Below are 276,826 nucleotides of genomic sequence, written 5' to 3' on the forward strand. Positions count from 1 at the left end.
AAATACATTAACTGAAAATGGGCAGGCTGTAGAACAATATAGCTATTTTTCTTTGAGGGAGGGAAAGAATATACACACACATATGCTTCAACACATAGAATTTCTCCTAAGCACACATACACACATGCACACACATGCAGTCACACACATGCGCACACACACACACACACACACTGGTTATAGTCCTACCTTTGGGGAGGGGAGTAAGGTAGAAGACAGAACATACTTTTCTACTTTACATTTTGTGTATTTTTAAAATTTCTCTTTCTAAAAATCCACAAATAATTATAAAAGTTGGCCTATCTGCTCACTTTTCCACTAGCTCCCTCTTGCTGAGGAGATGCCAGTGGTCCATGAGGGAAGAGTACTTCCCTGGGTCAATGGTCACTTAGACCTATGGTCATCTCCAACTCTCCTAATCCCACACCAGGCTGTGTCTGCATTGACTTGCCTGAGTTCCTCCGTGTGTATTTAGAAGCCAGAGCTGGTTCATTGAATTAAGAAGATGCAGATCATGACCCGCTGCATGAGGAGGCACAACCACCCACGTGGGTGGGCAGGTAGGTAGCTCCCTCCATAACCACACACCCACTTTAGGGACATGAACCACCCAGGGACAGGGACATTTTAATGAAAGGCGCAGTTTCAATACACCCACACGATGGAAGCAGAGTCACAACATTTATTGTTTACAGATCCAGGGGAGAGCCTGAGGAAGGGCAGTCCCCCATCCTGGACCACGAACAAGCAGGAGACTGAGAGCAGGAGACTGAGAGCCCCTGTGACTTACAAGGGGGTCGGGGAAGAGGTCACTGATTTTTCACAGAATCAAATCCAAGTGGTTAATTTAAAAGGTGCCCCAGAAAAAGCAAAGAAGGAACTTATGGAAGAATTCTAAGCTTGGGTCCTTCTCTGAATTTCCAGATTTCACGTGTGAACAGGGATGCCATTCTGTAAAACGTCTGGGAGCAACTCAGAAACACAACAGGTCATTTTTTTCAAAAGTTGTTTTATTCTCCCCATATGGTCATGGAGAATGTGTGCATTTTCTGATTGATGGACACAAGGTTCTTCTTCAGCTCTGATCCAGCGGTTTGAACAACGATGGTGCAGCTACTCAGATCAGCATCTGGACACCAGGACCTCACGTAGGTCTCCCACTCTGGGCTGTAGTGACACTGCACGGTCACTTGCAGAGGAAAGGAGAAGGAAGGAAAGATATGAAGGAAAAAAATTAATGAAGTAAAAATATAAAATAGAGAAGACAAAAAAGGCAACAGTTATTAAAAAAAAAAAAAAAAAAACACCCTAGCAAGATATTAGTGATGATAGGAGAGGTCTGAATAACTGATACCAGAAATGAAAAAAGGTATATCACATAATATTCTGTGCGTATTATAATAAGGTAAGATACTAAGGGAACAGGATAATAAAGGGACATCTAACCAAGTTTATGCCAATAAATTTGAAACTTCTGGTGGAATGGAACTGGACGGTATTATACTAAGTGAAATTAGTCAGTCAGAGAAAGACAAAAATAATATGACTTCACTCATATGAGGACTTTAAGAGACAAAACAGATGAACATAAGGGAAGGGAAACAAAAATAATATAAAAACAGGGAGGGGACAAAACAGAAGAGACTCATAATTATGGAGAACAAACTGAGGGTTATGGGAGGGGTTGTGGAATGGGGATGGGCTAAATGGGTAAGGGGCACTAAGGAATCTAGTCCTGAAATCATTGTTGCACTATATACTAACTAATTTGGATGTAAATTAAAAAAAATAAAAAATAAAACAAGTTAATTAAAAAATACTCTACAGAAAATGTATTATACTAAAACAGGCACAAAGAGAAATAGAAAACCTGAATCATCTTACAATTATTTGAATGAGTCATATCCATCATTAAAAACCTCCCCATGGGTTCCTGGCTGGCTCAGTGTGTAGAATGTGCTACCCTTGATCTCAGCATCAGGAATTCAAGTCCCACATTTGGTGTAGAGCTTACTTAAAAAAAGTAATAAAACACCTCTCCAAAAGGAAACTCCAGACACTTAGAGCTTCAATGGACGTATCTGCTAAACATTTAAAGAAGAAATAATGTCTATCTTACACAGAAAATTCCAGAACTTGGAAAGAGGATGCAATCCCATATCCATTTAATTAGATTAACATAATCTTGATGCCAGAACCTGACAAACGCAGTGCAATAAGAAATATTATAGGCAAATCCACTCATGAACATAAATGCAAAAGTCTGCAACCAAAAATCAGCAAGCTGAATCCAGGGATATATAAGCAAGATAATACATCATCACCAAGTTGGGTTTATCCCAAGAATGCAAAATTGTGTGAACATGAGAATATTAATAAGTATAATATGCCACATTAACAGACTAAAGGAGACAAATCATATGATCATCTCATAGATACGGACAAAAAGTATTTAATAGATTTAAACAGCGCTTTGACTATGGAGACCATTCTGGAACTCAGAAATCAACTACACCACCACAACTATGCTGGGGGCCCTTTCCCTCTGACACTGGATATGGAGCAGAGGGTGGGAATAGCTACTATGAAGTCCCAGCCCCAAACTCCAGAAAAAGCAGGAACACAGGGCACCAGAAGCCCAGGAAAGCATTGGCAGGAATTGGGGTCTCTGGGTCCCATGGAGGGAGGTCCCTTTGGCCTATGGGCTGAAACTGGGACCATCACCTTGCTCTCTGTGGGCAATAGACTCAGACACTGAGCTGTGCAGAGAAACACATGCCCAGAAAGGCTTGATCCAGTCCTGGAGGAGGCGTTGGGAGCCGTGAGAGCATCTAAGGGGTCATTCGGGTTCTAGGAGAACTCAGGACTCAACCACTGTGTGACAGTTCACTCTGAGTGACACTGAAGTCACTGGAGAGGAACCTCAGGGCCCAGGACAGAGCAGGCTCTAAAGACACACAGCCACACTTATACATACTCTTACCTGGGTCAATGGTTACTTTGACTTTGACCCCAAGGTCAGTTCCAGATTTTTCAATCCCACACCAATAGGTGTCTGCATCCTTCCACCTGAGCTCCTCCATGGTCACGGTGAACATGTTCATTTTCTGATTGTCCTGGATGGACACTTGGTTACCCTTTGCTTTCTCCCCTGATCCATTGGTTTTCACAAGGATATGGCAGTTCTCCCAATTAGCTCCTCGACACCACCACTTCTTGTAGGTCTCCCACCCAGGTTCATAGCGACACTGCACGGTCAGCGAGCCCCGCACGGAGCCACTCACTGCATTTGACACTGCCATGAGGGGATATGAGCCTGAAAAACACAAGTCCACATGCCTGTCACCACCACACCCCATTGCCTGAGGAAGAGCCACAGCCTCCTGTATCACAAATGATTCCAATAAACCCAAGTCCCTGATGAGTTGAATAATAGTCAAAGAAGTAGTAGACCTTCCACAAGACAGATCTTTGTCCTTCAAAACTCCGCTGGGTCAAATCCACCACAGAAATCACCTAAGAGCACAACTACAGATCTCCAAGAATCAAAAACACCCATACTGAGCAATGGCAGCATCCTATAACCCACCCCTCCCCCTCCCCGTGGCCAATGTCATCTGGTGGCCAATGTCATCTGGAGAGCAAATGACCCAAGGAAAGGAAAGACCCCAGTACACTTTGGCCCACTGCCCTCATGCAAGATGTTGGCTCTGTGGTTTCAGATCTTTTCATTTTTCTTTTTTTTTAATTTTTTTTCAACGTTCATTTATTTTTGGGACAGAGAGAGACAGAGCATGAACGGGGGAGGGGCAGAGAGAGAGGGAGACACAGAATCGGAAACAGGCTCCAGGCTCCGAGCCATCAGCCCAGAGCCTGACGCGGGGCTCGAACTCACGGACCGCGAGATCGTGACCTGGCTGAAGTCGGAGGCTTAACCGACTGCGCCACCCAGGCGCCCCGATCTTTTCATTTTTCGAGAGTAACCAGGAATCTGGATTTTGTGGGGACATCCCTATGTTAAAACACTGGCCATCAGCACATAAACAGGACAAAGGAATTTCTGTGTCTTTAAGTGTTAAGAAATTATCTACAAAACTACGTGACAAATTCATTATTGGGACAAATTCTTCGAACTTGGAAATTGTTTTCCCATGAATGTTGAAGATTCAAATTCTTCCATGGTTCTTGAATCTGTTCTATTGTTTTGGTTAGTTTTTTTCCAGGAAGTTACCTATTTCACGGAATATGTATTAGCATAAAGTCCTGCAATTAGAATGTACCTTTTTTTTAAATTTTTTTAAACGTTTATTTATTTTTGATACAGAGAGAGACAGAGCATGAATAGGGGAGGGGCAGAGAGAGAGAGGGAGACACAGAATCTGAAACAGGCTCCAGGCTCTGAGCAGTCAGCACAGAGCCCGACGCAGGGCTCAAACTCACAGACCGTGAGATCATGACCTGAGCCGAAGTCAGACGCTTAACCGACCAAGCCACCCAGGCGCCCCTAGAATGTACCTTTAATAATTAAAGCGTTCATATCTGTTATAATTACTTGTTCTGACTACACACGTTCTTTGATTTTGTTGATTACACATGCCACAAGATGTCCTTCCTGTTTTTCTTCCCTTCTTTATTTTTTGCATCACTAAAGCAGTTTTGAGATTAGTTTGTAGATGTTACTGTTTTTATTTCCTGTTATTAAGTTTTCATATGTATAATTTTATTCCTCTTATTTCCTCAAAATTGCCATTGTGCTCTTTTTCCAATTAGCTAAGTTAAGACAGTGATCATTTTCTTTCTTTCTAAAATGAAGAAATACGGTTTAAGCCTAAGGATTTATTTTTGTCCAATTTAAAAATTGAGGTATAATTGACATGTCATAAATTTTAAAGTCTGTACTTCAGTGGTTTTTAGGGTATTCACAAAGCTGTGCAACCATCACCTCTAATTCCAGAACATTTTCGTCACCTTAGAAAGAAAACCTACATCCAATCTCTCCTCATTTCCCTTTGCCTGAAGCCTTTGGCAACCACTAATGACTTCTCCCTTCTGGATATTTCATATGAACTGAATCATACAATGAGTGGCCATTTTTTCTGGCTTCAGTCACTTAACATAATAATTGTTCAGGTTCATCCACGTGGTAGCGTATGTGGGCACTCAGTCCTTGGTAGGGATAAGTCACATACAGTTTCTCATTCATCAGTTGATGACATACAGGATTTTTCTACATTTTGGCCAAGTGAATAATGTTGCTGTGAGCAGTTATGTCCTAGTCTTTCCACTGATTCAAGTGAAAGGAAGCTAACCCTATGTTCACAGCCAAAAGCTCCAGAATGAGTTTGCTCAAGAGTTCACAAGAAGCTGCTGAGATCCTAAAAATTCTCTGAGAAACTCCCACCAATCACCTCAGTCTTCACCAACAGAGTAAGGGTTCCCAAGAACCTGACAAGAAGTCACTCCAAATCTCTAACCCACCCATGGGCCCTTCAGCTGCCTCCAGAGTGTAAGGCTGCTCTCCCACCTTCCAAATCTCTGACAAGTACTTCCATTGACAAACTCCAACCCATAGAAGGAAGGTGATTAAGGGAAATGTGATTCCCAGATTTTGCTCTGTGAAGCAGAAGACGAGTTAGAGGGATGGTGGTAGGGCACCTCCGTGGCTCAATCGGTTACATGTCTGACTTCGGCTCAGGTCACGATCTCAGGGTTTGTGAGTTCGAGCCCCACATCAGGCTCTGAGCTGATAGCTCAGAGTCTGGAGACTGCTTCAGACTCTGTGTCTCCCTCTTTCTCTGTCTCTCCCCCACTCACACTCTGTGTGTCTCTCTCTCACACAAATGAATAAACATCAAAATTTTTTTAATTTTAAAATGGGTGGTGGTGATGTCAAAATGACAACAGATGAGCTATCCCTGTTTGCCGCTTGATCAGTTCTGTCTCTATGTAGTGGAGGACTGAATGTTTGCATTGCCCCAGAATTCATATGTTGGAGTCTTAACCTTCCATGTGATGGTGTTTGAAGATGGGGCCTTTGGCAAGACATTAGGGTTAGAGGAGATCGTGATGGAGACATCAGGACGGGATTAGTGCTCTTACAAGTAAAGACATCAGAGAGTTTCTCTCTCTTCCTTATTCTCTGTCTCTGTCTTTGTCTCTCCCTCTCTCCCTCCCTCCTTGCTTGTGAACAAAGAGGAGATGACCGTGAGAAGGTGACTGCTGAAAACCAGAAAGAGAGCTTTCATCACAAACTGAATCAGCCTGCACCTTGATCTTTGACCCCCCAGCCTTCAGAATGCGAGAAAATAAATTTCTATAGCTTAAGTCACTCAGTCTGTGGTATGTTGCAATTATGACTAATACACATTTGTAACCCTTTTATCCCCGCATGAACTTCCACATTAAAAACATAATAATATGCAAGTTTTCCCAAAATTGTCTGCCTGGAAATCTCCCTATCAGAGTTTTTCTCTTCCACACATATGATGACGAAGCCAATGGATGAATAAATTAAGTCATTTTATTTCCCTTGATAACCTCCTTCCCGGAAGAAACACTATCTGCATCCAGCCCCAAACCCTGCAGTTCTGTTCAATGACAGGGAGCAGAGCTGGGTCAGCCAAATGGTCCTGTAGTAGTTCCTATCCTCTGGGAGCATCAAGCACTAGCTGTCTCCAAGATATGAAATCCATCCCCAAAATACACACCTTCTAATCTCTGGCCTTCCCTCTCTGATGTCTCAGTTGTTACCCTAACCACTCTGGACAACTGTCTGGTCTTTGGTGCATGCGGAGCAGACTCAGGCTATTGTGTGGGGGTGAACAACTCTCCAGAGAGCTTGTCACACCCAGGTTTCACTGCCTGTCTTTCTACCTGTACTCTGAGCAATTCGGAAGAGACGTTCCCTGCTCGAGGGACAAGTCAACACCAGTTGTGCAGGTTTTTAAGTGATCCAGATGTCTGAACCCCACCTTGACTGAGTGGGTCTCAGCTGGTGGTTGAGCTCCTTAAAAATTCTTCAGGAATTCATGCATTTAACTATCATCTATCTAGCCATCCATCATCTGTCTATCAACCTATCTGCCAGGGAGGACAAATAGTGCCCTAGAAAACAGACACCATTTATGTTATTTATTTTTATTTTCTTTTTGCAACACCTAACTTAGTACCTGTCAGGTAACAAAAAAATATTTTTAAGTTTTTTTCTTGTAATTTTTAAAAGTTTGTTGATTTATTTTGAGAGAGAGAGAGTGTGACAGCTAGTGTGTAAGCAGGGGTGGGGCAGAGAGAGCAGGAGAAGGAGAATCCCAAGCAGGCTGAGCACGTTAAGTGCAGAGTCTGATGCAGGGCTCAAACTCACAAACCAAGAGATCATGACATGAGCTGAAATCAAGAGTCTGGTGCTTAACCAGCTGAGGCACCCATGTGCCCTGAAAAAGCTCTTTTTGTTTGTTTGTTTTTTTTCCAAAAAACTTTTTAAAGAGTAAGTGTCTGGGGGCGCCTGGGTGGCACAGTCGTTTAAGCGTCCGACTTCAGCCAGGTCACGATCTTGCGGTCCGGGAGTTCGAGCCCCGCGTCAGGCTCTGGGCTGATGGCTCAGAGCCTGGAGCCTGTTTCCGATTCTGTGTCTCCCTCTCTCTCTGCCCCTCCCCCGTTCATGCTCTGTCTCTCTCTGTCCCAAAAATAAATAAACGTTGAAAAAAAAAATTAAAAAAAAAAAAAAAAGAGTAAGTGTCTGGATGAATGAAAGGTCCTACGATTTCCCTGTGGGACAGATCCTGTCTGTGTTCTGCCCCAACCCTGCAGGTGCTCAGTCCTGAAGGGCCCATGCCACTCACCTTGGACGATGGGAAGGAACAGAACCGGGAGCAGCCACATGTCCTCCTGCCTTGGATGTCTCCCTGGTGCTCAGCTAATGCTAGCTGCCCGCCGGGGACTGAACTGAGCTCAGAAGCAAAGTGCCTGCTCTTTCTCTAAATCTTTTTTTTTTTTTTTTTTAGTTTCTCTCATCTACTTCCCTTATTTTTTTCTTCAGTTACTTCCTAATTCCATTAATTAGAAGAAAATCAGTGCCTTCTTTGGGAGCATATGGCTGACGTCATCATGTCTTCTGTGATTTGCGGAAGCAAAGCATCCCACTGTCCAGGGTGCTATTGCAATTGTGCATGAGGACCTGGGGAGCCAGCTGCCAGCAAACCAGGTGACCCAGTGCAGCAAGGAAGGGACACCAGAACCTCAGGGTCGGGTCCAAGGGAGGGATGGGCACACATTGGGTTTGCACGTGGGGAAGAATCAATCCTCAGGGCTCACACCCAGCCTCGCTGGACATACAGCCCCATCCCGGACCCCCTTCCAGGCAGCCCACCTCGGTGCATCCCAGACCACCTCTCCTGCCCTGGGTCCTGTCCAGCCCAGATCCTGACCTGTTGCCCCTTCCTCTTGGGGTACCCCTGAAGTCCTGAGTTCCTCTGAGGCAGAAGTGCCATGGGGAGATTACAAGGTAGGAGAAATCACCTGTTCCCATCACCCTTATAGTGCCCTAGATGCTCCTTCTGTCACCCTTGGCAGATTTCCCCTGACTGTGGGCTGTTGGCCTCTTCCCAGCCCCAAAACTGCTTATGCTAATGATCCCTAAGTGACTTTCACAAAGGCATCCCCTCTTCCTTCAGGTGTCCCCTTCTCTGACTGTTCCCTGCTCCCTTTCCCTCTCCTCTCTGAATCAATTCTTTTGTCTCCTTTTTTCTTTTATGTTTCCCACATTTTTGTTCTACTTCTTGGAAAGGTTTTGTTTTCTTTAGTGCTTTATCTTCTCTTCCAACCATTGGATGAAATATTTACTTTGGGAATTATATTTTTATGTCAAAAGCTACTTTTTTGTTTCTGCTTGCTAAGGTTTTCGAAACTCTCCTCACTGTGGTCATGTTTGGTTTGGTCTGGTCTGCTTTGATTCTTCTCTTTCATGTAACATGCCTGCCTCAAATGTCTGATCGTTGTTGGTTATCTGATTGTAATTGAGATCGAGCCAAAACATAGCTGACTGGGGCTCTGAGTATGTGTGTGCAAAACACCATGTGAATTAGGTGTGTTGTATTGTGCCTAATTCTTTACCCTTCCATCTCTTCCTTGACCTACAGGCTATGCTTTCCCACATGCAGGCAGAAGCATCTTCCAAATTCCAGAGTAAAGATGTTTGAAGGTAGCCTCCAGCATTGTCTCTAGCTGCCTTAGTTTCCCCAAATGTTTTGTGACGTGGAAGAGCCCTTTGGAGAATGGAAATCTTTATTTCTTGATTTAGGTGCTGGTTGCACGAGTATGTTTTATTTGTGCAAATACATTGAGCTGTGCACTTCTTCTTTTTTTTTTTTTTTTTTTTTTTAAGAGCAGAGATCAAGCAATAGAGTACTTTTAAATTTTTTTTTTCAACGTTTTTATTTATTTTGGGGACAGAGAGAGACAGAGCATGAACGGGGGAGGGGCAGAGAGAGAGGGAGACACAGAATCGGAAACAGGCTCCAGGCTCTGAGCCATCAGCCCAGAGCCCGACGCGGGGCTCGAACTCACGGACCGCGAGATCGTGACCTGACTGAAGTCGGACGCTTAACCGACTGCGCCACCCAGGCGCCCCGAGCTGTGCACTTCTGATGTGTGCACCCTCTGTGTGTATATTATACTGTAATAAAAAGGTTTTAAATTTTACCGTGAACCTTTTTGGAATCGTTACACATGTGTTTACTTAATCCTTTCAATAGCTGCCTTAATGTTCCATTGTGTGCCTGTAGCATAATTAACTCTTCCTGTATTGTTAGCTGTTGATTGCTTTCCAAGTTCTTGCCCTTGCAAATCTATGCTGCAGGGTCCATTTTGGGTAAGATGAAGTAAACACACTCCACAGACTTCTCCTCATGACTACAACTAGGAACCCAAACAGAATACGTGGAGTGACTATCTGAGCTTCCTGTAAAATGAACCTTAGCAAATAATTGGAGAAGGAAACCAGACCAAGTTTGGACCAATCCAGCTGTAAGTTTCCTGATTATGTTTCCTTCTATATCCTTCTATATTCTCCTGTCTGAGGATGAACCCTATATCCCACATCCTGAAAGTTCAGGCTCAGCAGGGATCTTAAGAGCTCCGGAGGAGGAGTAAAACGAAGCATTAATGGAAGATGGGGCTTATATTCCCAGTTTCCTCAGTATTTGTGTTTTTCCCTCCACCAGGTCCCCAGCAAGCCTCAGGACAGAAGCTGCAATTCCACCTGCAGCCAGTGGGGGGTCGACTGCTAGAACTCTGAAGGAGGAAGGTCCTTGCTGCCCAAAAGACCTTGGACTCCAAGAGCGGGGAGGGGGGGATACCAGTGCATCTTCTCTCTCTTGGTTCTGCTGCTTGGCCTGGATGCAAACCCAATCATAGGAAGTACACAGCAGACTGGGGAGAGAAAAGCCTCAGCTCTCCAAACTTCCTAGCCAAAGGACCAGGAAAGAAGAAGGTGGAGGTTCTGAAAGCTGGGAGGGAATGGCGGGGGCCGGGGGTGGGGGGGATGGAGAGGAGAAAGCAGATGAAGAAAGAGACCCTTGGTCTCTCAGGATCGCGCCCCAGTGTGCACTCCTGTTCAGATCCTGGAGAGAATACCCAACTTTGAGAATTTGGTGACGACCTTCACCAGTCATGGACTGGCCATTGGATGGCACCCATGGGGGCACATCAGAGGAGCACCTGCAAGGCTCCAGAAAGCTGGACCAGTGCATGTGGGAACCACAGTCCACAAAAACCACATCAGCACTTGAAGTTCTAACCTCACCAGCTGGACTGCCTGCAAAGAAAGAAACCGGAGTCAGAGTGAAAGACCTTTCCCGCGAGGTGATAGCATTGCTTTGCATGTTTGTGGTGGTGGTTCCGTGAAATTATCCGTGTGTTAAACACATAGAACTGAACACCACCACAAAGTTGTACCATATGTAAGATTTAAGAAGTAGTAAAACCAACAAGAAAAATGTGTGAAACTGTGAACTTTAAGCGTATTGGTTTATTTTATCCCAATTACACCTCAATCAAACCTGAGAAAGAAAGGGAGGGGGGAAAAGTTTAAGGAGAGGCCAATATTCCTTCCATCATCCCTTCATAGTTTCTGGGCTGTGGGCAGAAGTCCAAGGGTTCATTGGAGCCCCAATCCAGGAGAAGTCTCAGCTTTCACACGCCAACACAGAGGTATAGGGGCTGTGGGCAGGACGCTCCGAGATGGGCCATTTGACAGGAAGATTATTCTGAATTAAAGGCAGTTGAGACCCTGTGGGCTCCAGAGAAACTTTTACACCTTCCTTATTACGTACAAGAATCTCAACCAGAGGGTTTTTGCAGATAAGGGTTATTACGAGGGATAAATGTTATCCGAGTAACCCAACTGCATGGCAGGGCAAACATTTGTTTACACACATTTACTGGTTTTCATCTCCCCGTGAGTTGCTTTTTTTCCCCTTTGAGTTCCCAGACCACTACCCCCTTTTCCTTAATTCAAATTGACATTTATACCCTTTATGTCTGACTGCCATGTCAGTGTGAGTTCTCCACATACATACTATTAAATTTTAATTTCTTCTGTTAATCTATCTCATATGAATTTGATTCTTAGTCCAGCTAGAAGGACCTTGAAGGACCCAGGAACTCTTCCTCCCTGAGAAGGGGATGGGACATTCTTGCTCCCCAGCAGTTGGTGTAGTCGGCAGGACTAGCTGGACACCGCTCACTGAGACTCTGCCACAGAGACAGACATGTCTAGGATATCTGAGAGATAGCCAGAAGAAGATAAAATTTCTCTCCATGTAGCCTCCTGGAATGGCTATTTGCCGAGGCCAAGGAAACGAGTATGATGAGAGTCCCTATCTCTATTTCTCCATTTTGATGAGCAGGAGAAAATATTCGTGGACCTAGTTCCTTGGGCTTAGTGGCTTTGTGGTTCAACCAGTTCAATTTGGCTGAGTGTCCTTTCATTACTGATCCATTTCATCCCAGAAATGCTCTTTGTTTTCCTTTGTCTATATGATTTCTGATGTTTGTCATCTGTTGCTAAGGGACATCTTGGAAGCCAGAGCTGCAAAATTGGTGGGCACAAGTCGAGCACTTAAAAGCCGTTTGAGCTCTTGTCACCTGAAGAGGATTCCCGTGATAGGATGAGCTGGTCATGGAATGGGGTAGACTGACACTAGGTCACCCACCAGCCTCAAGAAACCTCCATGCGAGCAGGTACACTGTAAACAACACACAGTCCCCAACCCCATGACACATCCCTCCTAGGTGTTATTGTGGCTGCCACAGAACCAAGGCTTTGATAAAGCTGTTAGATTTATTCTTTTGTTTAGTTTTATTTCCTAAGAGTTTGGCTTTATGACCAGTGAGAGTTCTTCCTTTTGGTCTCCACCATCTGGAGGGTGGACTTACTGGGGTACCCCTTGGTGGTGAAATAGACTGGGAATCCAAGTCTCTTTCACTCTGTCATGTTGTGCCAGCTCTCAGGGGTATTTGTCCTGAGAGTTTCCAGACATTTGAAACCTTTGTATCTCAACCCTCATTGCTTGTCAGTGTAGGAAAGTATGATTCCAGAAGTACTGATATGATGTCACTCATTAGTGGGTCTGTGACCGGAGGTGTCTCACATTTCTGTGGGACACTAGAGACATCATTTCCACAATAGCACCTTACCATCTGTGCACTTGCTTTCTTCGTCCAATGTAAGGAGTAAGCTTTTGGATCATGGAGGCTGCATCACCTCTGCCCTCTCTGGTCACCTCTTGTGACCTGAGTTAAGTCACAAAAACTCTTCCTGATTTGAGTTGCTAGTGATATGATACCCATCAACGGCCAGAGGATGGATCCTTTAAATATTTTTAACTAGATATATTTCAGAAAGAGCTCTCAATTATCTTATTAGCATAATGGCTAGGCTTAAGGACTCCCTTTGCAAAATGGAAGAAGGTCGAATTTAAGACAAAAATAAGTTTCCACATCCAATGTAAATCCCCCTTTGTTTCTTCCTTTCTTTACATTTCATTGAGTTTTTCACCAGCATTATAGTTGTTTTGTAGTTGTATACGTTACTCAGTGTTCATCACATAAATGGACTCTTAAACTTCTTCCCCTGTTTCAATGAATCCCCACCAACCTCCGTCCGGGGAACCATCGCTTTGTTCTCTACAGGTGTGAGCCTATTTTCTGGTTTGTCTCCCTTTTTTTGCTGTAGTTGTTCGTTTATTTTGTTTTGTCTTCTTAAACTCTGGCCACATATGCCTAGTTTAACCTCCCTTTGCCTACAAGATTTACAGAGATCATTCTGGCTTGATCCTAGATCCAATGTATCCAGGATGCTCCTATAAAGGCTAAAAGCAAGAACGGGAATTTAGCAAAAGCACCTGACACTGGCAATAAGGCTCGTTTTGCTACCACCTTCCAGGACTCTGTAACCAGGCTCTGCCAGACTAAGGAATTCTTATACAATGTGTTTGCAGGTGTATCCTAGACCTCTCACCACCACAAAAAATTCATGTCCCCTGGACAGCAGCAGAGTTTTTAAATTATAAAGACCTTACCTCTAGTTTCAGAAGCTCTTGCCAAATTTAGAGATTTACAAAGATTATTTGACTACATATGCAACCTTCCCTTCACAGAGGAAACAAAAGACCAAAATTTCTTCTAAGCCCTCCTACAAATGACCAGTTGAAGGCCAATATTTAGGGACTTATAGAAGCCAAACTTACATTTTTGTATCTAGAAAAAAGGGTTTTTGTTAAAATGCTTTATATAGACTTTACGAAGGCATTAAACTATTGGTTTCCATTTTAGTTAAAAGTCTCCCTTATGTAAAGAAGCAATTTTTGTTTAAAAGATGGGGCAATAGTTGATATTCAGGCTATAATCCAGGTCTTCAGGAATTAGGAACAACGCTTCTTATTTTGCAAACCCCTACAAACCCAGAACCACAACTCCAGAGACCAGTAGAAGCCCACTTAGCTCTATTGATCTCCAAACCTTGCCTGTTCCTCTCAAAATGTTTGTGAATATTAGAAAAGTTCAGGACATTGGAAGAAAATATTTCTGTTCTTTAAAAAAAGGTGAATTTTAAATAGCAATTACCCTGAAAACCTTAGAAAACAAATTTTTTATATTCTTTCCATGTCCCTTAAAACTAAATCTTACCACGTCTTTGAAATGTAAACACAGCCCACGATCTCCTGAGAATGAAGAACGAGAAAAAATAAAGAGGGAAAGAGGCCTTTTTAAAATACAAACCATTGGCAGAACTCATGTGCCCAAACTCCAGCCCTCTGAGGACAGGCAGAGAAGATCCAAGGATTCCCCCCTGGAGAAAAGTGAGACCCTTCCTCTGTGCTTTTGTGATGTAAATTCTCTACCCCAATCTTTACTAAGACTTGAGGGCCTTTTTATGACCTGTGAACTCTAGGGGAAAGCTTTTTGTTGAAACAAATAAATAAACACAACAATAGAGGGAAGTATTTAAAAATTGGGCCTGTCATGTCCTCTCCACAAATACTAGTACCAACAAAATTAAGATTTTGTTTGCGTCTTGTCTGTGTATTGTGTGTGTGTGTGTGTGTGTGTGTGTCCCTGTATGTTGTACGTGTGAGATATTTTCCCTATCTCTGGGCAGTACTGCTAAAACTAATTTGCAAAAGAGCTCTATTGAGTTAGTTTGAAGGCAAGTACTCATAAGGACTGGGCATTCTAAAACCCAGAAAGGTAAAAACTCACCCAAACGTGTTTCAAGTTCACACGATCTGGGAACATATTCAGTAGTAAAGCGAATTTAAGGTTGCCGGTTTACTTATAAGGGGTATGGCTGAAGAGTTACCAGCTTTCAATAGAAAACTTTTATTCTGCTTGCATTTACTAAAAACCAAATAAGGTCACGGTATCACTGTTGCACGTGACCAGGAGAAAAAGAAACCTTAGAATAATTGTTAATTTTACCTAATGCCTCATGAAGTTTTAGGGGTAGTCTGAGTATAGTTAAAACAAGTTAAAAACAAGTAAATTAAATTGATGTAACTACGATAAAATAATAAGCAGAGATGTATCTGGTTTTGTCTTATTATAGAGACACTAAAGATACATTGGGGCCTGTTAATAAACAGATTTCATGCTTGTATTATGATGGTATTATGAAAAAAGCACATGTTTCTAAAAATTCCAAAATATATTCATTAATTTGCAAATATAAAGAATTCTGGTGTAACAGAGTTCAAAGTTGCTTACTTCTTAGTTTTTACTGAAAATTAGGGTTTCTAGCATTAAGAATTCTAATAAATGCAATTAAGGCTACTGGAAATAACAAGGGAAACTCCATATATGAAGAAAATAACACATTTGGTTTTGGTAAAAGAAAATATGAAGAATAGAAAGACATATTTGTTGAGGGAACAGAAATTAATTCTGTCCTAAGTGAAACCATTTATTTCAAGAGGAAACATTTAAGACAAAAATTGAAGGTAAAAAAGAAAGTTTCGACAGTTTATGAAGAAAGAATATGTGGAAAGAGATGTTATGTGTGGCCAATCTGGCTAAGATTATGATAAATTCAAAGAAATGAGTTTTAACATCAAAAGTGCACTGGTGCAAGTTTTTGTTTCCTCTTTATAACAAGTACAGAGTTGGCTTGAACTAATGGTCTGCTCTCCATAAGAAATTGTAAGCAAACCTTTATCTTTTTAAATTATCTGCCTGAAACCCATGATTCTGGCGACCAAAATAATTTCCTGTATTTATCACATCTTGGATACCCAAGAAAACCGAGTGAGTCTGAATATCCAAGGAGTTACATTTTGCTCTCACAGCTATGTAACCTTCCATATTTGCCTTGAATATCTCCTATTGCCACGTTAGTTGAAAGGATAATTAAATACTGTTTCTTAATAATTTGTTATCCTATTCAAACATTCAAACCTTTTCAAATTTCTTGACATTTGAACATTTCAGAGATTTTTGTGAGCAATTAAACTAATGAGGCTACTTGGTACATTTACTTACATGGGAAGCATTGCCAAATAAGTGATATGAAACCCTCTTAGATTATGTTTATATAGATATGTTATTAAAATACATGTTCTAAAAGTTACATGAAACTCCTACAAATCTGAGGTCTTGGTATGATATTATCTGGAAGTGTTGTGTGTCACAGATCCAGATTTCCGTGTAGGCTGCAGTGGCAGGAGCTCCAAGCAGATCTCGAAGAATGCACATTTTTAAGTCTTTCCTTATTTACAGACAGTTGTATGTGTATTAGATGCCTCATTACACGAGCAAATGTGCTTCATTTTCAAGGAGATTCAGGGAAAAACTGCGAGTAGAGGTTTCTAATACCTCAAGACCCTAAATCTGAACGAAGTAAAAATTTCCAGAACGAGTGGAAAAACTGGATTCAAGCAGAACCAAAATTAATAGCATGACTCTGAACGACTGAGAAAGATAATTACACTCTTTATGACTTTTTGAAATATTGCTACTTTTCACAAAATGTTTTAATTGGGCAGATTTAGGGAAACTTTGTCTCTTCAGCTGACTGACTACAACATTTTGATAAAATATACCTTTGTGAACAAATTCGAGTATTTATCTTTTCTCCTTACCTGAACCCTCGAGAATCAGAAACTCTCAGGGAATATTTTCTTTTTTTCTGGAAACTGTTTATTTGCTTCAGTTCAATAAGAATCTGTTCTACCTACGACAGGACACAATGGGAAACACTGCGTATATTACCACGCTGGGACTGGAAGGTCATATTTGGGAATGACGTGCTCAGATGTGACCCGACAGCCTTAAAGAACTCAGGGCGATTTCATGGAGCCAATAAAGCCCCTTGGAAATACCAGACTGATAGCTTGCTTACAGAGTTCCCAGCAGCCTTACCAGGTGAGTAAAGAAGGTCACTTCCTCGCAGGTGCAGGAACCTTGGGATGTTTGGGGGGCCTGGAGAAGAGAGGAATTCACCCAAATCTATACGTATTACAGGCAAAGTCTGAAGGCAAGTAATTGGTTTGGCTCCTGGCCTCAAGAGGCTGTTAAACTTCATCTGGAGACTTTTTATGAAAACTTCTAGCAAAGCAGGTTGAAAGAGTCAACTGCAATTCTTGTTGTACTTATGGAAATAGTCAGGCCAAGTTTTATGGGAAATGACTTATTTTGCAAACAAGTTAGTGTTAATTTCATTATCTTTGGTCAAAGAAGTGATTATAGTGAGAAAACATGTTTCAATAACACATCTTCGTACATTTTAGATTTTATTATTACTCATTATATACTGGATTAGGTCCTGATTTCTTCTAGTGTCTTCCACCACCAGGCTACAACATTCCAAACTGACATTCTGAGTTTTCTCCCACCTTTCTGACTTGGAATCCTTTGAGAACTTAAACTGCCCTTCTCCTGAGGTTCTGCTAAATGTAAACCACTTACCTAAACCTGGAGAAATCCACAAGAACTCATAACCTACACAACCTTTGTGCCTATCGCTCAGCAGGCCAAGCAGAGATCACCAGAGACATTTGAACTACAAACCCAGGGGACCTGTCTGACTGCACAGCCTGCCCTCACTCTATCTGAGATGCTTCGAGTCCAACATCTAGAAGTCTGCTCCACTGGCTGCCCTCACAACTCGGAAACTGGCTGAACGTTTGATCCAGTCATGAACCATTGGCTTCCTCTTGTTTCCATAGAAAAGCCTCTTGTTTCTTACCTGATTACTTGGACCACAGGCCTAACGTTGTGAATCCACCCGCATCACTGCCTTCTGGAATGAGTTTGCCTAAACTGACCTATCATCCGATGAATAGACCAGTTCAGTTGGAAGAAACACGTACCAGCTGAACTGTTAATGTGTGCAACTGCAGAGAAGCTTACATTTAAATTTAACCCATTTCTCTGGCAGGACTGACATTTGTGCACCAAACATTTACTGGTTCCTTCCCTTTGAAATCTCAGTCCCCTACCCCCTTCTGCTTAATTCGGGATGACATTTGTATCTCTTTTGCCTGACTGCCATGTCTGTGTGGACTCCTTGCACGTATGCTATTAGATTTGATTTTCTCTTGTTAATCTGTCTCATGTCAGTTTGAGTCTTAGTCCAGCCAGAAGGACCTTGAAGGGGACGGGGATTCTCGCTCCCCTTCCCTCCTGGGGCTGGCCCGCCACGCCCTCTCCTACTCCTCTGGCAAAGCCCTGGGCTGCTCCACGTCCAAGCCCCCCACCCCTGCAAGGCCTTCTGTGGGTGGCGGGTGGCAGGTGGCAGGTGGCAGGGAGAAGACCCCATGGCCTTTGTCTATGGAAGACTAGAGTGGTGGAGGCAGGTGGAGAGGGATCCCTGGGCTGAGGGACCATGTGTTGGGACAGATTGACTTTAGGGGTAAAGATGACAAGAAATGGCATTTGGAGCACATCTGAGCTGCTAACAGGGTGGACAGTTCTACAAGGCTCCAACAGCCATTAAAGTGGAGAACTGGGCTGGAAGATGGGGGGGGGGCAGGAAGTAGGTGCGCACAGACTGGAGGTGGTGCTAGAGTGGGGGGTGGGGGGAACAGGCAGGGACCCTCCCCGGAAAGCAGATCATCAGAGTCAGACTCTAGGGGATGCTGAGTTGAGGGGCCAGAGCAAGGAGTGGGGCCACCTCATCACGTCAGCCATAAGCTCTGAACAGTCGCCGCTGCTTTGCACCAAATTAATGAAATTAGGAAGTAACTGAAGAAAAAATTGAGGGGAAGTAGATGAGAGAAAGCAAAAAAGGATAATTTAGAAGAAGAGAAGGTAGGTTGCCTCTGTGCTCAGTTCAATCTCTGGAAGGCAGCTGGCATTTGCTGAGCACCAGGGAGACAAGCCAGGCAGGCAGGACATGCGGCTGCTCCCGGTTGTGATCCTTCTCGTCGTGCAAGGTGAGTAAGGCAGGGGCTTACTAAGTACCTGCAGGATCAGGATGGGACACAGAAAGGGTCTGTCCTGAGAGAGATGGCAGGGCCTTTCATATCCAGACACTTACGTATTTATAAAACTTTTTAAGTTTTGTTACTTGAAAGGTACAAAGTTAAATGTTAGGGAAAGGAAATAAAATAAATAACGCGTACAGTGTTTGTTTTCTAGGCACAGTTTCCCAACCCTGGCAGAGAGAAGGATAGACAGATGACAGATGGATGGATGGATGGATGGATGGACACATGACAGACACACACACACACACGCACACGCACACACATACCTAAATGCATGAGTTCCTGAGGAACTTTGAAGAAGCACAGATGCTCAAGCCCCAGTTGAGACCCACTCAGTCAAGGTGAAGTTCAGGCAACTGGATCATTTAAAAACTTACACATCTGGTCTTGACTTGAAGCTTGAGCCAGAATCCTCTTCTGAAGACCTCAGACAACAGGGAGGAAGGCAGGCAGCAAAACCAGGGTGACAGGCTCTCTGGAGAGTTGCTCATCCCCACACACCAGCCTGCCTGGGTCTCTTCTCTGGATGATCTAAAGACAGATCATCATCTAGCGTCATTAGCACAACACCTGTGACAGGGACAAATGGCTCTGGTTGTACCAGGAGCGACCAGATGGTCTGCAGAACCAGACAAACCATAGAAAAGACACTGTTGGAGATGACACTTAAGGGATGAATATAAGGGTTTGCTTCCTTCAAACAGAGAAGAAAGCACATTCTAGGCAGAGGGAACAGCTTGCATTAAGTTATAGAGACACAGAAGAACAAGGTGTATAGGTAAAAAAAAAAAAAAAAAAAAACAAGCAATCACCTGTCGAGTGAGTGTGTTTGGTATGTGCGTGTGTGTGCGTGTGTGTTTACTTCTGTGCCATGTGTCGATTCAGAGGCTGAGGGTTTGTAGGTGTGTGGAGTTTACAGTATTGGGGCATAGATGGGGAGGGGGCCACACTGTCTCACCAGCTCTGGGATTCAGAAATACACCTGTGGCTGCAGTGTGCGCTCTGTGCTGCTGGGAGAGGTGCTGCTTGAGGTCGGGCAGGGGACGGTGGTCAGTAGGATGGTGAGCATGCAGAGAGCCCTGTATTGGTTAGGAGAGTTAGGAGCCTCAAGGGGGATTCACAAGAGGGGTGACAGAAAAGAAATCCTGCAGGGGATGAGGGACAGGAGGGATGTGGCAATTAGACCGAGGGCAGAGGCTCCTGGCTGGTCTTCAGGGCAGGGCCAGAAGCCCCAGCGGCGCCCAGGTCAGCTCTGGGCTCAAGGAAGGATAAGATGCATGTTGGGTTTCTGTTTTCTAGGCCACTTCTCCACCTGCGTGCAGAGAACGGTGAGAGGCACGGCAATGGGCACACTGACCGTGCACTGTACATATGGGCGGGGTTGGGAATCCTACAAGAAATGGTGGTGTCGTGGGTATGAGTGGGATTCCTGCAAAATCCTTGTTAAAAGCACCGGGTCAGAGCAACTGGTGAAGAAGGGCCGAGCATCCATCCAGGACAATCACAGCCAGCGCATATTCACCGTGACATTGGAGAATCTCTGGTATGACGATGCAGACACCTACTGGTGTGGGATTGAGAAAGCTGGCAATGACCTGGGGTACAAAGTATACGTGGATGTTGACCCAGGTAGGTACTACCCTTCTGTGCTCTGGGACCCTGAGTCCCACCCCCAAAGGAGTCAGGACTATTTGTCTTCCCCGATGGATGAAGGGGAGTCTCGAAACTCGCCTACGACTATGCCTGCCGCTGAAAATCCCTCACGCGGTGGCAAACTCGTGTTCCTCTGGAAATATGTATTCACATTTGGAATAAGAAACCAAAAAGATGCAAGAGAAAGCCAACTTGGCTGAGCAGTGGCACTAAGACAGAAAGGTTCTGCATCCCTGGGGGTGGGGTGTGGAGACCATGGGAGCCACCTGTGACACTCACAACCATGCTTTGCTCTGTGTGTTTAGCCCCTGATCCAACAGACTCTCCCAAGCCTGTAGCAAGAACACCAGCAGGTCGAGCTTCCTCTCCTCCTTTTACCCAGGGCATCAACAGCAGCCAGCCTATTGTTCTGATCAACCCCCACAGCAGGTGAGCACAGCTGAACCCACAGACTTTCCCACTGCTGCCCTGGGACAGCTCTCCCCTGGGGCACTCTGACAGGGGCCCCCATTGGCCCTTCTGATGTTTCCTCTGCTGGGGAGAAACAGCAAGGTCTGCACTGGGCCCCCTCTTTGTACCTCTGAGTCCTTAAAGAGCTCCCCTCCCCACAAGAAACCTAAGCTAAGTTGTTCAGCTGGGCTGTAGGAGAGAAGCTTCTGGTCTCCTTCTGACCTGCCTCCCAACCCCCAAGCAGCCAAAACAGGCGCAGGTGCTTTCAGCCTCAAGTTGCCAGAAGGGAAGGGCTCTGGATTAGCTCCCTGTGGCTGCTGGAGCAAATCACCACCACCCTGGTGGCTGAAGGCAAAACGATGTTATGATCTTAAAGTTCTAGAGATTAAGGTCAGGGATGAGTCTCACTGGGCTAAACTCAAGGTGCTGGCAGGGCTGGCTCTTCCTGGAGGCTCTAAGGGCGAAGGGCTTCCTTGTCTTTTCCAGCTTCTGGAGGCCACTGCACCCCTGGCTCGTGGTCTCTTCCATCAACCAGCAGGGGTGGTTGAGTCTTTCTCACCCTCATTACTCTGACACTGGCTCTCCTGTGTGCTTTCATTTATAAAGACACTGGCAATTCCATAGGGTTCATCCAGATATCTCAGGATCACCTCCCCATCTCAGGGCCAGCTGGTTGGCAATCTTAAATCCATCTGCATCATTAATTCTCTTGCGCCAAGGAATCTAGCACATTCAGAGGTCTGGGGATTAAGACATCTTTGAGGGGGAGTCATTCTGCCCACTGTCAAGGGCAGGTACTTGTTCCATGGATCCAGCTCTCCCCTCCCAAGTGCTTGGGAAATGCTGAGAAGGGGTGGGAAGCTGGCATCCCTGCTTTCTCACATTCCCAACACGGTAGAGAGGTTGGGCGATCAACCTGAAGCCTACCCCCTCAAAAGCATCCAAAGAACAATGAATTAACTCTTTCCTCAAAGGGCACACCCCTGACCCAGTTTCACCCCATCGGAGTTCAGGGTGAAGGTGTATTTTCTCCCAGATGCCCCTTCTACGGTCTACCTTCCAGTCCACTCCTTCTTCCTTCCCTTCTCAAGGACCAATTCCTTGTAGCTTTGTCCTGCTGGACAATGTGTATGAATGAGGTCAGGCACTTGTCTCATGCTTCACAAGTGGCTTTTGTCTTGCTCATGACTATTTGGAGACCAGTTGTTCTGTGGTCAGGAGGGGAGGATGAGGGACTTTTAGGAGACTGAAGGGCACGGGTGGAAGCCTGTAGGTGGAGAGATGGGGCCGCAGCCCCACAGGGATTGGAACTTGGGAACAGAGCACAGTGAGTTCAAGGATAATTTCAGGAAGTGCAAGGGAGCATGTCTTCTCTCTCAAGAAAACCCCCTGTGAAATGCACATGACAAATCTTGCTCAAGGCAGGCAGAAGGAGAAAACAAAGCCAGCCTGCATGGGGGCCCTGACACTGCTTTTGGGGGAGGGGATGAGGCAGAGGGTGAGGGCATCAGACTCTTGGATACTGATGGGGACTGCCAGGGGGACATATGTGAGCAAGGGCCCAATGGTCCACTAGACCATGTGTCCACTGTTCAAGGTGTATGAGATAGTGCACCTCCTATGTGCTACCAGATGGGGTTCAGATTTGGGAGAGACCCCTCCCAAGAGAAGCCAGAAGGTATTCAGCCAGGCTGAATGGTAATATGAAATGTTATATGAGATAAGCTTGAGAGAGGGCAGAATTTACACAAGGTGGGACAGAAGTAGAATCAAATAGGCAAAGGGAAACCTTTGGTCCTGGCTGGCCTGCTGCTGAGGTGGAGGGGATTTGGGGGAGGCAGCCGACAAGCAGGATGAAATCAGGGTGCAGAGATGCTGGAGCCCAGGCTAAGGCTGCTGGGAGGCCCCTGAATGCTTCGCCTTGGGCAGCATGGCCATGCCCTCAGAGGGGCTTTTGGGCAGGGACCGGGGCTGGCCTGTCCTCTAGGTCTGGGGGCGGGAGTGAGGGTGGACAGGAAGGGCCTGGAGCAGCCCCTGAAGAGGGACCCCACTCCTGTCAGCACGATCCCTACTCAGGGCCCTGCTACACAACCTTCACTTTGTGCTTTTGACCTTTGTGAAGTTGCCCCTGCTTGGGTCCTGCTGTGACTGTGATGTGGGGAGTCCGGGGGACTCCAGGGGAAGATACATCAGTCTGAGCAGGAGAAACACAGCCCCCGCCCCCACTATGGACACCCCCGCACCCTCTGAGCTCTGGTCAGGGAAAGGGCAATGATTACATTTCTGAGACAGATGGGGGTCCCTGTTAGGTGAGGACTCCCTGCGTCCTGCTGTCAGGAATTAAAGTCTGGCTCCCTCCCTGCTCTGCACAGGTCAGGAATCTTGGCCTTCAATGTAGCAGCAGAGAATCCTCCTATGTGGATCCTCCTGGTACCTCCTTTCTTTGCCACCCTCAAGTGGCTCTGCCAAGGATAAATAACTATTACATCGTTCAGGACTCTGGCCAATGATGGGTTTTCCAATTCCAGACCAACCAGTAAGCATAAAACCCGGATTAAATCAACAAGTTCCAGAGTGTGTCCACAAGGACAAAGACCCCCAATGGGCCAGCTGCACAGAGTTCCGCCAATTCCACCTTCTGCTGCATCAGTGCCTCCAAGAAAGAATTCCTTGAACGTAAAAGATGGAAAACAGGGTTGGACCATCGCCCGACCCGCATCTGATCTGTTTGCCCTGTATATTCCCTATTAAAATCTTTGGCTTTCCTGTGCTCCCTGGAAATTATTTTGTTTGGACATTCTTTCAATATTTTATATGTGAGAGGACAACCCTTCCATTCTAGAGGGCGGGAAGTGACTCTAAATCCAATGCTAGAATCCGAATGTGTCTTAGAACTGGGTGGTTGTGAGTATAAATTTGTTGAAACTCATTGAAGTCACTCTTTTTCCCTCTGTAAGTAATCAATGTTTTGCGGGGAGGGGCTTTGAAACAATGCAAATATTCCTGTCCCCTTATCTACATCGGTGGCCTCCAAGCACAGGGGATTCACCCAGTCGTCACCAGAACAGTTCATTTCTGTTCCCCCATTTGTCCCTTGGCCTCACTGGTCCTTACGTGCAGGGGCTCCATGGACTGTTTGGACTTCTCCATCGAGATGGACAGATCTGTCCCCTTCTTGCCTGTGACGCTGCCCATCCCCCAGGCAGCTCACACCCACCATCACCCACTCCTGGGTTTGGCCTGATCTTTGGCCTTTCCATGCTCCCACACCCCTAACCTCCACCCCCCATCTCACCCCAGCTGAACAACGCAAACCCAGGATGCTGGGCTCTTTGTGTTTAACTTCCTCCCACTTACTCATCAAAAACTAACAACACAAAAACAGCGCTTTTCTTTTTAAATTTCAAAGTTATACATTTTCCTCTCAACCGTTTGGTTTTTCAGGGGTGTTTTTTTTTTCTCTTTTACTTACATTTTCCTGGGTTCTGTTCTTTTTTGTCTCTGTATTTTGTTTTGAACCATTTTGGGGACTTATATCTCTTTTCTGAGCTCCTTCCTTAGAGAGGTCATGTTGTCTGTAATTTCTCTTAGACTGAGCCAAACTGGCCATCTGGACTCCTCCTCTGTGTCCTGGGGCCCTGGCGCTCATGAAGCAAGTTCTCCAGCTGCATTTTTTTTTTAAATAATGTATTGTCAAGTTAGCTAACATACAGTGTATACAGTGTAGTCTTGGCTTCAGGAGTAGATTCCCATGATTCATCACTTACATACAACACTCAGTGTTCATCCCAACAAGTGCCCTCCTCAATGCCCATCTCCCATTTGCCCCAACCTCTAACCCTCACCCCCGTCAATCCTCAGTTTGTTCTCTGTATTTAAGAGTCTCCTAGGGTTTGCCTCCCTCTCTGTTTGTAATTGATTTTTCCTTCAATCCCCTATGGTCTTCTGTTAAGTTTCTCAAATTCCACATATGAGTGAAAACATGATATCTGTCTTTTTCTGACTTATTTCACTCAGCATAATACCCTCCAGTTCCATCCACATTGTTGCAAATGGCAATATTTCATTCTTTTTCATTGCCGAGTCATATTCCATTGTATATACACACTACATCTTTATCTATTCACCAGTTAATGGATATTTTGGCTCTTTCCATAATTTGACTATTGTTGATAGTGCTGCTATAATAATTGTGGTACATATGCCCCTATGAATCAGTACTCCTGTATCCTTTGGATAAATTCCTAGTAGTGCTATTGCTGGGTCATAAAGTAATTCTATTTGTAATTTTTTGAGGAACGTCCACACTGCTTTCCAGAGTGGCTGCACCAGTTTGCATTCCCACCAACAGTGCAAAAAGTTTCCATTTCTCCACATCCTCGCCAACATCTGCTGTTTCCTGAATTGTTAATTTTAGCCCCTCTGACCAGTGCGAGGTTGTATCTCATTGTGGTTTTGATTTGTATCAAAACATCATCACTGATGATGAGTGATGTTGAGCATCTTTTCATGTGTCTGTTGGCCAGCTGGATATCTTCTTTTTTTTTTCCAATATATGAAATTTATTGTCAAATTGGTTTCCATACAACACCCAGTGCTTATCCCAAAAGGTGCCCTCCTCAATGCCCATCACCCACTTTCCCCTCTCTCCCACTCCCCATCAACCCTCAGTTTGTTCTCAGTTTTTAAGAGTCTCTTATGCTTTGGCTCTCTCCCACTTTAACCTCCTTTTTTTTTTTTTTTTCCTTCCCCTTCCCCATGGGTTTCTGTTAAGTTTCTCAGGATCCACATAAGAGTGAAAACATATGGTATCTGTCTTTCTCAGTATGGCTTATTTCACTTAGCATAACACTCTCCAGTTCCATCCACATTGTGGATATCTTCTTTAGAAAAGTGTTTGTTCATGTCTTCCGCCCATTTCCTCACTGGATTATTTGTTTTTCATGTGTTGAGTTTGATAAGTTCTTTATAGATTTTTGATACTAACCCTTTATCTGATATGTTATTTGCAAATATCTTCTCCCATTCCACTGTTTGACTTTTAGTTTTGTTGATTGTTTCCTTTGCTGTGCAGAAGTTTTTATCTTGATGAGGTTCCAAAAGTTCATTTTTGCTTTTATTTCCCTTGCTGCTGGAGACATGTCTTGACATGTTTCCAGCTGCATTTTGCTGGTGCTGTGTTCCTCTCCTTGAGTCTGTCAGTGAGGAAAGGTGCTGGTCCATTTTCAACTAGAAGCTTCCTTTGAATGTGGTCTTGTGAACCACAAGAATGTGTGTGCAGAGAGGGTTGGGTGGGCAGGGGGGTGTTCTACAGCAGCAGGTGACTTCTTGTGGGGAACACTTCCCACCAGTGCTGACAGCTCCAGCCCACATGATTCTGATTCACGCCTCTGAAAAGGGCAATACCTCCAGGCCCAGGAGCCCATGCATGTTACCACGTGGGGAGTCGGCCCCAGGTTCCCACCACAGGGCTGTGTCTCCTAGGGCTGTGTCTCCCAGGGGCCTCCCCCCAGCCCACTGTGCATCCGGCAGAGGCAGCATGTTCCTCTGAACTGTCCTGTCTGGGACTGGAACGTCCAGTTCTCTCTGCTTAGATCTTCTGTGGGGCACAAAACAGCAATCTGCCTGTCATGTCACAGATTCTGTGGTCAGGAATTCGGACAGAGTGCAGCAGGGATGGCCTGTCTCTGCTCCAAAAAGTCTGGGGCCTCAGCTGGGAAGACATAATGGCAGTGGGGGGGGGGGACCTAAATGGCTGGGTGCTACTGTCATCTGGAAGCTTCTTTTCTGCGTGTCTAGAGCATGTGCCAGGTTGATCTCAATCTTGATAGTTGACCTGAGATCCTACAGGAGGTCTCTCCATGTGGACCTGGGTTCTGAGAAGGAGAGTGTCCAAAACAAACATTTCAAGAAATGGAGGATGGAGCTCCAGGGTTCCTTTGGGCCTGGCCTCAGAAGTCACACAGGGTCACTGTCACCATACTCTATCCATGCATTCTGATGTCCGATGGCGATGAACGCTGTTTTTCGGGGGGTGAAAAAAATGCTGTTTTTATACCAAAAAATTATTTTTATATACAAAACATAGATGATCAGTTGATAGATGGATCGACTGATCGATATATAGAACATAGGAGTATAGTATATCTTTGGTATTAAAATTTCATACCCATGGCGGGGAGGGGGGCGGGTTCTAATAAAAGAAAATTACTAAACAACCTCCTTAGGAGGATATCCTTAGGAGGATAATTACGGGGAAAAGTTGGGAATCTGCTCTAAGCTACTGACCTCACAGCCCTGGCCCACCCAGACTCAAGGGGAGGGGACACACCCTCAACTCTCAATAACAGGAGTGTCAAGAAATTTACAGTCCCGGTTTAGAGCTGCCACCTGGAAGAATCTTAACATAGTGCCTTCACATCAGATTAAAGAACGAGGGGCCCAGAAGGGCTGAGGCCCTGGGCCCCCAGTCATAAGGCCAGGGAGCAGACTTGGACCTGCCCCAAGGAGGTCCACACCACGATACTGCGAGTCCATCTGTGCACTGGACAGGTCAGGTCCCAAGTCTGCTGGGGGCACCATGTGGCCCCAGTGTAAGTACTAGGCAGACACAACAACGCTCTGAACTTTCTCTGCTTTACTCACTGGTCACTGACTGCATCCAAGAATTGCATGAACTTATGAATAGGTTTTGCTTGGATCACAATATTTATTTAAGTGGAGGTTGTTGCCTATATGTACACATCAGCCATTTCACTCCTGGCTTCTCTCTTTTTTTTTTTTTTTTTTAATTTTTTTTTTCAAACGTTTTATTATTTATTTTTTTTGGGACAGAGAGAGACAGAGCATGAACGGGGGAGGGGCAGAGATAGAGGGAGACACAGAATCGGAAACAGGCTCCAGGCTCTGAGCCATCAGCCCAGAGCCCGACGCGGGGCTCGAACTCACGGACCGCGAGATCGTGACCTGGCTGAAGTCGGACGCTTAACCGACTGCGCCACCCAGGCGCCCCGTGGCTTCTCTTTTAAAAGCAGAAATGCCGGAAAACAGTGGGTCCACGACGCTATATGCTCCACAGGGTCATCAGAGTGTTTAAGACCTTCCAGGGGCTCCTAGGGTTCCGGGACACCACTAAAGCACACAGATTAGGAAGGAAAAAATAAAACTGTGCCTTTGTACAGGCAACATAATTGTGTAGAAAATCCCAAGGAATCTATCAAAAAATTTTTACCAAACTGCTAGAACTGGGAAATGAATTTAACAAGTCACAGGAATAAAGATCGATACACACACACATACATACATATACACACATACATACACACACACACATACACACACATGCATGCACACACATACACACACTCACACATACACACATGTATACCAACACATATACATACATACATAAACACATACGCATACACACACACATATACACACCTACACACACAATCTTACTTGTAAACTAGCAATGAGCATGTAGAAAATGAAAGGAAAAGTACAGTGTTGTTCACAAGTGCTCAAAAAGAAGACAAAATACCCAGGTGTAAATCTAATAGAACACATGTAACATCCAAATACTTAAATTTACAAAACACTGGTGATAGAAGCTAAGGAATATTTAACTAAATTGCAAGAGATACCATGTTTATGGACTGGAAGACTCAACATAGTAAAGATGTCAATGTTCCCAGTATTGATCTATAAGTTTAATACGATTCCGATCATACACAAGTTTACTTGAAAATTTATCTGGAAAGTGAAGAAACGAGAATGCTTGAAATAATTTTGGAACAGAATAAAGTACATCATAAGCTTCTTTCTTGCCCATCATTGTGCTTCCTACACCGCCCTGTCTGTGTTTTATTAATAAGGTCTGGATGTGCCTCCTTGGTTGAATTTCTCCTTCAGCCAAGTCCTGGGCCAGTCCCAGCTCTCCTTGAGGTGTCACAAATGGCCCTGCCCTTGTGGGAGCCACGCCAGGGTTCAGGTTCTGAGTGTGGCGGCCCTGCCTGCAAACTCAGTGCTCCGGAGCTTGGAGTGTTTTCTGGAAACTGGCATCACTAGCCCAGGGAAGGCTTGGGCTTGGTGGAGACGAGAGGGCTGCTCCACACACAAGGAGTTGAGTGAAGATGGTGACACGTGCTTATAATAGACTGTGCGCCTCACTGCAAACTTCAGGGAGGGAGCCGCTGACAAGCACTCAAACCCAACAGAGCCCTTTCCAGGGCTGGTGTGCCCCGTGGTGGCTGTGGCATCATGTCAACCTGATGTGGGGAGGTACTCCTCACCTCTGTGTCCTTGTCTTTAGAAAACTGTCTGCTTCTCCTATGGAAAGCACCAACTGTTGACAGGTGGCTTCAGCCACACTTCTGCTACAGTGGGCTGTCCACCAGCCCTGTGTGCAGGAGGCCCACCACGGTGGAATTCTGGGAGTGATATTGGGGGCACCCACTGCAGCTCCAACCAGCTCCAGGGCTTTAACCGAAAGCTCTTCAGTCATGGCCGGCCCAGGCAGAGATGTTTGAGCACAGCGTACATTCCCTGATCACAGGGACACAAGTGAGGTTGAAGCCCTGTTGAGCCCAAAGACTGAGACTATGAGGGGTAAGTCCTCAGGGAGCCTCCTGGCTACGGGGAGGAGGTGGTTATTACCCTGGGAGACACTGAGCTGAGGAGCTTTTGTGGCAATGAAAAGAGTAAAGGGCTGGACTTTCCAGTAACCTCTAGAGAATTCTTGCCCTTGAGAGGTAGGCATAAGAGCAAGGGGCCAAGGGATCTGGGATAGAGAGAGGAGGACCCCAAACACTGGCCCAGGAGACTCATCCTTCCTGCACCTGAGCACTTGCAGCAAGTGTCACCCAATACCCAGGATTCTCCCTTGAGACACAGGAACAATATCTCCAGAAGACTTAGGTGCCTCCAGAATTCAGGCACTGCTGCCCCCCTGCCCTGGAGTCCAGAGTCTGAAGGTCTCTTCTATCTGGTCTGAAGGGCTGTATTCCTGGACAGGGCTTTCCTGGGGACGGCGCGCTACGTGATGGCTTCTCTTTGTCAGGCTGACTTCCTCCAGGGCCCTTCAGAGGCCTGTTCACCCAGAGGACAGCACCCACCAATGTCAAGAACAGGGGCAGCTTCAGGAAGACCAGGAGCAGCAAGTGGACGCTGCTGGATGAGGACCTGTCCAGGGAAATAGGGACAGAAAGTGAGCTGCCTCCTCAAAGGAGTGGGGCCAGGACCCTTCTCTCCCCACCTGTCCCTGCAACCTGAGCCCAAATCACTTAGGATCAAACCTGGAAAGGACACGTGTCAGGGCAGCACTTCTCTGGGCCCCCTCCCCTCCCTTGATCATGAAAGCCACCCCCACCCTCACTTTAAAGTCCTGACCCTTGTCCTCTGTCCTGCAGGACCTGACAGAAACATCATGGCCTTTTCTGGGTATCTTTGGGAGGAGAAAAACAGCCTGGAGCCAGTCCATCTCCCTGCCCTGGACCCCACAAGCGGCTCCTGGTGTCGGATCTATGATACAGCCAAGACCTCTGGAGGCAAGCCCGGATTGGGAGGACAGAACCAGAACCTGGAGTCCAGAACCAGGTGGAGAAGTAGAGGGGGTGGGGTGGGGTGGGAGAGGCTGCACATCCACCTGAACCAGCCTCCTGGTTCCCTGTAGCTGCCCCACGTGGGAGAGGGTTCACAGAACAAGTGGTATTTTCCGTGAGGAATCCCCATGCAGCCATGGAGAATGTAAAAATCAGGACCAGAACTGGAAGAAAACCCAGCAGACAGTGAGGTAAAAAGAGCATGGTGTGTTGTCAGCCCCCACCCAAAGGTCCCATAAGGCTTCTGAACCCCTTCTTCTGTGATCTGTAGGTTGTGATCCCTTACCCCGAGCAGTGGATCAACACTTCCTCAGCACTGAAGTTCTGCTTGGTACTCAGCCCCGGAAAGATGTCAGATGCAGCTTGACATGTGGTCTCCTCTGCGGTTTTACTTGGTGCTAGAGACAAGTCACACATCAGGTGCTGCCCTCTCCCTAGCCATGCATGAAGTGCCCATTTGGACCCAATGTTGCACACCATCACCCACTCACAAAAGGGACTCTGAAGCTAGACCCAGGCCACCTCCTGGATGGAGTGAGCCCCTCAGGGACCAAGTGAGACTTTTTCAGAACTGGTCGTAAAAGCCACCTCTAGTAAGTGTCAGGTCTTTCTTTCCATCCCAAGTCTGACTCTGCCTGGGGTGACAGCAGGGGTCTCTCAGGGGCTTCCCCAGCTGACGAGGAGCCCCAGAGGGAGGAGGGACGGGGATGAGTCTAAATAGATGGAGTCAGGTCAATAGAAAGTGAGTACAGGGGCAGACTCCATCAGGCGCAGCAGGAGCACAAAGGAGGACATGGACCTCAGCTACTTTCCAGGCAAAGGAAAGACATGAGGGATGGTGACGCCTAGCGGAGGCTGCAGGGATTACAAGATAGTTTTAGGACTCGAGCCCGTTACCTGGCAGGTTGAGGTAAAGAGTGTGGATAATCGATGGAAGGATACAGATGCGCAAAGAGAGAATTTGGCTCAAGGGAATGGGAGGCAAGGAGCTACAGGGTGAGAAGCCAGCTTCAGGATGACTGTTATTGAACAGAAGGAAACTTCCTTCCACCTAGAAGGGAAAGAGGGAAGAATGAGTTAAGCAGCACAGAAGTGTGTAAGCGCAGAAGAAAAGAAATTGAGCGAGTTCACGTCTGGTATCCCGTACTCCCTTAGTAAGGTAGAAGAACAGGAGGGTCATATTAGAAACCATGAATTTGTATTGACACCCATAGGTGCCTTCTGTGACTATTCTTCAGCAGTACTGGAGCAAATAGATTTTAGGTAGGGGATCAAGTTGCCCTAGCTTGCCTGGGACTTTTCCAGTTGTAGCACTGAAAGTCCTGCATCCCAAGGAACTTGCCAGTCCTGGGCAACCCCCAATGGTTGCTCACCCTAATTTTAAGATGGATCCAGGGATGAAGTTTTCGAGAAGTAGGTAGGGAAATGGTGCGCAAGAGTGGAGGGTACTGGTGAGAGAAGAAAATGTAGTCTTCCATGAGGGTTGAGGAAGGAAGTGAGATCAGGGCAGGAGCAGGATGGGTAATAAATGGGGAGAGAGTGGAGAGAGGCATCAAAGGATTGGAGGCATATGTGAGGTTGAGAATAGATAGGGTCAGTGAGGGTGAGGGTGTGGGAAAGCTGATGCACAGAAAGCTGTCCAAAAGTACAATGTCTGAGTGTAGGGTTCTGAACATGGACCAGTTTGGGGTGACAGCAAGCTGTGCAATGTTGCCATGGAGTGGAATTCTGGAAAGTGGAAATGTGGGCCACTGCAGTCAAGAAGGTCATGGAACCCAAGAAAAGGATGTTGGACTAGTTATTCATTAGAAACTCCTAAGACAATGGCAGGGATTAGGGAGTAAACTAGAAGCTAATGGAAGGCCATGCAAAGGAGAGGTAGAGGGGTGTGGCCATGTGACAAAAGTGTTAAAGGAGGCAGATAGGACAGTAATAGGTTGGAAGCTGTAATGAAGGGGTGGGAGAATTTGGACACAGCTTCACAGCCCTATAGCACATCGAGGTAGGAGAAGGAGCAGCTTCCACTCAAGAAGCTTATTTTTTGAAATGAGAGGAGAGAGGTTAATTTCAGGACAGTATAGTAGAGGGAATGTTCTGTGAGCAAGCTGAAGATGTATATACAAAGAGCTTATTTCCTTTAGTGCAGGTTTCCAAAGGGCATGGTGGAAATAGCCTTGGTCCAGCAGGGAGGGGCCTCCCAGGCAATGGAGTGAGAGAGTGAGGGCAACTTGGGCTACGCACCCCAACCCATGCCAAGGCTAAAGGGTCAGTCACCTCTCTCTCTGCCCTCATCATAGGCTCTTCCCAACACCACTGGGACTAAGGACTAGACAAGGCCTAAAGACATTCTTCAGTATGGCACCCATCCTCATCCCCATGTTCAGTCATGTCCCATAAGCTCCGCTGATGGAGTGAGAAGATCTCTTACCTGAGGAAACAGACACCTTAACCTGGACTGAAGTGCCAGATGACCAGAAGCCCAGGTACCATGTTTTCCGAACTCTACACCAGTAAGATCCAGCATCGTCTGCAGTGAGGTTCTCCATGGTCACGATGAAGGTGAGGTGATCAGCATGGTCTCTGATAGACACGCGACCATTCTTTTCTTTCGCTTCTCCCTGGGTCTCCACAATATTGTCACATGTGCCCTCATTCTGCCCTCGGCACCAGTATTTTTTATAACTCTGGTACTCTTCCTCATACTGACACTGCACACTCAGAGAGCCACCCAAGGTGCCTGTCACAGAGCTGGGGCCCGTCAGGGACAAAGAGCCTGGAAAACACAAGCCATGTCCCAGGACTCTATCTCAATGGGTCCCCTCAGTAGCTGTATGCCTGAAGCCCAAGGGGAAACTTGCCAAGGAAGTATAGGTGGTTCCAGGCTCAGGTATGGGGACATGGAGGGACATCTGAACTTAGGACCTAAGCCAGAGGGTTTGGAGACTACAGCCAGAAAGATGAGTAGAGACCTGTGCTCTCTAAGCCCAGAAACACTGAGTAACCACATAGGGATGCCAGCCCTTGGGGACAGGGAGAATTGGAACAAAGCTAGTTCTCAGCAGAGTGAGCTGTCTTGCCCTGTCCTTAGACTGGCAGCCTTTGCCAGACGTGAAATTCAGTCACACACAAAAATATTTCCCTTTGGAGAGAGGCTCTGCATTCTAGGTTTTCTGCAATTCAAACTTGTTCTGCAAGAGTACAACTTCTTGTTTACTCTGCTCTCCACATGTTCTCAAGAGAGGAAAAGTAAACCCCTGGCTCTCATCCAGACTACACTTGAGGGAGGAGTGATGCATCGCTGAGAAGGGCTCAGTTCCAAGGAGACCCTATTAGGCTTCTCGACAGAGGTTTGGGGCATGAGCTGACTCCCTCCCATTGACCCCCCATCACAGTACCCAGAGCCTCACCATCTTTCTTTACAACTTTCTCCCCTTCCTCTCTCAGGCTAGCCATACAACTCTTTGGGGTGCCCTCTATAAAAATGTAAAGTGGTGGGGCGCCTGGGTGGCGCAGTCGGTTAAGCGTCCGACTTCAGCCAGGTCACGATCTCGCGGTCCGTGAGTTCGAGCCCCGCGTCGGGCTCTGGGCTGATGGCTCAGAGCCTGGAGCCTGTTTCCGATTCTGTGTCTCCCTCTCTCTCTGCCCCTCCCCGTTCATGCTGTGTCTCTCTCTGTCCCAAAAATAAATAAACGTTGAAAAAAAAAATTTAAAAAAAATGTAAAGTGGTCACACATTTCCAAACTTGTTTATAACCCCAGTGTGTGGTGGGTGGGAGAAAGTAGGGACAAGCAGGAAGGAGCTGAGCCAGGAGCTGGGATGGAAAAAAAAAAGAACCAAAATTCATAAGTGACTCCAAAGTTTCAACCTGGACCCAGGAGGAATCCTAGGGTCAGCCCACGTGAGTCTGGAGAGGTCAGCCAGTCCACATGAAGGAATGGGAAGAGGTTTCCAGTCCAGTTTAATTGCACCCAGGCTAGGGCACTTAGACAATTATATCAGATTTAAGCAAGCAGATGTGAGCAAGCTGTGATAGGCCGGTAAACTGACTCTGGGTAAGGAACAAGGCGGGGTGAGGGGAGTCGAGGAGTAGCCATGGTTTATACCGTTTGCCAATTTCTGTGGTGTAAATGCTTTCACCATGACTGATTTCAGGCCAACAACATGCTGTCACTGGACACGGGGTTGGGAAGATAAGCCCATAATCAGTTCTTATGAGCCGATGCAAGCTGGCTTCAGCCACTACTGCTTTGGATGCCCATTTCATTAATTACGGTAACTTAGAAAACATCTATTATCATCGTCACCCTCATTCAAGACATTTTGAGCACCTCCCACGTGTAGTGAGATGCATCTCTTTTAAACGTCTTTCTAAGATCTCGGGGCTATGAGGGCTCTGGGGGGCCTTGAAGATCATCCTGTCTACTCTACCGTGTTACTGAAAAGAAAATTATGTTTTGGCCAGTTGCACCCAGCTGGTATTCTTCCTTTAAACCTCTGCCTTTTCCACTCACTATTCTGGAACAGTCCATGATTATGTTGGGAAGGTTCCATGTCATAAAAATTATTCTACAAACATGAAGAATACCGTCTGATTTTTACCCTAAACTTACTTCCTGTAGAGAATGGGCTCTCGTCCATGTTGAATGCCTATTTTTAACAGTTTCTATTCTGAAACTCCAACCTTCAATGGACAATTTTATTTACCTGCCTGAACTACATCTTGTTCCAGAAAGGGTCTGAGGTGGGTGCGGAGGATGCCATTTTAGATCCTTCATTATTTCCTACTAACAAACCTTTCCAACCCCTTTAAACTAAGCTCTGACAAAATAGAACTATTGCTAATTTTTGAAATCTCCATGATCTTTAATATCTCTACACTTTTTCATAAGCTATTCCCACTTTCCACTCAGCCAATTTATTCATCTTTCAAGACCAATGTCCAGTGGAACGTCGGTGAAGAATTGCACCTGGTCAAGAGCAGTGTTTGGGGCCCTTGTTGTGCACCTCCACACCATATAAATAAATCTCTTTCTACAACAAGTTCAACACTGTATCATAGTGGCTTGACTCCCTCATTCAACTATGAGTTCCTGACTGCAGAAGTTGCTCTTAAACACAGCACCCAGAATGCTTCTGGCACACATCTGGTGCTCAATAAGTGTATGTAGGATCTGTAGGTGAATGTCTGAGTAGATAGAAGGATACACAGATGGATGAATGGATGTGTCCTTCTTGTGTCTGCTGAGACTTCACCTCTGGCTTGAACACAGGATAGACCTTCTACCCACTGTTCCACCCCCTGAAATGCCAGGTACCCAAAGCCCCAGCCTCACTCACCTGAGAGGCAGAGAAGGAGCAGAGCTGGAGACAGCCACATGGTCCCGTCTCTCTGGCTAGTGTCCCTAGCAAATCCAAGTCCCAGCTGGAATCCAGGTGTTTGTGACAGAGCCTAGGGCATCCACCCTCTACTTGTTCAAGTTTCCTTTGTGTTTCTCTCTCATTTACTTCCTTTTTCTTTTCCTAGACACTTCCTAATTTGAAGCCCTACTTAGAAACAGGAGAAAAATGACAAGAGATACTTCAGAGAATGGACTAAGAACAACATGGGAAATCTGCTGATTTGTGCTTCATCTAATGGCAGTATAATGTTTGGATCATACCCCAAGCCTCCATGAAAGCCAATCCCAATATATGAAACCTCCAACAGAGGTGAGCCTTTGAACCTGCCTCCCATTCTTCTTCCCGTCTGGGTTTGCTTGCTTGACATAACCAGCTGCTCCTGCTCTCTGGCTGCCTACTTTGGGGTCATAAAATATGCCCACTTAAAGATCAGGGGTGAGGACTCCCCATAACTCTCTCAACCATAACCTCCAGGCAGTTGACCTCATACCTTTTCCTCTAACCTAGTCTCTCTCTTGGCTCCAGACCCAACTTTCTGATTTCCTGTGGGGATGCTCAACCTGCTTGTACATTATCAACCTAATTTAGTATAAGGGTTTTGGTTAAGGGTCTAGATTCTGGAGTTATGCAGATTCAAATCCCACCTCCATTATGTACTACCCATGTGCCCTTGGGCATGTTGCTAAATCACTCTCTTCCCTAGTTTCTTCATGTATAAGGTAGAGTAGTTGGTAACCATTCTTGCATCATAGGAAATAAATGAGTGAACAAACATAAAGCATTTGGCACAGTGCCTGGAACATAGTAGTAACTACTCAGTAAAAATGTTAAATATCTTTAGAATAGTCCTGGAACAGGACTAGCTTCTCATCTGGTCTATCAACCAGCTGTACATTCCCTCCAATTCAACTTACACACCAGAGGCATATTCTTCTCTAAGACATGTATCTAAACATGTAATTCCAGTGATAAATAACCCCCATCATTTTCTTCTCTTTCCCAGTGGTTGATACCCATAGCCTATAACCTTCACTATCTTTTGAAACTCTCTACCAGATTATCTGTCACTTCAAACTTGCTGTAAGGGCACAATTTCTTATTTTCCTTCTTTCACCATATCTAATGAAATATGGTATACATGTTGAGCCCCAGAGGGAAAAAGCCACATGGCTCCTGCTTGCATGTATGTGACTAGTCACTCAACTGGGGGATCCAGAATGAGTGGAACTGATGGTAGGCACAACTCTGTGTACCCTGTTCTTCAGCACAGACAACAGTTGGAGGTTTCCATTCTTCCATCAAGAGCATCAAACAGATCTTCAGTCACCTAGGTCCTGCTTTTACATTGTTTTCTTCTGCTTTCTTTTTTCCCCCCCAATCTGATCCTTAAACATTTTTTTTTATAAAATAAAGGAACTTGGAATGAGCAAAGGCAAGCAATAATGGTTTAAAATTTATAAAATATGTCTAATGTGGTCACATTTCATTATCCAATAAGAAAGGACAAATTCCCGGCAATATGGTAGACTGAGCCAATACACAGACTGTCTTCTAGCTCCAAACATGGAAATCCTATCTAAAACGCAACCCAAGGGGCACCTGGATAGCTCAGTCAGTTGAGCATCCAACTCTTCATTTTGGCTCAGGTCATGATCCCAGGGTAGTAGAATGGAGCTCTACATCAGGCTTTGTGCTAGGCTTGGAGCCTACTTTAGATTTTCTTCTCTCTCTCTCTCCCTCTCTTTCTCTTTCCCTCCCTCCGTCTCCCCTCTCTAAAATTTTTTAAAAAGAAAAATTAATAAAAGTAAAATAAATAAAATGCAACTTCAAAAGCTCTAATACTTAAGTGAATTCAAAATCAAGCAAAGGAGGAGATCCTGGGTGGCTCAGTCAGTTAAGCGTCAGACTTCAGCTTAGGTCATGATCTCATGGTCCGTGAGTTCAAACCCCGCATCAGGCTCTGTGCTGACAGCTCAGAGCCCGGAGCCTGCTTGGGATTCTGTGTCTCCCTCTCCCTCTGCCCCACCCCCACTCGTGCGCACGCGCGCTCTCTCTCTCTTTCTCTCTCAAATAAATAAATAAATAAACAAATAAACCAAAGCAAAGCAAAGGAAATCCCCAAGTGCCAGAAATGTAAAGGGAACTGAAAGCCAAGACCGTGAACAGGATCTGATACCAGATGGCTGATGGGAACTATCAGAATGGATACGGGCTTTAGGAGGAAAGGGGCTGGCATTTCAACAACCACAAGGGGACAGGAGCTTATGCCTTAGGTCCATACCAGATGGGTAACTGGAGCAGAGCTTCCTGCCCAAAACTGAGATCCATGAAGGGTCACCACAGCCCCAGAATGGAGCCAGGGCATACTTCACTGATAGCCTCAGGGGAGCACCAAGGTATCTTGGCCCCCTGGAGCCACAGGAGTTACAGAGTCTTCCATAAGAATTGGCACCCAAACAGTACTACCCTGAGGTGTGACAGCCAAAGTCACTGTTTCCCATAGCATGGGAGGCTTGGGTAAAGTAATTAATATAAAATCAGGTTGACAAATGACGAGGCTTGCAGGGCTTTGGGAGACATGGATGCAAAACCACAACCATGCCTCCTGGCCACCCTCTGGTTTTCTATAGTCCATGAGCTAAGGACACTTTTACATATAAAAAAAAAATTTTTTAGTGTTTATTATTGGGAGATAGAGAGAGAGCATGAGCATGGGAGGGGCAGAGAGAGGGGAAGACACAGAATCTGAAGCAGGTTCCAGGCTCCGAGCTGTCAGCACAGAGTCTGACGCGGGCCTCAAACCCAAGAACCGCTAGATCATGACCTGAGCAGAAGTCAGATGCTTCACCAACTGAGCCACCCAGGCACTCCTCAAACGCTTTTACATTTTTAAACAGCTGGAAAAATCAGAAGAAAAATATTTCATGACACATGAAAATTGCACAACACTACCATTTCAGAGTGTATAAACAAGTCTTACGGGAACACAACCACACTTGCTTCTTTCTATATTGTCTGAGGCAGCTTTTCTGCTACAAGGGCAGAATTGAGTAGCTGGCCCACAAAACCCATGATGTCCCCTATCTGACCCTGATGAGAAGAGTTTGCCACCCTCTTGTCTGGAGGACAGGCCCCTCACCAGAGATCATTCCTGCTAGTAATTGGAAGCAGAATCCTGAGGCAATGGCAGCTACTTTAGATGTATGATCATTTTTTCAGGGTCCAAACAACCTACAGAGTGACTTTAGGCCAGTCTTGGTTCAGGCTGAGTCCAACCTGGCCCAGTTAGAGACCCGGATGCTTCTGCTTGGTCCTCATCAGCCTCATTTGGTGTGGCCTGAGAAGCTGGCTCTCTCTTCTAGGCCCTCCCTGCTTCTCCGCTTGGTACAGCCCCATGTCACCTCAAGGGGAAGCAGCAGCTCCCACTTGCTCCTCCACCAGCACCTCAGATTCCTTGCCCAGTGTCTCCAGCCCCAATTCCCCATGGCCCTGCTGTGCCCTTGGGACTGGCTGCTCTGGCACCTCACACTCAACATGACCAAAGTCTACCCCTCCTCTCTCGCTGGTCCTCTATCCTACCACTACTTTATACAATCCCCTCCCACCCACCTATCAGCCTACAGACTCACTGGTTCCCTTCCTTTTCTTTGAATACATCAAATGCTTTCTCATTTCAGGGCCTTTGCATGTGCTGTTCCCTCTACCTGAAATGCTTTTCCTTTCACTAAGGGTTTCTCAATGCCTGTTAGACGTCCAAGTGGAGATGCTTAGTGAGGAGCTGAGTGTACAACCTGTGGTCCAGGTGAGAGACACACATTTAGAAGTTCACAGGGTTACCTGAGAGCACCAGGACCCAGGTTCCCAAGTTCAGCAACATGTGTGGACTGAGGAAGAAATGTGGCAAAAAAAGTAAAGAGGAGGAAAGTGAAGCAAGAGGAAAACCAGGAGAGTCTGAAAGCAGGGAAAGGAACACATTTCCAGAAGGAAGAGCCATTGGCTGAACCAAACACTACAGAGAAGTAAAGTAACATGCAGAAAGACAAGATGCCTCTGGACAGGATTAGAAGGAGGGATGTGGTCCTTGTCAAGACAAATTGGGAGAGACTGGGGGGAAAGAGAGGGAAGAGGAAACGGAGCCAGCCGGTGTAGACAGTGTTTCACAAGAAGCTCTGGGAAGAAAAGCAGAGAGAAAAGAGGCAGTGGCTGGAAAGGGCTAGGAGCAAAGGGGAGGAGCTGGCCAGTGTGGCGTCCAGGAGTGTGAACGGGCAGACTGCAGGGTCATGTCCTGTGATAGGCAGTCTCCAGGGTGTCATCATGCTGCTCACAGAACTTGAAATACAAGCACAAAGCTAGATTTAATTACATAAAATTTAAATCATTTCTGTGGTTAAAAAAAAAGGCAAATAATAAAATAGGGGGAAAAATGCCAAAAACATTAAGAGCTTGTACAAATCAAAATGAGAAATACTAAAGCCTTAAAAGAAAAATTGGCAAAGACCATGGACCCGCAAGTCTCAAAAGAAGAAAGAAAGGCAAAGGACTAATATTCAGAAAAAATAAGTGTTTATCCTCACTGGCAAGCAAATTCATGGATATATGAAAACAACTAAATTATAAATTTTCCCAAATTAGTCAAGATGGCTTTTTTTCATGTTTATTTATTTATTTTTGTGAGAGGGAGCGAGCACATGCACAGAAGCGGCAGAGAGAAAGAGAGGGAGAGAGAATTCCCAAGCATGCTCTGCACTGGCAGAGCCCCAACTTGGGGCTTGCTCCCACAAACTGTGAGATCATGACCTGAGCCAAAATCAAGAGTCAAATGCTTACCTGCCTGAGCCACCCAGGGACCCATTAGTCAAGATGTTTTTAAGGTAGTAGTAAAGGCAGACAAAGGTGTGGTGCTATAGGAACTCATATATTCCTTGTGGGTGACACACTGCTCTGGTTCTACAACGTAATTTAGCAATAGGTGTAAAGAATTATAAAAGTGGCCTTTTTCTGTGCCCCATATTTCTGCTTTGCATAATCTAGGCTAAGAAAAAAATTGGAAATGAGAACACATATTAGTGAAAAATTGAAAAGACCCTAATTACCTAACAATAAGGGACTATATACTATTGTGAATAGGTATGTAGATAGATAATAGCTAGATAGATTGAGAGATAGATAAGATACAGCTAGAGAGATAGATGATGGATGGATAGAGATAGATAGATAGATAGATAGATAGATAGATAGATAGATAGATAGAAGATAGAAGATAGATAGGTAGATAGATATAGATGATATATAGAAAATAGATATATAATAGATAGATAGATAGATAGATAGATGCCAATGAGTAGATCTAAGAGCGAACAGACAAGTGACTAATACACTGTCCTTATTTTCTTATGCATGAATTGAATGTAGAATGTAGTCCTGATCATAACTGCAAAATCTGACAACAACCAAATGTTCATCGACAATAGAATGGATAAATACATGTGGTATAATCACACAGTGGAATCTTATTCAGCAACGAAAATGGGCACACTACAGCTGCAACATGATGAATCTCAAGCATAATATTAAGTGAAAGAAGCAAGTCATGAACATATTTACAATATTATCCCATCTATATGAAGTCCCAAAGTAGGTAAGACTAAACTATATAAAATTCATATAGAGGTGATAGAAATCAGATCAATAGTTGCCTGTAGCAGGGTTAGGGATGGTCTATAAAGGGGCACAAGGGAACTTTCTGTGGTAATTGATAATGTCCTACATCTTGATTGTGGTGTTGGTCACAGGGAAGGAGATGGTCAAAACTCATTGAACTGTACATATAAAATGGGTGCATTTTCTTATATGTAAAATGTACTACAATACGGTTGATGTTTAAAAATCAAGGAAATGAATGTCACAACTATCAGAGTAATGCATATATCTAGTGGAGGAGGGAGAGGGTATGAACAGAAAGCAGATATCTGGGGTACTGGCAATGTTCTATTTCTTGACCTCATTGGTAGCTATATAAAAATTGCTTTATGATTATTATGTAAATGGTACATATGTTTTATGTAGTCTTTTCCATGTGTATCATACAATTAAATGCATGTGTGTGTGTGTACAATTAAATATATATGCAGTGGAGTAATGTCTATGGAATTTCAAGACAGAAAATCAATGTCCAAGAATGCTCTACCTTGTAGACAAAAACAGAAAGATATTTCAAAAATGCAAGGACTCCAAATGTGCATTATCCATTTATACTATGTTAAAAAAAAAAAAGTCTCAAAGTACTCCACCCAACCGAGAAGTCAATCCAAAGAATTGAAATTTGAAAAAGATGTGGGTATAAAGGAAAGAACAGTAGAAAACCTGTTAAACTTTAGAATCTATGTCTAAATCATCATTATTAATATGGTTATTACATTTATTGAAAATGCTAAAGTTTAATATTTGGAAGAAGACACACGTAATTTTTTTTTAATTAATAAACGTAAGCTTCTGGGTCTCAAAGCCCAAAGCATCACAGATATTTCTCACTTCCTGTGGAGAAAGGGAAGGGAATGGTGGCCAGATCCGTGAGTTCTGTTCCACCATCAAAAGGTTTGGGCCTTTCTTCCTGGCAAGATTCTGCCTGTAAGTGGAAAATCAAATATTCCAGTTGGGAGCTGAGTGAGAAATTGGCAGTGCAGGGATAAGATCTGAAGTTTCTGAGAAAAGTGTGGGCTGGGCAGACCTACAGCATCTCAGGGAGACAGGAAACTGTAGAACTGCAACACCCAGGAGGGGCTAGGCAGGGGTCCCGATTATAACAATAACTGCTTCTCTTCCCCGAGCACAGTGCTAACGGGTTCTCCAAAATTATTTCTGAAGTTCACAGCAAAGCTGTAAGGCAGGTACCATTATTCCTAGTTTATAGATAAGAAGACAGAGGCAGAAGGAGGTCCTGATACCAGACTTCATCAAATCAAGTTCACAAACTCCAATCTGGTTTGTTATCCTTTGGGATTTGAGGGGAAGGCCAGTAGAGGAAGCAGCAAACTGACCAAGAGCTTAGTGACCAAGAAGTAGGGAGATCACTTTCCCAAAAGGAAGCACAGCCTCTTCCCCACCTCCATCACCCCAATGTCTTACCAATGCTTTGCAGTTGGGGGCCACAGGCTGCACAATCCACAGCATGGCTTCTATGACATGGGAACTACCATCCAGTGTCTACCCACTGCCCAGAGCCACTCTGCCAGGGGACGGCAGGAGGCCCTTAGGGCTGGGGCCTGCCCATCTCCACCAAAAACTGAAACACATGCATTTGGGGGAAGCTGCCATAGGGGAAGAGGCTTAGTTTCTAGAAGACAAGACTCCCCTTATTACTATCTGCTCCACCACACTAGGGAGGAGGTAGAAAGCTGGGGCAGTCCAAAGAGGAGCACAGACAACATCATTAGGGAAATGCTAGCCATCAAAGAATGCAAATCAAAACCGCGGTGAGACACTGCTTTATACCCACTAGAGTGGCTAGCATCAAAAAGTCTGAGAGTGAGTCTTGACAAGGATGTCAAGAAGTCAGAACACCCATATACCTGTTCATGGGAATGGAGAGTGGTGGAAAACAGTCTACAAATTCCTCAAAGAATTCGAAGGAAGTGAAAGGACCGAGGCAGGGAGCTGGAGCCACACAAGAGAGCTGCCTCCCAAAGACAGGTGTCTGGACCTCTCCTCCACTTTCAGCAATTGTACAGTAATAAGTTATTACCATAGAAATAGTGTCTCCAAAGTGGAGAGGTATGGTGTCCTCAAACCAGTCTCGAATCCAGACACCAGAGTGTGGACAATGCAGACGTTGCTGGTGGTTTTGAAAGAAAATGAGGAAACTTTTGAAGTCTGATTCGTTGGCTTCCTTGCTGTCAAATTTTCACCAAAGCAGGATTTCCGGGTTCCAGGTTCTGGGGTAAACATACACTTAACCTGACAGGTTGCTGTGCAAAATGACTGCACTGGGCTATTGAGTCTCATCCTTGCAGCCAGGGTCTACCACCAGAAACTGTTTCACTAAGCAGAGCAAAGTTTTCACAAACTGGGTGATGGGACTTCCCCCTTCGATTCTGGCCAGCAAATCCCAGACTTTAGCCTCTACTACAAAGCTGTAATCATCAAGACAGCATGGTATTGGCACAAAAACAGACACATAGACCAATGGAATAGAATAGAGACTCCAGAATTGGCCCCACAAATGTATGGCCAACTAATCTTTGACCAAGCAGGAAAGAATATCCCACGGAAAAAAGACAGTCTTTCTAACAAATGGTGCTGGGAGAACTAGACAGCAACATGCAGAAGATTCTGGCCAGCAGTTTGGCATGGATTTGTTCAGTCTGGTAAAAAAAAAAAAAAAAAAAAAAAAAAAAGTAATTCCTCAAATCTTACTGAAATCCCTCTGTCTAGACTCTCCAGTGCAGCTCAAGACCAATTCAGGATCCTTTGTTTGGATCCTCAAGGGCAACAACTGGGGCTGCCTACAGGACCTTCTGGTGCGTGATCAACAGTCACTTGCTGCCTGATCCTGGATGCCTGGTGGCTGCACACCCAAGTCGTTGCTAATTCTGCCTTACAGTGGCTCATTCACCTGACCACTCACATTACTGCTGCCCCAGTCACCCTCCCCGGCCCCAAGACAGGTTGTGCCACTCCATTGGGCCTCTTGAGAATTGGGGTCTACTCCTGTGAGGCCCTGTACACCCAAACATCAGGCCTCTGGCTTGTCCTTACTTTGTTTCTCATGGGAAGTTTGGCTGTTGTCCCCCTTAACCACTGGCCTCCCACTGCTGAGGAGAGTACACCTCTCCCTCCCTGGCACCTCCGTAGCCCCCAGTTTCTTCATAAGGATGGTGGTATCCACCTCCTAAGGACTGTTAGGAATAAATGAGATCAATGATGTCAAGTGCTAGGCACAGACCCTGGTGTCATGTTAGCAACTGCTATCACAAGTGCACACACACACACACCTGTGGACTGACAAAATGCCCCACCCCAGCCTGTGCCGTGCAGTGATAGCCCTGGTCTCGATATCCTCCCGCCCATCTGCTTAGGTGGTGGTGATCTCATGGGACCTGTGTGTGCCTGAACTTCCTTCATCGTTTTCTCCACCTCCTCCTCCCAGGGAAGATTCAGTAAGTGGCAAGTCCCAGCCCCAGTCACCTGAAGGCAGAGAGGGGGCCGAGCTACAAATAGACCGGTGGTCCTGTCTCCCTAGCCCCAGAACATCCAGATCCTTCTCGTCTGACATCTGGCCTAAGAGTTCCAGCCCTGGACACTGTCACTTCCTGTCCATATTTTGTTATCTGCTTCCTTCCTCTGATACTTCTTCATTTTAAGCTGTAAAGTTATCAGGAAAGGGGAAGGACCTGCTGAAATAGAGAGTGACCCAAAACCACAGCCACAAGGGGAGTTTGATGGCACCATGTTCCCTCACCTGCTGAGGCCCCACCCAGACACGGCAGAGCGCACCCATCCCTGGGAGGTCAGTTACCCCTCCATCCCAGGCTGTCCTCTGCTTTCAACCCTATAGCTTTTCCACAACTCCAGCCCTGCCCTGTGGGAAATGCCTGTCCACTGTGGTCACACACAGGTCCTCTTGGGGGATGGTTTCTGGTCCAGCTATAACCAAGGTTTACATCCCTCCACAGTTCAAATCTTAACCTAGATGCCCTTTTTGGTGTCACAAAGAGGAGAGGGGATGTATACCAGTCTTAAAGTTCTAGAGGTTGGAAGTCTGAAATTAGTTTTGCAGGATCAAAGTCACAGTGTCAGCAGAGCTTCATTCCTTCTGGAAGCTCCAGGGCAGAATCCACTTCCTTGACTTCTTCCACCTGCATGTGGCTCATGGCCCCACATCACTCCACCCTTGGCTCCCATTATCATATCTCTTTCTGTGACTCTGACCCTCCAGCTTCTGTTTCATAGGAACCCTTACAATAATATTGGGCCCACTGGATAATCCAGGATAATCTCTCGATCTCAGGATCTTTAACTTAATCACATCTGTAAAGTATTTTTTTGCCATAAAAAGTAAAATATTCGCAAGTTCTTTTGGGGGTTACAATGGGGACATCTTTGGGGGTGCCACTGTTCTGCCAAATAATGGAGTTAAGGGAGGGATGAAGAGAGCCCGTTCCCTTCCTTTCATAATAACAAGCTCCTCTTTTGCCCCCTAAACACCTTTTCATTCTGCAAAAGGGGTCCCATGATCTACCACTAGTTTGGTGATTCACTGGAAGGACTCAAACAACTTAACAAGTTATGGTCATGGCAAAGGCTTCTTAAAGCAAAAGATACAGTAAAGGAGTATCAGGAATCTTATCCATGAGCAAACACTAGAGGTGGGGTTGGAGGCTTCTCTGCAAGGGCCATGGGAATGGGCACTTCTCTCTGGCTGCCAACTAAAGGTATGTGGGAGATGTCTCCACCCAGGGAAGCCCACTTCAGTTTGGAGGCAAGAGTTCTTAAAGAGAGTTGATAAAGTACCTACAATCCAGGCACCAGCATCTTCATGATGACATGGAACAATGTTGACCACCCACTACATCCTAACCCACTGTCTCGGGTTTACAGAATAATTTCACTCATTGGTGACAATGTGAGCATTCCAGGAGTTAAGTCATTAAACCTAAACCTAACCCTAACCCTAACTCTAACCTGGCCAAGAGTCACTGACATGGCCCTGGGCATTCCTGGAGATAAGTAAGAGCTGAATGAAAGAGACACACTGCATTAAACCTTTCTTTGCACACTCCTCAAATGGAGCATGTGCATTGATCTGTCTCTGCCTCCTGCCCTGATGGGGTAATCCTGGATTCACCAGTGACTTCCCATCACTGCAACCAACGTTCCTGTGCATGTTCTGTGTGTCAACACTGTGCTAGAGCCTGAGAAGGCAGAAAGATAAACCTTCATTCCTGGTCCTACTCTTAGGCAACTCATGGGATCAAAGTTACCTACTGCTGCATAACAAATTACCCCAAAATTTAGCTTAAAACAATAATATATACTATTCCACAGAAATTGTGCATGACTTTGTTTACAGGGTTTGCAGAAGGCTGCAGTGTTGAATGGGACCACATTCTCATCTGAAGGCTCAACTGAGGATGGGTCAGTTGCTAAGTTCATTCATGTAGTTGCTGGCAGGATTCAGTTGCTCACAGACCATGGAACTCAAGGCTTTTATGGATATTGGTGAGAAGCCCCCTCAGTTCCTTGCCATATGGTCCTCCCAACATGCTCGCAACATGGCATCTGGCTTCCATCATAGCAAGTAAGTGAAAGCCAGTGAGACAGAAACCAGAGACTTTTTTTTTGAGAGAGAGAGTGTGTGCGTGAGAGTGAGTAGGGGAGGTGCAGAGGGAGAGGGAGAGAGAGAATCACAAGCAGGCTCCACACCCAGCACAGAGCCTAATGCAGGGTTCAACCTCACAACAGCAAGATCATGACCTGAGCAGAAATTAAGAGTCAGATGCCTAGCTGACTGAGCCATCCAGGCACCCCCGAGTCTTTTTGTAACCAAATAGCAGAGTGGCATCCTGTTAATTTGCCATATCCTATTCATTAGAAGCAAGTGGGTTCATCCCACACTCATTTCCCCTTAGCTCTGACTAGGCCTCTTTATAAGACCTTCGGTACAGAGAAAGCCACTTACTTAGGGTGCTAGGAGTTAAAGGGCCTATTGTCTTGCTAATTAACTCATGAAAAAGTGTGAGGATATATTTATTCAACTAGAAGTGAGGCAGTAACCAACTGATAGCCTGTTGTCACACCTGTCTAGAAGGACAGTGTCAGGGTGCCTGCCACATTCCTCATCCTGCAGGAAAGACGTCAAGACACCTGCAGTCAGATGACCAAAGGTTCCACCTGGGAGGTCACCTGTTCAGTATTTTTAATTTTTTTTAACGTTTATTTTATTTTTGAGACAGAGAGAGACAGAGCATGAACGGGGGAGGGTCAGAGAGAGAGGGAGACACAGAATCTGAAACAGGCTCCAGGCTCTGAGCTGTCAGCACAGAGCCTGACGCGGGGCTTGAACTCACGGACCATGAGATCATGACCTGAGCCGAAGTCGGACGCTCAACCGACTGAGCCACCCAGGCGCCCCACCTGTTCAGTATTTTTAGCAACACCTTGGATGAAGGCATAGAAGGCATGTGGGATTCTTCTGTAGATCACACAAATCCAGGGGAAAGGAGTATCAAAAAGAATAGCAGATAAGATGTGATTTCTGTACCCTGGGCATAAGGGCTGAACCTTAAGGAAAGAGAAAGGAACTCCTCCTCAGGACAGAGGCCACTGAGGATGGAGGACAGAGGGACAAAGAGAGAGAAGGAGCGGGGAGGGGTTCAGGCTAGAGCCAGGTCAGGCCCCCTCGTGCCTGGACACTCACTGCCCCAAAGCAGCTCTGTTTGCAGCTTGTCACAAGAAAATCCTCTTCCTAGAACCTGCTGCACATAGGGATGGTGCTTTCAGCTGCCATTTAAAGCAAGACCCACATTCTTCATCCCCTTCTCCCATTTGCTGAATGCATATTTGGCACAGACAGATGTGGGTGAGACCTCTGGGGGCTAACCACCTGCCCACATTGTGCCCAGAGTCAAGCAGAAGTCGCAGGAGGCCTGGCTTGCTCCTCCCAGGTCCCTTAACTGCTTACCCTCCTCCCTGTGCCCTGGACCCAAACCAGCAATTGCCATGGCAGCTCCATGTGGAAGCTCCTACACAGCCAATGTCCTCCATGTATTATCTCAATTATGTACAAATCCAAGAAACAGATGATGAGAGCCATCAAAAACCTCTACTGGGTCATGTTGTAAGCACTGAAGTTTGAACACACATCCATCTCAGTCCACAGCCCATATCCTCACATGGAGTCCTGGTGTCTGCTGTCAGACCAGCCCGGGAAAGGATCCGGCAAAGATGACTCAATGCCCAGGCACAAAAGTCTCTGCTGGGGCTGATTCATTTCTGGCTTCACATCCCAGGGATGGGTCCAGGCTGAGTTTGGAGCAGAGAGGCCAGGAACTGTGTCACCAGACAGGGAGTCACTGGGGAGTGAGCTGCAGTTACACTGGGCTGGGCAGACCATCGTCCTCAGAGGTGACGCTGAAGCCAGGCCAACCAAATGGCAGCATAATTGAAGCTCAGGAAGAGGCTGACTTTCAGCAAGACCAGGAATAGGAAGCTGGCAAAGAACAGGAAGGGCCTAGTGGAGGAAATAGGGTCAGAAGAAAGTGACTACAGTGCATTAGTGAGAGGCCACTCTGCACCCCACCTTTGGACTCTGAACCCAGCACACAAGTCATGGACCATCATCAGTGCCCCCCCCTGCCATGCTGGTTCTGATAAGTTGTTCCCCAGGACAGAGAGACAGAAGAGAGAAAAGGGAGAATGGCTCACTATGTGGGGAGCCCTGGCTCCATGCTTCACCCTATTCCCTTAATGTATTCTTCACAGGGACTCTGTAAGGCTGTTCTGTTATCATGTCTGTGGCAGGTTGTATTTTCCAAAAATGGTCACAGCAATATTTCTAGTCCCACATGCTCTTCCAGAAGCCTGACTCTTCTCTATCAAGAGGTGGAATCTATTTCTCATCCCTTTGAAGCTGGATGGACTGGTGATTGCTTTGACTACAGAACATAGAAGCAATGCATGATTTCTGAGAATAGGTCAGGAGAAGGAGACAGGGCCCACTTGGCTGTCTTGGAACACTTGCTCATGGACCCAGCCACCATATTGTAAGGAAGCCCAGACCACATGCAGAGGCCACATATGGGATTCCAGCTGAGGTTCCAGACATCCTGGGGCAGAGACAAATTTCCATGTTGTATCCTGTCCAAATGCTTGACTCACAGAATCCGTGAACATCATAAATGATTATATTTTTTTACTAGTTTTTGGCATAAAACAACCACAAATAACGAGAACAACCTTAGTCACTAGAACCACCCTCATTTTATTTTTTTGTCATGTTTATTTGGTTATTTTAAGAGAGAGAGAGAGAGCAGGGAAGGGGCGGAGAGAGAAGGAGAGAGAGAATCCCAAGCAAGTTCCACACTGTCAGCGCAGAGCCTGACAAGGGGCTCGATCTCATGAACTGTGAGATCATGACCTGAGCCGAAGTCAAAAGTCAGACACTTAACCGACTAAGACACCTAGGTGCCCCAAATAATCCTCATTTTACAGATGGGGCAACTGAGACATGCAGAGGTTAAGTGACTTGCCCAGTGTCATCACCCTGTTAATAAAAAGTAGAGCTGGAATGGGAACCCAAACACTGGCTACTAACACCCTCACACTTAGAGACGGGGAAGGAGACAGAGCAGAGAACCAAAGCAGAGGCCAGGTACAGGGGCCCTGGCTCTCCTTGGGACCTGCAGCAGGTACTAAGGTGTCACACCAAAGCCAGGGGAACCCCAAGCTTGCATCCCCACCAGGAAACTATAAAGCCAGGATTGTGGGACCCTCCTGCAGGGACATGGCTTTTCTTACCAGGCAGGAAGGCCAGGGCTGGCCATGTGACTGGTCAGAGCTGGGGCTCCCATGCTGGCCAATGTCTCAGTGGTCATCATTGATACTGTCGGTGAGCCTACAGAGCAGGTCACAAGTCACTCTCTGCCCCAACCTCCCAATGGCTCAAAGTCTTCAGTCATCATAACACTGCACATCTCCCCATCTTCAAGGGACGCTGTGGTTACACAGAGAGGAGAAGTGTCCTGGGGGAGGTGCCAAGACCAGGCAGGAGAATCCCATATTACTTTTCGGGGGGGGGGGGGTCCCCAGCCCCATCTCACACCAAGACATCCCAGGCACAGGCAGGGGATGCTGGAAGGAGGGGTCTTTCAGGGGCCTCAGCCAGCCCTCCAAGAAACCCCACAAGAGGCCTTCCGGTGAAGCTCCAGCACATTCTCATCATTGTGGGGACTCTGAAAACTCCAGAGGGCAGGACCCAGACCCTCCCTCTTTCCCTCACCCCCACACACAGATCAGGTATATGGCATAAAATAAAAGCATGGAAAAAATGCTGGTGTAGATTTTCACGTGCTCCCTTCTGAGTGGGGACCCGAGTGAGGGAGCTGTAACTACATAGTTGTGCTCATGCTGGGCTAAGAAGAAGCAGGACACCAGGGCTGGGGTCCCCAGCAGAGCCATAGGGCAGTGGGGCCATGACCCAGCTCACGTGCTACGTCCTTGGGAGGGAGCCCTCCTGGGGGCCTTGTACCCAAGGTAGCCCCTCTCCACTCAAACACCATTTAATCCCTATCTCACTAGCCCCCCCACACACTTACATTGCACCTGTCACCATCTGTATAGTGAGTGGCTGCATGTCCATAAAGGATGGGCTTCCCCTGCCCTACCACTGTTCCCAAGCTCCCCTGTTCTCTGTCCCTGTCCTTCCTCATCTCCACTCCAAGGTCAACATCTACAACTCCCTGCAAGCCCACCGGGCTGTGAAGACTGAATCTGTCTGCTTTCCCCGTCTCCCCCCGACATCGCCAGACTAGGTCCATAATAGGCAGATAATAATGTTTCAATAACTGAGGGAGAGAAACAAGGGGACCCTCTAAAGCCCATAAATAAAGCCACTTTTCCCTGCCAGAACCTGGAGATGTGAGTGTTGCAGCTTTAGTTTGGCCTGGATCAATGGCTACCATCTTGTAAGTCCTAACTAACTACCAGCCACTGTGATCAGCGCTTCACCCCTACCAACTCATTTAATGCTCTCAATCACTGTACAGCAACACTATTGTTCTCCAGTTTTACTAATGGGGAAACTGAGGCACAAACCAGTTAAGTAACTTGCCCAAGTCGCACAGCCCACAAGTGGCACAGCTGAGACTTGAACACAGCTTTCTGACTCCAGGGCTCAAGATGCAACCCGACTTATTTCACCAGTCACACTTACATGTAGGCACGGACACAGGCTTTTACAGATGCCTGTGCTCACACACAGGTGCATTCCTGTCCCCCTGGATAGCCAGTCATGGGCCTTGGCTGGAGCCTCCTTTCACTCCTCAGCAAGAGAGACTGGGCACCCATGACCTCAACCTATGCAGGCAAAGGGTGTGGGAAGGGATTACCTGGAAAAACAGTCACAGCCACCGGGGCCTGGGGGACACTTGTGGCCCTGTCCACCCCGCACCAGTAAGTGTCTGCATCTCCTTCCTCCAGGTCCTCCAGGATCACATGGAAAAGGTGCTCTCTGGGGTTGTCTCGAAGGGTTACTCGGCCACGCCTCACCTCTTGCCCTGCCATCTGTTCTGTTTCAATGACTCGGACACAGTCTGTCCAGTTGGGCCCTCGGCACCAGAACTTCCTGTGACCCTCCTCTCCCACATTGTACCGGCACTCCATCACCAATGTTCCTCCCGTTGTGCCTTTTAAGATCCTGGGAATGCTCAGAGTGAAATAGCCTGAAAAACACAAACCCCCACACCTTATCCAGTGCATCCTGTAGCTCCTGGCCCCTGTTCACCAACTTGCAGCGACCTTCAATGAACAGAGACACCATTCCCCATCCCTGGGTGCCCCCCACATCCTCCCATGCTCACCCCTCTACAGGAAACATGCCTAGCTGAACAAACACGTGGCTACATGGGCAGCTGTGTTCCCCTCAGATCTGTGAGCAAGATGAATTTTCTCCTGCTTTTCTAGCAGACCAGAAAAAATCTTTCCTCTATGGCAAATCAACTTCCCTCCACACAACACACATACTCATCTCTCAAATCCTCCTTCCACACTCATCTCTCCCCTCCCCCAGCCCCCACCAAGCCATTTTGACCTTCTTGAGTCTCTGGAGGTGATGTTAGTCTGAATCATTTCTCTTGGGTGATTTTTCACTCTGTTATAGGCCCAACCTGGCTCTCCTCTGTTAAGAGGGGGAGTGAGAGAAAATTGAGCAAGGATCCAGCACTGTCCTTATTATAATAGCAAGTTTGATTCAGAGTTTAGGAAGGAGCGGGCACTGTTCAATGCTCTTTACATGTGTTAATGGGTTAATGGGTTTAATCCTCGAAGCCGCCTTTGGCGGGACTCATCTCTGACTATCCCATGTCATGTCCGGGCTTCAATAATCCTCATGTTAACACAGCATTACAAAGAGTGGGATTTGGAATCTGAACACAGAGGACAGAAGGGAGAGAGATGGAGTTTCTCTCAAGTTACAGGACTAAAGCTGGAACACTCTTTTCTGAGTGAGGACCCCACAGTGGGTAATCTGGTGTTCCCCAGGTTGTGGGGGGACGAGGGGTACAGGATGCTTCCCCTCCACCCCAGGAGTTAAGTGGGAGCAGAGACACAGAGGAAAGTCAATAAGAGCTGGGAGAGGCTGAAGCCATGTGCTGATTAGCCTTAAGTCAACCCCTTTCTCTCCCTGACAAGAGCAACACATGATTCTACACATAGAAGAATCACTGGCAGATAGGGGTCATGCCCCAAGTCAGGAAAAGTCAAGTGGGTGATTATCCAGAGGATAATAATATTTCCCTTCTCCATTCCCAAGGGAGGATAGGTGGGAGAATCAAGTAAGTAGAACAAAACTTTGAATCTTCCAGGAAGATCTTCCCAGCCTTCCACACCTCCTATATGGATCTGTCTCTGTAGATTCTCTTCCTCCCCGTCATCTCCAGCTCCACGGAGTAGACATGCCCCTGCCCCAAGGCGCACTCACCCGGAAGGCAGAGGAGCAGGAAGGCACTGGAAAGACACATCTTCTGGCCTCAGTGGATCGCTCCTCCACTGTATCTACAGGAGGAAAGGTGCACTGGACCCCACAGTCCTCCAGAAACTCAGTGCCAAGTACTTGCTTCTCTTTGTTTGTTCCGCCTTCCACTCCTACCCTTGCGATCACATCTCTTTTTAATTTCTCAAAATGAAAAATAAGGAAGATCCCTGGAAAAATCTGTCTGTGTGTGTGTGTGTGCACAGATGAGGAGAAAAGTTGTTTAAAAATATTATGTACTTGGGGTATTTGATAACTAACCTAGAAATACAAAAATGTGGTTGCTGGAAAGGAACTTCATCTACCTCTCCGGTGCTCTTAAAAGTTTTCGCCTGAGGGCAGCTGGGTGGCTCAGTCAGTTGAGCATCAGACTCAATACTGGCTCAGATTGTGATCTCATGATTCATGAGATTGAGTCTCGTCGGTACTGCAGTCCCCTCTGCACTGACAGTGTTGAGCCTGCTTTGGATTCTTTCTCTCCCTCTCTCTGGCCCTCCCCCATTTGCACGTGCGCACTCTCTCTTTCTCTCAAAATAAATAAACATTTAAAAAAAGTTTTCACCTAAAACCCACAATAAGAAATAAGTGTTACATTTCAGCCCAGAATTACCACCCATATTTATGTCTGAAACAAAAGTCTCAAAAAATAATACTGTGCACTAAGATGTTTTCTATTTATTCCAATTTTTAAAGGCTTATTTATTTTGAGAAAGAGAGTGTAGAGGAGATGTTCAATTCTATGCACTGTGAAATCATGACCTGAGCCGAAATCAAGAGTTGGATGTTTAACCTGCTGGGCCACCCAGGCGCCCCTGATGTTTTAACCTAGTAATTCATCATAGCCTACTGACTGATGTAGGCCAATCCTTTCAAGTTAGGGTTGAAGAAACCAAAGCCCAAAAGTTAAGGGATTTGAACAAGGCCAGCCTGTGTGATCAGATGTAAAGCCAACCCAGAACCCAGAACCCTACAACTCTGATCAGGTGCTCTTTCTCTCACCTTGTGTTACCTCAGTGATGCAAAGCACATACTGAGTTTGTTGAAGGAACGACCACTTCATTCAGCTGGACTCTTGACTTACCCCTTACCCTTGGCTGAACTGAATCACTCATTCCTACAAGCTCCTCACTCCCCTGCCAGTCAACTCAAGGTAGATCTTAGTGTTGTCCAAAGTAAGTGCTGCTACCTCACCTACTCCCTGGAGTTCAGGAAAACTCTCAGCTCAGTTAGAACAAGTGAGAGTGACAAGGAACCTCCCTTAGAATGCAAAATTATCATTACTCACAAAGACAGAAGAGCCAGCAAGCAGGCTGCCTTACCTCCTTTCTTCCTCACTTCTCCCTTCCCTCCCTCCACTCTGCTCTTCCTCTCTCTCAGGCTTCAGCAGGTGGTTCTGTCTTCATCCTTCTCAAGTCTACATTCTGCCTTCTAAACAAAGCCCCAGGGCTGTTGGCCCCATTGCTGTACCTCACCCTTGAGTCACCAACTTTCACTGTCAGCTCTGTCCACTCCAGGGACACCCTGAGCATCAATGGAGGGTGAGGTGCTGTGGCAGTGGCATTTTCATCATAGCCCCCACCCACACGCACGTTCAGCTAGGATTACCCAACTAGCACACTTAGGAAGGGCCCCATGTTCCAGCAAAGTTGCAGCAAAAAAAAAAAAAAAAAAAAAGAGAGAGAGAGAGAAAGAGAGAGAGAGACACACACACACACAAAAAAAAAACCCAAAATATTTGCAAATCATATGTCTCAAAGGGATTAATATCTAGAATATAGAGAAAACGCCTACAACTCAACAACAAAAAGCAAGCAACTTAATTCAAAACAAAAACAAAAACAGAAAAACAGAGGACTTGAATAGACATTTCTCCAAAGATATTTAATTGACCAGTAGCACATAAAAAGGTGCTCAACATCACAATCATTAGGGAAATGCAAATCGAAGCCACAAGACACCACCTCACACCCATTAGGATGGCTACTATCTAAAAAAACAGAAAACAAGCATTGATGAGGATGTGGAAAAAGTGGAACCCTGGTGCACTGTTGGTGGAGATGTCAAATGATACAATCACTGTGGAAAACAGTTTGGTGATTCCTCAAAAAATCAAAAATTGAATTACCATATGATTCAGTGATTCCAGTTCTGGGCATATACCCAAAAGAACTGAAAGCAGAGTTTCAAAGAGTAGCATGTCCACAGTAGCATTAGTCACAACAGACAAAATGTAGAAGGAACCCAAGTGTCCATTGACAGATGAATGGATAAACAAAACGTGGCATATATATACAATGGAATTATCCAGCCTTGGAAAGGAAAGAAATGCTATACTATGTTACACATGGATGAACCCCAAAGACATTACACTGCATGAAATAAGCCAGTCACGAAAAGGCAAATACTGTATGATTCCACTTACATGTGGTACTTAGAATAGTCACAATCATAGGGACAGAAAGCAGAATGGTGGGTGCCAGGGGCTGGCACAGGGGGAGGAGAAGGGGGAGATAAGTTTAATAGAGACAGAGTTCCAGTTTCACAAGATGAAAGAATTCTGGAGGTGGACGGTGGTGAGGGCTGCACAACCATGTGAATATTTTTTTTAATGTTTATTTTTGAGAGAGAGAGAGCAGGGGAGGGGCAGAGAGAGAGGGAGACACAGAATCTGAAGCAGGCTCCAGGCTCTGAGCTGTCAGCACAGCACCCGACGTGGGGCTCAAAGCCACGAACCATGAGATCATGACTTGAGCTGAAGTCAGACAGTCAACCGACTGAGCCACCCAGGCGCCCCATGTGAATATATTTAATGCCACTGAACTGTACACTTAAAATGGTAAAGATGATAGATATTATGTGTATATTTTATCACAACAAACACACACACGAAAGAACTGTACATCAAAAAAAAGCAAGAGCTGCGTCTGGAAAGGAGGGCATGGAGGAAGGAGTAGAAATCCATAAAAGCGAAAGCAGGAAAACTGTTGGGATTTCTTGCAACTTCCTAAACAGATCATGACTATCCCTGGTGTGGCATAGAGACCACAGCTGGCAGAGATGTGGCAGAATCGCCAGTATTTGATGGCTGGGCACTTCACAAATGCAATTGATAATATTTTTCTGTCTTTGGCAGAGGCTGGTACAATTCATTAGGCTACAGACACAGATGGAGATGCAAGTGTTGGAGAAAAGAGCTGAGGGCAAATCTGAACCCCAAGATGAATCCAGGGAGAACACCACATGAAGACAAAGCAGAGATCAGGAATGCCAAAGATTGCCAGCAAACCACCAGAAACCCTCAGAAAGAGCCAACTCTGATGACACCTGGATCTTGGACTTTTGTCCTCCAGTACTGTGAGCCAATAGATTTCTACTGTTTAAGCCACTCAGTTCAAGGTACTTCATTACAACAGCTCTAGGAAACTCACATACTTCAAGAGATAGAAGGTAATGTCTCTCCAGACTAGAGGAAAGAAGGGGAAATTGGGTTATAGAAAATAAAGGAAGCAATCCCTATCAAAATAATACCAGCATTCTTCACAGAACTAGAATAAACAATCCTGAAATTTATATGGAACCAGAAAAGACCCCAAATAGCCAAAGCAATCTTGAAAAAGAAAACCAACGCTGGAGGCATCACAATCCTGGACTTCAAGATGTATTACAAAGCTGTAATCATCAAGACAGTATGGTACTGGCACAAAAGCAGACACTCAGACCAATGGAACAGATAGAGAACCCTGAAATGGACCCACAAACGTACGGCCAACTGACCTTTGACAAAGCAGGAAAGAATATCCAATGGAATAAAGACAGTCTCTTCAGCAAATGGTGCTGGGAAAACTGGACAGCAACATGCAGAAAAATGAACCTGGACCACTTTCTTACACCATCCACAAAAATAAACTCAAAATGGATGAAAGACACAACATAAGACAGGAAGCCATCAAAATCCTAGAGGGGAAAGCAGGAAAAAACCTCTTTGACCCCAGCCACAGCAACTTCTTACTCAACATGTCTCCAGAGGCAAGGGAAACAAAAGCAAAAATGAACCATTGGGACCTCATCAAAATAAAAATCTTCTGCACAGCGAAGGAAACAATCAGCAAAACTAAAAGGCAACCAACAGAATGGGAGAAAATATTTGCAAATGACATATCTGATAAATGGTTAGTTTCCAAAATCTATATAGAACTTATCAAACTCAACGCCAAAAAAAATCAAATAAAAAACCCAAATAATCCAGTGAAGAAACAGGCAAAAGACCTGAATAGATACTTCTCCAAAGAAGACATCCAGATGGCGAACCGACACATGAAAAAATGCTCAATGTCATTCATCATCAGGGAAATACAAACCAAAACCACAATGAGATACGACCTTACACCTGCCAGAATGGCTAACAATAACCACTCAGGCAATGATAGCGTTGCCAAGGATGCAGGGAAAGAGGATCTCTTTTGCACTGCTGGTGGGAATGCAAACTGGGTGTAGCCACTCTGGGAAACAGTATGGAAGTTCCTCAAAAAATTAAAAATAGAACTATCCTATGACCCAGCAATTGCACTATTAGGTATTTATCCAAGGGATACAGGTGTGCTACTTCGAAGAGGCACGTGTGTGGGGGACCGGGCCCCGGTGCCAGGCTGAGACCGGGTCGAGCAACGTTCCCTGGTGACTCACGCCAACCCGGTGGTTCCCCCTCCCATTCCCCCACTTTCAAGGGCATACGAAAGCCTTGTCAAGGCTGAGAGAGTTAATTCCTGAAGCCTGTGGTCTGCAGGTGTTGGCAGTAATGCTACCTCCCTTTTTCTACCCCGAGTCAGATAGACACAAACATGGGAACTGTGTTTTGCTAGCAATCTATCAACAAGGTCTTGTGACCTGTTCACAAAGTTCACAAGGTATACAGAACTAAATGTTTTGGCTGGCAGTGATCATGTGAAACCTGTTTATTCTTAGAATGACCTGATCCATAAGAGTCTTATATTATAAAAGATTGTGTACAGCAACAATAAAGCCATCACTTGGGCCATCAGCCCAGGGGACCCTCCTATTCCCAAACTTTCTCTTCTCTCTTTTTTCTTGCATTCCCCTACCCTCAGGACCCTGACCTCGGTGTTTGTCGCACCGGTCGCGACACACGTGCACCCCAATGTTTATAGCAGCACTATCAACAATAGCCAAAGTATGGAAAGAGCCAAATGTCCATCGACAGATGAATGGATAAAGAAGATATGGTATATATACTATGGAGTATTACTAGGCAATCAAAAAGAATGAAATCTTACCATTTGCAATTATGTGGATTGAACCAGAGGGTATTATGCTAAGCGAAATTAGTCAGAGAAAGACAAATATCATATGACTTCACTCATATGAGGACTTTAAGATACAAAACAGATGAACATAAGAGAAGTGAAGCAAAAATAATATAGAAACAGGGAGGGGGACAAAACATAAGACTCTTAAATATAGAGAACAAACAGAGGGTTACTGGAAGGGTTGTAGAAGGGGGGATGGGCTAAATGGAGAAGGGGCACTAAGGAATCTACTCCTAAAATCATTGTTGCACTATATGCTAACTAACTTGGATGTAAATTTATAAATAAATAAATAAATAAATAAATAAATAAATAAAATTTTAAAAAAGAAAGAAAAGAGAGGAAGCATTAGAGAAGCTCATTAAATGAGAGCACAGAAGGCTGAGGAAGCTTATACCTCTCTGAAGATTTTTTCCACTCTGAGGAGAAGCAAGGAGTTGAAATGGGAAGTAGAGAATGAGAGGAAAGTGTTAGGATAGTGGCTAGAGAAAACGGAGAGGGAGCTGACCAGGAGCATGTCTAGGGATTGCTAAGGGCTGCTGAGAGCCCAGTTAATTGAGACTGAGAGGGTGGTGCTAACTGGCACCATCACTGAATTGCCCCCGGTAGCACTCAGTCACCCCAGAATAAGACAAGGAAATGTACAGCTGCAGTGATAGAGAGTGAACAGTTTGGGATTTGTGAGGCAGAAGACAAGGTGGGAAAGTAACATGATAAACATTGCATAGATGAACCTTGAGGTCCAGCCTCATTAGGGGAGAAAGTGAAGAAAAGAGAAGGGACATGGTGCACTGGTCTACATAAATATTAGCTGCTGTAACAGTCCTAAGATCTCAGTAGCTCAATGCAATACAGGCTTATTTCTTGCCTACTTTGCACAGTAAAGAAAGTCAGGGAACTCTCCAAGTGGAAGGATCTAGACTCTTTCCAGCATACAATGCCAACACCTTCAATACTGGTCCCTGTTTTTATCATGCATTGTGGGGGTGGGTATTGTGTAGATGTCTTATGGGCAGGCCTGGAAGTGGTGAAACTCACTTTCACCCACATCCAGAGGGACCATGAGACAGAGGCTCTGCAGGGGAATGTCATCAGAAACAAAGTAAGCCATGTCTATGCCTAGTCCTTAGAAACATGCATTTCTGCTTCCAGGAAGATAGTCCATTTTTTCCCTATCCCTCCCCTAAAGCACATCTAACCCCTGGATCTGACACATAAAACAAAAATAGGAAGGTTCTGAAAGGTGAAGAGAAAGTAGACTGGCAAGGGACCTTGAGAGTCAAGGAATAACAAATGAATTGGTAAGTTCTCTGGGTTTTCTTTTGGCTTCATATACCCCAAACTTGGAAATACCCCAGACTGGAGAAGACAGCAATCAGGATATATTAACAGGCACCGGGAAAAAAGGGTGAAAGAACCTCAACAAAAACCATCTCTCTTGCCAAAGAACCAGGAAATGGACAATCTAGCAAAACAGCTTAGAGGGCAACTTTCCTACGGTCTGGCCAAACCACAGAGAAAATGGCAGCCCCGCCCACCCAGCGCAGCACAGGGCGGGGTGTCCGGGAGCAGCGAGGCACAGAGCCCCTCCCAGACAGGGATCTAAGCAGTGCAGGCCCAGTGGAGAGCCAGAACTTGCAGCTTTACCCAACAGGGCGCAGATAGCCTCCTGGGAGTGCCTTTCAAAGCTGGGTCAGATCAACCTCTATGTATTGCCACAGTGCCCCGCACACATTCGGCCATGAACTTGTAAGTGCAGGTGGCATCATCTGCAGCCTGCACTGCATGCAGCACTCTGCGGGATTCTGCCTCGTTCACTCCCGTGTCTCTGGTACCTGGCCCCACATCTGCCCCTTAGTGGTGTTTAATGAGCACGAACTGATCAGGAGGAAAGAGAGCAGCCTGGAAAAGGTTTGGGGGACACAAAAGAATGTTCTGCCAATGGGATAAGATTATTTTGCATTAACCAAGTGTTAAAAAAACAAAAGTTCAACTGACTAAATTTGAAGATTTAATAGGCTTTATTATTTATTATTATTATTATTATTGGTGGGAGAAAAAGGACCAAAGACTGGACAGGGCTGTGGATTGTCGCCTCCAGGCAGATTCCCTGAGGCATACAGACTCTAACGCTTCTGAAGCTCCCTCAAGGACTTCCTTTAATGTTTTACCACTACAGCTCTGCTCTCTCCTTGGCGTTACTTCCCTCTGAGAGCCGAAAACACCCCCCCAAGACATATGGTAGCAATCATCTGTCAAACATACGGCCCACTGATGTACATACATCTGAAGGGTCTCGTGACTGACGTTTTACTAGACGGTAGTAAATAATCTTGTCTTAGCGGCTAGCCCTTCAAGGTCCTGGAGACCTTGCTTCTCACATGCACAAATTCCTTAGAGACCTCTGCTATCCTTAACCCCCACTAACTGAAATGCAGTTCTTTCTGCCCAAAGGTCCTGAGCCCACGCTAGAATAAAAGGGGCACCCGGGTGGCTCAGTCATAGATCATTCAACTTCCACTCAGGTCATGATCTCATGGTTCATGAATCTGAGCCCTGCGTTGGGCTCTGTGCTGACAGCTCAGAGCCTGGAGCCTACTTTAGATTCTGTGTCTCCCTCTCTCTCTGCCCCTCCCCTGCTCACACGCTGTCTCTCTCTCTCTCTCTCTCTCTCTCTCTCTCTCAAAATAAATTAAAAGATTTTTTAAATAAATAAAATAAATAAAGGCACCTTTTGGCACCAAAAAAAAAAAAAAAAAAATCTCAGGAATTCTTTCTTGGCCATTAGCTCCAGGCCCCACATCATTACTATCATAAATCATGTGGAGCATCCTGATCAGGTCGGGGCTGGCAGTACAGGTGGTGAAAGAATCCCCCCAAGGCAGAACAAAAGAGAAGTTTATTGAATACACTTGCAAGGGGGCAGCGGGTAGGATAGCAAAAGAGAGACCGTCTGCCAGGAAGCAGTGGTAAGGGCCAGAGTTGTGGAGTGGAGTGCTCAGTCATGGAATGTAAGGACTTTTCTGCTTTTTAGTAATCTTATAAACTGTGTGTGGTTGTAACTGGTCTGTAAGGGACTATGGCTATTTCCAGGTGGGTCACTTAATGAGCCTGTTTGCCTCAGGTCACTGTGGGCCTTTTGCCTTGGCTCAGTTTTCCAGAGCCAAAGCCTTGTTGCCTCAAGGTGGCCTCTACAAATCAGGTAGCAAGCACCCCATCTAGCAAGTAAAGAGATGCTCCTGGAAGCTGTACAAAATAGAAGGTTTTTATAAGAAGGATGGTGGGGCAAGGAAGTTATCAGCAAAAGAAAATAAGGATTATTTCAGGCAAGGTCACCTTTCCTTAGTTGGGAGAGGGGGGGGAAGCAGGAGGTCTTATCATGCAAATTCCTTCACTAATGCTCATTAGGAAATTCCAGATTGATTGGCTTAAAATTCCACTCCTGGGAGAGGCTGAAACTGCAGTTAGGTTAGGTATTAAGTTGGGAGTGGTGGGGAGGGCTTCCCACAAGCAACTCTTTTTGGGGACTGTTTGTTTACAACACAAGCAATACTTTGAAATTAGAGATTGAAAGCGGGGATCAATGCCCAATTTCAACAATGAATTCATGGTGTTGGGAAAATAAGTAAAGCTATGCACCATAAGATGGCCTACAAGACTAACACAAACTCTAGTTTCTAGCTTATAGACCCCTTTTCCGGATTCTTCTTCCTGCCCTGCTTGCCTTGTGCCAAATTACTACTAATGCGGAATGCGGAAGTAATAGACTATTTTTGTCTCCCATGCTTGTGCTCAGGGCTCAGATCTTTGGAGAAACGGTCTCCTCTGAGCCCACCGGTGTTACATAAATCTCCTATCTACCAAGATCTCTGAGTGCCAGTTGGCTTTTCCGCCAGCGTTCCAGTCTGGTTCCATAACAATGGAAAAAGTCCTCTCTGCCCTCTTTTGCCTTGCAAGCTTAGCTCTCGCAAGGAAAAATGTCATCTGGGCTGACTTCAGGTGTGTGAACTTAGCACCCACTTTCCCAGGCTTTCTTGGGAAGGTCTTCATTCTTAGAGGATCAAAAAAAATAGCTTTTAAACATAAATTTTTCTAATAACTTGACATCTAAACTGATGCCCCATTTTTTTACGTAAAACTTCATCTTTATTCAAAGAAATCCATTCAATAAATATCAAAGATATTTCTTTCTTGCTATAACACAATGTGAATCACAGTTAGAGGCGAAAGGTATCTACATGATCATCTAAGCTGACTTACGGGTTTATAGAAAGACCATACTAGAGAAGCAAGTACTTTTGTTGCCCCAGGTCCCATGGCTGCATGACTGTGGAGTCAGGAGAGGGGCCAGGTCTCTGAATTTGCTTGTTGTCCAAAAGTCATGTCACTGAAGATGAAAGGGGAAACTAGTTGCTATCACAGCACATCAGACATAAAAAAGGGATGTCTGGTCACCCTCACCACACCCCAGGGTCTCTCTAGACAAGATAGGAAATGGGGAAGGAATTCTAGAAAGGGAAGCTGTTACTAGGAACAAACACAACGGGCACACACATGGATGCGTTGTTACTGGCTGGGTTGTGTCCCCACCCAGATTCATACGTGGAAGTCCTAACCCCACATATGTGTTTGGAGATAGTCTTTAAAGAGGTGATTGGGGTAAAATGAGGTCATTTACCATTAGGGTAGGCCCTAATCCAATGTGATTGGTGTCCGTGTAAGAAGAGATTAGGACACCCATACACAGAAGGAAGACTGTGTGAAGACATAGGGTAGGGGTGCCTCAGTGGCTCATTTGGTTAAGCATCAGACTCTTGATCTCAGCTCAGGTCTTGATCTCAGGGCTGTGAGTTCAAGCCCTGTGTTGGGCTCCATGCTGGGTATGGAACTTTCTTAAAAAAAAATAGTAAGACACAGGGTAAAGGTGTGTCTACAAGCCAAGAACTGAAGCCTCAGAAGAAACCAACCCTGTGGACATCTTGATCTCAGACTTCCAGCTTCCAGAATGTGAGAAAGAAAAATTCTATTATTTAAGCTGCCCCTTCGGTGGTGCTTAGTTATGGCAGCCTGCAGTAAGACTGATACCAATGTCGCCCTCCTCAAATTTATATGTTGAAACCCTATCCCAGTGTGATGCAAAGGCCTTTGGGAGGTGATTAGGGTTGACAGTAGAACCCTCATGGATGGGATAGTGCCCTCAGAAGAGGCCGGAGAGCTCACTAGCTCCTTTCCTGCCATCTAAGGATACAAAGAGAGGTTGGTCAACCAGACCAGACAGAGGGCCCTCACCAGAACCCAGCCATGCTGGCTCTCTGATCTTGGACTTCCAGCTTTCAGAACCGTGAGGAAGACCTGTTCGTTCCTAAGCCATCCAGTCTGTGGTTCTGTTATGCTGCCTGAACTCACTGAGACACACAGTCACACACAAGACAGAGGGAGCAGAAGGTACTCTAGATCAAACCGTCAGCCCACGTGGCCTGGCACACGAGACCCCTGCTGCCTGGTCCTCAGGAAACAAGCACAGGGAAACAAAATCATCACATGCCACCGAAGGAGAAGTGAGCTATGCCACAGCAAATGTGGCACTTCTGTCAAGTCAGGAGGTTGAGTGACAGGGGACACTTGGAAAATCAGCTGTCAGCAGTGCCAAGTGGAGTTGTTTCCTTCTGATGAGTTGAAGAGACTTGAAATGTAGCCACTGCTCACAAGCAGGGAAGGCCGAGGTCACCTGTTTCCAGTAAGAGAATCACAAGTCTTCTCAAGGGAGAAGGAGACAGCCTTGGAGACCCTTTGTCACCAGCTAGACCCCAAGACCTGACCTTTACTTCCCACCTGCTTGTACTCACTAACCTTTGTCTTGTCTTTTTCCTTAAGCTCTTCTTTCTGGCTTTCCTCTTAACTCAGGCAAAGGAAACCCAAAACCACCTCTCAGGCGATGGCGACAGTGACTGTCCTCACAAGACCTGCCTCCCACAGGCCCAGACCACCCAGACCTTTTGAGCTAATACCACCCCCCCACTCATGATGGACCGTGCTCAGAGTGACCTCCTGAATGACCTCCCATTACCTTTATCTCATTATAATACTAAAATCTCCACCCAGGGAGGAACCTCAGCCTCATTTACATAAATACATGTATGTAAAGGCGTGTTTCCTTAAGGTGCATGCCCTGTACTAGATGACAAGTCTTTCCTATCTAGTAATCCTAACCCTGAACATAAGGAACCCATTCACCCTCTCTTATTCGCAGTGATCTCCTTATTTGCTGCAAATAAACATTTTCTTTGGGCAACAACTCAACCTGGTGTAGCTTCTGACTCCCCACAGAGCGACTCATGTTGGCTGGGTTACACCTTGGGCGTGGGAAGTTCTTGCCTGCTCTCTCGGATATACCTTTCTCCACAACTCAATAAGAGAGAAGCCCTGTAGCACAAGACCGAAGTCAAAACTGGACCTCATCATGGGTGGGAGTTGTACTTGAGTTTCATGTATGTCTGCACCAGAAAAAGAATAATTAAAAAAAAAAGAAAGAAAGAAAAAGGGGGGAAGTCAGAACCCTCTCTCCTTTGCTGGAATCAGGATGCAGTACTTCCTCCAGAGGCTCCACGACCACATGAAGGCAAAAGCCCTCTGTCACTTCTGCCTTCCCCTCAACCACTGGGCATGAGCAAGGCCAGCCCCAGGGCCCTGGACACTTACCAGCATTGAATGTTTGCACCCTGGGGCACCCACTTTACAGGTGAGAAAATGGAGAGTACCTCCAAGAGATTAGGAATTCTTTTTCCCCAGGGGTCCCTGGGTGGCTCAATGGGTTAAGCATCTAATTTGGCTCAGGTCGTGATCTCATGGTCATGAGATCAAGCCCTGCATCAGGCTCTGCACTATCAGTGCATCTTGGGATTCTCTCTGTCTCCATCTCTCTCTGCTCCTCCCCTGCTCATGCTTTCTCTCTCCCTCAAAAGAAATAAACTTAAGAAAATAAAAAAGAATTTTCCCCCCAAAGGGCAAAGCTATTTATTCAAGAATGTTTCCAGTGGGTTAGCTGACTACTGAACACTAATGCCTATTACAACGGCAGCTAACATTTTGGAATGCTTACTGTGTTTCTGACACTGCTGTAACTCTTCCACAGCCCTGTAGAGTATGGAAGATTATCATCCCTGCAGATTATGGAGGTTAAGTGTTTTACCCTGGATCATGGGGTCCAAAAGTGTCAGAGTCAGGCTTCAGCCCCAAGCTAGTGGACTCTAAAAGGCACCCACTCTCAGAGGCTCACAGCATGAGGTGTAACTACACACACAGAATAACAAGAGGGCAGTTCTCACCAAAATCAAGAGGAAGAAGCTGGTCTTTATTCAAGGTGGTTTGATTGACCAATAGAATGCAGCAAAAGTGATGTTCTGGAAATCTCAAGGAGGAATCGTAAGAATCCTTGCAGTGTCCACCTAGTCTCCTGGAATGCTGTCACTGGGGAGGTCATCTACCATGAGAGAAATCCAAGTTGCCCAAGACCACCATGCTGAAAAGAACAAATGTGGGTATTCTGGTCAACAGTCTCAGCTTAATCCAACCTTCTAGCTACTTCCACTAAGCACAGACATATGAATTAAGTCATCTTGCTCCTTCCATTTCAGTTCATCCACTTGCTGAGTACCATCAAGAGGCCTCCATTAATGCCAGGTGCAAAAGAAGAATCACCTAGCCAAGTCCTGCCCAAAGTCCTGACCCATGAAACTGTGAGGTTTAATAAAATGGTTATTGATTTAAGCCATTAAGCATTAGGATTGCTTGTTATATAGAAATAGATAACCAGAACTTTTTCTGTAGCAGAGAACTTTCTCTTTCCCCCTCTCTGGAAGCCCAGGGTTGGGAAGCATCGGGAACCTGCCCCCCTCAAAGACTCCATCAGGCAGCCCTACTGGTGAGCTCCTGTGGTCCTCACTGCCACCAGCATTCTGCCATCTACTCTGGCTGCCTCTGTCCTTCTCATGTTAACCTGCAGACACTGCCTTTCTTTGCTTCTGGGCTTATGCATGTTCAGAACAACTGGGATCCATTTGTGCAGTCAACTGCCACATGTGAAGTCTCCACTGTGCACCAGCCCTACTTTGTGTTTGGAGCACCCTACTGAATGAGATTCCATCTTGCCTCCAAGACTACCCACACACACCCTGGGTTGTCTCTGTGCCCTCTGGAGGACAAAGCCTGATTGGTGGCTTTGCTTGGGTCTCCAGATTGCCATCAGCAGGACCATCAACTATCTGGAGTTGGAGTCTGAATACTGGGCATCCCTCTGATTTCATTGTTCTTTCCCTAGTGAGTCCCCGCTCCCTCCAACTCCCCTTCTCCCGCCCACCAGGCCTGCTCCTCATACTGGAACCATCATCCCACCTGGGACCTGGGACACCGAGGAGCAGAGCTGTGAGCAGGAGCATTGCAGAGTCTCGCTGTTCTCCCTGCCTCAGCAGCCAAAATTTAGGGAGCATCTACAGCAGCTGGACTGAAATAGCCTTCATTTTTCTTACTGCTCCCTTATGTCTCTTTTTTTTCCCCCCTACACTTCAGTTTGTTTTCCCATCACATCAAAATTTGGGAAAATACAATTGTTCAGAAGGAGAAGAAGCTGGAGGAAGACAACCTGCTAATAGTGACAGAAATGCTGTGGTTTTGATTCTTTTAACAATTAGCATCACAGGGCACCCACTTCTACAAAAACTCCCACAACTTCCCAAAACAGACAAGTCACATTTTTTTAATTTATCATTGTGTCCTCAAATATGCTAACCAAGCAGATTTTTCTGGAGTCAGGACTGGAAGCTGGATGTTCACAGAGCAAGTCTTGTAAAAACTACTGACATGGCCTTATCACATCATATTATTAATTTGACAATCATTTAATGAGCATCTGCTAGGTACCAGCCCCTACAGATACAAAGATGAATTAGAAATCCCCATCAGCCAGGATCCTGGTACACCTACAAGATGGTATAATTGAAGATAATTTGATTTGGTAGGGAATGAGTTAAAGGAAATCAACAAAAGTTAGAGAAAAAAAACCCAGGGCTGGCAGCAGCAGGGAGCCCTTACCACCCCTAAGTCTAAAGGAGGGAGTAGATGGGCACCTGGGTGACTCAGTTGGTTAAGCCTCTGACTTCAGCTCAGGTCATGATTTCCCGGTTCGTGGGTTCGAGCCCCGCATTGGGCTCTGTGCTGACAGCTCAGAGCCTGGAGCCTGCTTCAGCTTCTGTGTCTCCCTCTCTCTCTGCCCCTTCCGTGCTCACACTCTGTCTCACTCTCTCTCAAAAATAAATAAACTTTAAAAAAAATTTTAATAAATAAACAAACAAACAAATGAGGGAGGAGAGGAGATAAAAACCATAACCTAACAGAGCCACTGGAGAGACCTCCCAGAGAGTTGAGGGAGAAAAGCACTTGGCAGGGGCTGAGGGCCTTTGGTGGAAGGACACAGACATTCCCAACCCAGCAGGGAAACACCTTTCTTTCTGCCCTTCTACCTCCCACTGGCAATTAGCTGAACTCCACCAGAAACTGGAGAGTGAGGTTATGTCCCCTCTCCAGTAAGACCAAGAACCCCTCCAGAACAGGCACCATGTGTGATTTATCTTACTAGTCTCAGCATTTAGTATAGTGGCTGGCTCACAACAGGCATTCAGTAAATGGGTGTTGCTTGAATAGATGAGTGAATGAGTTAATATACATCTACCTGGCAACCAGAGTCAGGGCTAATCATCCAGCTGATAATTGCCTTCCAAAAAAAAAGTGAAATGGTATAATGACCCCCAAGCATGACCATGGAATTAGTTTGAGACACTAGTTGACCTATGGAAACAGGTTATCCTGACATTAGTCACCAGACCACTTCACACAAATGTAACAGGTGCCCAGCCATGTCTGATGAACCAAGAAGCAGGCAGACTCCAGGGGTCCATCTACATTGGAGAAAGAAGCCTGAGAGCAGAAGAGGCAGAGGAGGGGGTCGACAGACAAGGGTCTCTCAAAGCCCTTCTCCCTGCACCTGAGCTTAGGTCTAGCCTGTGAGCAGAGTGGCCATAGGCAGCAGATGATAGAGCTGTCCTCACCAGTCCTCTGTGACATATGGAAGGACAAGCATCATTGCCTCAGAGCCTAGACAGTGTGAGCCAAAAATGGGAAGAAGGATACAGCATGGCTACTCTGGGGCCCCAAGGGCCAGCAGATCTGGGTTCACCTGGAGACACTGATATTGGTGTCCAGGAGCATGCCAGCTGCCATGGCAGCAGTGTTTCACTCAAGCAGTTTCAGTGATCAGGAGCAGAGCAAGGCCCAGATTCTGTGTTAACCGTCCCTGAGACAACCCCAGAGCACTGCTAGAAAGGCTGAAACTTTGATGGGCATGGGAGTCTAATGCCAGGAATGAAATGTAAGTGGGGTCTCACTGCCATCACCCAATAGGCTGGCAAAGGGCAGGGGAGAGGCATTTTTCATAGATCTTGGTAAAGTCTTTAGTCTTCATTGCGAAAGCATGGCAGCTAATTTTTCTGTTAAGATTGATCCTGTGGATCATAACCAGTACTCATGTTATATACATCCTCAATGCCTATAGGAAGTGTGAGATTCAGTGCCAATCATGGATGTCTGATCACCTCCCTCCTATGTCTACAGGCTTCAGGAAAGGGCAACAGCATGATTCATTTATCCTGTCATTGAACAAGTATTCATTCTTACAGCACCTGCCATGCTCCAGGTACTAGGTAGGTTCTAGGGACTCAGAAGTAAGACAGTGTTCTTGTGAGTTTATTCTACCAACATTTATAAACACCCAAGAGGTGAAGGCAGATACAAAGAAGAAAGACCAATGGATAAATACATAAACAATAGTAAAGGCAGATGGGGTGAGCAGGACTGCTACCCTAGACAGCTTCCTGGATTAAGAAATGGTCCCAGATCTTGAACCCTGGGGAGATAAATGGAAGTTTCAAGTTTAGGGTCCATGTTGGTTTCATTAAGCAGAGTCTTAAAGTCTTACACCAGAGTCATCCATATCTCTCTTTGGGAAGTGGCCATGGCACCACTGCATCAAGCACAATCTGGTGTTGGTTTGATCTTGATGACTCACCATGGGCCACAGGTATAAATGAGCCATCAGCTCTGATATCCTCTTAAGCCCATCAGAAAGGGTTGAATGCTGAGGGTAAAAAATATGGCTCCTCCAAATAACTAGAATCAGAGGCGGTTGTAGACAGAAAATGGAGGTCTTTGCTTCAACTCTCTGTGGTGCCTATTTTTTTTTAATTTTTAAATTTATTTTTTTTTTGAGAGAGAGAGAGAGAGAGAGTGTGTGTGTGTGTGTGAGAGAGAGAGAGAGAGAGAGAGAGAGAGAAGGAGGGAGTGGAGGAGAGGCAGAGGAAGAAGGAGAGAGAGAATCTTAAGCAGGCTCCACGCTCAGCACAGAGCCCTACTCAGGGCTCAATCCCATGACCCCGGATCATAAACTGAGCTGAAATCAAGAGTTGGATGCTCAACTGACTGAGCTACCCAGGCTCCCCATCTCCTCAGTGCTTTTCTGAGGCCATTTCACACAGATCACAACACAGAGCAGGTTCAGGATTAGGGGCACCTTCAGTGGGGGCAGAAGCAGGGAGGAAAATATGATGAGCAGGGACCTGTGGCAGGAACAAGGGGACAGGTGAGGAGTGGCTCATCTGTTCTTCCCTGTCTTTCTCAGGATCCACTGTGGTCCCTAAGCCACACCCACTTTAATAACTGGCCCATGTAGGGCCACAGAGGAGGTTACCAGGTGTGAAAGATGTTAAAAGTACAACAGGGAAATATCCATTTCAAAGACACTTTTCTACCCTCTGCCTCTGCCAATTGAAGTCCACAAAGTAGCTAAGGCTATACCAGGATCCAGAAGAAACAGCTTACAAGCCACTCTTTGGGTAATGACTTCCATTAGAATGGCACCTTTGACTTTTCAATGCACTTCTGCATCTGTTACATGATTTTCTCCTCCCAATAATCCCATGAATCATTTGGTTAGCATAGACAGGCTCTAAGATAGAAGCTTCTCAAAAACCATCACTTTTAAGCTTTTGGTCTTCCCTTGAAATTTGTTTTGAAGCTGCTTTTCCCTCTAAAATCTGGTTTTGTGTCATTTACAGTAAATTTCCCAATGAAGATCTCTTTTCGATTTATCATTTGGTCGAGAATGTTTTTTCTTTCTTTCCTTCTTCCTTCCTTCTTTCTTTCTTTTGGTGCAAAAAGGTGATTTTATTAAAGCATGGGGACAGGACCTGTGGGCAGGAACAGCTGCACTGGTTTGTGAAGAATGGCTCGCTATATACCATGAAGTTGGGGGAGGTAATGGGATATGTGTGGTGTTCCTCAAGCACTCCTGGCTGCCCAAGGACAAAGCAAAGGAAAGAAAACAAATGGCTAACTGATAGAGATCACAGTCATACAGGACATGGTTCTCCATCAGTTTACAAATATGTTAGTAAATTATAAGAAAAAAGGCAATCTTATCAATAGTCTAATCTCCAGAAACCTGTAGACTCAGTTTCCTGGAGAATGTTTTCTTTAGATGCCATAATTCATTGAACAACTCACTTCCAGGTCAAAGGAGTGAAGTTTGTCAAAGCAGACCAATATTAATGTGTGTTGTTATATCCCACTTGCTTGTCAACAGATTACCAAGAGACTGGGCTTTGATTTGTGTAGTAAAGATGTAACAAAGAAATGCCTGTAGAAGTACCTATTTTTATAGTGGACCTCACTCAGTAACAAACGACCAACCTTCACAAAGTATCTACCCTGGGGCAGGCCCAGTACCAAGGGTGGGGGGATACAAAGATGAAAAAGGCAGTCCCCAGCCCCAGTAGGACTTAGAGCCCAGGAGGCAATCAGCCATAACACAATGTGCTAAAAGTGATAAAAACCCAGACATGGGCATAGCTGGGCATGACCAGCTATAGCTGGACAGGTTAGGGGAGACTTCCCAGAAGAGGTGATGCTGAACTAGGTCTTAGAAGAAGAAAAGAGCCAGAGCAGCCACTTAGAAGAAACCAAAAGGCGGGTCGGTCCATTGTGGCTGCAGCATGAGGCGTCATGGGAGTGGGGAGTGATAAAGCTGTAGAGGTTAGCAGAGAAATAGGTCTTGGGAGGCCTCAAACTGCACCCTAAAGGTGATAAGTAACCCCTGTAAGTTTTTGAGCAAAGGAGTGATTGACCAGGGTGAGGTTTAGAAAGAGACCTCTCCTGCAGACATATGTGGGGTGGACTGGAAATAGGAGAGGCTGGTAACAAGAATCCCAATCATGAGAGTTACTATGAGAATTAGCAAAAAGAAAAAATTGAATTATTAAATAAAGATCTAATTGACAAGACTTTTGACCAGGTATAGGATAAGGAGCCAAAAAAGAATCTAGAGTGTCTAGCCTTGGTAAAGATTGGTCTGAGGACACCATGAACTGAGTCAGAAGCTAGAGGGAGGAGGCTGTGAGGGAAGTAAGAAGTGTGATCTGGGGCATGGGGAGTTGGAGGGGCTTCAGGAACAGTGGTAGGAGATATCCTGGTGAATGTTCAAGACAGAGGTGGTAGGTAAATATGCTGACTGGAGCGTGTGACAGAGGGGCTTAGTAAGACCAACTGAATGGATGAATGTCCATCCAGGGTTGGAAAAGCGTGTGTAGGAACCACCAGGATGTCCATGAGAACCCTGTTGCAGACCAAGAAGAGGACAGGGATGTTGGAGGGCCTTGGTTATTTAAAGAGTTGACCAAGGAAGAGGAGTCCATGAAGAAAACCAAGAAATTATGTCCAGAGAAATGGGAGGCCCAGGGGACTTGATAAGGCAAAGTTTCCCAAAGGGAGCAGTCAATAATATCAAATGGGACAGATGGGAAAGATGGCCTTCACATCTAGCAGAAGGATGTCACTGGAGATCTTTACTGCCAAAGGTCAAGGTAGGAGAGGAAAAATGGAGATGAATATCAGAATGAGATTTCTCTGATATTTTCTTCCTCCTCACCATGAGCTTCAGCTCCTTAGGTCCCACAGCCAGCCTTGTCTTGCACTTAGGGCTTCCTCCCAGGTCAGGGACACAGAAGCTGGTCAGTGACCCTGCACCCTCAAGGCTGCAGTAGGATGCTCTAAGCCAGCTAACTCCTTGACCTGCATGCCGGTGTCAACATTGCCAACAATCCTGCATTTTCTCCATGGTAATAGGGAAGGTGTGTTGACTGCGATCATCTGTAATGGAGACCTGCTCTCTCTTCTCTTCGTCTTTAGTTCCTTTGGTATTAATAAGGCAGGAACAGGAATTCCAGGTGGCTCCCCAGCCCCAGTGTTTCCCACATGGCTCCCAGCCAGAAGCTGACATTGCATTTATCCTCTCTTCTGGCCACTTTCTGGCCATGGCCCCTCACTGAGGAGTCATCTGAAAAATGAATGCTCACATATCTTCTCAGCCCTCACTGTGGCCCAGAAATGCCACTGTCTGACACCAACACACACACATATTACAATGGAAGGGAAGATGCCTAAGGAAAGAGAACCAACATTTATCCAGACTTTGCTGTATGAAACACCTCTCAGAAACCCTACATGGGAGATGCTGTAACCCCATTGTACTGACAGAGAAAGTGAGACTCAGGGAAGTTGTATGGCATGTCCAAGTTCACAGTGACCCACAGTGAAAGAGGAGGCATTTGAGTCACTTTGTGTTTTGATCACTAGAGTGTATCACAGGGCATAGGGATAGGAGGCACCTGTGTGCTTTATGATCAACGTGCTTAGTAACTGTTTATTAATAGCTATAATAATAACCCATATGTATTGAAAGATTGTATCTGTTATCTTATTTCATACCGACAATTACCCTCTGAAAAAAGAACGATGATGATCCCCCATTTTGCAGATGAGGAAACTGAATCTTAGCGAGATTAAGTGATTTATCTAAGATAAAAAAGCCAAGAAGTAGCAGAGTCAAAGTTCAAACTCACATCCCTCTGTCCCCAAACCCCATGCTTTTAGCCAGTTTATTTGCAACCTCTATTGGTCAAATGAGGCCCATGAAGATAAAAGAACAGCCGTCCCCCTCCTGACCTTTCTCTGAGTAACTGCTCTGAATTCAGGATGCTGTCAACAAGGCCTCGGTGCATTCGCTTCAGTTTTAGAAACCCCAAAAACATCGTGGATGGGACACTGAGGATCACAAAGATTCTGGATATCTCCAGGCACGTAGGCATGCTCTACCCACAGATCCCAGTTTCTTAGTTGATGAACCCCATAGAGGAAGGAACACATGCAAATACTTACAGCCAAATACAAAGAACTTCTGCACATGCCCACCTACATTCACATGCATGGTCCACACTAGTCAGCAAGAGAAAGACAAAAAACAAGCTTCTTATCCACAAATCATGAAGAACCACACAAGCGGTAACTTAGGAACTGCCCAACATTGCACAATTGCTTCTAAATCTGGCCTGCAGTTTCGATTCCTAGATTCTATAGTAGTTTTTGAGTGAGCTCATATCGGGGAAGCGAGGGGACATGGGGGAGTGCCCCGGAGAAATTGGGGGTTATAAACAATGATGAGATGCAGCCACGAAAGCAGCTCAGGGCTTTCTCTGCTTATTGGTTAGGAGGGTGCAGATTTAATTGTCTGTTGTCATCCTAAATTTCTGGGCAAGGTCATACTAATAGATCCATGGAACTGTATAGAGACTCCGAAAACAAACTTCACATGTACACGGTCAATTGATTTTCTTTTTACTTAAAAAAAATTTTTTTAACATTTATTTACTTTTTTTTTTAATTTTCTTTTTTTTTTTTCAACGTTTATTTATTTTTGGGACAGAGAGAGACAGAGCATGAACGGGGGAGGGGCAGAGAGAGAGGGAGACACAGAATCGGAAACAGGCTCCAGGCTCTGAACCATCAGCCCAGAGCCCGACGCGGGGCTCGAACTCACGGACCGCGAGATCGTGACCTGGCTGAAGTCGGACGCTTAACCGACTGCGCCACCCAGGCGCCCCTAACATTTATTTACTTTTAAGAGAGAGAGAGAGAGAGAGCACAAGCAGGGGAGGGATAGAGAGAGAGGGAGACACAGCATCCGAAGCAGGCTCCAGGCTCAGAGCTGTCAGCACAGAGCCCGACGCGGAGCTCGAACTCACGAGCTGTGAGATCATGACCTGAGCCGAAGTCGGACGCTCAACTGACTGAGCCACCCAGACGTCCCCAGTCAATTGATTTTCCATCAAGACACCAGGGCAATTCCATGCAAAAGGAAAAAGTGCTGGAACAAGTGAATATCCACGTGGGAAAAAATGAACCTTGACCTCTACTCACTCCATACACATGATTAATTAGAATTCATTAACTAATTTTAAAAGGACCACAGACCCAAACATAGAAGCCAGATCCATAAGGCTTTCAGAAAAAAGCATAAAAGAGAATATCTTTGCAGCCTTGAAGCAGACAATTACTTTCTTAGGACACAAAAAGCACCCCCATAAATTACAGATTGGACTTCATCCAAATGGAAGTTTCCTGTTCATTAAGTGACATCATTTAAAAAACGAAGAGGCAGGGGGAAAATATATACAAAACGTGTCTTGCCATGGACTATAGACATTGAACATCTAGAATATATAAAGAACTCGTATAAATCACTGATAACAAAGGTGAGCAACTCAGTTTTTTAAAACAGGCCACAGATTGGAACTGACACTTCACCAAGGAAGATCTATGAATAGCTAATGAGCATATGCAAAGCATGTGCAGCTTCATTAGTCATCAGAGAAATTCGATTTAAAGCCACAACAGGAATGTTGTTGATTGCTATACAAAAATGTGAATATACTTAATGCCACGGAAATGGACACTTTGGTGCTTAAGAGTTTACCTCTATTTGAAACATTATAATCGGGGCGCCTGGGTGGCACAGTCAGTTAAGCGTCCGACTCCAGCCAGGTCACGATCTCGCGGTCCGTGAGTTCGAGTCCCGCGTCAGGCTCTGGGCTGATGGCTCAGAGCCTGGAGCCTGTTTCCGATTCTGTGTCTCCCTCTCTCTCTGCCCCTCCCCCGTTCATGCTCTGTCTCTCTCTGTCCCAAAAATAAATAAACGTTGAAAAAAAAAAAACATATAAACGTTAAAAAAAAATGAAACATTATAATCTTCAGAAAAATGATTTGGTCATACATACGTACAGACCCACTCCTCCTGTCTCTCCACCCAGCTACTAGAGACTTAGTGCTATCACCAACTTCAATGATTTTATGAATTTTTTTCACAGACAAGGTAGGAACATAAATAGGGTATTGGCAGATCAGATATTAATATTAAGTTAAGTGGGGCGCTTCGATGGCCTGGTCAGTTGGGCATCCGACTTCTGCTCAGGTCATGATCTCACAGTCTGTGAATTTGAACCCCACGTCAGGCTCTGTGCTGACAGCTCAGAACCTGGAGCCTGTTTCAGATTCTGTGTCTCCCTCTCTCTTTGCCCCTCCCCCACTCATGCTCTGTCCCTCTCAAAAATAAACACTAAAAAAATATATATTAAGTTAAATAAAAATTTTAAATGTCCCCCCCAAAAAACCCCCACAAGGCATGCTACTTCACAGCCACTAGAAAGACAAAATAAAAAATTCAGGCTCTGTGTCCTCATCTATAAAGTCTTATATCACTGCTGTAAAGTTCTGTCCTATGAACTCCTACTTTATAAAACTAACGGCCATAGAAATCAATACCAAAGCAGTGAGGCCCACAGCTCATTGTCCCAACACCATGAACTGTGAAGTTCAGTTACCACCTGATATGCCACCAGGAAGTAGTTAAGTGAAAGCGAGCATAATTATCAGAAAGATAAAGAAGCAAGAGCCTGAATGGGCATTTATTTGCAGCATTTATTTGCAGGAGGCCTGTCCTGAGGTTTCCACACTATCTCACATCTGCTTTATGTCCTTACCTCTGCCCTATGGCACTGCCCCACTTCCCGTTACTTTCTGCACTGGATCTCGGCACATAGAACTGAAATCAATCACAAATATCAGTTTGTGGCTCTGGCTTTGGCTTTTATTTTATTTTTACTTTGCTTTTTGTCTTCTCCTGTGACCCTACATCCCCTCCCTTTCACTCATGCGAACACACTTTCTTGAGTATTTATTTTACATGAATTTTGAATTTGTCAGCCTCATATTCAGTGGCTTTTTCAGCTAAACATCAAAATTCTGAGCTTCCTCCCGGAAGTTGAAGATCATTCCTCTTGACGGTTGTGGACTTTTCCCTCATTCCAGATCCCATATTTTATCTGTTGTTTATCTATTAACATGCATTTCTGACTAGTTACCATCAGAGTCCAGGCTGGGGTGATCTTCAATCTCATCTCGGCATGTGGCTGTGGCCAAGAGCCGCAGGGAATTTCTCCAGAAATAATCTCAGCCTCAGTTACAGAAGAAGAAGCAGGTTAAGTGTCTTCATGAGTCACAGTGAGTGACGGGGTCGGGATTCAAATGTTGGTCACCAGATTCCAGAATCCACATCCGTGTCAGCCCCAGGCACTGTCTCTAGGTCACAAGGTTGGATGTGACAGGACAATCATATCTAATAGCCATAAACGAATCCAGAAAAAAATGGTTGGGAGTAACAACATGTTAGTGACAAGCCTATTACTGAGACAAACATAGCACACCATTAAAGAAACAAAGCAAACCGAATCAGCTTGACACAGGTGACTTTTGACTACCATTCCTGGTTACTAATTCTATCTTCAAGCAATGTTCAGAATGATCATTTGGTCTCCTGAACAGACCTTCCACTTGGTAAGTAAAGATCACCAGTTATCATGTCACAAATATTTCCCATCGCAAATAAATAAATTGGAAACCTGGCTTATAAATCAGTCTCTTGGAGGTTGTAGATGAGGTGAAATACTGCCATTAATCATCACTGCCATTAATCAACTCTTCTCCTTGTGACAGTGAGTCTTATCCCCTTTTCTCTAGTACATGACCGAGGACTTAGGTGAGCAAATGTTTGCTGAAATGAAAAAACAAAATTGAGGGGCACATTGGGCTGTCTCAGTCCGTAGAGCACGCGACTCTTGATCTCATGGTCATGAGTTCAATCCCCATGCTGGGCTGTGGAACCTACTTTAAAAAATCAGATAAGGGGTGCCTGGGTGGCTCAGATCTCAGCTCAGGTGTTGATCTCAGGGTTTTGAGTTCAAGCCGTGCGCTGGGCTCTATGCTGGTTGTGAAACCTACTTAAAAAATTAAATAAATAAATAAATAAACAAAATCTTTTTAAAAATGAAATAAAATTATTAAAAAGAAAGAAAAAAACAAAACAAAATCGAATTCTCTTCCATCAAAGCTAAGTTCTGCCGTGAAGCATGGTGATGTCCACTGAACTGAGACAATCCATTAAGCTCAGCCTAAAAACAAGAGACTCTTGCCTATCCCTCTCTACGACCTGCCACCACCACCTGAGCACCTTTCTCTGTGCATGCTTCCCAATGCTGTCCTCACCACCCCATTCGCATCCACTGGTCTTTCCACTTTCCTCAATTGTCCCTGAACTCAAGCAGTTGCGAAGAGCACTGGATTGGGAGTCAAAACCCTTGTGTTCTACTCTCAGCTCTGCCATTCACTTGCTAAATGACCTTGGGCAGGTAAATAAACTCTGAGCCTCAGCTTTCTCATGTATTGTCGTCATGAGAAATAAATGAGTTGATGAGTAGACAGTTCTTTGCAAACTATGAAGTGCTGTATTATCTAAAATTTCAAAATAAAACTTTATAAAATGTTATATGCAAGTGAGGGTGGTTGGAATTAACAATCTCTGGAATAACACAGGTGATTTTATCAGTTCTACTAAGCCCATACAAATGGCTGCAGAAGTAACCTGAAAGTCTTTGTCATTTCAATTGTTATCCCTGATACCATTTTTACTCAATTCTCCATCAACACTTCTGCCCCAGGCACTGGGAAGAGAGAAAAGGAAAGTGACCACAAACAGGTTCATGTTTCTGGCCACAAGACTCACTTCTTCCCTCTACACAGGCCAGTCATGTTAGACTCCATCTGGGCCTACCCTGCAGAGACAAAGGACTACATTCTCTTACTTCTACTTTCATGTATATCTCTCATCATTGTGGCTTCCACTCACAACCCCAATCATTTTTTATTCAGCTGACTTTTTTTTTTTCTGGAAGAAACTGAGAAGCAAGTGTTTGGCAAGCAAGTGCTAAAAAACAATAGTATGGCAATTTTCTGTTCTTGTAGCCTGAAAAACCACCAACAGCACTGTGGTCATGGAGAAGAAATCAGTGTGTCACAAACCACAAGTGCTAGTTGTAGGGTCTCCTTGAAGGGTTAAAAGAGCACTTTGAACACAAATGTTTATAGCAGTTTTATTCATAATTGCCATAAATTGGAAGCAATCCAAATGTCCTTCAATAAGTGAATGGATAAACAACCTGTGGTGCATCATACAAAGGAATATCATTCAGTAATAAAAAGAAATTAAACAGAGAAGGGCGCCTGGGTGGCTCAGTCTATTGGGTATCCAACTCTTGATTTTGGTTCAGGTCATAATCTCATGGTTGGTTCACGAATTTGAGCCCTGCATCAGGCTCTGCAATGACAATGCAGACCCTCTTTGGGATTCCGTCTCTCCCTCTCTCTCTCTCTCTGCCCCTTCCCTGTGTACATGCTCTCTCTCACTCTCAAAAATAAATAAATAAACTTAAATAAAATGAGAGCATCATGGTGGCATATGGCATTCCTCCTTTTTATCTCTCTCCCTTTTAACAACTAAAAATTGGCATCTGTCCACAAACAATAGTGTCTCTGTGGAAGTTATGGAATCTGGTACCATACACCAAGAGACCCAGGAAGAGTGTTGCCCATTTGTGCAATGAGTAGTAGGCAGACAGACCTTGGTAAGGACTGCAGAACCAGCAGTAGCCAATAAGCTAGCCCCCACCCTCCCCACTTGCATTTGGGGAACATCTGAGGAGTGTTAGTGGGCAGATACCATGAATGAGAGAGCCTTTGTAGAAGTCCAGACTTCCCAAGGAGAGATTCCAGCACTCCAGGGGAGAAAAAAAAAAAAATACAAATTTGGACACATGAAAGAAGATAAGAGGAACTTTGCCAGCACAACCCCTCCCTCAAGGCAGCAGAGTGTGGGGCTGTACTAGTCTGCAGCGACCTCTCGGGAGGGGAAAGGAGTGGGGGTGAGTGAGTGCCTGGCTTCTCCAGCTGTGTGGGTCACTGCTGGGAAAACCCATTTCCCTCCTGCAACAACCAGACTATTTAAGCATGTTCTCCATGACAGGGGCCAGGGAAGAAACCAAGAAAGAGGCAGATAAGAATATCAAAGGGCATTAAAGGGATGTGGTTCTTGCTGACTGCATACAGGACTTCAACAGGAAACTCCCCTATGAGCTGATGAGAAAACCTGACTCAAGGACCCCCCAGCCTGGACTGTGGGAACCCCAAAGACCCCAGGTGTTAAACCTATACCTCCCCACCCACCCTGCAGCCAGTTCTTTGGGCAAACTCCCAAGTGGGTGGCAAGAGCAGCCTCTGGTAAACCAGGAAGGAATGCACTCAGAAAACAGGCCTGGCCCTATGGGAAATGAAACTACAAACTTGAGCTATAACGCCACCTTCTGGAAAAGAAGAGAGGTTTCCAACAGCCAGTGCATTGTAAGATAGACATACAAACCTAAGAATTCTGCCACAAAAGGGAGCAAGAAGCAGGAAGTGGGCGTATCCATACAAGGTTGGAGAAAGTCCCAGACATAAGAGAACCAATGAAAATATCTCCTAGCTGAAGCCAACTAGTAAAGATCGGAAGAGGTGATTGCTACTAAAATGAGAAAACAGCTACACAAATCTCCAAGGAACATGAAGAATAAAGGACACATGACCTCATCAAAAGAAAACAGTAATCTTTTAGTAACCAAACTCAAAGACACAAAATTCTGCAATCTACTTGATAAAGAATTTGAAATAGCTGCTTTAAGGTCTCAAATAAGAAAGCACAGAAAAACAATTGAACAAAATTGGGAAAATAGTACATGGACAAAATAAGAAATTTAAAGAGGGGATAGAAATCAGGGGTGCCTGGGTGGCTCAGTCAGTTAAGGGTTCAACTCTTGATTTTGGCTCAGGCCATGATCTCACAGTCATAGGATCAAGCCTCACATCAGCTCCACACTGAACATGGAGCCTGCTTGGGATTCACTCTCTCTCTCTTTCTCTCTGTCCTTCCCCTGCTTGCGTGCACATGTGCACTTTCTGTCTCTCTCTCAAAATAAATAAATAAAACATAAAAAAATAAAATAAAGAAGGGACAGAAATAATTTTTTTTAAAAAGAGCCAAATAGAATTCTGGAGCTGAAGAATTCAGTGAATAAAATTTTTAAATGCAATAGGAGAGCATCACAGCAGAATAGACCAAACAGAAGATAGAATCACTGATGTACAAGATAGAGATTTTGAAATAATCTGAGAAGAGAGCAAAGAGATAAGAATGAAAAAAAGCAAAGAAATACCACATGATCTATGAGACCTCATCAGAAGTACAAACATCAGAATAATTGGAGTTGCATAAGGAGAAAAGAGATAGAAGGAAGCCAAAAGTTTATTTAAAGAAATAATCACTGAGAACTCCCCAAACCTGAGGAGAGATTTAGACACCCAACTTTATGAAGCTAATAGATCATTATCTCAATGCAAAATAACCTTCCCCAAGATACATTATAATAAAACTGTCAAAAGTCAAGGACAGAGAGAATTCCTAAAAGCAGTGTGAGAAAAAAAGATTGCAACCTACAATGGCACCCGCATTAAGCGATCGGTAAATTTATCAGCCCAAACTCTATAGATCAGGAGAGAGTGGAATGATGTATTCAAAATGTTGGAAGAAATACTTTATCTGGCAAAGCTGTCTTTCAGAAATAAGGGAGAAACAAAGACATTTCCAGACAAAGAAAAGCTGAGGCAGTTCATTACCACTATATCTGACTTACAAGAAAAGATGAAAGGAGTTCTTCAAGTTGAAATGAAAAGACACTAATTAGTAACATGAAAACATATGAAAATATACAACATACTGGTAAAGATAAACATACAGTTAGATTTAAAAAACTGTAATTTTATAAAATGATGGTGTGCTAACTACTCTGGTGTAAGTGTTAAAGAGAAAAGGTATTAAAAATTATTATAACTACAATAATTTGTTAACAAATACATTCAAAAACACAGGCAAAGATGACATCAAACACATAGAAGGTGGGAGTAAAAGGGTAAAGCTTTTGTATGTAGTCAAAGTTAAGTTGCTATCAGCTTAAAATAGACTTTTCAATCTATAATATGCTTTATGAATGTGTCATGGTAACAACAAAACCAACCAACCAAACAAACAAACAAACAAAAAACTCTGGTAGGTTCACAAAATATAAATACTTCTATTTTAGAGCATTTAGAGTGGAATTAGAGCATACCACCACGGAAAATCACCAATTCATAAAGATAGTCCAAAAAAGAGGAAAAATAGTACAATGATTCTACAAAACAGCCACAAAGCAATAAACAAGATGGCATTATTAAGTCCTTACATATCAATAATTATTCTAAATTAAATGGATTGAATTCTCCAATCAAAAGGCACAGACTGGCTGGATAGCTAAAAATAAGACCCAACCAAATTCTGCCTACAAGAGATTCACTTCAGTTTTTAAGGACACACCTAGGCTCAAAAATGAAGGAATGGAAAAAGATACTCCATGCAAGTGGAAACCAAAAGAAAGCAGGGGTGGCTATACTTATATCAGAAAAAAAATAGACTTTATGCTAAAAATGGTAATAAGAGACAAAGAAGGTCATTCTATAACGATGAAGTGTTCATTCATCAAGGAGATACAACAGTCATAAATATATATGCACCCAACATCAGAGAACCTAAATATATTAAGCAAATACTAAGAGATATAAAGGGAGAAATAGGCAACAATGCAATAATAGGAGAGGGTTTCAGTACTCCACATCCAACAGTGGATAGATCATCTTGACAGAAAATCAACAAGGAAACATTGGACTTGAACCAAATGGACCTAACCGACATACAGAACATTCCATACAACAGCAGCAGAATACACATTCTTCTCTAGTACATATGGAACATTTTCTAGGATAGATCACATGTTAGGCTAACCTCCAGGGAACTCCTTGCTTTAATTAAGAGAGCATCCAGATTATATTTTATTTAAACAAAAGGTTCTGCAATTGAAAAAAATTGGACTGTTAAATATTTTATACAAAGTGTATATATAACCTGTAAGTAAATGATAAAGAATAATAATAAAATGCACATCTGTGTGTCCCCTACACAGCTTAAGAAAGAGAATTTCTTTAGTTATTTTTTTAACCCTTGTTTCCTGATTTAAATGTAACATATTCACTATAGAAAATTTTCAAGATCCAGAAGGCAGAAAACAAAAATCACCACAATCCAATTACCTTACTGCTAATATTCTGGTAATAGTACTTCCCTACTTATTCTAGATGTATATTATTTTTCTGAAATTGAGATCCTATTATACAAATTGTCTCTTTTTTTCCATCATGACCATTTTCCTTAGAACACCTAATTTCTTAATATCCTTTCATCCCCAAGATTCCAAGAAAATAATCCTTAAATATGCTTATTTTTGAGTTGAGAGTTGTTTTTCCAAATGGAAATCAGAAGTAGAAACAGGAATTGATAGATGGGGCAAATCTTTCTCATCTTGCTTCTACCTGAAACATAAACTAAATGAAGAGGTTGATTAAGTGCATCCTGTGTGTCTGGCAAAGGACGGTATCTGGAGAGTAAATGTTGATTGATGATTTAGTCTCATGAGGCTGACAGCGTCTCTGGAGATAAGAGGGAAAACAAAAGCCAACACTTCCATGATAAACAAAAATACCCAAGAAGCCTTCTTTACAGCCCAAACCAAGTTCTGTGTCCAGGATGGATTCTCAACACATACCAAAAGTACTTGTTGCCTGTGCCTTGTCATTGCATCTTATTTAATCATTATTTATCCAAAGGATAAATAAGGCACATCTGAGTGCTCTGATGGAGGCAATGAAGAAGCCAGCATGGGTATTGCTCTCAAGGAGTCAACAATCTACTGGGGCAGGTAGGGCTTGTAGACAAATGACTCCATACCACGTAGCTCCCTGGGCACAGCAGGTGCTCAAGAACACAGTGATAAGAGAAACACAGAGCTTTACTACTGGAAGAATCTCAGTGTGGAAAGAGATATCAGAGCAAGGCCCCTTTCTTAGGGCCTTTCCCTAAGGAAAACATGGTCTCTTCTCCTATGTCTACTACCATCTACCTTCATTCCTGCCAAGACTCTCTCCCATCTCTCTGAAGGAAACAAAGCCTTATTTAAATCACGTTTTTGGGCACAACCATTAACTGTGGACCAAACAGCAATTCCAGAGAACTGCAATATCCAGTGGGCTGCCCTCTGTCCCCATGACCCATCCTTGAAGCCTGGATCTCCCTTTCTCCATGCCTTGAGCTATAGGAAAACTTCAAGGCAGGCAATGAGGTCATGTGATGACTGGATATGTATCAAACATAGGCAGTGCTAGAATCTGGGGATTTTTCCAGGCTGACCTTATTTAATGTGTCTCACAGCCATTGATCACCTGGCGCACTGTGGTGCAATAGAGGACAGGACAAAACACAAAAGCGCTGACACATGCATTTGCCTCCTGTAAATGGGAAGAATGTGTGACCTGAGTTCCCTCCTCAGATATCTCATAAAAATAGGTTCGCCTCTCACTCAGCCACAACCAATGCCCTGTAACCTCACTTCAAATTTGGCTGTGAGGTGTCAGGTTGCTGACATTCACCTGACTGTCACACATCCCCGTCCTTTGTCACATCCTCCTTGTTTAGTTTTTTCAACAGTGTTTTCCTCCCTGTCTATCCCTAATTTTTAGAGCTGGTAGATGAAATAAGACCTTCTATCTGTTCCCACTTTTAAAATGTCAAGTGTAAAGGAATACTCTCTCTGAATTAAAAACTTCCATGTTGAACCAGTTGAAGATTGGTTCAACTTCAACTAAGTTGAAGATCACCCTTACTCCTTCCTTTTGCCCTTTCCTCTCTACCTTCTTTCTCCTGTAATTCCTCTCCACCCAGCTCACCCCACTCTCTCCTCTCTTTCCACTTTACGATCATCCCTCTTCTCAGTTCTGATCCCTCTATTCCCTATCTCTTTTCCTTCCATGGTTAAGAGTATAAGAGAGGCACCCAGGGCACAAAATTTAAGAAATCTTGAATGACCCTGAGAGTGACTGTCCCTAGCCGCCTCTCTTGCCTCACCCTAGACCTGTTCCCATTTTTTCATCCCCATATTTCTATCTTTACATCACTCAAATAAGTATTTTTCCTCCTCTCCTTACCTACTCCTTTGCTCTTTTGACCACCTGGTAGAATGTTTACTTTTTATATACATAACAACTACATTATGTAGAATACCAATTCAGGTATTGTATTAAAAGCCAGTGTAACAATAACATACACAAGACAGAAATGTGCATTCATCTTTCTTATAATATCCAAAGGTAAACAGTCCAAAACTGACATGGCAGCTCCATGGGTCTTAGGGCCCTTCTCACCCATGACTCCGTGATCTTCAGGACCTGGCTTCCATCTCAAGGTCTAAGGTGGATGCTTCACCTTCCTCCACCACCTCCACTTCCCAGGAAAAGGAAGAGAAGAAGGGAAGGAGAGGGCTTGCTCCTTTCTTCTTAAGGGCATGACTCAGAAGTTAGAAATGTGGCTTCCACTCATCCTCTTGGCCAGGACTTAGTTATGTCACCTCACCGACTTGCAAGGAGGCTAGGAAATGTTTTGTGTTTTTTTTAGTCCTTAACCATGTGCCTAGCTAAAACTTCCATTACTGTAAAAGCAGGAAAGAACAAATATTTGGGGATTAACTAGAAATCCTTTTCACATTTATATTCTACTCAGGAATACTATCTTTCCTTGCTCAAAATAGTAGGGAAAGGAAAATAATAGCAATCCTTCTTTTCTTATTTTCTAAACAGGACTGGTTGCATGTAAATGTTTTCTTAATGTTTATTTTATTTTTGAGAGAAGAGAGAGAGAGAGCATGAGCAGGGGAGGGGCAAAGAGAGAGAGGGAGACACAGAAGCCAAAACAGGCTCCAGGCTCCTAGCTGTCAGCACAGAGCCTGACCTAGGGCTTGAACCCACAAACCAAATGACCTGAGCCAAAGTCAGCACTCAACTGACTGAGCCATCCCAACACCCCAGAACTGGTTGCATTTTTAGATGTATTTTAGATTCAGTTTAGATTCATAGAATCCTATAAGTGAAATGTATGGCAGAATAGTGATGATGATTATGATGATTATGATGATGATGATGATGATGATGATGATGGAAGTAACAACAACCTTTCACTTTCTAAGTGCAAGATACTACAGAAGCTTTTTTATTAAGTCTTATATATTAACTCACCTTATCCTTACAACAGCCCTGTGTGGTATATATATTATCATCCGTATCTTACAGATGGGGTAACTGAGTCACAGAGAAGTTGTAGTGACATGCCCAAAGTCACACAACAGTAAGGGATGGATCAAGATTCAAAGCCAGTTAGTCTAGCTCTAGAGAAAAATAATATAAGTAGACATTCTTCCTAAGTAGAAACATAGGAATATGTTGCACTGTTTCAGGAGGATTCATCTTATAGAGCACTATGCTGAGCTCCGAGGGACTGGGGGTCATTCCCACTGTACTCTATACAAAAGATGCTCCCTAGAGTGACCTCATGTGGCCATCTGGGTCATGCCCTCCCTCCTTTCCTAAGAAATCTAGATGCTCTTCTTAATTCCATTCAGTATCCTCCTACTGCTCCACAGTTCTCCTAACCCCTCTTGGGGAAGTGAAGCCCTTTCTGAACAGTTCCTCAAAGCACAAAAGTTAAAAGGGATGTTAGAAGCCACTAATCCAGTAGTTCCTAAACTTGTCTTCTGACTTCATGTCAGAGTCACCCACAGAACATTATAGTCATGCAAATTCCCAAGTGTCACCCCAAGAGATTCTCATTCAGAAAGTCAGGGGAAATCTATATTTTTGATAAGGACACCCAACCTCTCCAGTGCTGAGGGAACCCATCTGAAGTCTCTATTGGGAAATATTCATAGACCACTTCCCTCCGAATCCAGTATTTGAATCTCCTCTACAGTATCCCTGCCGAATGGACACTCAGCCTGTGCAAGGAGCTCACATTACACCTCAGGTTAATAGCAGCTCCCATGGATTGAGCACCAACTATATGCCAAACATCCTTTTGCCCATTTATTCCTCACCACCCTGTCAGGAGGTATAATTCCTTCCCATTTTAAAAATGACAAAACTGAGGAGTTCCTGGTGGCTCAGTCGGTTAAGCGTCCAACTTCAGCTCAGGTCATGATCTCGTGGTTTGTGAGTTCAGGCCCCACACTGGGCTCTCTGCTGTCAGCACAGAGCCCACTTTGGACCCTCTATCCCCCTTTCTCTCTGCCCCTCCTCATTTGCTCTCTCTGTCTCTCTCTCTCAAAAATAAATAAAAACATTAAAAAATAGTTTTAAAAAATGACAAAACTGAGGGACGCCTGGGTGGCTCAGCCAGTTGTGTGCCTGTCTCTTGCTTTTGGTTCACAGTTCATGAGATCAAGCCCCACATCAGACCCCATGCTGACAGCAAGGAACCTGCTTGAGATTCTCTCTCCCTCTCTCTCTGCCCCATCCTCATTTGTGCATGCATGTGCATGCACACTCTTTCTCTCTCAAAACAAATAAACTTTTTATAAAAATGACAACACTGAGACTCAAAGATGTCAAGAAATTGCCCAATTCATAGACCTGGTAAGTGGCCCAGGTGGACCTTAAATCAGGTCTATTTGAACCAAAATCCCCGGTTTGTTTCAATATGTCACGTCTCTTTCCAGCAGAATGCCTTGCAGCCTTATCCCCTCACATGTTTTTTTAAGAACCAATTTGTTGTTTTAACTATTTTATAATTTTAAGTAATCTCTATTCCCAATGTGGGGCTCAAACCCACCACCCCAAGGTGAAGATTCATATGCCCTACCGACTGAGCCAGCCAGGCACCCCATTCCCCAGCATGGTTTGACATGAGGAATGTCACACTCTCCACCAAGACCAGGTCAGCACATGCAGGGAGTTTGGATAAATGCTTTGAAGACAGAGAAATAAAGACAAACATTCATGCATGCACCAAAGACATTTAGAAGAAAGCTCACAACAGTGCTGTTCACAGCAGATAAAAACCAGGTGCCCCCTGCAGTGAGAGATCAAATGAAAAATTTGTGATCTATTTACTCAACCAAACATACACAGCACTCAAAACAACAACCTACAGCAACATGCAAAAACAATTATAGCAACATAATTTTAAGTCAAAAAAAACCTAAAATACAAGATGTATTTTTAGAAATGCAATGTATTTTTAGATGCAACAAAACTACATAAAAAGATAGGAGTGATGGACATAGGAATCAGGATGATCACAACCTCAGAAGGAGGGATGGGTGGGGTGAGGGGTGGAAATATGGTTAAATGTAGGTTATTGTGATGGCCCTAGCTTTTGCTTTAGGTTCTTATTACATTAGAAGGAAGGGAAGGAGGGAGGGAGGGAGGGAAGGGAAGGAAAGACCATTTAAGGATGAGTGTGATGAGTGTGTCAGAGTTCAATTATTTTGATTACTCCAATTCTGTGCACCTAAGGTCCAATTTAAAGAAAACATTGGCAGGGCACCGGGGTAGTTCAGTCAGTTGAGCATCCATGACCCAGGTCATGATCCCAGGGTTGTGGGATAGAGCCCTGTGTCAGCTCTGTGCTGAGCATGGAGCCTACTTAAGAATCTCTCTCTCTCCCTCTCCCTCTCAAATAAGAAAGAAAGAAAGAAAGAAAGAAAGAAAGAAAGAAAATAAAGAGAAAATTGGCTAACAGATGCATAAATGGCTTAGTATCCTTGCATTATCAGATCTTGGAAGGAAGGATTCAATTCTCTTTTCCAAGTTTTGATGCTCAGGTCTGTGCCCAGAGTACCTTCTGCCTCTTCTGGAAAATACCTGAAACTGAATACACTGATCCCTGCAAGCAGGTGGCAGGCTGTGTAAGAGGGCCTGCCAGAATAGGATCATGGCCAAGTGGGGTGTGATTCCAGCAGACAGATCCTCAAAAATATGATACCTCCTACACAGAGATGCACATGCACACGCACGCACACACACAGGTGCACACACACAGGTGCACACACACAGGTGCATACACACACACACACACACACACACACCTGCTGCTGCTATGGAAAAAATCATTTCTTTCTTATGTGGAAAAGGGTTTAAGCTCCACAGAGAGGAGATAAAGCATAAGGGGTGGCTAAGAAGAATACAAGTAGTTTGCTGACTTTCTCATTTTGCCTGAGCTTCCCTGCATATTGGGCAAAAGAAGCTCACCTCCCTGGACTATGAGCTTAGTAGTTCTCCAACACACAGTTACCAACTTCTGAGACTCTGCCAGGGATAAATGTCCACAAGATGGAGAACGTGAGCTGCAAAGAGCTTTGAACTCAGTAGAGGGGCTGTGCCTGCCTGGATGCTCAGTTTGTCCCATGGTTGATAGCTGCTGGCCTGTGGGTGAAACAAGAGAGAGCTCAATACTAATGACCATTTACAAGGACCCCCGGTGCATGGAGCCCTAGCCCATGGGGGTTCCCCAGGTTCCTGGTAAGAGAGGCACCAGAACACTGCTCTCTGCTTTGTGGCATTCCCATTATGTACCAGTAACGGAGGTGTTGGCACAGATGTGGTACTTAGGTATCTCTGGAACGGAAAACACGCTCTGCTTCTCTCCTCTCCCCAACCCTGACCAAGTGGCAGGAAAGGTTGAAATTTAGAGTTAAAAAAAGTCCTCTATGCCAGGGCATTTTTCCATCTATGGAGCTAAAAGCCCTGAATGAATCTCCACAGTCCCTTTCTGAACCACAACTCCTGGTTGAGGATCCATGTGAAAAAGGCAGCTGCAGGATGTGGAAAACCTGTCAACTTGGGACTACACTTATGGGGACTGAATCTCAGCTCCATCTGCCACTGCTCAATCTTGATTAGTTTATTGTCCCTGATCTTCACCCCCACCACTCATAGAATATGAAGAAAAGTAGCCTTCTCCAGAGGATTATTGAGCAAGGTTAAATTAGATAACATGCAAAAGAGCCTGGCACATGGTGGTCATAATAAAAGTTCATTCATTCATTATCTATCTGTGCTCTCCCAGAAAATATCTAATAAAGAAGCTAGAGAAGACAAGGTAGCAAGAATCTAGTATCATGGAGAGTTGCCCACCTGACCTTATAGAGATTCTCCCTTATTGGAAGCTCCCTTATTGGAACTTCACCAATTTGACCCCGTGGGGTGCTAAGACAATGGAAGACACCATTTGGGCGTTTTCTCAGGAAACAAGAGGGGCATTCCCTCTCAAATGTTCCCCTCTCTGTAAAGAGAACTTTCCTACTAGTCTTCCTTTCTAATCTTATACTCTAATAAACTTTTGCTTGCTGCTCAAAAAAAAAAAAAAAGGGTGGGGGGGAAGAAGAGTTGGTGTTTGGAGGCACCTTCCTGAGTAAAGTCTTCCCTGCCCCCCATCTTCCTCCTCACCTCTGGGCAGACAGAGTTGGTCACCCTCTTCTCCAGACCTACAGCACATTCAGTCCACATTATCCACTACAATGACCCTCCCATATTGAGCACTCAATATATTCCAGGCACTGCACTGGGATGAGCACTTCCCATGCCTTATTTCATTTACTCCTCACAATAACCCAATGAAGGAGGAAAGTGAAGGTTAGCAAAGTGAATTAATATATCAAGTTGCAAAAACAAAAAATGGCAGAGCTAGAATTCAGACCTGTGTCTGTGTTTTTTTTAACCACTGCACCATACTGTCTCCCTTACATCCCATCACGGCTCTTATCACATTATATATATATATATTAGCCATGCCTAGTAGGCTGTCAGCTCTTCAGAGGCAGGAACTGTGGCTCTTTTATCTGCTTATCCCCAGCACCTACCACAGCGCCTGGCTAAGAACAAATGCATGAAGGAAGGAACCATCTTCTCCAAAATCCCAAGGGAAGAGGACAGCACCATTGTTCCTCCTAGGCCACTATCACTCATAATCTCTATCCCCATCCAAGCTTTGCAGCATGAGGAGAGGGCAGGTGGCTGCATATACAGGTTGCACCTTCCCTGTAGTGCTTTTCTCGCTCACATTAAGAGCCCAGAGCTTAGCCATGGGAGCAGTGCCAAGCCTTTCAGTGGAAGAGAGATGTTGCTGGATCTTTAATGTTAGGAAACCCATCCCATCTTTGCATTTCACAACTTCCTGCAGCATTAAATCCTTATAGGATTTATTCTGGGTATTTTCTTCAAATCCATTGAACTCAGCTGTTCTCTTGTTTCACATTCGTTACTACAGTTTATAGATTATTTCCTTAGTAACCCAAAATGAAACTGCAACTTAATCCCCACATGAGGTTCAGCTCAAACTTTCAGACTCAAAGTAGTATATTGGTTTAGAGTACGGAATCTGAAGTCACATATTCCTAGGTTCAAATTCCAACCTCCTATGTGAGTTTTGGTTTTTTTTTAAGTTTTTATTTATTTTTGAGACAGAGAGAGACAGAGCATGAGCAGGGAAGGGGCAGAGAGAGAGGGAAACACAGAATCTGAAGCAAGCTCCAGGCTCTGAGCTGTCAGCACAGAGCCCGACACGGGGCTTGAACTCAGACTGTAAGATCATGACCTGAGCCGAAGTCGGATGCTCAACCGACTGAGCCACCCAGGCGCCCCATATGTGAGCTTTTTAAAAATTTTTAAAGTTTATTTATTATTGAGAGACAGAGAGAGACAGGGCATGAGCATGGGAGGGGCAGAGAGAGAGAGAGAGACAAAATCTGAAGCAGCCTCCAGGCTCTGAGCTGTCAGCACAGAGCCTGACACGGAACTCTCTAACTCAGGAACCCCAATTTCATGACCTGAGCCAAAGCTGGACGTTTAAGAGACTGAGCCACCCAGGCGCCCCCTATGTGAGCTTTTTAAAACTCTGATCCTGTTTCCACTTCTGTAAAATGAATACAACAAAAACTATCTTATAGAATTACTAGTTAGATTAAATGAGAATATATGGGGCGCCTGGGTGGCTCAGTTGGTTAAGCCTCAGACTTTGGCTCAAGTCATGATTTCCCAGTTGGTGAGTTGAAGCCCCGCATTGGGCTCTGTGCTGACAGCTCAGAGCCTGGAACTTGCTTCGGATTCTGTGTCTCCTTCTCTCTCTGCACAAACTCCCTGACCACTCCTCTAAAACTTTAACCTGCTACAAATCCTGCCCACATACAGAGATATCAGAGCCATTCCCTTGCCTCATTAAGCATGAAGGTAACCAAAAATCCTTAGATTTTTTTAAAAATCTGAAACATAAAAGAAAATAAATAAATAGCAAAACTGACCCTAACAAAGCAGAGATCATTCAGGAACAGGAAAGAAATTTTAAAACAGAGAGATTTGAGAAGATACCACTTCCATAATACAAAGGTATAAAAAGGCATTGACCATGGTGGTTCCTCAAAAGATTAAAAATAGAATTACCATATGATTCAGCAATTTCACTTCTGGATATTTACCCTAAAGAATTCAAAGCATTGTCTCGAAGAGATATTTGTCCACCCATGTTCACAGCAGCATTCTTCACAAAAGCCAAAATGTGGAAGCAACCCAAGTATCCACTGGAAATGTGGTATGCACCCCTGTGTTTATTGCAACATTATTTACAATAGCCAAAGTATGGAAACAGCAGTGTCCATTGATAATTGAATGAATAAAGAAGTTGTGATATACACACACACACACACACACAATGGAATATTAGTTAGCCATTAAAAAAGAATGAAATCTTGCCATTTGCAACAACATGGTTGGGCCTACAGAGTAGAATGCTAAGTGAAATAAGCCAGTCAGAGAAAGACAAGACATGATTTCTCTCATATGTGGAATTTAAGAAACAAAACCAACAAGCAAAGGAAAAAGAGAGAGAGAGAGAAACCAGGAAACAGACGCTTAACTATAGAAAACAACTGATGGTTATCAGAGGGGAGATGGTTCGGGGATGGGTGAAATTGGTGATGGGGAATAAAAGCACACTGAGTAATGTATATAATTGTTGAATGGCTATATTGTACATCTTAAACTAATATAACACTGTATGCTAACTATACTGGAATTAAAATTAAAAACTTAATTTTTAAAAAAAGATTAACAAAAAAGTTGGAAAAAAAGAAAAGAAAATGTGGCACATACATACAATGGAATATTATTTGGCCTTTAAAAGAAAGGAGAGTCTGGGATGCCTGGGTGGCTCAGTCGGTTGAGTGTCCGACTTCAGCTTAGGTCATGATCTCATGGTTTGTGAGTTCAAGCCCCGCATCAGGCTCTGTGCTGACAGCTCAGAGCCTGGAGCCTACTTTGGATTCTGTGTCTCCCTTTCTCTCTGCCCCTCCCCCACTCACGGTCTGTCTCTTTTTCTTTCTCAAAAATAAATAAAAACATTTAAAAAATAAAAGGGAGAGTCTGAACCTGCTACAACATGGATGAGCCTTGAAGATATTATGGTAAGTGAAATAAGCCAGTAACAAAAACATACTCTATGATTCCACTCCAATGAGCTGCCTAGAATAGTCAGATTCAGAGACTGAAAGTAGAGGCTGGGGTGGCAGGAAATAAGGGGTTACTATTTGATGGGTACAGTTTCTCTTTTGAAGATAAAAAGAGTTCTGGAGATTGGTTTCATAACAATGTGAATGCAGTTAACATTACCAAACTACACACTTAAAAATCGTTAAGGTGGGGGGCGCCTGGGTGGCTCAGTTGGTTGAGAGTCCAACTCTTGATTTTGGCTCATGTCGTGATCTCATGGTTCATGAGTTTGAGCCCTGTGTCTGGCTCTGTGCTGACAGTGCAGAGCCTGCTTGGGATTCTCTCTCTCTCTCTCTCCCTCTCTTTCTGCCCCTCCCCAACTTGTGTGCATACTCTCTAACTCTAAATAAATAAACTTAAAAAAAATTAAGGGGTGCCTGGGTGGCTCAGTCGGTTAAGCCTCAAACTTTTGATTTCAACTCAGGTCATGATCTCATGGTTTTGTGAGTTTGAGCACCACATGGGCTCTGCACTGACAGCGGAGCCTGCTTGAGATTCTCCCTCTTTCTCTGCCCTTCCCCCTCTCACACTCTCCCTGTCTCTCTCAAAATAAATAAATAAGCTTTAAACAAAGTCATTAAGGTTTGGGGAGCCTGGCTGGCTCAGTCAGTAGAACATCCAGCTCTTTATCCCAGGGTAATAATGAATTCAAGGTGTAGACATCAATGAAATAAATAAAACTTAAAAAGCTATTAAGGTGGTGACTTTCATATTGTGTATATTTTATCACAATTTAAACATTTTGATTAAGAACAAAAAATAATTCTTAGAAATTGTAAGGAATTTTGCTAAAACTTTTTAAAAATGTTTTTATTTATCTTTGAGAAAGAGCATGAGCAGAGACAGAGGGAGACAGAGAATCCAAAGCAGGCTCTGTGCTGACAGCAGCGAACCTGATGTGGGGCGCGAACTCACAAAGCGTGAGATCATGACCTGAGCTGAGATTCAACACTCAACCAACTAAGCCACCCAGGCACCCTTTGCTAAAACTTTTAAACGTAATGTGAGGGCTTAAAGATGAGGTTGAGGAACTGTCCTACTTCACAGAACAAGTAGACAATGAGATGTAAAATGTGAGGGTTTTTTTAAAGAGCAAAAAGGGGGCACCAGGATGGCTCAGTTGGTTGATCCTCCAACTCTTGATTTCAGCTCAGGTCATGATCTCACATGTGTAGGACAGAGCCCCATGTTGAGCTCTACACTGAGCGTGGAGCCTGCTTGGGATTCTCTCTCTCCCTCTCTCTCTGCTCCTGCCCTGCTCGCATGATCTCTCTCTCTCTTAAAAATAAATAAATAAACATAAAAAAAAAATAAAAACAGCAAAAGTAACACGGATGCCTGACTAGCCCAGATGGTAGAGCATGTGACTCTTAATCTCAGGGTCATGCGTTCAAGCCTCATGTTGGGCTTGGAGCCTATTTAATAAATAGATAAACTCACCTTTATTTAATAATTTAAAAAAAGGAACAATCCAGAAAGCGCAACATCTCATTCCTTGGGAACTTCAGAAAATAATAGTGATAATTAAGGGGAGAAAAAAAAGTAAAATGAAAAGAATTTCCCAGAGAGGAAAAGTGACACACATCTTCAAACTAAAAGGGTCTGCTGAGTACCTAGCACAATAGATGTAAAAAGGTGTACAATTATATAAAGTAACATAAAACTTCAGAAAACTATGGATCAAGAAAAGATCCTAAAAGTTGCCAAAGAAAAATAAATAATGAAACAGCCCATTTCCAAAGCTGAGGAATTAGTCTGGCAACAGACCTTCGGTTAGCAACACCTTGAATTAGCAATACTACCTCCTGTTATGTACCAGAAGACAATTCAGTAATATCTTTAAGCTTATAGGAAATCATCTTCATTGTGAATCCCAAACCAAGCTGAAATCAAGTAAGAACAGAATAAGGACATTTTCAGATATGCAAAGACTCAGAAAGTCCACCTCCCATGCCCCCTTTTTAAGAAGTTTGTTGGGGGGTGACTGGCTGGCTCAATCAGTAGGGCATGTGACTCTTGGTCTAGGGGTTATGGGTTTAAGACCCACATTGGGTGTAGAGATTACTTAAAAATAAAAAAATAATTTTTAAGAGGTTATTTGAGTGCATTTTCCTCAAATACTTTCCATGAAGAGTAAACCAAGAAAAGTATGCCAAATTCATGAGGAAGTAAACTGAGAAAGAGGAAGGTATAAACCACAGGGAATACTGAACCCACATAGGAATAAGGCTAAAGGGCAATGTCAGGGTTATGGCCATGCAGCAGGCCCAGAAAGCAACATGGTCAGATTAAAGCAGGAAAATAAAGCCCTATAGCAGAGAGGTTTGTGAGATCATAGAGAAGAAAACTTGGAAAGTAAGTCTTGAGCAAATGATGAAGCCCTGGAATTAAATCTTTAATCTTCAAGCAATTAGAGGAGTGCCTGGGTGGCTCATTTGGTTAAACATCCAACTCTTGGTTTCACCTTAGGTCTTGACCTCACAGTACATGGGTTTGAGCCCCATGTATGGCTCTGCACAACCTGCTTGGATTCTCTCCCTCTCTCTCTGCCTCTCCCCACCCCCACCCCCGCTTCTCTCAAAAATAAATAAATAAATAAATAAATAAATAAATAAACATTTAAGACAAAAACACATTCGCATCAGACGAGGAAATGATTGAAAGGAATTAGAAAGGAATTTGAGCACCTGGGTGGCTCAGTCTGTTAAGTGTCTGACTTCAGCTCAGGTCATGATCTCACAGTTTGTGAGTTCAAGCCCTGCATTGGGCTCTGTGCTGACAGCTCAGAGCCTGGAGTCTACTTCAGATTCTGTGTCTCATTCTTTCTCTGCCCCTCCCCCACTTGTGCTCTGTCTCTCTCTGTCTCCCAAAAATAAATAAAAATGTAAAAAAAAAATTTTAAAGAAAGGAATTAAATGGTTTCCAAGAGAAAAGTGAAGACATTGACAATATAAAAGATACAAAGAAGAAGGTATGTATCTCTTCTTCCAATAAACAAATTGAAAGGCAATCAGAAACTTCAGAGAAAACAACAAATACATACAATGGCAAAGTACAGATTAAAACAATGCCTGATTTTAGCAATGGAGTTTTTATTTTTAAAAAGAATAAAAAATTTTAACTTGGTGATACAAGTCTTTGAAAATGAAATGTAAAGAATCATAACTTACTATTTAGCCCTGCACATGAACTATGTTTGCTTAATGATATCAGTTTAAATCCTGAAGACTTGGGAAGGTGTTCACATTTTAGAATAAACCTGTAAAAATTACAGAAGATGATAATTACACATTATATAACTATGATAACATTTAAAATGTGATTTCCATTCATTGGAAAACTTTGAAAATAAAAGTATACCTGACAATACCCCAGTAGCAACGAACATGTCAAGTACCCCAATCTTGGTTCCTGATACCACTTGCCAATAAAAGGAACCAGGGCTTCTTGAAGAAATTACTAATTCCAAGAGGACAGAATCAACAAGATAACCCCAGAGCTAGAATCCTAAAATCCTAGTTCCAGAAAGAAAGAAGTGTTCAAAACAAAACAAAGGATGTCAAAGAGGGATAAATGTTCAGTGGATAAACCCAACAAACACTACCTTAGTGAGGTGATCCAGGTTAATTAACATCATCAGTGATAAGTCTTACTTATAACACAACCTGTTAATATGATGTGTTGATAATGAAACTTTACCTCCATGGTCTTACTTTCAAAAAACACAGAACCTTGGTCTAACCAAGGGAAAAACATCAGCCAAATCCAAATTGAAGGACATTTTACAAAATACCTGACCAGTACTCCTTAAGCCTATCAAGGTAATCAAAAACAAAGAAAGTCTGAAAATTTTTCATAGTCTTAAGAAGCCTAAGGAAGCATAACACTTAAATGTAATGTGATATTTTGGATTGGGTCCTGGGAAAATACAAATAAAGTATGGATTTTAGTTGATAATAATATACCAACATTGGTTCATAGTTGTGACAAATGTAAAAATGTTAATAGTAGGGGAACCTGGGTGTGGGTGTACGATAATTCTCTACACTATTTATGCAACTCCTCTTTAAATATAAAATAATTCTAAAACAAAATGTTTATTTTTAAAAAGTATATCTGATAGAGGTTGGGAGATAAAGAGGGAAAAGAAGTGAAAGGAAGGGTGGGATGCTAATAAATGATGGTAAGATAAAAGCTTATCTTTCTTATTCTTAATCTTTCTGAAGGATAACTTGAAAGTAACAATAGCAACAATGTATTTAATGATTATGGCTTATGGATAAGTGAAATGAATGACAGCAATGTCACAAGGGGTGACAGGGAGAAATTGGGAATACTGTTTTTAAGGTACCTACACTGCACGTGAACCAGGAATGTCATCATTTGAAGATGGATTAAGTTTAGTTAAAAATATATACTGTTAACTCTAAGACAACAACTTAAAAGATTTTAAAGAAGAATTTTTTTATTGTTGTGCCAAGAAAGGAGATAAATGGAATTACACAAATTGCTCATTTAAAACCAGAGAATGCCGAAGGAAGAGGCACTTGGCAATGAATAAAATACAATTGCAAACATGACTGACATTAATCCAAATATATCAATAATCACTCTAAATATGAATGGCTTAATAAGCCAATTAAAAGAGATTGTCAGAGTGGATTTTTTAAAAAAAGACAACTACATGTTGTCTACAAAAACCCATTTTCTTTTTTTTTCTTTTTTTTTTCAATATATGAAATTTATTGTCAAATTGGTTTCCATACAACACCCAGTGCTCATCCCAAAAGGTCCCCTCCTCAATACCCATCACCCACCCTCCCCTCCCTCCCACCCCCCATCAACCCTCAGTTTGTTCTCAGTTTTTAAGAGTCTCTTATGCTTTGGCTCTTTCCCACTCTAACCTCTTTTTTTTTTTTTCTTCTTCTTCCTTCCCCTCCCCCATGGGTTTCTATTAAGTACAAAAACCCACTTTAAATATAAAGACACCAACAGGTTAAAAGTAAGGGAATGGAGAAAGTTATTCCATGCTAACACTGATCAAAAGAAAGCTGGAATAGCTATTTTAATTTCAGACAAAGAGGACTTCAGAAAAGAAAATTATCACTAATAAAGGGGGCACTACACAATGAAAAGGAGTCAATTCTCAAAAAAAAATGTGTTTGCATCTAAAAAACGGTGTCAAAATACACAAAGTAAAAACAGAACAAAACAGAGAAAAAGATGAATCCACAATTATGGTTGGAGACTTCAAAACCCTCTGTCACTAACTGATACATCTAGCATGCCCAAAATCAATAAAGATATAGTTGACTTGAAGAGCACTATCAATCAACTTGATCTGATTGTTACACTCCATCCAACAACAAAATACACATTCTTCTCAAGTTCACCTGAAACATTCCCCAAGATAGATGATAAAACACACCTTAGCAAATTTAAAAGAATAGAAATCACACAAGGTATGTCATTTTAAATTAGTAGTAGTAGTAGTTATTTGAGGAGCGCCTGGGTGGCTCAGTCAGTTAAGCGTCCGACTTTGGCTCAGGTCATGATCTCATCGTTTGTGAGTTCGAGCCCCGCATCGGGCTCTGTGCTGACAGCTCAGAGCCTGGAGCCTGCTTCAGAATATCTATTTTTCTTCACTTTTTTTTAGTTTTTTATTTTATTCTAGTACAGTTAACATACAGTGCTATATTAGTTTCAAGTGTAAAATATAGTGATTATTTTCCTTTACTGTTATTATTTGCTCAACAATATGCTTTCTGTTATCCTCTGCCTGGCTAATGCCTAAGCATTGTTCACTCAAAACTTAAAAATTAAAAACTTTAATATAGTATGACAAAAGCATAAAATTAATAATTGAAAAAATCTGTAGAAAATAATAAAATATTTATGACAGAAGAGATTAATGTCCTTAATATATAAAGAGATTTTATAAATCAATAAGAAAAAAATGAGTAAATTTATTCTTGGCTCTTAGCCCACACAGCAACCAGAATAGTATCTTTAAATTCCAAGTCCGACCATGTCACTCCCCTACTTAAAGTTCTTCAATGGCTTCATATTGCTCTTAAAATAGAGTCCAAAACCCTTAACATAGCCCACATGATCTTGTCCTTACCTACCTCTCTAGACATTTCTCCCATCATCCTTCTCCTCAACCTCTGTAGCTCCAGTCAGCCTAGTCTTTTTTTTTTTTTTTTTTTTTTTCAACGTTTATTTATTTTTGGGACAGAGAGAGACAAAGCATGAACGGGGGAGGGGCAGAGAGAGAGGGAGACACAGAATCGGAAACAGGCTCCAGGCTCTGAGCCATCAGCCCATAGCCTGACGCGGGGCTCGAACTCACGGACCGTGAGATCGTGACCTGGCTGAAGTCAGACGCTTAACCGACTGCGCCACCCAGGCGCCCCAGCCTAGTCTTTTTTCAGCTCCTTTTTTGTACATGCTGATCTCTCTTCCTAGAGTCACACTATCACTCCTTTCATTTGACTGATGCTCACTCTTTCTTCAGATATCAGCTTAAATATCATTTCTCAGGGAAGTCTTCTGTCATCAACTCCAGATCATTTTGGATCCTCTATAATATGTGCTATTAATAACCTTTGAGAAAACAGATGAAATCGTGTTTCTGAATCCTCAGAGCTCAGAAGCAGGCCCTGAGAAGGGTAAAATTTCCCAGGAATGTGAGGCTCAAGGGAAAGCTACCATTGGCTTCTGGAACCTTCTTATCTATGACAGTCATGGATGGTGAGGAAGCCCAAGAGAAAGTTGTGATGAGATCTTCTCCAAGCTATTAGTCCTTAAGTTTTTTGAATAGACAACTTAGGGAACATAATGAAATCTATGGGACTTCTCTCCAGAAAAAAAATGCATATAAGTAAAACTTCTGACAATGTTTTCAAAGGTTCACAATTCCCTAAAGTCTATCTATTCACCTCAGTCTAAGAACCCCAATAGTAGGCCTAATGAGAATCTCATACACACAAACACACCAGTTCCCTGCCTTTATTCATTTAATCACTTAATTCATTTAATCATTTAATTCACTTAATTACTCATTGAGTATCTACAGACTTCAGTAATAATAACACTTTATAAATGAAATTTGATTTATGGTTTAAAAAAAAGAAAAATTTTCGTGTACATTTTCATGTACATTTTGGCCATTAGCCAAAAAGAAGCTGAAATCCAGGAGTAAAACACACCCTTTTAACGTTAGGCCTGGCCCTTTCCCTCCATATTGACCAATGGCCAGTGGTAATAGGACTTGTGCCTAGTCATAGCCACCTGATGAACACCAGGGTCATCATAGGAGGACAACCCCCAGAGCCAAAATCTCAGCCCCCAATTCCCAGGGTGCCCAGTCCTATGCTCTCCTCTTCCAGATAGTGATGTAACTGTGAATGGAAGGTCCCAACAGAAGGCCTCCCCTGGTGTTTACATGAGGTAACCAGAGCTTCTCATCTCCCTGCTCACAGAGCATAATAGTTAACATTCTTTATGTTTTTAATATATGTCAGGCACCATTTAAGGCTATTTACATGAATTAACTTACTAAATCCTCAGAATACCACCAGAGAGTAGGTACTATTATTATCTCTATTTTGTGAACACTTAGGGAAGGTTAAGTAACTTGCTCAAGGTTATACAACTAACAATTTTCAGAGCCCAGATTTGAACTCTGGAGCCTGTACTCTTTTTTTTTTTTTTTTTCTTTCTTTTTTTTTTTATTTTTTTTTTTTTAATGTTTTATTCATTTTTGAGACAGAGAGAGACAGAGCATGAACGGGGGAGGGGCAGAGAGAGAGGGAGACACAGAATTGGAAGCAGGCTCCAGGCTCTGAGCCATCAGCCCAGAGCCCGACGCGGGGCTCGAACTCACGGACCGTGAGATCGTGACCTGGCTGAAGTCGGACGCTTAACCGACTGCACCACCCAGGCGCCCCTGGAGCCTGTACTCTTAATTAAGCCACCAGTCTGCCTTTCCTGAGCCAACTGTTCCTACCTTTTGTGGGTCAAGTGCACGCTAGAGAGTGTAATTAAAGCTCTGGACCCTCTCCCTGGGAAAATGCGGGTAAGCAGAATTTTGCAAAATATTTCAGGACTTCAAGGACTCTCATGGCCCATCGTCTATGAACCTCAATACATACTGGAGAGAGCTGTCCGGGACCAAAACAGAAGCTGCGCCAGCACCGCAGGACTTCGCCCCTGCAAACACGGGAGGAGAGCTGAGCTGCGTGGTATGACGGGGATGCTCGCTCACTGAGAATCAGGAAGAGTGAGCTCCTGGGACCGCAATGCCCTGGGAACGCAGCAGACGCTGAGCCTCCGAAGTCCGGTAGCTGAACCAGATACACACGGACCACCAGCTAGACTGAAATCTTGTATCTCTGCCAGCACCCTGGAGTCACAAGACGGGGGATTCTGGGCGGACGGGATCTCAGAACTCCGGTCCCGGGCGCCGGGAGACGGTATCGCTGTTCCTGGTGCTGAAACGCCGCGGTTGCGAAGGGGAACCGCCGCCTGCCTGCCCACCCCCCACCGCGTCCCCGGTACAGCGCCGCAACCTCTGTGAGAGCTGTCCAGTGCTGAACCCGGATGCGGCCGGGCCCGCGGGGCTAGACCCGAGCCTGCCGCACCCAGCGGAGCCCGGACCGAGCTTTTGGGAGCGCTGACGCAGAGAGCTGGAAGGCGAGAAGCAGTGGGCTCCACGCCGGGCATGGACCAGCAGAGACTGGACTCCTACCAGTGGGGAGCTAGCTTCAATGAGCACGTCCTTCATAAGGTAAGATCTCCGGCAGTCCCCTGCCCCCATCCCAACGCTGGGAGAGGGCGCCATCAGCAAGAGTTCTCTCCACTCCCCTGACTTGGCTTTGGGACTTAAAGAGAAACCAGTCCATATCTGTGAGCCTGGGAGCCCCTTCTGTTGGATCCTGTTTGCTGCTCAAAATAGGCTTGCGTAAACACTGGGGGAGGGGCCGACGCCTCAGATTGTCAGGATCTCTGTTCATTTATTTAAGTCACCTGTGTCCCTTTCTCACTCACTTCCTCCTGCCTCAGATCCATTTGAACTCCTGTGTACCCTGAGCACCCTTGCCCGTCCGTGACCCTTCTGGTTGGCTGTTTGTCCTCTCACCCTTCCTTCACAAGCTCCGGCCCTGTTATGTCTGGGAGTTGTGGTCACAGACCTGAATTCCTGGCCAACTTGGGTGAAATCACACATAGAAATGATCTACAGCAGGAATTAGACTCCCTCCTGGCTCCAGAAAGCTGCCCTCTGGCCACAACTTGCTCTTAGCCCACCGGAAAGCATTTGCTTGTTTCAAAGCTGTAACTCATCCCTTGCTTCCCTCATTCAAATTTCTTATGCAACTCAATCCCCAATAATGTAGGTTTCCTCTCAGAGTGATCGCTGGGGGAACGTAGCAGCCTCTCTCTAGGCAAGTCTTTTAATCCAAAATCCATCACCTTGAAAGAATCAGAGCCTATATTTGCCACAAGAAGTCATTATTGCCTCATCCTTTTCTCTGCCTTCCTCATTGAGCCCTTATATTTCCTACTTTGCTAATACCAATTTATCTCTTAGTCCCCTGACTAAGGTCCTATACTCGGAGGTTATAGATCCTACACTCGGAGATTATTTAAATCAAAATATCACTTTAAAAATTTCGTGAATGTGGGGCACTGGCTGGCTCAGTCAGGAGAGCATGTGACTCTTGATCTCAAGGTCATGAGTTTGAGCCCTACATTGTGTGTAGAGATTATTTAAGTAAATAAATACATTTTAAATAAACAAATGATAAAAAATTCCATGAATGCAAGCTCTGAAATAATCCAATCCACTCTATTCCCCTGTTACACAGTTTATATTTGAGGAAACTAAAGTCCGGAGAGGTAAAGTGACTTGTGCAAGAAAATAAGGTGGTAAATGGCAGAGCTTGTGCTAAAAGCCAGGAACCATGACTTCAAGTCTAATACCTTTTTCTCTGTACAAGTGTGGTCCACAGGCCAGCAGCACTGGCCTTACTTGGGAGCTTGTTAAAAATGGGAAATCTCAGGCCCCACCCAAGACCTACTATTTGAATTTGTATTTTAAAACAATCCTTAGGAAATAAATATGCACAGTAAAGTTTCAGACGAATGGGCCTGCATCACACTGGCTATTTACTTCTTTTCATGTTTATTTATTCTTGAGAGAAAGAGACAGAGTGTGAGCAAGGGAGGGGCAGAAAGAGAGAGAGAGAGACAGACAGAATCTGAAGCAGGCTCCAGGCTCTGAGCTATCAGCGCAGAGCCTGATACAGTGCTCGAACTCACAAACCACAAAATCATGACCTGAGCGAAATTCAGACGCTTAACCAACTGAGCCACCCAGGTGCCCCCACACTGGCTATTTCTGACACAAGTGAAGGAAAATCAACTAACAGAAGTGCATCTGTAAATTTAAATAGTCCACGTGACTTCTCCCTCCAGATCCCTGAACCCCTAAACGTATAGAGAAAGAGAGAGATGTATAACAACTACCCCAGCCAGGAGGTTTTAAATCAGTTACAGTCTGAAGTAAACTAGAGTAAGATGTAATTCTTTAAGGTTGTGAATCTAGCCTCAGTAGAATGTGCATTCAAGCAAAGGCACATAATTACAAATCAATTACAATAGCATCCTGGTAATTAGATATATGAGTCTCTCCAAGTTTAAAACATCTTATAAAGATGTAAATACTCATGTTGGTGCTTTAAGATTTGGAAGTCAAAGTTGTCAAATTATTGCTTAGTGTGACTTTTTCCACCTCAATTACCCACATATGAAATATAGGATGTAGCCCACAAGAACTTCACTTCCTTTGGGTTTATTTACCACCGAATTGGGAGAGAACCTGTTCTGACAACTTCCGATATATTTGAAGACAAATGTCTACTTAGTACTTGTGAATGCTTGGTTTCTTCAGCTTGATTGTGAGCATCTTGACAGCAGATGCTGCACTCAAACCTTCCGGTAACCGACAGAGTAATGTATGTATAGAAAGTTTCCTTTTCATATAATGCTGATCACCTCCTCCTAATGTGATTTTATTATTGTGAATGATTTTTTAATGTGATCCACCTAAGAACCTTTATGTAAAAGGGCAGGGAATAAACATACTTGTATTATGCTTAGGTTTGCTATATAATAGAGTCCAAGAAATTCTTGTTGATTCATTAGAACATATTGGCCATGGGAAGCAGAGTTCCCCTCCAACATTAGTTGCCAGAAAGAATGATTTTTAAGATCAAGTTTTTATTGAAGTATAACAAACACAAGAAAACCTCAAATCATATGTGTACATCCTGATGCATTACCACAAAGTGAGCACCTCTGTGCAACCACTACCAAGATTAAAAGACAGAACCTTGCCAGCTTCCCAGGAATCCCACACACACACCTTTCCACATACTCTCCCTTCGCCTCTCCAGAAGTTACCTTTACAGAGGGGAAAGTATCATTTAATGTTTTGACAGGACTTCCAGATTTTATGTAGGATAGTTTTTAAAACTTGCTAGAGAAGACACATTGCTGTATGGTGGATAGAAACCCCAGGCTTGAAATCAAACAGACCTTGATATGACTTTGAATGACATCTGTGAGCCTCACTTTTCTTATCTATAAAATGGGAATAATAATACCTGGCTTATTGTCTTTTGAAGGAAGATGTTAGATAATATAATGTAAATATGTAGATGTAAATATGTATTTCTCTGGCATGGTGGTTGTTTTTAGGGCATATATCTCGGGCTCCAGAGCAACTTCAGTAGGTGTCACATGGAGTGTCACCTAAAATAATGAATCTTTGTAAGAAGAACGGCAGTTCTATAAACAGAAACACACACACACACACATACACACACACACACACACACACACATTCTTCACGGGCACAGTCCCATGGGTTTAAGCTCACACACCCACCTCACTCACTCATCAAGGCTTCCATGTGACCCAGCCCTGATTTTCTAGGCTGAATATTTCCTTTCTCTGGGAGGTGAAGCATGGGGCACAACAAAACCTCTCATTAAAATTCACTTATATGGAAAACATATGCCAAATATCATCAGCCTTGGATGGTACCTGCACTTGAGCTAGTCCCAAGAGTTAGAGGGTGACCCAGATGAGCCTGAGTAACTCTTAGAATATTCCTGGAGTGTGGGCTGGAAGCTGGGAACTGCTTGGAAACATTGAGTTCATCCATCACATGCTTGGAGTTTTTAAATAGAGTTGCTATTATTCTCACAAATCTGAATATTTGATGCAACTAAATAATTTAAAACATGTGAACAACCTTGCCTCTCTTTCACTGAGAGACCTCCTAGCCCTCTCTTGCTACCAGTATGGTCTTGAGAGCGGTCGAGACCAATGGTGAGGCTTGGAAACTCAGGAACAGCCCACGGATTGGATTCTTGCTGTGCCAGAGCCTTAACATGAACTCTAGGAAAATGAAGCACGGAGCTTTGCCCCAGATGCTAGTGCATCAGGACAAAGAGACTCACTTCCTAATTCGCCACCACCAGCACTCTGATGCACACCCACATGCTAACCCTGTTCCAGGAGGGGCAAATCATTGCTAAGCCAAAGTCACTCTCCTCTGTAGCATCTCAGAAAGACTATTGACCAAGGGGGAAGAAAGATGTGGAATGTCCATCCATTCATCCAGGGCTTAGTCCTTGTTGGAAAAAAATGGAACTATCAGGGAAATAAGGACAAAACGTCTGTGTCTTACAAGGGATTTCCGTTCTCTCAGACTCTGCTCTAACTCTTCTAGCTGAGTGAGAAAGCCAAGAGGTCATCTCCAGTACCCCCCTCCTCACTTGTACTTTTCCTTCACATTTCTTGTCTACTGTTCATCCTGTGATTTCCACACCCTTTATCCTTATCCTTCTCTTTTTTTTTTCACTTAAACAATGTTATGGTAAAAGAATCTGATTCCACAGGAAAACCTGTACCCATAGGTGAGGAGATTTTACTTTCAAAATGAGTCCATTGTACCTCAATGAGGTAGTGTCGGTGGTGGGAGGGGGAGGGGTTCTTTAAAAAAAAAAAAAAAGTAAAACCAAAGCCAGAGCACTAGCTCCAGCCCCGCCCGATTTCCATCCTCAGCTCAGGAACAAACAAACAAGCCAGTAAAAGTTAACTGTTCCCTGTTAGAATGTTTCCATTTGCCTGTTTTCCTCTCTTGCTGGCTCTGGCCGCTTTCAGATAAATAAATGAAGTGTGTGTTACGTCACTGAGGATCTCTGGCAGGTCTGAGACTCCCTTGACCAATTTGTCTGTCCTGCCCAGATCCCAGAGCAGGCAGCTGGCTTGGGGAGTGGTGCTGGCTGGTTCTCTTGGACAACCTCAGCAGGAAATGATGGTGACTCAGTCCAATATCTCAAAGCCATTTTCCAAACTCTTCAGGCCTCCCTCCCCAAGTACTCCTCCCTCTAATTTGGGCTTCCTGGTGTCTTTTGTGAGAAAATATCTAGGACTCACCAGTGTTGGTCCACTAACATTTTTTTCCTAGAAGCTGTTCTGGGGAGTGGCTTTGACTTCCTTCATTTTGTGGGCAGGAAACCCAGATTTGCTGGAAGTAAACAGCCAGAGGTGAGCACCAGGCTGGGAAACTGTTAAACAGGAAAACTGAAGTGGCTCTAAACGAATCCCAGTGTGCTCCTTGCTTCTGGCCTCCCGTTCTCGGGCAAGAGAAGCAGTCCCTGGAGACGGCAAGTGAGAATGGAGCCCACGGCTCCTTTGCCAACTTGCACAGCATTCAAGTACTGTGCTTCTCCAGTCCACAGTGGCCCTGGACCAGCCTCCCACCGGCCAACCAGAGGAGGTTTTCTGGGGCCAAGTGAGAGCTCCAAGCCAACAGCCAACAACAGATCTGGAAATCTTAACCCTTAACTAACTGTACCAGTCAAAACCTCCCCAGACCTCACCCTGCTCCTCGAGGTAACAAGGTCCTATGAAAATAATCGTTTAAACAGGCAGAACTCAAGAATCCCCTAACGGATGATTCCTATCTCACTGACCCTGATGCCAAAGTCTGCTCCCTCCCTCCTTATTTGTATTTCTGCTTAGAGGCAGACAGTTTTGATCCATCTACATGAGGGTGCTATTGAATGCTTTGTGTTTCTGAAAATGGGATGCTTTTTTAATGTTTATTTATTTTTGAGAGAGAGGAAGGTGGGCAGAGAGAGAGGGAGACAGAAAATCCAAAGAAGACTCCAGGCTCTGAACTGTCACCACAGAGCCTGACTCAGGGCTCGAACCCACAATCTGCGAGATGTGGGAGCAGAAGTCGGATGCTCAACCGACAGCCACCCAGGCGCCCCTGCAAATGGCATACTTTTAAGGGTCTTGAACAACTAGTCCTCTGCCCCTGGCTGCCACCAACACACACACACACACACACACACACCCCTCCTTTCACAAGGTATAGGCAGGGCCAGTGATAATGTGTTCTTGGTCTCTATCCCTCCTCCTCTTTTGTTGTTAAGGGCCTTTTAAAGGCAAAGCAAACCTTTCCCCTCCCCTTCCTCCTCCTGCCCCCTTCCTCCTCCCTTGCTATTTGAATTTTGCATCCACACCACTCCCAGAAAGTCTGCTTACTATAAAGCAGATCTGCCATGTATCAGAGCAAACCTCCAGGGGACTGTCAGGAACGTAGCACCCTGCCTCTTCCAGCCCCTCCCAGCTTCACACTGAGAAGCCCTCAACCCTCGGAAAAAATGGCATTGCTGGTAAAGACTCAGCCCAGATGAGGCAGAGCCCCCCTCCAGCCCATCAGGAGCCTCGTTTTCTGTAGGGGACAGTCTTTCCTGAGATTCTTCTCCCTTCTCCTGCTCCCCTTGTCAGGTGTCATGAGGTTGGGAACAGAGAAGTACAAAATCATCTCTGCACTATCATCTGGAGGGACCCAGTGAGACTAATAATTGTTAATCATAAATGATAAAAATTAACGCATGATTCATCTGTGGAGCATTTTATAGTTTACAAAATACTTTAACATATGCTGTGAGACTTAATACTTACCACATGCTTTTTCCAGTAAGGGTTATTATTAATTCCATATTATAAATAGGGAAATGGAGGTGAAACGGAAAAAAATAAAGTCACTGCTCAAGGTCACAGTTGGTAGGAATTGTAGAAATTTAAATAATAACAGCAGACCCTTTATAAAGCAATGTGCCAGGCACTGTTCTAAGGACCTTACATCATTCAATCCTACAGCAACCCCATTTTAATCTCATCTTAAATTTATTTTTAAATTTATTTATTTTTGAGAGATAGAGTGAGACAGAGCACAGGCAACGGAGGGGCAGAGAAAGAAGGAGACAGAATCCAAAGCAGACTCCAGGCTCTGAGCTGTCAGCACAGAGACCGATGCAGGGCTCAAACCCAGGAACCTGATTGTGACCTGAGCCGAAGTCGGACGCTCAACCGACTGAGCCACCCAGGCACCCCTCATTTTAATCCCATTTTATAGATGAAGAAACAATGGGGCGCCTGGGTGGCTCAGTCGCTTAAGTGTCCGACTTCGGCTCAGGTCACGATCTCACGGTTTGTGGGTTCGAGCCCCGCGTCGGGCTCTGTGCTGAGAGCTCAGAGCCTGGAGCCTGCTTTGGAATCAGTGTCTCCCTCTCTCTCTGCCCCTCCCCCACTTACACGTGTGCGTACGCACTCTCTCAAAAAATAAACATGAAATAAATAAATAAATAAATAAGAGTAAACAAGGCAGAAAGACAACAAGAAACTTACCTGAGGTCACCCAGCTAATAAGTGGCAGAGCCCCGATTCAAACCTTAGACAGCTGGACATGCACTGGGATAGGGTCAGGAGAGGGCAAAGAGCTGTGCTGAGGGGGTCACAGAGTGTCCTCATTTAGGGTGTTGGCAGCGGTCCAGCGTGTAGCCCCCAGCTCTGTAGGATCAGAGCCCACTTTTGCTCACTCACTCAAGAGTGGATCCATCTCTCCAGGCAGGCTCGTCAAGACTCATGTATTGTTCTAGATGCCAAGCCACATTATCTCGGGATTGTTTGCTAAGCATGAAATCCAGAAAAAGAAGGAGACTTGGAGGGTTCAGATGTTTAATGAAATCAGGCTGATATGGTTTGATGGCTGGTGACGCTATGAACACAGCTTGAACGTGCAACTCCTGAGGCCCCTTCTTCCTCAGGTCCTCTCTACCCTGACCCCTACCTCCCTGGCTATATTTATTCCTGGTATGGGGGGAAGGGGCATGCTGTTCTCTCCAGACCTCGTTCCCTGCACTCCTTTAGGAACTACTTGCCTTTGAGTTTGAGAATGCCCAGGACTCGGCCTGACTGGGGGCAAAGGGGTAGGGATGCTCCCTCTTCCAGAGGCCCCATCAGACACACCAACAGTTGTCATCTTATATCTTTGCCTCCATCTTTCTCAGTGCCCTTGTCAGGACCTTAGGGATTTGGGCTTCAAGGGAGAGGACCATGAAAGAAGAAAAAGGTGATTGGGGCCATTTCTCCATAGCCTACCACTGCCCCATCCCACATGCCCCCCATTGAAACTGGACGTCACTGTTGAGAATCTTGAGAATGAATTCAACAAACTTCTGCTGGGTATCATGTGTTCCTGAGCACCCAGGAACAGGGCCCATTCCCAACCCCCAAGGAACTGAGTGTGGCAGATGGGGCGGGTCAATGGGCTGGCACAGAGATGATTCAGGCCCCATCTGACCTTTGCCCAATATGACACATGGACTTCAGTGTCTATGAAGACTTTTTAAAGGTCATGGACCCCTTGTTCTCGCGTGGTGGAAAGTCAGCCCCTGGGTCAAATGCTTGCAGCTCTCTCAGACTACCAAGTTCTGAGTCCCGGCTCAGGGGCTGATCTGAAGGGCTATAAATTTCAAAGCTCCAGGAGGGGGTCCCAATGCTGAAGGTCAAAATGGCCCTGGGCCCCAAAGATAGGAATCCCTTCCAGTCCATGTCCAAGACAGGGAGGGTTTCTCCAGTGTACCTCTGAGAAGTGCCTGCAGTAAAGATCCATGGCCCAAGCTTGGCAAAGTCAGATGAGTAGCAGCAGAGTTGGCACCCCCTCCCTAAACATTGCCAAACATCTGAGCCAATAAACATCCAGTCAAACTCAAAATTGCCAGAGCTCTGACCGACCCCTGGGGATGACGGGTTTGTCCATGAAGGGAGTCTTGGGACAGACAGAGGCAAGGGGTCAGGTAAGCTCTGCAGTCATGCCCTCAGAGATCCTCACTCCCGCATACCTGAGGAGCAGGGTCTCTTCCAGACATCATAGTGCAGCACCACAAACACAAAGAAGGCCACACAGAGTAGCCCCTGACCACCACCTGCTTGTCTGGCCCACTCGCTGCCCTGTCCACCCCCTGCCCTGTTCACCACCTGCCTGCTCACGGATTTGCTTAGAGCAGGAGGCAGCTCATTAGCTAAAGAAGACAATGGGGCTTGCGGTATCAAAAAAAAAACTAGGTTTTGTCCTGGCTATGCCACTCACCAGTTGTACTTCCTTGGTCATTCCATTCAAATAGCCTTTTACAGTTTGCAAAACACCTGCATATAAGTTATCTCATCTGATTTCCACAGCCCTGAGCATAAGCCACCCAGGTTTCATTGTTGTCTGTAAACAGAGAACTCTTGTGGTCAGGATCATTTAGATGGACAGTGACAAAACCCAAGTCAAACCACCTTAAACAAGAAAAGAAAATTCATTGGTTTGTGTAAGTGCGAAGCCTGGCGATGCTGTTTAGTTGGATCCAGGGACTCAGACAATGGCATCTGTCTCTATCAACATTCTACCCTCTAACTTAGCTTTATTCACAGGTAGGTTTCTTGTGGGGTCACATGACTGTCAGCAGGTGCAGGTCACATCCTCACAGCTACTAGTTTCCAATGAAGTCCTATATCTAATGCTCATTGGACTGAAATGGGTCACGTGGAGGAGTCGGTCCCATCCAAGGCCTATTGACCACGAGTGGAAGAGAGTGGTTTCCAAAGAAAATGGGGGTGTGTTAGCTATAGACTAGTCATGAAAAAGCAACTTAGGACTCCATGGTAATCCTGGGGAAGGCTGGGTCCCAATATTTTCAAATCTTTAATGAAAAGTGACTGAAAAAGAACTGAGCTGAACTTGTCACTCTCCCCATGAAACTGGACTGTGTCCCATACATGGTGTCATTTAAGACTGGATACCCAGACTTAGGTTATTAACAATCAAACTTAGGTAATGAACTGATGTCACCCTATAAACCAATTGGCTTACTGGGACTGTGGAGCCAGACCTCACCCTATGAGTGGGCGTAGGCTGTCCTGTAGAGGAAACAGATGACCCAACTTTCAACTGCCCCAGGAGGAGGTCGATGCAGGGACAGCAGATGAGGACACAGGAAGCAAGCCTCAGGTTAGAATGAGGGGAAGTTCTTCCTCCTGGTTTTGGGACCAGGGTCAGTTGGTGTGAAGACGCCTGAATTTTTCCAGTGGGAGTAAGGCAAGAGTAGTCTATGGTCACGTGGAAGCAGTTGAGAAGTGATATGGAAGCCTTCCAAACAAGGCCGGCTTTGTGGGTGTGCCACCTGGACAGTCACTTGGGGCTCCACATTTGGAAGGGCCCTGTGATTAGTTTAATACCCTGCTGTCACTATCTTGAGATCATCTCAATATGTTTGTACAAGGAGTCCCGTATTTTCATTTTGTGCTGGACCCCAGATTACGTAACTGTTACCGCTGTCAAGTAAGAACCCCTGGAGGGTCTGAACCCTGGTCTGTGCAGTAGTTCTGAGCTATTGACTTGGGTGCATCCTCTTCTTTTGGTCTCACTCCATGACTGGTTTCTGATGAGCCATGAAGAGCCAGAGAAGGGTTATCTCATGCTCTGGGCAGAATAGCAAAGGGGTGATCAGTACTCCCCCAAATGCTGTCACTGTGTCACCAGTGACATTCACTGGCGAGGAATGGTGGTACCCAGGTCCAGAGCAATCTGCAAGGGTAACGGGCAGCAGGAAGCATGGTGTGGAAGGCAGATCAGAACACCCAAAAGTGGACAGGCAAGGTTCCAGCCTTGGGAACCTTGGGGTAGGTGGCTTCCCCACATAGGTCTGGGGAAGAAGTAAATGAGGCTTGTGTTTGTGACTTGAGCACTGGGTTGGATAGTCAACTTCTATTGGTGGCTATTGGTTAACTGCAAGAGCCATTATTATTAACACATGTCTAATTACAAAATTTGAGAAATGCAAAACAAAGAAAAAATTATCTGTGATGCCACTGTTTCAAAACATGTACCTTATATTAAAATGGAATTGCTCTCTAAAGTATGTATATACGATTGACCTTTGAACAATACAGGTTTGAACTGCACAGGTGCATTAACATGCAGATTTTTTTCAATAAATATCATATAGTCCACTCTGGCATTTTTCTTCCTTATGATTTTCCTTTTTTAAAAAAATGTTTTAACATTTATTAATTTTTAAGAGACAGAGAGAGCAGAGCATGAGTGGGGGAGGGGCAGAAAGAGAGGGAGACACAGAGTCTGAAGTGGGCTTCAGCTCTGAGCTGTCAGCACAGAGCCCAACACAGGACTCGAACTCACAAACCGTGAGATCATGACCAGAGCCAAAGTCGGACACTTAACCAACTGAGCCACCAAGGCACCCCTCTTCCTTATGATTTTCTTAATAACATTTTCTTTTCTCTGACTTATTTATTGAAAGAATACAGTATGTAATACATATAACATACAAAATAAGTGTTAATCAGCTGTGCTATCAGTAAGGCTTCCAGTCAACAGTAGACTAAGTAGTTAAGCTTTGGGGGAGTCAAAGTTATATGCAGATTTTCAATTGCACAGGAGTCAGCACTCCTAACACCCCCCCTCCCACTGTTGTTCAGGGCGTTGTTCATTTCACCCTCATTAGTTTTAATGCTTACATAGTATTCCATTGTATGAACACATGAAAATCTGTTGTTAATTCTGAAATGTTGAAGCTTATCAAAAGGTACAGAGAATATCATAACAAAAAGGAAATGCCCATGTATCACCATTCATATTTACTAGATGCTAACATTTGGGGGGCGTCTGGGTGGCTCAATTGGTTAAGCATCTGGGTCTTGATTTCTGCTCAGGTCATGATCTTATGTTTCATGAGATTGAGCCCCATGCTGGGCTCTGCACTGGTAGCATGGAGCCTGCTTGGGATTCTCTCTCTCTCTCTCTCTCTCTCTCTCTCTCTCTCTCTCCCCCTCTCTCTCTCTCTTTCCCCCCCTTCCCCACTCATGCTCTCTCTCTATCTCAAAATAAATACATAAACATTTAAATAAATAAATGCTAACATTTTGCTGTAAGAAAGCCTTGAAGGAGACTTCTATGGGTCATGTGGGTGCTAGCCCCGTGAGACTTCTCAGAGATAGCTGGGATCTGCTGGAGGGATATTGGTGGGGACCCAAGGTCCCACAGTGGGAACCAGAAGGTTACTTTGGTTACTTTGAAATCACAGGACATAGGCTGTGGCACTTTGGTTAAACTCTGTTAGGCAGAGAAGTCATTGGACCCTGAGAGACATTTCATGATTGTCCAAGGCCACTCAGCAAGTAAAAGACAGAACCCCATCCCCAGGGTGTCTAACCCCAGACCTTGAATTCTTCCCCATTAGCATGCCGGCATGGCCCTCCCTGGACCCCTGGGATTCTCAGGGAAAGGAAGGCTTGAACTGGTAGCTTCCCCTTCTGATGCTGACTTCCTGCCATCCTAGTGCAGCCCTGGTAACAATTTCAGCCTGGCCCAGGACAAACACTAAAGCAGAGTCAATGCCAGTGGGGGACATTCATTCGCAATGCAGATAAGACTGCCTCCAGACCTGCCCAGATGCTATTGGAAAGTAGGCCTACTGCAGTGAATAACCATTAACTGGGTCTCAAGGGCAAAGGAGCCAAGCAACTTTACCTCCTAGGGATTTGCCTCCACCAAACCCAACTGCAGGATAGCAACCCCAGGAAAGCAAGCCTAGACTTACACCAACACCACTCCGGGGAAGCCTCTCCTTCACTTTACCTCGTGTTTCTCCTTCTTCTGTTCTCAGGTCTCACTGTGTTTTAAGATAAAACACTTTACCTCTCCACCCATTCTACTTTGACTTGCCAGGAGTTGGTGGGAGATCACGAGGTCTTTGGGGTTTAGTCCTTCTGCTTTTCTGGCTCATTATTAATCTTGCAAAGGCTGTGTGAAATTTTGAAATGAAGTCATCATCTGAACTTTTGCAACTCTTTCCAATGACCAGTGGGCTGGCACTGGGCACCATGGCTGAGACCAGCGGTTGAGACCTTTTGCCTCTTTGTCACAGAAACCCTCACTACCCTTGACAGAGGGCAGCATCCTACGTGGGAATACCAGAAGGAAATTCTATGTGGCTGCTGTCAGAATGGCAAACCAATTGCCAGATTCTTAAATAACATAAAGGCACAATTGGGCATTGGTTTTATTGGGGGAGAAAAATAATGTTAAAATAAGAAAAGTGGCATCAATTTGTCAGTTTAGTACAGAATACTACATAATGCAGACCAACTCACCTGACCACCTTGCTAATTAACATAAGGCAATGAGAGTGGGCCAAGGGCTGTGTGGGACCCCTAAGCTACCTAATGCTTAGGACTAAGGTAAGGTATGTTTGCTTCCCTCCTTGGAAGGAAAAAAAGAAGCCAAATAATGAGCGACCATTTCTTCAGTAGGGGGGGGGAGGGCGGGTACATGGGTGTTTGTTTCATTATCCTTTATAACACATACACACATTATATAGACTCATCAAATACTTTATAACTTAAAATGAAGCAATAAGCTAGTAAAAAACAGAATTGAGGACATCTGGCTTTGTATCACAGAAGACAGGAAGGTGATGGAGAGGGATGTGGGAGAAACCCCCCAGGATGGAATTTTTATTCTGGAACCTGTAGTAAACACCTCCTCTCTACTGAAGTAGATATTCTATGACACAAAGGTTTAGAATGTCTCTTCTCTATTCGTGACCCTTAGGAACAAAGTCTTAACCTCCTCCTTAATTCTGAACTTGTCCTCAGTGATTCCTTCAGCAGGTGAGCATCAATCACCCTTTCTTGTTGCAAGAACCACACACCCTCAAGACAGGGCCATGTGAGTTTGTGGTTCACAGTGGGCTGCTTTGGGAAAGGGGTTGTGTTGAGTAGGCGGAATTGGACTGAGTCAAGGGGCCCTCTTCCCAACTGATGGAGGGCCATGGGGCCCTCATAAACAACAACCTTAGTCAGCATCCAGATGAGTAGGATTACTAGGGGTTTGGGGGGAACCCTAGGCCACAACCCCTGGAATGCAGCAGAGAGAGTTCATGTACAGAGAACATGTCCAATGTGAATAAGATCAGTGTCTGCCAGCCCTTAGCCCACATGTGAGCACCATCCTGAACAAAGTATCAGTCAATTTGTAGGCAATTACACACATCGTATTGGCAGAAAGCTATCAATTGTTCTTTCTTGGGAAACCTTCCTACTATTCTGGCTTGGGGGTGCTCAAATGTCCATTCTTTTATGAAATTAGGATCATAACAATTTAGTAGAAACTTTCTTCACCAAACCCTCTCTTAACCAAAGATTAGGTTAGCCGTAGATTAGATTAGCCAAAAACCTTCAAACTCATGGTCAATCATACACATTGGTTATAATTATGTCAGCTAATTAATCCATGTATAAAGTAATCAACTAAAAGTGTAAACAGAAAAGATATTGACCAGTGAAATGAGTGTGAGCAAAAAAACAAAACAAAAAAAACCAGCTATTTCTAAAAAAAAAAAAAAAAAAAACAGATTGAATGCTTTGGAAAGACTCAATAAAAGCATGTCATTAAAAAAAATGCCACCAAATTCAGAATGAGTGAGAGAATTATAAAATATTGGGAGGAAAAACATAAAAACAAAGAAAGGTTTCTCAATCCGATTGCTTCATAAGTGTCTACAATGTCTTGCTCCATGTCCGAGAAACTGGAACAAGGGCTCCAGGACACTACAATGTGGGCAGAAACACATTGTGCAGAAACAGCAATGAACCCTTCTTTCAAGAGACCCGCAAGTAAACAAAGAAAAGGCTTAGGTCTACATCAGAACACTAGTAAATTACTACACATTTAGATATCTTAAGTAGAAAAGAAGTCCCTTAAAGGAAGCATATATTTCTTTACAATTCCCTCACTTAACCAACAGTTTCAACAATCTGATCAATTACCAATTCCATTTACATTGGAAAAGACTGTACCTACTTGGTAAAATAAAAGGCTGACCACAATAATAGTCCCTCCCAATCTAAAAAAAAATTGTTGGTGCATGATATCAACTTATTCCAGTAGTTTGGCCTTTCCAAGGCTAAGTGGCTATGAATTCTACTTTCAAGGTGTCATGCAAAGGTAAGCTTCAGCGTCACTTCAATCCAACACTTACCCTAATCATGTATTTTGGGGTTTGGGTTTTTTTTTTTTTAATGTTTATTTATTTTTGAGAGAGAGAGACAGAGCACAAGCAGGGGAGGGGCAGAGAGAGAGGGAGACACAGAATCCAAAGCAGGCTCCAGGCTCTGAGCTGTCAGCACAAAGCCTGATGCGGGACTCGGACCCACGAACCGTGAGATGATGACCCGAGCCGAAGTCGAACACTTAATCAACAGAGAACGCTTAATCAACAGAGCCCCCCAGGCACCCTCCCCCAATCATGTATTTTGAAAGTTACCAGCCCCGTATATTTTTCTCTCTCAATCGACTCTCAAAAAGGTTGTGTCTCCTGAAAGCCAGTAATATGCATACAGTTCTCAAAAGAAGGTTGTCCAAACCCTATAATTTGTGGAATCTTTAAACATTAATAATTCAAAAACCAAAAGAGGGAAACCCCAGCAACTTTAGAACATGCTATAAATAATTAGGCACTCAGTCAAAGCCGAGTGGTTAAATATCTTGGAATCTGTCTTAACAGAATGTGCTTTCCTGGAAACCATACAGCAAAAATGGCACATGTCACTCTCACTCAAACCAGAGGAACTATATCTGAACTTCCTCACTCTTGCAGTAAAGGCGCTAGTCCGACACCCAAAATCTGCCTTAACAAATTCTTTAAGGAGCAGCCGGATATGGCTGAGACAATACCAGGATACCAATCTATAAACATTATGAAACGGTTTCCTTTCAAACCTCTTACATGTGTTTGCTTCCCCTCTCCCCCCACCACCCCAAGTACTTCCCCCAAGCACTCTCTAAACGTCAGCTCAAGCTTGAACAAATTGGGCTGCAGGCAGGGCAGATCCCTGCAGTCATGACCCAAACCCCAAGAACCCGAATGTTTCCCATGAGGACCACCAGTCAGCTGCAGAATGTACATTGGACAGGACAGCTTTCCCAGATGTCATGAGCTAGCCAACCCCATCTCTCAGGACATGAGAAGGTCCCTTTTCAGACAGCCACCAACCCAGATGGCTGGAATTTCAGATTAAAACATTATCTCCAGCAATATATCCGACAGACACCTTTTCAGAAGCTTGAATAAGGCAATTAAAAGTGATCAGAGTGGATCTAAGTGGATTTACCTTTCCTCAGTTCAGCTAGGCTGCCAGAACTTTCCATCTCCAGCCCATACCTACCGTCAAGATGAAAGCAGAAGCAACCAGATTCCTCCAACCAAATCAAACTGAGCTGAATTCTAAACTTCCCTGGGTTTCTAGATTTGTGTCAGAAGTGCCAGCACACTAATTGGTGTCTGTGATAGATTACCAGAAAAGATGAGTGCCTCACTATCCAGAATAACCATGTACTTATTAAGTTCTGTGAGGTGCTGACCGCCTAAAAACTCAGCAATAAAGCCACGTTATGCACAATCGCTAAAATGCACTGGCCCAAGGCTCTCTGTTATTCTTATACTTCGACTCACTCTGGTTTTGCTCTGCTTTGAGCTCTTCCATTTAAAAATCCCTCTGTAGGTACCTCCTGCTCTGTAAATCTCAATATAGGCTGGGTCAGAGGCACCTGGGTGGCTTAGTGGGTTAAGTGTCCAACTTTGCCTCAGGTCATGATCTCGCAGTTCATGAGTTCAAGACCCACGTCGGGCTCTGTGCTGACAACTCAGAGCCTAGAGCCTGCTTCGGATTCTGTGTCTCCCTCTCTCTCTCTGCCCCTCCCCCACTTGCACTGTCTCTGAATTAATTAATTAATTAAAGTAGGCTGGGTCAAAAACAGTCTCACTAACCCAACAAGCTTCAATGACCAGTCCAGTAATATTTAAGTTTGTCCGGGCTCTGCAAATATCCCCAGGATGGTACAGCTCTTGAAGTTCTAAGGAATCAATCATCTTTCAGGAAGTGGGAACAGGAGCAGAGAGCCACACATGCTGGGAGGGGCATCCACCAAGTCTACCTCCCCCCGCACCACCTGAGGTGTCTGTGGTTGTGGGAAGTCAGGCAACCCCCGGTCATTAATAGCGGCCCCTAAACAATTCTATGGCCCCTGTACCTGTGGGGGCAACTGCCTGTAACCCCAGGCATAGCTCATCATTTCTTCCCAAGCTGTGACTCCTCTCCCTGATGCTTCATCCCAGCCTCCACCAAAAGAGACCTAAGTGAAGTAATAGGCCTTTGTCCTGCAGTCAGGAGGAATCATAGGGAATCCTCTTTCCCCTGGCTTCAGGAGGATGAAAGAAATCTCTCCACTTCATGATTCTGGGAGTTTGATCCTGAAATTCCTTGGGCTGCCCAGGTGGCCCTTCCTAGAATGACAGATACTTGCGTCCCTGCTCCTGAAAGCTTGCCCTGTGTTCCCACATCTGGACCATCACATTATTTATTCGTTCAAGGCAACATAAAAACATTCAAGAACCCGCCATGTAGGAGACCTGCTATGCACAGGGGATACAGCAGTAAATGAGACAAAACCCTCACCTTCAGGCAGCCTAGAGCCTAGCTGAGAGGGAGAAACAATAAACCCACGTGCCAATAATGAATTTCATAAAGCAGTACCCGCTATGAAGGAGGTAAAACAGGGCAATGGGGAGATATTAAGGGTGGTGGCAGGGACTACTGCCATTAGGGTGGTCAGAGAAGGCTGCTCTGGGAGGGGACAATGTGAGCTAAGATGTGATGGTACAAAGAAGCTAACTAGTCTGGGGTGCCTTGGTGGCTCACTCGGTTAAGCGTCCAACTCTTGATTTTGGTTCAGGTCATGATCTCGTGGCTCGTGGGATCAAGACCCAGCACAGAGCCTGGTTGGGATTCTCTCTCTCTCCATCTCTCTCTCTTTACCCCTCTCCTCCCCACCCCGGCCCCACATGAGTGTGCTCTTTCTCTCTCTCTCTCTCAACATAAATAAACATTAAAAAAAAGAAGAAGCTAACTAGTCACACATCTGTGGGAAGAACATTCCAGAAAGAAGATACACAGCAATTGTCAATGCCCTGAGAAAACAGCAAGCTTCATCTTGTCAGAAGGACAGTGGCTGGAGCTGGGGTCATAGAGGCAGACAGGGACCCATGTATCCCCTGGACCTCCTGGGCTGCAGAAGAAGCCACCAGAAGGTAATAAGCAGTGAGTGACCACATCTGTGCTTTAAAAAGATCCCTCTGGGGCACCTGGCTGGCTCAGTCAGTTAAGCATTCAACTTTGGTTCAGGTCATGATCTCATGGTTCATGAGTTTGAGCCCCACATCGGGCTCTGTGCTGACAGTGCAGAGTCTGATTCAGATCCTCTGTTTCCCTCTCTCTCTCCCCCTCCCCAGCTCACACTCTCTCTCAAAAATAAATAAGCATTGGAGTGCCTGGGTGGCTCAGTCAGTGAGACATCGACTTTGGCTCAGGTCATAATCTCTTGATTCGTGGGTTCAAGCCCGCATTGGGCTCTGTGCTGACTGCCCAGAGCCTGGAGCCTGCTTTGGATTTCGTGTCTCCCTCCCCCTCTGCCCCTCCCCTGCTTGTGCTCTTTCTCTGTCTCTCTTTTTTAATTTTTTTTTTTCAACGTTTATTTATTTTTGGGACAGAGAGAGACAGAGCATGAATGGGGGAGGGGCAGAGAGAGAGGGAGACACAGAATCAGAAACAGGCTCCAGGCTCTGAGCCATGAGCCCAGAGCCTGACGTGGGGCTCGAACTCACGGACCGCGAGATCGTGACCTGGCTGAAGTCGGACGCTTAACCGACTGCGCCACCCAGGCGCCCCAATCTGTCTCTCAAAAATAAACATCAAAAAAAGTTTAATAAATAAGCATTAAAAATTTTTTTAAAAATAAATGAGCTCAACCACTATTTTATTTTTTTTTTATTTTTATTTTTTTTAAAATTTTTTTTTCAACGTTTATTTATTTTTGGGACAGAGAGAGACAGAGCATGAACGGGGGAGGGGCAGAGAGAGAGGGAGACACAGAACCGGAAACAGGCTCCAGGCTCTGAGCCATCAGCCCAGAGCCTGACGCGGGGCTCGAACTCACGGACCGCGAGATCGTGACCTGGCTGAAGCCGGACGCTTAACCGACTGCACCACCCAGGCGCCCCTTCCATTATTTTAAAATAAATAAATAAAATTAAAAGATCACTCTGACTGCTGGAAGGAGAATGGACTCTGGGGCTGAGAAGGAAAGAAGGACGACAGGCAGGGGACCGGATGGTTGCTTGGACTCGGCTGGTAACCACGGAGACAACGAGCCATGCTGGGACTCAGGACAGAGTCTGGAGGGAGGGGTGCCAGGACTCTAATTAGAGACTGGAAGTCCGACACCTGTAAATACTCACTAACTGTCCCTGTGTGAGTGGCTCACGCACACACCCTCCTCCTTAGACACAGTGCAGGATAGTGGCCCCGACTCCAGACTCTGGAGCCGAAGTGCCCAAGTTCAAATTTCGACTTATCCACTTGCTAACGATAAAACTTGGTAAGTCACTGAACCTCCCTGAACCTTGATTCCTCATCAGTAAAATGGGGGCAATAACAAAGGAGCCCTCATAGGGTTGTTGTGGGGACTCAAAACTAGTTACTGCGGGTAAAGCATTTAGGGAAGGCGCCACATAGCATGTTGATTTCCTGTTGCTGCCGTGACAAATTACCGCACGTTTACTGGCTCCATTAACACAATGCCAATTTATCCTCCTACAATTCTGAAGGCCAGAACTACACAGTCTGTTTCACTGGACTATAAAGTCAGGGTGTTGGCAGGCTGGCTCCTTCTAGAGGCTCCAGGGGAGAATCCACTGCTTGCCCTTTCTGGCTCCTGGAGGCTGCTGGCCACATCTCTGCAACCTCTGCTTCTGTCATCTGCCACCTTCTCTTCTTGTGACCTTCTTGCCTCCCTCTTACAAGGAGCCTTGTGATTATATTTAGGGCCTACCTGGGTAATCCAGAATACTCTGCCTATCTCAAAATCCTCAACTTCGTAGCTCCTTTGCCATGTTCCCAGGTTCTGGGGATGGGGACACAGATAACTTTGGGGGCCATTATTCAGCCCACCATATGTGGTAGGCAATAAATAAAGGTTAATTATTACTATTATCATTATCTTTATTACTCCCTTGGCAGCTCCAGAGCCTATCCCTAAGCCCCTCCCAAGCCATGTGAGAGGAAAAAGGATGTAGAGAGACTCCCGTCTGCCTCTCGAAAGCCCCTTGAGACCAGGCCCCGAACCCAGATGGAACTGGAAGTGACGCTAGCTGGACCAGACCAAGGCTTCAGTCACCATTTGGTCCCCATGAAGTGACTGGGGACAGAAAGCAGACAAAACAGGAACATGTTCACAGGCCTTGTGTGGGGTTGGAGAGGGGGGCCTGGAGCTTAGGCTAAGGCTTCCTGATGGTGCTATATTCCATGGACTCCTCAGGGTTCTTTCTGGGAACGTGGGTGACGAGGAAGTCTGTGTTGCTGTAGGTTGGCTCCTGATCCAAAAGCTCCCAAGACAGAGCCGCATAGGAAATGTTCTCCTTCGGAAAGGGGGCCTGTAATAAAGATGCCCAAGGGGTCAGAGAGGCAGGCAGGAGGTTACGCCCATGCACGGAGGCGGCCTTGGATGAGGTGGGGAAACAGAGCCTTCAGAGCTTCTGAAGGCTCCTCCCAGACCCTCCAGCTCCTGTCGCCTTCCCTCTGCCAGCTCCCTGAGCTCCAACCACAGCAGAAGACCTTCCCTCGACTCTGGACAAGGGCAGCACCCTTCACAGGGAATTCTAGGTCACGACCTGTCTGGGTTGTGACCCAACCAGCATGAGGGCCATGTCTGATGGGACTCTGCATCCTCCAGTGCCAAGGACTGCTGTAGAGACACGTCCAAAGGCCAAAAGTCTGGGGAGGAGGGAGGTGTGGAGGGGAGCTCCAGAGGCAAGTCTTTCAATGGCTGTGGCTTTGCCCAGCACCCACCCCTCTTCCTCTGTGCCCACATGGGCAGGAGAAAGCCTATCTGGCTCCAAGGCCCACAGCAGCCCCAGGTACACACCATGGTGACATAATCCACTTCCTGCTGGTTTTCCAGGGCAGAGGAGGAGGGCTTTGTGCAGGCCTTCTTCTGGGAGGAGCCGTGGGAGGTTCCGGTTGGCTGTAGGGTCAGGTTTGCATAGCAGATGTCCCCCTCCAGCGGCTGCATCACCTGGGAGAGGAAGTGGGTCGTCTTCCACAGAGGGTTACGGGGCCAAGCTTCCCTGGGCCCCCCTCTCCCAGCTTCCTCTGCAGCCCCCATGCCTACCCCCTTCCCGCCCTCCCCCCTTCTGTCTGTTTCCAGCATCCCATCCTCCCAGGCTCTGCAGCTGGACCGTGAGCGCAAGGACACGGTTTGTCTGATAGGTTTGGACAACAGCGCTCCGGGGACAATGAGGAAAGAGAGGAAGGCGCGATCTGGTGTCTCTGATCTGACCTCAGAAGCTCTCTTACCTGCTCTGGGGATGGCCCAGCAGCTAAAAGACAAAAACAATCAAAATCAGAAAGCCCGTCTCCAGACTCACAGGGCCCCCGGGTCTGGGGAAGAGAAATCTGGAAGATAAGAGGTGGATTCAGCTCCAGACTCAGAGACGTGAGACCTGGTTCCGATTCTGACTCCTCAGATGACACACTCTGTGACATTGGTCACTACCTCTCCCAGCTGCCCCGTCTCCACCTGAGAAATAAGGAGACCTCGCCAATCTTCCCCACATCGAGGAACTGTCATCAGCTGATCTGGTGGCCCTGCCAGCCCTTGGTGCCCGTGTGGTTAAGTTTCCTGCGGGGCAGTTGCAGGCACATATAACTTCTGCCGGAAGTCCTGCCCAAGATGCCCCCGGGTCTCCACCATCATCCATTATTTGGGAGTCAACTCAAAGTCATGCCTGCCTTCCCAGCTACCCGGGGTGCCGAACCCCTCCCTCCCCAGCTCCATGGCCTTTGATTTAGGTCTGTCTCGTCTCCTGTGATCCACCCAATTCCAGTTCGTCTTCGAGTGGGCCAGGGGCTGCTGGGCAGCTGAGCCCATCCCTTCCTTGCATTTCCAGTTGCTTGGCTGTGCCTGGTACACGGGTGCCCCATGCAGGCTGCCCTCCGAGTGGGGTGCAGGAGCTAGGTCAGAACCTTATGGACCAGCTTTCAGTGCTGGTGGTTCCTATTTCTCTCTGCCCCTTGGCCTCTACCCCTGATTCTCCCCCCACCCCCACCCCACCCCCATTAGAGGCAACAAAGAAACAGGTTGTTTTCTCCTGGTTCTTAGCTTCAAAAGCCTAGATACTCAGGAGCACAGAAACTTAGAACTTAGGCCCCAGACATACATCTAGGAGAAAAGAAGTGCCCCCCGCCCCTCGCCCTTGACTACAAGAGTCCCCCGGCTGTGGCAGGAGTGGGGGGACTGGAGAGCACCCCAGGAGACCTCGGGTCCTTGTGGGTTCTGAGAGGAGAGGGGTGCATTTACCCTGAGAACGTGGAGGCAGAACCAGCCATCGGCTCCCCCCCACCCCGCCCCCCGCCCAGCCCCAGCTCAGCACCAGCAGCTGAATCTGATCACCTTTCTTCTGCTGCTTCATCATTCTCAAAGCCAAGAGTGAGGCCGCCACCAGGACAAGCAGCAACACGGCAAAGATGAGGGGAAGCAGGATGCTGAGGTTAATGGAGTCAGCACTGGAAACAACAGAAAGACACCATACACCCTGGCCTGCCTCCTGCTTCTGGGCCTTGTCCCAGCTGCCTGGAAGCCAGGAAGGCCAACACTTTTTGACCTGGAGGCCTGTGATTTCCAGCCTGGGAATCCCACTCCTGAGTACCCTAGAGATGGTAAAAAAATTAAAAAAAAAAATTTAAAGAGAGGAGGGTTCCACAGCGTTTTGGTGGGTCCAGACACCTAATGGAAACTATATGGCAATGAGCTCTGGAAAGGTCTCCCTGCTTCTATGCTTGTGCTGCTGTACTGGATCAAATAGTGTCCCCCACCCCCACAATTCATGTTCATTCCCAACCTGTGAAGGTGACCTATTTGGAAATAAGATCTTTGCAGATATAATCAAGTCTAAATGAGGTCATACTGGATTAGGATGGGCCCTCATCCAATGGCTGGTGTCCTTACAAAAGGGAAATCTAGCCACACACAGGTATGCACAGGAAGGCCCTGTGACAACAGAGGCAGAAATTGGGTTAATGCTCCCACAAGCCAAGGAGCCCCCCAGATGGCTGACAAACACCAGCAGCTGGGAGATTGGCATGGGACCGCTTCTCCCTTTGAGCCCCAAGAAGAGGCCAACCCTGAGACACCTTGATCTCATCCTTCTGGCCTCCAGAACAGTGGGAAAATAAATGTCTATTGTTTCAGTGGCCCAAGATATGGTGCTTTGTCATGGCATCCTGAACAAACTCATACAAAGACTATCTCTTATTTGTCACTAGTCACAGAATTTGTAGAATGAATTCATTCTACATGAGTGGGGCGGGGAGAGAGAGAGGGAGGGAGAGAGAATCCCAAGCCAACCCCACGCTGTCAGCTCAGAGCCCAATGCAGGGCTTGATCTCATGAACTACGGGATCATGACCTGAACAGAAACCAAGAATCAGACGCTTAACCACTCAGGCGCCCTGTTAGCTATTACTTATTAAAAGAAGGTTAGTAGAAAGAAACTTTTGAAACAGAAGGCAAATGGGAGAGAGAAAAAGAAGGGACTCCAGGCGAGAGTAGACAGAGTGGAGACCTCCCATTCGGATTCTACAGGAAGGCCGGGCAAAAGGAGATCAGCCTATCTAGAAACAAGGTCAAGAGGGCATAGGAGGAATTGGAAAGTGGCCTCTCAACTTCTAGAAAGCCACTTTGGCTGCACTGGCCAGGCAGGCTACTAAGAAGCGTGAGAGAGACTGTTTCTTCCTCTATAAAACGGGAACATGTGTATCTGCCTACTCCTCCTCGTGAGTAGGGTCAAAGAATTAAGAGACAATGGACAGGAAAGCCCTCTGTGAGCAGTCAGGTGCTCCTGAGATGGGACAAATCATCAATACCACTGTTCTTGCCATAACGGTAATTAGGGGAACCCTAGGACTGCAAAGGGCACCCCCCCATTGGAGGAGTTCAAACCAAGCAGACCACAGGAAACAGCACACCGGAACTGGCTTACCTGCCATCGTAGTGGTGGCTGGTCACAGTCGGGGGGCCTTTGGTCTCTGCTGGCGTTGTGGACAGGGTGGCATTTGAGCTGGTGGTTGACACTGTAGTTGGTGCTAGGCATAGACCAGATTATACACTATTCAGCCTGCTAACCTGCCCACAGCCCTGCACGTGGCTCTGAGCCCAGGGGGAGCCTGGAGCTGGGCCGTGGGAAGGGAAGGGCCTATAGCCTAGACCGCTTTTTTCTCCCTGACCCCTAGGATACTCAGCCTCAGAGGCAGGCAGGACTGGGTACAGGTCCAGGGAGGATGTTGAGCAGGCCCTGGAAGGATTAGAGGGGGCCTAGTGTTACCTCAGGACAAAGGCAGCTGGAATTCAGCTAGACTTTAAACATTCACACTGCCTATGACAAGGCCTTTGCCAATGCCTTCCCCAATCTTATTTATTCAAAAAGGACAGGAGCAGAATTAAACAGCTTTTTCACTGTGGAGGCCATTCTGAACCTCAGGAATCAACTACACCACCACGACTATGCTGGGGCCCTTCCCCCTGAGAGTGGCACGGAACAGAGCAGGGGAATAGCCGCTATGAAGTCCCGGCCCTAAACTCCAGAAAGAGCAGGGACTCAGGGTACCAGAAGTCCAGGGAAGCATTGGCAGGAATTGGGGTCTCTGGGTCCCCTGGAAGGAGGTCCCTTTGTCCTATGGGCTGAAACTGGGACCATCACCTTGATCTCTGTCAGCAATAGACTCAGGCACGGAGCCGTGCAGAGAAACACATGCCCAGACAAGCTCAATCCCATCCTGGAGGAGAAGCTGGGAGCCAAGAGAGCATCTAAGAGAAGCCCTGTCCCTCTCAACCCCAAGGGGTCAATCGGGTTCTCAGAGAGCTCAGGACTCAACCACCCTGTGTGACAGTTCACTCTGAGTGACACTGAAGTCACTGGAGAGGAACCTTAGAGCCCAGGACAGAGTGGGCCCTGAAGGCACACAGCCACACTTACACATACTCTTACCTGGGTGGACGGTCACTTTGACTTTGACCCCAAGGTCAATTCCGTATCTCTCAATCCCACACCAGTAAATATTCGCATCAGTTTGCTTGAGCTTCTCCATGGTCACAGTGAAAATGAGGTTTTTCTGATTGTCCTTGATGGACACATTTTTTCTCTGTACCTCCTGCTCTGACCCATCGGTTTTAACAAGGATATGGCAGTTTCCCCAGTTGGCTCCTCGACACCACCACTTTTTGCTGTTTTTCCACGTTCGTACATAGCGACACTGCACCGTCAGTGAGCCCCCCACCAGGCCTCTGACCGCTTCTGGACCCGAGATATCAGATGAGCCTGGAAAACACAAATCCACGTGCCTGTCACCGCCCCATCTCACCTCCTGAGGAAGAGCCACAGCCTCCTGCATCACAAATGATTCCAATAAACCCAAGGACCTCATGAGTTGAATAACAGTCAAAGAAGGAATAGACCTTCCACAACACAGATCTTTGTCCTTCAAAACTCCACTGGGTCCAATCCATCATAGAAATCACCTAAGAGCACAACCACAGATCTCCAAGAATCAAAAATGTCAACACTGAGCAATGACAGCTTCCCATAGTCCACCCCACCCCCTTCCCATGGCCAAAGTCATCTGGAGAGCAAATGACTGAACGAAAGCAAGACCCCAGTACATTTCGGCCCACTCTCCTCATGCAAGATGTGGGCTCTGTGGCTTCAGACCTTTTAATTTTTCTAGAGTAACCAGGAATCTGGATTTTATATGGAACCTCTCCATTTTAAAACACTGGCTTGGGGCGCCTGAGTGGCTCAGTCAGTTAAGCATCCGACTCTTAATTTTGGCTCAGGTCACGATTTCACAGTTCACGAGTCCAAGCCCTGTGTCAGGCTCTGTGCTGACAGTTCAGAGCCTGGAGCCTGCTTCAGATTCTGTGTCTCCCTCTCTTTCTGCCCCTCTCCACTCGCACTCTGTCTCTGTCTCTCTCTCAAAAATAAGTACACATTAAAAAATTTTTTTAAATAAAAATGGAGATATAATTCACATATCATGAATTTTACTCTTAATTTTTTTTGAGTGAAGGGGGAGAGAGAGAGAGAGAGAGAGAGAGAGAGAGAAGCAGGGCTTACCCAAAGCTGGGCTCATGCTCACCCGACGTGGGGCTCAATCTCACAAACTGTGAAATCGTGACCTGAGCCAAAGTCAGATCTTAACCAACTGAGCCACCCAGGCACCCTTTACTCTTAATTTTAAATCATCTACTCTGGTGTTTTGGGGATATTCACAGAGCTTTGCAACATCACCTCTAATTCCAGAACATTTTCATCACCTCAGAAGAAACACTGTACCTGGTATTTGCTCTTTTGGTAGAACTAGTCTACATTCTGTCTACAGACTTCTCTACTCTGAAGTCCACATTTTGTATAAATGTAGTCATACAATGTATGGCCTTTTGTGTCTGGCTTCTTTCACTTAGTGTAATGTTTTTAAGGCTCGTCCATGGTATAGCCTATGCAGGCACTTCATTCCATGGTAGGGATAGGCCACACAGTGTTTATCTGTTCATCAATTGATGACACTTGGGTTGTTTTCCCTTTTGGGCTATTATGAATAATGCTGCTGTGAACATTGATGTACTATTGGTATTTGCCTAGAGGTAGGTTTTCAACTCTCTGGAGTATAATATACCATAGGAGATTTAAAAAAAAAAAAAAAGTGGGGAAGGGGACAGTTTTGCACAAGTGTTGCTGGACCCTCTCACCTCTCCACATGCTCCAAGTAGGTAAAGATAGGGAGACTAAGAAGGTCAACACAAAATAGCAAATCACTTCTTAGACTAGAGGAAATTAGAAGTCTTTATAAAATCTCTGAATGAAAAGGGGAGCCTGGGTGGCTCAGTCAGTGAAACATCCAACTTCAGGTCAGGCCATGATCTCCCGGTTCGAGGGTTTGAACCAAGCGTCGGGCTCTGTGCTGATGGCTCACAGCCTGGAGCCTGCTTCAGATCCTGTGTCTCCTCTCTCTGCCCCTACCCTGCTGGTGCTCTGACTCTCAAAAATTAATACATGTTTTAAAAAAAGGAAAAATGTCTGAATGAAAGGGGGCACTTTCTAAACTAAAAAATTAAATTTTCATCACAGAGGAGTCAGTAAATTTGACCACATATTAAAAAATGTAACACTTGGACATACCAGAAAACAGACTGAAGGGAGGCAAAGAGCACACTGCAAGAAATATTTGAAACAAATAATGTAAAAAAGGATTAAGTCATTTTTTTAAAAGAATATATAGGGGTGCTTGGGTGGCTCAATCAGTTGAGCATCCAACTCTTGATTTCGACTCGGGTCATGATCCCAGGATTGTGAGTTCGAGCCCCACATCGGGCTATCTGCTGTAAGCACAGAGCCCGCTCTGGATCCTCTGTCCCTCTCTTTCTGTCTCAAAAATAAGTAAACATTATAAAAAAAAATGATAAGGGGCAAGAAAAGGCAAGTCACAAAGAGGAAATTCAAATGGATAGTAAAATTGGAAATGTTCAATTAAAATATCTAGCAAATGAAAACTTTTTTTTTTTTTGCAAATGAAAACATTTTAAAGTGATGTCATTTTCATATATAAAATCAACCAAGTTTTTGTGACTACTATGTTGCTGACATGGGTGATGTGGAATGGATATTCAGACACTCAGAGAAGCTGCTGGGAGGTATGTCACCAGTTCAACCATTACAGAAAGTAATATGGCAATTATGTAGCAAAATAATCATGCCCTTTGCTCCAGTGATTATATGTCTAGGATTTGACAGAGAAGCTAACAAAAATATATGTGCCAAGGGATGCCTGGGTGGCTCAGCCAGTGGAGCATCCAACTCTTGATTTCTCCAACTCTTGATTTCAGCTCAGGTCATGATCCCAGGGTCATGGGCTTGAGCCTCACATTGGGCTTGGAGTGTACTTAAGATTCTCTCTCTCTTTCCCTCTTCCCATCTTTTCTGCTTGCTTGCTCTCTCTGTAAAATTAAATTTAAAGATTTGGGGGGCACATGGGTGGTTCAGTCGGTTAGGTGTCCGACCCTTGGTTTCAGCCTAGATCGGGAACTTGAGGTTTGTGAGTTGGAGCCCCATGTCAGGCTCTGTGCTGACAGTGCAGAACCTGCTTGGAATGTTCTCTCTCCCTATCTCTCTGCCCCTCCCCCACTCGCTCTCTCTGTCTCTCTCTCAAAATAAATAAACTTAAAAATATTTTATTAAAAATATTTTTTAAATTTATGCACCAAGATTCATTACGTAATTATTTAAATACCAAAAATAAAGGAAACATGGTTAACATCCACCAACTGGGAAAATAAATATTCAATAAAATGTAATGCAGACACTGATAATTTGCTTAGAAATACTGTTAACTGTGTGGAAAATCCTCCTACGAAATTAAAATGGATTTTTAAATCTAATATACAGTATAATCTCAACTAACTTTTTAAATATGCACAGAAAAAAAAAGATTGAAGGGAAATAAGTTAAAATGTTAAATTAACATTGGATTGGAGAGCCTGGGTGGCTCAGTAGGTTAAGCGTCTGGCTTCAACACAGATCTCAAGGTTCATGGGTTCAAGCCCCACATCGAGCTCTGTGCTGACAGCTTAGAGCCTGGAACCTGTTTTGCATTCTGTGTCTCCCTCTCTCTCTGCCCCTCCCCTGCTTGCCCTCTGTCTCTCTCTCAAAAAATAAGTAAATATTTTTTTTTTTTTTAATTAGCATTGGGTTGCCTTGGGCATTAAGATCAGGGACATAGGTTTTTTTTATTTTTCCTAATGCTTCTTTTTTTTCTGTACTTCCCTAAGTATCCACAATGAGCACTTATTACTTTCAAAATGATTGGGAAAAAAATAATGCCTGGACAGGGCTGTTTCATGGCATGGTAAGCAGAATAATGGCTCTGGAAGGATGTCTACATCCTAATCTCCAGAGCCTGTAAAATATATTCAATCTCACGTGACAAAAGGGGACTTTGTAGATGTGATTAAATAAAGGATCTTGTGATGGAGAGATTATACTGGAGTATCTGGGTGGGCCCAAATCATCACAAAGATCTGTATCAGAGGGGGCGCCTGGGTGGCTCAGTCAGTTAAGCGTCCAACTCCGGCTCAGGTCATGATGTCGCAGTTTGTGGGCTCAAGCCTGCGTCGGGCTCTATGCTGACAGCTCGGAGCCTGGAGCCCGCTGCGGATTCCCTGTCTCTCTGTCTCTGTCTCTCTCTCTCTCTTCCCCCCCGCCCCCCACTCATGCACGCACGCTCTGTCTCTCTCTCTCTCTCAAAAGTAACTAAACATTAAAAATTTTTTTTTTAAAAAAGCTCCCTATCAGAGGGAAGCAGGAGGGTCAGGGCCAGAGGAGAAGGGACATTGAAGACTGATGTGGGGCCACACACCAAAGACACAGCAGCCTCTGGAAAAGTCAAGGAATCTGATTCCCTCCCAAAGCCACCCAAAAGAATGCAGCCCCGTTCACCTTTTTAGACTCTGACTTCCAGACTCTAACATTATAAATCTGTGTTGTTTTAAGTCACTAAGTTTGCGGTAAATTATCTGGCAGCCTTAGGAAACTAATAAGGTGGCATTAGCCTATCTCACCTGAGCACTGGTGTTGGACCTGACTCTTGAACTGTCTGTTCCACTCGCTTCTTAGAACCGTCTGTCCCGGCGCCCCCTCCCCACCAACCTCGGCAGAGCTCCCACCCTGCTGTCTGAAGCCTCCCGACGCAGAAGGCACCCCTGAGGCCCAAGGAGCAGCATCCTCAGCAGACATGGTTACTCACAGACTAGCTGATGAGGAGGAGTCCCAGATGAGGAAGAAGCTGGGCCCCAGAGGGAAGTGACAGCTTCACCATCAGTGAGTGACAGGACCGGACCCCTACGCCCACACAGCACAGGACATCAGCCAGTCTCCACTCTGGGCCCCGCACACCTGAGTCTTGTCCACTGCCACCACTCATGGCGAGGCTGAAGTTGGACAAAAGGGCTAACTTTTCTCTGAAGATATAGGGTAATTAAAAATCCCTTCCTTTCTCATAGAAAGTAGTCTGCAAAGTCCAATGGGATACCTTGCTTCGTAGTTGTTTCTTGTATGCCTTTAAAACAATAAACTCTATTTTTTTTAATGATTTTTTTTTTTTTTTTTTTTTTTTTTTGAGAGAGAGAGAAAGAGAGAGAGAGAACAGGGGAGGGGCAGAGAGAGGGAAACAGAGAATCCCAAGCAGGCTCCACCCTGTCAGGGCAGAGCCAGAGGCGGGCTCATGAACCGCAAGATCATGACCCGAGGGGAAGTCGGATGCCTAACCCACTGAGCCACCCCGGGTGCCCCAACAATAAACTCTTCAGAAATGGGAAGTGGTGAGGGGTAAAACGGTAGCTTGTTATGGCAAGTTCCGTGGGAGAGGCTGGTGAAGGGGGACAAAGGTGCACAGCGCCCACCAGGTGGCTGCTTGGCACCCAGCTGTGCCTGCTGGCTTCCAACCGCTGTTCCCACTCTGCCTTGGTCACGCGCACCCAAGCGCGTGCACGTGCGTGCACACGCGCACCAGCCCTACTCTCACATCTGCTCACCAACCTCCCCTGTTTCCAGATGGCGGGGAGAGAAAGAAGCAGTCTTTTATGCGCATTCGCTGCGCTGCTGATTTGCCTCCTAAGGGCGCATCCAACGTGGGCCTTCTCCATTCCTACGACCCACCCCAGCTCTGCCTTTTACCAGCCTTGTGGTCCTGGACGCGTCACGTTCCTCCCACACGGTTCTTCTGCCAGACAGAATGGTAGCCTCCCAATCTGCCCCACGGCGCTGTTGTGAAGCACATGACCAAGGCACATGACCCGTCTGCTCCTCAGACCTGCCCAGGCCAGACTCCAGTCCCTATCACAGACTTCAAGCTTGCTGTTCCCTGTGCCTAAAAAGCTGCCCCCGGATCCTTCTCGTCCCCCAGGCGTCTGCTCAGCCGTCTTTTCGCAGAGGCTCCTTGCAGCCCATCTACAGCACCACCTCCCCCCTCTCCGAGTCTCTCTGTGTCGGGTCACTTAGCTCGGCTCTCCGCTGAGCACACACCGCTTCTCGGAGGCATCCTTTTCATTTCTCCGACTGATGGAACGGATGATCAAATTCAGCCATGAAAAAGAATCACAAATCACAAAGGGCCCTCCGATTGCCGTGAGCACCCGTTGGAGCCTCAGAGGCACACAATGCCTCAGGCTCCCCGGAGATTTTTCTCGAGAGATCTACTGCTCCCGATTCTTCCCTCTGCTCCTGGACAGGCGGCTCACCTCCCATACAATTCACTCTTTTCAAGGGTACCACTCAGCGGTTCTTGGGGCATTCACAGAGCTGTGCTACCATTGCCACGTCTAATTCCAGGGCATTTTTATCACCCCAGAAAGAAACCCATCACTCTTACCACACACACTCCCTTCCTCCTCCCCCCGCCCAGCCCCTGGCAGCCACTAATCTCCTTTCTGTCTCTATGAATTTAGGTATCTTGGAAATTTCGTAGGAATGGAATCAGATAATATATGGCCTTTTGCATCTGGATTCTTTCACTTAGCCTGATGTTTTCAAGGTTCATCTGTGTTATAGCGTGTATCAGTATTCATTTGTTTTTATGGCCGAATAATGTTCCATTGTACGGGTATGACACGTTTTATTCATTCATCCATCAGTTGGTATACATTTAGGTCGTTTCCAGCTTTTAACGATTATGAATAATGTTGCCATGAACATTCGCATTTGTATACACCCGGGATGGAATTGCTGGGTCATGTGGCAACCACATGTTTAACATTTTGAGGACTGTCACGTTGTTTTCCAAAGTAGCTGCACCATTTTACATTCTCATGAGCAATGTATGTGCTCTCCAATTAATGTGAAGAGTCTCGAATGTTCAGTTCTATGAAAAAGAAATATGGAGGGTGGGGTACAGCAATCATATTTGCCCCCTCCATGGGATACATTCAGCCGCTCAACTAATAGTTACTATTTTTCTGATCTGTAGATGGTATGGTTTCAGGCCCAAACATCTCTGCCTTCCTGAAGTTTGTTTTCTCAAGGTGGGGGAAGGAAGAGTCAAACAGTGGAGAAAGATAATGCAAGGGAATTGCAATTTTAATGAGGTTTGTTATTAATGAAGGCTTCAGTGAGAATCAAAGACATGCAGGGTGCAAGGGACTGGAGCCTGAGGCTGTCTGAGGAAGAGCATTCTGGGCAGAGAGAACCGCAAGTGCAAAGGCCCTGAGGCAGCAGTGTACCTAGCACATTCAAAGAACATCTAAGAGGCCGGTGCAGCTACAGTGGGTTGAGCCGAGGGAGCAGAGTAGAAACAGAGATTGGGGAGGTGGGGAGGTGAGAGAACCAGGGGCTGCACCGTGTAGCTTCTGGAAGGTCTCTGTATTTTTACTCTGAGTAGGATGGAAGGTCGTTGGAGGGTCTCGACCAGAGGAAAGACAGGATCTGGCTTGCATTTGCCAAGGATCATTATAGGATAGGACAGAAGAGATGTGTGAACCCCGGGTTTCGCCCCAGCACCTAGAAAAGATGGAATTTGCTAAACATAAAGATGGGAGAGAAAGGAATTCGAGGGGGAAAAATATGCTCAGGTCACATTTGAAATGTCAACATCTTAGTGAAGATGTGGAATGGGCAGTTGATTAAAAGATTCTGGGGTCCAGGGTGATGTATGCTAGCAATACAAAATTGGGCGTCATGGGGGTAGAGGTGGTATTTAAGCCAAGAGAGGAGAGGCAGGGGCTCCCGAGAGAGAGGCCCAACACCGAGCCCTCTGGCCTCCAGCATTTCCATGTCAAGAAAACCCCCATCATTTTCTTTTCTTTCTTTTTTTTTTTTTTTTTTTAGTGTTTACTTATTTTTGAGAAGGAGAGACAGCACTTGAGCGGGGGCGGGGCAGAGAGAGAGGGAAACACAGAATCCGAAGCCGGCTCCGGGCTCCGAGCTGTCGGCACAGAGCCCCCGACGTGGGGCTGGAACTCACAAACCATGAGGTCATGACCTGAGCCGAAGTTGGACACTTAACCGACTGAGCCACCCAGGTGCCCCCACCCTTAATTTTTAATCAAAATGTTATCCATCAATTTACAGTTTCCTGCCGCCCTCCGACTCAGCCCCTCAGTAACTTCTGCTGTTTCCTTCTACCCGAAATGCCTAGAACCACCTCTCCCTCCCTGTCTGGCCAACGCCCCGCTTTCCTTCCTCCAAAGCCCCCTCCACTCTCCCTTCTTTCCTCCCCCATAACACATTCTCAAAGGTGAGAGTCCAGGAGCAAGCATTCGCCGGCTCTCCCGAGCCACCAGGGCCCCTCTGCTTCTCTGGGACCAGAGGGGCCCATCAGTCTGTGCGTCTGGAATTATCAGCCCCCGGGTGGTCAGGAATTATGCCTTTTCTGCCTTGTGCGGGGTTCCTTTATGAAGGCACCCTTGACATTTCCACACTGGCCACGGTGGGCACCAAAACCCCGGGAGAGGAATAGAGTGGATGACACACACAGACTCACTACTTGGAGAATCTCCTTAGAATGGAGCCTGCTTCTCAGCGGGACCCCTTGCTGGGCCCCCTTCTTCCTGCCCCCAGAAGCTCTTCTCTAGCACAGACCCGGGCCCCGCTCACCTGCAAGCTGGAAAAGGAAGAGGAAGAACAGGAACCCGTGCATCTTGTCTTTGCCCGGGCCCCCCTTGGTGGAGCCAGTCAGCTCCGACTCAGCTCCCGCATCTTCCAACCCTTCTCTGTCTCTCGTCCTTGCACTTCCTCCTTTGGCCACTTCCCGCCAGTGAATAAGCAAAAAGCAGAAGGAGGTAGAACGGGCGAGATCTCAAGGCAACGAGCAATGAAACAAGTCACAGTGATCATAAGCAAGCTTTTGAGAAATACCTTCCTGTCTGCAACCATGATGGGGTCTCTAAAAAGAGGACTCAGCCACTCCTTCTAGGCCTTGCGGAAATTTGCAGACCTGGACCCCACGGGTCGGGCTGGTTCTTACCCAATGTTTCTCCTCTGGCGAGAAGACTGGGCGGAGGGAACGCAGCTCCATCCCGGAGGCCTGGGAGAGCCAAGGCTGAAGGGATACAATGCCAGAAACATGGAATTTCAGATGCAGCCTTGGGAGCCCAGGAGCTCAGCTGTGGGGGAGGTTGGGCCAAAGCCCAAAAGCCAGAGGAGAAATTCTAGACCAGAGATTGGAATGAGGGGGTGGAGGGTATCAAACCCCAGACTTCAAAGAAAAGGGGTCAAAGAGTAGGGGGATGTGAGCAGGGAACTCACGGTCCGATGGGCAAGAGGGGCCCCTGTCCTCAGAACATACTGGAAACTCTCTGCTGTGTCCCAGACCACCAAGTGAGAGCTTGTGGATATTGATACCAGCCTGACCCCTCCAGACACTTGTCAGTTCTACCAGGGGCTCCTTCCTGAAGAAAGTGGCTCATTGCTCATGGCTATTACCCCCTTGCTCCGCACCCCCCACCTTACAATAACGACCTGTGGAAGTAGGAAGAAGGACAACACCAGCTTTGCCTGCCTTACTCCTTCTTCCTGACAATTTTATGTCCGTCCCCCATCCTCCCCATCAGGATCCCAGCAGGCCCTGGGGTGGAGCCCAGATGCTAGGAACCCATAGGGCCCTTTCTGGTACCCCTGCTCCCGGAGCCACTTTTGCTCTGTGTCACGCATACCCTGTGACATCTTGAGAATCGAGGGAGTCCCAAGGAGGGACGTAAGCCCCTCTCACCCTAATCAGGAAGGAGCAGGTACGCAGGAGGCTTGTTTGCATAGAAAAATACTCCAGCTGATAAGCCGAGCTTTTCCAGGATGTGGCCAGAGACAGCCTTTCACTTTACATATCTCCAAACTAAGATCAACAATCCCGAGTGAGGGCTCGGGTCAGCCCTCTGTCCCCACTGCTCGACAAGCCCGTCCTCTGCCCAGGGCACTGTACGGTTATGCTGAGAGACATTGGCCTCTGCAAACACGGACACTATTCGTCTTCCAGGGGAAATGACTGAGGAATTAAGCAAGTTGGGCCAGTCCTGGAAAACAGGGGGGCAGATGTTTGGAGAGTTGTGGGTAACCTTTCCTTTCTTGGGCATATTCGGTAAGGAGCGACCAGCATCTGAGGTCCTCCAAATTCTGCCTGCAGTCTGGCCCTGGCTCCTGGGCCCAGCTTACCCAAGAAGGATTCCCTTTTGCATCAAGAACAAAGGAGCGCCTGGGTGGCTCAGTCGGTTGAGCCGCCGACTTGGGCTCAGGTCATGATCTCGCGGTTTGTGGGTTAGAGTCCCGCATCAGGCTCTGTGCTGACACCTCGGAGCCCGGAGCCTGCTTCGGGTTCTGGGTCTCCCTCTCTCTCTGCCCCTCCCCCCACTCACACTCCGTCTCTCTCCCCTTCAAAAATAAATAAACATTAAAAAAAATTTTAAGGGGCGCCTGGGTGGCGCAGTCGGTTAAGCGTCCGACTTCAGCCAGGTCACGATCTCGCGGTCTGTGAGTTCGAGCCCCGCGTCGGGCTCTGGGCTGATGGCTCAGAGCCTGGAGCCTGTTTCCGATTCTGTGTCTCCCTCTCTCTCTGCCCCTCCCCCGTTCATGCTCTGTCTCTCTCTGTCCCAAAAATAAATAAACGTTGAAAAAAAAAATTAAAAAAAAAATTTTAAGAACAGAGAATTATCTTTGAGTGTCTCTGAGTGGTGGCAAGACTGCTCCTCTAAACAAATGTCTCTGGGGACTCCAGGAAAGTCAGACTGTTCTGGGGACCCTGCATCCTCAAAGAGATACTGGAGGCCCTAGTCCCAGCTTGGCCATTGACTTCTGCATGAGTCAGTTCCTTCCGTGGGCTTCCACATTCCCTTCTATGAAAGAAAGGATTGGGTAGATCATCTGAGGCTCCCTTGCCCTAAAAGTACCTGTGTGTGTGTGTGTGAGTCTGTGTGTGCGCGTGAATGCACACATGCACATGCATGAATACAGGTGCTTGTGGATGCGTGGGTGTGTGTGCATGCATGGATAAACACGTGTGTGGTGCATCCGTGTTTATATGTAGGCATGTGTGGGAGCTATATATACATACACGTATTGTGCTGTTTGTGCTGCATATGCACATGTGTGTGTTATAGATGTGTACACACTGTGTGTGCCATGGTAATTGGTGTGAACACACGGATGCATGTGGATGCGTGTGGATGTGACACGCGTGTATGTTGATGCCTTTGTTGGGTTCTCCGGGTTATAAGGAACAGAGATTTGCGCAAGCTGTTTCGCTCAGTCACTGTGGACTCGCCAACTGCGATATTTTCAGAACCCAAACTATTCACTGGTGGAGGAGGTCCTGGACTGAAAGAACTGGTCTTGTTGGGTCTCTCCCACTCTGGATTAGAAGATCCCTGAGAGCAGTATCCCCAGTGGCTAAAAGCACATTTGGCACATAATAGACGCTCAATAAATAATTGTTGGAAAACGAAGAAACAAATGAACCGTTTTCAGCACGCCGTCATTCTTACCCTGGCCCTGTAAGGTCTGCTAAGGAACTGTGGACTGTCATCAACCGTAATTGTTCTCAACCACTGTTCTGAACTCTTTCAGTTCACCTGGGACCCAACCGCACCTCATCTTTTCTACCCACTACGTGCTATGCTCCATATTTTATACTGTTATCACATCAGGTCCTCACTACAAATACAGAGGAAAGGCGACGTTACTCTCATTTTTCAGATAAAGAGATCTAAGCTCAGAGAGCAAGTAACTTGTCCAAGGTCACGCGCTAGTAATTGGCAAAGCCAGGATTCAACCCGGGGTCTGGCTCGTAAAGCATGCCATCCTGCCTCCTGCTGGATGGGTTGAGAGAAGCCAGCTGCCCCCCCCCCCCCCGATCCTGTTCAGTGCTGACAATGAAGAGAGAACCTGACAACCAAGAGTTAATAAGACAGCACATCCTTGAGCTGGTTGTCAGCAGGGTATCCGCTCTGTGGTTTTTTCTAAAATAGGTTCCCCCAAAATGAAAGGATGTATTATCAGGAACTGGGGCTGAATCTAACAAAGCAAGTCACTGGTAACACTGACCTTCCCAGTTTCCAGATCTAATGCCCTTTTTCTGCAGTCTATGGAATGGGAAGCAAAGTCTCCACCAAGTTCTTATCCAGGCACTCGGGCAGAGGCAAAGATTCTTTTTGAGAAAAACATAGGGCTCCAGAGAGGCGGTTAACCCTCTGCAAGTACGAGGTGAAGGAGCCCCACGAATTTTCAGGACAGAGCATGGGCTGCCTTACCACGTGCCCCTCGGGTATCCAAGGTAATGCTCGCTGAAATCCACAAAGTGAAATGCTGCCATTCAGGTTCTGCCATCAGAATCGCTGCCATTCAGAAACTTGACGTTTCTTTAAGCATTGCGTAGCAGGCTAGATTCGTTTGGAAAAAATGAAATCAAGCATCTGTTCAGCAACAGTTAGGCTAGACATCAGTGTTCCTATTTGCTTTTACTTGAGTTACCCAGCACAGTATGCCTCCCAACACATACGGACATATTTCCGAATTACAAAGGAGTGTGTGTTCATTACAGAAGGAGAATGGAATATAAATGAACACGAAGAATGCATTTTAAATCACTCCTGATCCCCCCATGCAAAGACAACTGTTGGTAAATACATGTACGTGGGGGGTGCCCTGGTGGCTCAGTTAGTTAAGCGTCAGAGTCTTGATCTCAGCTCAGGTCTTGATCTCAGGGTTGTGAGTTCAAACCCCACATTGGGTTCTGCACTGGACATGAAATATAGATATATAGATATATAGATATATATATCCAGAACCAATGTTTTACTCTTTTCTGTGGAAAAGCAATTTATTCCAGGTTAAGTAAAGGATCACTCATGTATGAATTTACTTCGTCAACCACTTTATTACACTTACTAAGGATTTTTAATACAGAAAAGTACAAAAAGAAAACATGACTGATAATGCCCACTCTGAAATACTCCCTGTTAACACTTTTCTTTAAAAGGTAATTAGGGGTGGGGCGCCTGGGTGGCGCAGTCGGTTAAGCGTCCGACTTCAGCTCAGGTCACGATCTCGCGGTCCATGAGTTCGAGCCCCGCATCGGGCTCTGGGCTGATGGCTCGGAGCCTGGAGCCTGCTTCCGATTCTGTATCTCCCTCTCTCTCTGCCCCTCCCCCGTTCATGCTCTGTCTCTCTCTGTCTCAAAAATAAAAATAAAATAAAATAAAAAAACGAGAAAAAAAAAGGTAATTAGGGGTGCCTGGGTGGCTCAGTCGGTTGAGCGTCCGACTTCGGCTCAGGTCATGATCTCGCTGTCTGTGAGTTCAAGCCCCGCGTCGGGCTTGTGCTGACGGCGCGGAGCCTGGAGCCTGCTTCGGATTCTCTGTCTCCCTCTCTCTCTCTGCCCCTCCCCAGCTTGCTCATGCTCTCTCTCTCTCTCTCAAAAATAAAGAAATAAACATTAAATAAAATAATTAAATAAATAAGGTAGAGATAAAGCGAAAAGTAAGTCTTTTCCCCACCCCCATTCCCCACCCCACCACCCCAGAACCTCAAAGGTAGCCACTGTCGGTCTCTGCTGCCTCCCTGTAGAGAAGCATACACACCCATATAATTCCATTGTGTATCTAGGTGAAGTCAACATAAGTCAGCACACAAGCATATCTTGCTGCTCCTTTTTTTACTCCGTAATATCATTTTTCCTAAACAGCACATATAGATCTACCTCATTCTTTTTTTCTTTTTTTTTTTTTTAAGTAATCTCTACACTCAATGTGGGGCTTGAACTCAATGACCCTGAGATCAAGAGTCCCATGCTTTACCAACAGAGCCAGCCAGCCAGGCAGCCCTACCTCATTCTTTTATCAGCTTTGCAGTATTGCACTATATGGATATTCTACAGTTCAGTTTTTTTTTTTTTATCTTTATTTATTTTTGAGAGAGAGACAGAGTGTGAGCAGGGGAGGAGCAGAGAGAGAGGGAGACACAGAATCTGAAGCAGGCTCCAGGCTCCGAGCCGTCAGCACAGAGCCCAACGCGGGGCTCGAACTCACGGACCTCGAGATCATGACCTGAGCCGAAGTCGGACGCTCAACTGAGCCCCCCAGGCGCCCCTACAGTTTATTTAAGCAGTCCCAATTGCTGCATTATTTGCGCTTACAAATGCTGCGATGAACATCCTTGTACACATATCTTGGTGAACTTGTGCACTAAAGCCATAGAACTGTTGAGACAAAGGAATTTGCATTTGTAACTTCAGTAGATATTGTCAGTTGCTCTTCCAAATGCCCCAACGTATGTTCCCACCAATGGTGTAAGTACGAGTGTTTGTTTCCCCAACTCTCAGCCAATGTTGACCCTTATCATACTTTTACCAAAGCATTATATGTTATATTGATTCAGAGAAACATACCAGGATGAAATATACTGAGAGATGTTTAGTTCAAGGAATTGGCTTTCGTGACTCTGGGGGGGCTGGCCTGTCCAAAATCTGTAGGGTAGACTGGCAGGCTGAAAATTCTCAGGGAGAAGCTGATGCTACAATTTTGAACAGAATTTCTTCTTCCTCGGGGAAACCTCAGTTTTGCTCTAAGTTCTTTCAATTAATTGGATGAGGCCCATCCAGATTATTGAAGATTTACAAGTCAACCGATTGTATATCTGTAATATATAATCTGTACATCTATAACGTACCTTCACAGCAACATAGAGATTCGTGTTTAATTGAATAACTACATGCTATAGCCTGGCCAGGTTGACACATTTACACACATTTACACACACACACACACAAAATCTATGTACTCATATTCTTTGTTCACTTTCCTACTGAGATTTTCTTTTGAGAGCTCTTTACCCTACTACGTGTATTAACCCTTTGTCATACATCTTGCAAATATTTCATCTCCATCATTTCTCATTTCATTTTGGTATCTTCTGTCAACCAGGACATTTTTATGTCTGTACAGTCAGATCTATCTATCTTTTTCTTTATGGCATCTGAATTCCCTGTCTGATTAAGAAGGTGGCTCAGAGTCAATTAGGAGCCATGGTAACCACCCCATTCACCTAGGTTTTCTAAGTGTTCCCCTTGAGTCAGGAAGTCACAGGAAAGCAGAGCGCTTAGGCAACATTTGCCCAGCTCCCACTGAGAAGTGTCAGCTGAAGTGCGATTTAATGTCAGGCCCTGGCTTTTAGCAAGAGTCAATAGAGGGGCACTTGGGTGGCTCAGTCGGTTGAGCGCCCAACTTTGGCTCAGGTCATGATCTCACAGTTCATGAGTTCAAGCCCCATGTCGGGCTCTGTGCTGACAGCTCAGAGCCTGGAGCTTGCTTCAGATTCTGCGTCTCCCTCTCTCTCTGCCCCTTCCCTGCTCATGCTCTGTCTCTCTCTGTCTCTCAAAAATGAATAAACATTAAAAAAAAATTTTTATAAAAAAAAGAGTCAATAGAAAAGCTATAGGAAAAGCTTCACCTTCTCTGCAAAATCCCAACTCTTCTATTTTGTCGCTAGAGGCCCCTCGTATAAGAATCCACATAAGAGATTCCTCTCCACATCGCATGCTGGCAGAAAATACTCACTCATTGAGAAGACTCAGGCAATAAATACTACATACCCCATCTGGCTTCCCATTTATCCTGGATGCCAGGAAATCTAAAAGCAAATGTAACGCTCAGATATAGGAACAAGCCAGGTCACTCCGGGGCGAAAGATTGCTTCAGGCGGTATCATTACCTGGCCTCTGGTGTAGGCGGGTTTTGAATTCCTCAAATTCCTTTTGGAATGCATGGAGCCAAATACAAACAGAAACCAACTGACTAAAGACAGAACGGAAACACTTGTCTGAATGGTGGCAGAGTTGGCACAGGGGTCTCTGTTTGAACCACGATTAATTAACATTTTCACAAATGCTTCAGAGGAGGGAAGGTGCAATGGAAATTCTGGATCCAAAGTTGACATTCAGCTTCTCCAAGCAGTGAGATTTGGGGCCAACCTGGAGAAACTTCAGGAAAATCCTGGCAGCTGTTGAGTGAAGAGAATAACTCCATAGTGTATCTAAGGTAATGGATTTAGGCAGCCTCATCCATAACGTTTAGAATACAAATGGACACCCATAGACCACATGTCTCAATATTTTATTATTCTAAATGCAAGCTTAAAAATGATTAAATCAAGGGGCGCCTGGGTGGCTCATTCAGTTAAGCGTCTGACTTCAGCTCAGGTCATGATCTCACGATTTGTGGGCTCAAGTCCGCCTAGGGCTTTGTGCTGACATCTCAGAGCCTGGAGCCTGCTTCAGATTCTGTGTCTCCCTCTCTCTCTGCTCCTCCCCAGCTCATGCTCTCTCTCTCTCTCTCAAAAATAAATAAACATTAAATTTTTTTTTTTAATTTGATCAAATCAAGTGTATCCTATCTTCCTACTTCCTACCTTGATACATATATCTTCCTCCCAACCAAGAAGCCAGGTTTGAACATAGGATTCTCAGAAGTTCTGCACCAAAACATGGCGGCAGCATCCTGCCCCTGCCCCCAGACAGGATTCAGCAGGACCTGAAATGCTGAACCTTGTCACCATGAACCGTGTTCCCACTAAACCAGAGAAATCCCCATTAAGATGGAAATGTTTTCAGGGCGCCTGGGTGGCGCAGTCGGTTAAGCGTCAGACTTCAGCCAGGTCACGATCTCGCGGTCCGTGAGTTCGAGCCCCGCGTCGGGCTCTGGGCTGATGGCTCGGAGCCTGGAGCCTGTTTCCGATTCTGTGTCTCCCTCTCTCTCTGCCCCTCCCCCGTTCATGCTCTGTCTCTCTCTGTCCCAAAAATAAATAAACGCTGAAAAAAAAAAAATTTAAAAAAAGATGGAAATGTTTTCATATGAGGAGAGAAGAAAGGGAATCCTTCCCCGTGAAAAGGAAAAGAATAAAGGGGAAAAGAATGTCCATACGTTATATCCTTTAATAAATGAAGAAGGTGGACATGAGCGGACTGAACCTTTACATTCTGGAATAGTCTTTCTAGGAAGCCCCTCTTCAAGCCTGAGGAAATTGGATTTGAGATGTAAATTATTATATTGTTTTCATTTACTTGTTTTTGAGAGAGAGAGAAAGTGCAAGTGAGGGAGGGGCAGGAAGAGAGGGAAAGAGAGAGAATCCCAAGTAGGCTCCACACTGTCAGCATGGAGCCGGAGGTGGGGCTCAACACCATGAGCTTCAAGATCGTGCCCTAAGCTGAAGCTTAACTGACTGAGCCACCCAGGGCCCCTGAGATGTAAATTATTAAAGCCACTGCACACAAGCAAATGGAGCCCTTTAACCCAGGAGGAAATAAAAGCTGAATCGAATTTGGTTTGGAAATGGGTGTGGGGGACCACAGTCAGGGGACATTCAAAGTCAACATCACAAACAATCCCATGTTTGCCCTGCTGCTACTCAGTGCCACTGTCAGAGCCAAACAATGTTGGGACATGGGTCCAACCCCAGGAGAACCTGTCCATCATTACGCTTTTACATTTTGGGGTTTTTATATCTTTATGGTTTTACGAGTCCAGCTAAAGTTGGCATCTCTTAAGCCTTTCCAGTGATCTTGAAGGGTTGTCTTTGGAAAGTAGCTACTATCCATTTTGAAACTAAGGCATTTACCCACTCATTCATTCATTCATTCATTCATTCTTTGAGAGCTGGTCAGTCCCAGGCCTCCAGGTGCATGTATATTTCCTGTCTGTTGCTTATGATTTTCTTCCAAATATAGCACCTGACCTCCCAGGCTAATTCTCCCCACTGCTTCCTTCATGTACAAAAGTAGCCAGGCCCTTCTTTCTGAAACTCTGTTTCCCTTGAAATGCTGTGTCTCCAATGCCCTGCTCCATGGCCAAGTATAAACTCTTCCCAAGGCATGTCTCCAGACATTCTCTTCCCAGAAGCTGGTGCCAAAGGGAATTACAAGTGCAGGGATTTTATTAGGTGAAATACTTATGAAAGAAATCGGGTAGGAAGCTGGGAGAGGTGGGGAGAGCCTGCAGATCATGAGGCAGGTATGACCCCAAGCAAAAGAGAAAGGGCAGGAAGGTTGTGTGAAAGTCTCTGGAAGGATCCGTGAAATGGTGAGGAAATCCTCAAGCCAAATTCGGCCGTTAGGGGAATCTTGTGGCTCCCAGTGACAGACCTGCCTCAGTGTCCCTACCATACTGTGCCTTTGGCTGGGAACTGCCGGTAGGAAGCACGGCCTCAGTGCAAGCACACTGTGGGGGACCACAGAGAGCACAGTTGGTGTCAGTCAGTATGCCCTCTTGGTAGGAAGTCTGAGAGGCAAGTTCTCATAGTCCTTTCAGATGTGCATCAACATGGGGTGACAAGGTTTCTCCTATGCTTTCATCCTCTTCAGTGACTTTGATAGGAAATCAAGAGTTCTGTGTGTGTGTGTGTTTGTGTGTGTGTGTGTGTGTGTGTGCATTAGAAGGAGCCTGCTCCCACAGCCACAACGGCATCTCAGAAGCCCCATGCACACTGCAGACGCTCACCCCTCTCTTGCTCCCTTTCAGACCATCCTGGTGGGTGACAGCGGTGTGGGGAAGACATCTCTGCTGGTTCAGTTCGACCAGGGCAAGTTCATCCCTGGCTCCTTCTCGGCCACCGTGGGCATCGGATTCACAGTAAGCCCTCCCAGACTCTGGGGCCCCGGTGTGTATCTGTGAGGGTCCCAGCAGGAAGCAGGTGGACACTCACACTGGATCATTCAGGGAGGTTTAACAAGAAGACTACTTACCAAGGTGGAAGCAGGGTGTTGGGGAACCAGGAGGTATGGTGCAGTGGCCGTGCATACACAGGGCCTCCACTACAGCCCTAGCCTAAAAAAATGAGGGGAGGGAACCGAAGCCAGAGCTCAGGGACACAAGGCTTCATGGAGAGAGCTGGCCGACAGGACCTGTGACTCTCAGTGGAGGAACACGGCAACTCATGGTAACCCTCCCGGAGCTAGCCCAGGATACAAGTCAGCTCCCCCCCTACCCTGCTCTCCTCCTGTTCCCACATCTCCTGGGGCTCCCCTTTGGCTGAACACAACTGGAAACTAGAAAGAATGCCTCCTTTTTTAAGTTTATTTATTTATTTTGAGAGGGGTGGGGAGAGAGAATCCCACGCAGGCTCCGTGCAGTCAGCATGGAGGCCAACGCGGGGCTCGGACTCACGAACTGTGAGATCATGACCTGAGCTAAAATCAAGAGTCAGATGCTTAACCGACTCAGCCACCCAGGCACCCCTAGAAAGGATATCTTGATATAGATTGCTCAGGTCTACTTTCTAGGGCAATAAGAATATGGAGAGGCAAAGGGACGGCTTAAAATTTTAAGCACAGTCCAAATTTAACACTGTCACATGGGTCCTAGGGAGCTGGCAGGCCAAGGGTCAAAGTTCTGTTTTTAGCACTCTGTCTCTTCCTGGATCTCCTCGGGATCAGGATAGAGCAGGGCACAGGGCCTGTAGGACCACACTCGGGACTGGGATGGTCACACTGGCGGGAAGAGAGAAGGGGAACCCCAGAAGCTAGGCTTTCTGGTTGGGTCACAGCAAGGAAGGCGAGGACTCATGGTGACCGGGATTCAGAGTAAAAAAGAAATGAGAGCCTGGCCAGAGAGTGCAGGTTTCTCCCATGAGCAGGCTCCAGAGTGCTGGGAAGGGCAGGGCTGAGTCCCAGGACAGCAAGCCTTCCCAGACAATTCCTGAAGCCTTGGACCAGGCTGCCACGCCAGGCATCCCCCACCTCAGGCCCATGCCCAGTCTGCCCCTCCGCACACAAGGTCAGGGGGAGCCCTCACAGCCACCAGCCTTCTCCCCGACTCCGTGCCCATCCTTCTGCCTGTCAGACTCAGAGGGTGCACAGTGGGATGAATGTTGGTGTGGATGCGGACCTAAAGAATGTGACTCACACCCTACAGATGCGGAGGGGCGGGACCTCCAGATTTTGCCACTAGCCTGGTAAGAAAGGCTAGACGACTGGCCCATCAGAAGGAAGAAAGTGTGTAATCACACTGAGAGCCCAAAGCAGGCGGAGACAGGACAGATCTGGCTCTCCCAAACCTACCACAGGACAAAGGAGGATCTTGGTTGAGCCAACAACACAAACCACAGCTGGAAGTTAGAAGCCCTCTGAAGGCTCTGGGGGGCGGGAGGCGGGGGTCTCCTTCTTTGCCTCCTCCAGCTTCTGGTGGCTCCTGGTGATGCTCGCCATTTGTTGGCTTGTAAATACACCACTCGGATCTCTGCGTCTGTGTTCACATGGCCGGCTTCTCCCTGCGTGTCCGCTCCTCTTCCTGTAAGGACATCAGTCATATTGGATTAAGGGCTTACCCTATTCCCGTATGACTTCACCTTAACTAATCATACCTGCAACAACCCCATTTCCAAATAAGGTCACATTCTGAGGGACTAGGGGCTGGGACCTCAATAGAGTCTTTTGGTTTGCAGTGGAAGGTGAGCGAGGGCCATGTCACTCACTTCCTTTCTCTCATTTCTCCTCGGCCATTACCCTCTGGCTCTGAAAACGTTTGCCCCTTCGGGGTTCTCGTGAGCCCTCAGGAGCTTAGAGCCTGAGACACTGAATGGACTGGGGTTGTATTTGCAGCAAGAGACTCTTGCCTCTGAATAGCAGGCAATAAACGCACATCTGCAGAGTTCTGATCCCGTAGGTGGCTCTCTGAGCCCCACCCTATGTACACAAGAGGTTATGGCAAGCCCAGCTCCAGAAAATAGCTCTGGCCAATGCCAAGACTCACAGGGCTAGAGGAATGTGTACACACAGTCCCCACCAGGCCCATAGTCACCCATAAGCCACATCTGCCCCTTGCGCTTTACCCCCAGCACCTAAGTCAAAAGGTACTGATGCCCTTCTGCCCCGACACAGCCTTCGGTCAGTCCCGCTGTAATGCAGCCACCCAGTTCCACGGTAAGCTGTGGGTGCTTGTGCAGAATGTCGGCACAGGAGTAATTAAATGGTTAGCCCCTGAAGCGCAGGGCAGGGCCGCCCAGGCCACACTCCCACTGTCTGCCACCAGGAACTGCAGGATTCCTGGGTTGTCCCTGAGACTGCTCAAAATGATCCACGACTCCATGAATTCATTTACTACTAAATATTTAAGGCCTGCTCAGGGACAGGGGCTGAGGAGCACAGGTGAATAGGGCCAGCCCTGCCTTCAGGGATTGGGAGATTTGGGAGGTTTGGGGTCGGGGGAGGCTTTCCCATGCTGGAACATTCGGGGCACAGCCCAACAGGTCAGGGAGAAATGAGAGGTGATCTGTGCCAAAGGGTCAAAACCCTAGCACCCACCAGGGGCCGCGAAAAGCCACAGTTGTAAATGTGCTGCAAGGTGAATTTCGGTGGGTAAATAAAATTACATTCAGAGGAACTCGGGCTGGGGTGCATTAGCAAAAGCAAAACTGCCTGAGCGCTGTGCTCAGAATGCACGCCTCCTCTCAAAAATCGTGCCTCGCTGCCCCGGGGCCTTCCCAGCCCACAACCTCACCCCCACCCCAACCGCGACGGGGGGAGGCCCGTCGGCCGCCATCTGGCCGGGGCTCGGGCGCCCCCTGCAGGCCGCGCTGTGCAGCGGCAGCGGGAACCCGGGCGCGGAACCCCGGGTCGCAGCGCTGCCAGACCTAGCGCTACAGGCTAGGTTTCCGGAGACGGCTCCCTGTGGGAACCTAGCCCGGGCAACCTGCGACCTTTGGGGACCGGTCCTCGGGCTGGATTCGTTCCACGTCCTCGGAGCACGAAGCCGGCCCAATTTGCTCGGGGCACGCCTGCCCCTCTGGCGCTGACCTGTGGTTGTGCGCGCCCTCGCGAGACAGCCTGCACCAGGCAGGTATCTTCGGGGTGGAGAGACATAGGGAGGAGCCTGTGGGGGTCCCGGCTGGGGCGGTGGAGGGGGGAAGGATTGGGTGGAGCCTAAGGCGGGGAGGTCCCAGCACTGTCCCCCCGCCTGCCACCAGTCCTAGCTCACCTCTCGTCCAGGGGACGTGACCGGCATGTCTGGCGCCGCTGCCACCCGGGATGGAGAGGCGCCCGAGCACTCCCCGCCCTGCAGTCCGAGCTACGATGTCACGGGCAAGGTGGGTGGGCACTGTGCCCAGTACTGGGGACTCCCCAACCGGCTCTGAGGGCCAGCCCTTCCCACGCCCTTTGCCCGGAGACCCTGGCCCAAGCCTCTTGGCTGGCTGCGTCTGCGTTGCCTTCAGCCCTTCCCCCAGGGAGCCGGGTCTCCCGGAGCAGGGAGGAAGGGTGGAGACTGCCGACGTCTGGGCTGGCTCAGCGAGGGTGGGAAGAGGAAGGTCGGAAGGAGCGATTGACTGCCCACACAGCGGACCCCAACCCAATTTCCTTCTGCACACCCCGGGCGATATGATCTCCCGGGAACCCCATGCCTCCGCGTAAAGGTTAAGCGCTCAACCCTCCTGGGCACAGGCATCCCGAATGGTGGGAAATAGGGATGCCTGGAGACGCAAAGAGGACGCCCCCTGGTGGCGGAGCAGTTGTCGTTAACGCCCTTTCCCAGCTAAGCTCTCCCCTGAGACTTAACATCCAGTTTCAAGGCCTTAGGCCTGAAGTTCTTTGGGTCCCCAGCTGCCCCCCAAGCCCTACCCCTTCCCTTTCCACTGCTGCAGCCATTTCCTCCCGCCTTCCTCCAGGAGGATGTTGCTAACCAAAATGCAGGCCCACCTGGGAATTTTTAGAACCTGAGAAAGATTTTGTTGGTTCATCACAAGTCCCCCGTGGGGGAGCTGAAGTCAGCTCTCTGAGGCCGGTTTCCTCTAGAGGGTTGCCCTGTTACAGAAGCAGGTGAAGGTGGAGGACAGACACCTCCCCACCCCACCCACCCCCACCCTGGGGCGCATGGCGGAGGCGGGTAGCCAGAACTCTGAAAGAGGTGCTGAGGGAGCCCAGAGCTTCCAATCTTCCTCTGCAAGTTTGGGGATGAGTGAGGGCTGCCCTGCCTCATGCTGCGTGGCCTTGAAAGAGACCTGCCTCTTTCTGTGCCTCGGTTTCCTCCCCCACCCCCACCCCAGGCTCACTCTCACCAGGAACTGAGGCCTCCACCCCCCTTGTTTCAGGGGAAGCCAGTCTGTAAGTCACTTACTCACCCAGAGCCGTTAAGATAGGCGTCCTGTGTGGGCTGGTGGCAGGAAATGGGCCCCTGTGCCTTCAGGGGAGGGGGAGCTGCTAAGGGCCAGCCCCTAGGCTGGTGGGGACCACCTGACCTCCTGGCCTGACAGTCCAGCTGGGCCATTTGCCAAGGAGGTGGCAAGGCTGGGCAGCTGTTTGTGTTTGGTAGAATTGCCTGGCTGGGTGGGTGGTGGTGGGCATCTTTTGTTTAAGGCGGTCGTGATCTGTAAAGTATACTGGAGTCACCCTCCCTCCTCCCCGCTCAAGGGCTAGGATGCAGAAGCCAGGGAGCAGCGCAGGCTCCAAGGGCTCCCCAGCCCCCAGCTCTCCACCAACCCCCCTCCGCCCCCCCCCTCGCTCCGCCCCCCCCCCCCTCCTCCCTGGGCCAAGCAGCATCTGTGGAGAGTTGACCCCTGGCCTCCAGCAGCCTGCTTCCCCCAGGCTTGCCCCAGGAGACTGAGTGCAGGCCAGCCTGGGAAGAGCCTGGCTGGAGCTCCTTGGACCCAATTAGAGGGAATTGGGGCCACAGGCAGGCCCTACCCAGCCCTGGGCCGCTCTTTCCCAAGTCTTAGGCAGTTTATTGGTCCTAGGCGTTAACCAACTCTAAAGAGGCCTCAGTGAAATCACCCTTTCTCCCTTCTAGTCACCGTGGAAACCGTGCCACAGAAGGGTTAAGAAATCTTCCTAACGTCCCTCAGTAGGCCATTTAGAAGCCAGGACCCCAGCCTCTGTATCCCTTTTGCTCAGACCCTTTACCTTTCCACCAAAGCTAGCTAATCCCAGTACATCATGCCCACAGCAGAAAAGCCTCTGGGCTCCGTTGTCAAGGTCAGAGCCTCAAAAGTAACTCAAGCCTAGTCTATGCTCAATCCTTTAAGTATGTAAGCAGCCAATTGGGAAAGTTCCAGCATTAGTCCAGACCTCTGGTCTCCAAGATTGAGGAATGACTGGACAGAGGGCTCCCTTCCCCTGCCCCCACTTGTCCTCAAAAGAAGATAGATGAGCAGTGACTGGCCAAGAATAAAGGGGAGAGACACACACACCCCCACACTCCCTCCCCTACAGGAACTCGGGGATGCCAGTTTGCCGCCATTTGTCCCACTGGAAAGGTTTCTGCAGAAGGAACTTCAGATTCATTGTCTCCCCATTTCAGTATCAATTTCAACCCTCCCTAGTTCATGCAACCCTTTTGTAAACATTACATGTCATTAGAAAATTCCAGGTAAATGTTGTGACAAAAAAAAAAAAAAAAAAACAGCAGTCGTAATTTTAGAATATGCCCTTGCAAATGACAGTGCCCTCCCCCATCAGATCCGATACCCTCCCGTGGGTGGGAATCCCTGTCCAAGGTATTAGCACTTCCTTTCTGGGCAGTATAGCCCCATCCACCCAGGCGCACACATGCAGAATCCACACTGACAGAGAGGGAATCCCAGCTTGGTGTGGCAAGGGGAGAATGGGGCCAGAGTCTAGACCATGTAAGTGTGGTGGTTCTTTGGGGCCACCAAGCACAGTCGCTCACCTGTTAGTGCTGAGGTCTCAGCACAGGCTTCCAGGAAATTGGGTGAGGACAAGAGAGTCAGAGGGAGGGCCTGAGAAATGAGCTGAGCCAAGGAGAGGCAGGGTGAAGGCAGCAGCGGGCTTTCCAGAAGCAGGTGCCCCTCAGTGCTGACAGCATCCGTCCCTGGCCCTCTGCCCCTCTTTCTAGGGCCTCTCTCCCTGGATGCCCAGAAATTTGACCCAACTCCCCATTAACTGCCTCTGCCCCCATCTCCTAGGTGATGCTTCTGGGAGACTCAGGCGTTGGCAAAACCTGTTTCCTGATCCAATTCAAAGACGGGGCCTTCCTGTCCGGGACCTTCATAGCCACCGTCGGCATAGACTTCAGGGTGAGGTGGCTGTAGGCTCCTCCTGCCAGCAGCAAGCCAGGGGGACCACAGCTCAGGCCCAGGGTGCTGTCCTCTCCTTGCCTGCCCTGGCTCCTCAGAGCTGCTGTGGCTCACTGTCCAGAGGGCACCAGGGACCACAGAGGTGGCCAGGTTCAAGGAGTCTGGGCATGGTGGGCTCCTTGCCCACCTATAGGATAAGTCTTACAATTCTGCCCCCAGAGCAGGGCAGACACATCCCAAGGTGTGAGCTGAGTTTCCTGGCCTTCGGTCCCCTTGCTCTTTGCCCCCTAAGCTGGGCCCTTCTGGCAAGGCCTCAGAGGTCTCCCTGTCTTTCTGGAGTTCCCAGAAGCACAGCACTACATTAGGTTGAAGAGCCAGGCTGGCCCTGTGGGGAGAGAGCAGCTCACCAGGCTCCCTCCCTCTCGTCTTGAGGAACCCATGTTTACAGATCTGCAGCAGGGACATAGCACAAAGGTTCCGGGAGAGTAAGGTCTAACCCAGGCTGGAGGGTGGGGGGAAGGAGGCTGTGCAGAGGCTGGGTGCCTCCCTCCCAATGGGAGGAGAACTGAAGCTTCCCTCTGGAGAAGTAGTGAGCAGCTAGGGGAAAGCAGATTCTGCTGATCCAGCCTCTGTAGTGCCCAGGATGCTGGGGGGGGGGGGGGGGGGGGCTTCTTATCTCTAAGGGCTCACCTTGGCAGGATGGGGCGGAGCTCCAGGAGAGACGAGTGGAAGTGGGAAAGAGGCGGGGGCTCCCCCAGTCCTGTGCTGCCTGCTGAGGTCTAGGGAGAGTCAGGCAGGTTCTTGGGCTCCGGCCCTGGCATGTTAGCAGACAAGTCCCCAGAAGGGAGAACTGTGTCATGGGGATATTTGGAGACAGGGTTCTGCTGCCCTGAAGGGGTGATCTGGCTGGAGATGCCTCCCGGGCTCACCGCACCCCTTTTAGCCCTGGGGAGCCACCAGCAGGATGTCTGCTGCTCTGTTGGATGCCTAGGACCCCAGCCTCCCCTGCTTTCCAAATCCACCCTCCCTCTGCCCTTTTCTGTTTCAGAACAAAGTGGTGACTGTGGATGGTGTCAGGGTGAAGCTGCAGGTGAGAAGGAGGCTGCCCGGGGAAGGAGGGTGATGGTGGAGCCCCGCCCCTGCTCCTCACCCAAACCACAGAAGGCCCCCAGCCCTGCCCTCCGCCTGGGGCAATTTCCTGTGGGGCCCAGAGGAAACGGCTTTTGTTTGTTTGATATTTGTTGAAAAAGCGGTTCCCAGCACCCTCGATCAAAGGCAGCTCCACGTGCCTTCAGAGAAGCCTCGGCTTGCTCCAGCTCCCCCCCCCCCGCCCCCCCCCCGCCAGTTTCCCAGGCCTCACATGCTCTAGGAGACAGGACACCCCCAACCCCTGGGCTAGGGAAGGGGCTATAGCCTGACCCAGCTTGAGAACTTAATGCCCCCCTCCGGGGCACCGTCAGATGTTCAGAAGGCCCTGAGCGCCTACAGCAGGAAACAGCCCACCTCCCCACACATCTCTTACACTCCAGAGTGGGTTCGCTCGGCCCAGCAGAGTCCCCGCAGGCTGCCTCCTTCTGACCATTTGTCTGTCCCTTCCTAGATCTGGGATACCGCCGGGCAAGAGCGGTTCCGCAGCGTCACCCATGCCTACTATCGAGATGCCCAGGGTGAGTCCTTCCCAAGCCCACTTGCAATGCCCAGCCTTCCGCCCCACGTCCCCTGTGTGAGCTCTCTTTCCTCCCGCAGCCTTGCTCCTGCTGTACGACATCACCAACAAATCTTCCTTCGACAACATCCGGGTAGGTCCCCTCCACAGGCCACCCAGAAGCAGCCGGGGCGGGGCCTCTGCAGGCTAGGACTGCTTCCTGCTTTATGGGGAAGGGGTGGAACCCAGAACACCGCTGCCTTTTGAAAAACACCTGAGCTGTGACTCAGAAGTAATGAACTGCTCCTGGGCAGCATGTGGGCATAAAGGCCAGGCAGGCTGTTGGGTGCCTGTGCCACCTGCTTGGCCCTGCCCGTGATTCATGAGCGCATTTCATGACAGAGTGTTCAGAAAGTACCCAGCTCCACCCTGGACAATTACCCACAGAGGCCAAGGGGAGAACCCAGGCAGGAAAGTCTACCCATACATCCAGCCCAGCTTGCAAGACAGTGATTCAGGCAGGGAGCAGTTCTGTCCCCGCCAAACCATTACAAGAGAGTAGGGATAAAAATTCAACAAGTACAAACACCCACTGTGTGCACAGCACCATAAAGGTTTCACAGCTGCCTGACCTCAGGGGTTGCCAAGCAAATAGGGGTGGGGTTTGGGGGGGCGGGAGGAGAAACCAAAACATACAGATATAAAACAGCTTATAAAGAGGATGGAGATCTGTGGCACTCGTTGCCACCTCTGACTTCATGCTCCTGGTAGACATCACTAATCAATCACAGTATTTTTGATCACCGAGCCCTGATGTGGCCTTAGAATCCTCAGCAGGGCAGCCAGGAAATCGCTGATGACTCCCAGCTGATTTAGGAGAGAAAGCTCTGCCATCTCCGGCTTCTCTAGAACAGGGAGTTGTGGCATTTGGGGTTGGCTAGGAAAAACTGATCAAGACTGGAGAGGCCAGTACAAAGATGCAAATGAGAGAATTCAGGGAGGGCAGTGAGTAGCCCAGGAAAACCAACAGGACGGAAGAAGGGCAGGGGAGAGGGAGGGGGGAAGGGCTGGGTCTCAGGCCTGGCCTGGCTCAGCTTGTCGTCTCCCACAGGCCTGGCTCACTGAGATTCACGAGTATGCCCAGAGGGATGTGGTGATCATGCTGCTTGGCAACAAGGTGAGCGAGCCCATCCCCGCACCTCCTGCCCCACTGCCACACCACTCGCTCCACCCAGCCCCACAGTTGCCCCAGAGGGTTAGCTGGACATCCTTCCAGCACAGGTTTCTTTCCAGACTCCACGGCAAGGGTCAGACTTAGGTGGCAGCTTCAGCCCATCTCATCTGCCCTCTTAAAGCTTCTCCCCTCCAGGGAAAGCCCAAGCTGCGGTCTGAGAGATCCAGGGATACCCAGCTGTTCAGCCTCGATTAGATCACAGTAGTAGGGTCACAGACGAGGCGCTAAAAGTAGCAAAGGTTAGCCCCAACGACTGTCATCTCTCTGAGGCTGGTCACCACACCCCTGCGAAGGACAGTTTCCCATCTCACCAAGTGGCAGTGAGATCCCCTGGCTGGGAGCTGGGTAACTGCCTGAACAAGGCAGAAACCCTGGTGGGCGAGGGGCGGGCCAAACCTACCACCCGCAGTCCCATAGGCCACCAGCAGAGGGCAGGCAGTGGCTGCTCCTCAGGCAAAAGAAGGGCCAGCCAGGGCCTGAGAAGGGGCAGCTGGGGGTGGAGGTTTTCTTCCCCAGAGTGACCCACCTGGGCTTGACAGGCAGATGTGAGCAGTGAAAGGGTGATCCGTTCGGAGGACGGAGAGACACTGGCCAGGGTAAGTGACTCCCCATGGGCAGGGTGAGAGGTGGGGACGGCCAGAAGCTGGCGCTGAGGACATTGTCTTCCTGGCAGGAGTACGGTGTTCCCTTCATGGAGACCAGCGCCAAGACGGGCATGAATGTGGAGTTAGCCTTTCTGGCCATTGCCAAGTAAGAGCTGAGCAAGGAAGAGAACCGTGCAGGGCAGGGTGGCACCATCTGGGAATCCAGTAGGGCCTGGCCCCTGGCCCAGCCCCTGGCCCAACCACATTGTGCATGCTGAGTCCAGTAGCCCCGAGCTGTGGGAGTGGGGAGGGTGCAGCTGTTCACTCCCTGCCCAGCCCACTGCTTCTTCCTCTTCAAGGGAGCTGAAATACAGAGCCCTGTGGCAGCCCGATGGGCCCAGCTTCCAGATCCGAGACTTTGTGGAGTCCCAGAAGAAACGGCCCAGCTGCTGCTCCGTCTTGTGAATACCAAGGGGCTGCAAGGGGGCTCCAGAGGCCCCCGCGGATGCAGCCTTCTCCCCCCAGATCTGGTTTATTCTGCGAGTCTGGGAGTTGGGGGACCCAGTGGACAGCCCCTTCCCAAGAGGGAGCTGTACTCCCACCCCTACCCTAGTTGCGTAGTTTCCCTGCATCCTGGGGGAGGGTAACATATTTATTTCATCCTAATGACACATAATGTAATACAAAAAGGGAGGGAGGGGGGAGGCGGGGCACCAGAAAAACAAGGCAGGGAGCTGGTGGCCCTTTTGCCTTCTGCTACTTGGACTTGGGGGGCTGAGGCTCCCTCCTAACCTTGACAAGGGTGGTGTTGCTTCAGTTCAGCACCAGAGGGCAGTGACGCACTTCTGCAGCGTGAGGGCCAGATGTGACCCCGTGGCCACCTTCACCTCAACTGGAGAGGCTAAGCAGACCCCCAACTTTCATTTCCTCCAGCTCCCAGGGAACAGTCTTCCCCAGTAAGATGGTCCCTGGTGCCGGGAGCTAGACCAAGGCTAGGGAAGATAAGAGATGTGGAGATCAGGCAGTGACGGAGCTCTGTGGGTGCAGGGGGGAGGAGTGATCCAGACTAAGTCTATCTGTTTGGCTGCCTCTGGCTTTCCTAGCCCCCCTCTGGGACATGTGCCCCTTTTCCTCCAGCTCACAAGCCGAAAACATCTGGTTCCTGTTCTCTGGACCTTGAGTCCCAGGGGAACCCCACCTCCCGGAACCCCTGGTCTTCTCTACCTTTTTGCTTGTGCCCCTAGACACCTGAGGTCACAGCCAGGGAAAGGTTTTTCTCCTATCTCAAACCTTTGGCAGGGATGCACCCCCACAGCCTACTTCTAGCAGCCACAGTGCTTCTACTGGATTAAGAGTCAGTTAAGGAGAAACCTCTGACTTCTGGAGCAGATGGGAGGCAGAACTGAGCAAACCTCACCCCACCACACATATCCCCCCAAACCCAAGCGCTGTCTCCTCCTTGACCACTCATGCCTTTTCGCTTCCAGACAGACACCACGGCCAAAACTCTCCATCTCTCCTCCCACTGAGCCAAGTTAGGGAGTGAGAAGTCACCCATTACTGGGTAAACCAACACAGTGTGCAAAACAAGGTCATTTGAGTAAGACTGGGGTGAGGTGAGAGTCAGCAGAGTTTATGTAGGGCCAAAGTCACCGGTCTCCCAGGTCCCTGACTACAGCAAACGGAGGTGGACAGGAGATATGTGGGTCATGATCTGGAGGCACCTTTACTCTAGCTCTCCAGGCCAAGGGCAAGGGAGAGGATAGAGGAACACACTTCACATTTCTGAAGCTATCGCATTTGCTTTCAAGGCAGAAATCTTGCTCTCTGAGCAGAGTCAGCAGCTCCAACTTGGGCCTGATAAGGAAACTCTCCTAGGCTTCTCCCAGGCGAAGCAGGGAGGAGCCTGACCTTGCTGGGCTCTTCTGGGGCCCAAGGCAGGTCACAGGAGACCGAATCACATGGGCCACATTTGTGTTTTCAGAATTAAATTGCAGAATTTGGAAAGTACACCCTGTCCGCTGCTTCTTTGAGGTGCGCACAGAGAGGGGACAGGGGAGATCATGTTGAAATGATGCATGTTGGGGGAACTGTCACTGCCCAAATCATTTGATCCTCATCCTTCAATGCCGCCAACTGCTCACCTCACCGTTAACCAACCGGCACCCCAGCCTCTCCCCGGGCCAGGAGCTGAAAGGTTTATCTGATGGTCCCATTCGGGTTTTTTTGTTTGTTTTTTTTGTTTTGTTTTGTTTTTTGTTTTCTATTGGAAAAAGCCAGGGCTGTTTATCCTCTGCTCGCTGTACTCAGAGATTGGTTACCAGACTCTCTTCTGCCTCTCTTCCCCCACTTCCCTAGCCAAACGCTGACGCCAGTGTTCACACCCTTGTCCTAGGTGGCCTGTCCTCAGTAGGCAGCCCCGGGGAAGCCTGGGCTCCCTGCTGAGCCCTCACACAGTCCCAGCGAGGATGAGAGCCCGCGCCCCTGTAAGCGTGTCCTTGGACAACGCAAAATGACTCCACGAACGGGAAAATGTCGTTATTCAAACAACTTTGTTGGGTCAGAGGTGCACCTCGTCTTGTTCGTAAGACTTTTGCGACCCTGCAGCCCCGGAGCTGGAGCGGTTTCCCCGGCAACAGTCGCTCCCACCCCTCATTGGAGTGCACACAAGGTTTTAGCTAAAGACTGTTAAAACATTAGAGTCCTTTACCCAAAGGTTGGCTCTCCACAATCCCCGCCAAATGTAGGAAAACCAGAACTGAGCCTAAGGGTCCCTCCGCCCAATACCAGGAACTCGCCCCGCCCCCCGCCTCAACTCCGGCCACTTGGTAACAAACACTTCCACTTCCTGAGCCTTCTTTCTTCTTGCGCCGCGGGGCGCCGCGCAGAGCACTGGGCCCCGCCCCTGAGCGTTCCCATTGGTCAGAGTTGTTCACCCGGCCCGAGCGCCCCTGTTCGTGGCTTCTGATTGGGCTTTGGTGTCCACACCCTCGGCGCGACCCCGCCCCCGGAATAAGGGGCTGGAGCAGATTCGGCATCGCTCAGACGCCGCGCGGGGTGGGGATTGGTCCACGCGTTCCTGCTCCAACTTCTAGCAGTTCGGGGCCACAGCTCGCCGCACACCTGCTTGTTCAGCCAGTCTGAAGGCGCGGGGATTCCCTCCTGCGCTCCCTCCTGCCTGCCGGTCCACAGGGAGGAGAGAAGGGCTGGACCGTCCCGCCCCCAGCCCCCAACAGGACCCCACGTCGCACCACTGAGCCGGGCGAGATGAGCGCGGACGCGGCGGCCGGGGCGCCCCTACCCCGGCTCTGCTGCCTAGAGAAGGGTCCGAACGGCTACGGCTTCCACCTGCACGGGGAGAAGGGCAAGGTGGGCCAGTTCATCCGGCTGGTGGAGCCCGGTTCGCCAGCCGAGAAGTCGGGGCTGCTGGCCGGAGACCGGCTGGTGGAAGTGAACGGCGAGAACGTAGAGAAAGAGACCCACCAGCAGGTGGTGAGCCGCATCCGCGCCGCGCTCAACGCAGTGCGCCTGCTGGTGGTCGACCCCGAGACGGACGAGCGACTGCAGAAGCTGGGTGTCCAGGTCCGGGAGGAGCTGCTGCGAGCCCAAGACGGGCCCGGGCAGGCCGAGCCGCCGGCCGCCACCGAGGTGCAGGGGGCTGGTAGCGAAAATGAGCCGCAGGCCGCCGCGCCAGAACCGCGCGAGGTGGAGAAGAGCTGTCCGGAGCGGGTAAGTGTGGGCCGGGACCCAGCCGCGACTGGAAAGGGGTGGGAGTGGGGATCGGGAGAGACCCAGGCGCCCCTCGGACGCCCATCCCCGCGCCTGCCTTGTCCTTCTGAAACTAGATCCTCGAACGGGAGGCTGCTTCCGCCCTCCCGCCGACAGGTCAAACTGGCAGTTGCTGAATTGGGGCTGCGTCCCGCCACCCCCACGCCCCTCCCTCCCCAGACTGGGCTGGGACCCTGAGCGCCTTGCCACCTGCACTTCTTGTCCCTTGGCCTTTGGGAGTGGGGGTGAAGGAGGGTGGCTCAGGGGAGCCCAGTCCCCCTTCCTCGGTTCTGTTGGCGGTATCTGTTCCGGTTCTTCGGAACCCCCCAATCCCGCCCCACGTCGGCCACCCGACTCCCAGCCGCACCAGAGGTGCCAGCTTCCTCCACGGCCCCTGTGGGTGGTAGCTGAAGCTGGGGTGAAGCGACCGCCTCCCCGATTTCAAAAAGCAAGAGGAATAACTGCCCCTTTACTGTGCCGAGCCCCAGCACAAGGAGGGGAGGGGTCGCCCACAGGCTTCTCCCCGCACCTCCCCGTCCTGACCCCCCCCCCCCCCGCCCCTCCGGCTGGTGTGTGTATCATTAATTAACCTCAGCCTGGCTGGACTTCATCCTCCTGAAGTACAGTGTGACTTTTAAGAGGAGACGAAGCCCCGCCATCTCAGGGCGAAGTGTGGGGGTGGGGTGCGGGGAGGAGGTGCAGAGGCGTCTCGGAGGTGGTGGTGGCTCTGCCACCCAGGAGGATTTATGAGTCTCAGGAATGTGAGGAGTAAGCGCCAGCTTGTATCTGGGAATGGGAGGGGAGGACTTTGGAAGAAGGGAACGGGCTGGGGGGAGGGCGGGGAGAGTGGTCCGGTGTCCCCAGGCCAGCAGCACTCACCAGGGGCAGGTGGTCTTGCCCTGTCATCCTCTTGTCTCACTCCAGTCCTGGGACACGAAGCAAGCTGGTTACTTTTTGCCCAAGTTTGGTGTTTCCCCAAACGATCCCAGTGTGGACCAGCTGCAGCAGGGTCAGTAGCAAAACAGGAGTGGTGATGAGAGCCTCCTGTCCCCAGGGAGTGAAGGGGGACGCCTTGGGGTGCAGATTGTGGGGAGCTAGGCCTCTCAGGGCCCATTTGGCTTGCACCAGCTCTCCACCTGGTGGCAGCCTGTGGCAGGAGTATCCATGGTGCCAGCAGAAGCTTCCCTGGACAGAGAAAGGGCACTGTTCAGCCTTAAGGTAGAAGGTGGAGCCGGAGAGGACCAGCTGGCTTCGTGGAAGTGAGGTCACCAGGAGCCCCGTCCAGCCAGAGCTGGGTGCTGGGAATACCAAGGCCGCCAGGCTCCCACTTCCTGCCACTGCCAAGCTGGCGTTGGCAAGGGTGGGGGAGGGGTGGGAGCATCCCTGGCAGGGGCTTGACACCGCGGAGTTGGAACCCCTGACCTCTGGTCCCAGGCAGAAATCCAGTTTGAACTTTGTGCCGAGTGCATCGATTTGCCGTTCTCCCACCCCCCCCCCTTTTTTTCTGGACTTTGGCACTGGCACAAGTAACCACCTCCCCGCCCCCATCCCCCACCAAGATACTGTTATGTTCAGCTCCTCCCATTGCCCTTTCAGTTTTTCTTTCTTTTTTTTTTTTTCTTTTTTTTTTTTTTTTGATGCTGGGTGCAGGAGGGCCTGGCTGGGGAGGTGGATGATGCCAAGAACATGGAGGCTTGACCTAGCACATTCGCTCCCACCATGCCTGCTGAAAAAGCAGGGGAGCTTAACTTCCTGCTTTCTAGGTGACCACAGAATCCGATCCCCCCGATGGTCATGTGACAACTACGTTTGTTCCTGCTTTGTTAGGCCAGGAGAAGGGAGTAGAATCCCCTCCAGCCAGTCCTGGGGACACCATCACCAGGCCTCTCTTGGGGTTTCAGGTCAACAGTCTAGTCACATAACTTATCTGAGCCTTGGTTCTCCCATCTGTAAAGTGGGGTGCGTTGTAACACAGTGACACCCGCCTTCTCTAGAATTTTACAAATAATGGGAAGCACTCAAGCCCCAAGTGGATGCTGAATTGAGCACCTTTCTTTCTGCCCAGGCATTTGTGCGAGGACCCTTTCATATTCCTGCATAGCCAGTGCCTCTGGTAGGAAATTCCCATGAACTCCGGTATGGTGGCCATGCAGGTGACCCACCCTTGTCATTGCAAAAAAGAAAAAAAAAAAGTTAATAGACATAATAAGAGTTTTCCCTAAAAGGCATCTCCTATAAAGAATTTGAGTTTTACTAAGTTAGTTTTAGCCTGAATATGTTTGCAAAGTGGGGACTATTAGGGTATCTTCATTGGCTCTCACAAGTGAAAAAGGTGTTGTGTGGGACAGTGCTGCACGAAGAGTGGGTGGCAGGTGACATCTCACTGGAAAGACCAGACCGGGTCAAGAATCATACAGGGCAGAGGGCGTGGGGGTGCCTGTAGTGCTGTTGGAGGAGCAGGTGGAGGGGACTTGGAGCTCTGCCCACCTGCTTTGTCGGTGACTCTCCCCACCCCCTCGGAGAGAGGCGCAGCAACGCCCCTGCCCACAGCTCCTACAGTCACAGTGGTGCCTGGCCCGGCCTGAGCCAGCTCAGCTGTACTAGCTGGGCCGCCCCCAGCCACGTATCTTAACCTTTCTAGGCCTCTGTCTCCTCTTGTGTAAGGTGGGAGCCTAGCAGCTTGCACCTGGGGTTGGGATCACATGGGGCGGTCTGAAAAGCAGTCGTTCTGTGCCTGGCACTGAGTAAGTGCTCAGCGAACGTCGCTGTTGGTATTTGAGTTGAGAAGTATTTCACAGTGATTGTTGCATGCCCACCCATGGGGCAGCCAGCCCTGGATCGGCCTCTGCCTGGGCAAGTGCATCTGTGTCCCAGCCTGGTGCTCAGTGAGTGCTCAGTGAGAGGCCACTGTTCTCAAATAATCAAAGGGGGTTCCACAGCCCATCCCAATACAGCAACCCAGTACATCCCGATGCTACCCTTCAGCCTGGGGACTTGTCAGTCCCCTTCTCCACAAGGCACACTCTCCGAAAACCACTCACAGCCTTGTGGAGCCTTTCCTTGACCCTGCAGACAGAATGAGCTTCCCCCCCCCCCCGCCCCGCCCAAGTTTATTTATTTTAAGAGCATGGGATCGAACCCAGGAAGGGTAGAGAGAGGGGAAGAGAAAGAATCCCAAGCAGGTTCCGCATTGCAGAGCCTGATGTGGGACCCGAACCCATGAACCGTGAGATCATGATCTGAGCCGAAATCCAGAGTGGGAGGCTTAACCGACTGAGCCCCCGGGGCACCCCCAGAATGAGCCTTTTCTTTGCTCACCTCCTCCTCCCTGTCCCGCATCTTTTATTGCTCTGAACATGCAATATTTGAATCATCTGTTCGTGATCTTGACCTCTGCTGCAGTGGTGAAGAGGGCAACAACTGTATCTTCTTTGTGTTTATATCCCCAGCGCTGTACCTGGCACAGAGGAGGGAGGGGCTCAAATAATTTTTGAACGAATGAATGCATGATAACCACCAGGGACCTTTATCCTAATTCATGTCAGTCCAGCATACCTGGGCCCATTTGCACCTCGGGCACACCCAGAGATCAGAATTCCAGGCAGTACCTACCCACTCTTTTCTCTTGCCTGCTGGAAGCTTCCATTTTAAGACTAGAAGGCTAAAATTCTGGGCTTCTGTGTTAGCTGGCTCTGGTACCCTAATTTTCCACTGTGGCCTGCAACCTTCAGCTTCTACTTCTGTGAAATGGGAACACCAATACCCCACCATGCAGTGTTTGGGGGAGACTTGATGACATAAGAGGGGTGTATGTGTGTGTCTCAGTGTGTCAGTGCCCAGCTTGGGGTGGTTTCCTGCCAGACCTGACCCTGATCCCAGAGGCAGAAACGGTGCAGGCCAGGGCAGTTGGAGCATGCGACTCTTGGTCCCGGGATCGTGAGTTTGATCCCCATGTTGGGCATGGAGCCTACTTAAAAAATAAATAAGGGGCGCCTGGGTGGCGCAGTCGGTTAAGCGTCCGACTTCAGCTCAGGTCACGATCTCGCGGTCCGTGAGTTCGAGCCCCGCGTCGGGCTCTGGGCTGATGGCTCAGAGCCTGGAGCCTGCTTCCGATTCTGTGTCTCCCTCTCTCTCTGCCCCTCCCCCGTTCATGCTCTGTCTCTCTCTGTCTCAAAAATAAATAAAAACGTTAAAAAAAATTTTTTTTGAAAAAATAAATAAAAAAATAAATAAATAAAACTTAAATTAAAAAAAGAAAGAGAAAGAGAGAGGGAAAGAAAGAAAAGAAAAGAAAAGAAAATGAAAAAAGAAAAGAAAGGAAAGGAAAAGAAAACAGAAAAGAGAAGAGAAGAGAAAGAAAAGAAAAGAGTGCAGGCACCCCCCAGGCAGCAAGGTGGGTGCGTGGGCATAATTACCTGGAAGCCTACCAACTTCTTTCCCAGGACAGGCAGGCCATTTCACAGCGACCAAGTTCGAGTTTGGGAGGGGCAGAACGGGGTTTGAACTGCAGGGTGTCTGGATTTTAAATAGATGGGTATGTGTGATAGTTTGTGTGTTGGTTCCTGCTCTTAAGCCACATATTTGGGGTCTCTTTCTCTCCTGGTTCTTACCAGGTTCCTGTAAAGTTAAATTCTGGAGAGAGAGAATGGGGCGCTCTTCTCTGTATGTCTAGATAGGGGCCCTTCTCTTCCTCTCCACACTTCCCACCCCATGGGGCCCTGGGGAAGTGGGGGAGCACTTAGGAGTTAGGGGAGGAAGGGGCGTAGCCAGGGTTTCATCGGTGCTGCAAGCCTTTTACAGAGAGAAGCCAGGGTTCTCCATCCCGATATTAGATATTAGGTGTTCATCTTGCTGCTCTGAGTAGCCCTGCCGGGGAAGGAGACTCAAAATTTCTAGTGTCCAGCCTCGTGCCATAAAGATATCGATGCTAATTTCATGGATTCCCCTGACAACCCTGCAAATTGGGTATTATTTTCTGCATTTTGTGAGTTGATAGTAAGTGTTCAATAAGCGGTAGGTATTGTGTCTAGCCATGTGCTGTGCATTAAACATGCCTCACGTCCTTTAATCTATGACCGCCCTGCGAGGCCGGATTTAGCTCCCAACGGTCTACGTGTGGAAACTGAAGCTTGGCCAGTTCAGCTGGCTGGCCCCAGGGCTCTCAGCTAATGAGCCTTTACCACATAGCTGGGGTGTATCTTGGAACCCACCTCTCTCTGACTCCATTGCCTACACACCCATTTGGCCATACAGTTGGGTTGACCTTGAGGGCCTGAGTGTCCTGCTGGGTGTCTCTGCCCGTCACATTCTGGGCCACATAAGAGCCATCGCCATGGCATAAATTCAGGCTTGCTTGCATCAGCTCCTTGCAAGGAAGGGTCCAGGTAGCTTCTGTCCCTAAGGGATGGCCTTCAGCACCATTAGGAAAATGTGTCAGCCCTGATGGAAGGCCTCCGCCCAGAAGTGGCCTCACCCTTCTTCTGCAATGGGCTGGGGCTAGGAGTCTGGCCACCAAGTCTCTACCCCACTCCCAACCCCCTGGGTCCTAATAATCCACCTTTGCTGGCTTTGGGGCTTCCCTATAGCACAAAGGGCCCCTTCTGAAGGCCATCCTTGACTGTTGGCCTTGGCCTTCCTTCTCCCCTGGAACAGAACAACTCACCACATAGCCCTCTGGGCAATGTTTAGTTTCCTGTGCCCTAGGAAAGGGCAGGTGGCACGGGTTTCCTAAAAATGGGATTCAAGTGCCACTGGCTCGTTGTTGTCGTCCGGTATAAGGGTGCTTTATAAGGTCATGGTGCCCGATTCAAACATGGGGGCTGATTTAGAAAAGCGTTTGGGGCTGACAGCGTAATGGTTGAGAGTGAGGCCTTTAGAAATATCAGCGGGCCATTGTGGCGGCCACCTGCCACATGTGGCTCTTAGCACTTGAGATGTGCCAGAAGTGTGAAATGCACACCAGATTTGGAAGACGTAGTACAAACGAAAGGAAGTAACAGTAATGCTGTTAAATATTTTTAAGTGGATTACATGTTGAAATGATAACAGTTTGGGGTATATCGTGTTAAATAAGATACTTAAAGTTAATGTCTCTTGTTTGTTTTTACTTTAGTGTAATTTTAAATTACCTGCCAGCCTGACATCCTGTTTCTGTCGGGCAGTGCTGCCCCACATCTGAGTTCCGAGCCTGCCTTCTCCCCTCAGCTGGGTACTCGAGCCATTTACGTGATTTCTTTGGACCTGAGTTTCCTTCTCTGGGAAACGAGGGCAATGATACCTTCCTCGCAGGACTATATTTGGGTTTGAATGAGAAAGTGCACATAAAATCCTAGTGCAGCCCTTAGCACGTAGTAAGTGCTCATGAAACGGTAGCTGCTATTTATTTCAGTAGGGCCCCAAGTATACAGGCTCCCTGAGGGTCTTCGTCGGTCTTGGGACAGCCTGCAGGAGTTAAATCCAGTGGCTTCTGGGAGGAGGGTGAGGGATGAGAAGGGACGAGAATGCAGTGCCCGCGGGGCAGGCAGGCATGGGGCGGCCAGCCTGGATGGTGTCCAGCCAGGCAGCAAGCAGCCCACGTACCAGCCTGCTCCGTCCCAGGCTTGCCCAGCCCTGGGGAGACCTGAGCCAAACTCCTTTGGGTGGGTCTCTGGCCGGCACCAGGAGAAAAGAACCAGAGGGAGAAGCTGGCTCAGGGCCCCTGCGTGTTGCGTTGGCGAAGCAGCCCCCGCTTGAGCATATGTTTCTCTCCAGGATCCCACCCCAGTTGGGCTCCCAAGAGGGGCCTTCCCCCTGGGAAACAGGAAGGACAGGACCAGGGGCTAGAGTAGCTCCTTTTTTGCCAATGGAGGTGTCCGACATCCCTCAGTCCGTACAGACCCGGGCGGGAAAGGTCCTCTAGGGTGAACTGAAGCCATATCAGGACCGTGGGGCAGCGGGCAGTGGCAGCCAAGCCCTCTGTACCCTGAGTGAGGAGAGGATACCTTTAAGCCTAGGGCTCTGGTCTGAGCTCCTGGTCACTTCCCAACCTGCCCTAAGGGCAGTGCCCCCTTGCTGCCCAGTCATATGTCACCCTCAGGCCAGGCCAGCTCTCGCCATCCATCATGGCTTCCTTGAAGAGCTGGTACCAGGCCCAAGCTTGTGTGTCCAGAGTCCCGTGGAACAACTGAGCTGCCTCCCAGAGCAGTCACGGTGCCTTAATGCCCAGCATGCCCTGTATCCCACCCCCACCAGAACAGCCAGGACTCCTTCCCCACCTTCCCCCCTCCCCTCACCCACCCCATTGTTGGGGCTGATCTCCCTGTGTGGGGCAGCAAGCATCAATCTTATCTGCAAAAACAAGAGCCCTTGGCTGGGTTGGGTTGGGGGAAGGGCAGGCTTGGGAGGTGAGGGTCACCTCTGTTGTTCCCTTAGCCACCCCGGTGGTCTTCCTGCTCTTTCAACCCATTCCTTCTGGGACCCACAGCTGGCTGGCCTTCTGGAAGCAACCTGGCTGTTTTCTATAGGGCCATCACCATGACACCGATCAGGGAGGGGCTGGGCTCATTGGGGCGTCGGCCCCCAGCAGCCCTCCCCTTAGGAGCAACAGGGAGCGGCCCTGGGCCTGCTCCCCAGAGACGGGCACTGGGATTAGGGTATCGACTTTCCTCAGCTTTCCAGGTGGCTGCTGGTGGCACCTATTGAATAACGTGCCCGCAGTCCGCTCCCTGGGCTGCGTGGGTGGAGGTGACTGGGCGGCCACTCGGGGCTGGGCTGGGCTCCCTGGGAGAGAAGAGAGAATGGAGAGGATGGCCACAGGGGCCTGTGACAGGATTTGGGACAGCCTCACAACCTGAGGGTGGGAGAAGACTCCAGGAGAAGAGTCTGGAGGCACTTCTCCTGACGGGGTCTTTTCTGGCAAGCTTGTCTGGTGTTGCTTGGAAGTGAGATTCAGACCCATCCAGCCCCCCAGCCCATTTGCACTGCTCTTTGGCCACCGTTGCCTCTTGTTCCCTCCTCTTGCTTCCTGGTCTCCGCCAGGCTCCTCGCTGAGCAGATTCTGATTTCTGCTTCTGAGCTGTCATCGTTACTGGGAGCCCCACCTGGTACTCTGAACCCTCTTGAGGCCATGTTCCCCACGGGAAGTTGCCCGCCACGCACCAGGATCAGGATGGCCTGGACTTTCCATCTACCCTTTTCCCCAGAAGCAGAACCCAGGTCCTACTTCAGGTCTGGGGGTGCTGGGCCAGCCCTGCCCGCCAGATTCCCAGGGAGGCTGCCCCCAGGGACTCCTCATGCCAGCACCAGCCTCCACCCTGGCTGGGATGGGCTCCTTTGATGGGCTGACTCAGCAGCTGGCAGTGACACCTCCTGGAGACAGCTGGGGGAGGGGTGGACAGAATCAGGCTGGTCTCTCTGGAGGAATTGGAAGCCTCCACCCCTCCTGTGGGAAGGGGACTTGGGAAGGAGGGAGCTAGTTGGGGCCCTTAAAGGTGTCTGAGCGCTTCAGAAAACCACCTGGCGCTTCTTCCTGCTCAGCTACCCCCAGAGGGCAGTGGAGCAGGTCCCAGTGCAAGGGAAAGGGAGCAGTGGGGTAACTGAGCCCCATTTCCTCTAATCCTAATAGCTTGGTACTTGACAGAGGGGAGTGAGGTTCAAAGCAGGCCCTCCGGCTTTAATGACAGATCACCAGACACGGCGTCCAGGGAGATACGCAGAGGGATCAGGAAGGGAAGCCTCTAGCACAGAGACCCAGGCCGATTAATCGCCCTGCTGGCCAGGAGCACTCCCGGAGCCACCAGGCTCCCCCAGCTCAGGCTGGAGCTCTGGCCGCAAGAAGCCTTAAGACCTTGAGCACCCGGAAGGAAGGCTGTGGTTTCATCAGCGACCAGCTGCCTCCCTGCAGAGACTGCAGCCACGGTGGGAGGGCGCACCACGGGAGGGCAACCCGTGTTTACGACTGACTCCTGCAGAGGCCCGGGCTCCAACTGGGCCTCCTCCCAGTCTGGACTTGGGTCCTTCAGGACCAGCCCACAAATGGTTTAAGGAACTCGGGGTCCAAGTCAGAGACCTGATTGGAGCTCTGGCTCTTGCACCGTAAAGCCCTATGACATCAGGCAGTGGGCTTAACGTGTGGAGTCTCGGTTTCTCCGTCTTAAAAATGGGGGTGACCAGCCCCAGCCAGGTTGCTAGGGAAGGCTCTTTGGAGTGAGGTGGGGAGGAGCAAGGATGTCAGAGCTGCCCCGTCCCATCCCCCCCCCCCCCCCCCCCCCCCCCCCCCCCCGTCTTGATTCTCCTCCCCACTTTCTCAGGGTGATCGTGAGCTCAGCCTGGCTGTGGAAAGCCGAGCCGAGCCTGCCTGGTGGCACTGGTCAGACCTGTTCCTGCTCACCTCGGCCTGGGGGAGGGCTGGGCTGTCAGCTTTGTGGAGGGATTAGCTGGAGGGGAGAAGAGCCTCACTAACTCCGGAACAAGATCCCCTGGGGACTGGGAGGGCTGTGGGGGTTGGGCGGAGGGGAGAGATGAATGAGGCAGGTGGTGGCAGGGGGCCTCCTGGGACTGTGCCCTGCAGTGAGGGGCCCAGGGGACCTGGAGAGCTTGGGAGAAGGGGATGCTTCACGGCCCCTGGGGAGAGGGTGCCTCCGTGCCCCCGGCCACACACACACTTTTTACGCTCACATCTTTGTCTTTGCTATTGTTCTGGGTTGAGCAGAGCCTGCTGGAGGAGAAGGGCCCAGGGCCTCTGGCCCAGATTAGGGTCCAACCATCACCTCTCCCTCCTAACTTCCTCTCCACAGCCCCCACCAACATCCTGAAACACAGGGAAAGGCCTGCCTGGGCAGTTGAAGGAAGGCAAAGTCACCCTTCGGCCACCCCCCTGAGAGTGGAGGGGTGGGGAGCCCCAGATGGTAGCTGCCTCCTGGGGCTGGCAAGTTCGGGCAGGAGGCCTGTAAGCCCTCCTCTCCTTCCCTGCCCTCCCTTGCCAGCTCTACTCCCAGCTTGGGACTGGCGTTTCAGAGCAAACTGGCCCCCACCCTCACCCCCAGAATCTCTCTTCTCTGCTTCAGGGGATTATTCATTAGTGTCCCCAACGCTGAGAAAGTCTACTGAGTCCGAGTTGTAAAGTGTTTCTACCTATGCTAATTATCTCACTTGGCCTCAGCAACCCTGGGACCCTGGGAGGCAGGTGGCAAGAAGAATGGCCTATAAATGAGGAACCTAAGGCGCTAAGAAGGAAATAACTTGCCCCAGGTCACATAACTACTAAGTGGGGAAGCTGGCCCCTGGGCCAGCCAGGGTCTTGACTCCCGCCATTGCTCATTGCCTAGTGGCCTGTGGGGGGGATCACCAAGAGCTAGTAGACTGGCTGCTGCAGCCCTGCCCAGCCAGGCCTGGGAGGCGGGGGAGAGGGTCCCCCAAGCCAGGCCTCAGGCTCAGGCTTCTGGTCAAGGTTTCAGTTGCTTGGGCCTTGCACACCCAGATTCCCTCCATCAGGTAAATGTGTCCCTAGGCCTGCAGCTTCTGAGCTAGGCTGCTTAAGTTGGACCAAGGATGGTGAAAAACATTTTCAGCAGAGTGTCTGAGTGCTTGAGAGAAACCTGCCTGAGCCCTTTCAGTAGGTCCCCACTCTGGGCTGCAGCCACACAGGGCTCCCTTCAGCCCAGCCCTGATTTCATGGCCCCTTCCCCGTTCAGGCTCCTTGGGGACCAACGGGTTCTTTGGAGTTCTATGGCTGCCTTTGCCCTCAGCCTTGGTTCTGCTGATGGGGGGTCCCTGTCCTGTCCAGGACCTCTGGCTGTGCTTCTCCCCAGTCTGTGGTCATCTGGCTGCCTGCTTCCTTCCTTTTGGCTGGGCCATTTGGCTTGATGGGGAAAGGCTTTACTATAAACATGCTGACCAGCTTTCAGTAAACACCTGCCCTGCCTCCCCCGCTGCAGAGATCTGGGTACAAAAGGGCCAGGGATCCCCAGTCACCTAGCCAGGCTGAACTTTTAGAGGGGAGGGAGAAAGTAGCAATCAGAATAACACTATGTACCTTAGAATGTCACAAGGGGAGGGACTTGAGCTAATGTGGTCCTGCCTCCCATTTAACAGAAAAGGCGGCTGGCTTGGACAGGCACCTGAGCCGTTTGCTACAATGCCAAATCTCTGCACAGGTCTTCTGGGGCCCAGCCCAGCCTTCTCAAATTGTCGAATTGTTCTGTGGGAGCTCAGCGAACTTGCCTTATTCCCCAGTGTTTCTTTGAATGGGGGGGGGGGGGGGTGGCGGCTGGCTATCAGGCACAGGGCAGGGAGAGCGGGACCTCCAGTGATGGAGAATGGTCATAGACCCTCCTTTATCCCCACAGCGTGAGCTTCGGCCTCGGCTCTGCACCATGAAGAAGGGTGCCAATGGCTACGGCTTCAACTTGCACAGCGATAAGTCCAAGCCAGGCCAGTTCATCCGGGCAGTGGACCCAGACTCACCTGCCGAGGCCTCGGGGCTCCGGGCTCAGGACCGCATCGTGGAGGTAGTGATTCTCACCCTCTTCCCAGGCCCTTCCTGACTGCATCCCCACAGATAAGCAATTCCTGGGGGAGCCATCACCCTGTCTGCTCCTTGGTTAGTCCATGGGGCCCAGGTAGCCCACAGATGCCAGGTAGATGGAGGGATGGAGGGAGGGAGGGAGGGAGGGAGGCAGGAAGCCAGAGAGAGGAGAAGAGTGGTAAGTGGGTAGGCAGGAGGGGAGGGAGGGAGGATGGATGGATGGATGGATGGGTGGGTGGTGGTGGTGGATGATGGACGGACTTCTTTCCTGCCCCCACCTCCTCTGGGCTCTTTACCAAGAGACAGGCTCAAGATTCACCCACCCATCCATCCCTGTGGATGTATGTGGCCACCTGCAGAGTTTCCCACTGCTGGAGGCCTCCGTGCCAGCAGGTGCAGTCAAACAGTCTTGTGCAGTGTTCAGGAGGAAAGGAAATGTGAACCTTGTGCCTCGGGCAGGCCCCAGAATCTCAGTCTTAGAACCTTAGAGCTGGAAGATCAGCTCTCCCAAGACTTCTCATTTTACACGTGAGCAAACCACGGCCCAGAGAGGGAAGTCGGACGCAAGTACATAGAAACGCTAGGGCCCAACCCAGGCCTCCCCTATCTTTCCTGTCCCAGCTGTGTTTGTTTAGTCTTTTCTCCATATTTTCTTTGGCTTTTCTCATGTGTCCTGCCTCCTCATTTGACTGTCAGGTGGGAGGACCACTTGGCTTACTTTAAGACTCCACAGGCAACTGGGCAGGGGGGGGCCTCGGTGTCCCCAGACTGCCACCTGGCCGAGGACAAAGAGGACCATTTGTACCTCCCTCCACCTACCCCTCCAAAACTGTGCCGCTAACCCCTGTCCCCACCCACAGGTGAACGGGGTCTGTATGGAGGGCAAGCAGCACGCAGATGTGGTATCTGCCATCAAGGCTGGTGGGGATGAGACCAAACTGCTGGTGGTAGACAAGGAAACCGATGAGTTCTTCAAGAAATGCAAAGTGACCCCGTCTCAGGAGCATCTGAACGGTGAGCTGAGTGGGGCAGCCGGAGGCCCCCAAATCAAGGATGTTGGCCAGTGCTCTAGATTTTACTGTGTCCCAGGGGAGGGGTGGGCAGCTTCCTGCCTCAGCTCCCTTCCTCTCCTTCAGGGGGGGCCAAAGGTGGAGATTGGGAGAGGAGCCTGGTGTCAGGAGAGGAAGCGGGGACGGCAGTGGCTTTCTGAGGATGGCATATGACAGGGTGAGGCCGGCATGAGGGACGGCGAGACGGGACAGACGCACTCATTCCCAGGCCAAAGCAGCAGCACCAGAGGGAAGCCTCAGCCCCCCATCCCCGCACCCCTCGCAGGTTCTCCAGGCAGTGCTGCCGCAAAGGAAGGGTTAACTCCAGCTCCGCTTGGTCAGATCAGAGTCCAGTGACAGGGGCCCAGTGCCTCCCCTCCCTTCTCTCAGGTTGTCTTGGAAACCCAGGCTCACTGGCTCTAGAGAGCAGTGGGTCCCTCCTTGGTCCCTGGGCCCCTGCCCTCCCCATCCCCCATATTACACTGCCAAGCCTGGCACCTCCCCCTGCCCAAGTCCAAGCCAAATCGGGCAACCCTGCCGCCCGAGGGCAGTGAGGAGTTAAGCAACCCTCACTCCCTGGTCTGGACTTTCTCCCTGGGAAAATGGCTCCTGGGGGAGTTGGGGAGGGGGGTGTAGGGTAGGTGGGACCTCTTCGGACTTTGCAGCGGGTGGGGCCTCCCTCAGGGTGTCAGGATTTTATTTGTAGGAGGGTGATCTACTCAGAGGTCCTGCCACAGACCCCTATCCCTAGGTGGAGGGGCCAGGTGGGTCCTGGGGTGGGGGTGGGGGGGCAGTCCTGGAAGCAGGGATGGGTCAGGTGGAAGTCCCCCGCAGACTCTAGGCACGGGCGGTCAGGCACTGCCTCACCCTTGTTTCCCATGTTCATAGAAACCAGATAGCCCAGGTAGTTCCTTTCTTCAGTGAGGGCAAGCTGAGGCCCCAAGAAGCCCCAGCCTTCCTCTTGGCAACACGGTTTGGGGAAGACAGCTGGAATCTGGATTCCACGAGGCTCCTCCAATACCTTACCCTGCCGCCTCTGGCATCCTTCCCCCACCTACTCCTAAGAAATCAGCCCTCGGACATTCCTTCTTCTTATCTCTCTGGCTGGGTGGGATGGGCCCTGAGAACTACTGTGAGCGCAGCCTCGAGCCAGAGAAGCTGCACTGGGAGAGGCCTGGGGGCAGGTCTCCTCCCCAGGTGTCTCTCCTGCGGTCTCCAGGCCGCCCTCCTCCTCCCAGCTGGGTGTAACTGTCCGCAAGAAGAATGCCCCCCTCCCAGCAGCTGCCTCCTGACCACATGAGACAGCCTGGCCCTAGTGGGGAAGGGGCCAGCATGGGGGGAGTGGGAGAGTGAGTGTCTCCGGGTCCCAGCAGTCCCCTGCTTGGCCATCGCGGGAAGGCCGTGGGTAGCAACAAGGAGGAAATGATGAGAATCGGGTGTGCCTGCCGTCCAGGCCAGCACGAAAGATGCACGATGACATTAAACGAAGAGTTCAGAAGAAATCCACCCAGGCTGACCAGTCCCCAGAGGTGGAACGGGGACCCCAGGCTGGTGTCTCTCCTTCTGACCCCTCCTGCCACCACCAGTTTTCCCATGGCAGGGGGAGGGCACACTCAGGACACTGCCCTGAGCCCCCTCATCCCCTTGCCCTCACATTGGCAAGCACGAGGTGGGATTAGTTTCTCTTTCAGCCAAGGCAGGTACTAACCATAATCTGGGGTGTAGTTCCAATTCTGGTGACAGCATCACTACCTAGGAACCATTTGAAAAATGTCGATTCCTAGGCCCATTCCAGACCCACTGAATCAGGCCCTAGTGCCAAGGCCCAGGGATCTGCTTCCCAGGTCTTAGGCAGCCAGCCTGGAATTTCATCCCCATCTACAACATTGGTTTTCCAAATAGCTCATTACCCATCAGTGGTTCATGAGATCAACTTAGCAGAGACCAGCATACTTCTTTGAACGAAACTGAATCGAAAACATTGGAGAGCATTGACGAAGCAGAAGGGGAAATGTTGTTGCGTGAAACTTCTGTTACACGTGTGTAGTCTCTGTGTGTGTGCTGGGTCACCAGAAAGTCAGACATACTTCTAGAAGGTTGCAGTCAAGATACTTAAACACTGACGTAGGGAACAAGGTCTAATTATGGCCTAAACCCCAAAGCTCTCCCTCCTCTCCAGGCACCACTCTGTCCGCATTCCCCAGAGCTTCTGGACTCACCTCTGCTGTTTTTTCCTTCCCGTAGGTCCCCTGCCCGAGCCCTTTACCAATGGGGAGATCCGGAAGGTAAAGGCAGGCCCTCTAACACTTCTCTGGCTCTCATGCGGGGCTGCAGAAGGGTGGAAGGTGGCATGGTTGGGACAGGGACAGCTGTGTGGCTCAGGTTGAAACTCCCGTTTCCAAGCTGCTCCCTTCTGAGCTCCAAGCTATAGAACTGCCGGTGCACCCCTCAACCCCTGCCTAGCGCCAGGGCAGTCAGGAGAGAGAGAGGCCTGGCCGGGCCCCTCTGCAGCCCGCCATCCTGGTGACAAACCCCGCCTCCAACTCCCCACCGTACAGAAGAGGCCTTTCTTCCCCCCAAGAACAGAGCTTCAGTGTCTGGACGCACGCTGCCTGGGCCCTGCTGCTTCCAGTCTGGGTTGGAAGAACAAAGCCCCTCCTCCCCTCCTCCCTGGGCGGAAGGGAAGAGAAGGCAGTGGAGGCTGGGGAAGAGATGGTGGGGCCTGGTGCCAGCTGAGGCCGCAGAGGAACCCAGGCAGAGGCTGAGCACCAAGTCGGAGCCTTGGCCAAGACCTTCACTCCGAGACAGGCTGACTCAGAGTCAGACCACAGAGCTGGAGCTCTCTGCGGGGTCTCCTGAAAGGTCTCCCCTCCCCAAGGGCTCCCCCCCAGGGCCCACCTGAACTTTGTGTCACCCCATCGGTGGGCCTAGAACTCTCATCAGCCTTATTCCTTCAAAGCCCTTCTTGGTTACTTTGGGGTAAAGGTTTCAAGATTCCTAGGGTCAAGTCCAAGTACACAGGTAGGCCAGAAGGAATTCAGGGAGTATCACACGTGTTCCCGGTGCCAAGCAGAGGCTCTCTGTGCCTCACCCTCCATGAAGCCCCTCCATGGTCATTGGCCCCAAAGGCTAGTCAACCCTGAAGGCTCCTTCGGGAGGGCTGGGGAGGGGGTTCTGTGTGAGCAGTTCCGCTAATCCCACAACGGTCACTCCCACCTGGGTGGTGGAACCAGGCTGCCCTCTGATCCTTAGAGGAATGTAAAACTGTCGATCCCCGAGGGGCCCCGCCAGGCTCAGGCAGTGGGGCTTTGGGGTGGGTGTTAAAGGTTTGAGGGGAGCTTCTCTGACTGGGCACCGGTCTCCCCTGGGGGCTCCTCTCTTATTCAGGACTCCCCCACCCCATCCCTTGCCAACCCACACCCCTCCTCTCTGTTTCAGGAGAACAGCCGTGAAGTCCTGGCTGAGGTAGCATCTGAGAGCCCCAGATCAGCCCTGGCCAGATCCGCCTCCAGTGATACCAGTGAGGAGGTAGGCTGGCCGGGCGGGCGGGCAGAGGGTGGCACTGAGTTACGGGAAGCCCATTCCCAGGCCACGCTCGTTCCTGGCACGCCAGCCTGCCTTGGAGGTCACATGCTATGCCACGTTCTGTTCTTGTGACCTGGCTTCCCTGGGCACTGCCCCAAGGGAGCCGGCCACCTTGCCGAGGCTGAGGACCGGGACGCCTCGCCAGGCACTGACTCCCGGCCCTCTGCCGCCGCCTCCTCCTCTTTGCAGCTGAATTCCCAAGACAGCCCCAGGAAACAGGACTCCACAGCACCCTCGTCTACCTCTTCCTCCTCCGACCCCATCCTGGACTTCAACATCTCCCTGGCCGTGGCCAAAGAGAGGGCTCACCAGAAGCGCAGCAACAAGCGGGCTCCGCAGATGGACTGGAGCAAGAAAAACGAACTCTTCAGCAACTTCTGAGTGTCCTCCTGCGGGCACCAGGGAAAGCTGGTGCGACTGGGCCAGCCCCCCTGCCCCACCCGAGCCAGCTCCCTCTCCCTCCTCCCCACTCACTCCCCTCCCTAATCTACACACAAATCAGCACCAGCGTCCCTCCTCTATCGGTGAATCTGATTTTTCTAGAGAACCGTGCTCTTCCCTTACCTCGGGGAAGGTCAATGTTTCCAACCTGCCCCAGTCAGCAAGCAGACTCTGGCCTGCGTCTCCTGCGTGCTTCAGCCTACCAGGGGCGCCCTCACCACACCCCTGGGACCTCAGTGAAACCCATACCAAGCAAGGACCTGGGGACAGGCAAGAGGTCCTGTTCTTTCACGACCCCAAGTGATGAGTCAAAGGTTAATCAAGGACTGCTGATTACAGCAACGCTGTGGAATGGACAGGGGCCCGTCGTTCTCAGAGCTGCGGCTGGGGCATTTACTTCTGTTCATTTGATTTTTTTTTTTTTTTTTTTTTTTGAGTGCAGTACCACAGACAGAGTTTAGAGGGATTTTTGTTTCCTTGATTAACATGATTTTCTGGGTTGTTGCATCCAGGATATAGCAGCAACCTTAGCCTTAAACTTTGTTTTTGCTCCTACTACACGCCCCCCCCCCCCTCACCACCGGGAGCCCCGGGCAACATGGGGAGGGTCTGGCCACCTCCTGCCCAGCCACCCCACTGTAAGGAAACTCCCATCAGAAATTCAACTGGCTTCCAAACCGCCTTGGCCTCTGTGTCTTCCTTTAGAGCCCTGGGTAGCCTCTGGCTGACGGGGTAGGGTACAGCTCGACGGCAAGACAGTCCAGGGCTCTCTGACTCCAGGCCACGGAACAGAATGTGGGCAGCTATAAATCAGAGGGCCTTGGGCCCTGCAGCTGCCTGAGCTTTGCACAAGTCCTGCCCCAGAGAAACAGTTGTAGGAGGTGGGAGGTAAGATCCACACAGCCAGAAGGCTTTATGCAGTTTTAATTCAAGAGCGCTGAAACTGTGAATCCCAAATGGAGCTGCATTTGGAATAGAAGACTTGGCTTTGATCTTTCCACTCAGCCAGTGGGGTGCAGGATCCCCTGGAGTGGGCTGAGCTGGCACCAGATTTTCTATCTTATCTGGCCGTGGACAGGATTGGAGGGCAGCTCTCCAGGACTAGGGGAAAACAAACCCAGCCCACTGAGTCCCAGGACATGCTCTGTGTCAGGTGGGGTGGAAGGGACTTTCCAAGGGCAAAATGCCCTGCTCCTCCTCAAAAAGATCCAGGGCTCTTACACCCGTGGCACCTGAGGCCACATCCCAGAAGCCTGCCAAAGTGGCCTGCAAGGGCTGACACTGCCAGGCCCAGAGGCTCCTGGGTTGGTGCTTGCAGAGAAGGAAGAGAAGTTGATGCTGCAAGAGACAGCTAATCAAAGGGAGTTAAGAATGAGTCACTATCTGGACATCTTGGTCTCTAGTTAGGGCTTAGAGTCCCACCAGTGGTAAGAGAAACCATTCCAAACCTTTTCACAGCACCAACGGCCTGGGGTCTGGCCCGCCCCCTCCTAACCTTGCCCTTATCCTTTGGCCCATGTCGAGGTCCCTGCAGGTAAGCAAGGCCTGAAGACTGCCCCACAGGGCAGTGGAGGGACCCCTCCCTACCTCACCTGTTGAGTAGGGAAGCCCTGGGGGCCTCCGACTAAGCTGAAGGCCAGAACTCCTACCCCTTCCCTACCACTGAGGGGCCGGACACAGTACAAAGAGGGCTTCCAAATGCAGTCAGATTCTAGTGGGATTCACCAGGATCAAGGGGACTGGGAACTGAGGGCCTCAGCAGTAGTTCTGGCTCTGCCATCAAATGCTCCGACACCTTGAGCAAATCACTGCAATTCACCTGCAGGTTTCCTCCCCTTGGGAATACCCTAGGTACCCTTGAGGGTCTCTTCCGTGACTGTTTTGAAACGTGTCTGGCCTTGATAACCACCGCAGATCATGACTGGACAGTTAGGAATCCAGGGGCGTTCCCCCAGCCCCCACCCCCTCGCTCTCTGCCTGTTAAAGCACCAGGCAGCCTGGCGGTCCGGAACCTGTGCCTCTGGCGCCTCCTTGTGGCTGTCAGGTGCAGCTGCTCCCAGAGGCAGAGAAGTGAGGGGTGGAGACTAAGAAATCACAGGTACCTTCAGGAAGGTACCGCTGAGTGGCTTCTGCTTCCTCCTGCAGCCCTTGCAACTGAGCAGAGGCTCCAGGCTTCAACAGAGCGCGGTGCTTCAGCCACAAGCAGCTGCATCCAAAACTCACTCCTGGGTCCAAAGAGAAGCAGCAAGGACAAAGGACACATGCTCACTTTCCAAGCCTCCTGTTTTTCAGGGCCTAGCTCGTTCACTTCCAAACTTCTTGGGGTCACACTTAGCCTACTTCTGCAGGACAAAAGCAGACTGAGCTCCTCCTGCCCTGATCCCACCACGCTGGACTAGACGCTGCAGGCTGGACCTTCTGGTGGCTCACCACTGAGGCCCAAGGAGAAAGCAGGGGAAAGTGCTGTGCAGTACACTTTACTCCAGGTCAGGGCCTCCACTCCAGGGCACCGCCTCTGCCCTTCCAAGGGAAAGGGGGCGTCCTGGCCATTCACCTCTGTTCCCACCTCCACCCTGCCTCCTGTGGATTCGTGCTGTCCACTCCAGGTCCGAGAGTCCACTCCAGGTTTCTCCTGGCCAGCCCTGGAGCAGTTCATCCACACTGCCAGCCTGAGGGAGGCCAAGGCAAGTCCAGCCCAGAATCTTCTGAAGGGCCCCAAAAGGAGGCTCCCAGGCTAGATGGAGGTAGAAGCACTCTGCCCCAAAGGCCTCAAAGGTTCACCTCCTTTGGACTGCGTGGTCCCACCACCCCCATTCACAGAGGGTGGCTGCCCGCAAGGTCAGTGGTCAACGGGACTCTGACAGCCCATCTCTATAGTGCTTCTCTTCCACATGGCTGGTCTGCTCCAGAAGCCACTGCCGCTCATGTTCGGTCACTGTCAGTCTGAGCGTCACCTCTTGAAAGATGCTACTCACAGCCACCTGTGTGAACCAGAGAGAGCAGAGCCAGCTAAGTTACAGCTATGAGCTCTAGCACCACTGGGGCTCACCGCCCAGGCCTCACCATCCCACCAGTGACATCCTTACCTGCTCAAAGTGAAGCTTCCGGAACATCCGGATACTTGGTTCATTTCCTTGCCCAATTTTAGCCTCAAACTTGGTCAGACCTAGCTTGGTCACTCCTCCCAGAGAAGATCAAAAGAGAGGGACAAGCCACAGGGTGAAGCCCCCCTCCCACACACACCTCCTGCCCTTCCTGTCCCATTTTGCCTTGGAGGCACCTGTCACCTGCCCCCCCCCCCCCCACCCTCAGGCCTGGAGAAGGCCCACTCCCAACATGCTCTCATGTGCCCTCACCCTCACCTGGGCCTGGCCACTTCTCCCACTGTCTGCTCAGACTTCCTTACCATAAGACATCATCATGAGAACAGCCTCAGTGCCAAAGCCTTTGCCCCTGCAGCTGGGCTCTAAGAAAAACAATGATAGTCACTGATGCTGTGTGCCAGGCTCCACCGCAGGTCCTGGACAGCTAAAACCTCATTTCATCCCTCGCAGCCCTACACAGTACTATTATTACCATTGTGCAGATAAGGCAACAGACACAGAAATTAAAATGACCTGCACAAGCGCTCACAGCTTAGAGACCCCCAGCAACCTGACCCCAAAGCTGACCCTTTAACCTCAGTGTGCTGCCTCAGGAGGACAGTTTTGGGGAAAGGCTCTGGACCAAGAAGGACACAAACTAGAGGGGCTCCTCCCACAGCATGGGAAGATGCTCCAGATACGCTCATTTATTTTGGGAGGGTCCCCAGTGCCCAGTCCCCCCCCCCCCCACCCCCAGCAAGGATGGGGCATGATGAAGTTGGAAGACCCCCAAACCAAAGGTTAAATTCGCATCTAAGCATAACATGGGAATAAAGGAAACCTCCACGGGTGAGCCACTAGGTGCTGGGCTTACTAACGTGGAACCTTCCATTGAGCTGAGGACCCTCTGCAGCCCCAGCTGGCTTAGGGTTCAGCAGATCGAGGGCCAGAAGGGAGGGAAGGCAGGGCCAGGTGGAACAAACCTGCAATCATGACCTCAATCTCCCCCAAGGAGGGGTCCCCTGGATCTGTGAGGAAGAGGTTCACATCTCCCGCCATGCAGCTCTCTTCAGTGGTGCGTGGCTGGGCCTGCCACCTCTCTGCATCCAGCACAATGAATGTGCATTCTGAGGAGGGAAGCGACAGAGTTATCGCCTCCACTCCCCAAAGCAGGGGAGTAACGACAGTCTTCCCACCCAAACCAGAGAGCTGCAGAACATCGCCTCTGTCCGCCGGGAGAAAAAGGGGCCCAGAGCTCCCTTTAGCGGATTACAAAGCCCTAAATTTGCCTCACGCGGGAAAAGACAGTCTCCCCCGAACAGCAGCTGTATTCTCAGGGAGCAGTAACCACAACTGGGTTTGTGCAAGAGATGTGAGGGGCAGGGCCTCAATTTACAGCCAGAGCCCCAAATGCTTTACTCTCTCTCCCAGGCCTGATGCAGTGAGTGGGGAAGAAGACAGAAGTGTCAGCCACGGGGACTGGCTTCAGTGGGCATAAGAGTATGACGGTTTCAGGCACTTTCCGGATTTTTCATGAAGGGCTTTTCACAAAGTTTCTGTGGCCCTGGAAGGGCTACAGCTGGGAATGAGAAAGGGAGAGAGGGAACCAGGAGACTGCCTCTGGAGCCAGCACAGGGCTTCTGCTTCTCACTGTCTGCATCTTCCCGCCAGCTCTGCTGCATCGAATACTCTTGCTCCAGGGTCAGGGGCTCAGAGGCTGTCAAACGCTGCAGCTCCTCCGATTTCATCCACTCGTGGTACCTGCAGGGACAGGGGATGACCTTTGGCATGCAGGACTGATTCAGAAGCACGGGCCTGACATTTTATGAGATGAGGAAATTGGTAGAAAAGAGAGGCCCACAAGGCTAACACAGGGCTCATAAAAGACCCAAGGAAAGGGTCACAGTAGTTACTAAGACAGAGAGCCACCAGCACAAGACCCAGAAGCAGGCTGGTCCTACAAGAGAGCAGCAGGAGGGATCAGTTCTGTCTGTCCAGCTTCCCATCCGGTCTCAGGGGTCAGTGCGGGGGAGCAGTCTGAACTCAAACATTCCTCAGATTCCTGAGTGGAAGTGTATAGCAGGCTGACCTCAGTAAGGAAGGCTGGACAGATCTCCACAAAGGCCGAGCACAGGAAACCCCAAAATAAAAACTGCAAGTAGAGAATACACCCCCACATCCACACCATCCCAGTCTACGAGACATCTGTCAATTGCCAATTACCCCCCCCCCCCCCAACACACACACACACAAGAGTCTGACCCTGCGACTCAGTTCTGGCCTCTTAAAAACAGTAGACATCAGAACAACCCATCAGCTCAGTTTTATGACAAGCTGACATTAAGTCTTCAAGAACGGAGCATATTCACTGACGCCAGAAGAACGTCACTAATTTACAATTGGGCAGTTCCTTCTTTTCTTACACACATTCACTTTAAATAATTCCTTGCTGAAAGTCCAAAAAGGAAGCTGGGAGGATGAAAGGGAAAAGCGGGGATGAGTAACTTGAAGGGAAGTCGTCCTCCTCTGCTTCAGCATCCACTTTTTTCTGTCATTACTGCTCCAAGCGATGATGCTTCTCCTTCTTAGAGGAAATAGCCTCTGAGGTTGGGGCTAAGGAAGGGAGGCCCTCCTGGCTGCACCTTGGAGAACTGGCTTGCACCCCATGTTAGGTGGACCCTTACCTAGGCACGTGCTCTGAGGTGTAGGGTACCAGCACCACCTTCTTTCCCAGCAGCAAGATGTTCTCATTTAATCTCATGGTAGCAGCCTGCAGGTGGGGAGGGCAAGCACTTCAGGACCTTGTTTCCTCCCACTTAGGGTGGGAGCCCTGAGCCTTCAGTTCACTGAATGTCTCCCTGGGGCTAAGCTGTCAGAAGAACCTTGGTCCTTTCCAAACACTTTCCTTCCAAACACTTCAGAGAACACTACTCTAGACCCCTTGAGAGAAGGGGGAGCGGGCTGGTTAAAGATAATTAAACAATTCTTGAATCCCATCTCAGGGGGGTTAAGCCTGAGCTGCCATGTCTGCGTGTCCCACCTCGCCGAACGTGGAAGCCCGGAGCTCAAGTACCGACACTTAACCCCAAAGCTCCCATCACGCGCCCCAGTCCTGACACTCGGTCCCACGATCAACTTTCAGCCCCGCTTTAAGCCTATTTCCAACCCCTTCTCCCAGCGACCACCCCCCCCCCCCCACCTGACTCGGGCCCTCTCTCCTCCCTACCCACCAAGCCAGGCCTAATTAGGCTCCTTTAGGGTGAGGCAGACTTAAATTCTCACTCCCCTCCCCTTAGTGTGGACCTGTGGGCTACTCTCCTCGATCCCTTCCTTCCCCACCCCCACCCCCCAACACCGGGGTCCCAGAACGGCTCAACACACACCCACTCCCCGCCGAAGAAAGCGTCCCCACCCGAGGGGGCGATCCGCCCCCTGAGACAAGCCCAGCTTCCCCACCGGCCCGCGGCCTCCCAGCCCGCACGCGCGTGGGAGCGCCCCTCCCCGGTTTCCGCCACGCAGACGGCAGCCGCCCCGGCCCAATCCCGGTCCCGCCTCCGCAAGGCGCCCAATCAGCGCGCTGCGCCCCGCCCAGGGCGCGCACGGGCTAGGTGGGCTCCGAACGCGGGCGCATGCGCGCTGCGCGCGCTGGTGCGGGACAGCTGGCGCCGGCGGCAGCGGAGGGGTTGGAGGCGGCGGCCGGGAGTCAGCCGCCGTGCAGGTGTCCGGTCCGGCGGGAGGGTGGGATGGGCTGGGGCGGCGCCAGACTCGGGGCCCTTCCGGGAGGGAGGAATAAGTCGGGGAAATGCTCGGAGCGGGGCTCTTGAGAAGAGGGGGAGGCTTGAGGCTGGGGAGCCCAGAGGCAGGGCAAAATACAGGTGGCGGGGGGGCGGAGAATGGAGGACTCGTTCCAAAGGAGAGGTTTCGGGACCAGGAGTTGGGTTGGGAGGCGACCTGGAAAAGCCCCCAGTTTGTTGCCCTAGGCGGAGGTGACAGTTATTTGGGCTGCCGTGTGTGGTAGCGAGCTCGCTGTTCCTGACATCAAACGTGGATAGCCACCTCAGAGTGTGCAAAGGGGGCGCTTGTGGTGGGGGAGACTTCGTGGCTTGTGGGTCTCCTCGTTTCACTTGGAGTCTGAGCGGCCCTGGATGCATTCATGCCCCGCACAGCAAGGAAAAAGTTCGAGGAAACCACCCTGGTGTCCGTCATCTAGGGCTGTCTCTCATGGCAGATGTTGTGGCCACGTCTGTAATAAAAGTACAGGGGGCGGGGGGAGGGGCGCCATCCAGAAGTGCCCCCACCCCCATCGAGGTCTATCAGAAAGTTGAAGTCTGCTCTTTTGCCTTAGGGAGCCACAGGAGCCGGCGGAAAGAGAAGAAACCTAAAGAAACTCGGCTGCCCACCGACCCTTCCTCACTTTTGGAAATGGCGGGAGAAATCACAGAGACCGGGGAGCTCTATTCTCCCTACGTGAGTTTTACCCACATGGTTGCCACCGGCTCCTAGAGAAGCACGGTGCTTCCTCGACTGTACTAGCGATTGCTGCTGCTTTTGGACCCTGGCGAAAGCCAGGGTGGGGAACTCCATTCACCAGGAGCCACGTTGCCGCTGTCCTGGCTCAGAGCATGTGATGGGAGTTGGCTCACGTGGTAGATGCTGGTCAGAGTGGTCAAGGAAACAAAAGTGACTTGCTCATGCCTTGCGCCTTGCGATATTTATGCCGGGGCCACTAATACTTTCGGGCTGTGCTGCTGTGGGTAGATGGTGATTGACAGCTGCTGACTCTGGGTTTGCTCATCTCAGCAGTTTGAAAGTACTTTGGTTGCCAGCTGAGTTGTAAGTTGTGCAGCTTTTATGGTCTCGGATGGCGTAAGAGGCAGAGAAAGCAGAGACTTCCAAGTGCAGTTTGCTGGAGTCTGTAATTAGAACAATTAGAAGGACTGATTTCTTACTGTGTTGGGTCTGCGTTACCCCCCCCCCCCGCCCCCACCTCCCACCAGTACACCCAGTTTATCTTCCTTGTGTAATAAAAAGATTGGTCGTGGTTACATCAGAGTCCTCTTGCCTGGATACCTAGCTGGAGGATTGGAATAATCACATGATTGACTCATGTTGCTACTAAGTATCCCAGGGAAAAGCAGCACTGCCTTAAGTAGCAAAAGTCCTCTTTCTAGATCGACCTAACCTGTGGAACCCCTGCTTTGTTTCTGCTAGCTTCCCAGACCCTGGAGCTGTGGTGTGATGGATAAGGAAGCATCTCTGAGGGGCACCTGGGTGGCTCAGTCAATTAAGCATCTCTTAATTTCGGCTCAGTTGGTGATCTCACAGTTTGTGAGTTCAAGTCCCGCATCAGGCTCTGTGCTGACAGTGTGGAGCCTGCTTGGGATGCTCTCTTCCTCTCTCTCTGCCCCTCCACCACTCATGCTGTCTCTCTCAAATAAGTAAATAAATAAATAAGCATCTCTGAAAATAGCTGGCAAAAAGCCATTTTCACACCAGAGTGTTCCTACTGGATTTGTGCCTTTCGTGTGTAGCACTAAAAGAACCTCCTTCCCCTCAATAATTTATCGAGGGAAGTCTTTCTTGAACTTTGGACTGAATCTCATTGTGGTCCTTTCATCTGAGGAATTGGGTAACAGCTCACAGCCTCCTCCTGGTATCAGTAGTGAAGTGTCCATATTGTCCATAAAAGTTCCTGCTGCTTCTCAGAGCATCTGTACGCTTAGAGATGAGAAAACGAGTTACACTGAGTTTTGAAAAGGAAAATATCTTGATATGCTCACTTTCTTGTGTGTCTCCAGTTCACATAATCATTTCACACGTCGGCGTATACCCACAGGAAATTGGGCAGTAGGCCTGAAGGCCTCAGTGGGTTCTGCTTCCCACCCCCAGTTTTCCTGTGTGATTGGTTTTGTTTGAGGGCCTACTACTCTGGGCATTTGCCATAAACAACTGTTTGCATTCTCTTATCCTACCGGTGGAGAGAGATGGGAAGAGATGGGCGGTGGTGAGGTGGTATTAGGCAGGAGTTAGTGGTCAGGGTTTGAGGAGAGATCATGCCTTTTTCCTGAGTTTTCCCCTGACTCTGCCATCCTGGGAGAGAGGTTCTTGATCCCTTGTGAGACCAGGAGAAGGGCATAAGGTTCCCCATCGGCAGAGCCCAGAAAAGCAGTGGAACTCACTCCATTGCGGACATGGCTTGGAATCCCCTGCTCAGCACAGGACAGGCATGACCCGCTCTCGAGGTCTTGGGAAACCGAGACACTGAGCACTTACTTGGCTCACGAAGGTGCATCAGCCCATAACTTGGGTTATTCGCAACACAGAGCCTCTCCCTACCTCTGTGTTGCCCTGTTGTCAGGTCTTTTCTGCTTTGCGGGTGTTAGGGATGTTTGCCTTAGCTTGCGTTGTTCTGCATAAAAATACCTGTACTTGGCAGACTGGCCTCAGAGGACTTACCTGTCAGGCCCTCTCAAGGAGAGTGCCGGATTCAGAACACGGTTCAGGCCCACATGCCACCCCCACCTCCTCAAAGCGATCTCAGAACAGGCATGTCTGTTTCCCTATTTACGGGGACCAGGAGTGGCTCAGGACTGCGGGGATTGTGTGATCCAAATAGAGGATGTAGTGGACCACCACCTGCACAAGGGTCAGTGGCCAAGGGCCCCTCCTGCCAGCCAGTCTTGCCAAAGATCATTGCTGTTGCTTTCGAAGGACAGGCCGCTTGCTTCCGCATCTCTTTTGCCTTCTGTTTCCTTTGACAAGTGTCACTGGGGAAGCGGGCAAAAACCACCGTTAACTCCTGCCTCGTGCACATCTGGGGGTGAGGCCGCCGGGCATTAGGTAAGGCAGCAGGAACGCCGCACTGACGTCCTTAGAGCACAGGGGAGCAGGTCCCCCATCCCGAGGAAGAGTGGAGAAGGGGAAGAGACGGTTTAGCCTGCAGCGGGGCTTCATTCTGCTTTTGGCCACACTTTCCACGAGGCTGTCCCCACAGAACCGTCAGGTAACCAGCAGAAGAGAACGTCTCCTTCCTCTTCCTCCTGCCCCACAACTACCTTTGACCTGGCTTGTGGCTTAGCTCAGATCTGCTTCCTGCTCCATAAGTCTACTCCTAGTTGGTCCTCGCTGACACCTTTGCTGAAGGTCAGAAGGGTTTAACTCTTGCCAGGAAGGTGAAGACATCTCATGTTATCCTACAGGGCTCCCTGAGCCCCCTAGGCCCAGAGTACTCCCTTTGAAACTGAAGAATGTCAATAGTGCAAGAGAAGCGTGACTGCCCATTTCTGCTCCTAACTGCTAACAGCGCGTATCCCAGTTAACTCCTTTTGTAAAGTTCTTAAGGGTGTTTTTTTTTTTTTAATCAAAAATTTTTAATTTTTATTAGAGCTCCATGCCCAGCACGGAGCCTGATGTGGGGGCTTAGTCCCACAACCCTGAGATCGTGACCTGAGCCAAAACCAAGTCAGACGCTTAACTGACTGAGGTCGTGACTTGAGCCAAAATCAAGAGTCAGACGCTCAACTGACTGCACCCAGGCACCCTTTAAAGGTCTTTTTCGCTGAGACTTATTTGAAGTTTCTGGTGGCAGTCTTGCCCCTCCCCCCCCCCCCCCCCCCCCCCCATATCCCAGGACATTTGGCAATGTCTGGAGACGTTTGTGATCATCCCAGCACAGGCACGAGGCTGGGGAGTACTAGAACCTAGTGGGTAGAGACCAGGGATGCTACTAAACATCCTACAATCCATAGGACAGCCCCACAACAGAAGAATCTGGCCCCAAATTCCAACAGTGCTCAGCCAGAGATAGACCCTTGACCCTTCATCTCAAGACCTTAGGTATCACTGAATTCAAAAATGCCTCTTGTACTGTTACAAAACATTTTGGCAAAGAACCATCACTTTCCCTCTCATGAGAACCTTCACCAAGGCCATTTTCCAAAAAGAAAAAGGGTCTACCCTTCATATGTGTTCTTGCTTAGAAGGGCAACATGCGGAGAACAAAGCTGCAGGGAGAGATGTAGGAACACGGTTCAACCTTGGTTTAATCCTTCTGGGATCTGTCTGTGTGATCACACTGAGACCATGGTGTTTACAACGGGACAGAGACTGTGAGGCTTACGTTAGGACCTCGCCAGGTCCAATCAGCTCAGCCAAGGATTCCTAGCTGGAGGCTCTGTGCCAGGCACCCTGAGAAGCGACACCGGGACCTCAGTTGTAGCAATGGGGAATGGATGAGTACACCAACATCGAGAACCAGGACATAGGAAGTATTCTTGCTCTAGGGGTTCAAAAGTGGGGAGCGAGACTGGAAGGGCTTTGTGGGGGAAGCAGCATTTGCGTGTGTCCAAGTGCTGGGTGGGATTTGAGGGGCCGGTGGCCTGTGCCAAGTGTAAACAGACTGTGAGCAGAGCTCTTTCCCATCTGCAGGATGCCTGCCTATCCAGCACTCAGATGTGTGCCTGCCTAGAAGCCTGTCCCTCCCTAACCACTGCCCGGCCCCTTATCCCCCAGCTCTATTAAAACAGCAACAACAACAACAACACTGGGAGAATGGGCCCCAATTTGTGTGATAAAAAATTCAGTACATGGTTGTTTTAGAAAAATTTTCTAAATACAGAGAAGCACAGGGTGCCTGGGTGGCTCAGTCAGTTAAGTGTCTAACTCTTGATTTCATCTCAGGTTGTGATCCCAGGGTCATGGGATCAACCCCCACATCAGGCTCTGCACTGAGCATAGAGCCTGCTTGGGATTCTCTCTCTCCCTCTCCCTCCACCCCCGCCCTCTCTTTCCCTCTCCCTCTCCCTCCCCACCCCCCTGCCCCTCTCTCTTGCTTGTGCAGTCTCTCTCAAAATAAACTTGAAAAGGTATACATATACGTGTGTATATATACACACATACATATATAAAAAGTACATATTTCAAAGAACAAGGAAGTAAAAATGAGAGATTGGTAGGTGTTCACAGAGATTGTTTCTGTTGCTGTTTTAAACAGGGATAAGCAGTAAAGCAAACTGTAAATGAGCCAATGTCGTAGAACACAGGAAGACCCTTTGGGAAGCGGCGGTCACAGCCCAGGCTGGAAGCGATTTAGGTTGTAAACGGGAGTATGACCAGAGGTAGCGACAAAAGACTCTTCAGAAGTAGAATCACTAGGACTGGGATACGCGGGAGGGGGGAGGCAGGAGTGACTAGAGACCGTGGATTTGAGGTCTGCAGAAAGACTGATGCGGAGGTGAAGCCACAGGACTGAGTGAAGTTGCTGAGGGAAAGGAGACAGTTTACATCAGAGCGTAAGAAGGAGTAAAGACTAAGAAAGTCATTGGATTGGGTAAATAGGAGGTCATTGGTGATTTTGAAGAACATCGTTTCAAAAGAGCTCTGGGAGTGGAAACGCAAAGTACAGAAACTTGGAAATGAAGGTAGAGGAAATAGGTAGCTTCGTTGGTGAGTGGGGTTAAGGGTAGTGAGAGGATTGTGGGTTTTTTTTTTAATATTTATTTATTTTTGAAAGAGTGTGAGTGGGAGAGGGGCAGAGAGAGAGGGAGACCAAGAATCCCAAGCAGGCTCTATGCGCTGTCAGCACAGAGCCCAATGCAGGGCTCGAACCTACAAACCATAAGATCATGACCTGAGCTGAAGTCTGATGCTTAACCGACTAAGCCACCCAGCCACCCCGAGAGGGTGGTGTTTTAAAGGTGTCAAGGACATTTGTAGGCAGAAGGGAGGAGCTGGTAGGAAGAAGATTCCAGAAAGAAGGACTGAGCCCAGAAATTCGGGTGCAGGAGGAAGGTCACATGTTCCCCATGGGTAGAGAGGGAGTGGGAAAGATGCAGACACTGATTGTCGAATGAAGAGGGAGTGAAGCTGGCGGAGGGCACATCAGATGGCCTCAGTCACCTCTGTGACACAGGAAGCAGCCTTCAACTGAGAGAGGTGGAGGTCAGGGGCTAGGGCTTGAAGAGGTTTCCTTTGGGAAATGCCAAGAAGTCCATGGTGGAATAAAGAAAATCAATGCTGTTGGAGCACAGGAGAAGGAACCATTCATCTGTGGTAAAACCAGTCATTATAATTAAAAAAAAAAAAAAAAATTCCAGGAACTTTTAGCAGCTTCATATAGGAAATAGAGGAAGGAGGTGCTGGGTCTGTCCAAGGCTGGGGTCGGGAGGGTCAGAACAGGGGAGGGTGTGTGAATCATGGGTAGAGGGTAGAGAGCACTTTGTGGAACTAGCCCATTGTACACGAGGCCAAAGAATGCAAATGCGGCCAGAGTGGAGGGGGTGGCCTGCGTGGGGAGGGTAGGGGGACTGCAGGTGTTGGTGGGAATGGACAAGGCTGTAGGAGGCTTCAGCTCAGAGAAAGGAATTTCCTGATCGAGATCTAGAAACAGGAACATTACAGTTAACAACTAGAGTCAAGGAGCGCCTGGGTGGCTCATTTGGTTGAGCGTCTGACTTTGGCTCAGGTCATGATCTCACGGTTCGTGAGTTCGAGCCCCACGTCAAGCTCTGTGCTGACAGCTCGGAGCCTGGAGCCTGCTTTGGACTCTGTGTCTCCCTCCCTCTCTCTCTCTCTCTCTCTCTCTCTCTCTCTCTCTGCCACACACACTGTTGCATGCATGCTCTCTCTCTCTCAAAAATACATTAAAAAAAAAAAAAAGCAGCTAGAGTCAAGTCAGTGTGAATGAGAATTTAAAATCTGAAGTCAGTGACTCAGGAATTGCACGCAGAGCCTGGTTGTCAGGGGCGAGGGAGAGGGTCTGCTGGTGGGTACCTGCCTTCTTTTTGGAGTGATAAAGCAGAATTAGATGATGGTGCTAAGAACCAGTAAATTGTGTCCTTTAAAAGGGTGGTTTTTTAAATTAAGTTTTTTATTTTAATTCCAGTATAGTTAACATACAGTGTTAGAGTGATTCAGTCCCATACAACCCCGGATGCTCATCACAACAAGTGCACCCCGTAACCCCCGTCACCTATTTCCCCCATCCCCCCACCACCTCCCCTCTGGTACCCATCAGTTAGTTCTCTGTTGTTAATACTCTATTTCTTAGTCTCTTTTTTTCCCTTTGCTCCTTCATTTTGTTTCTTAAATTCTACATATGAGAGACATCACACGGTATTTATTTTTCTGTATTGACTTATTTAGCGTTACACTTTCTAAATCCACCCATGTTGTTGCAAATGGCAAGATTTCATTCTTTTTATAGCTGAATAACATTTCAGTGTGTGTGTGTGTGTGTGTGTGTGTGTGTGTGTGTGTGTGTGTATGTATGTATATATGCCACTTCTTTATCCATTCATCTGTTGATGGACACTTGGGCTGTTTCCATAATTTGGCTGTCATAAATAATGCTGCAGTTAACATAGGGGTGCATGTATCCCTTTGAATTAGTGTTTTTGGTATTTTTTGGGTAAATGCCCAGTAATGCAATTGCTGGATCATAGGTAGTTCTATTTTTAACTTTTTGTGGTGCCACCATACTGTTTTCCACAGTGGTTACACCAGTTTACATTCCCACCAGCAGTGCATGAGGGTTCCTGTCTCTCCACATCCTTGCCAACACTTGTTGTTTCTTGTGTTGTTGATTTCAGCCATTCTGACAGGTGTGAGGTGATGTCTCGCTTTGATTTTCATTTGCATTTCCCTGATGACTGATGTTGAGCATCTTTGCATGTGTCCGTAGGCCATCTGGATGTCTTCTTTGGGGAAATGTCTGTTTATGTCTTCTGCCCATTTTTTAATTGGATTATTTGGGTTTTGGCTACTGTATAAATTTTTTTATATATTTTGGATGCTAATCCTTTATCAGATATGTCATTGGCAAATACCTTAAAAGGGTGAATTTCATGACATGTGAATTCTATCTCAATTTTCATAAGAATCCCTGAAGTCAGTGAGGGCAGGACGGTAGGGAAAAGGAAGCAGCATGAATGTTGACATCCCAAAGGACAATGGCGAGAATGGATGAGAGCAGGGTTGGGTCATGTGCTGAGAGGTCTTGGGAAGAGTGGAGGTTTTTTGAGGTCAGCACTGCAGTTCATCCTTGTGCCGGTTACCCCAGATGTGGCAGTGTGTCCTCAGGAAGCCTGCAGCCTGGTTGGGCAGAGAGCTAACCTCTGAGATGCAGCTTTGAATACTAGGAAATGGCAAGGTGATGGGGCGGTGCCCAAAAGCAGAGAAGGAACCAAACACCGGAGACCTCTTGGAAGGTCCGGCAGAAGGCAGGACTTTAGCCTTCCAAGTGTTGATGTTCCCTTCCCTAGCATTTGGTTGCACAGCACGCCTTCTTAGAACCTCGGCCGAATTCTCCCTTCTGACCTGCTTCTCTGGCCTCCCTGCCTCCAGTTTGGCTGTCACCCAGGGTCATCTTTGGGAGCCACTGCCGGGAGAGGTTAATTAATTTCAGAGCTTGAAGGTTACTTCTGTTGCTTCCAGGTGGGACTGGTGTACATGTTTAACCTCATCGTGGGCACTGGTGCACTCACCATGCCCAAGGCCTTTGCCACTGCCGGGTGGCTCGTCAGCCTGGTCCTGCTGGTGTTCCTGGGCTTCATGAGGTAAGAGGCTGGCACGCAGGGGCCGGGAGGAGGCTGCCCAGGGAGTCCTGACTTCTCTTCATTAACATGAGGAAGCGTGCCTGGGGGGCAGGGAGTCCGCGGTGAATCCTAACCAGAGTGGCCCAGAGACAGGAAAGGAGACGCAAAGGCCTCCAGGTCTCATGCTAACGGAGCAGTTACACAATCTGATCAGTTAAGAGTCAAGACATCCAACTGGGCTTTGGAATGTTTCACGTGGCGCTCACATTGCCTCTCTGGCTGGTTGACCTCCCCGGTTGTATGCTTTAGTAATGGTACCATCATCAATTTTTGTTCTTCGAGAAAATACCACCTGGCCACAGGAAAAGAATCTGACAAACATCTACAGTGATAAGGGAAGTCAGTTTGGAATTTAGAATTTGCCTAAGATAGCCCACAAAGTAAGTGATTATTAACACACGGGGAGGCACGTAATCACATGTTAATCTCAGCCCACTTTGTGCCTGGCAGCAAAGAGGTGCCCGGTGCCTTCCCAAGCTTTCAGGGGCACCCGCTCCTAGATCCAGGTGTGTGGGGTTCACCAGCTGGTGCCTCACAGAAGGTAGATCCTACTTGAGAGGCTCCTCTCGGATTCTGCATGCTGGCGGGGAGTCATTCAGCAAGTGCCCCAGGCTCGTAAGGGATTTAGGACTATGCATTTCCAGGTGGGAATCTACAGGCTGCCAAAAAGAGGCAAGGGAACACCTGGAAACACCCCTCAGAAGGACCTTCCCTGGGAGAAGTGACACCAGGCACTGTTCTTGGGTTGGGTTACAGGTGAAGCAAATTGGGACGTAGAAGAGGCTGGATGGGAAAACGCTCACATTTCTGTTTCTTCACTCATTTTCTCTTGGGGGGGGGGGCGGTTTGTGGCCTTCCTTGGCTCATTACATACTGCAAGTCCTTGTCCTTCTGTGGCTCTGCTGTCCCCTTTAAAGGACCTTCAGCACAGGCAGCTGTCTGAATGGGAGGTGATTATTGGGGGCCCCCAGGTAGGGGCGGCCGTGTCCCCTCCCTGCTCAGCCCATTTATATTTGAACATGATCGATGAGTTGGCTTTGTGCAACCATGAGAATCCTTTTTATGCCTTAACTAAGATTGATTCTAGTTTTATTTGCAAAAAGAAGGGAAAATCTGAAGTCCTTAAAATGGTCACTTAGGCAAGATAATGAGAAACCTTTCCAGAAGGTGCTGAGGCCCTGGAATGGGAGTTTCAGGACTGGCTGGCCTCCACCCCCGGAGATGGAGCGGATGTGGCTGAGCAGTCAGCCTGTGGCAAGTGAAGGCACCTGAGGAGGGCTGGGCTAGAGCCTCAAGAGGGAGAGAGATGACTGTGCTGTCTGGGGTCCTTCAGCAGGGAGAGACTCTACCCTTGGGTTTACCAGCAGGAGGGCGGCTCCCCCTCCCCCGCACCCTGCCCCACAGCTCTCCTGACTGGAGGACCCATGCACTCCAGCTCCGGCTGAAGTCTGGGCCTCTCCAGCTTCCCTAAGCGGAAGAAGAGAGAAGATGGTTTTGCCCTCTAGTTTGACTCCGCAGCAAATGTCTGGTGCCACCTCTCAGTGTCCTTTTTGACTCGAGCCATAAAAATGCAAGCTTATTTTTACATTTGCTAGGTTATTAGGAAAGTAAAGGTACTGCCAAAAAAGGAAGGAAAGACAGAAACATGGAAACACATTCTGGAACCTAATGTCCTTTCCATTTATCCCGTGCTGTGCCCCGTCCATCAGTGAATGGACCTGGGAGCTGACTGCTTGTCTGTGTCCCAGCACGGAGAGTGGAGAGCTGCCCGCTGCCCTTCCCAGAAGCTTTCAGAAGGCCCATTGTGAATCGGCCTCCTCCCTGCTCTGCCCCCAGCAGGCCCCCTCTTGGTGTGCGGTACCACATCGCCCCATGTCCCCTCTTCCCCCAGGCTCACGCTCTACCCCCGGCCCCCATCAGCTTATTTCACACCCCTCTCTCCCGTGCATCAAAACATATTCTAAACATAGACAAGGACATGAAGGCAAGCACGCAAGACGTCCCTTACGCACACACATTTTACCAGGTCAAATGCATCTCAAAAGTCCTCTAGGGAACGGCTCTCAGAAGAGAGAATGCTTTGGGCTTGCTGGTCTTGAAACGATTTTTCCTTTTTCATTGTGCCACCTCCAACCTCCCACCTGCCTTTGGCAATTAAACTGTGGCCTTACTCCGCAGCTTTGTGACGACTACCTTCGTGATAGAGGCCATGGCCGCGGCCAACGCTCAGCTCCACTGGAAAAGGATGGAAAACCACCAGGTGTGTGCATTGCCCTTGTCTCCAGGCTGCGCCTCCGGCCAGTTGTGTGCTAGAAGAGGCAGCCCTCAGGGGCCAGTTCTTTCCCTCCCGATGTGTAGGGGGCTCACGTCCACTGCACGTCTCCAAGACCCTTGTTCCAGAGCCAAAGCTTTACAGCCACATAAGCTCACTGAACACATGCAGCCTCTGCTCCCTTAGCATCATGTCAGGGGTCCCCTTGAACCTCCTACCGTGAGCTCACTCATCATTCTGAACCTCTAGTCCCAGGAGCAGCATTGCAGCTTCAGATCTGACATCTGCGTGTCTGTGCCTTCTCATGTGACAGCACGGAGGTGTTGAGAGGTGCCCCTAATTAGATGCCTTCTGGAAAGAAAGATCAAAGGAAATGGGTTTTCCAGTTTCCCGTGGGTCTTCTGTAGAGTTATGTGCCCCTCTTTTTTCCTTGTTTGTCCTCTCCCTCCCCCCGCCCCACCCCCTCCTAGGAGGAGGAAGAGGAGGACTCCTCCACAGCCTCCGACAGTGACGTCCTTGTTCAGGACAACTACGAGCGGGCAGAGAAACGACCCATCCTTTCAGTGCGTAAGTCTTGGGGTTACAGGCCGGCAGGCACCTCCCTCTGGTCCACAAGCTTCTTCCCTTGTAGAGAGAGCAAGGGAGTCTCTCTGGAGAGACCATCAGGCCAGAGCACTAGCCAGGGACCCAGGATTCACCACTTGCTCACGTTAGCGGCTTGGTCAGGCTACTCACCTCATCACCCTGGGCACACTGGAAGCTTGAACTGATGTGAGGTGTTCAACTCATTCTCCTGTGCCACCAATCACGCATGTCTGACAGGTCCCTCCCCACTCCAGCCGAGCCAGGGCCACGTGACCCAGCTTTTCTTCTCCCCTCCATTACCAGCACCCCTGGATCCCTTTCTATATATTGTTTTAAACATTTCGAGTGGAGAAACATTAGAAGTTTGTGCAAGAATTTGAAATGCTGGGGCACCTGGGTGACTCAGTTAGTTGAGCATCCAACTCTTGGTTTCAACTCGGGTCATGATCTCGTGGTTTGTGAGTTCGAGCCCCGTGTCAGGCTCTGTGCTGACAGCGTGGAGCCTGCTTGGGATTCTCTCTCTCCCTGCTCTCTCTCTCTCTCTCTCTGCTCCTACCCCACTTGTGCTCGCTCTCTCTCAAAATAAATAAACTTAAAAAAAAAATAAAGAGAATTTGAAATGCTTGAGGATTTCCTCAGTCTAGAGAATTTAGTGAACTTAGTGCCCCCTCTAGGAGCTTCTCCGAATGAAAAACACTTTCTCTTCCTTGTCCTTTTGGCTCCACAGAGAGACGTGGATCTCTGAACCTTTTTGAAATCACAGACCGGGTGGAGATGGGACAGATGGCTTCCATGTTCTTCAATAAAGGTATGAGTTCTTTCTCAAGGTGGGGTGAGGGCAGTCCGACAGACCTTGACAACTAGGGAGGGGGCTGACGGCATCGCCAGATCCCAGTGTGTTTGCGAGGCCACCTTGCCGAGAGGCCTGGGCCGCTCTCACTGTTTTCCTGAATCTCTCCCCACTCATCAGCATTAGAAAAAGAGAAGCAGCTCCTTGGCTCTTCCTGCTCATAGAGGTCAGGAATCCTAAACAGCTTTCCAAGGAAGGAAGCCAGTGGAGCTGGCTGGTAGTTTTATGCCTCTTGCTCGATTGCTTCTGACTTGTCTCTCTTTCCTTCTGGACTGTTCAGTCTAGAACAACACAGGGCAGCTACCTGTGACAGTGGTAGGATACACCATGCACATGCCTCTGTGTGTGTGTGTGTCTCTCTCTCTCTCTGTCTCTCTCTCTCTCCCCCTCTCCACCAGTGGCCAGCAGAGGGCGCCAGGAGTCCACACACAAGGTTACTGTCTTGGAATCTGTGTCTGATCGTGACCCCTCCTCACTCTACCTGCTCCTTAGCAGGACTGGTTACAGCTGAAAGGATCCCCCCACCCCACCCCCAGCTCAGATGCTGGGTCGCTGGGTGTTCTGTGACAACACTCTATACCTCCCTGGCAAATGTTGTTCTTTGGAAGATGTGCTGTTTAAGGGTATGGTTTTTCAGTACCCAAACCTGTCCGTTTCCCCTTCAGAGACAGTCAGACACATCTCAATAAATCCTGTCTTTGTAAGGATTTTATCTTTGGAAGATCCTCTGCCATTTGGTCACAGAGGGGTGGCATCTCCACCGATTCTTTCCCATCTCCAGTGTGGCTGCAGTAACTTGGAGCCTGGGGAATTACAGAAACCAGAGTCTTCTCGACTGCTTTTCAGGACATTAAGCATTTGGTTTATCACTGGTGGTGTGATTTGACCGTCCAGTCTGGAATGTCATGATCATCAGCCAATGATTGCCTGAGGGTCTGGTTCCTGCTTCCCTACCAGCCTCACAGAGGCTTCCAGAATTCGTGAAAATCAGACTGGTTGTGTCCAGCCCACTCTGTGATTTTCCTTTGCTCCATTTCTACCTCTCCCCATCTCATTAGACGAAGATAAGAGCATAAACATTTCCCCCTGGCAGCCGCACCCAATCCCCCTGCAAATGCAAACTTTGGAGAGAAAACGCGCATTGGAGGGAGGACATCCGCCTTTGAAACTTCCTTTCCGATGAGCGTGTTTTACAGTGTGCCCTGACTTCTGTAACAATTCTGGGAACCTGTGGTTTTGGTGTTTTTTTCTCCCCCTCCAGACGAGACTTCTAGTTTACCCAAATCTAACAGAAAAAAAAGGAGCACTTTCATACAAGGGCAGCCTCACACTTAGGGGACACTGTCTCCTCTGCTTAGCGTTTCCCACGCTCGGCACTATTGACACTTAGACTGGGTCCTTCTTTGTTGTGGGGCCTGTCCTGTGCATTGTGGGATGTTAAGCAGCATCCTTGGCCTCCACCCACTAGGTGCCAATAGCACCTGTCAGTTGTGACAACCAAAACATCTTCAAATGTTGGCAGATGTCCCCGGTGAGGATTGTGAGGCAATCACACTCCGGGGGGAAAACCACTGCTCTGTTCTATTCCTAATTCATGGGCAGTTCTCTTCCCCTTTGGAAGGACCCCCCCACCCCCCACAATAAGCCCCCTTGGGGTCCAGGCTCACTTGTGACCAGCAGTGCCAGGCCTCGTCATTGCTGTCTTCTCAGGAAGTTCATTGATCCCCTATTTTGTGTCTAGTAATGAAATTTATTGATCAGGGAGGGTCAATGGCAGTTTATAACCAGAGCTGGCACCGTAGTCCACAGGCGAGTGGAGGGAGGATGAGTGGGGGGGGGGGGGCCACCACCTCTCTGCAGAGAACATTGGTGTCAGAGCAGAAAGACAGGCTGGGGCACAGGCTGTACCTGGAGTGTGGGGTTTGAGTGACAGCCAGACCCCAGGGGCCACTAAGCTTGGACATTGACTTTGTCTGAGGCCCTCCAGAGTTCTTGCAAGAACCGTATTTTCCTAGTCTTTTTCCCCCAGACTCCTAGGAGCAGAGCTGACCTCAAATAGCCCAGGAGGAACATGTCCCTGGCTTTCCCCTTGGGGACCCCAGAGGCTCTTCAGAGCCACCAGGATTAGAAGGGAACTGTCACTTCATTTTTTTTTTCTGTTCTCAGAGAAGCCAGCAGCTTAAGACCAGTGACATCAAAAATGAGCAGTCAGTCTGAACAGGAGTTTGAGACTGGCTGTCTGGGGGCATGACCCTGAGGCTGTAGAGCCCAGATGCTTTTTTTCAGAGCTTTTACACCTGGTCTTTAAAGCTCGAATCACACATGGAATTTAGCACAGGCACAGTTCTCGCTGTATAGGATCGAATATAGTCAGGGACTTGCCAGGGTCAGGAAGCAAGATCAGTAGCACTGGGGCTAGAGCCTACGTTCCCAGTTCCTGGTTCAGCCTCCCCCACCCAGAGGAAGAGGGGAGCAAGGTTTGCCTCTGTGGAGGGAGCTTCCAAAGGCAGCGTCCTCCCTTGCAACCATTTTGACCGTGAGCTTGTCTTAAGTGCCCCCTCCTACTGCCCCCTCTGTCACCAGCACCCCCAGCCACCTCTTCCCATCCAGGGCTTGGTGAATAGTCAGACTCAGAATGAGGCACTTGGTCTTTAGAAATCAAGGGCTTTTTACCCTCTTGATTTCAGCTTCAGAAGCTGGACCATTTTTTGTTTTGTTTTCCACCAGCCTCTATCGTAGAGTCCTGTGTTTGGCTGCAAAGGGGCCCTGATCCAGGCACACTTGGGTTCAGCCTCCTGACTCAGGGTCCCTCCCCTTCTCCTGCCCAAGCAGCTTGTCCCAAGCATGAAGGCCCCTCTGAGCCTCCCCAGCCAGCCCCCGCCTCACACTGCCCTGCATTTGCCTGCTTTCAGAGCGTCTGATGCTGCAAGCCTCATTTAGCCTCACAGGTGAAAGTCCGGGTTGGCTGTGTCTCCTGCCGCATCGCAGTGTAACCAATCAGGCAGCACAAGCCACAGGACGCTGTTGTTTTCTTTTTGTAGAAAGTAAACAGCCTGAGAAAGGAAAGCTATGGAAGAGGTAGAGACTTCACCATCAGAAAAGAACATGGGCGTCTCTGTGGCTCCCTGACCAATGACTCTGTTCCTTTCAGTGGGGGTCAACTTGTTCTATTTCTGCATCATCATTTACCTGTACGGGGATTTGGCCATCTATGCTGCCGCCGTGCCCTTCTCCCTCATGCAGGTGACTTGGTGAGTGTCCCCCTCGCCCTGCTCAGCCAGTCGGGGCAGAGCTTTTGGTAGAAGCACAACACCAAGCAAACTGTCAGCATCTAAAGGACGGAGATGCCCGAGGCCCTTTTCTGCATGTACTGCAGCCGGCTGTGCACTTTGTCCTTTGGAAACGTGCCCCTCGTCATTGTCCCCCTCCCTGCCCCATTGGGAAGATGACTAGGATTCCCACCAGGGGCTCCTGAGCTGCCAGAACATGGTGCTCTGGGAACAGTGGCACCTGCCCTAGGAGGAGGGCGTGATTCGTGGAGAGCCAGGCTGTCTGGCCCTGAAGCAGTGGCGGTGGGAGCAGAGGCTCAGCGGTGGCTAATAATTAGTAACGTTGCGTCCTGTCTGCTTCCAGCTGAGCGGGGGCCACACTGAGCCACTCTTCTCTTTATCAGCAGTGCCACTGGCAACGAGTCCTGTGGTGTGGAGGCCGACACCAAGCACAACGACACGGACCCGTGCTGGGGGCCCCTGCGCCGTGTGGACGCCTACCGCATCTACCTGGTGAGTGGCCTCGCCTCTGCCCAGCCTGGGTGGCTGGGGGCATTTGAACCAGAGAGGAGGGTCTGCACAGCTCCACGCTCTGGCTGGTTACTGGGGCCACGGCCCTGGGCACAAAACTGACCACGTTACTGAGAACGTAGCCTGTGTGTCCCGGTGACCAGGCCTCAGTCGCGCATGACTTGCAGCTGGCATCCGGTCGTTGCCAGCTCCTGGCCCTGAACTCTTGTAAATTTCGCTCGGGGTTTGAGGGGCATCCTGAGCACAGCTCTTCAAGAGTGTCAGAACTAATTTTCCAGAGACTTGCCGCGTTTTGACCTTACTCCTGGCCAGCCCCGGAGCATATGGTAGGTGCCGGGCTTCCTGACTGGGCACGCAGGACTGAGCCATCTCACGGTTGGCCCTGACCACACACAGGCTCTCCAGATAGGGAAGGATCAGCCCAGCTCTCTCCCTGTCTTCCCTCCTCCCTGCAGACAAGGGAAGAAGATGAATCTCCAGGCTGTTCTCGGTTGCTCTGTGCCATTGGGGCGGGGAGAGTGGGAGCCGAAAACCACGCCAGACGGGTCTTGGGTAATAAGATACGAAACCAGAGGCAGTTATTTATCTCTGCCTGCTTTGTGGGCGGGACTCAGAAATGCTTCCCTTTCCCTTTTGCGGCATCCATTAATATTCTCTGCCTCCTCTTGGTCCTCCTCAACCCTGACACATATTTAGGTGTGTGAGGTGACACACAGTTTGACACGTGGCCACTTGGCTGCTATGGGGCCGGGAGGCAGGGTTCAGGAGAGAGCTGAGCCTTTCGGGGAGTTGGCCTCCTTGTTATCTGTCCTGGCAAAGGCTTGTGTAGGACCTGCCAGCTGTGTCACCTGGTTTGGAGTTTGTTAACCCAGGGACACCGAAGGGTGGTTTTGCCTTCCCAGTCCTGCCCCGTGGACCTGCCGAAGGAGTCCTGTGGCCCAGGCCACGGGAGAGATTTGTTTTCCACTTCTGTGTTGCTGGAGCAGTCGAATGGTCTGGTGTTTCTCTCCCTCATTCACCTGTGGCTAGAATCATATCTCATATCCACCCCCCCCCCCCCCACTTCTGCCACCCCACCACAGGTCTGGTGGGGATTTGGTAGCAGGTTCATTCCCTGGCACTATTCCCTGCTTCCCCAGCCTGGGGGAGGGGGGCCGCTGGGAGGGCAGCCCAGCTGAGGCCTGTTAGCCTCTTAGCATTTAAACAGACCATCATTGATTAAATTAGCCAAAGTGTTAGTTAAATGTAAGGCTCTAGATCTCTAGATCCTAACTGGCTGAAGGAGGAGGTGGAGGAAAGGGTCCAAGAGGCTCAACACAGACACAGGAGCATATCCAGGGCAGAGGCACCAGACCTCAGATGGGTCTTTCCACGAGAGGCTGTTAGACTTTGTGCTGAATCTACCTGGCACGTCCCCTCCCCAGCAACATAGATACAGAGTACTGGGAATATTGGCTGCTGCCATTTGTCTGGTAAATTATTTAGAAGCATTATTATTGCCTTATTAAATTGTTCCTTCACTTATTCCTGTAAACCTTCCACATGACGGGAGCCTCCCTCCTTGAATCTCAATAGCTCCCTGACCGAACAGAAGGAGCCGTTCAGGAAAGCAGACAGGCATTAATTACCGCCTTCAAATTTCAGATATTGCACTTATAACTCATAGGGCTGATTGCCACCGGGCCTGCCAAAGCTACAGAGATCGGAAGGGGAGGGTGAGCAGAAGCAGAGCCCGCTCTCTCTCGGTTGTTGCCCCCACCCCCACCCCCCACCTCCCAGTCCACCGCCGGGGGCCTGGGTTTGCTCAGAAGGTATTCAGTTCACGTGTACTCTTCTGCCTGTTGTCGAGAAATTCAGGGCAGACAGAACTCCGCATTGTCTCAGATGTCATTTTACAACTTTGCGTGTAGCTCTGAAGAACGCACGTCCCAACCCTCAACGCTGGCTGCTGTGCGTCCACCTGCGGGCCTCCCACCCTCAGTGTGCTGGAAGGGGTTTCCTTCCTTGGTCCTGAGCTTTGCTGCAGGTGACAGGGGCATTTCCCCCAACCCCCACGCCCCACCCCCACTCCCAGTCTGACCCACAGGGCTCATCCCTGTGTCTTCATTCCATCGTCATGTGGCCTCTTTAGATCATTAGGGAGGAGGGTTGTACTCCCCCCTCCCTGCCCCTCAGTCATTCACGTTCAGGAGATTGTTCATCCCTTCTAGAGACTCCCGTTAGGCGTCTTTCTACCAGTGGTTTCTGATTTTGGCAGCAGCCAGACAGACTTCACCAAAAGATGGGGCAAAGCTTCAGGCAGCTTTAAAGCACCCCTACCCCACGCACAGTCACCTTGTCTCAGGTAGACGAGGCACCTACCCAGCCAGCATGTTTCGAAGGGCCTCATAAGAACCATCTCTTCGTTGCTATTCTGGGATGGTACATCCTGGGAAATAAGGATACAGGCTTTTATTTTGTGACTTAATTTTCAGAAAGTCCTTTGGAAATGATCTCGTCTGTGTCTTCCTAGGAATGCTACTGAAATGCACACACAGAATGAGAATATTTGGGATATTAACTATGCCCAGAGGCCAGCCTGTGTATGGCATCACGATAAGAAGGGAGCTTTCTCCACCGGCGGCCACCAGTCGCCTCCCAAAGCCCTTGACTTTAACAAATGGAAAATTCCTCCTCCCCTCCTGCACCCTGCGACCTCCGTCCACATCCTGTGATTGCCAGTGCAGCTGATATGAGTCAGTCTCTCTCTCTCTCCTTCTCTGAAGTAGTCACAGAATGGGGTGCTGGGAGGCAGGGGTCCCGTGAGTCACATGTGCTTTCCAGGGGCGTCCCCACAAGCCACTGCAGCTGGAGCCAGCAGTGAGTGACCTGGGGCATTGCAAGGGCCTGTGAGAATTAACATCAGGACCTGCTGTCAGCTGCTTGGATTCTTAGAACCCCACCCCCCGCCTACCTCCCCTGCCCCTTTGAAGGATCAGTAGGAAAGTGTTGGGTGCCCCAACTCTTTCGAACCAGTAACCTCGCCTCCAGGCTGAGGAGTATCTTGGGATTCTTTCTGCAGAGTTTCTCCGGTTTCACTAGGAAACAAAGTCAGAATTGAGCATTTCATTCTGTCCTGTGCAGTGGGGAGCCAGGGACCAGTGGTGAAGTGGTAGGATTGTGTGCAAATCAGTTCCGTCCAGGGATCCAACCGTCCTGAGTGTCAGGGAGGCAGGACGTATGCTGCTGTCCCCTGGAGTCCAGGCCACTGCCAAGTGCTCGTTTCACTTCCTCGTCCCTGCGGTGCTTCCAGCCCGTCACTCCCACCCCTCGCCCAGGGCCTGGCCCTGTCATTGCCACCGCCTCTAGAGCGTCAGGGAAGCCCTAGGGCCACGGTGGGACTCCCCGAGTGCTGAAAGCTCCTCACGTTTCGCAGGAGCAGCCGCTGCCTCTTACAGGTGGACAGATGCTGCTGGGTGACCGGCAGCCCAGCAGGCACCGGCCAGGCAGAGCTGGGAGGGCAGATGGCAGAGCGGAGCTCATCCTGGCTGGAAACTCGGCTACAAACTGGTGGTACCAAGTGGGGGCCCCTTGTGGGCTGCCTTGGGACAGGACAAGGTCACCCTGGCTCGCCATCTTGCCTTGATACAAGAGCTGTGACATCCACCTCCAGGGCATGGGTGGCCCGGGAGAGAGATGGCAGCCTGCAAGTGCCTGGCAGATGACCTGCTGCCCTCTGCCGGACACCCCCTTGAAGAAGTGGGGTGTGTGTTGGGGGCTGAGGAGTTTAGGGAGTTCTATCTGCCGGACTCTTCCTAGAGGAGTAGGAGACAGGGAGAGAGAATCCCAAGCAGGCTCTGCACTGTCAGCACAGAGCCCGATACAGAGCTCTGACTCACAACTAACTCACAGACTGTGAGATCATGAGCTGAGCTGAAATCAAGAGTCAAACGCCCAATGGACTGAGCCACCCAGGTGCCTCAATAGTCTTTTTTTTTTTTTTTTTTTTTTGTTAATAGCATTTTTTAAATTGTTTTTTTAATTTAAATCCAAGTTAGTTAACATATAGTGTAATAATGATTCCAGGAATAGAATTTAGTGATTCATCACTTACATATCATACCCAGTGCTCATCCCAACAAGTGTCGTCCTTAATGCCCATCACCCGTTTAGCCCATCCCCCACCCCCACCCAACACCTGGCCAGCAACCCTCAGTTTGTCCTCTGTATTTAAGAGTCTCTTTTGGTTTGTCCCCCTCCCTGTTTCTATCTTATTTTTCCTTCTCTTCCCCTATGCTCATCCGTTCTGTTTCTTAAATTCCACATATGAGTGAGATCCTGTGATATTTGTCTTTCTCTGCCTGACTGATTTTGCTTAGTGTGATGCATTCTAGTTCCATCCGCATTGTTGCAAACGGCAAGATCTCATTCTTTGTGATCACCAAGTAATATTCCATTATATATACACATATCACATCTTCTTTATCCATTCATCAGTAGGTGGACATTTGTGCTCTTTCCATATGTTGGCTGTTGTCCATAGCGCTGCTATAAACATGGGGGTGCATGTGTCCCTTCAAGTCAGCACACCTGTATCCTTTGGATAAATACCTAGCAGGGCAACCGCTGGGTCATAGGGTGGTTCTATTTTTAATTTTTTGAGGAACCTCCATACTCCCAGCAGTCCCTCTTTTAAAACCCAGTGGTCTCTTCCTAAAACAGTACCACTCAAGGGGTAAATGTCCTCTTTGTGAGGAGGTGGCGAGGCGAGTGAGGTGCCTGCTGGCAGTGCCAGGCCTCAGCCGGCCCTTCCTCCCACGGCGTTGGTGTGTGTGTGTGTACTGTGTCACCACTTACTTTCTGATGTGGCCCTCCCAGCCGCACAGTGAGGCATCATCCCACTTTACAGCAGAGAAAACTGAGATGTGGGGACAGTGACTTCCCCTGGGCCGCAGGCCTGAGGCAGGGACAGGAGCCTGGCTCCTGGGGTTCCCGTCCCCATCCTCCGACCCTGGAAACAGGCTTGCTGGGCTTGCACGCAGCCCCACCATGAGGCCCGGGAGGAGGGGCAGGTCGCACCCGTCTGTCAGCCCTTGGAGCTTGACGTTTACAGAGGGTTGCGGGCGACGCTGTCCAGGCGGGTGTGTGTTCAGTGATCCGTGTGTGTGCGCCCTGCCTGTCTGCCTGATGGATTTGCTGCCTGTCTTACCGCCCCTCGCTCCTAGATAGTAGAGCGGACTTCTCACACTCAAGGAGCTCTAGAATTGGACGCGTCTTCCCAAGGACGATTCCTGTCCCTGCCACAGCCTCTTTCTGTGTTCTTTCAGCAGCCACTCTGCCCTGGGGCTGTGGCATCTGCTAATAAGTGGGTCACCTCTGCCATCACTTGAATATGTATTCTTACCAATTCTGGGGCAGGAGGTGGCCTAGAGGCCTTCAGGACCAGCGAGGAAGAAAGTGAGTGTGGGCTAGCCAGGTTTCACAGCAGCAGTGACTCAACAGGACGTGGGGCCTCTCGGGAACACTGCCGCACCCCTCCAGAGGCACCTCCATGCGCCCCAGAGCACAGTCCCAGTCGGATGCGGTATGGGTGCTGCCCCCGGATTTGCCACCGTCAGGAATGTGGGATGGAATTCAGCAGTCAGCTAGGAAGGGTGGCGCCCGAGGGCTGGCGGGAACTGACAGGGCAGATGAGCTGTCTCTAGGGCGGGGCTCACAGGCTGGCTGTGTCTGGAAGCAGAGAGCAGGGTGCTAAGCCCACAAATGGCCTGATGACAGTTTCCCTTCTCTGGGCCACACTGCCCTCCTGTCTGACGCACATGAGTTGGGGACTCGGTAACGGGCTGAGAGGAGATTCCTGGCTGCGTGGGGTTGCTTACGGGGTCTGGAACATCAGAGTGCCTCTTTGGTGGGATGGTGACCGTTTGGCGACCACCAGGGAGACCCATCCTTTTTTCCCTTTTCTTCCTCCTCTCAGTGTGCTCCTTTCCTCTTCACTCAGTCTGGAGGCTCAGAGAGGTCCATTTGCTTGGCCTCTCACACTTTCTCCCCACTCACTCGTGGGAAGCTGCCAGTCTTACTGGGCACCCCCTGCAGGTGCAGTGAGCGGGGTAGTCCTGGTGACCCGGGCCTGACCGCGCTCCGGGAGCTCAGCTTGGTGCTGGTCTGCAGCGTCTTCTGCCAGCTGTGGAGTGTCCACTTGAGCCTCTGGGCAGACTCCTGCCCGAGGGCACGGTCTCCCCCACATGCTGAGCCTCTGCTTTCAACCCGTGATGCTGGGGCTCAAGGAAGAATGAGTGGATTTCTGCCCTACGCCCCAAGAAGGTGTGTGCCCACAGTCCAGACGGGAGCTGGTGCTCTAATGTTGAGGGAATTCTGACTTCACACGAGCACTGGTGCTCACGTTGAAGTGACTGACTTTAAAGGATTAGCTTGTCTCTCTTTTTCAAGGAAATCAATAACACAGGGACAGGCCCGTCTTTTTCTTTCTCTCTCTCTCTTTTTTTTCTAGGGAGCTGTCTCTATATCTCATCCCAGGAATGGCCTCTTGTTTTTTGGTGTTTTCCATCCCCCTAGTCTAGCCCTTTCTAAATGAGATTCAGATTGTGCTGTCACTCATCCCAGCACTGGGTCTCTCAAACTCCTGCCAAGGGACCCCGTGAGCCCCCCAGCACCCCACCTGTCACCCACGGCCACTGCTGCCTGGGTGCAGCCTCCGGCCCATCCCCAGTGCCTGCCCAGCCGCTGCCCAGCATGGCCCGCATGCCCACCACTCCAGACCATGGTGATCGCTGCCCCCTACCCCACCCCCAGCACGTTTGGGTGTTTGGCCCAAGCTTCCTCCCCCAGCTCAGTGAGAGGATTGTTGTTTTTGTCTTTAATGCGCTCTCAGGGACGTGGGTTTTGTCGGCTGGCTTTAAGCCAACCATCCATCACCCCCACGTCCCGCCTCTGCCACAGCCAGCACATGACACTCCGGGTGAGGGGATGACACCTAATGCCCAGCACTGCCTCCCCTGCGCTCCCAGTAAAAATACCGGGTGATGGGGGTTTGGATCACAAGATGGTGGGACTAGCTACTCCTGGACGGTCCCCACCATCCCTTGCCCAAGCCTCAGAGGCTCCTCATTGCCATCGGTAGGGGTCCTGCGTTCTCTGTCCTCTTGGGTGAAGGGAACTTGCATCCCAGCTCCTGAGCCAGGTGAACTGCCCAGACCCCCCTGGTCACAGTGGCAGTTTGCGTGTCTCTCTGCCCCTGTTAGGGCGTCCCAGGTCTCTACCCCTGTATCTGTTGTCTGGGAAGTCACAAGTACGTGCTTACAAACACCGCTTGCCCAGAGCAAGCTGCTTTGACTCCTGGGCACATGGGCAGATGTCAGACTGACTTGCCTGGTTTCTTGTCCTTCTACCCTGCCCCATCCTCAGTTCAACCAGGGAGGTGCTTTGGGATAGGGTGGCGGGGGGGGGAGTCATCCTGTATGCCATAACCTGGCCACCCCACCCTCGCATACTCCTAAGAAACCCCACTATCCAAAAGTCCAAAACAAACTGGGGGGGGAATTATTTATTACAAAGTGCTCCCTTATTGTACAGAAGGACTCACTGCAGGTTTCTCTTGAGTACTTGGTTTTCCTAGTGTGTGTAAAATGTCATTCTGTGAAAACTAAATATTTAGAAATAGAACTTTTAGAAGCCTGTCTCTTGTAAAGGGAGTATCCACGTGGTAACGTGCAAAAGTGCAGCAATCCAAAGCCCAGTGCTTGTGGAAGCAGGCAGACGTGGGGTTGGGGTGGACATGAGCAGTCCACCTACGAGAGAGCTGGGGCTGTGTGCGCGCGCGCGCACACACACACACACACACACACACACACACACACACACAGGCTGGGAAGCTTCGCAGGGCTTATAAGTGTATACCCACAGCCTGCACTCCTGCACAGGCCAATTTGGTTGGGAAACTTCCAAATAGGTCTCCATGGGGAGTGTTCATCCCCGCTGGGGACCTTCTGCACTGCGCTTTTTCAGGACCGTTTTATCCACACTCCACGCTGATCCCAGGCAGCCTGAGCTTGGGCTTGAGCGCACCTTCTCTGTGAGTAGCATGAGCAAGAATGGACACCTGGTTCCTCGCTCCGCAGGCGTCCTGGGCCGACCCTGTCACTGACCCCTGCGTGTGTTTTAATCCGTTCCCCTCAAGCTGCCCCGGACTGACCCCAAACACTGCAGCCCAGGCCGCCTCCGTGCTCCACATCCCCTCTGCTTCCCTTTCTGGACAAAGAACTAACAGTGACTTTGTATTCTCTGAGGAAACGTCCTGGTTGATTTCATACCTCCCACTCCCCTCCTGCCCCCTATCCATCCCATTTCCCCCAGAAGTACAGGGAAAAAACTGCCATCTAGAACCCAGCAGCCCGCCAGTGGTTTCAGAGGAAGATGGAATGTTCTTGACTATTTTGTGCTAACTAAACTGGAAACTGTACGTGCCAAACCGTTTCCACCTCCCGTCCTGTGTCTGTGTCTCTCCGATGCTTTCGTTGCACAGAGAACCCTGGTACTCGGGACAGCCCTGCTGAGGTTCGTGGGGCTGTGCCTGCTCCCTGAGTGACGCTCACTCTCTGTTACAGGGTGTCTGTTGTGAGCAGAATCTGGTGTCTTTCTAAATAGCGCCCCAGGGCCCCACCAGTAATTGTTTAATTAAATAAAGCACCCATTCTAAAGTAATAACCGCGCTCCTCTGTGTTGCCGGCATCCCAGCCAGCGGCGCTAGCCGCGCAAGCTGCCAAGAATAAAAGCATCTGTGGACACGTTCTCCAGACCGTAGGGCAGCCCAGCAGAGAAAAGCAGGAGCCAAGGAAGCCCAGAGGGTTTGCAGCCAGCAGAGAGATGCCTATGGCCCGGGCATGATGGGCATCAGGGGAGCTGAACAATTAGGGTGCATATTAATGATGACATCTGATTAATTAGCATGAGCCCTGGCTGTCTCATGGGTTGGCTGAGAGCAGACCAGGTACATTTTAATAAGCCTTCAAGTGCAAAGGGAGGTGCCGACGAGCGTGTTGCTGAGCAGATGCTTCGTGGTGAGTGTGAATCTGGAAGGAAGGGTCACAGAGCGCAGCAGGGCACAGTAAGTTTGGCTACAGGAAGAACCTCATCTAGCTACCGATTGAGACGTTCTCTGAAAACCTTGACAAGAGGAGGCAAGACGCTGCCTGGCCAAGTGCTGGATGCCGACGGGGACTGAAAGGCCCCTGCCAGTCTGTGATGTGCACCCCCCACCACTGTAGGGAGGCTTTGCTCCACCCGTGAGCCCCTAGGAACACCGTCCAGCTCTGTGCCTTCCCCCAGGTCAGGAGCATGAGCCTGAACTCTGTCTCAAAGTTTGGTTCCAGGAACCAACTTCAGGTACTTGTTAAAAATACACATTCCTGGGTCCTGCCCCAGGCCGAATGTAGCAGATCTAAGGCTACAGGGCCCAGGAATCTGCATTTTCAACCAGTTCTGCAGACAAGTCTGTGCATTCTCCCCTTTGAGAAATTCTACTGGCAGAGGACCTGTCACAACGGTAAATGGTCTTGCCAGCCCCCAGTGTCCCGGGGAGAGGCCTGCTCTGGTCACCCAGGCTACAGCAGTGGAGGCAGTGGTCAGGGACTTCATGTGCCTTGCCTCTTCCAGGGAAAGGCGATGGCCACACGTCCACAGGTCTCCAGCCTGATGTCACAAGTGACATACTGGAGTTGATGACTCACACACTTCCATGCAGACAGGGAACAGCATCACCCCTCTGATCAAACTGTTTTTAGACTCCGGGTGTCACCGGGAGAAAAGGGCTCCAGCAGCATCCCTTTGCTAGTGGCTTCTTTGTTGATCCCGGGGCCAGCAGATTCCCCTGGGTCCCTATGGATGGTGCTCTCAGCTTCCTCTTAGAGCCCATAGCATGCCAACCCCATGGAGAGGCCTTTACTCTGACCATCGACTAGGGGGGAAGCTGGAGATGTTAGTGTGATTTCTTATACCCAATTGGACAGAGCTTGTTAGCCAGCTTGATGCCCTGTCTCCCCTCCTTCCCCACCTCCAAGGTTACTCAGTGTCGGCAAAGAATCCTGCTCCCTAATCTGTCTATTTCGAGGTCTGACGTCAGCAGAGAAGGGGTGGAGCCAGCTTGGCCTGTGCTCCTCTCTGCAGGGCTCCCATGTTCTGGGCACCTGACTTCCTTCCCTCCCTCCCCTCCAGCTCCAGCACGGAGCATTCCCACCGCCATCCGCTCTTCCCACACAGAGACAAGTGGGAAGAGTGGAACGGGGAAGGGAAGGCGCCAGGAGCACCCGCAGCCGTCACCTGGCGCCTCTCGTCGAGTGCCACACGAACGCCAGGCAGTTGAGGTGGCAGAGGGCAATGGCTCAGCCTCCTCGTGTCCTCAGGACAGGGATACCCAAAGCAGTCGGGTTCCAACTCGTTACTAGAGGCGCTAACAGCTCTGCATTAGCTCAGCTCTAACGTCCACGAGCTGCATGTACCAGCCAGTGAAAGTCAGCTTAACTCCCAACAGAATCAGGTGGTTGGGGGTGTGGGTGCTTTTCTCCAAAAAGAGAGAGACTCCCATCTCTGTCACTCGCCACAGAGTCCACCTGTTCCCCTCGAGTCCTCTTGCTCTTAGGACCAGTTGACCCCCAGCCTGGCCCTGACAGTTCTTTCCAGGCCCTGGGTCACGTGGCCAAGCCAGACACGTTTCTCCAGCTTTCTCACGCGTGAGGCAGAGCACAGCCCTGGGGGAAGTAGTGCCGTGGACCCATCATCTCCCCTTCCCTGACATCCCGCGTAAACATACTGAGACCCAGAGCAGGTCTTGAATCTCCGTGGAGAGATTTCAAGTGGCTAAAAAGTGAGAACCGGTAAACCAAGCCTGCAGTGAAGGAGAAGTTAACATCTTGGCATCTGCTCACTCACGCTGGCTCCCGAGAGGCTCACCAGAAGGGCCTAGGTGGCACTGTTACCCATTTAGCGCCGTGGCCCACTGGCCAGGATATCCCTGCTGTGCCTTCTGTCTTCTGCCCCCAGAACTTACAGTTCAAATGAGTACAGTCCCTTTTAAGCCTTGTCCCATTAGGACAGAGAAGAGTCTTCCCTGGGGCACTCAGGGGAGCCTGGAGCCGGGGCACAGGAGGCAGTGCTCAGCCCCAGCCCCAGCCCCAGCCCCAGCCCCAGCCCCGCAGTGCTGGCCCAGCCACCTCTAGGCACGAGGATTGCCCCAAGGCCATGGAGCTTTTCTGTTGTTTTATTCTCCTAATGTTAGTTGTAGGTAGACGTGGCTGTCCTTTCCCAGCTTAAAGCCTGTCCAGAGTTCCTCTCCACAAGGCAACATTTACACTCCTTTACATGATGTGGTCTGCTCCATTCTCCTTCTGGAACCTTCTCTCTCACCTCTGCCCCACACTCACCGGCCATTGTCCTCCAGAGACGCTGGGTGCTTACATGACTCCATGCCCATCACGTGCCTTTCCCTTGCTTCAGAGTCTGACAAGCACTTACTCATTGGAAGCTGCACTCCAGTGTCTCCTTTGAAGTCATGTGGCCATTACTCTCCCCTCCCCCCAAACCGCTGCCGTGGCAATAATTGGACTTTTGTGTGTATTCAGGTACTGGGTCTCACTGTAAGCATCTCGAGGTCAGGGCTGTGCTCGATCCACACGTCTGGAGCCAGCATGGGCCTCACAGAGGGCAGTTGCTCTGTGAACATTTGAATGAGTGAGAGCACTCAGGTGCGTGGGGCCACTGCTGGGTCCGTGGCCAGCACTGGCCCAGTCCCTCCATAAGCCCTTGGGGCTACTGATGCCCGTGGCTCATCACGGCTGGCAGCCACCACTCCCGCCAGAAATTCCACATCCAGCGGGCTTCTCCTTTCCCAAAGGCGCGGGTCAGCTTCTGTGCCTCGCTGCCAGGACAAAGCGACCCCTCAGCGTGGCCTTAGGGGCACCCCGTCTTTGGGGGCTGAAGGCAGAGGGGGACAATCAGGAGCTGTCCACATGCCAGGAGGTCTAGGGTGGCTCACCCATCACCGCCACCTCCTCTTTGGCGCCTGAAATGCAAGCAGTGAAGTGTTGGGACAGTGCCAGCTCCAGAGGCAGGTCTGTTTCTCTAGGCAGAGCCCCCAGCCTTCCTCCCGCACCCCCTCTGTCCCACCTGCCTCCTTGTCATCACTGTCCTTAAAGCCCTCCCAGTCCAAGGTCAGGCCTCTCCATCTTCTCACCTGGGCAGGTGGGTGCGGACCCATCTCTCTCGTGCTCGTGAGAAGCCACGCTGCCCTTAATAAGCCCGGATGGTGTATGATCATTAAGTGAGTGACTGTGTGGGTTTTCCACAATATTTATCTTTCCTCCCCCCAAACCACAAGGGTTGCAGTTCTGGCACCAAATCCTTGGAACTCTGCCCACCCCCAGGCACCATCTGGCTTCTGAGCTGAGGAAGAGACAGCACAGGCATGCAGGCCTGTCCTCCAGCGGGTCTGAGGCGAGCAGCGGCCGTGCCAGGCTGACCCCACTGGACTGGACCGGCCCTCTCCCCGCCCCCCACCCAGGAGGCAGCTTTGCAGGGGTGGGGGGGTGTGGAGAGACCTTCTCTAGAGCATAATCAGGGGAGTCAGTAAGTGTCCTAAAAAAGGGGACCGGCCTTGAGTACACACAGCCTGAGTTCTCATCTGATCGTTGCTGTGAGGTCTAGACAAGCTGTTTTGCCCCCCTTTTCCTCAGTCTTCTGGAGGGGAGCCAGTAACCAATTCACAGGGTGTCGGAGTCAGGAAGAGGTCTTCGATGGAAGCTGCTGTTGTGTGAGCACCCAGGATGTGTTCAGTGGTGGCAGTTCTCTCGTCTTCAAGGAAAAGCCTTCTCTGGGTGACGGGTCAGCCTCCCAGGACATATCCAAAGGCTCCGGTGTGAGAGCAGCCTTTCCGTGGTCACAGCTGTTCCCCCTGCCAACAGCGTCCCCTCCAAACCTGGTTCCCGACCATCTCCCAACGAGGGGCTTGGGCCGAGGCAGGGGACACCTGACCAGGTATGTGGGGCTTGTCCCAATTCCAGAGGCCGGGGCAGGGGATCACGACGCAGTGGTGGAGACAGATGCCTGAGAGCCACGGCATGCCTTCTAGAAAGATGACCGTCCAGTGGCGGTCACAGCACGTGAGTCATTTCCCGGGGGGTGCACAGCCAGGCCTCCCGGTACTGAGGGAGCCCTGCCATGGGTCGTGACCTTTCTCTTCCAGGTAGCTCTTTGAACCACACGTCTTTAGCACAGAGTTCAGCAGCCAGGCTCCTCAGTGAGACATCGTGCTGCTTGACAATTGAAACTTGGAATGAGTTTCCTGATCTTTGTTTTTTGCCATCTATGGGTTCAGGAGGAGATGCGTTTTTTTTTCCCTCTCTTTCTTTCTTTTGCCTCTCAGAAGGAAAACCATAAACGCAGGTTACAGACCTCAGGTCCCTAACTAAGAATTTCTATTTCATCGAAGCAGGGCAGGGGCTGTTTAGAGCAGAGGGTTCAGAGAAGGATGTTATCTGGGTCCTTTTCTGCATCTGCCTTATTTCCAGTTGCTTTGAGAAAAAAGCCGAAGATTTGGAGCAGGGGACATGGAAATGCTTTCAACTGTCAGTCACAGGCGGCTTTTCACTTGGTGTGTTTGGGGACTAACCCGGAGCAGGAAGTGCCTTGTGAGCACCCTGGCTGTCCCTGGGTGCTGGGAACCCAGGGAACAGCATCACCCAGGCTCCTCAGGTGTTGGCCAGGGGTGGTCCAGGGGTGCTGGGGACAGCCCTGTGTGCCCGCCCTTGGAGCTGGCGTGGAAGGTCCTGTCCCGGAGTGCTCGTCCTTTGCAGCCTGTGTTGTGGCTGTCACTCTCCTGCTGGCCTCCAACAAGCCATTCCCTGAGCTCTCAGTCCGGAGCTTCTCCTCTGTTCTCTTCCGTGCCGGCCCCAGCATGCCTCTGGGAGGGGGCATGCTGGGCTTGTGACAGCTGGAGCTGTCTGCGCGTGCAGGGTTGGGAGCAGCGCCCCCATCCATGGTTTCTCCTGGAAGTCATTCTCCCAACCCCCCACCCCCATATCGAGACAAATCCTGTTTCCCCAGTATTTCAGCAAAGGTTGTTCAGGTGTGACCTCACTGGCCAGCCTCCTGCTCTGCGGGGAAGGTGCCCCAGAGTCTCCCCCTCTTCTCAGTTGACCAGCAGAGGGACAAGGCTTTCCTCCTGATCCTGGTCTGATCGGCTGCGGTGTCGGTTTGGTTACCTGCCTCTGTCCTGTAGCTCAGGGGCCGCGTGAGGACGCCCTGAAGAGTCTTTACCTTTGGGCCCGTTATTGCCTTTGCTTGGGGCCCGGCATCTTCCAGCAAGTACACACTTGACTTTTGCAGGTATTGCGTGTCTCCACACTCACTCATTCTGAGTGGGGCTGACTTGTTTGATGGGAGTGGACTTGGTTTTCTGCTGCAGGGTGTCGTGAGGTGATAGCCGGAGAAGAGCGTGTGCTCTAGGAACACACACTGTTTTAGAGTCCTTGGGCGTCAGCTCTCCATTTTTATTTTCAGGCATTACCTGAGTCTTCAATCTCTCGATCCCTTCTAGGTGAGGTTTGGGAGGGTGGGGTGGTGCAGGGACAGTAAGATGCAGCACATTCTGGGGGGGCGTTGGGCCGACGCGCATCTGTGCTGTGGGTGGCCAGGTGTGCTGAAAGAGGCATCCGGCCTCCAGCTGGCTCTATGACTCGTTCTCCACCGAGTAATGGTTGGGCGAAGGTTGGCCGCATCCCCATTGTGGTTGGGCTGGTGTCTGAAATCCAGCAGCCTGTCCTGGCAGAGCCCTCTCCCACAGCGAGGCTCCACAGGTGCTGCTCTGGGCCAGCCCCTCACGGAGCTGGGCCTTCGGAAAGTGGCCGCTCGGAGTTTCACGTGAAAACACCGATCCTTCTGTGGAACCCAGACGCCCTCCTCTAGATGGTGCGTCTCATCACAGGGTTTTGGCAAGTGAGCTGTGATAATGGTTCCCTGGGCTTGACCACCGGAGCCTCTGCCTGTTGTCAGGCGCTCTCCGTCCTCTGCGTGATGGCTGATCCTTTCTGTCTGGTTCGGAAGAACTTGAACTCCCCCACAGAGGATTTGGACCATTACTAAACTCGGGCACAGGTGATGGAAGTCCATTAGGAGTAGTAGTGACCTGACGTTCTTTGGCTGGAGGTCCTCACTTGGGCTCTGTTTGCAGCCCCCCACCTGGGGTGTCTGGTGGACTGATAAGCGTGGGTGCAATAACACGGTTGGGTGCCAATACTCTTGGGGTCAGATGGCCAGTGCTGATGTTTGTTGAACACCTGTGCACACGTGATGTGCTTTGAGAAGTTCATTAACGCTCCAGGGTCTCAAGGTTAGCCAGGGCAGTGTCAGGATGCGAACACCTGCCCTGCGCACGTGGCCCTGAAACCTGTGTTCCCCCCCGGCAGTCCCTCGCTGACTCCAGGCTCCCCTCCTTTTTGCGGATAAATCTCCAGACATTGTCATTCAAGTTGAGAAAATAAAAACTCCCAAACCAAAATGTTCACAGCCACTTGAGAAATAAAAATAGAATCCTTGAACGTTTCTTCACGCACTTCAAGGACGCCTGGAAAGTTCACTTCCCGTTTAGGGATGGGTTCATGCTGTGTTCTCATTAACCCCAATTAACTCTTAACCCCTAGCACCCTGGAACGAAGACAGCCCTGTAAGCTGGGCGTTCATTTCTTTTATCATTAGAGATAGCCTCCGGGATCAGTCCAGAGCTCCGCTGTGTCCCCAGCGTGGCCCTGCCTTTGCCTGAGCCAGCAGTCCTGAGCCCTGTTCATGCCAACACCACGCCCCTGGTCAGCCCTGCGTGTTGAGGGCAGACCAGGCAGTATGTCACCATTCCCCTTCAAGACTTGTTACTTGTCACTCCTGCTACACTAACAGAGAAATCAAGCCCCCACCCACCTACCCCAAATGCTAGACCAAAAAGGCTCCAGATGGATCAGCTAGTCTTTTATGTTGAAACTCTGGGAGCTTGGGGTCCCTGGGTGGCTCAGTCGGTTGAGCCTCTGACTCTTGGTTTTGGCTCAGGTCATGATCTCACAGTTCATGGGTTTGAGCCCCGCATCAGGCTCCACACTGACAGTGCAGAGCCTGCTTGGGATTCTCTCTCCCCCCACCTCGCTCTCTGCCCCTCCCCCACTCATCCTCCCTCCGTCCCTCTCTATCCCTCCCCCTCTCTAAATAAATGAATGAAACAAACTCCGGGAGCTCATGGGTGAAGTGCAGAGGAAGCTGCTGATACCTGAATCCTCGTGGAAGCTCTGTCTCACTGCCCTGTGGGAGCTACAAGCAGATGAGCCCCAAAGACCTCATTTTTTTTATACTAAATATAATTTATTGTCAGACTGGTTTCCATACAACCCCCAGTGCTCATCCCAACAAGTGCCCTCCTCAATACCCATCACCCACTTTCCCCTCTCCCCCACCCCCCGTTAACCCTCAGTTTGGTCTCAGTATTTAAGTCTCTTATGGTTTGCCTCCCTCCCTCTCTGTAACTTTTTTCCCCCTTCTCCTCCCCCATGGTTCTCTGTTAAGTTTCTTTCTCAGGATCCACATATGATTAAAAACATATGGTAAGTGTCTTTCTCTGCCTGACTTATGTCACTCAGCGTAATACCCTCCAGTTCCATCCACGTTGCTGCAAGTGGCCAGATTTCATTCTTTCTCACTGCCAAGTAGCATTCCATTGTATATATAAAACCACGTCTTCTTTATCCGTTCGTCAGTTGATGGACATTCAGGCTCTTTCCATAATTTGGCTATTGTTGGCCCTCACTTTTAAAGGAACTAAATAACCCTGCAGGCACTCGGGGAACTGGCCCATCTAGCAGGTCTCCCGGCCACTACCTCGTCCGTATTTGTAGGAGCCTCAGCCAGATTGCCCCACCTCCCTCAGCTCCATGCTTCCTCTCGACCCCAGGAGCCAGAGAACACCACAGAAGCATCACCTTCATGCTTCGCTGGAACTGCTGGCTTCCTTGACCATTTGGCCTTCGTCCGCTCGGGATGCTGCCCCTTTGCTTATGTCTAGGTCGGGGGACAGAGCCCTCCCCGGCCGGATCGACAGTCAGCTGTCTGCTTCTCTGCTAGGTTTCCTCCCCACCCCTTGTCACAGGAGGTAACTGGTGCATCCATCTTTGTCCCATGGACTTGCTCAGAGGTTCTTAGGACATTTGTTCTGTATGGTGGCCGTTGCTTCAGCACCTTGTTCTCTCCTGTCTTCCCTTTCCCCCCTGAACAACACACCCTCTCCCCCCACCCCCCGCCCCTGCTCTTGTTTGGAGGGGAGTGAAGTGGACTAGGGGTGCTGTTGAAGTTCACCCAAGTTTAAGTTCCGATCAGAAGCTGCGGTCCGCCGCGCCTCTTCCCAGCAGGAGGAGAAGTGACAGCAAACAGGATGTGGGGCTTTAATTTTGTTTTGTAAGAGAAAGACTGGTGAGTAGCCATCTGTGACAGGCAACTCTGAGTCTGCAGTCTCCCAGAGGTGGGCAGGGAATGAGTCGTTTCCTCGACGACCTTTAGGTTTCTGGCATAGGTTTCTTCTCAGATGTCACCCCTTCTGAGGGGCCAGGCAGATTCACAGAGTGGTCACAGCCCCCTGGGATCCGAGCCCCTTCATTGCTGGGGTCCAGGGAGGTGTGGCTGACGGAGGGCAGCCGAGAGCCCCAGGCTCTTCTCAGAGGGGCCTTTTCTCCTTGTTAGGGCTCAATATCCTTCTCTTTTGAAACCAGTGGGTACTCTCAGAGCAAACACTGTTTTAATTTGCTCTTCCTAAATCAGAGTATGTTGATTTCACAGCTCTTTGGGGAAGATAATTTTTTTTTTTCCCTGACACCGTAAACCGCTCTCAGGCAGAGGGGGTTACTTGCCCGCCCGTGCACCGTGCACTCTCAGCTCAGATGCTGCCAGTGGCAGAAGGGACCGGTGGAGGGTACGAGGCAAGTCAGCAAGGCTGGGGTTGCCTCTTCTTCCACTGCAAGGTAACACCTGTCCACCAGCCACCGCCTCCTCCTCCAAATTCACCATATTCTGCAGATGCTCACTGGGCATCTCACGTGTGCCAAGCCTTCCTAGGTATTGGGGCGAACAGGGACACAGTCCTTGCCATCATGGTGCTGGTACTCTGCTGGGGGTGGGGGCGATGTGTGCACAAAATCAACCCATGAGAAAGGAGCAAGTCAGAACCTACCAGAATTCGGTAATGTGGTACTGACTGTGCATTTGGTAATCCAGGCAAGGGCCCCAGGGAGGAGGAACTTGTGGAGGAGACTGGCCCCCCAGCAGAGCTTCGAAGGTGATGGGAGTGAGGGAGGTGGAAAGGGGAGTTCTGTGCCAGCAGGTGGAATCACGAGGGTAAAGGCATGAGGCTGAGTAGTGTGATGTGGGGATAGGAGGTGCTGGAAAGACAGCCCAACAGGATGCGGCGTGCAGGGATCGCAGCGGTTGGGGGGACAGGGTCAGGAGACTTCCGCTCCTCACCCCCCCCCCACCCCCACCGCTTTCGTACTGTCTGCACACCTCCCTGGTCCCTCAGCCCCCTCATCGCTAAAATGAGGCATCGTCACCTGCTTGGTGATCTCACAGATGGCCAGGAACAGGACACGAGACCGCACGTGTGAGCACTTTGTCTTTTGCTGTTGTTTTTTTAATGTTTATTTTTGAGAGAGAGAGAGAGAACGCAAGCAGGGGAGGGGGCAGAGAGAAAGAGAGGAACAGAGAATCAGAAGCAGGCTCTGCGCTGACAGAAGAGAGCCCAACTTGGAGCTCGAACTCACGAACCCTGAGATCATGACCTGAGCCGAAGTCTGAAGCTTAACCGACTGAGCCACCCAGGCGCCCCCACGTGCGAGCACTTTGCAAAGCGCCACGAACCTGCGGCATCAGGGAGTGATGTCTCACAGGGCAGCGCGGAGATGAGGCAGCGGTTGACAGGACAGAACACGGCAACCAGATGTAGGAACGGGCTTTTGAGTGGAACCAGCAGCAGCTTCCAACATCCACGTGGTTTCCCTGACCAGCTAACCCTGCAGAGGATTTGGGCCCGGGGAGATGGCAATCAGGCTGCCATGCTTTTGTGCTCCTGCACCGACGCACCCACTCCTGCCTCCCCGTCCCATACACTTGGCAAAGGACATGACCTGCAGCCAGTCCTGGGCTCATTCTGTGGGCAAAACAAGGTGGAGTTGTGTCAGGGGAGCCTTTCCTCTGTGAGTGGGTTGTGGAGTTAGAACTCAAGACGGCGGAGGCAGGTGGTGAGTGTGGCTCAGCCTCAGCAGCTCTGACTCGAGGGTTTCTGAGGCAAAGATCCGCTGTCTTGAGTGGCGGGTGTTTTCTCCCATTCCGTGGCCGAGGCCTGGCTGCTCAGATAGCTCCGAACCACTCCCAGCAGGAAGGTGGCGGCCTGAGGTAGCGGGTAGCCTTCAGTTCCCAGACGCCAGCCAGCTCGTGCGGGCATGAGCATCTGGGCTTCGGGGTCTCAGCAGAGCCACCGTCCTGTGCTGGGAATCCCTAAGTGCAGCCCACACCAGCCTTTCCCACGTCCCTCAGACTGGTTTTAAGGAGGGGATTCCCTTCCCGCCTCTGGCAGGCCGAGGGCTGGGTCTCTATTCCCTGGTCCTTCGGTCTCATTTCTGGAGGAAATGTGCCGCCTCCTGCCAACCCGGTCCTCTGGGATGTACACAGTCGGGTCAGCCCTCCCGTGGGGGGCACCGTGCCCAGCACTGTGGGAACGTGGATGTGCAGGAGCGGCAGCTGCTACCCTGGCGGAGCCAGAGAGGACCCCTGAGGGAGGAGGCATGGCTGATTCCAGGGAGGGGAAGCAGAAGACAACAGCTGGGAGCAGGAGTGGACTTTGGACTGGGACCAGGAGTAGAACTTTGGCCAGCAGAAGTGGAGCTTGCCGAGCAAAGGCCCGACGGCTGGAGGCACTGGGCACATCAGAGACTCGCAGTGCAGCCTGGGACTGCTGGCTAATAGGTTCTGGGGGCAGTGTCTTCAGAGACAAGGTTGAAAAAGATGGCTGGAGCCAGATCATGGGCCACTGGACTTTGTCATCTCCAAAATGACAAGCCCTTGAGAATTGCACAAGAAAGATGCAGGTGTGGCTGGGGCTGAGTGTGGGAGATGACACTGGCACCAGCTGGCTCTGGGCCCAGGAGGGAGAGGACAGGGTCAGAAGGATGGGGCGGATTCCCCGAGGGATAGTCCTGAACTCTCCCCAGCCCTTTGCCTACCTGATTCCTCTTACTTTAGGTATCATTTTGTCTGTGACGTTCACCTGGGTGCCCCCACCACAGCCCCACCCACACAAGGTCAGGGGCCCATGCTGTATGCTCTGCTTCCCCTCCAGGATGGTGACAAATACATTTCTGTGGTTTTAAGCCACCAAATTACAGTAGTCACGAGGCACTAGCACAGAGTAAGGAAGGAGTGAGGGGTTGTTGGAAGTTTGGAGCTGGCACAACTGGATGTGCTTAACCTATATGGGGGACACAGAAGGGAGGCAGCCGTGTTACCTTTGGAGTGCCACCAGGTCACTGGAAGAGCCACGCCCAAACATTGCTGGGGCTTCATTAGCAGCGTGAACTGCCTTGCGTCCATCAAGACTGGCAAGGTTGCCGTGGGGCCTTAGGTGCACATTTAAACTCACCGACCCAAGAAGAGACCCGAGCGGCCCCCATTGCACCCTCTCAGGTCTGTCTCAGACCTTTTTTCCCAGTGGCCAGTTTGAAGATTTAGTTAGAAACCAGAGAATGGTTCTTTATTTTTTCTTTTTACAAAACGCATCTGTCTGCAGCAGTTGGTGTCTCTGCCTCCTGTGATGAGTCGGGCTCGGAGAGTCCTTGAACAGAGTCTGAGTTTGAACTGATCAATGGCATTTGGGGGTTGGACACTTGCTCAGGAGCCAGCTAATTCATAATGTCATGTGGGCTAGACGAGAAGACCCAAGAGGATAGGCTGTCTTTTGGCTTTTTATCTCTTCTTTTTGAAAAAGGAAAGGGAAAACAGAAGGTGCCACGCTTGGCTGTTCAGCATTCAGAGATGAACTCTGTCCCCGCTAGACCATGGGAACATGGGGGCTGTTTCTCCTCCCACGCCCCCTTTCTTCCCAGAGACCGGGCAGCCTCACGGCGGTGTCCTTTCCGGCTCTGGATGCCGGCCCCTGCGGGCACCGAGTCTGGCTCTAACTAATTTACAGAGGACACCTGTTCCTTAATTAGCCCAGCCTGTGCTGTGGGTCTCGTCTGCCCCCCCCCCCCGGCCCCCGACGCGTAAGCTCGCCGCCACTCGAGGGCTGCTGTGTGGCAGTCCATGCGCTTTTGCCCTGTGCTTCCCGAGCGACGCCGTCAGTCTGTGCTCCTGAGCGCTAGAGGAAACCACATCCCAGCCGCCGTCCCCGCCGTGGGTGTCGCAGCTGTTGACTGGGTCTTCCAGAAGAAACCCTCGCTGCCAGTCCCCACTGCGGTCCCTAGGACCGGATGTGGGAGTGCCAGGCAGGTGTGGACCCTTATTCCGCGCCCGTCTAGACTCCCGTTCCCCATCACGCAGATGGCACCTCGCGCACACTTCCTACTCGACCTTTTTGGGATGTGGCTGTCTGCTTAATGTGTTTAACTAGAGGGAAGCTCTCAGGTGGGCTGGGTGCACCTACAGGGTGTTGTAAACCTTGTCCTCGTGCAGAAAGTGGATGGTGGTAGACAGCTGCCGGGGAGGGGACTCTAGCATCTGGGGAGGGACCTGTGCAGGCTGCAGTAGCAAGATACCCTGCCCGTCGTCGTCGTGGGGGCTGGTTCTCCTGCACTGCCCCGCCCCCCGGCTTTACATAGCAGAGCCCTCTAAAAGCCATTCCTTAGGCTTCAAAGATGAGATCTGGCCTCCCACGTAGCCCCCCCCCCCCCCGCCGGCACCCTGAGAAAACGCCCAGCGTGTCCAGTGGGCATCACAGGTCAGAGGTGGAGTGCCCACGCCTGCCTGGATGTGCCAGGAGTCCAGTTTGGGGCAGGTCATGGTTATTTGGAGACATCTGTGGCAAGTGGCTTTGTCGATAATTCCTCAAGACCCTCCCTCTCCCAGCCTTCAAAAAAGAAATTCTGTTGAAGTTTCCCGAAAGTGGTTATTTTCCAAAACGCCGGGCTGATGCTGCTGCAAAAGCCGGCTTGCTCTGCGGGGCTGGTGATTCTGCCTCACTGAGTCCTGGCCTGCAGGGGACACCGCCCCCCACCCCGCCGTGTTCCCCCCTCTCTGCTCCTCCCCCCCAGCACCCCTAGCCTAATGGCAGTGCTTCGCCTCCTCCTGACAGAAGCAGAGCTGGCTGCAGGCCCCCAGCAGAAAGCCCTTTCCAGAAGTCTCCCAGCCCTGGAGCCCTCCTGGAGGCCTTGTTCCCCAGCTAATTAGAGCCTTCTCCTTAAGCACTACTTTAGTCTTTGGTGTCATTCATTCTCACAGTGATAATGGACTTGGATAAGAGGTCACAGCTTCTCCCACATCCTGCTCTCCTTGGGGTTGGGGGTGGGGGAGGGACGGGCACAGCCCCCCTTCCGCCAGCGCCCGCCTGCCTGTCACCCTGTCACGGGGGAGCCAGGGAGCCGGGGACTGGCCGCCAGGCTGAGCAGCTGTGATATCTTCACCCAGATCACAGGGCCAGAGCCTGACTCCCCAAAGCGGGCCCTGCTCCCCACATTTGGGCCTCTGCCGCCTGCCGCACCTCTGGCGAGTGTCATTAGCATTAACGTGATAAAATGGCGCAGTGTAAATGTTAATAAGGTCTGATGCCTCTGCTGCTTCCGAAGTGGCAGATTGGAAATGGTCCCATCATCATAACTCCAACCAGCAGCTTTTAATTCTCTGCTCCCCGAGCATCCAATTTGGCAGGAAATCCTAACCTTCCCTCAGCCCCCAGCCCAGCTCTGCTGTGCCAGGTTTTACCCCCATTTTCTTTTGCACAGAGGGTTCAGATTTCCCCCAGACTGGTTTTCTAAGACAGAGCTTGATTTCTTTTTTTTCTTAACTTCTTTTCCCTGTTCTCCAAAGGGAAAGAGAACTGAGCCCCACACTCATCTCCCAGTTTTCCTGGCTGTGACCCGTTCTCTTCTTGGTCCAGGACGTTCCTCTGAGAGATTTGCCCTGGAAGCCACTGACTCTGGCTCTCCAGGTTTTCCCTTCTCTTTAAGTTATAAACTTTGCTGATTAACGACATCCTGATGACTTCTTTCCTCTGAAGCCTTCAGAACGGTGTTGTCTGCACAGCGCTGTGTTGTCAGGGCCCCTGTGTCCCGTCCTCCCCAGTCCTTTCTTTCCAGTACACTCTGTCCCATCCTCCCCAGTCCTTTCTTTCCAGTACACTCTGGGGGCCTGAGGCACACCTGGGCTTCCTTTCAGATCTTCATCTCCCTGTCGTCTCACACCGAATTGGTTTTCGTGCCCAGCTGTGTGCCTGGTCCAGGAACCCTCAGCGTTTGTTGAAGAGAAGTAGCCGACAATGTCCCTGGGTTGTCGCCTGGGGCTAGCCCAGAAGGTAGTCTCTGACGGGAGGCATGAGGAACGGCTGACGGCAGGGCTCTGGATTTCTGTTGCACCCAGGGGAATGCACCACATGATGCTGTTTGCCACCAGGGAGCCTCGTGGGTCCCGGTGCCCACCGCGGGCAGAGGCTGCGTGGGCGGCGTGTCCTTCCCACACGTGCACCCAGCCCCTTCACCCCCTCATGCTAGTTTTTGTCATTACAGGCTGTCTTCACCCTCCTCCTTGGTCCCTTCACCTTCTTTGACGTCCAGAAGACCAAGTACCTGCAGATCCTGACCTCCCTGATGAGATGGGTTGGTGAGTGAGAAACCTCTCGAGTCTGTCCTTTCTCCCCTTGCCCTTCCCTTACCCGTTCCGAGCGTGTGTGAGCCCTCGTGGCATAGCTGGAATGTGGCAGGGGTTCCTTGGGCTCTTAAAGGCCAAGAGGATGCAGGGACTCTGCCCACCTTTTCAGTAGTGTGGAAATACAGTACCGACTTCAGGATCACATAGTGGGGACAGAGCCAGAGCTAAGCCCAGCCTTTTTCACACACCCACGTGCGCCGCCTCCCCCCCCCCCCCGCCCCCACCACCAAAACCCACAGGCTGGGCCAAGGCTCCTACACTCCCGGGTCTGTCTCTGCTCCCTCAGGCCACAAGAGCGGCACTGCTCTGCCTTCTCGTGGGTGCACCGTGTGGCAGTCAAAAACCCAGTGGGCTGTGGCAGCCACCTCCACATTCCTGGCCAGCAGGGCCTGAAAAGACACCTTATCTGTGATGCCTTTTGACTGATGCCCTGCTGAACAAGAGCACCACTGTCCCCAGGGGTAGTTTGGGGGTCTCTACCCACTAAAGCAGGTTTGTGGTTGGGAGCTCATTCATTCCACCGCACCATTCTGGAAGGTCCACGCTGCTGAGCCCCTTAGACCCAGGACCGGAGGGTGTGGGGTCCCTGCAGCCCCTGTTGGCGGGCACATGCTCCAGGATCATTTGTATTCCTGTTTTGGGCTAAAAGCATAGAACACTGTTGCTGTTGTGATGGAGAGGCCTGGCAGGGTGAGTCTGCCCACCTCCAGCACCTCACCTGCCCAGGCACAGAGGTCCCCGAGGACCCCGGGGTCGGGTCCCCTCCCTCCCGACTCTCTTCTCTACTTCCTCTGCCACTGCCTCTGCTCCCTCACCCAGCATCAGGACTCAGGGTGCACCTTGTTTCTCATGCCATGCCAGCACTCGACTAGATCGTGACGAGCACGGAGCAGCTTCTGATAACAGTGATTGCTGGCAATTCTGGCGCATCCAATCTTCTGGTTCCGCCTACTCTACTCGGGATTACAGGATCCCAACGTGAGGAGCCACCGCGTCATAGGGGTCTCGGTATCTCCATAGGAAGGGACCATGGCAGGCATCCAGCACAGGCCCCTGCTCCCCCAAGGGCAGGCTCCACGAGCGTGCACACAGAGTGACCTCTTGCCCAGGAGCTCGTGGTGAGGAAGGCCCCTGCTCCACTCTGAAGGGATGGTGGTCAGCACTGGGAAGTCCTGCCTTGAGCCCAGTGCAGCAGCCTGTAACTTCTTTCCACCTCGGTCTTTCCTTGCAAGGAATTGAGAGCAGGACTGATCACTGCTGTGTGAACTCTGAGGCCTCTGTAACATGATAAACCTGTCTTTCATCACCCAGCCAAGTGCAGGGAGCAGGAGGGCACTTGTCCAATCCCTGGATGGGGCGGGCTTCCTTACCTACCCCGCTCAGCCGGTCCAGTCCTATAGGCACCTGTGCAGTGCTGTTTGCAAATGTTATTCACACATCTCAAAGCCCTGGGTTAAAGTAACAAGACCACCTGGGGGAAAATGAGAACTCATTACTTAGAACATGAGGATCGCGCTGGCCCCAAGGGTATGGTGCTAGAATTGAGCCCTTTTGGGTGCCAGGAGGGCTTCCCAAAGTTGGGATCAGCCGGGATCACAGCCACTGCTCTCCACCCTTCTTCTTACAAGTCTGCTTCTAGGAAGTAGGTGAAAGCCCCAGTGACCTGCAGAAGGAAAAGTTCTCTCAGCAAAGCAGTACTCAGAGGAAAGTATTCCTCCTCTCTTCCTGGCCCTCCTCTGCTCCCTACAGGCAGGTCCCAAGGTCCTGAAAGTCTTGCCCCTCCCCCACTTAGGATTGGCTGTCCTTGACCTGCTGCATCAACAGCCACGGGGGAGGGTAGAGGCAGGGCAGAGAGAGGTGGAAGGACTCCTCGCTTTAGCCACCACGATGGATCCCCGTGTCAGCCCACAAGAGAGCTACCCAGGTAGTGACAGTTCATAGCTTCCGAAACACCCCTGAGCCTGTTGAGCGTGACCAAGTCCTTCCTGCGTCTGGTGAGCAATACATTCATTAAAAGGAAGGAGATGGTCAAGAGCGGGAGGAGGAGGCTGACAGGAAATAAAGAGTGATTGTCTGTGTGCAGGATATGAGACATCCCCCAGACCTGAGACCTGGCCCGTGCTCGGCTCCCACCTGCAGAGAAAGCACTGAGTTTCTGTTGCCAGCAGGGCCCCCGGGACCTCAAAAACCTCTCAGAGCAGCCCTTCCCCCTTCCATGCTGCTGTTCGAGCCCTCTCCTCCCCAGAACCAGGTTCACAGAGTGCAATCAGTGGCTCAGATTGCTTTAGAACACTGCTCTGTTCCCCTCCCCACCCACCCCACCCACCATGGCTGGCTGTCCTGCCCCCTCGTGACACCGTTTTGCAAAGCAAGGTGGTGGTCGCCCTGGGCCCGGGGCCTGGGGGGGGGGGGAGGTGGGGGAGGAGTGCTTGTCAGCAGAGGCAGAGAGGGCCTGTGGGAGAGACCGGCATGTGAAGGTCCTCCACACTCACGTGTTTGCATGGTGACATTGTTGTCAATGCAAGTCGTTTGTCTCTTCTCTCCCTTCGATCCAAGAGATAATCAGATGGCACTGGCCTCTCCGCAGACCTGTGCTCGAGCGCTCCGGGTGACTGCGCAGACAGTCCTTTTACTTCCTGAGAGCGTCAGACCCCTGCACTTAGAAAGCAAACCTCTCTGTGACACAGAACCCTCTGAAGTGAAAGAATTGCCCAGTTAGGTCAACTCTAAATTGTAGCCAAGCCTAGGTTTTGATTCCCAGCTGGGGGCGTGGGAGCCACCAGGGCCCTTTCCTCCGTGGATCTGGTGGGAGGTGTTTCCTTCGTCATGGCCCCGGGCACCCACACAGCCTCAGGAGCCGAGGCAGGGGACAGAATCCCAGGGAGCTGCCCAGGACCGGCGGACAGGCAGCCTCTACTGCGGGGAGGGCGGGTTCTGCCCACTGAGCATTTGCAAGGGGGCCAGGCTCACCCCAGGTGATTTTTCTAGCACTCTAACAGCACCAAACCCCCGTTTGTCCCCGCAAGTCTGCGTCAAGTTTCAGTTTGCAGTGAACTCCTTTACATCTTGCTTCTGAGAAGCAGCTGTGTGGCCGTGTCCCCCCATGACCCTCCCTCCTTTCCCACACTCCCGCACACCCTGCCCCTTCCCTCTCCCCAGATTAGGGCCCAGACGGTCCAAGAGAGCCGAGCGGGAGCGCAGGGTGGCAATAAGCCGACTTGGGTTCTAGGAAGACAAAAGGGAAGAATGAGCACCAAAGGGACCGGAAAATCATAAATAAATGTGCTGAGCCGGAAACTTTCTTGAGCTTAATTAGGAATTTGTTCTGCCATCTGTTGAAATGAGGCTGGGGAAGACTGCAGGAGCCCCGCCCCGAGCAGGGCCCCCAGAGCTCAGGACCGGCTGAGAAGCCTTTAGGCTGGTTCCTCGAGGCCTTCCTCCACACTGTCCTCCAGTTCATCAGCCCCGGATGCCTCTCGTGCCGCCAGAAAAGGGCTTAAAGGGTTGGATGGCCTTTGCAAGTAGCCACTTGTCCCGGAAAATGTCACAGCATATATGACAAGTGCCAGCGTTGATTCATCTCTTTTCCTCCCCAAATAAATTCTGGGGAGACCAGGCTGGTCAGTTTGGGAGATCTGGGTCACAGGTGCCTCTGAAGGTCTCCAGTTGCCATCCGGCAAGTGAAACTGTTCAGGCCTCCATGGACTTCCTGACCCCCCTTTGCTGTCCGGTCACCTGCCCCAGGGCTGCGGCTTCAGATCAGTGGCAGGCTCGGGAGCCCAGGGCTTCAGCTCTGGCCCCTCCTCCCATTGTTCCCTTCAACTTCGTCCCGGGGTGCACCAACAGCCCAGGCCTGCCTCAGCCAGCCTCCTTGTCTGGCCATGGCCAAGGCAGGGCTCGGCCCTGAAGATAAGATGGGATCTGGGATCGTGTGGAAAGGGCTGTTAGCACAGTGCCTGGCCCTGGGTCAGCATTCATGTATTAGCCACGGTGTGCAGGCCTGCTGTCATCATCTGTGGTGGCCCTGGGATCAGGGACATGGCCCCAGCCACCTCCAGAATGAGCTGTGGCTCTGGCAGTGAGATCTTGAAGCACTGCCGTTTGGCTCTGTCAGCCCTCCCCCCACCCGCCCCAGCGCCGGTCCCCCGTGCACCCTGGCAGCCCCACCAGCCCTCACCCTCACCACCTTCAAGGAAGCTTGAGCCTGAGAAAAAGGAGCAGCAGGCACATCTCACAGAATGGCCCGGGGCTTCCTCTTTAGGTCCTGGCTCTCACTCTGCCAGGGGTCAGTAACCCGGGGACGCTTGGCAGAGATACAGCCGGAAGTGCTGTCCCACAGACCCAGGAGCTGGGGCCACAGAGTCTGAGCCCTAAGCCACTAAGCAAATGACTAGACTGTCCCCACCTGGGACGCCTGGCAGGGAGCTGTTCAGCTGGAGGGGCCGAGGCAGCATCATTACTTTAACCCCCATTACCAGCTTCCGCCGCGGGCGCCTCCCCATTGGGGACACACACAGCTGGCTCAGCCTGGGGTGCCCCATTTGGTGTTATTGAAAACCCGATTCTTTCTAATAAAGCACAACAGCCCTCCTCGGTCTGGGCTGGCGAGGACCCACAGGGCTCCTTCCTCTGATTGTGTATTCAGAACAACGCCGTGCGTATTGCGCCCGTCTCTGTGCTCCCCTCAAAGTGGGTCAGGCGCCAGCCTCTCCGAGCGTCTGTGGGCAAACTCAAACCTCACGAAGCTCCTCAGCCCAGCGTTCCCTGCCTCCCCCCAGCAGGTGCCCCAGATTTGTCTTCAGACCGAGCCAGCAGGGAGAGGTGGGACTCGGCAGTGGTGGCCCGAGAAGCAGAAGGTCCCCAGGAGGAGACCGTCACCGGGGAACATAAGGGCTCTGCTTTCAACCTGTCCCCCAGATTATCTGTGGCCGCTCGGCTGACCCCCCTGCAGATCCATGACTGATTCAGCTGAGTGTCTGTTGGTGGGACCGCCCTGATCTGTCACCGCCGGCAGCCAGGGGTCTTCTCTGCCTGGGCCATCTGTTCCCCACATCCTGTTTGCTCAACATGCCAGTTTGGTGTGTGAATTCCTCCACAGCCGCTCACTGCTGTCCCCCGACTAGTGCTTCTCAAAGGTGCAGGAGGGACCCCCTCCCAAAATGAAGGCAGCATATCGGCCCCCTCTGAGCAGCCGGCCAGCTTCGGCCTTCGGCAGCGTCTCGTGCTGCTGTCAGCCTGTGCTCCCTGCCTACCCTCTCTGGGCCACTGTCCAGGGCTTTCCTGGGCCATCAAGTATGTGGCTTCCCCTTGTGCCTCAGCCAGTGGAGGGAGTCCAGGAAAACTTTCCGTATGTGTTTCATTTTGGTCTTCATCCTCGGTTTTCTAAAAGTTCTCTCTGCAAACGCCGAGGTCGGTTTCAAGGAAAAGAAGCTGGAGTTTCTGTCTTACTGCTCTCGGGGCAGGGTGGGCACCCAGTGAAAGTTTGCTGGAAAGCCAGCCCCACGCCACCAAATCACCCCTTTCGTTAACAGGACTGACCCAAGAGCCCTGCTGGGCCCTGAGCAAAGGCCACCACACGCGTCCCCCCCCCCCCCCCCACTCCTGTGGGCAGCCTTTCCTGCCAACAGCTCTGCTCTGCTTGTGGCTGAGATGCACACTGACCGGGCCATCAGCCGAACCCAGGAGGTCGCAGGCCAGCTGCCTGGACACTGGCAAGGGGAGGGAGGTAAGGCCCAGCTTGTGATGAGCAGGGTGAGGTCTCTGACCAGTGACAGCGGCGGCAGGTGTGTGACTGCTCAGAACTGGGCTTCACACAGGCCAGAGTGAACCTCAGGCGTGCGTCACAGGCAGCCCTAGGTGTCTCAGAGCTAGTGGGGCTCCTGGATTTACATCCAGACCCAGGGAACCACGCGCCCCGTGGGCGCACGGCCTCTCCTAGTTTTCTGCATGCTCTTTTTCTCCATCCTGGTTTGTCTGTGCATCTAGCTGCTGGTGAGGAGACGCCTTGGTCGGCTCAGGCTGCCATAGCCCAATACTACAGGCTGGGAGGCCTGAACAGTAGAGATTTATTTTCTTGGTTCTGGGGGCTAGAAACCCAAGATCAAGGGGCTGGCAGAGTTGGTTTATGGTGAGACCTCTCTTCTGGCGTGTAGACGGCCACCTTTCTACTGTTCCTCGTGGAGGCTTCTCTCTGTGGGCAGGGAGAGAGCTCTGGCATCTCTTGCGCCTCTTAGAAGAATGCTGGTCCCGTCAGATGAGAGCCCACCCTTATGACCCCATTTAACCTTTGTTACCTCCTTAGAGGCCCCATCTCCAAGCTATCTCCTTGGGAGTCAGGGCTTCCACATAGCAGTTGGAGGGGGAGATAATTTCAGGCCACAATAAGAGGAGAGGACTGAACGGCCTTCAGGAAAGGTGACAGTGCCGAAGTTTTATGTTTGCAATCTCGGAAGGAGATTAGTCAGCTAGTAGCCAGAGGCCCCATGGTCTCACTGTCCCAGCCATTACGAACTGAGCTTGCTCTGACAACGTAAGGATGAAAAATTGAGACGCTTGTCTCCCGGCTGCCACTTGCTGTGCTGGGAGGGTGTGGAAAGGGGAAGGATGGAAAGGCCAGAACTCTTGATTTCATACTTGAGACCTGATAGCTTTAGAGACTCAAATGCCTGCTCTTTGCCCGGGGCCCCCTCCTCATGGCACACTTGGAAAGAGGGACTGACCCTGCTCTGAGTTCTTTGTGGTAAATAATTCAGCCACAGAGTAGAGCCTCGGTCCTGTAAGTTAGTCACCCAGGCGTCCTCTGCTGCTTCCGTGATGATGACGATGACAATGACCATGAGGACAACAGAGCTGGAGTCCCCCAGAGGGCACAGGGTCTGGCTCAGCATGGGAACATAGATCAGCTCTGAATTCCCTCCCTTCGGTGGAAACACAGGTGACTCTGTGTGAGTTACCGCAGGCAAGGCCAGTAATCACAGAATGTCTTGTGACCTAAGATAAAATCTGACCCAGGCCCTAGACGTTTGTGGACAAGCACATCAGTGCAAGCAGCTTCTCATTTTTCCCCAAGGGAACCCCTCCCAGCCAGAGACCAGTATGTCCTGTTTCCTCAGGCGTGAAAGGAGCCCCCACCCAGACCCACAGCCTGTGCTCAGGTGGGAGGGTGACGACCAAGGAAGGATGGACTGGTGCAAGCTGCCCAAATCCAAACATCATTCCTTTGCATTCTTGGCCCCTGGTGGAGAGAGCACGCACCCAGAGTCCCCACAGGTGACAGAGTGGTGGGGACAGCTTGCCCTTGTTTGGCCTCCTGTGGAGCAAGAGGGAGCCGCTTGGTTCACAGAGCAGGTGTGAGCAGCCCAGGTCTGATGCCCCTGCCAGAGACGCCCAGAACAGGGGATGTTCCTGGAAGAGTTATGACTGGCCCAGCAAGGGGGAGCGTCACTAGTACGATCCCAGCCCCTGCTTGTAGCAAAAGGAGAATCATGTGAGAACTGGGGATCGACAGGTTCCTGCCTGCCCAGGACCAGGGTTATCAGGATGGGAGATACGGTTTCTACAATGATAAAAGTGACTTCTGTGTTCCTGAGAGATGTCTTGGGCCAGGCTTTGTTGCACCATCCTACCCTGTCCCCCATGATTCTGCCATGATCACCTCCATTTTTTTTAAATGTTTGTTTATTTTTGAGAGAGAGAGAGAGAGAGAACATGAGCAGGGAAGGGGCAGAGAGAGAGGGAGACACAGAATTGGAAGCAGGCTCCAGGCCCTGAGCTGTCAGCACAGAGCCTGACGTGGGGCTCCAACCCATAAACCATGAGATCATGACCTGAGCTGAAGTCCAGTGCTTAACTGACTGAGCCACCCAGTCGCCCCTAAGATGTTTATTTGTTTTTGAGAGAGAGAAAAAAAAGCGTGAGTAGGGGAGGGGCAGAGAGAGAGAGGGAGACACAGGATTCAGAGCAGGCTCCAGGGTCCAAGCTGTCAGCACAGAGCCTGATGCGGGGCTCCAACCCACGAACCGTGAGATCATGACCTGAACCAAAGTAGGAGGCTCAACCGACTGAACCACCCAGGTGCCCCTGGTCACCTCTGTTTTCAAAGGTGGTAAAATGGAAGCAGTGGGAGGTGACAAGATCACCCAAGATGACACAGTTCAGCGCGGAACCCAGTGTAACTTGAGAAGCTGAGCTTGTTTCGAGGATGAGCAGCAGCTTCCCTCCCCCACTGGTGGTTTCCAGGGCGTTTGAGCTTCTAGAGGTGAGCTCCACTCACACCCCCAGCCCTGTGGGTCTCAGGAACCTGCAGAACAGAACAGCTCTCCATTCCCAGTTGGTCCTGTTACTTAAGGAACAAATGCCCAGTCACCTGCTCCTGCTTTTAGGGCCCAGAAACTGCTCGGTCTTTCGCTGTTCTCAGCGCAGGCTGGTGTTACCCCATCAACTCCTCCCTGCCCTCCTGAGTCTCCGGAGGCCCAGGCCAACCTCTGACCAGCCTAACGAGAGACACATCTGTGCCCCAGCATCCTCCGAGGGCAGCACCATGGTGAAGGAGGAAGCTGGTGCCAGATCCTCCCCGGATCCAGCTCTGATGATGGGCACAGCACGGCCATTCATTATCATTAGCCCTGGCATGTTGATTCTCTGCTTGGAGAAGAGAGTGCCGTCCTCCTGACAGCTGCCTTGACGGATAGCCTCCGCCTCGCCTGTGTCAGAGCTAGAGCCACTCAGGGAGCTCAGAGCAGCAAGGTATTTGGGACAGCACAGCCTCGGGACTTCTGGGGCCAGGTCCAGAGGTCAGAGACTCGAGGAGCAGCTCTCCAGGAAGCACCCTGCCAAAGCAAGGCAGGATACAGCAGCTGAGTGCGGAAGGGCCTGGGTGCCTATAGCACCACTGTGGGGAGAGTCCTGGGGGAGGGACAGAGAGCTCCTGGGAGAATTCTGCCCTGCCCTCCTCCAGGCAAGGAGAGCCCTGCCCCGTGTTCCCCAATTCCAGTGGTGCCAGGGCAGGTGGTCCAGCTCATGCCAGTGTTACACAGACTCCAGCATTCTGTAAGGAAAGTGGAGCCCTTCCCAGGCCTCACCCACGCTCCAAGAGCAGTGAGGCGGAGCCTCACCATGGCCCAGAGGCTGGGTCTTACCCAGGGATGGGTTTTGATGCATGGAGGACAAAGCTGGCTAATGACCATTCTGGTTTCTGCCCCTACCCAGAGCCCCAAGAGAAGTAAACTACAGTTGCTGGTTGGATTCTCAGGAAGTATGCATCAGAGCCCTGGGTCCCAACCTCAGACCCCTGCTTGTCCCCACCTCTGTCCCAAGAGCAAGTCAGCTCTGGCTCCCGGGAGACCTGGACCCATCTATGGCTTCATACAACCAATGAGGCTCAGGGCGAGGGGAGGTTGCAGACTCAGGAGCCGGGGAGCCAGGGGAGGCTGAGCACTGCTTTCGTCTCTCACTCCTCCCCTTGTAAATTGGGACCATCTTTGCCCCTTGGCAGGAGCTCAGAAAGGTGTTGGCCCACCTGTCCTACTCTCTGAAAGGAGACTGGCTGTGAGGCTAGACAGACAGCCGTGAGGCCCCGCAGCTCCTGGCCCGAGCTTATCAGGCTCTTGCTGGCAAAAGAGAGGAGGGGCAGGAGGCTGCCTCTGGAAAGCAGTGTTTCTCTTCGGACCCCTTTGAGAGCCGAGTCAGTGCCTGGGTAAACGTTGTGAGAGGGCACCTGCTTAAGTCGCCAATATCCCTGTGATGGGACGCTGACATTGTCATGCGGGACATTCATGGTGTAAATTCACTCTGAACCTGGCCTCCTCAGAAAGGGAAGGGAGGTGTCCTCTCTAAGCCATCTGCCTAGGGCTCCCAAGGACCGGACGTGTGGGAAGGGGGCCGGGCTGCGGCTCAGGGCGAACGGATGTGGTGAGGCCGGCACGGGAACCCCGAGCAGCTGCCAGAACGAGCAGGTGAGAGTAGCCCACCTCCCCTGGCTACGTCAGTGGGAGCCTAGAAACAAACGCTCCCTGGGGCCCTGCCTCTGGCCCCTCTCCACCTCCTGCTGCGAGGGACTGTGACAGCCAGAATCGGGGGCCTGGGGCCTGGTCTCCCGCTGTTACCCCGGGTGGCCTTGTGCCCAGGTGCGCTCGGACAGGGATCTCATCACCTCCCCTGCAGCTGATGTGGCCGTTAGCCAATTCTTTCTTCTGTTGTAATTTGTCTCTGCGACTCGTACCTGTTGGTTCCTCTGGGCCGTAGGCTCCAGGACAGGGGTGGCATTTACTCCATGCGCTGTCCCCAGGTGCCCAGAAGAGCGCCGACACACGTGAGCACTCGGAACAGCTTTGTCGAATGGGTGGATGGGTGGGTGGTCCCAGCCGAGCCAGGAGTTACTCAGAACAACCGCAAGTTTTTCACGTTGGCTGTTACTTCCACTGTTTAAAGAGAAGGCTCATGTCCTGTCTCACCACCACACAGCTGCACCTTCCAAGGCCGACAGCCACTCCTCATGTGACCTGTGTCAGCCCCTCACCTCCTTCCCTGCCACAGAATCCTCCCCGGCAGCTCACTGCCTCTCCTCTCCCCTCGGAGTGTGAGTTCCAGTGCCAGTGCAGGCAGATGTGGATTTGACCCACGTCTGGTCACGTGGGCTCTCTGAGCGTGGCCTGTGAGGGTCAGAGAGAAGCCAAGCCATCCCCGCCCTCTGGGACTGCAGGCCCTGGTCAGCAAGATGTCGGGGAGCTCTCAGCGTTCTGTCCTCTGTCCATCCACACCTCCCACACGGCCTCGGCCGGGTGGGCGCAAGTGTCTGTGGCAGTGGCCGGCCAAGTCTCGGGCGTCAATGTGTACGCTCAGAACTGTGCTCTCTGTCATGCTTCCTGACAGAGTCTGTCGCTCACAGACTGTCACCCTCATTTCATCTTGATTTATTAACAGGCCTAATGGGTTTGGAGAGCAGCTGTCTCCTAGGGATGGGACCATCAATCTAGGAGATGGCTGTGGAGCTCTGCTTCTCCAGCAGCCTTGGGAGGGAGGAGCCAGGGATGGGGGGGTGTGGTCACAAGGGCAGAGGCCAGATAGCCAGATGGGTGCCTCCAGTCCTGGGCCCCTTGAGATCAGAGCCACCCACACCAGGCTCTCCTGCTTCCTTCCTGCCCCTTCCCTCTCTGTCCCTCCATTACAACATGAAGTCTGGGGCATCACTCGTTTCTTTTGAACTTGCCAACTTGGAGACCAGGCCAGAACATTTGCCCTTCGCTCTCCACTCCTGAGGACATAGCCCAGCACCTACCCTGTGTCCTCACAGGGATTGGGGTGGGGGGCACCGAAAGTCCCTGGTGGCTCCCACTTCCACCGCCTCTTCCTAAGCTTTGCCGGGGCTCGTCCGCCCAGAGCCGGCCCCCACTGTGTTCCAAGCCCAGGCTCTGTTCCTGGGGCGTCTGCTCCGGGGCATCGTGTGCCCTCCCTCCAGAGAGCTTCTCAGCTCTGAGCGGTGTGCTCATCACATGCTGCTCCGATGAATGGCCCTCTTCCGCCTGACTGGAGCCTGCGTGTCCCGAGAGCAGGGTGGGGCCTGGCACCCAGCAGATGCTTGGTCAGGATCCAGGGGGCGAATGAAGCCCCCCGGCTTTCTTTCCCGTGCTGGCAAGTCACATAGCTGCGTGAGCTTCCAACAGAGCAGTGCCGGTGTGGCCGATGGGTGTGGGGCTCACCCAGGGTGGCCCCCAGGTGAGACTGTCCCCTCCAGGGCCTTATCCAGGAGCTAAAGCCCCACGATGTGGCCACTTTTTAATCTTCCCGGAATTGCCTCCCAAGAGCCTCTTGTGTCTTCATTCCTGGATAGGACCCAGCATCTAGCCCCTGGAGCTAGATCTGATTTTTGGAAATAGACTTGAGTAAGGCAGCAAGGTGGGATGACAGCATGGTGATGCAAACCTAATTATAGCTAGGAGATTATAAGATAAGTTTTCTTATCTCCCACAGCCATGCCTTTGTAACCATCCTGAAAGTTCTAGAAAACGCCCTATGCCGTCATTGACGTAAAGACGCAGCCCCTGAGACAGTGACTCCAGACTGTCAGTAGCTGTACTGTCAGGGCGGAGGCTGCCCACGAATTCGTGTGCTTTAAAAACTCCCGTCTCTTGCCTTTGGGGAACCTCCAGAAATATGTGTATTCGCAGGAAGGACAACACCTTCCCGCCGTCAGGGCTGTCCCGACCGCTCACCCTGGAACCAGCAAGCCTGCCTGTCCTACCCCTTGCCGGAGATGTAGCGTTGAGGACGAAGGCGGGCAGAGAGGCACTACCAGCATCCAGGGCTGGAGGCAGCAGTGACTGGGAGTTGCCAGCCCTCTGCCTCCTCCCCCACCGCGCCCAGGGCTCAGAGCCCGAGCCACAGGGCCAGCTTCTCCACTAGCCTGTTTCCAAGCTAGTCACACCAGGTGGCGAGGTGACACCTGAAATGGTGGTGGCAGAGCAGGTTTTGAATCTTGCCTTACAGCGGCTGACCCCGGGGCGTAACCTATGGCAGAACCGCCTGCCGCAGCCTCTTTTTTTTTTTTTTTTTTTAATTTTATTTAAATCCAAGTTAGTTAACATAGAGCGGAATAATGATTTCAGGAGTAGAATGTAGTGATTCATCACTTACATGTAACACCCAGTGCTGATCCCAACAAGTGACCTTAATGCCGGTCTTCCGTTTAGCCCATCCCCCACCCAACACCCCTCCAGCAACCCTGTTTGTTCTCTGTATTTAAGAGTCTCCTCCGTTTTGTCCCCCTCCCTGTTTTTCCCTTATTTTTCCTTCCCTTCCCCTGTGTTCGTCTTTTTTGTTTCTTAAATTCCACATATGAGTGAAATCATATTTATCTTTCTCTGATTTCGCTTAGCATAATACACTCTAGTTCCATCCATGTTGTTTCAAACGGCAAGATTTCATTCTTTTTGATCACCGACTAATATTCCACAGTGTATACACCACGTCTTCTTTATCCATTCACCAGTCAATGAGCATTTGGGTTGCTTCCATAGTTTGGAATAGCTAATCACCAGGCGCAGCCTCTTGAATAGCTAATCACCAGGCGGCCCCAGGCCCCACCCCCACCCCAGCCCCAGACTGCCAGGCTCTGTGTTGTAACCCTTTCTGGCACCAGATAGACTCCCTGGCACACAGGGGCCTCCGCCTCCACCCTGCCCCAGCGCACTTCTGTGCTGTGGCTCTTCCACACGGATCTCTGCCCTACACACCCCTCCTGCACTCACCTCCAGAGATCGGATGAGCCAGGCTGGCAGGGTTCTGGGCTGCCCTGTAGCCCCTCCCCACCCTCCAGAGGGTTAATCCAGAGTCAGTTCTCCAGGCTAAGACCCCACAGGAGGGGCTGGGTCGTCATTTTCGCCTTGACCGACCAGAGCACAGAAGGAAGAGGGGCCATGTCTCTGAGCAGCGAGAGTTGTGGGGCACTCAGAGTCGGGAGCGGCCAGAGCGGGCTGAAGAGGAAACAAATCATCTTCTTTATTGGCAATTTGCACAGGCCTCTTCTTTCCCCTCCCCCCCCCCCCCCCCCCCGCCGCCACCCACCCTGGCTGCTGTCCCTGGTGTCAGACATTTCTGATTAAAAGTGATAGATGACGTTTCTGTCCATTGCTCTCCCAAGTGTCATTGTGGGAAGACACTGGTCCAGCTTTCTGTGAGCCCCAGGAGAAAGGCCACTCCTTCCAGGGAGCCAGGGAGTGGGATGTGGCCTGAGGGGATGGCAGGGAGGGACCCTGTGCCTGTGATGGGCTGGGGAGGAGAGTTGCATGTCTGGGAACCGGCCTCTTTCAGCCCGCTGTCCCTTTCCCTGCTCTCCCGTGTGGCCCAATGAGAGGCATAACTATCCTGGGGGACAGGCTAGAGAGGCCATCAGGTCTGGTCTGAATAGACACACGGGTTAGGGGACACCAGTGGTGCCTGTGTGTGTCGATGGCTAACAGTGAGGGTTCTGGGCAATCTGGATAGCAGATGCAGGAAGCCAGAGACACAGAGGGGCACTAGCCAGATGTAGAAGTGTGTCTGCCTTCGGGAGCTTGCGTACTGGAGCCCCAGCCGATGAGCCCGGCTCCGGGTATAAGACCTTAGGAGGGCTGTTGTAAAAGGCTGCCAGGTGAGGCCAGTCGGGGCCCTGTTTGCTCTGAACAGATGGTCCTAGGCCCCCTTCTGTCCTGTAGGTAACCTGGGTCAGAGGTACTCCCTTGTCCCCTACCGCTGCCACCAGGCCCAGGACCGCAGAGCCGCGTGCTATTTGCCTCCTGCCTTGACGCCAGCAGCTCAGAGGGCTCAGTTCTTCCCAGCCTTGGTCTTGGTGCCATCTCCCCCCCACCTCCTGCCTGGTGTAGGCCCCTGGGTGCCCACCTCTGTGCAGAACTACCAGCGCACTTTCCCACTCCCCACCCCCTCAGATGCAGGTGCCCGTGGCCCAGGAGGACTCCCCCTCCCACATTTTCTGTGCCCCTTCCCCCCCCCCCCGGCCCCTACTCCCCATGCATACATTCTCTAAGCCAAGGGAAGGAGTGTGAGCACAAGTTCCAACCTAGGCCTGCTCCAAGAGAAGCCCCCTAAGGGAGCTGGGCAGCGCCTGGGCGGGCGCATGCTGACCGCCCCGCGCAGCCCCCTCTCACGCCCAGGCCCCCCAAGAGATCCATTCCCTTATTCGCTGGGGAGGGGTAGCGTGGTCTGCAGCCACGGCTGACCTGCCCCACGACGTGGTCATCAGGGTCACGTGAACTCCGGGATTCCCCTGGCGCTCTGGTCCCTGGGCAGGTGCCACTGAACCGACTACTCCCCAGGGAAGGGCCGGTTCCCGCTCAGCTGGCTGACTGCCCTCTTGTTTTTCAGCTTTTGCCATCATGATCGTGCTGGCCCTGGTCCGCATCGGGAACGGGCACAGAGAGGGGCGCCCGCCCCTGGCTGACTTCTCCGGGATCCGGAACCTGTTTGGGGTGTGCGTCTACTCCTTCATGTGCCAGCACTCGCTGCCATCCCTTGTCACACCGGTGTCCTCCAAGCGCCACCTCACACGCCTGGTCTTCCTGGACTACGTGCTGATCCTCGCCTTCTACGGCCTTCTCTGCTTCACCGCCATCTTCTGCTTCCGCGGCGACAGCCTCATGGACATGTACACCCTCAACTTCGCGCGCTGCGATGTCGTGAGCCTGGCTGCCGTGCGCTTCTTCCTGGGCCTTTTCCCTGTCTTCACCATCAGCACCAACTTCCCCATCATCGCCGTGACCCTCCGCAACAACTGGAAAACACTTTTCCACCGTGACGGGGGCACGTACCCCTGGGTGGTGGACCGCGTGGTGTTCCCCACCATCACCCTGCTGCCCCCGGTGCTGGTGGCCTTCTGCACCCACGACCTGGAGTCCCTGGTGGGCATCACGGGGGCCTACGCAGGCACGGGCATCCAGTACGTCATCCCCGCCTTCCTGGTGTACCACAGCCGCAAGGACACCCAGCTGGCCCTGGGCTACGGGACCATCAACAAGCACAGGTCCCCTTTCCGCCACGCCTTCTGGGTGGGCTTTGTGCTGCTCTGGGCTTTCTCCTGCTTCTTCTTCGTCACTGCCAACATCGTCCTCAGTGAGACCAAGGTCTGATGGCAAAATGTGTCCGGTGACGAGAGAGGCGGGGGCTCCACTCTGGCCCCATCACTCACCTTCCCGCCTGCAGAGCCAAGAGCTAGTTCCTTCCCAGGGTTGCACGGGGCAGGCGAGGCCAGACTTGCGGAGGGCACCCTCCACGTCTCCTGCTAGGGGTCTTCTCTCCACCCAGGATCCCACGCAGTCCGCGCCTCGCTTCACTCGTCAGGGCAGCCTGTCTCCCAGGCCCCCCTGCCCGGGGCTGCCGCTGGCCAGCCTAGCCGCACAACCTGGGCACACAGCCGTCCCAGTTCCAGAACCGGTTACTGCTTTACTTGCCAGGAGCGGGCTCCTCCCACCGCACAGTAGGGACGCAGTGCTGGCCCTCCCGTTATTTATACCAGAGGCCACGTCCCGTCCTCCTCCGTCCTGCCCCTCCTGCATCCTCGTCTGGGAAAACTCCACTCGTAGCTGCTGCCTTTTGGGGGCAAATCCCAGGCCCTAACTCTCCTCCCCACCAGGACTGCCAGTGACAGGCAGGTCCCACCTTCCCCTCAGGCCTCGAGTGGCCAGGTGCCACTCCACTCCCCAGAGAAGGCCTGGCCAGCCCCGATGACAACAGGAAGTGCTGATAGGCACCAGGGCCCCTTGACTGTGGCTCTGAGGGCCCTTGCTGTGGGTGCCAGCACCTGGCTGAGCTCCTGAACCAGGGGTGACTCAGGAGCATCAGGCAGGAGCAGTCCTTCCTCAGGGCACAGCCGCCTGGCAGCCAGTTTAAAGCCCAGAGCCTGTGACCCCTCAGAGGGATTCTCTGCTCTCCTGACTGCCCCACTGGGGCCCTCAGGGTCTCCTGCAGTACAGGGGGGCGGTGCATAAGGACCACTAAAGGGAGCTACCCCCACCCACCATCACGGTGGCTCGGGGGCACCCTGGGCATGTAGCGGTGAGCAGGCTGTGCCTCCCACCCTGTCAGAGGTCAGGTCTGCGAAGCAAGAGCAGGCTTGGCTGTCCCTGCTCCCACTCCAGCACTAAATGTGGCTCACGTGGCTCCCTTTTGAGCCAGGCTCTGGGTGCTCTGTTCATACTCTCTGTGACCTTTGGGTGCTGTGGAGTGAGATGGGGCATCAGCCACCGTTCTCACAGAAGGAGGGGTGGCTTCCTAGCCACCTCACCAGCTCTTCCGTGGTCCCCTCCCTGTCACAGGCATGCATGCACCTGCTGGGCCAGCCCTTCCCGGAAACACAGGTGACTAGCAAACTCTGCATTTTCAATGTGCCTTCTGCTTCAGGACCTGGGGGTCCTTCCTGACCCTCCCTGGCGTGCCCCCAACCCTGGGCCTGGCCCCACCTGTCCTGGAGCCCAAAGCAGCTTGACCTGGAGCTGCCTCTCTGGGGTGGGGTCTCAAGCCCCCACCCCATCCCCCCCATCCCCCTTTTGATTTTAGTGCCTTGCTCAGCTCTCGTTAGGGGATCTCCGCAGCCTTCCCTGCATGGCGCAGTGTTCGTACCTTGGACGGAGCGACACCACCGGGTGTCCTGGGGCCCTTGATGGTCTCCGAAGGAGAGGGAGGAGGACCTGGGGAGTCCACAGGCAGTGCTATCCCTGCCCCAGCCCCTGGCTGCCCCAGCCTGTGAGAACCCCTGGTCGTGATTGGCCATGGTCTGCTTTCTCACTGCTGTCACACATCTCGCAGCCGGTTCCCCAAACGTGATTTTCCATCCATGTGGAAAATAGACGACCCTTCCCCATGTACCATTGTGGCTTCTTCCCAGGAGGCCCCACCCCCGGTGGGCAGAGCAGGGAGGGCCCCTGGGTGATGGACACCCATGGCTTGGGCTGATCTGCAGCTGCCCAGCTGTTTGCTGAAAACTCAAAACATCGGTCCTTACCCTTCTCCATTTACACTCCCTCTTGCTTAAGGACAAAGCAAATTAAATCATCCTGCTGCCCCAGGCTCCAAACCAAATTTTGGACGCAAATTTATTAGCATCATAAAGCCCAGGTTGATTAATGTGGCAATCTGGAGCCACACAGCAGTGCAGTCTGGTGGCTGCGTTCCCCTACTCCAAGCTGGGCAGCCCCAGGCCCGGAGGGACGGAATCAGCCCTAGCTGGCCACATCCCTGACGCTAACCCAGGGCGCTCACCACTGCCACTGTCTGGGATCCTTTACAGCTCCGTGTTCACCTGCTGGAGGTCGGATGGGGTCGTCTTCCTCTCTACTGCTGATAGCCAGGGGGCTTAGGGCAAGGGGGAGAAGGCCCAACAGCCAGACAGAACCCGATGATGCTTGTTCACCACGTGCGTCAGGCACACTTGGCTGCAAGTGCTTACGTCAGTGTGGTGAGGGGGGCGAGCTGGCTCCTGATTTCCATTTTACAGATGGGCCCCCGAGGTCACTGGTGGGGAGGGCAGAAAAGGATGCCGGCCCAGCCTGACCTGGGTACAGATGTCTCCGTGGAGGAGGGCATAAACCCGCCAGCCTCCACCTAACGCCTTTCACCCGGACTGACCCCGAGGCCAGGCCAAGGTGGGAGACCGTGTTCCCTCATGCCATTTTGCCAGGGGCTCCTGCCTGTTCCCTCACCTGAGGCCAGCGAGGCGGCTGCGGGCTTATAGATGGGGCAGATGGCAGGTGACGGGCTGGGAGGCACTGCTGAGTGGTGGAAGGTGGGCAGCGGGCACCTTGCCAGGCCCTTAGCGACACAGCTGTTCTCACCACACGGGGCCGGGAGCAGCCTCGGCAATAGAAACTAGAGTCAGAGTGGTGGGGGGGGGGGGGGGAAGGGGGCCGCTCCCCACCTCATGAGAAACCAGTCCCGGGGGAGGGGCCTGGCACAGGGCCATGTGACTGAGGGCAGGTGTAAGGCCGAGACCACGCCTGTCTCAGGGTAGGATTCCTGGGCAGGGCTGACACCCAGTTGGCTCTGCTAAGGGCCACTGAAAAGCTGGGTCTCCTGAAACAGATCCAGGACTGCGGGAGAGGTTCTCAGTCCCTCCTCCCCAGGGCTGGGGCTCACGGTGGTGTCAGTTGGAGAAAAGGAGAAGTGATAGCTTCTCAGTGCCTGGCATGTGCCAGGCACAGTGCTGGGTGCTCTCTGCGTGGACCTTGGCATAATCTGGGGATTAAGACCATGGACCAAGAAGGCAGAACTGCCCCATGCAGGCAGCAAGCCTCCTACTCTTCCTCGTCATTTGTAGCACGGGGACAGTAGTACCTGCGCCACTGACCGGTTGTGGGAACTTAAGTAGTGAGCTCAGTGCCTGGCGCAGAAGTGCTCAATAAAGCTACTCTGTACTGATGTCTGGCTCCCTTGTCACTGCCAGCCATAACCACACTCGTAGCCACAGGCCCCAGACTCACTGAAGACCCCGGTTTGGGTCCACAGGCACCTGGTTGGATTCATAGCCGCCTGATGAATTGTAGCAACTGCCTGCTACAATTCGGAAACAAGTAACTGGTGTGAATGCTTCAGGGTCCGGAGGGCTTTGGGAGAGAAAGTGGTCTCTGGCTCCAGGGAGCCTAAGGACACTTTCAAAGAGCCAAACCCAGGCCCTGCTGGAGACTTCTGGAGCTGGGACTAAAGCCCAGGTATCCTGACCAAGGCCATCATACCCACCTCCTGCTAAGCTCTTTGCTCCCTGCCCGCTCACGGGCCCCAGGAGAGAGGTGGTGTGGACGACGAGCCTCTCAGTAAAGCCCGGCGAGGAGACAGCCGTGCAGCAGCAGAGAGATAGGAGTTCCTCCTACTGAGACAGGTGACCGAGGGCCCCCTCTTGTTTCCCACCAAACAAAGAAGACAGCATCTGGGTGCCTGGTGTCTGGGTGGACTCAGCTCGCTCCCTGCTACACAGTCGGGCCTTTGTTTATGATGATTAATCATCTATGGCCTTGCGACACAGCTCCCTCCTCCCCCCGCCAGGCTTTCTGCCCTCTTCTCGATAGCGCAGGTCCCTTGGTCCTCTGTGGAGGCACAGGGGGCATCATGGCTCTGAGCCAGAGGCTGGGGAGCCAGGCCAAGCAAGGTCTGAACCCACAGTAGGCATCTTCCCTGCCTCCACTTCTTGTGGGGCCCACTTCTCCCCAGAAGACATTCCTAGAGAAAGAATGAGGCAGCCTAGAGCCTGGCTCCAGGAGCAGGATGGGCCCCTCCTTGGAGCCAGTCAGCAACAGGCTCAGCTCCATATTTGGCTTTTAATTATCTTTCCAGTTCTTGGTTATTAATGATCTTGGGCAGTGAGCGGAGAGCAGCCTGGATCTCAAGACTCCTCCCGGCTTACCTGCTGCAGCCCTTCACCCAGAGCTGCACTCAGATTCAGGGAGCGGGAGGGGTCAGGTCCAGGGGGAGCTGGTAGGTCCAGGGGCTTAACTCTCTCACCACCAGTGGCTGCATTCAAGGTCAAACTCCCCTCCAAGGCCTCGAGCACTCACCTAGACCCACATTTACCACCTGTGCCTGAGGTCCGCCCTCCCCACTGCAATTCTGGACCTGGATCCATGAAGTCCATAGGGCAGAGGACATGAACTTGACTAATGGATTAGGGCCTCCCATTCTTGGCATAGTCCAGCTCTCCAGACACAAATGGAGGGTTTTTAGAAATTTCCCCCCACTCTAGCATCTCAGCTGCTCTCATGCCTAAAACCAAACAAAAAAACTTCCAGTCTTCATGACTCCACCCCCAGTAGTAGAGTGTTTGGAGACTGGGAAGGAGACCCAGCTTCCTGGGATCCAGCAAGGATGTATGGGAAAGGACACGGGGCAGCGGCTGCACGTGCTGTTGGCATTCAGCATTGCCCTCCCCGACCTCCTCCCTGTTCCATGGAGGTAATTTCTGCCCTGCCTCACCCAACTTGTCAAGGACAGCAAGGCCTCAGGCTTTACATGTTCACAGTTGGAAAAGGTCTGACGGCACCAATCACACTTACCGTGTTTGTGGAATGAATGGAAGAATGAGTGCTTACTGTACAGAGTCATTGTGGGGCTCCATGTTCACCACTGATGTGAAAGCATTGGAAATTGTAAAAAAGAGCCATCTTTCTAGATGGTCCAGGACTGATGACATGTGACAGAGAAAGGAGGTGGGGCTGGGAGCCCAGAGGGAGGGTGAAGGACTGACACATCCAGAAGCTTCTCTGACCATCTCTCCCCCCCACCAGGGGTCCCAGCACCAGCAAGGCTGAGCTGTGTCTGACCTCGGAAGCCACCTGTGCCAAGCTTCCAGAGCCAGCAGGCAGTTCGGAGCCCTGCACATCCCCCACGGAGAGAATACAGCCAGCCAGGGCCCAGGAGAGCCCAACAGGCTGCCCACAGCAGACCTCCCTCTGCCATTCCCACTATGACACCATCAGGCTTCCAGGTGGGCCCCTGGCAAAGCAGGACACCCACAGCCCCTGACATGAGCCTCTCTTTTCAAGGAGATTGAAGAGTGAACTCCATCCGTCACCACCAGAGCCCCCATGTGAGCACATTTGTCACACCCAGCACCAGGGTGGGTAGGAGCCACTGAATACCAAGCGGCTTCTGCTGCCCAGATACTCCCCCACAGGGAGCTGCCCACCTTCTCTAGGCGGACACCCCGCTGGGATACCCCCAAGGTGCTTTATTGCCTATAGGCTATGGTGCCCCCCTCCCTCCCAGGGATGCAGAATGAGGCAGCCAGGACCAGTGGGTTGTAAAAGATTTGTTTAATGCCCCAGCGCTCTGAGAAGAAACTCCAGTCAGGGAGGGCAGGGGGTGGGGGTGGGGGGACAGCCCCCGCCCCCACCCCGAGTTCCAGCCACCATACTCCTACACCAGGCCCCCGCAGTCTTGACTAGAAACTAGCTAACATCAGGGCAGGGAGACATCACTGCTCCCGGTGACTCCAGGACAGGCGGGAAGGGCTTTGCATAAGAGGACAGCAACAGCCCACCCGGACCACACCAGGACCGGAGACCGCCGAGATCACTCAACTGACCATGGAAGACATCTGTCACTGGGGACCCAAGGCCAGGATTTCAAGGCGGAATCCAGAAACGCCTGCCTGCACTAACCCTGGAAGTGCCAGGCAGAGAATCCAGTTGACCAGGAACCACAGTAGCTGACCCCTCACACTTCTGACTCCAAGCTGGAGATCCGCCTCCAGGTACAAGGTCCAGGGAAGCCGTGTGTCCCACAAGCCACCCTGCTGACCTCTTCCAGCCCCCCATTGTCCCTGTAGCCTGTGCTCAGCCCCAGAGTCCTGCCTCTGTGCCTCGGAGGCCCCCAGGCCCCAGTGAGCCAGGGGCCATGGCTGGCACAGCGGGGGAGGTGGGGACAGATGGCCCCCCAGCAAAGCGGCACGTGGGCGTGCAGGCAGGCGTGCTCTCTGTGCGGCCAGACGGGGACCCTGGCCCACACGCTCTCCTGGCAGGCCTCCCGGTAGGACGGCAGCCGCATCGACGGCGCCTGCGCCAAGCGCCGGCAGGCCGGGCGGCCACACCGAGTGGGCAGCGATCGGGGCTGAACGAAGGCCTCGGCCACCGAGCTGGGCAGGGAAGCGTGGCGCGGGCGTGGACCCTGGGCCCAGGCCTCGCGCAACAGGGCCTCCCGCCGAGCCAGCTGCTCCGGCCCGAGTAGCGGCAGGTCCTCTGGCTCCGGGGGCTCCGGGAAGAGCGGGAGGAAGGGGCGCCCCGACCGGTCGGCTCGAGGGAAGGAGCTGTAGTGGCAGCGCTCGGGCGACAGGGGGCGCGCTGGGAGCGCGCGCCGCTCGGAGGCCGAGAGGTGCCGCCCGCCGCGCCCGGCCTGCACCGGCCGTCGCACCTCCCGGGGCGGCCTGCCCGACGCCCGGGACACGTCTGGCGGCGACGGCCCAGGCGTCGGAGGGCGGCCCGGGAGCTGCGGAGCCCTGCGCGCCAGCGCGGCACGACCCCCGCCCGGCGGCCCCCGGCCCGGGGGGCTGGGCGCCGGGGACGGGCCGGGCGTGGGTGGCCGCGGGCCGGGGCAGGCGGGTGGCGGGGGAGCGCGGCGGCTGCTGCCCCAGCTCTCGATGGTGCGCGTGGCGCGGTCCAGGGAGCTGCTCACGCCAGCCGTGGTCACCATGTCACGCGCCGCCTGCAGCATCTTGAGCACGCTGGCCTGGGCCGAGCCGGTGGTCAGGTCCGGGCTGGGCGGCCGCGTGGGGCTGGCCAGGCTCTGCACCCCGCTGAAGCAGCTGTAGATGCCCTGGGCAGCCGGGAGGAGACAGCCATGAGTGGCCAGCTCCTCTCAGGGACCTCCCGCCTCCCGGCCCAAGCACCAGCCCAGGCGTCCGAAGTGGTAGGAAGCTACTAACATTCGTTAAGCGCCTCCTATGCGCCCGGCACTGCGCCACTGTGAGAGCAATTGCCAGGGAGCAATCTGAAGCTCCAAGAGGTTATCTCTTCCTAAAGGCATACAGCTCGTAAATAGCAGTGAGGGTTCGAACCCGGTCAGCCTGGCTCCGAAACACTGCCCAGCCTGCGGCAGGAGGGCTCTGCTTCTCTTCTGCTGTGTGATGCTGGAAGGCCCTCAGTTTTTACCTCTGTAAATGGGGCCATAGCCAGCTCTGACTTATCTGGGTTGGTGCCCCTAAAGCTGGGACCTGCATGGGGTGGGGTGGCACCCACCCTACTGAAAGCCAGCAGGAAGTCCAGCCGAGATGTGTTGGGCACTGAGTGGCGCAGTTTCCAGTAGACCAGGTGCTCCCAGGCAAAGACCAGCAGGGCCAGTCCCATGGCCACCAGCAGCATGTAGAAGACGCCCGCCATGTTGTCGATGTCCAGCTTGCTGCTCATTACCTCGTTCTTCTCGTTCTGGCAGATCCCCGAGAGCCACACCGTCTCCAGCTTCTGTGTCTCGCCTGGTGAGAGGCGGGAGCGGGGGTGGGGGCACACCTGGCTCAGGAAAGACCCTCCCAATGCTCGCCCAAGCCTGGAGCAAGGAGGGGTCTGGAGCCAGCCCCTTACAGGACCACAGAGGGATCTAGCCAGCAAGGGCAGGATGGGGGTGGGGGAAGGGAGGTGGCAATGAGCAGGAAGAAAGGAAAGCAGAGTGGAGGCCGGGGTAGACAATGCCAGCCTTGGACATGCCCCCCCCCGCCCCCCCCCCCCTCCACACCCAGTAAAAGCTTGCAGACGTGGTATGTTACCTATCATTCACACCTGGGTCAAACCTATTGGTCATCTACAAGCCAGGCACAGAGCTTGGCGCACAGAAACTAAAAGCCCAGGTCCCCTAGGACATCCCAGCACCTTAACTGCTATCACTCTCAGTCTGTGGCACTGATGGAAAATCAGTCTGACCTCATAGCGCTGAAAGCTCTGGGTTTGGGGGCAGGTTCCGCTGTGCTGCTTACATATGTGAGCCCCCTGTCCCAAGGCAAGCCTGAGCCCCGGCTCTGGGATGAGGCAGGCCCTTGGCACTATCCTAGGTGACCTCAAGATGGAAATGGCCGGGACAGGGGTCTAGAGAAAAAAGAGGATGTCAGCCTCCCCCAAGCCCCACTGTGTGGCCTGAGCTCCTTCCTGTCTTCCTGCCCTCCAGGGAGCCTCCTGAAATTCTGTTTCCCGCTCCCTCCTGGCAAGCCCACCCCTTCCCCAGGTTTCCATGTGGTCCTTCCAAATGCCACCCTCCCATCCTCCTTGCCCCAGCCTCACTCCCAGAGACCTCTTCCTGCCCACAGGCCCTGGGACTCAGAGAATGGTAGTGGAGATGCTGACCGGCCATCAGGCAGCTGTCCCCACCTCAGGTTCCACGGCCCACCCTGGACCCCAGGCCCCCAGCAGCAGCACCCACCATCCCCCAGGAACTGCAGGAGCGCCAGGTCTATGGCCCGCTTCCAGTGGGAGTCCTTCTGCATGGCGATGCCGTAGCCAGTGGTGGCAAAAACCTTGCCAGAGCCAATGGTGACCAGCTTGCAGCCCTCGTCCTTGCCCGCCATGTAGTTGAGGACAGCAGCATCATAGATGAAGGCATCCAGCTTCCTGGGGACAGGCCAGGGGTCATGTGAGGTGAGGATACCCAATCTGGGGCCTGACAGGGGTCTGGGCTGCATGAGCCCGCTGAGCACTGACCAGGTGGGATGGGTGGGCAGAGACTTCTCTGGTTCCCCTGGATCCTGAATGCAGAGAAGAGCCCTTTTCCATAGCTCAGGGACCCCACCTCCCCTCCTCTCAGAGAGGCCAGGGGACCCTCTGCCTCCAGAGAACACTCCCTCCGTGCCCAGCCCCTCCGTCTCCCTACGACCCTAAGAAGGTCACAGCCACTACTCAGATGAAGGCTGAACCCTGCTCAGTATCTCAGCTGCATCTGTGGGCCAAATGGTGGGCCTCCAGTTTTGCTTGAAACTTCACTCTGCCCCCAGACCTCCCTCCCCCTTCCCTACGAGTCCTACAGGACACCCCGGCCTCCATGTCTCCACCTTGGGTCTCCCAGACAGGGCCAGAGCTGAGGCTGGTCAACGGGGAGACATGTGGGTAGAGACGGTCAGAGGGTGGGTGCAGGGCTGAGGACCCACCCCATCTTGAGGCTGGTGAGCGCATCCTCCACCGAACGCTGGTTGAACTTGACCATGTGGGTGTGCATCTCTCGGTAGTTGCTGCGAATGTTCCGCTCTGTGCTGCCGTTGGGCACCGTGCCGAAGCGGAAGGGCGGGTACTGATCTTGAGGCCGCTGAAACTGCGGGCAGAGGGCAGGCGCCATTCGTCACCTCCATCCAAGCCTGCGGACACACCAGCGCTCCCCGACCCCATCCCCGGCGCCCAGCCCTGGAATCTGCACTTGCAGAGTGAGGGCACAGGAATCTGAGAGAGACCGTCCGGGCCGCTCCTGCGTTTTACAAACGGTGAAACCTGAGGCCAGGTCAGGAAGAGACTTACCCAAGGCCACTCTGTCGGTGCACCTGAGCCATCCGCCCCCTCGCCCCAGGCCCCAGCCCTCCCCTCAACCGGGTCTCCAGCTCCTTCCTACTCCCTGCTCCATTTCAGATTCCCCTTTTGTGTCCCACAGGCCTACCCCTGCTCTCAGCACCCCTCGCCCTCTGCTAGCTGTAGCCCCAGAACCTTCTTATCACTGAGGCCAGACACAGTGTCGATGTACTGCTCCTGGATCATGAAGGCGGCCAAGTTGGCGGTGTAGCTGGTGAGGAAGATGACGGCGAAGAAGGCCCAGACTAGGACCATGATCTTGCTGGTGGTGCCTCGGGGGTTCTCGATGGGCACCGAGTTGTTGAAGACCAGCGCCCACAGCAGCCACACAGACTTGCCGATGGTGAAGGATGGGCCCCCAGACTCTGGGGGTGAGAGGGTGGGCACAGAGGGACCCCAGTCTTCACTCTGTCCTGGGTGGGGCCCTATCCCCAGCCATCGCCCCTCCAGGGCAAGCCAACCCACCTTGTCTCCCTTTTCTCTCTCTCATTCTCTCTCTCTCTTTCTCTCTCTCTCTCTCTCTCTCTCTCTCTCTCATATATCTGATTGGCCCCTGCTTGCTGTCCAAAAGCCAGAGACCTCCCCCAGGATCCAGCCTTCTCTGTAGGGCCCCTGCAGCCCTGAGCCCACCCGTCCAGAATGCTCCCTCCCTCCCAGGCCTAGGTGAGAGCCTACTCTTGCCACTGGTGAGGTTCTGGTTGTAGCTGACAGGGCTGAAGTACTCAAACATGAAGACTGTGATGGCCACCACGGTGAGACACATGACAAACATCATCACCCACACTGAAGGGCTGTAGGGCTCTGGGAACAGAGGGAGGCAGCTCAGAGGCCTCACTACTGTCCTTCCCACCCACAGCCCAGAGCACTGGGTGCAGACAGGTGCGTCCACATGGTCAAAGTGGGGCCCGTCAGCTCCGAGGACTGAGCCAAGGGGTCTCTGACTCTCAGAGCAGCAGGGCCCCGGGAGAGACCACCCCCAAGAGAGATCAGGCTCTCCAGCATTCTCTGTCTCCCCTTCCCCTCTGCCCTGGGACCAGGTCCCATCACCCCACCCCAGGAAACTTCCCTTTGACTACACATCTCCCCTGGATCCCACACCGACCCCCAACTTCCTTTCACAAAAAGGGAGTTTACGCCCCATGCTCTCTCCCCTTCCTCTCCCACCCCCTTGCCTGCAACCCACTCCATCTCCCATCTCCCTCCTCCTCCCCACCCAGCCTGATCCCAAGTATCATCAGCATGCCCAAGGAATTCTCTTTCCCTCTCCTCCCTCGCCTGCCAGCACCGCTAACCACACTCCTGTTCTGGAAGTGCCCCGCCTGGCCCAGCGTTGATGGGCTTTTGTTCTGCCTGGAATCAGGGTCTCTGAGATCAAGTCTCACTCTTGATCCTCCTGACGGGGCCCCGAAGCCCCAGGAGCTGGGGAGACCAACTGAGCTTCTCTGACCAATCTGTTCAGTGGCTTCAGTCTCCCAGAGCAAGCAGGCATTACTGCCATAAGCACTGTGTCCTTTGCCGCAATGCCCATCCCGTGGGGGTGGGGCCTGTTGTCTCTTACGCAGCTGAGGAATCCTGATCAGAGAGGTTCAGTGACTTGCTCAAGGCCACACAGCAGGAAGGGGATTCTCTCCTCTGCTTCTGGCTGAAGCTTGCCTGTCCTCGGGGCTCTCTGAAAATCCCCCACTCCAGGGCCCACTGACTTCCTGACAGGACGCTGGGCAGCGGCCAGGACTGTGGCTGTCTCCCCAGCAGCTAGTGTGAGGCCTGGCATGAAGGGGCTTGCCCCCACAAGGCTGAGTTCCTACTGCTACTTCCCACTCTCTGGGTTGGCTCCTCCAGCTCCCTGTGAAGCTTCTCCCCTGGTGTGTCCCAGCCTACCAGGCGCCTCCTGAAGTCGGCCTGCCTTCCCGGTTTCCCTGTCCCTCACAGTGACCCCTCCACCCTCCTTACCCAACACCCAGATTCAGATGGAACACAGACTTCGCCCTCCTATCCCTCTGCATCCTACCGTCCTGCAGCTCAGGCCTCCGGCCAACCTCCAAGGCGCCCGCGGCTGTGCTGGCCCTCCGAGGCCCACCCCAAATTCCCCGTCTCTGCGCCTGCGCCTCAGACCCCAGAGCCATCCCCGCCCACCCAGAGCCGCACCCAGGAAGGCCGAGGGGGACACGGTGCCATTGCTGCGTGCCACCATCACACTGATGCCCGTCTCCACAAAAGGCACAGAGAAGTCCACAATCTCGGAACGCTCCTCGTTGATGGTGAGGGAGCCGATGGCCATGTCTGCCCGCTGGTAGTACACCTGAGGTCATGGGGGCCGGGCCGGGTTGGAGGAGGGGTCCCACAGGCTGGAGCACTCTCCACAGCCCCCACCCCCGTCTACCACCCCCCTGACTGAGTGGGCTGTTCCCATCTGGGGTCCTCAGAGCCCCACTTGCACTACTGACCACCCACCCCAGGGAGCATCACTGGTGACAACCCGTCTCCCCTGCCGACTGGGAGAGCCGTGGGAGCTGGCCCCAGGCTCCGCCCTGACTGACCCCCGGCACAGGAACATCTAGGGGTGGCTGAGCGATGCATGGGGTCTGGGGTGGTGGGCGGGCAGGGGGGTGGGCTCAGGTGGACCGCAAGGGAGGGCCTACCTCCCCGATCATGCCGTTCCACACGCCTCGAACCCTCTTGCCATGCTTGCCGTTGGTCACCAGGTACAGGTCATAGGAGAACTTGACCACCTTGGCCAGCTTCTTGAGGATGTCAATGCAGAAGCCCTTACAGCAGAGCTTGGTGTAGGGGGCCGTGTCACCACTGCTGCCACCAAGAGACCACCAGCAGTCAGAGCCAGCAGCAACTCCCAGTTTGGCAGGTGGCCCCCGCCCCCACACCCAGGCATAAGACACACGCGCCTGCCGTCACACGGCAGCACACAGCTCACGCGGGGCCTTCCTGTGCCCTCGCACGGACCTGAAGGTGTGGTTGCTCTGCCTGCGGCAGGGCACAGTGTTGGGCACACAGCCGCCCGTGCTGGGGTCAGGGCTCTCCACAATGACAAAGGGCCGCTCTTCCAGCGTGGCCACCGTCAGGTGCCGGCTGTCCACTACAGGCTGCAGGGAGGCACTATAGCGAGGCCACACCGGGTACTTCATGTGGAGGACACCATGGTCCCAGCGACCCACCTGCAAAAGGCGACCAGCTTCAGCCTGGGACCGCCAGCCCGATTACCCCCACCCTCTAGGTGGGGGCCTCTGGTGGGACCTGCCAGGGCCAAGAGTCTCCCTCCCTAACCTGGGGAGCTTTGGGGCAGGAGCATTTGGAGAGCAGAGCAAGGGGCTGTGCATGGACCAGAAAGGGGGGGGGGGGCTCCCGACAGTCTCCTCCCAGCCTCTGGCCCCCACGCCTTCCCATCTAGCCACCCCACTGCTGCTGGCCTGCAGCATCTTCCTCGAGCCCAGACCTGAGACATCTCCCCACCCTCCCCACCCCCCACCTCGGTACAAAGTCCTTTGCCCAGTACTCAAAGTCTTCCACACTCGGGCCCACCTTACCCCTCCCCACACTTCCTCCTCAGTCTCTACACCCCCCCCCCAAACAAATCACTTTAAAATGTCCCAGACCCTTCTGCCCCTCTGTCTATACCAGGCTAGTATCCCTTCCTGATGGCCTCCGACTCAACCCTCCACAGCCCAACCCAAACGTCCCAACTTCTGTGAATCTTTCCCCCGTTTCTTCCTTTGAAGGCAGAACCGGTTTCTCGCCCTCCTCTTCCCGCCCCCCCCCCCATAATGCTTTGCACACATCTCTCCTCAAGCACTGAGCATCCCCAAATCTATTTGTTTACATGTCTGTCTGGCCAGCATGGCTGTGGGTTACTCCCCCAGGGCCCGGACTAGATGATAAGAGTGTTTGATCAGTTCTGTAGTGGAGGGAGGCTAGGGTGCTAGTCGAGCCCTGAGCCGAGACGCAGCACCCACCCTGGCGCAGGTGCAAATGTTTCAGCTGAGACCTGAAGGATGAGGGGCTGGATGAAGGGCAGAAGGGACCCTCTGCTCAGCTGTGGGACAAGAGGGACTAGGGACAAAATGAGAGGATACCGAGGGACCCTGGGCTCACCCCCTTCTCACCATCTCCCAGAGGCGGTGACGGTTGAGGGCGATCACAACCATGGTGGGCTGGACCAGGTACCCACCAGGGCTGAAGGAGAAGTCTCGGCCCTCCCAGGTGACATTCAGTAGGTGCCTGCGATGGGGGAGAGAAACCAGGGTGTCCCTGGTTAGCTCTGCCAGCAGCCCTGCCCAGGACCTCATGCCCCCTCCCCCACCTTCTACGTCACCACTATCACCACCCCCAAGTAGCACTGACTGTGCAATTATTGTTGTTTCTTTGTATTGACACCCCTCCCCCTGCAATCCTCACCACACCTCATACCTGGCTTCTTTTTCAGTTGAAGAAACTAAGCCCAGAGAGGAGAGGTTAACTTGGCCCCAGGCACACAGCTAGTGGGAGGTGTAGCCACCCAGGTCCGCTGAAGCGGCCCCCTCCCCCTCCGTGCCCTGGGCAGGTGCCCACCTGTAGAAGGCCTTCCGGGCAGGGCTGATGGGCCCAGGGTGGCCACGACAGTCCCCAGCCGGGGAGGGCAGGGCGCCGTGCTGCCGCTGGTAGCCGTGGGCGCCCAGGGCCAGGATGGCCACGCCGTCGCGGACCTTCTGGCGCAGGCTGAGGCGCCAGCTCTCGGTGACGACGCTGATGAGGCCCACAGGGAAGGCGGCGGGAGGCGCGTCGGTGCTGCCCAGCGCCAGACTGGGCACCAGCCACACGTGTCCGGGCCCCACCAGGCCGGCCTGCGCCGCCTCGGCGAAGAGCACCTCGGCCTCCTCGCGCGAGCAGTAGGCCACCAGCACCGGGGCGTCGAGCTGGCGCAGCAGGCGCTGGGTGTGCGCGCGCTGCCCGCCCGGGCCCAGCTCCAGCGTGAGCACGTCCAGCAGCCGCCAGCTCAGGTAGCTGGCGTCGGCGACGGCGCGCACCCCCTCCAGGAAAAGCGCGTGCCCCGGGTGCAGGCTGGTGATGACGGCGAACGCGCTCCAGTCGTACTCCTCCAGCACCTTGAACAGCACCTGCAGCTGCTGCTCCAGGGAAACGCCCAGCTGCAGGAAGGCCGAGCCCGGCTCCTGGGGGCGGGGCGGGGCGGGGCCTGAGTCGGGGCGGGGCTCGGCGCGCCCCGCCCCAACTTCTGCCTCCTCCCGCAGTCCCCAAATGCGCCCGCGTCCCCTAGACGCGGGGCGTCCCGGGAGACCCTGTGCTGCAACACCCGCCTCCCGCCCCCGATGTGGTCCCTAGCCCCTGCTGCCCATTAGAATCATCTGGTGGGCTTTTTGCGGGCTCGCGCCCGACCAATGCTGGATCAAAGCCCAGCAGCATCAGCTGTCACCTGGGAGCGTGTCGGAAATGCACATTCTCGGGCGCATCGCACCCCTACTGGATCAGAACCTCTGGGGATGGCGCCCATGAATCTGTACCTTGACACGCTCTTCAGGTGATCCTTGAGCCCGCTAGGTTGGGAAGCAATGCCTCAGACCAACTGAATCAGACTCTCAGAGATGGGACTCTGGGCGTCTGTATTTTTCTAAAGCACTGTTGAGACAGCCACCACGCTGAGAGCTACTGCCAGGACCAAAGCTTCCTAGGAAAACACCCCACGGAGCCCTGTGGGTGAGAAGGTTCCAACTCCCCACTGCCTCCACCATCACAAATGCCAAGGGCACGCCAGCTCGAGCCTGGACTAGCGCAATCCCCTGCTAACTGAGGGGTCCCTCCTGCCACCGCAGGCCCTCCAAGATTTCGCCACACTGCGACTGCTGTCCCCGTCTTTAAAAAAGCAAACCGGGGACAACCCTACAAGACAAGTAACCCAGTTCTTCCCACAGGCAAATTGCAAGAAAGATGTTGGAGGATCCTAGAGATTGTGGCTCCGCAGCCACGTCAGCCAATCGCCACGTGGAAACCTAACTGGTTTCTTGATTCAAGCAACCAAATTTAAAAATAAGCACTTAAGATGTTTATGAAACAAGGGGGGAATTTGAACGCCGGCTGGATATTTGATGATGTTAAGGAGTTTTTATTATTTTCTAGATGTGATCATGTGGTGGTTCGGTTTTTAAGCCCTTATCTATTAGAGATATATACTGAAATATGTCTGGATGGGACAACAGGATGCTTGGGCTTTGCCTCAGAACGACACAGAAGAGAGAGGAGTAGCGGGGAGAAGGATGGGGCAGGGTTGGTCAGGGGTGGATGGTACATGGGGTCATTATACACTTCTACTTTTATGTATGCTCAGGTTTCTCCCTAATAAAAAATAATCATAAAAGAAAGGCAAATCAGATAGGTCTCTCCCCTCAACACCTTCTTTGGCTCTCCAGTTACTTAGGATAAAACCCAAATATCTTCCTGAGTGCTCAGACTCCCACCGCCCGTCTCCAACCTTCTCTCAAATCCTCCCAGCTCCTTCTACCTAGCTGCCTTCACACCATCTGATGCCTCCGGTGGGAACACTGCCCCCCACTTGAACCCCCCCACACACACACCTTGCCAACTCTCCCTCATCCTCCAGGCCTCAGCTTCTATATGATTTCTTAGGAGACCTTCTGACCAACCCTCTACCCAAACGGGGCCCTCTTAGACCCTCCTGTGTTTTTCCTTCAGAATGCTTGTCCCAGCTGTGACTGTAGATTAGCGTGTCTTTAGAACTTTGTCTCCACGGGCTGCCGATCTGTGAGGTCATGCCTCCCCCATGCTTGGGACAGCGGCCTGACACTGGGTGTTCCCCTGCAGGTTAACGGCATCGGATCCCCTGCCCAGCCTGGCCTCTGCCCCTGAGTCTGGAGCTTGACCGAGGAAGGCCCGAGAAGCAGAGAGAAGGTGGGCCGGGGCTTCCCACCTAAGCCAGAGGTGAGCTTGCCACCCACCCCGCCTCATCCAGACACAATGTGAAAGCAGCCCAGAAAGTTTATCTTCTAGAACACGAGAACATAATTGCCACAGCCTCTTCCCCCGTCACCCCTGTCACACCCTCGGCCCCCACCACCTGCTGGTACCACCCAATCCCAGCTTCCCAGAGCTGAAGTCTCTCCCTGGCCCAGCCTCAGCCCCACTCTTGCAGCCCCAGCCCGGCTCCCGGCCCACGGGATGAGGGGACATGAGTTTGGACAGGCACCTTGGGGGTGAGGACCACAGCAGAGCCCCCACTGATGCTGAGGATGGGCACATGGGTCTGGGAGGAGACGAAGTCCAGGATCTGGGCCACGGCCTCGGTGCCCACGTTGTCCTCAAAGACGATGCCATGGACGCGGGCAGCGCCTAGGAGCCCGCAGATCTGGGTGAGGAGGCTGCTGGGATTGGTGTTGTTGACCCCCACGGTGAGCGGCTGGATCTCCAGAGGCAGGTCCACGAAGCTCTGGGAGGTGAGGCGGGTACGAGCTTGGGCCTGCGGTGGCCCCGAGCTGCCAAACACTACGGCCACCGTCATAGCTTGCTCACCCTGCCCCGGGCCCAGCCCTGCCCAGGCACCGAGGAGTGAGGCGAGCAGCAGGGCGGGCCCCAGGGCACCACCCATGTCCACCAGAGGGTCCTGCAGAGAGATCAGGGTGGGTACAGGGAGGGAGACAGAAGCGCGAAGAGAAAAGATGAGCACACGGTGCGGGGTGGGGGGGGGGGGGCGGGGGAAGGGGGGGAGGAGTCAGAGACACACACATCCCAAGGATGAAAGAAAAAAGGAGAAAACCTCCCTCCACAAAGAGAGGCAGAGAGGGAGGGAGAGGCAGACACAGATAAAGAGAAAGAGACAGGTTAGCTGAGCGTCCCCAGGGCTCTCTGGAGGGGTGGGGGCAGGAAGAACGTGAGTCCCCACCAGTGCTCATGACTTCCATTCTGCTGTTGAACAGTGTGCTTGGCTGCAAAGGCCAGAGCCTTGGAAACTCATCTGTCCGGGCCCTACCCTGGGAGGACACACTGAAAATGCTAGGCTGGTGTCCAGGTGTATGGATTTGAGTCAGACAGACCTGAGTTCAAGTCCCAGCTCTGCCACTGACTAGCCGCGTGGTCCTGGGGAAGCCACTCAGGTAGGTTTTCTTGAGATAACATGGGACCTACCTCACAGCAGCATGGGGGCTCCCCACTGCTATCAGCATCCTTATCCTACAGCGACAGCCCACATCCAGGTGAAAGAAGGCAGCTTCTGTGACACTCTCTGCCCTGCCTCCATGTTCCCCATCCTAAACTGAAACTAACATCCCTAAGGGCCCTGCTCTGCGTGGCCCTGCTTGGCATAGAGCCCCGTCCTCCTGGGCCTCAGACACCCCCACTCAACTTAGTAGTTGAGTGGCCTCAACTTAGTAGTACCTACTCCACAGCAGGGCTGTGACACCACTGACTTGGTCAGGACTCAGGGTCACCTGGGACCCTGAGGTCTCACACACGAGCTGCTTCCCCAGGCCGTCGCTAGTGTGCAGGATTTTTTTGACCTCACCCAAGGGCGTGATGCGTATCCCTGCTAAGTAAACATCATTGCTTTGGATGGGAACCAACAGCCAAGTCAGTGAGTGGTGCCCACTGATGCAGCTCTCTCTCCCAGCTGGACATCGGCCATGGCAGTGCCACCCCTTTCCATCTTCATCACATCCCTAGCAAAACTTCTGAACGGGGGATGCCAAAGGGACCAGGAGCCAAAGGGTGACCAGGGTGAACCTGGTTTAATTTAGGCTGAGAAGACAGGATTTTTGGCAGGGGAGGGAATGGATACTCGTTCTGGTGCCCTTGAAGTCCCCCCCACACACACCCCCGTGTATGGTTTCCTGGTACATCGACTTAGAACGTCAGCCCAGACACATGTATGAGTCTGAGACTGCAGCCCAAGCCACACCACACCACATCTCAGCTACCACCAATCAGGGATCTCAAGTTATACCCGCAAAAGGGACTGCCATGTCCCCCCTCCCTTGCCAGGCCTTTCTGTGCCCATCTCTGCCCACAGCCGGGTCCCAATAGGTTCCCTACCCCCTGGGCAGCCCCAAGCCTCCCCCGGCTCTGCCTCCCAGCTCTGAGCTCCAGGTCTGTGCTGTGCAGCCACCAGTCACATGTGACTATGGGCACTTGAAATGTGGCTCGTCTGAAGTGAGGTCTGCTCTAAGGGCAAGAGACATTCTGGATATTGAAGACTTAGCATGAAAACAAGAACGTGAAGTATCTCAATATTTTTTTATATTGATTACGTGTTGAAATAATGTCACATGCACTGAGTTAAACATACACGGCTAGAACTAACTTCACCCGTTTCTTTTTACTTTTTCTAACGTTGCCACTAGAAAATGTAAAATGATGCGTGTAGCTCTCATTTTGCTTCTTTGGAAAAACGTGACTCTAGATGCAGGATCCAGGCCCTCCCCCAACTCCTAGGGGGCCCTGCCCCCAGAGACTCCCCCTGTGGGAAGGTGTCCCCTGGGACTGGAGTTGAGAAGAGGAAGTTGAGGCAGGTGGTGCCTCCCGTCAGGAGTGAGCACAGAATGCGACTGGACGGGAGGGGCTCCTTCAGGCCAATTTCTGGGCTTCACAGAGCAACGGGCAGATTCAAAGAGGTTCAGACCCCAGGGTCTTATCACCACATGACATCCAGTCTCCCCCACAAGGCAAGAGGGTCATTACCCCCGGCCCCGGCCCCCCACCCCTCCACCTCCCACCCACCACCCCACCCTCCCACCCCACTGATCTGAAACGTTGCTCAGAGGGCCACCGCACCCTCTCCTCAGACAGCACAGCTGCTCCCTGGTGCCCACAGATGAAGTCCAGACACCTTGGTCCCATGATTAGGGCCCCACACACCCAGACACCAACGCATTCTCTCCCCTCCATAGACTCCACGCTCCTGCCAGTCTGTTAGCCAGACAGCCCCCGCTGTCAGCATCCCCAGGTCCCTGCTCTGTTGCTCCCTCTGGCTAGAGTGTCCTCTTCCCACGGCCTCTCTCTTGCCTACACAACAAAATTCCAGAATTTTGAGGGCCCAACCTAAATCCCTCTCCCACAGGGCACCTGCCCTAGTCCCTCTGGGCTCGGGACACAGCAGGTGACAAGACATAGGGTCTGGGTGGGGCTGTAGGCCACCTGCCCTTCCTACCCCTACCCCTCAGAGGCTGGGAAGCTCCCTACTATGCCACTGGCAGGTATTTGCCCACCAGATGATGCCCCTGCCACACACCTGACTTTGTCTTAGGAACCTCTGCCCCCTCCCTCAGCGTCTCGCATCTTTCGCTAACAGGCCGGCAAATGAGCCGGGACCACAAAAAGACCCAGGGGAGGGTGGCAGTGGTCAGTCCTCTGAAACACTCAGCATCACCTTGAGCTGCCTGAGAACCTCCGCGTGCTGAAGGCTCTTCTCGCCCTCCAATCCCCTCCCCCATTCCCAGGCAGGCTCCCGCACACGGATGTGCGCACAGGCACACTCACACACCAGACACTGGTGGTTCCCCCGCCGCCCCCCGCCGCCCAGGCCAGGAGCTTTGGCCCCAGGAAGAGGCCCCACCCACCAGCTGCGCTGCTTCGGGGGAGCAGGGGGATCCCGGCTGCTCGGCCCCGTTATATCCACAGCCCTTGGGTAAGCGGCCTCTCCTTTGCCGTCGGGTTTCCTTCCCTCCTGCACTTCCGCTGAGCTAAAAATCCGAACCCAGGCGTCAGGGGAAAAGACCGCCGCTGCATCTCGCTCCCACTGGCGCGGGCACCAAAGTCTCCCTCCAAGATTAACTACCCCGCCCCCTCCACCTCCCCGCCGATTCCGCCCTGGCCCCCCGGGGGGCGCCCCGCCCCCTCCCCTTGGCAGGAATCTCTTACACTCGGGCTGTGAAGTTCGGGGTATTTTTAGGCCGGCGATAAATAATTCATAGGGAACGTGGCATCAGGCTCCCCCCGCGGGAGGACGGGGCGCGAGCGGCGAGAGCCACCGTCACCCGCGGCTCAAGGACACTCGCGATGCGGCGGCGGCGGCAGCGGCGGCGGCGACTCCGGGCTCCGGGACCCGTGCCACGCCTCCTGGCGGCCAAACTGGGCACCACGTCCGCGCCCCCCGCCGCGCTGCTACACCCCACCCCCACCCCGCAGGCGTTCCCGGCTCTCGGCCCCCACCCCCCACTCACCGCAAGCCCCGCAGGCTGGCGGGGGGCGAGCTCGCCTGGCTGACGGGGCTGTGGGCCGGGGTGCCAGGGCTTGGGGTGAACCCAGAAGTCTGGTCTCCAGCCTCCCGGACTCCCCTTCACGCTCCTGTTCAAATTCTTAGTACGGAGTTTAGGAGCAGACTTGAAACCGACTGGCGCAGCCAGAAACTAGACGGGCTCCAAGATAGAGCGCACGAGCCTTCCTCGGTTTCCCTGTGGAGCCAGCGGAGGAGACCGAGCCAGGGTGTTACCACCATGGGAGGGCTGGGGCACCCAGCCAGAAGTCCTGCCGGGACAGCAGGGCTAGGAAGCAGGGTGGATCAGTGGTGTGAGCGTCAAGAACCCGGCTGGGAGCCCCGCGTCTTCGCTCACCGAGCAGGACCTCTGGAAGGGTCCTGGGACGCACACCCTTGGGGATCTCCTGGCTGCTTGATGCCTTGCCTTCACAAGGCCTCCCAGGCCTGGGCACGAAACGCCTTCTGCAGCAGGAGGCTCCGGGTTTCCCTTCCCCGCCGTCGGGGATCCTTGTCGAAGCCCCGGGAGACCTGAGCAAACCCGCTGGTGCCACAGCCAGGGCCCAGCGCTGCGGGGCTCACGGTTCTCCCATGGTCCTCTTCGCCCAGCCTTCCTTTTGCGCCCTCGGAGCCCGGGTCCACCGGGCTTTGGGTCAGCATTTGGGAAGATCCCACCACCCCGTGAACCCCACGCTGATTCCCTGAGGTCAGAGGAGGGAGCGCTATGCCGGGCGGGGGAGAGGAGGAGGAGAGCTGGGGGGATAAGGACCCGGGGGACTCGCAGCGTGCGAAGGGGCGGGGGAGTGTCAAGGGAGATGCGCTCAGAAGGCGCTCAGCAGACCTCCGGGAGGCAGGGGCCCAGCTCCCGGAACCACCCACAGCCCCCTTTCGTCCTCTCTGCCCAGGCCCTCTCCAGCCCCCTCCGCCCGGTCGCGGCCCCAGCCCCCGGCCGGGCTCCCCGGCCCAGCGGGCTTCCAGCAGCAACAGTTGCGGGGGCCGGCAGCCCGGACTCCCGCGTCCCCGCACCGCCCCCTCCCCCGCGGCGCCGCGACGCCCAGCGAAGGAGGAGCTGGAGGGCTCCGCGACCGGGGAGACGAACGTCTTGGGCGCCTCACCCGCGTCCTTCCCTCGCGTCCGCCTCGCGCCTGTCACCTCGGCCTGCCTCTCTCGCCTCCTCTCCATCCGCCCCGGGGCCGAACCCCAGGCCCGGTCCCCGAGGGTCCCGGTGTCCCGGGCCGCCCCCTCCTCGGGCTCCCCGCGCCGGCCAGACTGTCCCCGGGACTCCCGCGTCTGTCTCCGCCGTCCTTGCCCGCGCGGCGCCCGAGCCCAGCCCCAAGTTGGCGGCGAAGTTGGCGTCCCCGGTTCGCCACCCGCCACTCACCGTGGGGAAGGGGCGCTGCGCCCGCGCCGAGAGCCCGCGCCGGCCGCCTCCCGCGCGCTGCATGTCCCGGCGCCTCGGCCCCGCGCGCTGGCGCGCTCCGTCCTAGCTCGGCGGGCACCTGAGCCCGGGCAACGCGGGGCCCGTGTCCGCGGCGCGGCCTGGCGGGCTGGGCAGGGCCGGCCCCCGCCCTGCGCCCGGCGCCCCGCGCCCTCCCGGGGTCCGCTGGGCGCCTGGCTCCGTCCCGGGCTGGGTGGCACGCCGCGCCTCTGGCTCCCAGGGCTCGCCAGCTGGCTGTGGCTGAGCGCTCGCCGCCGCCGCCCGCGCGGGGCCCGCCCCGCCGGGGCCCGCCGCCTCCGCCCCGCCCCGGCCCGCCCCGCCGCCTGCTCCCCGCTGCTCCAGGCCCCTCCTTGCCCGCCCGCGCGCGGGACGCCTGGGTCCCTTCTCCCCTCTCCGGGACTGCGTCCCCAGACCCGACACTTGGGGCCAAGTGCGGCCTCGGAGAAACCAATAGCCCACCTGGAGCCCTGGGTTCGAGCCCGCAGCTCACTAGATGTGTGACCTTGGGCCAGTTCGTTCGAGGATCCCTCGCCCTCTAAAGTGAGACCAGCCTCTTGGGGACTGGCACAAAAGACGGTGAACACGCCTCATAAACTGCAAAGTACTACAGAGACTGAGGTGTTTTTAAAAGGCTTGTCCCTGTGGCTGGACACCAAGACAGGTTGGACCCTCTGGGCCACAAGGCGTGCCTGAGGCAAGCTGCTGCCTGACTCCTCGCTCCCACTTTTTCTCTTCTTGTTTTGGTTCCAGGGGGGGCTAACCAGAAAGGGAACTGGCCCGAGGGACCCGCGGAGCAGGCACGATGGGGTCCCAGGGTGCCTGAGGTGTGAGCAGAAGGCAGGCAGGCCGCAGCAGCAGAGCCAAGCCGCCAGAGGGACAGTGGGTTCCAGGCCTGACTGCCAAACACCCTGCGGCCCCCAAGAGTCCCCAGAGCAGGGAGCTGGCTCTGCAGCGCCACCTGGTGACAGGCGGGGAGCCGTGGCTGGAAGGTGACCCCGGGCCCCAAAAGAAGTTGCACACCAACCACCGGCCCTCCGTCACAGCTGTTTTATTTCCAGTACATTCCTGGCCTGGTGACCCTCCACAGTCCGGCGGGAAAGAGGTGGGAGGGAGGAAAGTCAGCCTGCACTTCCACCCACCCCTAAAGTCATCTCTGGCGAGGGTGACCTTTCGTCAGGGGAAAGCACGCAGAGGGCCCTGGAAAAGAGGCGGCCAAGGCCCCGTACCAGGGCGGGCAGGCGACACAGCTGTGGCGCAGAGTCCCGCTGGCTGACCCAGGCCCCTCTCCCCTGCACAGCATGCCTTCCGTCCCTGCCAGGCTGGGATCTAGGCTCAGCGCCCCAGCAGCCCCAGCATCTCCTGAGGATCCAGCAGCTTCTCCCGGGGCTTCCCAGCACCCTTGCCCCGGGACACTTCCTCGGCATCCAGCTTCTCCCAGTCCGAGAAAGAGACAGGCCGGACCCCTGAGGCACAGGGAAGAGAAGTCACTGCCTCCACCTCCTCCTCCAGCCCCACCTCCAGCCCAGAGCACCCTTCCCAAGCAGCGGAAAGGCCCAGGGCTGCCCACCACACCTCCCAAGAGCTCACATGGGGCCCAGACCTCGGCTGCTGAGCAGGGCTTCGATGGCTGCATAGCCAGGCCTGGGACCCGGTGGCAGCAGCCCAGCCTTCAGGTCCTGCAACAGCGTCTGGCCGGTGAGGAAGCTGTCAGTCATGGTGGTGGCGATGACGCCCGTGGGCCCCCGCTTCACCCAGCCGCTGCAGTAGAGTCCTGGCAGGGGATAACAAAGGGTCAGGAAAGGACAGGTAGCTGGATACTTCTGGCAAGTCTAAGCCCCCAGGGCACACACCTGTGCATACACACGCGTGCACACCCCAAGCACACCCACGCTGGCCCGCGGCCTTGGACTCTTCTCAACCTGTTCATATCACACCACCCTTCCATCTCAATCTCCCTGTCGACCAGGAGCTCCCTGAGGGTAGGAGATGGGTCTTGGCCCGCCTCCAGTCTTAGCAGGCCCTTCTAAATACTAGCAGAATGGGGTGCCTGGGTGGCTCAGTCGGTTGAGCGTCTGACTTCGGCTCAGGTCATGATTTCGCAGTTCGTGGGTTCAAGCCCCACGTTGGGCTCTGTGCTGACAGCTCGGAGCCTGGACCCTGCTTCGGATTCTGTGTCTCCCTCTCTCTCTGCCCCTCCCCCGCTTATGCTTTCTCTCCATCAAAAATGAATAAATGTAAAAAAAAATTAAAAAAAAAATACTAGCAGAATGAATGAATGGGTATTTAATCAGACTGGAGGCTCCTTTAGGACAGGGGCTGTGGTTTCCTCTCTAGTCCCAGCACCGAGCACAGGGGCCTAGCCCAAAGCACGCCTCAGTCAAGTGACCGACTAGATCACCAGGCATATGTGGGCATGTCGGCTAGACTGAGAGCCTCCCTCCTAGCTAGAGCCAGGAGGAGGGTGGCTGGGTCCCAGGACAGCGTCCCGGAACAGCGTCCTGGCTCAGAGCGGTTTCTTAATGCATGTCACTGGCCGAATGAATGAATGAACGGCCCCAGGTGACGCCAGCCTCTCCATCCCCCACCATGATTTCGTGCCCAGATTTCGGCATCCTCTCACCTGGCACATCTACAACCCGGCCTTCCATATTGGGGATAACCCCAAGCTTGGGGTCAAAGGGCACACTGGGGTCGATGGGACGGCTCTTATACCCAACGCTGCTCAGTACCAGCCCACAAGGGAGGTCTTCCGTGTCTCCAGCGGGCACTGCCCGGGCAGCCTCACCGACACCCTGTTGAGGAGAGCGTGGGCAACACCGGGCTGGGGTGGGGAGACTTGAGAAGGCGGGTATCTTTGAGTAACATGAGACTTGCCTCCAGTCTGGTGACTGCCAGGCGAATGCCTGCTGCCCGTCGCCCGTCTGGTGATGGCAGCACCTGCTGGGGGCTTCGGAAAAAGCGGAGGCCCCAGGCGCGGGAGGCCGGTGCCTGGCGGGCAGCGTCCTCTGTCCCTGGCTTCTCCGTGGCTGTTCGAAGCAGCAGTTCTGTGAGCCTCTTCCTCGGGCGGGGGACCTCTGTCAGCAATGAGAACATCTCAGGCCTGGCCCTGGGTTACAGCCCTCGCCCCCACTGCTCTCCCCCGAGCCCCGTCTGACCTAGACCATCCCCTCCCTAGAGAGCTGGGGGGGCCAGGTCAGGGCCCCTCACCCTTGATTCTGTCCTGAAGGCCCAAGAAATCCGCAGGATCCAAAATGGGCCGGGTTCCTGGTAACTGAATCATCTCCCGAAGCTCCTTGGGGATGGGAGGTAGGGGAGGAGTTCAGGCCCAGAGCACTGTCCACTCTGGACCCACCCCAGAGACCAGACCACAGGGGAGACACCCCACCCGCCACCACAGAAGGCACTAGGCCCCAGGGCCCTGCCGGGCTCCCCCTCTTCCACCGTAGGCAGGAGCCATTCTCGGGGGCTCAGTCCTGCCACACCTCCCAAGGGCAGACCATCCATTTGGGACCATGACCCCTCTCCCTCTGGCCCCAGCACCTTAATGGTGAAGGCCACTTGCAGGGGTCCGCGTCGGCCCACTATCCACACCGTCTTCACCCGACTCTGCCTCAGTACCCCCAGGGCAGCCTCTGTGATGTCCGTTTTCTGGCACAAAAGGAGGGCTTAAAGTCATTGGGCACTGACCAGGCAAGGGGGCTTTTCCTTTGGCTGGTTCCCTACCCTCAGTGGGGAGAAGCTCTGCAGCCTGAAACGGCACCACTGCCCCACCTGGTGGCCAGATGGAGCACTGCCTCCAATTCTGCAAACGGCTCCAACTAGTAGCCAGCCAGGCTCCTTCCTGCTCTTTCCTTCAACAAGTGTCCACTCAGTGTTTTGCTTGGGCCAGGCACTAGGCAAGGGGCATGGCGGTGGGGTGTCAGTGGTAAGCAAAAGAGACACGGTGCTGGCCCTCACAGAGCTTCTGCTTTGGTAAGAGAGAGTGACACTTACCAAATGTTCACTAATAAGTATAAAATTGTCATGGCGGTAACGTGCCTTGAAACAGAAGTAGACAAGTCTATGAGAGGGTATTATAGGGAAATAGACCTATTAAGGCAGTACTGGAGGGCTTCCTGGAGGAAGGGACAGCTGAGCCAAGAACTAAAAGATGAACACAGGTTAACTGGCAGGGGGAGTGATATACACACTGAATAGGTGTTTGTTTGTTTGTTTGTTTGTTTGTTTGTTTTTTAAGGCCCACGTAGCTAGAGTGCAGAAAGCGAAGCGGAAACGGTATGAGGCAAAGCTCACGGGCTGCCTTTCGGAAGGCTTCTGCCTGGCACCATAGGGAAACAGAGGCACTGAGCTCAGTTTGGAGGATGAGGCCTGAACCCTGCAGGCAGTGGCACCCTTTCCTCAGTGTGCCCCTAGCCTCCCCCCCCCCCCCCCCGCCACCCCGCCTCCAGCCCCTGACCTACCCACTCACCTCCAGGTGTTCAGGTGGGGTCAGCAGGATCCGGGCCACATCCAGAGCCACATTCCCTTGCCCCAGAATCACGGCTGTGTCACAGCTCAGGTCTGGTGCCAGCTAGTAGGGAGAGGTCCGGGTAGGGCTCCGCTAGCTTCGGCCCCGGTCAGTCTCATCTCAGCTCATGCCCAATCCCCAGTCGAGCCCCCAGGCTTCCCTACACTCAGAAAGCCCACCCCACCTGAGCCTCAGAGAAGCCCCTCCTCTCCTACCCAGCCCCGCCTTCTCCCAGAGGCCTTCCCTGGCTGACCTCCCCCCTCAGGCAGCCTGATGCTTCACATCTCATCTCACTGGGGACCTCCCAGTTTTGGACAGCGGCTCCCTCGCCCCCCAGCTGCGGCATCCAAGAGCTGCCCCTGGCCCTGGCTGAGGGGTGGGGAGGAAGAAGTAGCAGGAGTGCTCCCCAAACTCACCTCCCGGTTCTCAGGAAGCCCGTTGTACCAGCCCACAAAGGCCCGGGCCGAGAACACCCCAGGCAGCTCCTCACCAGGAATTTCCAGGGCCCGATGGTCCTCTGCCCCATAGCTCTGAGGAAAGACCCAGACTGCTTGGCACCAGCTAAGGGGCCAGGCAGACCCTGGTAGCCCTCCTCCCAGCTCCCCTGCCCAGTGGCTTGGGCCTCACCCCTACCACCTTCCATCCCTCGGCCAGCGGCCGCCCTGCCCCAATCCCCTGCCCACCCTGCCCCCCACCCGTGGGCACTCACCAGCACCACAGCGTGGTAGGCCGCCCGGAGCTCCGGCACAGCCACGTCCCTGCCCACCACCACATTGCCACGGAAGGCACATCGGGCCGAGCGAGCCGTCTGGGTAAAGGTGTTGATGACATTCTGCAACAGGCCCCAGAGGGGAAGGAGTTAGGGGCCGGGCACTTCAGGAACCATGGCTGAGCCACCCTCGCCTCACAATGTCCCCAGGCGGGAACCCGTGTGACATCCACACAGAGCACCCGGGGTCATTCCATGCAGCCAGGGAGCCCCCTTTCCCTCCTCAGCTTAACCCGTCTCCAAACCCCCTCCTCGGGCCCAGAGAGACCCACCTTCACCTCGGGGTGGTCGGGCGCCACGCCAAAGCGCACCAGGCCGAAGGGCACAAGCTGCTTCTCATAGATGTCCACGTGGGCCTGGGGGTGGTGCTGGGGAGAGGGCGACAGTCGGTGGGGCTGAGGGAGAGGCTGGGCCCTAGGGCTCCTCCCATCCCCGATGGGGCAGGAGAGCCCAGCTCAGCGGGGGGCGGACACAAGGAGAAAGAGGGGCCCCCAACTCCCCAGCAGCCTGGAGACCCAGACAAGAGGACTGGGGCAGCATGGTGGCATGGGCAGCCGAGGTCAGCCCTCGGGACTTCCAGCCCATCGCGAGGGGAGGAAGGAGGCAGCTCTCCCGCCACTGGAGTTGCGGCCGGGGAGCTTCTTCACCCACTTGGCTCAGGCATGACCCGCAGCCCTGCCTTTGAACCTTCCCATACTTCTAGAAATGCTCAGCCAGTCTGATGAGCTGAGAACTACGCTTTGAACTTGAGAGCCGCCTTAGCTCTAGCCTCCACAATCATCCTGTTGGAAAAGGGGTCCACAAGACATGGGAGGGAGGGATGTGGAAGGGAGAAGGAGATCGAAGCGGCTCACTCTCGGTCTTAGAAAAAACGAGCTCACTTATACAGTGGTCCCACGTGGCCTGCCCTCTGGAACACCTACAGGGGCCACGGGGAAAGCAAAGGGTTGCAGTTGGGCAGACAAGTCGGGTCTGGCTCTGCCACCGACCAGTCACACGGCCCTGGCCAGTCCCGAGATCTGCCTGGGTGTCAGATTCTTCCTCTGCAAACTGGGACAGATAACAGCCCCCTCTCGGGGGTGTTGGGAAGCATCCAGGTCAGGACCGTGAGAGATGCTGGGCCACAGCGGGTTTGGAGTCAAGAGGTTGGGGCTCCCACGGATGACACTGCCCTGCCTTGGGGCACCCCCATCCGAGGCTCTTGCTGTGATGCTCCCGATTCAATGGGACTCAAGCCAACTGAGCTCCTGCCCGCCAGTCGCCCTCACCCCTACCAAGGCTCACACTCACCTCCTCACCTTTGTCCAAATCCCCTCTTGCCCTCCACTCCACTGCCTGCGCCCAAGTCCAGGCTCCCCACCACCCACCTGTCCGAACGTGCCTGGGGAGTTATTTCTGGAGAACTGTAAGGCCCCGGGAAAGTGAATGGTGTAATTGCTGAAACGTCAGCGATGTTCGGGTCTCAAGGCTGTCGAGTGCGATAGCACTATGAGACTGACAGAGCCCTGTGATCGCGCAGGAGCCAGTTAGGGAACAGACCCACTGTAATTGCTTAACAGTCCTTGAAACCACACGGCTTCCCTGCATGCTTTCACGTAAACACCAGATGTGTGTTTGGTCTATGTCTGGAGGCTCCTCGTGTCTTCCTCCCACGCTTTAACATTCTTGCGTGTTTCTACCTGGCGAACATGAAATAGAGACCACGTGCTGTTTGCTGCTGCTGCTGCTGCTGCTGCTGCTGCTGCTGCTGTTTCGCTGGCAGAGGTCAGCCCTGCACGTCCGCTCGGTCTAAGTGTCTGAGGACTTTGTCTTCAGTGCGTGGCTACATGTGCCTCCTACTGTCCCCATCCAGGCCAGCCACAGGCAGTGCCTGAACCACCTCCCTCACGCCCCACTGATGCTGTCTCCACTCCGCAGGGACCAACCCCAGCCCCTCCGCTGTCTGGCTCTGTCCCACAGAGAAGTTTCTTAACTTCTCCTACAACAGAACAGCTCTTCTGGGTGATGCTTGTGATCAAATGAGCGAGGCCTGAAGCCCTTAGCCCCGCAGTTGACCCACTGTGAGCGTTCAATCAAAAAGGCACCCTTTGAGGAGCACCTGGGTGGCTCAGCCGGTTAAATGTCCGACTTCGGCTCAGGTCAGGATCTCACAGTTCTGTGGGTTCAAGCCCCGCGTCGGGCTCTGTGCTGACAGTTCAAGAGCCTGGAGGCTGCTTTCATTCTGTGTCTCCTTCTCTCTCTCTGCCCCTCCTCCACTTGTGCTCTCCCTCTCTATCTCAAAAATAAATGAAGAAACATTAAGAAAAAAAAAGCTGCCTTTTACCGTTACTGCTGCACGCGATCGCCTTGCCCACAAACCTGCCCTGCCTGCCCACCGCCAAGGGACAGAGTGCAAACTGCTCAGCCTGGCAGCCCGTATCATACACAACCTGGCTTTTCATCTTTCATCCTTCTTTCCTGCTATGGAGCCTTCCCTCCTGGTCACACCACCCCATGCAAGTCCAAGGCCAGCTCCCCAGTGCTAGACCTGCTGGTGTGTTTACGGAGATCTCTCATGGCCGACCTTGTCTTCAGAGAACTCGCTCTTCTCTAACTCAGCTCCCCCCTCCCCCTCTGGCTGCTCTTTCTCAGGCTTCTTCTCTTCTGCCCCTGCCCCCACCCAACTCCCAGTGAAAACATTCTCTGAGGTTCTTCCAATGTGGGACCCCTCCCCTCTCCCAGACACCCATTCCCTGGGGAAGCTGCAGCCGCTCCCTCCTGTGACCTCACATTCCCATGGACCTGCTGCTGTTCCACTCTCTCCCCTGCCCGGACTGTCCCCTCCAAACCCGACCCCCTGGATGACACTGCAGACACCTCAAACCCATCCAGATGGAAGTCAACTCCCCATTCCGCCCAAACTCTCCCCTTCTGCTCCTCTGTTCCCTCCCATCCCATCCACCCAGAGCCCAAGCTAGAACCTGGGGCTCCTCCCCGGCTCCCCTCAACCCCGCCCAGTCGGTCAGCCATCCTCCCCTCCTGTGCCCCGCTGCCACGTCCGCAGCTCTCCATTGCTCTCCTGGCCACCTAGTCCTGCCTCCCCGCTCCGCTGTCTACCCTACAGGCAGAGAGACTTTCCTGTCCAAAATGGGCTGCTTGCCTAAAACTTTTCAGTGAAGTCAACCTACTTAGAGCAGTGGGCTTCTGAATCCCCTGGTGGGGGGGAGGGGGGAGTTCTGTTTAAAATTGTTGATTCCTGGGGCGCCTGGGTGGCTCAGTTGGTTAAGCAACTGACTTCTGCTCAGGATGTGGTCTCACAGCTCATGGGTTCGAGCCCCACATCAGGCTCTGTGCTGACAGCTCAGAGCCTGGGGCCTGCTTCGAATTCTGTTTCCTTCTCTCTCTGCCCCTCCCCACTTATACTCTGTCTCTCTCAAAAATAAACATTAAAAAATTTGGGGATGCCTGGGTGGCTCAGTCGGTTAAGTGTCCAACTTTGGCTCAGGTCATGATCTCACGGTTTGTGAGTTTGAGCCCTCCATTGGGCTCTGTGCTGACAGCTCGGTGCCTGGAGCCTGCTTTGGATTCTGTGTTTTCTCCTCTCTCTGCCCCTCCCCTGCTCATGCTCTGTCCCTCTCTCTCAATAATAATAAATAAAGGTTAAAAAAAATTTTTTTTTTTTTAATTGTTGATTCCAGGGCACCTGGGTGCCTCAGTTGGTTAAACGTCCAACTTCGGCTCAGGTCATGATCTCATGGTTTGTGGGTTTGAGCCCTCCATTGGGCTCCGTGCTGACAGCTCAGAGCCTGGAGCCTGCTTCAGATTCTGTGTCTCCCTCTCTTTCTCTGCAACTTCCCCACTTTTGCTGTCTCTCTCTCTCTCTCTCTCTCTCTCTCAAAAATAGATAAGCGTAAAAACGTTTTTTTTTAATTACATTGTTGATTCCTAGGCCCCAGCCCCAGTTTGATCAGGTGTGAGGTAGGCCCAGAAATGTGCATGGAAATACCTATCCCATGGGACTGATGGAAGGAGGGGGAGGTGAGTGGACAGCACCATGAAAAACTGCCTGCCTGCAGGCCCGGCCGGAGCCTTCCAAGGCGCCCTGGCTCTGGGCTCATCAGCTCTCCACCCTTAACACACAAGCCTGTCTTCCCAAACTCACCTGTCCCCAAAGGGACACTCTCTCCGCCCTCCGGGCCTTGCCCATGGGGCTCTCTGCACCTGGGCCTCTCTTGCCTGCCACCTACCCCTCGCCCACCTGGCAGCTCCTTCTGTCCTTCAGACAGCACTTTGGACACCTCCTCCTCCAGGCTGAGTTGGGTGCAGCTCTCTGTACACCACGCCCTCCACCCCCAGTTTCTTACACTATCAGAGGCTTAGAAACTCTTCCTCTCCACTCCACAACCCCCCTACATTAGACTGGTATGTCCCTGAGCGTAGGGCTCATGTCTGTCCTGCTCACACCTATGTTCCTACTGTTGAGTCTGTGCCTAGAACGTGTCAGTGTCCAATAAAGGACTATTGAGTGAACAGCCTAGGTGTAAGAGCAGCTCTGACCCATAAACACGCAGAATAAGCTCACGGTTGCCAGAGAGGAGAGGGTGGAGGGATGGGTAAAATGGGTGAAGGGGGGTGGGAGGCATAGGGTTCCAGTTATCTAATGAATAAGTCACAGGGATGAAACGTACAGCACAGGCAACACAGTCAACGGTGCCGTGAAAGCCGGGCACGGTGACAGATGGTAGCTACCCTAGGGGGAAACATAACAGCGTAACATACACACTGGGTGGGGGAGAATCACTATGTTGAATGCCTGAAACTAATGCAACATTGTGTATCAACTATACTTCGATTAAAATACATTTGGGGGGTGGGGGGTGGGGGCGCAGGTGGCTCACCTACCAGTCAGGAAATCGGACTCTTGAATTCCACTCAGGTCATGATATCACAGTTTGGCAGTTCAAGCCCCGCATCCGGCTCCATGCTGACAGTGCAGAGCCTGCTTGGGATTCTGTCTCCCTCTCTCTCTGCCCCTCCCTCCCTTGTTCTCTGTCTCTCTCTCAAAAATAAATAAAAATGAACTTAAAAAAAATAAAAAATTGGGGCACCTGGGTGGCTCAGTCGGTTAAGCGTCAGACTTCGGCTCAGGTCATGATCTCGCGGTTTGTGAGTTCAAGCCCCGCGTCGGGCTCTGTGCTGATGGCTCAGAGCCTGCAGCCTGCTTCAGATTCTGTGCCTCTCCATCTCTCGGCCCCTCCCATGCTCATGCTCTGGGTCTCTCTGTCTCTCAATAATAAATAAATGTTAAAAAAAATTTTTTTAAATAAAAAATAAAAATAAATACAGGTTTTTAATTAAAAAAAAAAAAAAAAAAAAAAAAAGAGCAGCCCTGCCATCTGCCTGCCTGCATTGAGAGCCTAGTACCTTCCCCGTCCGGGGGGACTCTGGGCAGTGTCACTCAGCCTCAGTGTCCTGACCTGTGAAGTGAGAGTCAGGACACCTGCTTCAGAGGTTGTCATGGGGAGATGAGATGCTGTACGGTACCTGGCTTGGCTAAGTGCCACTGCCCCTGACATGTTGCACGGTGTTCCTGTCTGGGGAGCACACCCAGTAGCTCGGAACACCCAGTGGGCAAGGACTGGCTTGTAACTGGCTCTGTGTCCATCCCCCGGCACCTCTTACAAGGAAAGCGTGTGCAAGTGTGCAGGTCAGAGCCCCTGCTCACACTGGGGGCACTGAGAAGCCCGCCTGGAAGGCCCAATTTTGCTCCCCAGATTTCAGGCTCAGCTAGCAAGTGCCCCTTACGCAAAACCCTCCCGGATCTCCCCTGACCCTGTGGGATCCCCGGTCTCCATCCCAGGGTCCGGGGCTGTTCTACCACATGGCGGTTTGCCCATGCATGACCCCCCTGCACACAGCAGGTCCTCCCCAAAGCCCGTGGCCTCCTTCAATTAAGCTGAAATGCACCTTCTCCAGGAAACACTTTCTGACTGACTGCACCTCACTTAGCTCATGCTGTTCACATCACAGTAACTAGCTCTTTCCCCTGTGTTGCTTGGTCACTTTTCAGCAGGGTGTCCAACTCACGCCGGTCCCCCCCAAGACCGCCCTCCATTTAAAATTTTTTTTAATGTTTATTTTTGAGAGAGAGACAGAGTGTGAGTGGGGGAGGGGCAGAGAGAGGGAGACACAGAATCCAAAGCAGGCTCCAGGCTCTGAGCTGTCAGCACAGAGCCCGATGCGGGGCTCGAACCCACAAACCATGAGATCATGACCTGAGCCAAAGTTGGACACTTAACCAACTGAGCTGCTCAGGTGCCCCAATCCCCCAGGTTTTAATATTGAAAACTCCATGTCCTAGGCAAACTAGGAAGATTGGTTACCCTACCTTTTAAGTTTCTGCATGTATATGTGTATAATTAATATATTCATGCTTCCTCCTGTCTCTCCATAGACACCCCAAGTCCCTCCAAAGTGAGGCCACTGTCTCATGTCTTAGCCTAGGTCTCCATCCCTCCCCCCTCCCACCAATATCTGCCCAAGCCTCAAGGGTAACCAGCAACCTTGGGGCCCTGCCCACCAAGGCCAACACTGTAAGCCTTGAGACTCTGGCCTTGGGGTGGGTGGAATGGTGGGGGGGGGGGGCTGGTGGAGGGCAGCCTGAAAGAAAAACATAGCATGGGGAGGGCTGGAGCATGACGAAGCACCTATAAGGCCAGAAAACTCTGAGAAGAGGGGGTAACCTGAAGACACAGGACGTTGATGACAGAGGAGAGAAAGAAAGAAGGGAAGATGAGAGACAGGATACAGTTATCCTGTAGGTCTACACAATCTCCCTGACGGGTTTGGCCAAAGAGGCATCTCAGACCATCTGCCACTGACTGCTGCCTATGAGGCAAACACACTTCTCCCATAGTTGAGGACCTAGACTGGGGAGCCCCAGATGGAGGTGACAAAGCATATAGGAAGTGTCCAGTCTAGATGGACTGGGAGACCCTTTCCCATCAGGGATCCAGGAGTGCTTTTAAAACTCACAGGGGTGGTACTTGCCCTCAGGATTGGAGCAGCAGGTGAATCATGGGAGAGGGAACCAGGAAGACATGGCTTACCTTTAGCAGGTGTTGGGCGGTATAGAAACCAGCTGGGCCACTGCCCACCACACAGATCTGGGGGGGCTGCTCCTGGGTGGAGAACCGCTGCCGGAAGCCTTTGTGGGAGGGAATGGGAAATGGGTGGGAGGTCAGATCAACACCCCCTTCCCACTTCCCAAACCAACAACAGTGTCAGAAGATGCAGCTTCCCAAGCTTCACCCCCAATTGCACTCTCCCCCTCTTTTTCCTCAAAGCCTTGCAGGATCTCTTACTTCATCTGAACCCTCAAAGTCTGTGTCTTCATCCAGAGCCCTACGTTTCACCCATGAATTTATTATGCCTACTCAACACCCCCCATCACCCCTGAAGCTGCCTGCACGGCACTTCATTTTTCTTGCAAGGTTCCCCACCCAGCCAGCTAGAATACCACATCCTTCCAACCGGCTCCATATCCCAGTCTTGCTGGCGTGGACCCCCCCGCCATGCCCAACTGTGCCTCTTCTACCCACTCTCTCTCCACAGAATACTGTATTGTCCATATAGACCCCTGTCATTCCTATAGACCCCTGTTTTACTTCGGACTTCCCTCTCGGCCCACAGACCTTCATATAACCCTCATTCACCTCTTCTCACACCTGTGCACCTCATAGTCTCCCCTTCTCACTTCTGTGGACTGACATCTCACCGCACAGGCCCCCGCCTGCCCCCGTACACCACGCCAATCTCATCCGCATGAGATGACCTCTCCGGTCTCGCCCCTGGTCCCCTCTCACCCCTCTCCCGCCTCTCCAGCCCTGCCCCAGCTCCGCCGACCCCCACACTTGGCGCTCGCAGGCCTCCCCGCGCAGCCATCCGGCCCTACAGGTGCCCTGCTCCTACTCGGGGTGCTCCCGGGGAGAGGCGGCCGGGTCCGACGCCACGCCGACCAGTGCCACCAGCGCCAGCAACGCGGAGCCATGGCTGGAAAGACCAACCAGCCAGCGGACCCGACCCCTGAGATGGCCCCGCTCTCCGCGCTGGGGGATCCTCGCTGCTAGCGGGCTTCGGCCCCGCCCCTCCCTAGCCCCGCCCCCAAGGCCCGCCTCCCACGCTTTGGGAGAGCGCAGCGTGGAGGCCACACTCCCCCCGCCCGAAAGAATCCCGCCCCAAAGGAGAAGTCCGCCCTCGGATCCACCCTCTATCGCTGAGGGCCCGCCCCCAGGACGTCCGAACTGTCGTGACTTAATAAATTTCTTCCCAACCTTCACCCTCCCTCCAATCGTCTAGAGGCTAGGGTTGGAGGAGAGCGAATCTTTATCGCTGTTCCAATCCCGCCTGAAGGAGGGAGCCAATTAGGAAGGGGCTTACTTTACTTAGCCCCTCCCGTTCAGAGACTCTCGTCGCTCTCTGATGACGCACGGGCCCTTCCCTTTTCAAAGCGAACCCTCCCTCCCTGCGTCTGGTTTCTTCCCAACCAATCACGAGTCGAGTTCCAAGGGCGCCTCCCTGCCCATTGCGTAATAACCACGGAGTCCGGAAGTCTGGAAAAAAAGGGCTTCTGCCGGAGCCTTCGGGGCTTTCTGGGCGTTCTACAGGCGTGACCCTGGCCAGATGCTGTCCAGGTCGGGCTAGGGAGCATTTTAAACTTTGGAGATCCAATCCCGTCTCACCCCGCCCCCCTCCCCTTTACGTAGGTAAAGAAACGGGAGAAGCGGCTTGCCCTCGGTTCTAAGGACAGGGCAGATCTCCCACCCTTGCCCAGCAGCACTGGAAGTAAGGGTGAGGCTGCTAAGGCACTGGCCTTGGGTGCAGAATTGAAGGGAGCGCCAAAAGCCCCAGTAATCAAGATAGGTAGTATTTTCATGCAACGTTTGGAAAGATCAAAATTAATGCCAAAAATCCACGGTGACCAAAATATGTATTTAAAAGACAGGATCCCTGGTCAAATCTGACCCAATAAACCTAATGCCAGCTTCAGCTTCCTTTTTCCCCAAGGTCCCTCTTTGTCAGACACTTCGTTGGAGAAGCCTTCCCTGATGCATCTTCTCCCAAGCTGGGTTAAGGTCCCGTCTTGCCCAACCCCCGCCCCACCCCCACCCCGCCCAAGACTCTACTTTAGCTCATCGTTACTTATTACACTGCCTTACTGTTTTTTAAATTGTCTTTTTTATTGAAGTATAACAAACAGAAAAGTGCATAAATCATAAGTGTACTGTTTGATGAAACCACAAGATGTAACCATATAAGCACCATCCAGTTCAAGAAATAGGACATGTGCCTCTCCTTGTCACTTCCCCTCCTTCCTATTGAGAAGTGAATGACTGTTCTGCTTTTTAAAAAGTAATTGTATTTTGTGCCTGTCCCACTGGACCAGGAGGAGGCAAACTATGGCTTGCAGGCCAAATCCTGCCCAAGCTGATGGTTTTTACATTCTTAAATGGTTAAAAGAATTGCAAACAATATTTTGTGGCATGTGAAAATTACATAAAGTTCAAAAAAAGTTTTACTGGAACACAGTCATGCTCATTTCTTTACATATTCTCTGTGGCTGTTTTCACACTTTGATGGCATAAAGTGCTTTGAGTAGTTGTGACTGAGGCCACATGGTCCACAAAGCCCAAAATGCTTACTATCTGGCCCTTTACAGAATGTATGTCAATTCCTGCACTAGATGGTAAGCTCCATGAGGTTGGGGCTCAATCTCATTCACTTTTATATCCCCAGAGCTCTGTATAGTGCCTGGCACGTGCAAATGCTCCTGAAGAGTTTGTCTTAGTGA

The 276,826-nt window shown here is 50.8% G+C and overlaps 11 protein-coding genes, 2 long non-coding RNA genes and 1 other non-coding gene across 41 annotated transcripts; 5 read left to right on the plus strand and 9 right to left on the minus strand.

Moving 5' to 3' along the window:
• Positions 1-667: 667 nt before the first annotated feature.
• On the minus strand, positions 668-7,972 carry LOC123604577 (CMRF35-like molecule 5). The gene is made up of 3 exons (XM_045490907.1): positions 7,839-7,972; positions 2,984-3,316; positions 668-1,189 (listed from the first exon to the last, which is right to left on the minus strand). The coding sequence occupies exons 1-3, from the start codon at positions 7,876-7,878 to the stop codon at positions 1,011-1,013; spliced, it is 552 nt and encodes a 183-aa protein (XP_045346863.1). The 5' UTR covers positions 7,879-7,972; the 3' UTR covers positions 668-1,010.
• A 10,427-nt stretch (positions 7,973-18,399) lies between these two features.
• On the plus strand, positions 18,400-23,851 carry LOC123604560 (CMRF35-like molecule 5). 3 transcript variants are annotated; one of them, XM_045490874.1, is made up of 4 exons: positions 18,400-18,926; positions 20,280-20,609; positions 20,939-21,062; positions 23,612-23,851. In XM_045490874.1, exons 1-4 carry the CDS (start codon positions 18,887-18,889, stop codon positions 23,832-23,834), a joined length of 717 nt encoding a protein of 238 aa, XP_045346830.1. In that variant the 5' UTR covers positions 18,400-18,886; the 3' UTR covers positions 23,835-23,851. The 3 variants fall into 3 exon arrangements, with proteins under 3 accessions (XP_045346830.1, XP_045346832.1, XP_045346831.1); XM_045490876.1 differs by having other exon boundaries at positions 18,410-18,926; positions 23,456-23,851; XM_045490875.1 differs by lacking the exon at positions 18,400-18,926 and adding an exon at positions 19,904-20,041.
• Positions 23,852-28,633: 4,782 nt separating this feature from the next.
• CD300E (CD300e molecule) lies at positions 28,634-37,717 on the minus strand. Its single transcript, XM_045490865.1, has 4 exons — positions 36,023-37,717; positions 33,114-33,458; positions 30,972-31,083; positions 28,634-30,266 (listed from the first exon to the last, which is right to left on the minus strand). Exons 1-4 carry the CDS (start codon positions 36,060-36,062, stop codon positions 29,999-30,001), a joined length of 765 nt encoding a protein of 254 aa, XP_045346821.1. The 5' UTR covers positions 36,063-37,717; the 3' UTR covers positions 28,634-29,998.
• Positions 37,718-48,895: 11,178 nt separating this feature from the next.
• LOC123604572 (CMRF35-like molecule 6) lies at positions 48,896-55,373 on the minus strand. Of its 4 annotated transcripts, none has more exons than XM_045490902.1 (5): positions 55,148-55,373; positions 53,778-53,851; positions 52,189-52,521; positions 50,600-50,696; positions 48,896-49,313 (listed from the first exon to the last, which is right to left on the minus strand). In XM_045490902.1, exons 2-5 carry the CDS (start codon positions 53,815-53,817, stop codon positions 49,202-49,204), a joined length of 582 nt encoding a protein of 193 aa, XP_045346858.1. In that variant the 5' UTR covers positions 53,818-53,851; positions 55,148-55,373; the 3' UTR covers positions 48,896-49,201. The 4 variants fall into 4 exon arrangements, 3 of the variants coding, with proteins under 3 accessions (XP_045346858.1, XP_045346859.1, XP_045346857.1); XM_045490903.1 differs by lacking the exon at positions 55,148-55,373 and adding an exon at positions 49,802-49,908 and having other exon boundaries at positions 53,778-54,238; XR_006715362.1 differs by lacking the exon at positions 55,148-55,373 and having other exon boundaries at positions 50,600-50,795; positions 53,778-54,238.
• A 34,286-nt stretch (positions 55,374-89,659) lies between these two features.
• Positions 89,660-102,317, minus strand: LOC123604595. Its single transcript, XR_006715379.1, has 3 exons — positions 102,178-102,317; positions 97,192-97,280; positions 89,660-89,905 (listed from the first exon to the last, which is right to left on the minus strand). It is a non-coding gene; the product is annotated as an uncharacterized LOC123604595 (long non-coding RNA).
• A 137-nt stretch (positions 102,318-102,454) lies between these two features.
• Positions 102,455-158,140, plus strand: RAB37 (RAB37, member RAS oncogene family). 5 transcript variants are annotated; one of them, XM_045490866.1, is made up of 10 exons: positions 102,455-102,812; positions 146,166-146,276; positions 152,557-152,667; positions 153,716-153,757; positions 154,268-154,334; positions 154,414-154,466; positions 155,424-155,489; positions 156,086-156,142; positions 156,220-156,296; positions 156,490-158,140. In XM_045490866.1, the coding sequence occupies exons 1-10, from the start codon at positions 102,747-102,749 to the stop codon at positions 156,593-156,595; spliced, it is 756 nt and encodes a 251-aa protein (XP_045346822.1). In that variant the 5' UTR covers positions 102,455-102,746; the 3' UTR covers positions 156,596-158,140. The 5 variants fall into 5 exon arrangements, with proteins under 5 accessions (XP_045346822.1, XP_045346826.1, XP_045346825.1 ...); XM_045490869.1 differs by lacking the exons at positions 102,455-102,812; positions 146,166-146,276 and adding exons at positions 149,224-149,480; positions 149,630-149,727; XM_045490870.1 differs by lacking the exon at positions 152,557-152,667.
• CD300LF (CD300 molecule like family member f) lies at positions 122,558-136,618 on the minus strand. 2 transcript variants are annotated; one of them, XM_045490863.1, is made up of 8 exons: positions 136,528-136,618; positions 136,267-136,416; positions 127,618-127,947; positions 126,613-126,715; positions 125,025-125,137; positions 123,929-123,951; positions 123,498-123,647; positions 122,558-123,006 (listed from the first exon to the last, which is right to left on the minus strand). In XM_045490863.1, exons 2-8 carry the CDS (start codon positions 136,307-136,309, stop codon positions 122,851-122,853), a joined length of 918 nt encoding a protein of 305 aa, XP_045346819.1. In that variant the 5' UTR covers positions 136,310-136,416; positions 136,528-136,618; the 3' UTR covers positions 122,558-122,850. The 2 variants fall into 2 exon arrangements, with proteins under 2 accessions (XP_045346819.1, XP_045346818.1); XM_045490862.1 differs by having other exon boundaries at positions 136,267-136,535.
• LOC123604588 lies at positions 141,655-161,479 on the minus strand. Of its 5 annotated transcripts, none has more exons than XR_006715367.1 (5): positions 149,619-149,731; positions 147,704-147,932; positions 143,365-143,652; positions 143,246-143,283; positions 141,655-142,290 (listed from the first exon to the last, which is right to left on the minus strand). It is a non-coding gene; the product is annotated as an uncharacterized LOC123604588 (long non-coding RNA). The 5 variants fall into 5 exon arrangements; XR_006715365.1 differs by having other exon boundaries at positions 141,655-141,853; positions 142,043-142,290; positions 143,246-143,652; XR_006715368.1 differs by adding an exon at positions 146,390-146,471 and having other exon boundaries at positions 143,246-143,652.
• On the plus strand, positions 159,150-177,157 carry SLC9A3R1 (SLC9A3 regulator 1). The gene is made up of 6 exons (XM_045490850.1): positions 159,150-159,859; positions 171,223-171,384; positions 172,262-172,415; positions 174,695-174,735; positions 175,889-175,978; positions 176,225-177,157. The coding sequence occupies exons 1-6, from the start codon at positions 159,398-159,400 to the stop codon at positions 176,414-176,416; spliced, it is 1,101 nt and encodes a 366-aa protein (XP_045346806.1). The 5' UTR covers positions 159,150-159,397; the 3' UTR covers positions 176,417-177,157.
• Positions 177,158-177,383: 226 nt separating this feature from the next.
• NAT9 (N-acetyltransferase 9 (putative)) lies at positions 177,384-183,097 on the minus strand. 4 transcript variants are annotated; one of them, XM_045490888.1, is made up of 7 exons: positions 182,943-183,097; positions 182,244-182,329; positions 181,211-181,320; positions 180,543-180,686; positions 179,883-179,942; positions 179,563-179,657; positions 177,384-179,457 (listed from the first exon to the last, which is right to left on the minus strand). In XM_045490888.1, the coding sequence occupies exons 2-7, from the start codon at positions 182,318-182,320 to the stop codon at positions 179,323-179,325; spliced, it is 621 nt and encodes a 206-aa protein (XP_045346844.1). In that variant the 5' UTR covers positions 182,321-182,329; positions 182,943-183,097; the 3' UTR covers positions 177,384-179,322. The 4 variants fall into 4 exon arrangements, with proteins under 4 accessions (XP_045346844.1, XP_045346847.1, XP_045346845.1 ...); XM_045490891.1 differs by having other exon boundaries at positions 182,972-183,085; XM_045490889.1 differs by having other exon boundaries at positions 179,563-179,654; positions 182,943-183,049.
• Positions 183,098-183,144: 47 nt separating this feature from the next.
• On the plus strand, positions 183,145-242,481 carry TMEM104 (transmembrane protein 104). 4 transcript variants are annotated; one of them, XM_045490822.1, is made up of 10 exons: positions 183,145-183,277; positions 183,905-184,026; positions 191,992-192,113; positions 194,331-194,412; positions 194,895-194,991; positions 195,737-195,817; positions 199,011-199,110; positions 199,533-199,641; positions 223,440-223,533; positions 238,438-242,481. In XM_045490822.1, the coding sequence occupies exons 2-10, from the start codon at positions 183,982-183,984 to the stop codon at positions 239,196-239,198; spliced, it is 1,491 nt and encodes a 496-aa protein (XP_045346778.1). In that variant the 5' UTR covers positions 183,145-183,277; positions 183,905-183,981; the 3' UTR covers positions 239,199-242,481. The 4 variants fall into 4 exon arrangements, with proteins under 4 accessions (XP_045346778.1, XP_045346779.1, XP_045346776.1 ...); XM_045490823.1 differs by having other exon boundaries at positions 183,174-183,277; positions 199,536-199,641; XM_045490820.1 differs by having other exon boundaries at positions 183,187-183,297.
• A 2,369-nt stretch (positions 242,482-244,850) lies between these two features.
• On the minus strand, positions 244,851-261,921 carry GRIN2C (glutamate ionotropic receptor NMDA type subunit 2C). Of its 4 annotated transcripts, none has more exons than XM_045490763.1 (13): positions 261,665-261,921; positions 256,288-256,701; positions 253,644-254,242; positions 253,199-253,313; positions 252,042-252,253; positions 251,723-251,888; positions 251,229-251,382; positions 249,759-249,884; positions 249,219-249,448; positions 248,675-248,835; positions 247,954-248,141; positions 246,786-247,018; positions 244,851-246,363 (listed from the first exon to the last, which is right to left on the minus strand). In XM_045490763.1, the coding sequence occupies exons 1-13, from the start codon at positions 261,725-261,727 to the stop codon at positions 245,269-245,271; spliced, it is 3,756 nt and encodes a 1,251-aa protein (XP_045346719.1). In that variant the 5' UTR covers positions 261,728-261,921; the 3' UTR covers positions 244,851-245,268. The 4 variants fall into 4 exon arrangements, with proteins under 4 accessions (XP_045346719.1, XP_045346720.1, XP_045346721.1 ...); XM_045490764.1 differs by having other exon boundaries at positions 251,723-251,885; positions 261,665-261,919; XM_045490765.1 differs by lacking the exon at positions 261,665-261,921 and adding an exon at positions 260,252-260,358.
• An 831-nt stretch (positions 261,922-262,752) lies between these two features.
• On the minus strand, positions 262,753-275,138 carry FDXR (ferredoxin reductase). 5 transcript variants are annotated; one of them, XM_045490817.1, is made up of 12 exons: positions 274,948-275,138; positions 274,086-274,183; positions 267,270-267,365; positions 266,938-267,060; positions 266,645-266,758; positions 266,190-266,291; positions 265,262-265,369; positions 264,929-265,013; positions 264,596-264,795; positions 264,342-264,513; positions 263,322-263,492; positions 262,753-263,184 (listed from the first exon to the last, which is right to left on the minus strand). In XM_045490817.1, exons 1-12 carry the CDS (start codon positions 275,024-275,026, stop codon positions 263,054-263,056), a joined length of 1,479 nt encoding a protein of 492 aa, XP_045346773.1. In that variant the 5' UTR covers positions 275,027-275,138; the 3' UTR covers positions 262,753-263,053. The 5 variants fall into 5 exon arrangements, with proteins under 5 accessions (XP_045346773.1, XP_045346768.1, XP_045346769.1 ...); XM_045490812.1 differs by having other exon boundaries at positions 263,309-263,492; positions 274,882-275,133; XM_045490813.1 differs by having other exon boundaries at positions 263,309-263,492; positions 274,948-275,132.
• Positions 263,767-263,851, plus strand: TRNAR-UCG. The gene has a single exon. It is a non-coding gene; the product is annotated as a tRNA-Arg (tRNA).
• Positions 275,139-276,826: the final 1,688 nt, after the last annotated feature.

The sequence above is a fragment of the Leopardus geoffroyi genome, chromosome E1 (assembly GCF_018350155.1).
Source record: "Leopardus geoffroyi isolate Oge1 chromosome E1, O.geoffroyi_Oge1_pat1.0, whole genome shotgun sequence".
Classification (NCBI taxonomy): domain Eukaryota; kingdom Metazoa; phylum Chordata; class Mammalia; order Carnivora; family Felidae; genus Leopardus; species Leopardus geoffroyi.

Bases quoted from the DNA above. Each gene is read 5' to 3' on its own strand.
- SLC9A3R1 (XM_045490850.1), top strand. From the start codon at position 159,398: ATGAGCGCGGACGCGGCGGCCGGGGCGCCCCTACCCCGGCTCTGCTGC. The intron at 172,416-174,694 runs GTGAGCTGAGTG...TCCTTCCCGTAG, and splicing joins GTCTCAGGAGCATCTGAACG to GTCCCCTGCCCGAGCCCTTT. The intron at 175,979-176,224 runs GTAGGCTGGCCG...TCCTCTTTGCAG, and splicing joins CCAGTGATACCAGTGAGGAG to CTGAATTCCCAAGACAGCCC.
- FDXR (XM_045490812.1), bottom strand. From the start codon at position 275,026: ATGGCTCCGCGTTGCTGGCGCTGGTGGCACTGGTCGGCGTGGCGTCGG. The intron at 274,184-274,881 runs GTCGGCGGAGCT...CCTCCCACAAAG, and splicing joins TGCGAGCGCCAAGTGTGGGG to GCTTCCGGCAGCGGTTCTCC. The intron at 266,759-266,937 runs GTGAGTGCCCAC...GTCTTTCCTCAG, and splicing joins CCTACCACGCTGTGGTGCTG to AGCTATGGGGCAGAGGACCA.
- GRIN2C (XM_045490763.1), bottom strand. From the start codon at position 261,727: ATGCAGCGCGCGGGAGGCGGCCGGCGCGGGCTCTCGGCGCGGGCGCAG. The intron at 253,314-253,643 runs GTGGGCACCTGC...CCCCCATCGCAG, and splicing joins GCCCGGAAGGCCTTCTACAG to GCACCTACTGAATGTCACCT. The intron at 248,836-249,218 runs GTTCTGGGGCTA...CTCTGCCCGCAG, and splicing joins CTGGCCTCAGTGATAAGAAG to TTTCAGCGGCCTCAAGATCA.
- CD300LF (XM_045490863.1), bottom strand. From the start codon at position 136,309: ATGCACGGGTTCCTGTTCTTCCTCTTCCTTTTCCAGCTTGCAG. The intron at 127,948-136,266 runs GTGAGCGGGGCC...TGTGTTTTCCAG, and splicing joins CTTCCTTTTCCAGCTTGCAG to GCTCATCTGATATCTCGGGT. The intron at 126,716-127,617 runs GTAAGAGTATGT...GTCTATGCCTAG, and splicing joins CAAAGTGACCGTCCACCCAG to CACCAACTACAGTGTCAACC.
- LOC123604560 (XM_045490874.1), top strand. From the start codon at position 18,887: ATGCGGCTGCTCCCGGTTGTGATCCTTCTCGTCGTGCAAG. The intron at 18,927-20,279 runs GTGAGTAAGGCA...TCTGTTTTCTAG, and splicing joins GATCCTTCTCGTCGTGCAAG to GCCACTTCTCCACCTGCGTG. The intron at 20,610-20,938 runs GTAGGTACTACC...CTGTGTGTTTAG, and splicing joins ATACGTGGATGTTGACCCAG to CCCCTGATCCAACAGACTCT.
- CD300E (XM_045490865.1), bottom strand. From the start codon at position 36,062: ATGTGGCTGTCTCCAGCTCTGCTCCTTCTCTGCCTCTCAG. The intron at 33,459-36,022 runs GTGAGTGAGGCT...TGTGTTTTCCAG, and splicing joins GCTCCTTCTCTGCCTCTCAG to GCTCTTTGTCCCTGACGGGC. The intron at 30,267-30,971 runs GTAAGGGATCAC...TTCCCTGGACAG, and splicing joins GTGTTGATCCACTGCTCGGG to GTCCTCATCCAGCAGCGTCC.
- TMEM104 (XM_045490820.1), top strand. From the start codon at position 183,189: ATGCGCGCTGCGCGCGCTGGTGCGGGACAGCTGGCGCCGGCGGCAGCG. The intron at 194,992-195,736 runs GTAAGTCTTGGG...TTGGCTCCACAG, and splicing joins ACGACCCATCCTTTCAGTGC to AGAGACGTGGATCTCTGAAC. The intron at 223,534-238,437 runs GTGAGTGAGAAA...CTTGTTTTTCAG, and splicing joins CTCCCTGATGAGATGGGTTG to CTTTTGCCATCATGATCGTG.
- NAT9 (XM_045490888.1), bottom strand. From the start codon at position 182,320: ATGAGATTAAATGAGAACATCTTGCTGCTGGGAAAGAAGGTGGTGCTG. The intron at 181,321-182,243 runs GTAAGGGTCCAC...CTGTCCCTGCAG, and splicing joins ACCTCAGAGCACGTGCCTAG to GTACCACGAGTGGATGAAAT. The intron at 180,687-181,210 runs GTGAGAAGCAGA...TTCCCTCCTCAG, and splicing joins CTGGCGGGAAGATGCAGACA to AATGCACATTCATTGTGCTG.
- LOC123604572 (XM_045490902.1), bottom strand. From the start codon at position 53,817: ATGTGTCTTTCCAGTGCCTTCCTGCTCCTCTGCCTTCCGG. The intron at 52,522-53,777 runs GTGAGTGCGCCT...TGTGTTTTTCAG, and splicing joins CCTGCTCCTCTGCCTTCCGG to GCTATTTCACTCTGAGCATT. The intron at 49,314-50,599 runs GTAAGAAAAGCC...TTCCTCCACTAG, and splicing joins AGCCCTGGCCTTCCTGCCTG to GCCCTTCCTGTTCTTTGCCA.
- RAB37 (XM_045490866.1), top strand. From the start codon at position 102,747: ATGGACCAGCAGAGACTGGACTCCTACCAGTGGGGAGCTAGCTTCAAT. The intron at 152,668-153,715 runs GTGAGGTGGCTG...TTTCTGTTTCAG, and splicing joins CCGTCGGCATAGACTTCAGG to AACAAAGTGGTGACTGTGGA. The intron at 155,490-156,085 runs GTGAGCGAGCCC...TGGGCTTGACAG, and splicing joins TCATGCTGCTTGGCAACAAG to GCAGATGTGAGCAGTGAAAG.
- LOC123604577 (XM_045490907.1), bottom strand. From the start codon at position 7,878: ATGTGGCTGCTCCCGGTTCTGTTCCTTCCCATCGTCCAAG. The intron at 3,317-7,838 runs GTGAGTGGCATG...TGTGTTTTTCAG, and splicing joins GTTCCTTCCCATCGTCCAAG to GCTCATATCCCCTCATGGCA. The intron at 1,190-2,983 runs GTAAGAGTATGT...TTCCTCTGCAAG, and splicing joins CAAAGTAACCATTGACCCAG to TGACCGTGCAGTGTCACTAC.